This window comes from Astatotilapia calliptera, chromosome 8 (genome assembly GCF_964374335.1).
Source record: "Astatotilapia calliptera chromosome 8, fAstCal68.1, whole genome shotgun sequence".
In the NCBI taxonomy this organism is placed as follows: Eukaryota; Metazoa; Chordata; class Actinopteri; order Cichliformes; family Cichlidae; genus Astatotilapia; species Astatotilapia calliptera.
In genome coordinates this window covers 8,607,374-8,860,545 of record NC_137429.1, presented here as the reverse complement: position 1 = coordinate 8,860,545, position 253,172 = coordinate 8,607,374, and the positions used below count along the sequence as shown (strand labels likewise).

Here is a 253,172-nt window from a genome sequence, read left to right as displayed (position 1 = left end):
GTTTCTACAAGAGACATGTCACGGATGCCAAACAGGCCACCCCAGTCAGGTGCAACACAGCTGCTTGCAGGAATTGTCTGAGTATTTCTTCGACACCTACTATGATGATGTGATGATAAGGCTCCAGATTGACCGATTCATCCCAGCCATCCGGCTGTTTGTACGCTCATACACTGTAGATGGGACTGGAACACAAATCCGCAGAGTTGCAGAACACATCATGTGTGAACTGAGATCAGAGCGACATATAGTATGCGCCATTAATGACAACATTGCGCATGCTCCGCATGATTGGAAACTACTGGGCTGGGAGACACCTGGTTTAATGTGTCCTGTTCAAGTATCCATTGTCTGTGTTTGTGTATGTGTGAAAATTAAATAAAAAGACGTGTTAACATCAACATCTTAGTCATTTGTGGTTTGTAAATCATGGAAAGCACATTGCATAAAATATATAATGATCCAGCCCATCCTGCGGGGTTGGCCAGTTTAAATAAGCTACGTATAGCGGCAGGGGAGGCATCAGGTGTAACACCTCCACTTTCTCAGGTCAAACATTATTTAGAACAAGACGACACTTACACACTCCATAAACCTGCGAGGATCCACTTCCCCAGAAATAGAGTATTGGTGACAGGGGTCGACAAACAGTTTCAAGCCGATCTGGTTGACATGTGTGAATATGTGACAGATAATGATAATGTGAGATATCTGCTAACATGTATAGATGTATTCTCAAAATACGCATGGGTTAGATGCCTAACAAACAAGTCAGGGACTGCTGTATCAGCTGCTTTTGAGGATATACTTAGTGAGGGTAGGATCCCTGTGAAACTACAAACAGATGAAGGCAAAGAGTTTTATAATACAACCTTTAAACAGCTAATGAAGCGATATAATGTCAAGCATTTCTCAACAGCTAGCGAGGTTAAATGCAGTATTGTCGAGAGATTCAGTCGTAGCTTCAAGGGTAGAATGTGGAAGTACTTAACATCAGCCAACTCCCGGAGATATGTAGATGTCATACAAGATCTCCCACAAGCATATAACAATGCTTATCACAGATCTATCCAAATGGCTCCAGCAGAGGTGAATAAGGATAATGAGAAGTCGCTGTACAAAACGAGGCCTTTAAATTTAATATTGGTGACACTGTACGAATATCAAAACTGAGAGGAAAGTTTCGAAAAGGATACGAGCAGACCTACACCAATGAGATTTTCACAGTCAAGGAACGTATAGGGAGACAGCCCCCAGTGTACAGACTAGCGGATCTAGCAGGAGAGGTATTGAAAGGGTCATTTTATGAGACTGAGGTACAACGTGTGGTTGTTGATGAAAACAAAACATTTAAAATTGAAAACATATTGGCTAGAAAAAAAGTGGGTCGGAAAAAGCAGGTGCTAGTGAAATGGCTAGGATGGCCCAACAGCTTTAATTCGTGGATTCCAGAAAAAGACATTGTTGAGGCGTAATTAACTCAGATGACGCGGCTCTACACACATTCATTCAACACTGAGCATAGACTGAGAAAGCATGAATAAAAAGAACAACAATGCAGGCTTCTATGTAAGCCTCTTCTCGAATGCTTCAGCACATGTTCACCCGGGTAATAAGATATCTAATTTTAGAACAAAGCTAGCAAAACCTATTGTTTTGGATCAGCCGTATGAGGTCGCTGTTATAGAGATACAGTACCCACGCATATGGCTGTCTTTTCCACAATCAGATTCGCAAGTGGAAATTCATGACCCAGTCAAAGATGGAACCATAGCCGTAACCATGATCGAACTGTCTGTGGGTCATTATACATCTGTGGAACAGATAATAAAAGAATTTAATTTTAAATGTCAGCAGCACCAAGCCACTGGAGACATTAAAATGCAATACAACGCAGTTAGTAACCATGCCTGTGTTATGGGGCCTAGGGGGACTATTCTCACATTTAGAGGGAGACTGGCGAAAATCCTAGGATTCAAAACAGGAGACCCGTTTGTACTTCATTATAAAAACACATATGCCCCGCACCCCGCAGACATATGCGGGGGAAAATATAACATCTTTATTTATGCAGATATCGTTGATTACCAGCTTGTGGGTGACGCCCACGCGAGGCTATTAAGAGCTATAAATATTACAGACGATGACCGCCGCTTGCCTATTCTACAATTTGACAGTCCACACTACACACCTGTGTCAAAGACATTAAGCGACGACAAAGAAATTGATTTGAAAGACGATTGAAATCAACACATACACTTTTTATACGGCAAGGTGTTTGTCAAGTTACACTTCCGACCGATAACCAAGCATTTTTGAAAAAAAAGGATGGCCGTCTACAACACTGATGACTCAAAATATGTAAAATACTACTTATCACAGGCTGGTGGAGAGCTCGGAGGGTATGTTGGGACCAGTAGGGGAGACCGGGGATAGTTGTAACATTTTTCACATTTCTGTCTGTAAATTGGAGCTCTTTTAAGGTAGTGGATTCAAAATGTAATGCAAAGTATTTACATGTCTCTGCTATTAAATAGTGCAGCTATTTTCTCTGCAGCACAATTACCCATTGCATGGTATGGCCTCAAACACAAAGAGTGAAATGTTACAATTAACCCCATAGTCTGGGTTAGTTGTAACATATCCTGGGGTGAAATGTAACACAATGAAATAAGGGTACTGACAAAACATTAACATGTAATCTTTGTTTATTCAACACATGAATGCACTTACATCCATTTATGTAGCTATGTGTGTGTGTGTGTGACAGAATGCAGAAATCTAGCTTTTGAACATATTCCAGCCCCCCAAAAAAGACAAATTATGGAATTTTCTGCAACTGAATATTTCATTAATTTTGGTTGGTCTTCCTTGAGTTTGGCCTCATTGGCTCAGTGGGCATTATAACCTGCAACTCTTGCACCAATTTTGAACATAACAATGGAGCTGAAAAAATGTAGTTGTTCACCAGCATCGCAATTCCATTACTTTTTATCATGGCTTACCTTGGTGTGGTTTGCAAAGTGCTTCAGAAAGGTGAGGAAATCTGTTTCTTGCACCCATCCTGATTTATTTCCACTACCAGTACTTCCTGCTGGTCCATCTCTGACACAGTGGTCTGCATAATGTATGTGTGGGAACACAAACAGTGGAGGAATTGTGTTGCCAATGGCATTAACCGCATATACAAAAGCGACCAGTGAACCTCTCTCTGCTGATGTCGTTGCCCCAACTTGTTTAATATAAGTTAAAGTAATAGTGTGGTAAGTTGTAACATCTGCATTATTGTTACAACTAACCCAGACTGTTGCTGTTACAACTGACCCAGACTCCTATAGCCATGAACTAGCTAACATTACAGCCAACGGCTAAAACACTAGCACTAAAGACCCACACAGAATATATCCCCATAGACATACAAATAACATAATTTAAGTTTGATGAGTTTAGTTAAATTTAGTTAAATTGTCTGTGTTTGATGAAATGTGCTGATTTTTCACATGTGATAGCAGAACTGAATTGGGCATGCACAGGATGAGTCACATCATTTGAAACTTAGCCCTGATTGGAGAAATTGGAAGTGTTACAACTGACCCACGTTACAACTATCCCCGGTCTCCCCTACACAATATGGGTCAGGGCTGGGTGGGTTGTTCCGCAGCTTGTTTAGATTTGCTGTACCGCTGTTTAAAAAAGGAGTTAGCATAGTCAAACCACACCTAAAAACAGCCGCATCGGGCATAGTGTCTGATGTCATAACCAACATAACCAGACCCTCAACCACTAAGAGGGACGGTAACGGCTTGTATGTGTTTGGTATATGCCCAAACCATCTAAGACCCCACCCCCAGGGCAGCTGTTGTCTAAAAAGCGTAAAACCACAAAACCTAGCAGGAGAGCCACCAAACGGACACCGCCACGCAGAGTGAAAAGACCCAGAGCCAGTCGTTCAAAAACTGCAGTGTTTGACATATTCTAAATGGCACTGTTACACAGTCATTCTGGAGAATGTGTAAAAACAGAGCTGGACCTGTTTACTGTTCCCTACATACAGACTAGCATTGAGAAAAGTACATTTATCGAAATCCCACCTGTATCTGCAATCACTGATGGAGCGCCGATCGAGTTTTACATCTCATCGTCCGGTGAAGATTACCTGGATCTAAATGACTCATATATCTACATACGTGTGAGAATCACAAACGCTGATGGCTCAAACCTGGCTAGGGACGCTAATGTAGGATTTATTAATTATCCTGGATGCAGCATATTTAGTCAAGTCGATATTAATTTGGGAGACGGGCTCATTAGTCAATCATCCAACACATATCCATACAGAGGTGTGATAGAATGTCTTATCAATTATAATAAGGACACTTTAGACACACAGTTCAGCACTGGGTTATTCTGTAAGGATACATCATCACACATGAATGACACATCTATAGAAGGAGAGAAGTTATGCGCTCTAAAGACAAATTTGCTCTCATGACAGCGGATGCCAATGCATACAGATTTAAAATTGTCTCAGCCAGTCTCTTTGTCAAGAAAGTTAGTGTATCACCGAGTGTCAGACTTGCACACAGCAAGGCATTGCACTATGCAAACGCAAAATACACGGTAGACAGAGTGTCTTTAAAGACCTTCTCCATACCTGCAGGGGCTAGAATATCAACAAATGACAATTTATTTATGGGTAGGTTACCTAAATTTGTCATCATTGCATTCATAGACAATGAAGCATACACTGGCTCCTACCAGTGTAATCCATTTCATTTTGAAAACTGCGATATAGAATTTATGTCTTTATATGTTGATAGTCAGGCTTATCCTGCTAAACCATTCCAGCCAAATTTCCAGAGAAAACACTATACCAGAGAATTTTACCAGCTGATACAAACCACAGGAAGACATTTAAAGGACAGATCCTTGGCCATAACACTTTGGTAACGGCTACACTTTATTCTGTTTCAATCTGGAAGCTGACGAAGGACATTCAGGGAATGTGTCGTGAATTAAAACTGGGAACGTGAGATTGGAAACCCGTTTCAGAAATCCACTACCCCGTACAGTGAACCTCTTGTGTTATTCTGTATTTGATTCTAACATGAGACAAGTGCTCTTGGACTACTATTGAGACAAAAACGGTCATGAACACTATAGAACTATCAGCCGTGATCGGCAGCATTATCAATAAAAACACACATTTTCTAGGCGTGTTAGCCTATGATCAGCTAACCACTGAACGGCTTCAAAGACTCCCTGCTATGGGTATTGTAAACACCCACCCTTCTACGATGCCCGGGGAACATTGGCTTGCTGTTTATATTTCGAGAGACAGACGCGGTTATTTTTTTGATAGTTTTGGTCACTCGTTAGACAGTTTTCCCCCAGCAATAAAGATGTTTCTTCTAAAAAACGGTTCCACTGTTTTATATTCAGGAAAACAAGTGCAGAACGAGTTCTCCATCACATGCGGTCAACATTGTGTATTTTTTTTAATATCATATGCAAAATGGTTGTTGGAGGTTCCATTTTTTAGGGCAGAAATACCGGGGTTACTCGCATATCTCACGGAGGAATAAACCATACACACGTTGTTTAGAGTTTTACATCAGAGGGACACACCTTCCTCTGCGCCATCTTTTATTGCACACACACTTCCGTATTTATACCTTTCAGGTTAAGAGCACATACATATATGATAGGGCAACACCCCCACTTGCTCTTAACACTATACATTACACATGATATACATATTTACATGATATTCACATATCAACGTTTTATGTTCCAAACAAAATATGCGTAAATTTATCTATTTTCACTTTACTTACAGACTTAGTCATGATGTCTGCTACCATGTCTTCTGTTGCACAATACTTAACTTGTACTTCCTTCTCAGTTATAGCAGACCTAATAAAGTGATACTTGATATCGATGTGTTTACATCTTTGACGGTTTGTAGGATTTTTGGACAATGCAATTGCACCTTGATTGTCTGCAAGAATGGTAACTGGTGAATATTGCCTTTTAATGTCCATGCCATTAAGTAGCTGTGAGAGGTATAAGCTTTCTTGTACTGTGGCGGCCATCGCCATGTACTCTGCCTCGCACGTTGACAAAGCTACTGTAGCTTGCTTCCTGGTTTTCCAGCAGATCACTGGCCCATTTTTGGATAATACAAAACAATAACCCGTTGTACTTCTCCTGTCACTCAAGTCTGTGGCCCAATCTGCATCGCTGTATGCTATAAGATTTAGGTTTCCTTCTATCCTTTTATAGCACAGCTCTTTGTTTAGTGTCCCCTTTGTTTAGGTAACGTAATACATGTTTTGCTGCTGTCCAATGATGCTCTTTTGGCTCAGACAGGGATTGTGACAGTTTGCTCACTATCCAACTCAAATCTGGTCTTGTACATGTCATTAAGTAAATCAAACTGCCCACTAATTCTCTATATTTTCCTGAATCAACTGATTCATCATGTGCACCAAAATCATTTTTGAGTTCACAAGGAGTAGAACGTGGCTTACAGTCAGACATTTTGAACTTTTCCAGGATTTTTGTGATGTACCGTGTCTGATTTAGTCTTATCTCATGGTTCTCTTGTATACAGTCAATACCCAAGAAATGTTTGAGCTCACCAAGATCCTTCATTTTAAATTTCTCATCCAACATTTGTTTCACGTTGCTGATAGCGTCTTCACTGTTGGCAGCTATGATTACATCATCAACCCAGATGATAAGAATCACTGTCTCACTCGCTGTCTGTCTGGAATATACACAATGGTCTACAGGATTTTGTTTGTAACCTTTTTCACATAAATGGTCATGTAACATCTTATTCCAGTTCCTGCCAGATTGTTTCAAACCATATAGTGATTTGTTTAGTTTACAGACCAGTTTTTCACCTGTGTCTGACTTTACTTCAAAACCTTCTGGTTGCTGCATATACACCTCACAATCGATTGGGGCGTGCAAATAAGCAGTCTTCACGTCCATTTGATGGAGTTTAAAGTTGTGCTGTACTGCTAATTGCATCAGCGTACGCACTGACGTCATATCTGCAGTCGGCGAAAAGGTTTCTTTGTAATCAATGCCTTGAACTTGGCTATAGCCTTTAGCAACATATCTTGCTTTAAATGTTTTAGTCTGATTTGGGTTCTCTTTTATCACATACACCCATCTCCCCCCCACTGCATTTTTACCTTCTGGCAGCGTGGTTAAAGTAAACGTATTATTGTCTTTCAAGGATCTTATTTCATCTTCCATAGCATCTGACCAACACTTAGAGTTCGATGACTGCATAGCTTCTTCAAAAGTCTTTGGTATGTCGTACATCACCCTGTAACAGTAATCTACAGTCAGTGATGTTTGGTCGTCTTCTGCAGTTTGGACATAGTCTTTCAGGTAATCTGGCCTTCTCCTGTTTCGTTTGGGATATCGTTCAGACTCTGTTCTATTACTCTGTCTGTCTGAGTTTTGTGCATCATTTATGCCATTGTCCTGAATGTCACTTTCAGGTTCCAGGATCATACTTTCATCTGATCTCTGGTCATTCCCTGTTTTGTCCTTTCTAGCGGGGTACTTCAAGATGTCCCCTGGAGTCAAATCATCATCTCCATTGTCATCAACCTGAGTGGTCTGGGTTTGGTGCTCAACTACACTTTTAGTGAGGAACTTGACCAACCTATGTCTAAGAACTCGTCCTGTTTTAGGGTAGTAGATTAGATATGACGGACTGTTTTTATCGTAACCCACAAAAACTCCTTCGTCACATCTTGCGTCTAACTTTTTTTTGTTGTGCCCGTAACCATAGCAAACTGATCCAAAAATCCCCATCCTCGACATGTCTGGCTTCTTTCCTGTCAGCATGTAATAAGGGGTTTGCTTTGTGCGTCTGTTGTAACACCTATTACGAATTACTGCGGCAGTCATAACAGCATAAGTCCATAATCTTTTTGGCAGGTTACTTTCGATCAACATACACCGTGCCATTTCAAAAAGTGTTCGCCATTGTCTCTCGGCAGTCCCATTCTGATGAGGTGAATACGGCGCTGATGTCTCATGCCTTATCGTGTTTTTATTTAACAATGTCTGAAACTCTTTAGATGTAAATTCAGTTCCATTGTCTGATCTGATTCTCTTTACTTGCCCATAGGGGGCGACGTCTGCCAAAAACTTTTCAGTTGCTTTTACGGTGTCACTTTTAGCCTTTAGAAAGTACACAAACATTGTGCCTGAGTAATCGTCAGTAAATGCTAACGTGTACCTGAACCCGTCTTTAGCTTCTGGTTCTATCGGTCCAGCTAAGTCAGTGTGCACTAGCTCTAATGCTTCTTCTGCTCTTTCATCAGGCTCTCTATTCCTGGTTTGGATAAATTTGCCTTTTGTACACACTTCACAGTCTTGGTAATGTTTAGCTTTACCTTTTATTTTCATACCCTCGGTAATGTCCTCTAGTTTAACCAAGTCTTCATAGTTGCAATGGCCGAGGATTTTGTGCCAAGTTTCTACATCATGACAGCCATTGCATTCGTCGTTGTCAACATAATGATCAGATGTAACACTGTTCAAATAGTATAGGCGTTCATATTCACTTATCTTAAACCTTGTCCCGTTCTTATGGATAAGCTGGTTGCAGCCCTTCTTGAAGGTTACTGAGGCTCCTTTGGCCGTTGCCGCCTGAACCGAGAAGATATCTTGCGGGTAAGAGGGAATGTAAAGTGCTCCCTCCAGTGTCGCCTTCACCTTTCGTCCCTCGCTGTCTTGTAGATAGACCTCCACATCTCCCCTCTTCAGTGCGACCCCACTCGTCCTCGTTCCGTCAGCTAATTCCATGAAGTGTCTTCCAGGTGTGAATGTCTCATCAAAACTCTTAAATCTCTGAATGTCCGTAATAATGTGAGAAGTGGCCCCTGTATCAACCATTAGGCCTCTCTGTTTCAGCCCTTGATTTCCACAGTCTTTGGCTTTGAACGCGAAACTATGATCTTCTGCATCAGTTACGTGTTTAGCAGTAATCTTCTTTCGTCGGCGACAGTCGCTGTCCTTATGCGTTGAGCTTTTACAGTAACCGCACCACTGCTTCACTTTTTGTTCTTTCCTTTCGGTCTTTGTGTAACACTCACGTGCTATATGACCCTCTTTTCCACAGTTGTAACATGTTATTTCTGCATTGTCTCTCTCTTTCTTCCAGTTATTTGCCTTCATCACATTGTCTTCAGAACATGTGGCCTTTTCGGTGCTCTCGTAGCTTCTTAATTTAGCTTTGAATTCACTAAATGTCATTGCTTTGTCACTGTGGGTTACATGTATGGCAAACGGCTTGAAAGATTCAGGCAACCCTTTTAGCACCATTGCAATAAGCAGTCCATCACTTAATGTCTCTTCTGCATTCCTCAGAGCTGTAATGGCAGTCTCAGCCCTTATCATATAGTCTGTGACGCTCTCAATGGGAGTTTTCTGTAGCGACGTTAGCTCCGTGTACAGGCTAATCACACGTGGTGTACCCTTACCGGCGTAGTGCTCTCTCAGAATCTCCAACGCTTTTCGTCCGTCATCCTTGGCATCTCTCATCACGAGTGAAAGACTTCTATCATCCAATACTTGGATTAGCTCTGCATAAGCTACTTCATTCTTTTCATCCAAGTCCTTGTCTTCTTCCTCCGACTCGCCGGGCTCGTTCAGAATGGCAGCCTTTAGCCCAAGTAGCCGCAGGTATCCCAGGAACTTTGTTTCCCACAGTTCATAGTTTCTCTCGTCTCCGTCGAAGCATAGACGGTTCCACCGGCTTCCCACATCCCTTCTGGGCCCATAACCTGTTGGAGGTTCCATTTTTTAGGGCAGAAATACCGGGGTTACTCGCATATCTCACGGAGGAATAAACCATACACACGTTGTTTAGAGTTTTACATCAGAGGGACACACCTTCCTCTGCGCCATCTTTTATTGCACACACACTTCCGTATTTATACCTTTCAGGTTAAGAGCACATACATATATGATAGGGCAACAATGGTGTATCTTATGCCAGTCTTCTTAACATGTATGGGTCTGATTTAATTTGTAATGATGCTATGGTGTCGATTTGTCAACAACATACAACCTGTTGCTGTATGCAGTGATTATGTGTGTGTGCAATGCGGATACTGACATGTACTAATGAGAATAATAAAAACAACATGAGAGCATGATTTAATCGAGACAATGGTATTTATTATCAAATCTCGTGTGTATATATATACAGATTCACAACATACTTTGTTTAAACATAAATAAAAGAAATCAAACATTAACCAGTAATAAAAGACATAAAATATCAAATTCAAATTTCAAATTCAAATTTTATTTGTCACGTACACAGTCATACACAGTACGATATGCAGTGAAATGCTTAGACAACTGCTCGTGACCTAAAGAAAAAAAGAAAAGGCTATGAATAAGATAGGAAATAAATATGAAAATTAAAAAAGGGTAAATTTAACTAGGAAGGAATAAAATAAAAAATAAAAATGAAAGTTAAAAATGAAATAACTGTACAACACAAATTAGACACAAACTGTCGTCAGCAAACTTGATGATGGTGGTGGAGCTGGTAGTGGCCACACAGTCATATGTGTACAGAGAGTACAGCAGGGGGCTCAGAACACACCCCTGGGGGGCTCCAGTGCTGAGAGTGGTGGAGGCTAAGACATGTCCGCCCATCCTTACTGCCTGTGGTTTGCCAGTTAGGAAGTTGGAGATCCACTGACACATAGATGAGCTGAGTCCCAGATGCTCCAGCTTGGTAAATGGTAAATGGCCTGCATTTGTATAGCGCTTTTCTAGTCCATAGGACCCCAAAGCGCTTTACACTACATTCAGTCATTCACCCATTCACACACACATTCACACACTGGCGATAGCAAGCTACATTGTAGCCACAGCTGCCCTGGGGCGCACTGACAGAGGCGAGGCTGCCGGACACAGGCGCCACCGGGCCCTCTGACCACCACCAGTAGGCAAACACGGGGTTAGTATCTTGCCCAAGGATATTTGGCATGCAGCCAGGGTGCAGCCTGGGATCGAACCACCGACCTTCTGATTAGTGGCTGACCTTCTCTGCCACCTGAGCTACAGCCACCCCATTGGTGGTGAGTGTGGAGGGAATTATGATATTAAATGCAGAGCTGTAGTCTATGAAGAGCATTTTAACATAATTCCCCCTTCTAGTGTCCAAGTGAGTAAGTGATGTGTGGAGCAGATGAGAGATGGCATCGTCTGTGGAACGATTTGGACGGTAAGCGAACTGTAGTGGGTCCAGTGTGTCTGGTAGTGAAGAAATGATGAAGTCTCTGACCAGGCATTCAAAGCACTTCATCATTACTGAGGTGAGGGCTACAGGGCGATAGTCATTGAGAGAAGCAGGGTGGGGTTTCTTCGGGACAGGAACAATGATGGACTCTTTAAAGCATGTGGGGATGACCGACTGAGATAAAGAGATGTTGAATATCTCAGTGAACACAGGAGCTAGCTGGTATGCGCAGTCTCTGAGGATACGACCTGGGATGCCGTCTGGTCCTGCTGCTTTCCTGGTGTTCACTCTCTTGAAGGCTCTCCTTACTTCATGCTCGGAGATGACGAGCACGTTTCCGGTGCTGGCAGTATCTTCCTGTCTGCAGCCGTTAGCGCCGCTAGCACTAGCATCGTTGGAGTCCTTAGCTGCAGCCTCGAAGCTGCAGTTGCAGCTGCAGCCTCGAAGCTGCAGCTGCAGCTAAATATTTAACAGTAATAAAAAAGAAAAACATATATTTAACAGTAATAAAAGAAAAGAAAACAAAACAATTTAGCAGCAATAAGTGAAAAAAAACCCATTACAGTAGAAAAACACCAAACAGCAAATATTTTTTAGCAGAAAAACAATTTCTGCAATAAGAAAAAACCTGAATTCAAAAATCCAACCACTCTACAGGACCCCCTTTAATTTGTTTCTTTTATTCTTTATTTTTTTTAGTGTACTATGTCGCAGCGGTCTGCCAGGGGTGTTCTTTTTTGGTGTGTGTTTTAAAAAACCAGGGTCTTCAGACAGTGTGTGATCGGTTTTATACATGGCGACGGTCTTATGTATGCCTGTGTTAGATATGGCTGATAAAGGTTGTTACGGATTCAGATATTGAGGGTGAGCACAAAAACAATAATGGTCCAGAAGAGCTTCGGTCAAAGAATGATTTTAATGAACACACGCGTGGGGAGATGGACACTGCCCGCAGACAGCATCGATCTCCGCCCAATAATACACAAACGGTTGTTTTATACCATCAGAGTTTGGTTTATGACGCCCCCTCATGCGTCAAACAGATACAATTCACATACAATAATATTGACGACTTTCGACATATATGGAAGGAGCCTTCTCTCCGTCTCGAGGCCAGGTGCTGACTCTCACTTATCTCCTGGAGCATACTTTTGCAGCTACAGGCATTTGCAAACTGTTATTCGAACTCCTAGCCTAAACATGAGCCCAACTGTTGTCTGTGTGTGTGTGTCGACCTCCAACGCATTCAGCCTCACCCCGCCCGTTGGCGCTTCTAACCTTTTCCCAGACAGAAGCTCTCAGTGGTATGTGTAATAATCTTAACTAAAAGTATGTGTGACAGTAATCAGTAACTAATTACTGATTACTTCCTCCAAAAAGTAATCCCGTTACTTTACTGATTACTTGTTTTCAAAAGTAATTAATTACTTAGTTACTTTTTAAAAACACAATTTACAACCTGAATAGGTGATAAAGCGATAGATCTTTCAGCCCAATTCTACTTTTTCTACATAATCCATCATACAAAATGTAATCAAATGGAAAAGTCCCTTTTTAAAACTTGTTTTATTAGTTTTAATCTTTTAACTTTATGCATCAAGCAAAAATTTAATTATATGCACCATTCTCTGACTGGAAGAAATTTGTTTAATATTTAAACCTATTTTCTGCACATTCCAGCACATAAAATACTTTTTTTGTGTGTGTTTACACTCACTCTTTCAAATAGATGCAAGTAAAACACAGCAGAAAATAAATAAAGTCAAAGACTAGCGGTCCTTTTGCTCTATTTTCACCTGTAAAGCAGGGACACATATTGAAGCCATTCAATAGAGACGTTAGAAAATGTCTTATTCTGCTCAACGTATTTCCCATCATACGTGAGAGCGAGCGTGTCTCTAGGCAGAAACAGCGTTTTATACACACCCATACTTAATGCAGCCAAGGTGGTATACGTGAATGAATCAACTTGGGTACAACCCAGTAGCGTGTCACGACAAATGCTGCATGCTTTACGCAGGACATCAACATCGTTAACACAGTAAGGCCTGAGTTCAGCCTGAAAATCAAAGGGATTCTGTGAGGCAACCTGGTACCATTCCATGAATCGCACCTTATCGCTTTCAGACATGTGCTCATAGCCGTAGAAGGAGGGGTCTGGGTACGGGCTCACATAATGCTCATTATCGTATTAAACCTGTGTGGGAAATGGCCCTTCTGCAGGTCTTGAAAACCTAAAGCAGAGGGTATTTTGGCAAATCAATCCACCGCTGGTCATAGTCCCTGTCATGCATTAAAATCACACGGCTGCCGCTCATTATGACACTAGGTGTTATGTTCTGTCTGACAAAGTACTCGAGGAGTATGTAGTTATCAAACCCAGATGCATTATGTGCTATGAAAGTGTACCCACGAAATCTTGGGCGTCTGTAATATTAAATGTGAACTGTAAAAGCGGCAGTTGCTAAAGAAAAGGGTCCTGGGCCGTTCTCCCGAACTCCTAAAAATTAAGCTTTTGTTTTAGGAAAAAAATAGTTTAAATATCCTGTAATATGTTAACACAACACCTTTAAAAATACAATAATAGGTTTTGTTTTACATACCGTTTACGATGTCCATGTTATAAAGAACGATGTTAGTGTTGATGATCGCAAAGAAAATGGCGTGCTCTGCAGCAATCTTGACGGGTAAATGGCTAAGGGTTTCGGACTCTGAGCGTGTTTTATATAGGATGGGTGTTTCCAAAAAGAAAGGTATGTCTCCAACCAATTTAAATGAGACCCTTCAGGGCTTTTGTCTTCTCAAGGAATTACATATGAACCGATACTTCAGGCAATAGGCGGGGTCCCCATCCGACTGGTACACCTGCCGGCTTTTACCTTTTCCTAAGGAATCCCAACAATTAAATGATACCCGCAGTGGGCTTTTGCAATCCTGAACAAATTCAAACAATTAGCCAGCTGTTGAAAAGACGGAGCGGGTCTGGGCGACTGGTTTTAGAAGTATCACTGTAGCGTTTATTTTCTAAAGGGCTGAATGTTATTTGCGACCATCTGTTGTGTTAAAAACTACTCTGAAACCATGAAACCCCTTACAGAAGAAATGCTTTGTTAATGCACACTGCGAAGCAAAACGCCATCCACTCCGCCTGCAAAACAAAAAATTGCTTTTAAGAACACATATGTCTGCATAACTGAATGTTGAGATACACCTAAGTGATAAAAATAGTTTAATTAAAAACCCTATGGTTTGATTAAATTAAAACCCAGTTAAAAACACATAAACTCATATAAACCTATAAACTCATGTAACCCCTCTGACGCCCTGTGGTGTTTCCACACATGAACTTGCATACCCCCACCACACCTGAACGCGCATGCGCACACGCACGAAACCGTCAAACAGGTTGTCAAACCGGTTTGGTTGGCCGCCATCTTGAACTAGTGCCATCGTATTACTACTGACACACATACACCTACACACAGATACATACACTTAAACACACAGAGATCAGCAATAAAACACACACACACACAGCTTCAGAACAATGTTTATCTTACATAAAGGGGAAGGTATGGCAAAATGACGACTACAGGGTTCATACCTACACTCAGAAAAATTATGGTTCTTAAATGGTTCTTCAGATGTCTTCATGGTTCTTTAAAAAACCATCATACGTCAAAGAACCTTTTTATTTTGTGGATGGTTCTTCAGATATAACAAATGGTTCTTTAAAGAACAAAAGGTTCTTCATCTTTAGCAATCTAAGTTTGATGGTGTAAATGGCATAAATATTTATTCACTATAATGAGGCTGTGAATTATACTGTGTGTTTTCTTTGTGTGCATGTGTGTGCGAAGGGGGAGGGCGGGATACCTGGCAATTACCCTTTAAGAGAAGATGGTAGGAAACTGAATATTCAAATAAAAGTTAGAAATATTTGCAAACAGTAGACACAATACACACATTCAAATACTGTACTTTAGTTTTAAATTTTAATAAAGCATTACTATTTTCTACTCCAAGGCATTACTTTTGAGATTATTATATATTTTTGAAAATATAGCATAATGATAATACTAGTTATTGTAAACTTTACAAACCACCCAGCAGTATGTAAAGTCAAATTATAAAATACAAGTAAATAACAATTGCAGAACAGAATGTCAGTGTAATGAACACACACTTCGTTTTGATAAAGCACACTGCTTAGGTAAATGATCTGAGTAGTTGTTCATCACTGAGCAATTTGTTAATATGTGTTTCGAGCCAAATAAATGACAGGGAGAGAGAGAGTGACATCAGAACACGTCATACTATAACCTCCCGGGAGCGGACGGAGGGGGTCAGTCGTTGAGATGCGCATGCGCAGACAGAGTGTGCGAGCGGCGGACCTTGACCTTTCGGGAAAAAAAACTCACGGACGGTGACAGCGAAACGGATAACAGTCTTCAGTACCTGCTGGACTTTGAAGCTGTGGATTCTGGGACTGTTAGAAAAGGTAAAACATTTTCATTAAAACCTTATTACTGTTTTATTTTTGTTACTCGTCATTGTAGCTTGCTGTTAATGTTGTGCTAACAGTAGCAATTAGCTAGATACGTTAGCTGTTGAGGTCAGCGCAATTAGTATCCAACTGTTTTCCTAACAAAACCACTGTTATAATTAAGTGAAGCTGCTCCCAGCTAATTTGAACCTTTGGCTTCTAAAATATGTGGTTCAATTGCGTGCTGCGTACATAACCCAATGTCAGCTAGACCGAAATTAAAATTTAATATATTATTAAAGTCACTAAAATGGCGCCTGAAGCCTGTTGTGATGTGAGCTCTGTGTCTGCTCTAGAAACTCTGAAATTCTGTAGATCTGAGCCGTACATTAAATACTCACATGAACCTCTACTTTGAATTCTGTATGAGCTGTATAAAATACAGCTATGCATAAGAGTTTTGAATGAATAATTAGATTAGATGACTCTTCATTGTCTAATCTAATTATATACAAATGAATAGAAATGTGACATGAGAAGGTGTGTCTTTGACTGTTCCTGCATAACTTAGTTTCGGACTAGTTGACAAGTTATGCTCCGGTCATTTGATGTTTCCAAGATAGATGTTCTTTTGTAATATAGTTAATTTTTTTGTATATCTTGTGGTGGACCACTAGAGGGCTCCACTCACACCCAGTGTAGAGGAAGTGTGTTCCTGTGTTTGGTGGCGCGATATGCGCAGTTGATGTTGGAGACGAATAAAGAAGGAGTGAGAACTGAGAGCTGTGTCGTTGATGCTTACCTCCACATTGGTGACCCCTGACTCGAGCATGCAACGGGCCGTAGATAACGCACACTCCGCTATGGATGCATCAGCGGCCGCCGGACCTCCGCCTCCTGTTGCAGCTACGTTCGCTGTGGCGCTGAAACTGCCGGACTTTTGGCTCCATGACCCCCCGTCATGGTTCGTACACGTGGAGGCTCAGTTCGCCCTTCGCAGCATCTCGGCTGACGACACGAAGTATCACCATGTGGTGGCCTTGCTCGACCCGCTGGCCACCCGTCGCGCGATGGCGCTCCTCCGGGACCCACCCGCCCAAGGGAAATACGCCGCCCTCAAAGAGCTGCTTCTTCGGCGCTATGTCCTCTCCGACGCCGAACGAGCCGAAAAGCTCCTCAACCTGTCAGGCTTGGGTGGCGGTACCGCGCTCGAGCTCATGGAGAACATGCTATCGTTGCTCGGGCCGGATGACGGTGGTTTCCTCTTCGTGCACCTCTTCCTTCGCCAACTACCGGCCGCCGTGAGAGCTGTCCTCGCGAACTCTCCGCTTCTGCCTGCGAAGGATTATCGCTCCCTGGCTGAAGAAGCGGATCGCATTCTCCTGGCTAGCCGCACTTTCGACGTTCACGCCCTGGCTACGGACACGCCGGCGGCACCTTCCACGCCTCCACCTGCCTCCCCCGGAGCATCCGCCCCCTTGCTGACGGCAGGGATTGCTACACGCCGGCACCGCGGAAAGAGCATCTGTTTCTACCATCAGCGTTTTGGCGACAGAGCGCGTCGCTGCCTGCCGCCTTGCGCTTTCACGGCCCAGGGAAACGGACCCGCCAGCGCACCATAGCAGCCGCGACCGCTGGCAATACAGAAAGGCTGCTCTTCATAGAGGACTCGCGCTCCGGGAGACGTTTTCTCGTGGACTCCGGCTCCCAGAAGAGCCTCCTTCCCCCTACCGCTGCCGACGGACTAGCAGCGAACTGTGGGCCGCAGCTCATTGCAGCTAACGGCTCTCCCATCAAAACGTTTGGGGAAAGGTTGGTGACTGTTTGTTTTCATGGCCGGGATTTCCAGTGGAACTTTGTTGTTGCTGCTAGCTCTGTACCTATTTTGGGTGCTGATTTCCTGTGTGCTCATGGACTACTTGTCGATGTCGCTAACAGACGTTTAATCGATGCTCTCTCGTTTTCTTCGCTACCCTGTTTTACTCGGGCCGCCGAGCCCCTGATTCGGGCTAATGTAGTGACCTCCGGGGATGCTTTTCAGCGTTTGCTTTTAGAGTTTCCATCGCTGTCTGTCCCTAATTTCTCTAGCACGGTAACGAAGCATGGGGTTGAGCATTATATTCCCACGGTCGGGCCCCCGGTGTTCGCGCGCGCGCGCCGCCTCGACCCCGCGAAACTGTCCGTCGCTCGGGAAGAGTTTGCAGCCATGGAGCGCCTTGGCATTGTACAGCGTTCGAACAGTGCATGGGCCTCTCCGCTTCACATGGTGCCCAAATCGGACGGTCGGTGGCGGCCATGCGGAGATTTCCGCCGTTTAAATAATGCCACGGAGAATGACCGTTACCCCATCCCCCACATTCAGGATTTTTCTGCCAATCTCGCCGGAACGTCGATTTTTTCTAAAATTGACTTGGTGCGGGGGTATCACCAGGTTCCCGTGCGCCCCGAAGACGTTCCTAAAACCGCTGTCATTACCCCCTTCGGCTTGTTCGAGTTTTTGCGCATGCCGTTTGGCCTGAAAGGTGCCGCCCAGACCTTTCAGCGGCTGATGGACTCCGTTTTGCGTGGGCTGCCGTTCGTTTTTGTTTATCTGGACGATATATTGGTGGCCAGCTGCTCAGCGAGACAGCACGAGTCCCATCTGCGCCAGGTTTTCCAGCGTTTGGAAGCGCACGGCCTGATCATCAACCCTTCCAAGTGCCAGTTTGGGTTGCCTGTTCTGGATTTCCTCGGGCACCGCATTTCCGCTGAAGGTGTGGTTCCGTTGCCCGACAGAGTCCAGGCCGTTTCGGCTTTCCCGCGTCCCACGTCGGTTAAAGCGTTGCAGGAGTTCTTGGGGATGATAAATTTTTACAACCGCTTTCTCCCCAGAGCTGCCCACCTGCTACAGCCACTCTATGCTGCCTTAAAAGGTAAAACAGCCAAAGATCCGGTTGACTGGCTGCCTGAACGCGTCCGTGCGTTTTCCGCAGCCAAGTCTGCGCTGGCTGACGCCGCCCTGCTGGCCCACCCGCTTCCGTCGGCGGAGATCGCGTTGACCACCGACGCCTCGGACGTGGCAGTGGGCGGAGTGTTGGAACAGCGGGTTTCAGGTCTCTGGCAACCGCTCGCCTTTTTCAGTCGTACGCTCCGGGATGCTGAACGCAAGTACAGTGTTTTTGACAGGGAGTTGCTGGCCCTGCACCTCGCAACACGGCATTTTCGTTTTTTCCTCGAGGGTCGCAACTTTGCTGCGTACGTTGACCACAAACCTTTGACGTTTGCGATGTCCAAGGTCTCTGACCCATGGAGCGCACGCCAGCAGCGCCAGTTGGCGGCCATTTCTGAGTTTACCACAGACATTCAGCATGTGGCTGGTAAGTCCAATCACGTTGCTGACTGTCTCTCACGTGTGTTGGTTTCTCCGGTGTATGTCGGCATCGACTACGCTGCCATGGCCGCCGAGCAACGTGCTGACCCGGACGTCCTTGCCCTTCAGTCAACAAAAACGGGCCTCGTGCTGGAGGACACCCCGGTGTGGGATGGCGGTCTGCGCCTTCTTTGCGACGTTTCCACCGGCCGCCCCCGCCCGGTGGTTCCCCTTTCGTGGCGTCGTTGTGTTTTTGACTCGGTGCATGCCCTCTCTCATCCCGGCGTCCGGGCCTCGGTCAAGCTGGTCAGCGCCAGGTTTGTTTGGCCGGGCCTTCGCAAGACGGTGAAAGAATGGGCGGCGGTTTGTATCCCATGCCAACGCTCGAAAATCCACCGGCACACACAGGCACCCCTCGAGCCTTTCCGTGTCCCGGGTAGGCGTTTCGATCACGTTCATGTGGACCTGGTTGGTCCCTTGCCGCAGTCACAGTGTTTCACGCACCTTTTGACTGTGGTGGACCGCACAACCAGGTGGCCGGAGGCGGTACCCCTGGCGTCCACGACAGCGGCGACGGTGGCCAGGGCATTTTTGTCAACGTGGGTTTCACGTTTCGGCCCCCCTGCTGACATTACCTCGGACAGGGGCCCCCAGTTTGTTTCCGAGCTTTGGTCTGCTATGGCTGACGGCCTGGGAGTCAAGGTCCACCGCACCACAGCATACCACCCGCAAGCTAATGGGATGTGCGAACGGTTTCACCGGTCACTTAAGGCCGCGCTCCGTGCTTCCTTGACAAGTGGCGACTGGGTCGAACGTCTTCCGTGGGTTTTGCTGGGTTTGCGTAGCGCGGTTAAAGAAGACCTCGGGGTTTCCCCGGCTGAACTGGTCCTCGGCCAGCCTCTCCGGGTCCCCGGGGAATTCTTACCTGAGAGCCCTCCCCCATGTTTCGATACCTCTTTGTTGCCTTTTCGCCCCCCAAGAAACTCATTTCCTGTTCCTGGTCCTGTGCACCACTGCCTGCCTGACACCTTTGTTCCGAGTTCATTGGACTCTGCTCGTTTCGTTTTCGTCAGGCACGATGCCCATAGGACTCCGCTGCGTCCACCATATGACGGGCCATACAGGGTTCTTAAACCAGGCAACAAACATTTCGTTTTGGACTTTGGTGGTCGGCAGGAAGTTGTCTCTGTTGACAGACTTAAGCCTGCACATGTTATGCAAGAGGATCAGGTGGTCCCGGCCCAGGCCCCTCGCCGCGGCCGCCCACCTGCCACCGGGCTGATGGATTCTGTTTTTTCCCCCAGGAGCGACCCGAAATCAACGGAGTCCGAGTCGTCTTCAGCTTTTTCTGACCGCCAGTGCCAGCCTCGCTCCCGGGCTGGGTTGCCCTCTGTCAGTTCCCCACCCCCCCAGTTCAGCCGCTCCGGCCGTTTGCTTAAGCCCCGGGTCCTGGACTAGTTCTGCTGGGTGTTCGGGGGGGGGGGGGGGGGGGCATGTGTGGTGGACCACTAGAGGGCTCCACTCACACCCAGTGTAGAGGAAGTGTGTTCCTGTGTTTGGTGGCGCGATATGCGCAGTTGATGTTGGAGACGAATAAAGAAGGAGTGAGAACTGAGAGCTGTGTCGTTGATGCTTACCTCCACAATCTCATTTATCCACCATCATACATTAAGCTAAGAAGAGGTCGTTATACTAACAAGAGGTATCAACGCTGGGCCAAAGTTCAGCACATGGTTAAAGTTTGTAATCCAGCCAGGGTGTAAATATCACTCAGCAGCCAGAGCTGAAGCAGGTAGCATCAACACATAAATCTACTCTACCCGGCTTAAATCACAAGAGCACCTCTGACCAAAAAGCTGTAGATTTTTCTTGTTTGCACAAATTAATCCAGATTCACATTAATTGTGTTCACAGCTCCAACAAAATGAGGAAGAGGAAGGGGAGAAACACAATTAGGTTGAATTACAATTGGATGGAAGGCGAGGACAAGGAGAAGGAAGCTTAGGATGAGGAGGAAGAGAAGCAGCAGGAGCATCTTTAGGGATCCCTATGATGTCATTGAGGTTTGTTTCATTAGTATGGTCCTCTCACAAAGAAAGATGACTTGTTTTAGTTCACCTACTTCCTGTATTAAATAGTGATGTGCAAAACGTTGTGAAAAACCATGGAACAGGCACATATAGGGCATCTGCAGGTAAATGAACATCAAATCTCTAAGACAGACTGAAATCTGCATATTTATCACCCTTATGATAAAACCCATGTCAGCCATTGGTTTATGGACTTTGTATTTTGAAGCCTTAACATTTTCTTTATTGCTGTTGCTATGTTGGGACCATATTAGGATGAGGGATCAGAATCTGGAGTCATGCACACTATTGTTTCATTTAGTGTGTATCCATAAGATTCGTACAGCAGATCCAAGTTGTGCCTTGAAAACAGGAAAGTCGTCTGCATAGAGGAGAACTGTAATAGCAGGCTTGTACAAAGTGAAGCTTTGTGCTCTCGTTTTTGTCATTTATTTGGCTCGAAACACATATTAACAAATTGCTCAGTGATGAACAACTACTCAGATCATTTACCTAAGCAGTGCACTTTATCAAAACGAAGTGTGTGTTCATTACACTGACATTCTGTTCTGCAATTGTTATTTACTTGTATTTTATAATTTGACTTTACATACTGCTGGGTGGTTTGTAAAGTTTACAATAACTAGTATTATCATTATGCTATATTTTCAAAAATATATAATAATCTCAAAAGTAATGCCTTGGAGTAGAAAATAGTAATGCTTTATTAAAATTTAAAACTAAAGTACAGTATTTGAATGTGTGTATTGTGTCTACTGTTTGCAAATATTTCTAACTTTTATTTGAATATTCAGTTTCCTACCATCTTCTCTTAAAGGGTAATTGCCAGGTATCCCGCCCTCCCCCTTCGCACACACATGCACACAAAGAAAACACACAGTATAATTCACAGCCTCATTATAGTGAATAAATATTTATGCCATTTACACCATCAAACTTAGATTGCTAAAGATGAAGAACCTTTTGTTCTTTAAAGAACCATTTGTTATATCTGAAGAACCATCCACAAAATAAAAAGGTTCTTTGACGTATGATGGTTTTTTAAAGAACCATGAAGACATCTGAAGAACCATTTAAGAACCATAAACAGGAAAGTCGTCTGCATTTTATCGCCGATCTCCGACTCATCCCAGAGATCTCCAGAACACCGGAGACTGCCCACTCTCCCCGGCTGGGCGGAAGTGCACGCAGACGGCGCCGAGATCGTAAACAAAGGCGAGGTAGGCGCGGAGGGCTACGGGCTAAGCTAAAGCTAACACCACACCGGCTGCCTTTACCCAGTATTTTTCTCGCCAATGTCCGTTCTCTGGCAAACAAAATGGATGAGATACGGCTCTCCATCACTAACAACAGACGGATTATGGACTCAAATGTCATGTTTTTCACCGAAACATGGCTGAACAACAGCTGCCCGGACAATGCTATCGAGTTAGCAGGACGCCACACACACCGAGCCGACAGGCTAGCAGATGACTCCGGCAAGACCAGAGGTGGAGGTTTGTGCATTTATATTAACAATGCTTGGTGCATGAACTCCACTACTACTGAGAGTCACTGCTCACCTAATGCGGAGTTTTTAATGGTCAAATGCAGACCTTATTATCTCCCCAGAGAATTCACTTCGATCATACTCACTGCCGTGTATATACCCCCCGACGCTAATGCTAGGTTGGCCATGAAAGAACTTTCTGCAGCCATTAACAAACACCAGAATAAACACCCCGAGGCTGCTTTTATTGTTGCTGGCGACTTCAACCACACCAACTTAAAGACAGTCCTCCCCAGATTCCACCAACATGTCTCCTGCCACACCAGAGGAGACAAGACTTTAGACCATGTGTATTCCAACCTGGCTGGAGCCTACAAAGCCACACCCCTCCCCCACATTGGACAATCGGACCATCTCTCCCTGTTCCTCACACCTCGGTATTCACTACTCATCCAACGTGTGAAACCTGCTGTGAGGACAATTAAAGTGTGGCCAGAGGGGACAGACGCAGTGCTCCAGGACAGATTTAAAAACACAGACTGGAATATGTTCACCCACACAGACCTGGACCAGTACGCCTCATCTGTACTGGATTACATCTCCAAAACCACAGACAGTGTCACCACCCAGAAACGGATCACCATGTACCCCAACCAGAAGCCTTGGATGAACCGGGATGTTCGTCTCCTCCTGAAGGCCCGCAACACTGCCTTTAGGTCAGGAGATGCACACGCCTACAGTACAGCCAGGGCTAATCTAAAGAAGGGCATCAAAAAAGCCAAACACCATTACAAAAAGAAGGTAGAAGAACACTTCTCCAACTCCAACCCCCGACGCATGTGGCAAGGACTCCAGACCATCACAGACTACAGGACCACCAAACCCTCCCCCGCATCCTCTGATGTCTCCGTCCTCAACGAGCTCAACAACTTTTATGCTCGTTTTGAGCGAGGGAACCCCACAACCACAACCAAAGCAGACATGACGCCAGACCACCAACCTATGACTCTCTCCCCCACCGATGTAGGAGCGGTGCTGAGCAGGATCAATGTCCACAAGGCTGCAGGCCCTGATGGCATCCCCGGGCGTGTTCTCAGAGCGTGTTCTGGGGAGCTTGCAGGAGTGCTCACAGACATATTCAATCTGTCCTTGGCCCACGCTGTGGTACCGGCCTGCTTCAAATCCACCTCCATCGTCCCGATACCCAAAAACTCCAACCCATCTTGCCTCAATGATTACCGCCCAGTAGCACTCACCCCCATCATCACTAAGTGCTTAGAGCGACTGGTCCTAGCACACTTCAAATCCTGTCTCCCCCCCACCCTGGACCCCCACCAATTCGCATACCGCCGGAACAGGAGCACAGAGGATGCAGTCTCCATCGCAATGCACTCTGTCCTCTCACACCTGGACAACAACAACACCTACACCAGAATGCTGTTTATAGACTTCAGTTCAGCATTCAATACAATCCACCCCTCACAACTCATCAGGAAACTGACAGACCTGGGTATCAGTTCCCTCATCTGCAAATGGTTACTGGACTTCCTGACCAACCGCCCCCAACATGTCCGGCTGGATAACCGCTGCTCATCTACCATCACAATGAACACATTATTGTGTACATTATTGTACATTATTGTACTTTATTGAGCCCCGTGGGGAAATTGCTCTCTGCATTTAACCCATTCACTCAGTGAAGCAGTGGGCAGCCATTGGGCGCCCGGGGAGCAGTGTGTAGGGACGGTACCTTGCTCAGGGGTACCTCAGGGTAGCTGTTAAGGGGAATCGAACCCCCGACCTTCCGATCATGGGGCAACCACTCTACCTACTGAGCTATCCCTGCCCTACTGAGCTATCCCTGCCCGGTGTACCACAACACCGGTGTACCACAAGGCTGTGTGATGAGCCCTTTCCTCTACTCCCTCTTCACCCACGACTGCAGACCTGCTGATGGTTCCAACACCATCATTAAGTTTGCAGATGACACCACGGTGATTGGCCTCATCAGTGACAACGATGAGGCCGCCTACAGGGAGGAGGTGGTGGATCGTCTGGCTGAGTGGTGCGACAGAAACAACCTGCTGCTTAACACCGAGAAGACCAAGGAGCTCATCGTGGACTACAGGAGGAATGCTGACCCACATCCACCCATCCACATTAAGGGGACGGCTGTGGAGCGTGTGAGCAGCTTCAAGTTCCTGGGAGTCCACATCTCCGAGGATCTCACCTGGACGACCAACTGCTCCAAGCTGGTCAAGAAGGCTCACCAGCGCCTCTTCTTCTTGAGGACTCTGAGGAAGAACCACCTGTCCTCAGACATCCTGGTGAACTTCTATCGCTGCACCATCGAGAGCATCCTGACCAACTGTATAACAGTCTGGTACGGGAACTGCTCTGCCTCGGACCGGAAGGCGTTGCAGAGGGTCGTGAAAACTGCCCAGCGCATCGCCGGAGCACCACTTCCTGCCATAAAAGACATCTACAGGAAGCGGTGTCTGAAAAGGGCTGGGAAAATCATCAAAGACCCCAGTCACCCATCACATGGACTCTTCACCCTCCTGCCCTCTGGGAGGCGCCACAGGAGCCTCCGGACTAAGACCACCAGGTACCGGAACAGCTTCTTCCCCACAGCTGTCAGACTCCTGAACTCTGCCTCCTGACATCTGACCCACGTTAAACTCATGGACTGAACATACACACACCCACAATGGACAACTGTACCCTCAAACACAATAATAACATGGACTGAACCACCACTCACAACCACTAGCACTTTATATAGCCTCTGTAGAAACTATCTACATCCTCACTTATCTTAACTGCACTACTGTATAGCTCTGTGTAAATAATCATTCTGTACATTCGATAATCTTTAATCCTACAACTGTTTACAACTTGCATAGTTCCCATTTCTGTATAGCTGTATATCCCAGATTCTGTAAAGTTATTTATTTCATTTCATATTCTGTATAGTTTTTCATATTTATATCCTGTTCATATCCTGTACATAGCTTGTACTCACTACAGCCTGTACATACTTATAGTTATAGAATATTCACAACATACTTCATACCGTGTACATTATAACATACCATAATAGACCCATTTCTGTAATATACTCACATATCTATATTATTGCTAATATATATTGTAATATATCTATATCACTAAAGCACTTCTGGATGGATGCAAACTGCATTTCGTTGCCCTGTACCTGTGCATGTGCAATGACAATAAAGTTGAATTCTATTCTATTCTATTCTATTCTATTCTATTCTATTCTATAATTTTTCTGAGTGTGTGACCTAGTTTACGCTCAAAGCTGGCCCTCTCTTATACATAAAACAATATAATCAGAAAATAAGCACTAAGAATATATATTTAAATCCCAACACAATACTATACTGGTGTGGTAGCCAATGTTTGCAGGTTTGACAGGTTTGTGAGTGTATACTTTATCCAAAACCTAGTGATGGTATACTCATGTTTACCACTGGGTGGCTGTAGCTCAGGAGGTAGAGCAGGTCACCTATTGATCTGAAGGTCAGTGGTTTGATCCCTGGCTCCTCCAATCTGCCTGTCAAGAGTGTGAATGTGCTTGAATGTAGTTAGGAAGCACTCAGTTCACAGAAAGTGTGTGAATGTGACATGTTGTAGAGCAAGGCGATATGACCAAAAATATTTATCACGATATACATTTGAAAATTTGCGATAACGATATAACTGACGATATAATTGACACTAGACAAAATACTTTACAACTCCACAACTTTATTGGTGCAAAACAAACAAACAAACAATAAACCCCATCAATGTATTTTCACTTAAACAAACAGCTGTTTTTTATGTGCATTAAAGTTATATAAAAATTTAACAGTGCAAATGCAAATTCCTTGCTGACAGTTTAACAAAAAGGCATTTCCAGTGGAAATTGGCCGGCATATCCTCAGCATAACCATGTATAATATCCACAAAACTTAAAAGAGATTGAACACACACAATACGGTAATATTATGTTGAAGCACAGTACGTATCACTCTGCGAGGCTCCTGCCTACAATAGCCGTAATGCTCCAACAATCCATCAAGCAGTGCGGTATGTAGCTTAGCAAAGTCGTACTAAAACATTTGCCAGATTTTTGAGCGCCGTGTACCACATAAAATCGTTTCGAGGTCAGTAAACACAACCAGAATCCAAACATAAGGCACACGGGATTATAAGGGGCACTGTCGACTTTCAGAAAAATCAAAGGATTGATTTTAAGTGTGCCGTATTTTCCAAAAAACACGGTAATAATGACGGCCCGCTAGCATGCTCTACCAAAAATAGTGCTTTGTTGTGTATCTGACGGACAAAAGCTAAACCAGTTCCACACCACTGAAGTTGCAGCATTTTTACAAACCAATTCTGGTTCATCCGTTTCATTCAACAATCTGCTTTCACCCTTCTCATTCTCCGTCGCCAAAATGCTTTTTCCGCCATGTGTGTAGGAAAACAAAGGCACTGCACATGCGTGTTTTACCCATATTCTATCGCGATATTTCATTTTCTTATTGTTGCCCAACATTATACCGGTATTACCATGAACGGTATGATATGGCCCAGCCCTAACATGTTGTATAGAGCACTTTGAGTAATCCAAGAGAGTAGAAAAGTGCTATATAAGAATCAGTCCATTCACTGCCTGCAAAGAGTTTTGTCATGTTAATTTGGCACTATTATGTTCCGGCACATGTTATTACATGGCTTGATTAAGGTACACATCAGGCTGACATCTGGGGCCAGAGCTATAACTGTTCTGCACCAGCACAGGGCCAGCAGTGTGTCTGCAACTGGTCTTGTGCTGACCCATGTGTGCGACACCTCTGGCAAACCAGATCTGGGTCAAAAAAGGGCCATCATTCTTTGTGATATGTGGGCCATGTGTAAGCACCAGTGTTGGGACTAACGCGTTATTAAGTAACGCGTTACAGTAACTACGTTATTATTCTGGTAACGAGCACGGTAACTAGTTATTATGCCAAAACCAGGAACGCGTTACTTGTTACTGGGATTTAGATAGGCTCGTTATTCGTTACTTTGTGTGGTGGCTATCGCGGAGCTTCCACAGATTCAATAACATTAGCAAGTGGTGTAAGCCAGCAGGTGGATGAAGGAAAAGGGAGGCAAGAGGAGATTGCTTATCAGATTGCTCCATCTCTAGTTTTTTACCAAAAAGTTCTACTTTGGTTTCATCTAGAGGTGGACCTATCCGATATTATGTATCAGTATCGGTCCAATACTGACCTAAATTAATGGATTGGCTATCAGAGAGAAATAAAAAATGTAATCCGGTTTATTAATTGTCACAAAAGCACCTCACAAAACTAGTGATGTAACCCAGCTCATAACGTGGGAGCAGTGTGCATCTCGTGATAGAGCGGCTGTGGTGTGCCAGACCTGTCGGTGGCCTACTTGAGCATTTGGAGCCTGGCTACATGCTGCCAAACCAGCATTTCATCTCGGAGAAAGCTATCCCAGAGAAGTAAAGCAAGTGTGTAAGTTCATCTCTGAATGTCAGCAAAGCATTCCAGCATTAAGCTTATCAACCGATATATGGAGCGAGTGCCTCTCTCCCCCTCCCTCTCCTGTTGCTACTTCAATCATGAAACTGATCAATGATCAGCTGATCGGCTTTTCTGTCGCGGGTCGTCTCTCTTGTTTGTTTTTGGCCCACTTTGTGCCAGAAAGAGGAAACCAGCGGTTGAACAACAGCAGCACGCTTTAGCTTGATAAGCTGTTATTAGAATTTATTTAATATTACTTTCTCCACCAGGATCTTTTTCTATGTAGCTGACAGCTGGTAACTGTGCAGGGGCGGATCTAGCATGGTTTTGCCAGGGGGCCAGGTAGGGCATCAACAGGGAAAGGGGGGCACAAAAACATACTTTTCTTTCTAATTGTCATGTCTAGCTTTTAATAAATAATTATCTGAATCTTACAACCAAAGATTTTGTCTGATGTAAAATGTATAGAAATCCATTATTGTATATAGTAACTATTAAGTCAAATGTATAACCTAGAAAGCTACGGTACCTTTTCCTTTGCAATTCTGTTGAAGAAAGATGTTGAACCTATTTAATTATTGTAGAAAAATTATTGACTTCTGTGCATTTCTGTGCATTGCTGAACTATGAAATATTTTGGGTGCAGTGTATTTTTTGCATACAGGTTTAACAGAATAGCTTTAGTGGTTTTTTAAAAAACTTGATTATGAACTTATACAAAATGCAGCAAGATATTAAAAATCTCTCATCTCTCTCGCAAACTTCAGGCCTAGACATGTACTGGCTTAAGCAGGGGGACACGTCTGGCACTGCAAGATTTGAGTCCCTGGCGACGTAATGTGTTACTCATGGTAGCCTTTGTTACTTTGGTCCGAGCTCTCTGCAGGTCATTCACTAGGTCGCCTCATGTGGTTTTGGGATTTTTGCTCCCTGTTAAAGTTTGAACTTGTATTGAGAGACAGTTATTTATACAGCACCACATGAAGATACAGTTTGTGTTCAACGACTCTTTAATGCAAATGTTTAATTATCCAATCACATGGCAGCAACCCAATGCTTTTAGACTCGTAGACATGGTCAAGATTACCTGCTGAAGTTCAAACTGAGCAATGGAAGAAGATTTATTCGTATTTGAGTGTGGCATGGTTGTTGGTGCCAATTGGGCTGACCTGAACATTTCAGAAACTGTGGATCTACTGGGATTTAATTTTTTTCCACAAAACCTTCTCTAGGGCTTACTATGGAAGCTTTTTTACATCACTGAAAAAATTAATTATGAATGAAAACTTTTTGCCATCCATAAGTGAAATAGTGTGTGTGTGTGTTTGTGTGTGAGTGTGAGAGAGAGGTTATTTCAAGTTAATAAGTGACAGACCAACCCTAACCCTAATTTTGAGTTTTTATGTCAAATTTTAAGATAATAACCCAACACAATAATAAAATTATAAAATAATAAAAATAATTCAGAGAATGGTAGGGAGCACCAGCAGTTCTCTGGCTGAAACCACTAGGTCAATGTAATGGCAGATTACCTCTCCAGGTTGCCGCACAACGCAAACCTCCGGGTAGAAAGGGGTGATGCACGCACAACCGCAGTTAAAGTCCACACTCTTCGCTCCATGTTATAGTGGTGTTACGTCGTTAAGCCAACCGGTCAGATAAATGGGGAGGGGTGAAAGCTAATATTTTGAGAGATACAGAGGGTGGCCAGCATAAATTGTCACTTATGCTGGCCACCGGCAGTCTACCTGGTAAGACTGCCGGTGATGCAGTCTCCCTGTGATCGCCGATTACAAGGTCAAATCAAATCAAATCAAATTCAAATTTTATTTGTCACGTACACAGTCATACACAGTACGATATGTAGTGAAATGCTTGGACAACTGCTCGTGACCTAAAGAAAACAAAAAAGGAAAAGGCTATGAATAAGATAGGAAATAAATATGAAAAATTAAAAAGGGTAAAAAGGGTAAATTTAACTAGGAACGGTGTTCTGGGGTTTAAATGGTGGGTTTGCGTGCAATAGAGGGTCATGTGAACTGCATTATTTTTTGGTTTGGGTTGTCTCTTATTACGAAACACTGTAGGTTGCCTGAAAGTACTCATAAATGGAATTGTTAATATTATAGTAAATATATCTAGAAATGAGCCAAGAATAAATATTGTTTAATGAAGGAAATGATGGATGAATGCTATGCCTAGAGGAAGGGGCAATAGAGTATAAAGGGAGGCTATTGGGGCCTACCTGGTAGTTTGTAAGATGTTACAGTGAGGGTAACATGAAGGCTGGTTCAGCCACTTGAGCTCTGTGACTAGTTTGTTTTGTTTTGTTTTGGATGAAGTTACTTGTTTATTCCTTGTATAATCCTTTGTGCACTTGGGAGGCCGGCATAATAAAGTATACACTCCCAACTCTTCCTTACTACGCCTATATTTGTTTGGGAAAAGTTTATGAGAGGAGCCCGCGACAGGAACACATAACAAATTGAAACTTGAATCACCAGAAAACCACACCAGTTTTCACTCCCTTCAGGTAATACATGACACCACGGTTCTTTGTTTGCAGATTGATTTATTCTTCCGTCAATCTAATGATTAGTTCATTACCAGGCCTCTGGAGAATTTCAAGACATGTTGAGGAGGTAACTTAGCCATTTAAATCTACTGTGTTGGATCAAGGACACATCTAAAACCTGCAGGACAGCGGCCCTCGAGGCCTGGAGTTCGAGACGCCTGATTTACAGCATTTGCGTATTCTGCTTCAAACAGTAGAACTATTTTTTGCACTGGCCTATCAAGATGAACTGGCTTAGATGTGCGTTTTCCCTGTTTGTTACCTTTCCGACTCTTCCATCAGAGCTGGGATACACCTCTGTGAGTCTTGCCAGTCTTTAGTAATTTTGCAGAGCACTGTCCTCTTGGATAATGACGATATCATTAACCTTGGTGTTTATTTTATCCCCAAGCCATATCTGTTTTTGCTGGAGATTAAGAAGATACTCCCTCCTCCACCCTGTCCAAAACTCATTTGCTAAGAACTGCACCTGACACCATGTCTTACCCAGGTACAAATCTTTACACACAAACTGACCAGGAGGTGGCAATGTTATGTTGTTATGTTGGGTCTTGTTCATGAGTGATGTTAGAAGGGAATGCTTGATCGACAGACAGATTGGTGCTGCCATTGGTGCTCTACTGATACAGATGCTGTACCAGTCCATCGTGGTGAAGAGAGAGCTGAGTGTAAAAGCAAAGCTCTCAATTTATCGGTCGATCTATGTCAGCTATGGTCACAAGCTGTGGGTAGTGACCAAAAGAACGAGATTGCATATACAAGCAGTGGAAATGGGATAGATCTAAAGGTTGCTGGCCTCTTCCTTAGAGAGAGGGTGACGGGTTCGGCTATCCAGGAGGGGCTCAGAGTAGAGCTGCTGAGTGAGTTGTTCCGGGCATGACCTGTTAGGAGGAGGCCCCCGGGGCAGACCCAGGAAAGGCTGTAGGGATCTCTTGGCTGGCCTGGGAGTGCCTTGGTGTTCCCCTGGACAAGGTAGAAGAGGTGGCCAGGGAGAGGGAGGTCTGGGCTTTGCTCTACAGATTTAGTTTTACAATGACAACCACAGGTGACATGAGATGGTGCAAGCAATATGTGTAGTTCTTTGTAAAGTAATTTGATGTAATAACATTTATTGTTAAAACACATTAAATTTGGGATATTTTAAGAATAATATAGAAAATCCTATTCTCTTTTAATACATCTTTGTAATTTAACCAATTTTAGGCAATGATTTTAAAAATTACACAACCAGCACAAAATGCACCAATTATGAAACCACCGTAATTTCACCTTTTGGCAGTTTATAGATACTTGCTGTCAGGGTCCTGGGTTTTTTTTCAACCCAGTGTTTTGAGTTCCTGTGTTTTTGCCTTTTTGAAGTCCTCACTAAGTCTTTAGTTATTCTATAGGGTCTAGTTTCTTATGTTCTTGTTTAGTAATTTCCCTCTGTGAAGCTGACCCATGTGTCTCCCTCTGTGTGTCTAGTGGATGTAGTGATGTGAGTATTGTGCTTTGTCCCACTCCTTGTGTTCTGTATTTCCTCATCCCATCGTGTGCTTCTCTATGTTCTCTTTCTCCCTCCAGGCTGTCTCTGTGTACTTCCTATTTTATTCTGAGGTCTGTCTCATGTAAGTGTTTTCAGTTTTACTTCCCCCTGTCTCGTTATACTTTCGTTATACGAAGTATGTATAAGTATATTTTTTAAGAACTTCGATAATTACACAACATGTTGCTTGATTAACAAGCAAATATTTAAAAATACAGAAATGTTCTCCTTTTATTGTCATTGTTTTGTAATTTTCACTCAATGTATCAAAGTCAGTGAAAAAGAATGCTAAATGGCCTGTATTTATATAATGCTTTACTAGTCCCTAAGGACCCCAAAGTGCTTTACATATCCAGTCACCCATTCACACACACACTGGTGATGTCTAGCTACATTGTAGCCACAGCCACCCTGGAGCGCACTGACAGAGGCGAGGCTGCCGGACACTGGCGCCACCGGGCCCTCTGATCCAACACGTTCTCACTCCCAACTCGTCAAACGTGTGACGCATGGTCAGGCTCCCTCTGCTTCACTTATGGACGCACAGGGTACCCCTCTCGCGTCGGGAATTGACGTGAAGGGTCCTCCGATTGAAGAGATTGCCGCGGAAGTGCCTGTTGTCGGTATATTTAGACATTTTCCAAATCATATTGTAGTGACGTATACAGAACACAATAAATTATATAATGTAAACAACTACCTGAAAAACAGGTAGAACGATACTTTTGTATCGTTTATTGCATTTACGGAGGGAGTGGTGTATGCTGGGTAATGGTACAGCTAGCTACTGGGTGACTTTATTCACCCGCTTCGGCTGTTATCAGTCCATACAATGGGCGTTATTAGCACAAATCAGTCCCATAGATATGGGCCATCTCCTGCTAGATTGTTCAGAAGGTTGTTCTCATCCATCCAGATGGAGGATCACTAACAGGAGCGTGGGAAGACTCCAGAATCCACTCTGGCTGGAATCCGGTGGATATGCAGTGTGTACAGGTAAGACCATTTAAACGGACAGCATTTATAGAATGACTATTAAAAGTCAGCGAGTGTCAGTAATGTTAATGTGGTTATGTTAGTAATACACAGAGTGCTAATATAACAGCTTTAAGATGCATTTGTAGATATTGTAACGATGGTTAAGTGTTACTGTACAGTGACATGTTGGTGATCTCTGCACACTGTTGTTGTTCCTTTAAGATTCATGTTTGGTTGTGGTACAGGAAGGGGAGGGGGGACCTGGTTGTTTTTGTGTGTGTGTGTGCCAGGCTGGAGAGAGGAGTTGTACGAGGGCGCTCTCCCCGGAGTTAGCAACCCGCTTGCTTATGTGCTGAATAAACGGACAAACTGAGACCCAACCGTCTGGTTCTTGTGAATGTTACATTGGTGTCAGAAGTGAAGAAAGAAAAAAGAACCCCAGAACGCCCGACACCCTGTTGCTGGCGACGCTTGCCGTTACGAGACGAGGATGTTGCCGGGCAAGATTAAGAAGAAGACGGAGGAGAGGGAGGAGAGGGAGGTTCGTCCGCGCTCGCCCGCCCATGGAGTGAGGGAAACGGCGCTGCGGCTGTCTGCCGAGGCTGGATTTTCTCCAGGTTTGACTAGGCTCGGGAACTGTTCGCACAGCGGCCGCGATTCCGGCGGGAAGGAGTCGACCTCACTTGGCGCGCCGTCACGTGATGTAAACAAACATGGCGGCGCCCAGCAAGCTGCAGCGAATATAAAAACGCCTAAGTTCAGCGGCAAGACGCCATGGGAAGTGTTTATCGCACAGTTCGAGCTGTTAGCTGTCGCAGCTGGCTGGTCTGAGGAACATAAAGCTCTCCAATTGGCTTTGTGCCTGTGGGAGGATGCAGCTGCATGCCTGCTGCTGCTGACCGAGGAGCAGAGGGGAGATTATAATGCTCTGGTCGGAGCACTTCAGAGGCGCTTCGGGCAGTATAACCAACCAGTGCTGCTGAGGTCGGAGTTCCACAACAGACGCAGATTGCCAGGCGAGCCCCTCCGCATTTTGGCCCATGAAATCGAGTGCCTTTGCCGGAGGGCGTATGACAGCATGCCACCATCAGTGCAAGCGGGGTTTGCTCGGGACCAGTTCCTGCAGGCCCTGAGCCCTAAAGAGCTCCGTATGCAAACTCAGCTTGCTCGGCTGGCCACACTCAGTGCAGCCCTGGAGCTAGCGTTGGAGAGGGAGATGCTTGCAGGATCCTCTGGGGGCGCTGATGATGCACACGTGGTGAGGGCTGTGTCAGCACCTGTGGAACAGATGGAGACGCCAGCGGGCTTGTGCAGTTTGGTGCAGGCGGCTTCGCTGCAGTCGCCTTCCCCTCGGGCTGGCCCACACCGCCGACCACAGAGCTGCTGGGGATGTGGACAACCCGGACACCTCATCAGGCAGTGCCCCAAGCTTGCAGCGGTTCAGGGAAACGCCCACGGGCCCGTGTAGGCGGGAGTACACGGGCCTGGGAGAACGACATCCCCACACCACCGCCACCTCCACCCGGTGCGGCCATCGCTGTGGGCTGGACCCAGGTTGGCGGCTTTTGCCATGTTCCAGTGACGATCGCGGGGGTGTCCTGTACGGCCCTGCTGGACACGGGGTCCAATGCAACGCTGGTCCGACCCGATATTGTCTACCGATACCGACTAATGTGCAACTTAAGATTGTGACCGCTGATCTGGCCCCAATGAGAGGGAGGGGAGTGTTCCAGTTCAAGGTGGGGGACCTCGGTGTGTCTTATGCTGCCTGGGTGGCTGATGTGCAGGACGCCTGCATCCTTGGGCTGGATTTTTTACGAGCCATTGGCGGTGTACTGGACTTAGGCAAAGGCTTCCTCGTAATCCCTGATGGGAAGAAGGTGCCGCTTATTCCTCCCCCGGTCTGCACAGCATCTGCCGCAGCATCCACCTCCACCGCAGAGACCCCTGCAGACCCGCCAGCAGAACAGCGAGCGGAGAAGGAGGAGGAGGAGGAGAGGCTCTTAGCAGTGAGGAGTATCTGGTCAAAGAACTGTGAGGGGCTGACTCCACAGCAGCAAGAGAGTCTATGGCAGGTACTAAAAGAATTTAGTGACATTTTTGCCCTGAAAGAAAGTGATGTTGGCTTGACACACTTGGTAGAGCACGTCATTGAGACCGGGGATGCCCAGCCTATTAAAGTGCGCCCACGCCGCCTGCCCCTGGCTCATCAGGAGGCTGCGGACAGAGAGTTGTGTGAAATGATGAAGGCGGGCATCATAGAGCCATCTGATAGCCCGTGGGCCTCCGCAGTGGTGATGGTGCCTAAGAAAAAAAGTCCTAGGATGCGTTTCTGTGTGGACTACAGACCACTCAACAAAGTGACGAAGAAGGACTCTTACCCCCTTCCCAGGATTGATGAGTCTCTCGACTTAGTAGCCGGGTCCTCCTGGTTCTCCACCCTGGACCTGCGGAGTGGCTACTGGCAGGTGCCACTGTCCCCGGAATCCAGACCGAAGACAGCCTTCTGCACTAACAGGGGACTATGGCAGTTCAAAGTCCTGAGCTTTGGTCTTTGCAGCGCTCCTGCGACCTTCGAGAGGCTTATGGACAGTGTGCTGGCTGGCGTCCCACGGCAACGGTGTCTGGTTTACCTGGATGACCTTCTAGTGCACGGGAGCTCCTTTGATGCTGCCCTGGATGCCCTGAGACAAGTGTTGGAGAGGGTGGCGGCTGCAGGCCTGAAGCTGCACCCCGACAAGTGCCACTTCATGAGGAGGGAGGTAGAGTTTCTGGGCCACAAGCTGGGTCGTGAGGGCATCAGCACGTTGGAGGAAAAAATTCACACCATTACCGAGTGGCCCACACCAGCAGACCAGAAACAGCTCAAAAGCTTCCTAGGACTGGCGTCTTATTACAGGTTTGTGAAGGGCTTTTCCTCCATAGCCGCACCACTCTTCCACCTGCTGCAGAAGGACCGTGACTTCATCTGGACCCGGGACTGTCAGCAGGCGTTCGACACCCTCCGCAGATCGCTGACAGAGTCCCCAGTCCTTGCCCCCCCTGACCCCGCCCTGCCTTTTGTCCTGGACACTGACGCAAGTAATGTGGGGCTGGGAGCGGTGTTGTCGCAGGTTGGGCCGGAAGGGGAGAAGGTGGTGGCGTATTTCAGCCGGGTCCTGAACAGGAGTGAGCGGCGCTACTGTGTCACACGACGAGAGCTGTTGGCTGTGGTGGCGGGGGTGAGACACTTTAAGTACTACCTGTGCGGCACAGCATTTGTTATCAGAACTGATCATGCTGCCCTTCAGTGGCTGATGTCTTTCAGGGAGCCAGAGGGACAGGTGGCTCGCTGGCTGGAGGAGCTCCAAGCCTTCAATTTCACTGTGGAGCACAGAGCAGGGACGCACCATTCTAACGTAGACGCCCTCTCTCGCCGCCCATGTGCTGCAGCTGGCTGCCGTTACTGTGAGAAGCGAGAGGAAATAGAGCGGGAACTCACGACAATAGACGGAGCAGCACAGCTCGCCTGCAGGGCTCTTCTGGTGGTGGATGCAGCGGAGTGGAGGGCACGGCAGGAACAAGACACGGACCTGCTGCCGGTCCTGCAGTGGCTGGAGAAGGGGGAGCAACCCCTTTGGGATGAGGTCACTGGGTTTTCCATCTGTACCAGGGGGCTATGGGCCAAGTTTGCAGCTCTCAGGCTGAAGGAGGGGGTGTTGGAGCGTGCCTGGAAGGATCCTGCCACGGGGGAGGAGAGGTGGCAGGTTGTGGTGCCAAGGTTGCTGAGGTCAGCTGTGCTGGAAGCCTGCCATGGGAGCACTGGCTCCGGCCACTTTGGGGTCTCCAAGACTCTCCGCCGCCTCCGCCAGGGCTATTACTGGGGTCAACAGCGGAGGGACGTGGAGGACTTTTGCCGCAGCTGTGATGCATGTTCCTCACACAAAGGGCCACAGGACCAGTCCCAGGCTCAGCTTCAGCAGCAACCAGCAGGAGCCCCAATGGAGCGAGTAGCTGTGGACGTCATGGGCCCATTTCCTCGCACAGACAGAGGAAACCGCTATGTTCTTGTGGCAATGGACTATTTTACCAAGTGGCCGGAAGCATAAGCCATCCCAGATCAGGAGGCTGAGACTGTCGCTGATGTATTAGTGGAGGGGATGTTCAGCCGCTTTGGAACAGCAGAGACCCTCCACAGTGACCAGGGGCGTAACTTTGAGTCAAAGGTATTTGCTGCCATGTGCGAACGCCTTGGGATTATGAAGACCCGCACCACCCCACTTCACCCCCAAAGCGATGGGCTGGTGGAAAGGTTTAACAGGACGCTGGCCAGGCAGCTAGCCATCCTTACCTCAGAACACCAACGGGACTGGGATTACCATCTTCCCCTTACCCTCATGGCCTACAGGTCGGCAGTACAGGACTCCACCCAATGTACGCCTGCCCTGCTCATGTTAGGGAGAGAGCTGAGAACTCCTGCAGAGTTGGCTTTTGGGAAGCCCCCGGATGCGCCAGAGGCCCCACCGGGCCAGGACTACGCAAGGAAGCTGCAGGACCGGCTGGATTCTGCACATTCCTACGCCCGAGAGCAGCTGGCGAAGGCAGGCCTGCGCCAAAAGAGGAATTACGACATCACCACTAAGGGGAGGCACTTCCATGCTGGGGAGCTGGTGTGGGTCTACAGCCCAAAGAGGAAGAAGGGACGGTGTCCTAAACTGGATAGCAGCTGGGTGGGGCCTTGCAGCGTCCTAGAGCGAGTAGGGGAGGTTGTTTACAGGGTGCAGTTGCCTCCTAGGGGGAGGATAGTAGCGCTGCACAGAGACCGGATGGCCCCCTACAGAGGGCAGTCCCTCCCCTCCTTTCCAGAGGGACGTGTACAGAGCGTCCGTGACCCTGCTCAGAGGGACCCCCGACCGGGGCTGCGTTCCCCTCCCTCGGACTCTCCACCCCAAAGCCCCGAAGCTCCACGTCCACCTCAGGGGCTCAGGAGGTCAAGGAGGGAACGTAGGCTACCACCCCGCCTCAGAGACTGTGTCGTTCCCTCGGGGACGAGGAACTTATTGCTGGGGGGGCAGTGTAACGATGGTTAAGTGTTATTGTACAGTGACATGTTGGTGATCTCTGCACACTGTTGTTGTTCCTTTAAGATTCATGTTTGGTTGTGGTACAGGAAGGGGAGGGGGGACCTGGTTGTTTTTGTGTGTGTGTGTGCCAGGCTGGAGAGAGGAGTTGTACGAGGACGCTCTCCCCGGAGTTAGCAACCCGCTTGCTTATGTGCCGAATAAACGGACAAACTGAGACCCAACCGTCTGGTTCTTGTGAATGTTACAATATTATTACGTGTTTTACCGTCTTTATGGTGCTAGCTTAAAGTTACGGTGTAAACATTAGCTTATATTGGAGTAAAGCTGTTACTGTTTAAACGATGTTAGCACAGAAATATTAGCTTCTGTCATGACTGATGAAATTACTAGTTAATAAAGTTTTCAGTAAAGTGTTTAATCGCAGCCACAGATTGACAGCAAATATCTCGATTAGCTTCAGTGCATCTGTAATAAATATGTGCAAGTTTCAGTGCTTCGTTTAAACTGTATGATACTTATACTGACCCAGGGTCAGTGTAAAATACAATCCTAGCTCTGTGAACAAAGCCTGGCTCCTTTAATCCTGCATGACAAACCTCAGGATGCAGGTTATTATTACTCTTTCCTGCTGGCACACCTGTCACACCTGAGAGTCAGCTAGAAACTTACAGTGACGTGGACATCATGCAAAGACTGCCAGACTCTGTAATACTGCAAATGATCAGTGACTCAGGTTATCACTAAACTTTAAACGGTACTTCTGTGTGCTGAACATTTAGGATTGAGTCAGGCTGCATCAGCTGAAGCTGTTATTTGTATATATCAGTATTTTTTATTCAGGTGTGGGGAAAATACATAAGACTGCAGTGAAGCGATGTACCAGATTAATCCCTGGTTTAAGGTATCGTACTTAAATCAGACTACTGATCCAGCCACATCAGCCTTTTGTAAGGTCTGTTTAAAGTTGACTAAAAGTGAACTGCAGGTTCCTGAGAGGTGGACTGTGAGCACAGAAACACATGTTCATACATACAGCTGCAGCAAACTTACATTAATTTTAAATGGATTTGTTACTCTGATGTCTGTCTCTGTGTTAGTCCTCTGACAGACTGGTGACCTGTCCAGATGTGTTCTACCTATGACTACTGGGACAGGCTCTAGCCTTTTTTATAGAAATTTTCTGTTATACTCATTTAAAGTATTTAAGTGCTTATGCATATGCTTAGTTGTGACACTGTTACTGTTCGGTGAAAGTTTCTAAAACTAGATGAACTTACTTCAGCGTCAGCAGTTTGAGAAAACAACTCCCTTTACAGGTGCTGATAAGGCCAAGGGCACAAAACAGCATAACCATTGATCTGTTGAAGTGTGGTAGGATCAGTTTGTAACTTCCTCCTCTTCCTTGGAATGCATAAAGGCGTAGGAGCACAACTTCTATGGCAGAGCTGACATGACTGAACTGTGATGTTTGATGTGTGTCGGCGCAGTCATAAATAGCTTGATCACAGCTCTTTCTGTGTTGCAGACTTTATTTAAAAAATTCCACGACACCCCCCACCCTCCCACTGTGAACATGAATTGAATATTCAGAAGACATTTGTTTAAATAGTTCTACAAATCTGAGCTGTTGGTGTGTCCTTGGATTGTGTGATAATAATATTAGAGCCTGCAATCTTTCTTACTGAATCTCTACTATGAGTCATGTTACCTGAGATTAATTCTATGTTTACCTGTCAGCCTGGACAAATGTGCTGTGTGAAGGAAATTAAATTAAATCAGATCTGAACTGCGTACATTTAAGAAACCTGTTCATATTTAATTGAAATATGAACCAGTGATTTTTTTGATTGCTGATTCCAAGACAGTCTTTGTGGAAATCCTGTTTGGCTTTTTGTTATTTTAATTCTCTTCTCTGTTTTCCAGAACAGTTCTCCACAGTCGCTGTCCACATGGGTCAGTGGGACCAAGAAGCACTCTGCTAATGTGGGACTCTGACCAGCAACATCCAGCAGGACCCAGACAGCGTTTTCTATCTCCCAGCTGGAGGTTTTTGTTTGTCTGTGACTGGAGAGTCAGATTTTTGTTGAGCTTCACACTTGCAGAGGTAAGTCAGTTGCAGAGATCCCTCCCACCCTGGCTTTCTTATCTGAAAGAGTAATATTTCAGTGACTGCTGCTTATACCACAGGTTAATACACGCTACTGATCCCTGATAGGAGAATCATCAATTTTGGCAACAAAGAAGCCTGGTGGATGTTTGTTTACAGTCTGATGATGGGACATCATGCTCTGCATCTTCAAAGTTTGCCTCCTCATTATTATTCATACCCAGTAATGTGAAGTATGCTCATATCTACTATAACTGAACCAACCTGGTGCTCTTCATTTATGGAGGCTGTTGAGTCTGAATGTTGGATGTTGTGTATCTCGTGTTCTCTGGGCTTTGTTGTCCTCAGTCTTTTTGCAGGATCAGAAAACAAAACCAGGAGGCGTGTAAATGTTTCTTCTCCATGATGTTTCTTCAAATGTTTCTTCTGGATGATGATAAGACTGTGACACGGGATGCCACCTTTGGTCTTGTGATGAAGCAAAGCTCAGGAAGAAGTGGGATTAAATGGTACCCACATGTGTGCTGCTGAGAAGGATGTACAGGGGCACCTGCAGCCAAATCCAAGCCTCAGGTTAGTTGTAGTTGCAGAATGCTATAGACTGAGACATCTAAGGCATCAAATGTTTGATTAAACGGATGAAAAAGAGAAGTTTCTTCCCTATAATTATCACTTCTTAAAATCTGTAGCAACTTCAAGTCTGTCAGCATGCTGAACATGCTCAGAATGTGACAATATATTTTTGTTCAATATTTAATTTCTTTCAGTTGCAATTGTTAAATGAAAAAAAATATATATATTCTTATAATTTAGCAAACTAATTTATCAAAAAAATATACATATATCTGTATTAGTTTTAATAAATTAATTTGACACCTGCATTGAAAATACCATATTGTATTCATACAGAATCAGTTTGGTATCATTGTTTGTCTGCTCACTGATTGCTGAAACTAAGAGCTACTTTGATCTGTTTAGATCTAAAGTATCCAAAGTTGAGCTCTGATGTTTCTTCACCCCTGTGTGTGTGTGATATCTGATTTCTTACATGCTGGCAGAGCAGAGCGGCAGTTTGTGCTCACAGATGGTGACGGTGTGGAGAGACGGTGGTGTTTCCTCAGAAGAACCAGCAGAGTCACAAAGGACACCAGTCCATCTCACCACCGTGACTCGCTGACTGATGTTCGTCTGCACTGCACAGAGGAAATCAACTGACCAAGGTTTGTCCAGTGACGTGTTATGAAATGTATATTTGTTTTATGCTTACAGTTATGTTTTTCTTGACAGAGGCTCTGCAGAGGTTAGACAAAGCAGAGAAAATATGTGCTTTACATTTTACTGTGATTTATTGAGATATTTGTTGCCTGATGTTCAGCAGGAATGGAGAAATAAAATCACAGGGAGATGTTTTTGCTGTTTTTGTAATGATGTAAGTAAATCTTCAATATTATTTATTTGCTTGGTTATATTAGGAGTGTTTCTGAGTGAGGGGGAGAGGAGTCATCATCCAGGTAAAGTGACGTAGATCAGTGGATACACTTGTCTCCCCTTTAAAGGAGACGATCAGAGTCATCCTTAAATGTTAGTGCTTTCAAATACACAAACATTTTTAAAGGACAAAAATGAACATCCAACTTTGACTGTAATACAAAATAAATCTTTGCATGTGTGTTTTCAAACTCTCAGATGGGCAGTATATCAGTCTTGGACTGTCTAACCTGCTGGAGCAGCACTGAATGACCACCACACATGAGCATGTTCCCGCAACATTCAGCATCTGATCTGTCATCTGTGTGCTGCTGCTTTTGGTAAGTACAGTTACCCAACTCCAGTAACTCTAAACACATGCCATCCATTTCTAACGGCCTGGTTACTTCCTGTCAGTTACTTTAGAATCCATGTGGTCACCTGACCTAACACTGTTTCTTCTTCTTCCCCTTAATGTTCAAGTGTCACATGTCAAACAGCTGGAGAGGAAACTACACCAGTGTACTGGGATGTTTCAGCAACACGTGCCAGATGCTGTTCCTTCATGGTGACATCACCAGAGACAGCCCCACCCACCTCAGGACCTCGCCATTGATCATGATGATTATAATGATGACAGCGAGCGGAACTAAGACTGTAAAAATCCACGACCAGAATTTTTCTTTCTAATTATGAATGAATACTGAGAGCCTCGTTCTGTGTTTTGTCTGTTTTGGTTGTTTTTTTTTTTACCTCATTTGTTACTAACAAAGTTCACAAACTCACACAGTTTACATTCTGTATGTTTCCATCTTTACCAGCCACAATCTAACTGCATTTAAGAAAATAATCCTTAGAAATCGTCGTTTTTCTTTTGTAATTGATGATAATTCAGTGAATATACTGCGCTGCTTCCTTTTATTGCGTCACACATTGCTTTATGTTTTTCAGTGTCCAGTTATTTTTTACTGCTGTTTGAATTCTCTGTATGTTTGACCCTGTAGACTGTTTGATGGACTGCTTGTCTTCCTGTTTGTTACCGCCGCCTGTTTTTTAATAAAGATTTGGATTTCTGACTTCAACACAGCCTCTGCGTGTCCTCCCTTTGTGTCCTCTTCCTCTGTGAATGTGTTGCATGTGTCACAGATTCATTTTATTAACAGCTTTCCCACAGTGAGTTGCATCAGCATTCATTCACAGCACATTTCAGAAGGATTCAGATTAATAAAGTGATCTTACAGTCAGAATGATCCTGACAGAGTGCCACTGTAAATGATCTTTCATCAGGTAAATTTTAAAGTTCAGTATTTCAAAGCAGGAGTTATGAAGACTCATACTGGCATTAGGACTAATAATATGTACTTACAAAGTCAAAGTTTTTTAATTATGCTAGAATACTGGAAGACAATCAACTTTTAGTGTTTTCCGCATATTAATTATTCTGAAATAGAGACGGTGACCCTAACTGTACAGAAGCACTAAACAACTGACAGACATCATTGGCCCGAGCTGTCATGCACAGTGAGTCTGATCCTTTGCTGTGAGAGTCTGACAAGCATGTTTCTGGTCAGTTTGGAAGAAATAATATCACAATGTTGATCTTTCTTTCCAACATTCCTTCTCTTTTACAACATAAACTATGATCAAAGGTACTTATGTTCACAGCATGTAATAATACTGACAGTCCAGGGCATTGTGGTCTGTTGAGCTAGGGTTAGGGTTAGCAATTCAGACATATGTAATCAATATTAAACGTCTCTGACGTGGGCCACTGTCCGCAGTGTTGGGAAATCCATACCGGGCTGGAACGAGTCAAGGTAGGTGAGCATCCACGAGAAGACACGGCAGATGCATCCTACTAATACTGACAGGACCAGGAGACTCCAGAAACCGAGCATCTTCTTTTCAGTGCCATCCTCTCCTGTCACCCTCTCTGCCCGCAGCTCTTTGAGTATGGGGTAGATAAGGGCGCAGAGAAACCCTTATTACTAATTTGTATTATAATTCAATTTTCATGAAATATTCATATTCAGTATTGGTCCTTTTATATTATAACCACGTATCCACCCAGGCTCACGGTGGGGCAGGGCTCTGTCCTGGGATGCTTGAGTACAAGGTAATGTACACCCTGACGAGGTATCCAGTCTGTCAGAATTGTTTTCAATATTTGGTTAAAAAACATGAGTGACAACAAAAATCCAACTAGGATTCTTGCATATGATGAATGAAGTCTGTCTTTGACTGTATTGTCCAGCTGATCCATCAAACCCCCAGCAGGTGAACCTTATTCATGACATAACACCGCAACAATGTAAAAAATGAAACAGCAACAGTCTAAATGTAAAGTGCATTCTAAAGTCCTCTTCAATAAATCATATGCAAAGAGTCATTTGGGACTGTAAAACGTGAACTACAGAACCCAGAGTCTTCATCATTAAATCTCTGGTTGCTTCATTTTTCTATCCTATATCAGATACTTTAAGGTTAGGTTAGGTAAAGTTGCATTCTCATGGTGAGGCAAAGTGCTTTATGTGTGTGTGTGCGTGTCATGAACGGCTATAAAAGGCCTATAATTAAAGAAAGCGAGGTTTGAGTTCGAGTTGCGGCAGACTGTCACTACTTGTAAACGGAACGCAGCCTCCCTACGGCGGACAGCTAATAACAGGAATCGGACGCGGTCCACCCAAGTCCACAGCAACCACCATAGCAACCGCCTAGCATGACCTTAAAAACATATTCTGTCTTCATAACTATCAAAAACATGAAATGATTTGCAAAGTGTGAAAGTGTTACAGCTGCAGAGAGCTATGGCGGTATCTTTGGAAGCTGTTTACATAGCTAATAATATACGATGTAACCATGGAGACAGTCACGTGAGCTAGCGGTGCATGTTTACTACAGTGAATAAGGTGATTGCGTGCACAGCGTGCACACGCTGCAGAGGGTAAAGACATTACTTCAATATTGTTTTATATTGATATATATTTGCCTTCTGTTGACCATCACCTCAGGTTCACCATTACAGTTTCAGCATACAGATGCACACTGTCTAAATATGAACACATTCAAAAACTCATGTCTCAGAAATAAGCACAGCTGTTCATGTTTGTCATTAGATTTTTATTTGTAAGAAAATTATGAGCTTCATATTGTGCATTAAATAAAAGAACATTTCACAACTCTGAGTCAACAGAAACAGGTAACAGAAATGTCTCTAATGTAGACATGTACAGTGTAGTGTAAGCATTAAAAGATCATGAAGGAAACACTAACATTCATGTGAAACTAATTGTAATAAAAAAAATGAACAGGTGGTTTATAGATGTAAAAGAAAGAATCTGAAAACAACACTTTTTTGGTCTAAGTGATCAAAGTAGAAAACAAAACTGGTGTTCAAGAACAAACCGTAGCTGCACTAATATTACACATCTCCATTGTTGTGGTGAACAGACATGTTGCTTTTAAAACCACATGCAGTGTGTGACCGTGACTATTCACTGAGACCATGAACGCCACTTCGCTGAAGCCTTCGCCTTCTTCTTCTTCTTCTTAATTGGAAGCAGAAGGAGCACGAGCTGCTCTGATCTACTGAAAGGAAAAAGCAGAACATCTGAGTTGAAACCAGTCAGCTGAAATCATTAAGACAGGAACAAATTCAATGCAGTGTCTCAAGTGGCTTAGCCTGTTACAACTGTTGATACAAGCTAAATACGGTTAACACACAGTGTCAGGGAGCTCCAGTGTGGGAACTAGTGGCTTTAGGTTTGTAGTCATTTAACTTTCATCCATTCATTCATTTAATTCAGGAGGAAGAAATGCCAGGTTGGTGCAGGCTGGTTACATGCATTTGATCCCATGCTGTCTTTAACTAAATGACTTGGTTCACTTTATGGCTGGGCTGTATGTGGGGTTATATCATGTTATTTGGGCAGGAGTACCTGTCCTCTGTTAGACTTAGAAAGTTTCTCCATAAGTAGAGTTTGTAACTCTTATAGCACATCTGTGGCTGACAGCTTTTTGGTGGCTCTTTTTACCCCACACTGGTTGTGAGTGTGTAAATAGCCCCACTAGTTCTTTTGGGTTGCAGTTAACTTGGGAGGAAGAGGTAGTTCTGCCATGACTAGATGATTAACAATTATCTGGGATACATAAATTTCATAATGCATGCATATATCTCTATAAACCTGGCCTGAGGGCTGCCATTTTTTACATTCAGTTATTTCTTTGTTGAATCTAAATAATAAATGTGTCACAGTTAAACTGACACTGGTCAGTGTAAATGGCTCATTGGGAAACAGACAGAGGTGGGACCAAGTCATTGTTTTGCAAGTCTCAAGTAAGTCTCAAGTCTTTATCCTCAAGTCTCAAGTCAAGTCTCAAGTAATGTCAGGCAAGTCAGAGTCGAGTCTCAAGTCACTGGTGTAAAAGTCCAAGTAAAGTCACAAGTCTGAAATTTTGAATTTCAAGTCCTTTCGAGTCATTAAAAAAAACGAAAAAACGCATGTTGCAGTTATATGCTAAATGTAAATATTAGACCATGTAATTTTTAAATCTGTTTTTCTCAACACATGACAAAATAGTGAACTTAGAAAATATACACAAATTGTGAAATTGCACCTCTTTAGAATGCAGCTCAATTAAACCTAGCTCCAAGAATAATTTTCACCGACAGTTCTGAGATAAGCTGCATGTTATTCTTGGATGCGGTTGTAGGACCGGCTTTAAAATCGCATGACAAAAATATCATATACATTAAAAAAAAACTGCATCACCAACGTAGCCTGGAAAACATTTGCTAGTTAGATGAAGTCAGCTATCTCATCGTAGCATATTTATATGCATATTTATAATCATACGGTTCTTGGAGTGAGTGCATACACTCATGAAGTTTAGTAACTTCAGGTCACTGCAACAAGCCCAGGTACAGTTTACCGACGGATGGGTACAGGACCTTGAAATGCACCGTGTAGAACGAAAGACCATCGTACGTATCATAAGTTTACCAGTCTCACAAATCGTCGTCATAAATACACATTCGTTAACCGTTTATTAATAGGACCTTTGAGCTCAACGATAATTAATTAGCAGTGGAAATAATTTCTGGTACGCGTTACAGAAATGTAGCAGTGACAATAATACTGTATGCTGTAATCGTACTGGGCAATTAGTGATACAAAACAACTGTTTTATCCTGTGAATAAAAGTATGTTTTTGTCAATGTACCATAATAACAGAAGCGAAACGCAATATTGTGTCAGGACAATTCACTATTTATGCACAATAAATAAAGGAGCATAGCGCGACCATTTCTGTTCAGCGCCAGACTTGCTTGTAACCTATATCACCAATTATGTTAAGAAAAATGACGTATTAACTACTAAAAAACACTGACCTTCGTGTAAATGCTTGGAGCAGACTAACCTGTGAGCTGGAGTGTTCTGGGACGTTATATTTGGTCTTTGAATGGCTGCAATCCAGGCCACCCGTCGCCTGTTTGTCACTTCGGAAACATGGCTGAACAATTTCTCTTCAACGACGTAATCCGATAACAACCGATCTCTTTACCCGTCGGCTTCCTGTGGCTGTCATGCGACCGGCTATTGCAGTTAATAATACAACAGCTTCTTGCCATTTTTGTGTTTCTTTTTATCGCTGTATAACTGATTTCAATTGAAAGCCTGCGTGCGCTAGTACCTCTTGCCACGAGTTCCCAGAATCCTTTGCGGTTCTACCCGTGAATGACGTCACATTTTCAATCTCTATATAATATGCATGTTAAATTTTATATTTGGGGTAAAATATCAAGTCTTTTCAAGTAAACCGGTTCAAGTCCAATTCAAGTCCCAAGTCATTGGTGTAAAAGTCCAAGTCAAGTCACAAGTCTTAGAACATTTTTTCAAGTCAAGTCTAAAGTCATAAAATTAATGACTCGAGTCCAAGTCATGTGACTCAAGTCCACACCTCTGGAAACAGAAACCTTTAAATTAAACCCTATCACCTGATATCGAGTGTCAAACAATATCAAAGCTGTAAAAGCTGTTTACAGTCAGAATTTATAAAACTATGATTGTAAATAAATTCAAACAAGTGAGCTTTTCTCTTTGTGCTGAATATCAACACTGTGGTTTCTTAGACTGTAAGCTTTACTTCAGCACAACCAGTTGCAGAAGCTGCCACTCCAAATGTCTTTTGATAACACGAAAAAAATACCTTTTCAGTCCACGGCCTGAAGTTCTTCTCTGACATCTTCTGCCATCAGCTTTGTCTGCTGGTTTGAAGACAATAAACCACAAAAAAGATGATTTAGTCACTTTGTTTGCATCATGCAGCTCGAATGTGTCGTGTAACGATGTTGAATAGCCGTCGTTATCCCTCTGCTGTGTCAGTAGGATTGTATTGTACAGCATCTCATTGATATGTGAGGAATGCTAATGTAACATGATAACAGACTTACATCATTAAAACATAAAGGACAGGAGATATTTAGATATTTTTATATTTATATTACATTTTATAGCTGACGGATATTACTAAATAGATAGAATTTACTAAATAGCTGGATGAACATGAAAAATATGTCTATAATAACAAATGACCATGAGAGCCAGTAGAATTAATTCAACTGGACACTCGAAAGACGTCCTTAAATGCTCTTTAAGTGGCAGAACAGATAAACAAACAGTTAATTGCTTACTTGAGATGAAATCTGCTCAGCTACTTTGAAAACAGCTTCTAACTGGTTCCTCCTTTAACAGGATGACTGCTCAGGGGTAAGGCCATCATGTAGTCCAGCAATCTTTATGGTTCTGCTTTGATTCACCAGGAATTATTAGGGAAACCTTCCAGCGCCTCCTGTGAAAGACACAGGCATAAACACACAAACATTTATTAACATGTTCCACAGTCTTCCAGTTTGATTTTCTCATCCTGTGGACAACAACGTACAGGGATGCAGGTTTATTGTTAACTTTTGTAAGGTTTATTTAGTGAACATATCCAGCTGCAGCTCCACTGTGATCCTGAACTGGATAAGCACTTAAGAAAATGTGTCAATAAATGCACATACATCAACTTACTATATTTATCCAAACAGACGGGACCAATAATGCTTCACTGAGTTAGAGACTTTAATGTCTCTTCTATGTAAGAATGTCTCGTGCTGACATACTTGCAAACTTGACAACAAAGGTTTTTCAGACTGCATGTAGCTGTCCTCTATGTCAGCTCACACATTTACATTTATGTCACACTTATTTCTGCTTTCCCATTTTATAATTATTACTTACATTTGGATTAGATAGCTTGAGTTTGTAAATGATCAGATTACATAATTGGAATACAATGTATCCAATTCAGGGTTGCGGGAGGATGAAGCCTATCCCAGCTGATACAGGACAAAGACAGGCTGCCAGTTTATTGCAGGGCGAAAACAATATGTGTAACAGAAAATCCACTTAAATGTTTGATATTTCTTATAATAATCATAATTATGACTATTATTTAAAGGTTTCTTTATAAATACATTTTGATTTTTTATAACCTCTAAAATATAAACCTGAGCTGTTTCAGATTCTGACCTCTGACCTCACTGCAGCTCCCTCTTGGAAGTACGTCTGCTTCTTGTCTACCCCCAGTGTTGACCGCCTGCCCTTGATATCACGTACTGTACCTGAGGAACAAAAAAGGACAAACACTTGCCTTCATTTAAGAAGTACATTCATACAGAGGTAATCTATGGAAACACACTAGTTGACCCGTCCCATCCTGGCAACAAACTGTTCCAACTTCTGCAATCTGGTAGAAGGTTCCGCATCTTCCGGGCAAGGACAGAGAGACTCAAGAGGAGCTTCTATCCCCAAGCCATCCGTGCCCTAAACACACACACCCGCCCTCTCACATCATCTATAATTGACTGAGACAGGACTCTCTTCCAGACACTCTAAACCAAGGCACAATGTACATTTCAATTCCTTTAATTTTAAATATGTTTATATTGTCTATCCTGTAAAATAGTCAGATGTCTCTTCATATTAATGTACAGAATTCACCTGCTTGCTGCTACTACTGCACATTCACCCAGTGTATATACTATATGTATATATATATATGTATATATATATACATATATATATATATAATGTTCTTCCTCTACACGCCCCCCCCCCAATTTTTGCACATGTCGAGGAGCGTGTCAGGCTACATTTCACTGTGTGTTATACTTGTATAACTATGCATGTGACAAATAAAGAACCTTGAACCTTGAACCCCCTTGAACCCTTGAAACTTGCACATATTTATTATAGATGCACTGAAGCTAATCGAGATATTTGCTGTCAATCTGTGGCTGCGATTAAACACTTTACTGAAAACTTTATTAACTAGTAACTTCATCAGTCATGACAGAAGCTAATATTTCTGTGCTAACATCGTTTAAACAGTAACAGCTTTACTCCAATATAAGCTAACGTTTACACCGTAACTTTAAGCTAGCACCATAAAGACGGTAAAACACGTAATAATATCTACAAATGCATCTTAAAGCTGTTATATTAGCACTCTGTGTAGTACTAACATAACCACATTAACATTACTGACACTCGCTGACTTTTAATAGTCATTCTATAAATGCTGTCCGTTTAAATGGTCTTACCTGTACACACTGCATATCCACCGGATTCCAGCCAGAGTGGATTCTGGAGTCTTCCCACGCTCCTGTTAGTGATCCTCCATCTGGATGGATGAGAACAACCTTCTGAACAATCTAGCAGGAGATGGCCCATATCTATGGGACTGATTTGTGCTAATAACGCCCATTGTATGGACTGATAACAGCCGAAGCGGGTGAATAAAGTCACCCAGTAGCTAGCTGTGCCATTACCCAGCATACACCACTCCCTCCGTAAATGCAATAAACGATACAAAAGTATCGTTCTACCTGTTTTTCAGGTAGTTGTTTACATTATATAATTTATTGTGTTCTGTACACGTCACTACAATGTGATTTGGAAAATGTCTAAATATACCGACAACAGGCACTTCCGCGGCAATCTCTTCAATCGGAGGACCCTTCACGTCAATTCCCGAGGCGAGAGGGGTACCCTGCACGTCCATAAGTGAAGCAGAGGGAGCCTGACCATGCGTCACACGTTTGACGAGTTGGGAGTGAGAACGTGTTGTCTGATCACCACCAGTAGTCTTGCCCAAGGACACAACGACCGCGACTGTCCAAGCCGGGGCTCGAAACGGCAACCTTCTGATTACAAGGTGAACTCCCAACTCTTGAATCACGATCGCCCTTGCCAAAAGGTAAACAGACCGGTGTTACATAATACACAACCTGAGTAGTACTCAAAGCGCTTTAAACAATTTTCTTTATTCATCCATTCATGGAAGCATTTTTTATGCTTAAGTCTTTTCTATCTAACATTCACACATTCATGGAAAACAACTTTGTGTTAGTAGTTTGCCAGGGTGCTTGGAATGCAGGCTGGCGTGACCAGGGAATTTAAATGTTCTTGTGCATGTTTATCCCTTTGTTGTGTGATAAAAGCACAAACGTCTGATGACATTTTGTGTATGGGTGTGTCTGCTTCTGAATGCATTTGTTTGCTTTGGATTTTGTATTGCTCTTTCTATGGCAGTTGTGCTATAGTCCTGCCCTGCTGCATCAGTGCCAAGGTGTTGGGTGGCTCTTCCACCTGTGAGCAGCTCTCAGGAGGGAGAGCAGATAGTTTTTGAGCTTAACTGAACAGCAACAACTCCACAAACCAGAGATGGCAGAATTAATTTTAAAGTCTTTTTCTTTGCTTTTTTTGTCATCGTGTATCTTGATTATTTTGAATTTATTAGACAATAGGATAAAAAGCATCAGGTGGGTTGTGTTTTTATATGTTGACTCATGAAAAACCTATGATTGATTTAATCTGTTTACTGGTAAATTATTTTTTTATTTCTGTAAAGTTTTTCAAAGAAACACACTTGTCTCACTAATTATCTTATGTTGCTTCTGTTTCCCTTTTGATTCAGCTGGTCAACCTTCATAGAAATAGATGACAGTGAATCGGAAGACTTTGTGCTTGAGAGGTACAGGGCATACTGGGAAAGAAAATTAAAATCAGGACCACCACATCCTGACTTTAGCAGAAGACTTGAAGCAAAAATAGCAGATTCAGCAAAAAACAACACAACACAACGCATTGTAGCTGAGACCCCCATGGCTCTCCTCTACAAAAAAGACTTCAAGAAGCTTCCTCAGTGGGATTTTGAAGATGTTTACAGCAAAGATACTCAACATAGACGACCAGTAAGCATGTTAAGACAAGATATAGTAAAAACAGTCGAATGTATTAACTTTATGGATGTGAGCCAGCATAGCTGGAGTCATATCAGACATATTGCTTTTGCTGTTTCCTGATTTGTTTCAAGTCATTCATTTTTAACTTGTTTCATCATTTCATATTTTTTTATGATTTTCAGACATGTGCTCAGTCTCTACGAAACTCTCAGGATGAGAAATTCAAGAAGGCTTTTCTTCCTAACATACGTTTGTTTCTGCACAAAGACAACATTAACATGAGCGAGTGGAATCGCCTTTCACATTTCAACAGTCCTTTTGGGTTTATGAACTACAAATATGATGGTAGGTCTTTATGAAGCTGATATTGGGTCAGTATTGTGTGCCAGACTGAAGAATGACAGAGTAATATACATCTATTCTCTGACTGGATTTTTAAACACCTATGTAGTTTTATGAGATATGTTTAAACAGCCAATGAAATAACAGCACGTCAATGCATTTAGGAATGGATGAATGGAAAAGATGGCGTGCTGATTTAAACCTAACTCTGGACTACTTAATAAAAAAACATGAAGCAATTATTTTAAGTAAAATACAGTTAAAATATATAAATTCAAATATTTATTTATTCAAATAATTAATCATTAAGGAAAATGTGCTTGGTATAAACTGAACATATACCAATCAAACAAAAGCTTACATTTAAAATCTACTTAACTAATCTAATTAACTAATTAACAACAGACTATAACGACCAGCTTCTTCAATGATGAATGCAGATGCTTCACTGGCTGATGAGCTGAACACGTTTTATGCTCGCTTCGACGCCGCAGCAATTAAAACAACAAACGGCTGCGCGCGCTCGGAGTGCACCAGTGAAGAAAATGCATTCGTCATCACAGAGCATGCCGTGAGGAACACCTTCAGGAGGGTGAACACCAGGAAGGCAGCAGGACCAGATGCAATTCCTGGCCGGGTCCTTAGAGCCTGCGCTGATCAACTAGCACCGGTGTTCACGGAGATCTTTAACCTCTCCCTGGCCCAAGCTGTGGTTCCCACGTGCTTCAAACAGTCCATTATTGTCCCTGTTCCAAAGAAACAACAGCCCGCTTGCCACAATGACTACCGTCCAGTAGCACTGACTTCAATTGTGATGAAGTGTTTTGAAAGACTGATGAGAGATCACATCACTTCTTCACTTCCTGCCACCATCGACTCACTTCAGTTTGCTTACCGGACTAATCGTTCCACAGACGATGCCATATCTCACCTGCTCCACACATCCCTGAGTCACCTGGACACTGGCAGAGGGAATTATGTTAGGATGCTGTTCGTGGACTACAGTTCAGCATTCAACACAATAATTCCCTCTAAGCTTTTCACCAAGTTGACGGATCTAGGACTCAGCTCATCACTGTGTCAGTGGATCCTCAACTTCCTCACAGACAGACCCCAATCAGTGAGGGTGGGAAAACAAGTCTCCCCCTCCATCTCACTCAGCACTGGAGTGCCTCAGGGCTGTGTTTTAAGCCCCCTGCTGTACTCACTGTACACTTATGATTGTGTAGCCACATCCGACACCACCTCCATTGTCAAGTTTGCTGACGACACTGCTGTTGTGGGCCTGATCTCCGACAACATCGAGACGGCCTACCTGGAGGAGATTAGGAACCTGGAGACCTGGTGCCAGGAGAATAACCTCCTCCTAAACATCAGCAAGACTAAGGAGCTGATTGTGGACTTCACTACAAAGCAGGCGAGGAATTACAAACCCCTCATCATCAGTGGCACGCCAGTGGAGAGAGTGGACAGTTTCCGATACCTGGGTGTCCACATCACTCAGGACCTGTCATGGTCCTGTCACATCAACACCCTGGTTAAGAAAGCCCGTCAGCGTCTCTTCTTCCTCAGAAGACTTAGAGACTTCCATCTGCCACTGAAGGTGCTCAAGAACTTCTACTCCTGCACCATCGAGAGCGTCCTGACGGCAAACAGCTGCACCTGGTTTGGGAACAGCACCAAGCAGGACAGACGAGATCTGCAAAGGGTGGTGCGCTCGGCAGAACGCATCATTCAATCAGAGCTCCCTGACCTGCTGTCCATCTACACCAAGCGGTGCAAGTCCAAAGCTAGGAAGATTATGATGGACCTCTCCCATCCCAACAATGGACTCTTCTCACTGTTGAGGTCTGGGAAGCGCTTCCGCTCCCTTAAGGCCAAAACAGAGAGAATGAGGAGGAGCTTCTTCCCCCAGGCTATTCGGGGCCTGAACCAGGTGTAGGACTGGACTCTCCCAAACACGTCACTATAAGACTGGACTCTCACACACGTCACCACACGCACCACCACACATTTCCTATAATCCTATAATTCCTATAATTTATAATCCTTATCTTTATAATCTCTTCTGCTATTTGCACATTCTTTACTGTAAATTCCTAAGTTAGTTTGTAAATTTTTGTAGTAAACTGTAAATTGTAAATATTGTAAAACTTTTCTTCTGTCATTTAATGGTCGGGCATTGTACAGCTACAAGCATTTCATCCCCATGTCATACTGTGTATGGTTGTGTGTGTGTGACAAATAAAATTTGAATTTGAATTTGAATTTAATGTAAACAGATTAGTTAAAGTATGCATTTTAGGCATTTTTTGTTATTTTGAGTGAATGAAGACTTATGAGAGACAATCGAGCGACTGTTTTGGTAGTCGCTCTATTGTAATTTAACAGAGAACTATTTTGTCTGGAAATTTTCATGTGCCGAATTTAATGTGGTTCGATATGAAAGAGTTTACACATCATGAGAGTGTTGGGATGAATCATGCTATTTTTTCAGGTGATGTATTATATTTTCTGATGGTGGCTATAAAGATTTAGTTGTTAATATCCATCGATTCAAACTATATGCTACCTGCATCATATTGTCTTGTTTGAGACATCGTTATAAAGACATACCGTAATGATAAGTCAACATTGAAACACCTGCGGCTTTTAGTCAGGTGCGGCTAATGTATGTACAAAACGGGATTTTCCCCTGATTTTAGCTTGTGCGGCTAATATTCAGGTGCGCTTTGTAGTCCGGGAAATACGGTACATCTTTTAAATATGAAACGTTAGTTTAAAGCAAACTAACAGGGCTAGCAGGAGGGGCTATGCGCTTACCTGCTGCTCTCTGGCAGGTAGCTCCATGCCCTCCTGGGTTTTAAAGGCACCTTAGAACACACATGCATCAACACTACATATGAGCGGGCGGAGGGAGGTTTGGAGTCTTCACACACCCCCGTTCTCTGCGGCCTGCTGGAGCAGGGGGCTAGGAGGAGAAGTTGGCTGTCCGACTGGGGTCTGGAGTGTGGGGGCTCCCTGCTGCTGCGGAGTCGGGGCGGTCTGCTTCTCCCTACCCCAGGGAAAGGGGTAACACCACCTGGGTCTGGGTGCAGTTTCCTTCTCCAGGGGCAAGGGTACCTAGACCCGGGGCTTAGAGTACGCTTGGGGAGTGTGATTGTGTGTACAGTGTCTCTCTATGTCTGTCTCCACGTTGGGTGAGTGTTGAGTAATTGCATATGAGAGCATGAGGGTGGGAATGGATGTTTGTATCTGTGTGTGTGTGTCTGTATGTCTGTGTCTATATGTCAGGTCGGGTATCAGACGCCACCTCTCTGGGGACATCTCAGGCCCTCTAAGGTTTGGAGGCCTATCTCCCCCTACCACCACTTCCCCTGCCAGTGGCAGACACCCTCAGACATCGGTGCGTTGGTGGTTCTTTGTGTCCGGGGGTGGGCGTCCAGGTACACACCGGCTCACTCCTTGGTGGCTGCTTATTGGGCCCTGGAGCCTGGGGCTCGCTCGGGCCACTTCGGGGGTGGGGTTCCCTTGGCCTCTCGGCCTGGGGCTCGGTCACTCTGGCACAGCTGGCTGCCGGCGGAGCTCACGGGCACGCCACTGCAACCCCCTTGGCTTCTGCTCTGCAGCTGCTGAGTGACCCTTATCTGGGGCTCTCCTCAGCTCTTCCTGGGATAGTGGTGCGGCTGCCCCTCTGTTGGTCTTCCTTGGTCTCTTGTGTTCTGAGGGCCTCTGGATGTCTGGAGGTTTGATCTCCTCCATACCTGCTTCATGCCCTGGAGGACGGGGCTGTGGCCCCCCCACACCCTCTAGCAGATCATTACATGAAGGAACCTTTTAAATACAAGCGCGTCCATGCTCACAGGTGTACACACGGGTGCTCACACACACAAACTACACCCTTTTTGGCTCCTACCTCAAAGCACACTGTGTTCTGTTGATCTTATGTGCTGCACAATAATGTTTAATATTTAGTATTTACAGTTATATTCCCATAGATCATCGTGATGTTGTTTATTATGTTGCTCTCGTTTTCTTCTACTTGTTTTCTTTTTTTCATTCTTAACAGGTGAAATTAAAAAAGTATCTACTGTTATCTATTGTTAGCTAGTTTATTGTGATGGTGTTGTTTTTATTATGTTGCTCTTTGTTGTTTGTTTGTTTTCTCTTCTGGTTTTTTATCTCCATACAGTTGATCCAGGTGTTTTGTCTTTTTTTTTTCTTCCCCCCTTTCTCACCATCTCTTCTCCTCTCTATTTTTCTTTCTCTCCCTCTCTTTCCTTCATTCTTTCTCCCTGTCCTATCCTCCAGTCATGTCTGTCCCGTCTTTAAAAAACGAAAATAAAATAAATACATAATAATAATAATAAAGGTCAATCAAATGGACCAATATGGCAAGGCCATGATGATCCACTTGGTAAAGTAAATCCACTTGGGATCTTTCTTGGCCTTCAGACAACAATTCTGATGGCTAAAGATCCAAACGGGACAGTCAAAAAAAAAAAAGCAAACTAACAAACCTCTTCTACTCATACAGCAACTTTTGGTTTGCAGATGTGATGGATTCAGTAAAGCTGATTCCAAAGCCAAAAGAGCCACTGCTTCTCCCAAAACCAGGTGGTGATGGCTGCGTGCGCTGTGCTGTGGTAGGTACTGGAGGAATCCTGAACGGCTCAAAGAAGGGGGTGGAAATCGATGGCCATGATTACGTTTTTCGGTAAGACAAAAAAAAAAAAACCCAAGCAAACCTCTTGGCTTTGTTCGACAGGCACTAGGCCAAGTGTAGAAAAGATAAAGCAGTGTAAAGCATACTGCTTTATCTTTCTCTGTGACTTTCATATAGGGCTGGGTATCGTCACTGATTTCTAGAATCTATTTGATTCTGATTCACAAGGTCCCAAATCGATCCATGATTTGATTCAATTCGATTCACGATTCGATTCAAATTGGGGAAATTTTGCCTCAGACAGTCAGAAAAATTATAATTCAGATCATGCATCAGTACATTTCCATATTTTTATATCTATAAAAAGAGAACTGACACTTGCGAGCAAGGCTGGACTGGGACAAAAAATCGACTGGAGACCGGCCCACCAGGATAAAGATTGAAAATGTGACGTCATTCAGGGGTAAAACCGCAAAGGGTTCTGGGAACTTGTGGCAAGAGGTACTAGCGCACGCAGCCTTTCAATTGAACTCAGTTACACAGCGATAAAAAGAAACCCAAAAAATGGCAAGAAGCTGTTGTATTATTAACTGCAATAGCCGGTCGCATGACAGCCACGGGAAGCCGACGGGTAAAGAGATCGTTGTTTTTTTTATCGGATTATGTCGTTGAAGAGAAATTTTTTAAGCCATGTTTCCGAAGTAAGAGCCACGGATGGTCTGGATATACCAAATATAACATCTCAGAACACTCCAGCTCACATGTTAGTCTGCTCCAAGCATTCCCACAAAGGTCAGAGTTTTGTAGTAGTTAATACGTCATTTTTCTTAACATAATTGGTGATATAGGTTACAAGCAAGTCTGGCGCTGAACAGAAATTGTCGCGCTATGCTCCTTTGTTTATTGTGCATAAATAGTGAATTGTCCTGACACAATATTGCGCTTCGCTTCTGTTATTACCATGGTACATTGACAAAAACATATACTTTTATTCACAGGATAAAACAGTTGTTTTGTATCACTAATTGTCCAGTACGATTACAGCATACAATATTATTGTCACTGCTACATTTCTGTAATGAACCAGAAATTATTTCCACTACTAATTAATTACCGTTGAGCTCAAAGGTCCTATTAATAAACGGTTAACGAATGTGTATTTATGAAGACGATTTGTGAGACTGGTAAACTTACCTTTGTTCGTATGATGGTCTTTCGTTCTACACGGTGCATTTCAAGATCCTGTACCCATCCGTCGGTAAACTGTACCTGGGCTTGTTGCAGTGACCTGAAGTTACTAAACTTCATGAGTGTATGCACTCACTCCAAGAACCGTATAATTATAAATCTGAGCGTGGTGAAAGTTGGGCAACACGCTAACGTCTTTTGTCCACTCTGTGTGCTCCTAAGGGTCTGACCCTTTCACTCCTTTGATTTTTTCCTCGTATCTTTTCTTTGTCTTTTCGTCGAGTCTGTCTTTGTACGGACCGGCATTTTCTCCTTTTGTTTTGTACATTCCTTTTTTGTGCGTCAAAGAAAAAACAAGAAGGCATTGGAACCGGAGAATGAACGTTTTGCGGTGCTGCAAATGCTTGCATTTGATGCGGTACTTGGATTGTTTTGCCACGAGTTCCCGGCATGCAATGCGCAAAAATCACGTGATTGCTAAACAAGGGGGAGGGTCCATCCGGCCTCCTCGGCTGTAATTGGTCCAGCCCAGAGTCGATCATGACCAATTGGCCAATCCAACACCTTTCATTATATATACCCTTCCTAAAAAAAAAAAAAAATCCATCGGCCCATAACAACAAAAAATCGCCAGCGGCCCACCGGGCAAATGCCCGGTATGCCCGATGGCCAGTCCAGCTATGCTTGCGAGACTTTATCAAAGGTGTAAGCATCACAGCAGATGCTGTGATGTTACTTGTTAAGTAGCTGAGGATGAAACAAAGAAAAACGTGAAGGTGATTTTCCTGACCTGGGATTTTATAAAAATATTCTGCAGTAGATCAAAAACGAAAGAAAATCATTAATCAACATATAAACATTACCTGATGCTGCTGACCTGAAGCAGAGCAAAGTTACAGAGGTTTTATTAGAGACAGAGCTAAGTATTTTGCAATTTTGCATAATTTAAAGTTTAAATTTGTTCAGTATTGAACAGCAGAAATGAGGCTTTCTTTTTGGAAGTAAGTAAAAGGAAAAAAAACAGCGTCCCACAGAGCTGTAAACAACGGTAGACTTTTGCGTAACAAGCAAGCGAATAATCAGAAAACAGAAACTCTTCTTGAAGTATACTGAGAGCGAGAGAGAGCTGTGCATGAAGTGTGATTTTATCATGGTGGAAGCAAAACGGCAAAAGTCAGAGGGAATTCACGACGATGTTTAAGTGAAGCCTAGTTTGGATCTTCTTTTGCTGCTGGTTTGGTCAATATTGTTTGGTGAGTGATGAAACCTGCAGCTTTTTGTGAGGTTTAACCTGAGATTCTGGTGTTTAAATTTATATTAAAAAGTCGATTCAGGATTTTAATGAATTGATATCACGTTATCCAAGCTAGAATCGATTTTAATCGATAAATCGATCATCAAAACCCACCCCTACTTTCATACCATAATTTACAAAATTAACTTTATTTTGTATTCAGTAACACTTTAAACTCGTGAGAGGTAGAAATTAGACAGCAGGGGACCCAACGGTTGTTTTTTATCATAGACTTCTGTACAACTGCTGTCATTCACGAAGAATGGAGGCTTCCATATTCATTCACTTCCGTACTGGCTTTACTCTTTCGATGTCCAACCTTTATATATAGTCTATGGCTATATAAATCTCGTATCAAAGAAACTCTTGTATTGATTTTAAAAAATCTAAATAAAATGTTTATAAAATTCCACAAAAACAACATTTTTGTTTATTTTCTAACTACAAAAAGTTGGAACAGGTAAAAACAAGGAAAATGAAGTAGGGCTACCCCCCCCAAAAAACAAAACAAAACAAAACAAAACAAAACAAAACAAAACAAAACAAAAACACCTAGCTGAACATTCAGCTAACTAACAAGTCAGTGACATAATTGGGTATAAAAAGAGCATCTTGAAGAAGATGGACAGCAGTTCAACAACATACAAAACACCAAGTCTACAAATTATGGAAAAATGTTCCTCAACAAAAAAACATAAAAGGTTCCTAGACTTACATCATTGTTTCTATAGAAAAATAATTTACCGGTAGTCATTATTTGAATTCAATTCGATTAATTTTTTCATATACCAACTATCATCTGAAGGCACTTTTTATTGTAAGGTAAAGATGCTAAAATAATACAGAGAACAAGCCAAGGACCCCTCCTGAAGGGAAAATGTCCTATTTAACAGAATATCCATCTACTGTGACCAGTTAGGGGTGATGGTTTACAGTACAATGTTTACAATTTGCTGTATTTACTGTGAATAATATCATAAAAAGATCCACACAGTCTAGAGAAATCTCTACAAGAGAGAGGGCCACAAATCAATATTGTGCTTGATGTTTGGACCCTCAGGTGGCCAAAATCATTTAACCTCCTAAGACCCGAACCCTTTCATAGCATCCATTTTTAATTTCTCTTTGCTGTTTGGGCTGACTGGGACTAGATAAATGTAAAAACAAAGAATTAGCTGATTTGTATTTTTTTTCCTGATTTTTGTTTTTGACAAAAATGAGATCCACATATGAGGAAATGTGTTTTAAATATCGATTCAATAGTGACAGCATAATGTCCTCGTAAGTGGATATCAGGCCCTTGTAGAGTAAAATGTAGTATTTTGGTCTAGACCAGCCAAAATATGATCTCCACATATGTGGACGCCAGATCCTAGGAGGTTAAAGTAACTAAGGCAGAGTTAAAAACTAGTCAGAAAAATTGAAAGTTGAAACTTGTCAGAGATTTACAGTTAACAAACGGTCAGGTGAATAAAGAAAACTGAGACACTTGATACTGATAACGTGCGGCACGGGTGAATCTCAGACAGAGAGACACCACGAACTGCAGTATTCGTTTATTTTTATAGGTTACATCGTCAATATGCAAATATAATCACATTTCCTGTTACGCAGGTCCTGATGCTGTCTGTGTGTAAGCTGTGTTTGTGTGTGTGTGTCACAAAGTGTGTGTGTTGCAAGTCAATTTCTAAGAATAATATAATGCAAGTCAACTTCTGCGGATGTGTATTTCTGTACTGATCTCTTGTGGTAAATGAACACAGAGTCACAGGGTCAGCTTCCTGTTTCTACAGAAAACTGAGTCTGGTGAAATATGTGAACATAAGTATAACATAACATTTGAAGCATAATCAAATAAAACAATAAAAACTCCCTAACAAAACTCTTTTTAAAAATTATAGTCTTTCTCTCTCTTCTCTCTATGAGAACACAATGTCTATCTATTTATGGTTTATGGTTATCAGTGCTTAAGGAATTCATTACATGTTTCAGCAAGACATACTATTACATCTATTTCAACAACAGTTCTCCACCTGCTGAACTGGCCTGCCTTCAGTCCACACCCTACAATTACTAAAATAACTTTGTGAGATGTGAAATGATGAATAGGATAGAGATGACACAGAACACCACAGTTCCCAAATAGTTATGGAGGTTTATTAGAATACAGACAGTTGATGCACAGTTGTAAATATGGACAAATCTTTTTAAGAGGTGTTGGTGCCATCAAAGTGTAATATTCTTCTTAAAATGGTACATTTTTTTCTGTGTTCCATTGTGTATAATATGTGTGTTTATCCGATTTGCAAATAACTGCAGTCTGATTTGATTTACACTTTACACAATGTTCCAGCATGTTTCGAATTAGAGTTGCTTTATGATGATACTTCACATGAAATTGCTCACTGTCCCACAAGCAGTTTATATATGGCAGATATTTGTAGTCAACACCTAGACATTGGTATTGCACTTTTAGCTAGCAACAACTGATAAAATGTATTCTTGTCTTGTCTGGCAGGATGAATGGTGCCATCACTAAGGGTTATGAGGAAGATGTAGGAAACAAAACATCGGTTTACGTTCACACAGCCCACTCCATCACGACATCACTTTACTTGCTCAAGAAGTACGGGTACAAATCTGCCCCTCATGACGAGGTACTTAAACTTCAAAGACAACAGTGTTGTATCGTACTTATTTTCCCTGCACAGAATAAACATAAGGGCTCTCCTTTTCCTTTTGACAGGGTATAAAATATGTGTTGATTCCAGAGGGGATGAGGGATTTCCAGTGGCTAAAGGCTCTTCTGAGAGGAGAAAAGGTCTCTGCTGGCCCATACCGCAATAAACTGTGAGTATAAAATGCAAAAAAAAGAAAGAAAATTAATCAAGAAATGTTTTCACCACTTTCAAAAAGTTGCAATTATCCCATTAAGGAATTAAGACTCCAACTGTATTTGTTTACGTCTTGTTTTGTTTTTTGAATCATGATGTAAATGTTTTGTACTCCCAAACACATATGTTTGTTTATTTTTCAGTAAATAAATAAACACTATAACCTTCTATTTTTCTATTTCTATTTTATGGGACACATAATGATGCCACTGAGGAGAAAGTTATTAAGATTATTTGTACTATCATACATTATCCTTTACAGTATTTATACAACAATTGGACAAAATAAAATATTAATCAATACAAATATATATATTTAATCTATTAATTTATTCAAAGTCTGTTATCTTAGGTCAACACTGTAACATAATATAATATAGAAAAAAAAAGAAATAAAAACAACATGAATTTAACAAATTAAATTCAACCAGTTGCCATTTGTTTCACAAATGCAAATTTTGAGTGTACATGGAAGCTTTACCTGCATACATATAAAATGTTTGTGACATGTAATTTAAATGTATCTTTCTAATATAATGTCTTTTACAAATCAAAATATCTTCTGTGGCATATATGTGACTAACAAGTGTGCCATATTTCGTCTTCTAACCTCACCAGACCAAGGACCTACTATTCAGGGCAATACAATGAAAGTCGTTTCTACGTTCTGCACCAGGACTTCCTCCGATATGTGCGGAACAGGTCAGCCTGCAATTAACACCCTGTACATAGTATTTTTGTTAAAAGGGCTATGAATAGTTAGAAGAAAGCTTTCATGGCTACTGGATGGACTCACGCGCAGACAGTTCTTTCTTTGAGAACAAAAGGAGATTATTTATTTACAACAGGGATCACCTCAGTGCTATATATATGTGCAGTGAGTTGGGAGGGGGTCCAGGGAGAGAAGGGGGGGGGGGGTATCCACACACATGCTTCCTCTTCCACACAGTCACCGCCACAGCTCCTCCGCACACACGCACTCCTCTTCAGCCACACTCGCTCTGAAACTCCACACACGCTGCCACACCCGTTTGTTGTTTACAGCTCTACCCCAGGAATGCAACCTTGTTAGCTAATTCAACCATACAGTTGGGATTCCTATTAGAAATGAACAATAAGGATAAGAAACAAGCAAAACATCACTGGAATAACTGTTATAAGATTGTAACTCAGACATGAATGTCAGCATGAACAGAAGTCAGCATGATCTGAAGTCCAGTCTTCTTGAAGAACATCAAGTAATTTACACTGAGTAATTTTCTATGCATGTGTTCTTTTACAGTGTGTTTGGGATTTGGAGGTTGCCTATTCTGCTGTCATAGAAGTGTAGCTCATTTTCCCCATGTGTATGCTTAATTGATGCTTCTTCTTCACTCACAGGTTCTTACTGTCACCTAATCTGAATAAAACATCCTGGTCTTTAGTCAGACCAACCAACGGGGCATTCACTGTCTTCTTGGCTCTGCACACCTGTGACATAGTGAGTTAAAACTACTTGAACTTTGTGTGCTTATTGCTGGTATTCACAGCTTTAGAAGCATTGACCTGGCAATTAACTCTAGAATGAGCAAGTCAACTTTCAGGATTTTTCTCACACAGCCCAGATGAATCAGAAATAAGATGAAGAGTCAAACACACCTTTCATGAAAAAGCACATTTTTGCTCTGCAAGTTAAACAAAAGGTCCGAACCATAGGGATTAATACAGTGCCACCCACCACATACTTCCCTTCATGAAACATAAGCGTTTTCACTGTTCTTGGTGTTTTAAATCCAAGAATAACTGGGATGAATCTGATGGATCCCAACCATCATAGCCTTTGCCTCTCTAACTTTGTCCTCAACCTGCCTTCCTCTTATTTTAATAAGAAGACACACACACACACACACACACACACACACACACACACACACACACACACACACACACACACACACACACACACACACACACACACACATATAATTATAATATATTTGTCCTACTCTTTTCCCCCCCTTTCTGTCTTCCTCAGGTGGATGCATATGGATTTATGACTGACGACTAACTACTATGTTGAGAAAAACATGAGCAAAGTCATTTTCTACCTCAACCATGACTACATTTTGGAGAAGAATACATGGAAAGACCTTCATAACAGGAAAATAATCAGGCTGTATGAAAGAACTGAGTCAAAAGCAAAGAACTAAAAGCAACACTGACATGGTCAAGATTTCTGATTACCAGATTTAAAAACAACTATGTGTACTTTCCAAAGACTGAGACAATATGTGATGCTCAGTTTTACTCATTATGGTAGCTGGTTTTATTTTTCTGCAACTCCTTTTGTGGTTTTATCAAAAGCAAAAGACGATCGAGCAGTAATATCTCATTAATGATGCAAACTAAACCATCCAAAGCAAAGATGCTATGATTATTATCACTCATGTTATTTTAATGTGCATCTCTGTGGGTAAATTTCCATAGATTAAAATCAAGCATCGACAACAGCTGGGATTGAGTCAAGAGCATTAATGCAGATGAACTCTTTGCCTCTTTTTTTTTTTTTTAGTATTGGTTTAATTTGGTCACATTGAAGGGTTTTCAGCATAAATGGCCTGTTTTAATTTATGCCAACATTGTAGTTTAGAAATTAAGTAGGAAACTCTAAAATCTTGTAATCTCTAAAATTTTTTGGACATTCAGATGTGGAGTTGGGGTGTGTTTTGGATCTTTGTCCAAATTCTGCATAACCAAAGTGTGCTTGAGCTCCAGAGCATTCATAGCTATATCACTTATTGGCTCTGACAATCATGTTACCACAACTATGTTTGCCTGTTAATTTTATTGAAGTGCTGTGTTAGTAGCTTGTCAGATGTGATGGGACGCAAACCTTCCAAATATTTCTGATTTTCTCTCATCAGTCCAAAAAATATTTTCAAAACAACTCTTGGGGCTCATCAACATGTTTTTGGCAAATATGTGATGAGGCTTTTTTTTTTGGTCAGCAGTAGTTTTCTTGATTCAGTAGGCAGTAATCGGGCCTTGGTCTGGTTAGTAAATTTGTGGTTAATCAAAGTTAATTCATGATTTAAAAAGCTGGGGCAATTCCTTTTTTACTTGGGACCAGGTAGGTTTGGATATTTTTTCCCCTTTAATAAAATATTTGTATTTAACTTTTGTTAATTTATTCTATTAGCATCTTTGTATAATAATAAAATGTGTTCAATGATCTGAAGTAAGGCTGACAAATATGCAAAAAACAAAATCAGCAAGAGTGCAAATACCTTTTCATAGCACCGCATGCATAGCTGGACTGGCCATCGGGCATACCGGGCATTTGCCTGGTGGGCCGATGGTGATTTTTTTGTTTTTATGGGCCGATGTTTTTTTTGTTTTGTTTTTTCCGTAACGGTATAAACACTGAAAGGTGGTGGATTGGCCAGATGCTGGGAGATGTGTAAAAATAACTCAGTTGTTTGGTGGTGGCTATTGCGGAGCTTCCACAGATTCAGTAACATTAGCAAGTGGTGGAGGCCAGCAGATGCAACACGCTGGCAGGTGGATGACGGAAAGGCAGGAGGAGCAGAGACCCGCAGAGGCGGTGAACTGAACTTCAGGTAAGAAGTTATGACCTGCAGTCTATCTGGGTCAGATATAAACCAAGTTTAGGTGGAGTTTATTTTCGTTATGCTGACTTTTTACAGTCAGTTGCAATAACTCGTACTGTGTACTAGCTAGCATGACGGCGTTTATATACTGCTGGGCGGGTGCTTTGATATTATTGATGTTGAACTTGTTTTATCTTATTTTATTTGTAAGGTTAGTTATTAGAGTTTCCAACCCTCCTGTAAAAAAACGGAATCGTCTGGTATTCAGAGAAAATATCACGCGTTTCGTATTGAGCTGAAAAGGAGCAGTTTGTCTCGAACTTCAGCTACAATGAAAAAGACACAAAGCTGGAGTTTTTCTGTGTCTTTGCTGCACAGCTGCCTCTTCTTCTCTCATTCTCTCCCCTCTCTCTCCTGTTGCTACTTCAATCATGAAACTGATCAATGATCAGCTGATTGGGTTTTCTCTCTTGTTTGTTTATCGCTCACTCTGTGCCAGAAAGGGGAAAACAGCGGATGTCGCGCTAAACAACGGCAGCACGTTTAAGCTTGATCAGCTGTTGTTAGAATTTATGTAATATTACTTTCTAGTATCAGCTGATGTTTGCTGGAGCCACAGCTGCAAAAGCAGCTGGTCATGATGTCGGTTTGGTTATCTGGTGAGAGGGAAACATGAAGATGAAACCAGGAGATGTCCTTACTGAATCATCAGAGCTGAACAGGTGATGGAGAAACAGGTTTACCTTTTAGGTGACATAAATGAGTTGAAGGGAAGTTATGAACGGTTTCTGACAAATAACACCAGGATCCTTTTCTAAGCAGCTGACAGCTGGTAACTGTGCAGGGGCGGATCTAGCAAAGTTTTGCCAGGGGCCCAGGTAGGGCATTAACAGGGAGAGGGGGCACAAAGAAATATTTTCTTATTCTCATTTAAAATGTCTCGCTTTTAACAAATAATTATCTGAATCTTACAACAAACGTTTTCATCTGATGTAAAATATATAGAAATCCATTATTGTACATAGTAATTTATTTTATGGTCCCATCATAATTTCTTCAGAAGTAGTGTACTGTATTGTATAAGATGCCAGTATTTTCCCACATTTTCTAGATACTGTACCAATACTGTGTGTAAAATGCCATCAAAAAGTCAATTAAGTTTTATTCTTTCTCACCTGTCTTTCTGTCTCCTTTCACTTTTTAAAGGTTGCCATGTTAGAAAAAATATTTTGCCCTGCCATGCTGTTTGTTGATGTGGCAAATGAATGGTTTATGAAAATATATCTAAATCTGTCATCAGTATTCAGTAATGATCATGTCTCACCTCTAGTCTTCTCTGTCTTAATTTCAGGTTTTCACCATGTGTTGTAGATAGTTCAGGAGGTTAACTCGACCAAGCAGTCTACTTTCGGGTACTGTTTAGAATACCAGAATAGGGAGGATGGTGTAGGTTTAAGTTTATTAGACTGATACATATATATCAACAAGACAGTGTACATCACTGTGACAACAGCGTTTGTTTTCATTCAAAGGCTTTATGGTTTTTCCTATAATACCTGGTGGGCCGGTCTCTAGTCAAAATGCCCGGGCCGATTTTTTGTCCCAGTCCAGCCCTGACTGCATGTATTGCAAAATTGAAACATGGAACTGCACTGACAGTGAAATTAATCTGTTTTAAACTGAAGTGTCAGTATAAATGCTTTCCAGACAAAATGTAAACTTCTAACATTAGCAGAAAATGTAAATGGTGTGAGGTAATCAAATGTATTTTCTTGCATTTGAATACTTCATATTGTTTGGTTACTATTGGTTGCAGATTTTCAGTTTTCATTTATGCTTTTTCAGCTTATATATCAAATATTGACAAAAAAGTAATATGTAATCCAGGTATATCTGTATAATTATTTACGTCTGATGTGTTATTTAGCTTTAAGATAAACGCTGTTAATACCTGTTTGTGACAGCTGTAGTTACAGCTTTTACTTGTGGCACAATATCTTCATGTTGAAACCAAATAGCCAATTATATAGTCCACCCCTGGAAAAAGGCATAATAACAAGATTATATTATTATCCTTTTTTTTATTTGTTTGTTTGTTGGATTTTAGTGGTTGACTTTGCTTTTATAGTCAATTTAAATTTCTAGAGGTTTAATGGAGAAAAAAGCTGTGATTTTATTGTGGTGGTTTGTTTTGATGTTACAGTTTTTCTCTGTTATTTTATTTTCTTAATTAGTTCAAAAGTTGTATCTTCCAGAAAATTTATTTTTTGTGAAACACAAAATGTTCAGTCAAACACAACAAGTTTTGTATAGAGTTGTTTGATGTATCAATGACATCCAAAGACAGCTCAAATGATCTGTAACATCTGTGTACATTGTGCATGTAATTTTATGTAGGAAATAAAGCTGACTTTTGTGGGATGTGTTAATTTTGTATTTTATAATTTACTAGCATAATGTAAACATACTTCTATTTCTAGTTTGCTTAAAAGTTTTAACCTAAAATGACTGTGCCCTGTAGCATCCCTTATTTATACTTTATCTTTTGCTTTATGATTCTTTTCTTGCTGCTGCTCATTTCTGTTATCATCTCATCCTATTCACAGTTCTTCATCCTGCAATTCCCCTTATCCAGTGGTACATTTCCTCCTTTCCAAAATGTCCTAATAAGATAATGTCTCATCATTAGATATGTCTCTGTGCAGAGTCTGTGCCTTAAAATATAAAGCTCCTTGGGATCACTGGCATTGTGAACAGGTGCTAAATAAATTTAATGAACTGAATGTTAACATATTAGTCCATTAATTTAATGCATCTATGCTTTTCTTCTTTTCCCTTATGCAAGAACAGAACACAACAAGAACACGCAAGATGCTTACATAAATTCAAGAGATGGCCAATCCCTTTTTTTCAGTGTGTCCATCTGCCACTTGCATTTCCTTACCTGGATGATTGAGCATGCATCAAGACATGCCTACTTATTATTATTATTTTTTTAAAACTTAACTTAAACATCTTGAACAAACTTAACATAGCATTTTGTTTGATGTCTTTGGATTAGGGTCAGTTGCACTCTTACACAGATATTCTTCCAAACTTCTGTAGTTGATTGCTTTTCTGCTTATGATTTTTCAGCTCATTGCAATAGTATCAGTTTAATCAAAGAACATTAACAGTTAATATTTTGTTCAGATAAAAAAGTGCTTCATATGTTTTCGATACAGTAAATGTATTGTTTATGAATCTGATATCTGCCATTGAGAGTCATTTTGTTTTAGTGTAAAATAAAATGAAAAATAAAATCTATTATTAACAGACTTCTTGAGATGTAGCAGAATTATAAAATTAGCATATAAAGTTTTGGGTTTTGTTTTTACTGATGACTTATTTACGTAGATGAATACAAATTTATTCATTATTTAAGTAAAGGTATTACTTTAATTAAGCTATTTATTACTATAAATCAGGTTTTCATCATATAAATAACTCCTTTAGACAGCTACTAAACTGGATTTATGTGCAATATGATGGAATTTTCTAAATAAACAATGTTTCACAGCAACATCTGTTTGTTTTAAAGTTCCATCTAGTAAAACCTAGCTTGACATGGCATTTTTGACACTGGTGATATATTCTCTGAGCACTTGAAAAGTCTTAAAACTGTAAACCTGCTGTAAATATAAAATTAATACAAAATTTACTGTTTTTAATTTGAAAGTGCTCTGTCAACAGTCAGTGCTGAAGGGGAACATCTTTGGTACAGCTGTAGTAACAGTGAAGTGACTAAAAGCAGATGATAAATTTGGTAGTGGTATTCGCATTCCTGCAATTTTTTATTAGTATAGATAAAGCATGTATGAATGCAGCGTTTATAGCCCATTTAATGACAATGACAATTTAATTTGCATAGTACATTTCATTACATGGAAACACAATGTGATCACCAATGTAAAGAAATAGGCAAATTTACAATGGCAGGGAAAACAACAGAACAAAATAAAAAAAAACAGAATAACAAAACCTATTAACTGTAGACCTGTGTGAACGGAAAGATTTAGAATCTGGTGTTGAATGTACGGACAGTAATTGATCTCAAGTCAGGTAGCTTGTTCTAAAAAAAACACGACTAAAATAACTGACACTCACATTTAGATCTAATTCTAGAAAAAGTTTTTTAAAAATGAAAAGCAAACAGATATTGTTTTCTTAATGTTCAATGTGAGATATTAAATTTCTTGATATACACTAGAAGCTGTGAAGCTCAGAGAAATTCCCGCGAGTCACCAGTTCCAGGATTAAAGAGATTTGGAGATATATTGTAAGACTTTTAAAGTAAAATGTAGCCTACTTCTGACTAATACATATTGATTTCAGTGAAAATGTCTTGGCTTCGCAGTTGGACACTTAAGCATTTTTTTTTTATTCCATCATTTAAACTAGACCTGACCTGATTTGCAGTCTCCAAGGTGAAGCTTGAGCACACCCTTATTGTGCAGCTGTACCCAGTGGTAAAACTCATTTGGCATTGAATGGACTCTTGCATTATATGGTACATTATCATAGTAGTGGTTAGTTAGGGGAAAGAGTCTATCTGGGTGATTACTAAAGGGCCAGAATCCATACAGATGCACTGTTTCACATAATTCCAGGGCCAGACTAGTTATATATAATCCAGTGCTAGGTCGATATTCCTTTAACCCCTGGGATTTCCAGAATTTGACCAGTCTTTCAAGGTACAGAGGGTTTAAGAAGATTGGTTGAATAGGGATTTTCATGTCCTCAATGGCATACACAGCCCGCTGACACACACCCCTACTAAAACCAAAGGAGAAGCAAGGAAAGAGGAGCAGGGAGTTGCCATACTGGTGGAGGCTGTCTGCAAACGGCCGGCGACGTCCCGTCAGTGACCCATACCTGCAAATTAAACAACAACGCTTAAAGCAACAAGACAAAAAAAAAAACCCAATTCAGTTCCATGTTAGAATAAATGTTTGCTCACTTATTTATGAAGATGGTTGGGTTTGCTGTCACAAGGTTAGTCTTTATGCCAACATCATTCTTAAATTCATTTTCCAGAGGAGGTAGGTTGCACCTGAAAACACAACAAAATATTTCTTACAGAGAGATGAGTTGTCGTCATGATTTTGGTGCTATACACATGACATATTTCTCACCTAAAAACAAAATCAGCTGAATCAATTATTTTTCCACAGCCGCTGTTTGTCAGAATCCCACCACTCCCAACAACTGAACAAGTGTCCCATCTCTTTTTTGAGAAAGGATTTTCCTGGAATTGACATCAACAGATTACACATTACAAAAAGAGCAAGATTTATACTGTTTCTAATGTACTATGTGTGAGAGACAAGTACTCATTGTATTTAAGGAATTATGTCAAATCTGTAGGATGAGAACAACAAAGAAAAAAGTCCAAAGTAATGTGAAATTCAGAATAGCATTCATTACATGCCTATGTATTGTGTTAGGGTTGAAAACTTTTGATTTTTTTAATTTAAATTATTAGATAAAGCTGTTTTAATATTTTATTTATACACAATGCAAATATGCTCATAAACTGGCTCAGGAAATGCGAACGAGACCCCCAAGGCTCTTGAACTGGGCCTTAGAATAATAAGCAGATAGCCAAGGCTACGCAGGGGTTGTTTTTCTTCTCTGTTTCTCATTCCAGAACAAGCAAATACGAGGTGAGGTCGGACTGAACGGGGAGGATTCACAGCAAACTGCCACGTTTGTGTTGGGAGAAGATAATCTTTGTTATTGTCACAGTATAAACCTGTACAGCCCTGATCCAGGGTCATCTTTTCTGTGAAACAGTTCGCTGGTTCACAAAAAAGTCCAGCGCTGTAACTTGTAATTTCAACTGCTCAAACAAATTACATTTTTTAAACTACAAATATTTCTCCTGAATTCCTTCTGAAAAATCTGAACATAACAATTGTAAGTATAGACATTGGCAGTAAGAAACAGCTGGATAGAGCATAATTATCACTTTGACTTTGAATTTGATATGTCATTTTAAATCTTTATGTGTTACTTTCAATATGTTGACAATACAAACCACACTTATATGAACCATAGTCAAGTTAGAAGGTTTTTTGTCCTTTTTAAACCAATAAATAATTAAGAGACAGAACTCTGACAGAACTTATTAAGACAGATGAACTGCTGCAAAAGTACTCTGGGCAGCTAATGTAGGAATATGCTAAAGAATTTCATTTGATTCAATCCGTTAAGGGTGCAGGTCCCCAGATTTAGCACATGACTAAACATGTGATATAAGAACTTAGTAATACTATGTTAGAACATTTGAAGAATAATTAGGACATGAAACATGCAGCAGATTTTGTCTGAGTTCATTCTAGCGCATTCATAAAGAATACATTTCAAGGCATGTTCCCATCTTTAAGAAATACATACTTTGATAAAGGCCTTGAAAAGCACTGGGGTCACGGGAATGACAGTCCTGTCCTTATCACAGACAATCTTAGATCCCACTGGAGTGTTTTCCTGAGTGATAATGCCATTGTTGGATCCATTGCAATTGATGTTCAGCTGTAATCTTGAAAAATAATAAATGAATAAATAAATAAATGTTTAAAGTTAGCTTTAGTGTTAAGGTGAAAGATTTGTGGTTTAAAATACAGTACACCTGTATTGTAAGTGTCATTTCTGCTACGTATGTATAAAAAGCAAACAAATCCCACATGAATTCAGTGTGTTATTTAAAACACTGATTTTATTTTATTTAAAACACTGAAAGCAATACAGTTTTATATTAGTTAATTTAATTTTAATTTCCAATGATGAATTTCAGCTACAGCAAATCAGGCTTACCAGAGAGGGAAAACAATTCAAATAAATGTTTTCATTTATGTAGTATTTGAATAGGCTTCAGTGGTTTGAATGGAAATGATTATTTAACCATAATGAAAGCCATTTAACTTCAGGCAGCTACAGATACAGCATACATGTAGAACAGACAACCTGTCTTTTGTCTTTAGATTGTATTTCATATTAATTTGTCTATTGTTGTATATTATGTTTACAGTTAGTGTTTTTTATGTTTAGTTTTTTCTTTGGCAATATTTGGCTTAACTCTTCAGCAATTAAAGACATTTTTATACAAAGTTCCCTATTCTGAGTGGTTCAAATGTAATTTGACAGTTGAATGATAACCAGTTTCATGTCCTGCTGAACCCCTTCTTAATTCATAAAAAATTATGCAGATGTAATATCTGAAGTTAATTTAAAGTCTCGATTTTATATTTTGTAACTTTTCCTCTGATTCTAAATATAAGAAATGTCAATGCAAATGAAGGAAGCCATTATTAGGTTGGAAAAAAGAGAGCAAAAAATTAACAGACTGATTCTTTCTTTAAAAGAAAGACTGCAGTGAATCAGCTCAGCAGCAAAAAGACCTGAAAGACCACAGAAGTGCAGGATAACAGAATTATTTACATAGTCAATGAGAAGAATTTTACAGCATCTTACCAATTAAGGAACACTCTCAAGTGTACAATCAATAAAGAGATGCTTTCATGAATGTAAATACTAGGGTTGGGAATTGGTAAGAATGTAGCAATTCTGATTCTATCATCAATATCACTTATCAATTCGATTCCTTATTGATCTCCTTACTGATTCTCATTGGCTCCATTTTGGGAGTTACTGCCATCTCTAAGCAGCATATCAAACACATTACATTCATGGAAATTAATTAGATGCTGTGGGTCAAATATTTGTGCATGTTGGAGGTATTTAAGCTCCTTGTTGCAATCGGTGTTGGGTCTGTGTTTCCACAGGCCCCGCAAGTTTAGAGACTTATTCCTCATGAGAACGAAAACAAGACAGAACATCTTCAACCGGTCTTTAACTCGCTAACGAGGGAAGCTTTGGTCAGAACCAGGCGGTGGAGCATAATGCTCATCACCTGTCTCTAGCCCAAATCCTTCAAAGAGCAGCTCTCCTCGTAGCCTTTTTATTGACAAACTGTTACAATATACAATAGTTTACACAATACAACACAACACAAGCACCTTCCACTGTAAAACCCACCAATGGTTCTAAGACAAGACACTATGTGTGTGTGTGTGTGCACGTGTAAGCATGTGTGCAAGAATGTGTGTGTGTGTGTGTGTGTGTGTCGTGGGGGTGCGTTTGTGTGACTTCCTGCTCACCAAAAGGATCATAAAAACAGGAAGCTTACAACACAAGAACCAGATCTTTCAGATAGGATGTATCTACAATAAAACCTCCCCCAGCACCAGAGTAGCTGGAGAGGTGGTCAGAGACAAAAGAATGTCTTTGGTCCTACTGCTTGAAACAATGTAGAGATGGTAAGCATAAAAATGACAACATTTAACAATTCAATTTAACAATCGGTGTTTAAGTCATTATTCGAAAAAATAATGTATTACACAAAACACTTTTATTAAAAGTAATTCAGTACTTTACTTCAGCGGTCCCCAACCCCCGGGCCTCGGACCGGTACCAGTCCGTGAGTTGTTTGGTACCGGGCCGCGAGAGTTGAGTCTCAGGTGTGAAATGTATGGTTTTCAGGGTTTTTATCGGTTTTCAGCGTTATTTTGTTATCGTTTTTATCGTTTACTCGGTTTTGTGTTATGAATTTTTTTCGGTACCGGTACTAGTTTTATTTTGTTGTATTTATCCGCGACACCTTAAAGGACGGTCCGTGGAAATATTGTTGGGCATAAACCGGCCGTGGCTCAAAAAAGGTTGGGGACCGCTGCTTTACTTAATTAGTCCTAGGAGGAAGTAATCTGTTAAACTATTGTTTACATTACAATTGCTTTTCTCTGTAAAATGACCTGTAATTCACTGTCTAATATCAGGATGTTAGAAGGCTTGAAGTGTATGATCTTACCTGAATCTGTGGTAATTCTCCTCCTGCTTTTTCCATGTTTGATTGTAGAGCTTTTTTACTTTATCGATGGCTTCCCTGTAATGCACAAGCATTCATACACACAGTTAGAAGTATCATGCCTGCAGGTCTGACATGACTCAATCTTGGCAAAAATACTGTAATTTATTAAGAAAAAAGTTATGACAGTGCTCGCTCTTACTTGCAGCCTTTACAAAGTTCAGAGGGCTTTGAGGCACTTCTTTGAGGAAGTGGTCGGTGAAATTCCAAACTGTGAGAAATAAATGAGACAGATTAGTATGTGCACATAAAAAAGTTACCTTTTCTTGTACCCATTTTTTCCCTCAGCTTCATTGCTGTTGTTCTTTTCTGTACATGTGTTGGAAGGTCATGATCTTAACTCATTGTGTCTGAACCCTGTTCTTATGCTACCTGCAAAAATTCCAAAAGTTACCTACATATTCAATATAATATTAGATCAGATATCTGCGTTATAAACAACTTGTTACATGTTTTGTTTTGTTTTTTCATGGTGTTAAATGTCTTGGAAAACAAACTAATTCCACTTCACAGTTTGAAGTATCATCGCTGCAGGGCTGACATGGCCAACTCTGTGTTATTCAAAGGTTGCTAGGAAGTACTGGTGGTTTGTGGCAAGTTAGATTGATTAGTCTAGTCAGTATTGCGGTGAAGTTTAGAGTAGTGCCATTGATGATGAACTGGTGCAGAGCAGCTTTACTGCTTCCTGTCATAATTCAGTCACATCAACCATACCAGAGATCAATTTGAATTTAGGTGGATGATCGTGTTTGGATTTACTCACTCACTAATGTGTGCTTCAATCTCGTTGAATTTAGTTGTGCAAATCAATAAAGAGCAGTGAATTCTATTCCCAACTACAACCAATCTTAGGTTTCACACTAAGATTGGCTGTCAAATCTCACTTTAGACCTTACATACTCTTTTTTTAAGGCAAAGCCAATTTAAATCACTCTTATTTATTATTTCTTTTATTTTCTGCTTTTTTTTTTTTTTTTTTAATCAGCTTGTATTTATAAACAAGAAACACTCCTAGAGTGAAAACCTCTGCCAAGGAAGCTCACTCTCTGGGCACTATTAAAGAAACAGCATTGTATTAGGATAGGCTCCAGCCCCCCTGTGGCCCTGATAAGGATAAGCGGAAGAGAATGGATGGATGGATGGATGGATGGATAAACCAGTATAATGTCCTAAATGTTACCAACACAAACAAAGACAGGAGAATTTTAAGTATAGTGTTCAAGATAAAAGATATTTTTGGTAAATTGACTTTATCTGACCTTGAAGAAGATGTCAAAGGTCCAACGTAATTTGATATTTAGAATCCACATACATCTTTTCCTATGTGCCTATACGTAGTGTGATGCTCATTCTTCTTTGTTGGTGAGGGTTTTTTTTGCACCATATGTTTGCAGGGAAGCTGAAATATTTTAATACCTGTAAAGTAAATAGTGAAGAGGGAGTGAGTTTCCTTAGTTGGGGTTTGTAGTGACGTGTGAGAGAATAATTGACATGTAGGCAAACACATAATAAAGTTGGCACACATAATAAAGTTTGCCTGGCAGAGAGCTGGTACAAATGTCCTCCAAAGACCTAATTTTTATTTTTATACTTGAGTGCTGGGTCTGCGCTTCCACAGGCCCCGCTGGTTTTATTTATTCTTGTTAACGACAAGCAAGACGAACATCTTTTACTTGCTAGCAAGGGAGACTGGTCGGAACCAGGCTCTTGGAGCTGAATGCTCCTCACCTGTCTCCTAGCCATTCAATTCAATTCAATTCAATTTTATTTATATAGTGCCAAATCACAACAACAGTCGCCTCAAGGCGTTTATATATTGTACAGTATATCCTATAATAATAGATACAGAGAAAAACCCATAAACCCCTATGAGCAAGCACTTTGGCGACAGTGGAAAGGAAAAACTCCCTTTTAACAGTAAGAAACCTCCGGCAGAACCAGGCTCAGGGAGAGGCGGCCATCTGCAGCGGCAGCCTACACCTATTGCAGCATACCTAAGGAAGGATTCAGGGTCACCTGGTCCAGCCCTAACTATATGCTTTAACAAAAAGGAAAGTTTTAAGCCTAATCTTAAAAGTAGAGATAGTGTCTGTTAGAGCAGGGCGATATGACCAAAAATATTTATCACGATAAACATTTGAAAATTTGCGATAACGATATAACTGACGATATAATTGACACTAGACAAAATACTTCACAACTCCTCAACTTTATTAGTGCAAAAAATAAAATCAATGTATTTTCACTTAAACAAGCAGCTGTTTTTTATGTGCATTAAAGTTATATAAAAAATTAACAGTGCAAATGCAAATTCCTTGCTGACAGTTTAACCAAAAGGCATTTCCAGTGGAAATTGGCTGACATATCCTCAGCATAACCATGTATAATATCCACAAAACTTAAAAAGAGGTTATGCACACAATACAGTAATATTATGTTGAAGCACATTACGTATCACTCCGCGAGGCTCCTGCCTACAATAGCCACAACGCTCCGACAATCCATCAAGCAGTGCGGCTTCGTAGCTTAGCAAAGTCGTACTAAAACATTTGCCAGATTTTTGAGCGCCGTGTACCACATAAAATCGTTTCGAGGTCAGTAAACACAACCAGAATCCAAACATAAGGCACACGGGATTATAAGGGGGACTGTCGACTTTCAGAAAAATCAAAGGATTGATTTTAAGTGTGCCGTATTTTCCAAAAAACACGGTAATAACGACGGCCCGCTAGCATGTGCTACCAGAAATAGTGCTTTTGTGTATCTGACAGACGAAAGCTAAACCAGTTCCACACCACTGAAGTTGCAGCATTTTTACAAACCAATTCTGGTTCATCCGTTTCATTCAACATCCGCTTTCGTTCTTCTCATTCTCCGTCGCCGGCACGCTTTTTCCTCCATGTGCGTATGAAAACAAAGGTACTGCGCATGCGCGTTTTACCCATATTCTATCACGATATTTCAATTTCTTATCATTGCCCGACATTATACCGGTATTACCGTAAACGGTATGATATGGCCCAGCCCCGGTGTCTGTCTCCTGAATCCAAACTGGAAGCTGGCGCCTGAAAACTGAAGGCTCTCCCTCCCATTCTATTTTTAAATACTCTAGGAACAACAAGTAGGCCTGCAGTGTGAGAGCGAAGTGCTCTAATAGGGTGATATGGTACTACAAGGTCATTAAGATATGATGGGGCCTGATTATTTCGGACCTTGTATGTGAGGAGCAGGATTTTGAATTCAATTCTGGATTTAACAGGAGAAATATGCTCTCTCTTTCTAGTCCCTGTCAGGACTCTTGCTGCAGCATTTTGGATTAGCTGTAGACTTTTCAGAGAGTTTTTTGGACATCCTGATAATAATGAATTACAGTAGTCCAGCCTGGAAGTAATAAATGCATGAACTAGTTTTTCAGCGTCACTCTGAGAAAGGATATTTCTAATCTTATAGATGTTGCGCAAATGGAAGAACGCAGTCTTACATATTTGTTTAATATGTGCGTTGAAGGACATGTCTTGGTCAAAAATAACTCCAAGGTTCCTCACAGCGTTACTTGAGGCCAAGGTAATGCCATCCAGAGTAAGAATCTGGTTAGATACTATGTTTCTAAGATTTTCAGGGCCGAGTACAATAACCTCAGTTTTATCTGAATTAAGAAGCGGAAAGTTAGCAGCCATCCAGGTCTTTATGTCTTTAAGACATTCCTGCAGTTTAACCAAATGGTGTGTGTTACCTGGCTTCATGGATAGATAGAGCTGGGTGTCATCTGCATAGCAGTGAAAATGTATGCTATGTCTTCTAATGATGCTGCCTAAGGGAAGCATGTATAATGTAAACAGAATTGGTCCTAGCACTGAACCCTGTGGAACTCCATAACTGACCTTAGTGTGTGAAGAGGACTCTCCATTTACATGTACAAACTGGAGTCTGTTAGACAGATATGATACAAACCACTGCAGTGCAGTACCTGTAATACCTACAGCATGTTCTAATCGCTCTAATAGGATATTATGGTCAACAGTATCGAATGCTGCACTGAGGTCTAGCAGGACAAGCACAGAGACGAGTCCACTGTCAGAAGCCATAAGAAGATCACTTGTAACCTTCACTAAAGCTGTTTCTGTGCTGTGATGAGCTCTGAAACCTGACTGAAACTCTTCAAATAAGCCTTTCCTCTGCAGATGATCTGTTAGCTGTTTGACAACTACTCTTTCAAGGATTTTTGATATGAAAGGAAAGTTGGAGATTGGCCTATAATTAGCTAAGACAGTTGGGTCTAGAGATGCTTTTTAAGTGAAGGTTTAACTACTGCCAGCTTGAAGGCCTGTGGTACATAGCCGGTTATTAGAGATAGGTTGATCATATTTAAGATTTAAACATTAATTAATGGCAGGACTTCTTTGAGCAGTTTTGTAGGAATGGGGTCTAAAAGACACGTTGATTATTGAAGTTAACTCAGAAAGATCAATTAGAGAAAAAGAGTCTAACTTAATATCAATGGTACTAAAATTAGCTGTAGATAATATTACATCTGTGGGATGATTATTGGTAATTTTTTCTCTAATGTAAAAATTTTATTTGTGAAGAAGTTCATGAAGTCATTACTAGTTAACGTTAAAGGGATGGTTGGCTCAAAAGAGCTCTGACTTTTTGTCAGCCTGGCTACAGTGCTGAAGAGAAACCTGGGGTTGTTCTTATTTTCTTCAATCGGTGATGAATAGTAAGATGTTCTGGCTTTGCGGAGGGCTTTCTTATAAAGCAGCAAACTTTTTCTCCAGGCTAAATGATGATCCTCTAAATTTGTGACACAGCATTTCCTCTCCAGCTTGTGAGTCATCTGCTTTAGGCTACGTGTTTGAGAATTATACCACGGAGTCAGGTACTTCTGATTTGAGACCTTAGTTTTCACAGGAGCTACAGTATCCAGAGTCGTACGTAGTGAGGAGGTGGAATTATTAACAAGATAATCGACCTCTGTTGGGGTAGCGTTCAGATAGCTGCTCTGTGTTGGTACAGGGCATTGAAGATGATAACAGTGGGTGGATTATATTCTTATCCAGTGTGTGAATGTGTGTGTGAATGGGTGGATGACTGGATATGTAAAGCGCTTTGGGGTCCTTAGGGACTAGTAAAGCGCTATATAAATACAGGCCATTTACCATTTACCATTTAAACTTAGTTACAGCGCTTTCAGAAAGACATCTACTGTGATGAAGTCTACGCTCCACTGCTGTGTAATCAATTATTGTAAATGTAAATGTTATCAGGAAATGATCAGACAGGAGAGGGTTTTCAGTAAACACTGTTAAATGTTCAGTTTCTATGCCATATGTTAAAACAAGATCTAGAGTGTGATTAAAATGGTGGGTGGGTTCTTTGAAAGTTTGAGAGAAGCCAAATTGAGTCTAATAACAGATTAAATGCTGTGTTGAGGCTGTCATTTTAACATCTACATGGATGTTAAAATCACCCACAATAATTATTTTATCTGAGCTGAGCACTAAATCAGATAAAAAGTCTGAGAAATCAGAGAGAAACTCTGTGTAAGGCCCAGGTGGACGACAGATGATAACAAGTAAGACTGGTTTCTGAGTTTTACAGCTGGGGTGGACAAGGTTAAGCATTAGGCTTTCAAATGAATTAAAAGTCTGTCTTGGTCTTTCGTTGATTAATAGGCTGGTGGGAAAAATTGCTGCCACACCGAAAACCGGTTCTTGTTGAGAACCGGTTCCCACTGTTTCAATTCCTTGGAGTTGTTTGCCAATTTTGCAAACGATTCCCTTATTGATTCCAGTCGCCCCGAATGACGTCACCACGTTGCGGAGCGTCATTTACCTGGCAGGAAACACGGCGTGTAAGCGGCTCAAACACTAAAAAGTTTGATTATACTTTACGAGAACGGATGACAACAGGGCAACTTGCAATACTTGCAAAGTAGATATTTCATTTAAGGAAACACTACGAATATGCAAAAGCATTTGCTCACAAAACACGTGATAACCTTAAATGAATGTTGTGTTTTTAATTCCGCTCCGGACTCGTGAATCTCAACCCAGCAGCACCGGTAACGTTTGCACATCCTCTCCCATTAATGCGGCAGGTAAATAATCAACTAACAGTGCATATTATGTTAGTGAGATCTGCCTTATTACAAAACCTGCCATTACTGTGTATTTAGGTGACCATGATGAGAGAGACAGACAGAGTCTGGCTCAGATGCTGGCAGTTCTCACTGCAGTCTACCGGTAGCATCTCCTTTCAGGCCAGGATAGACGAATGTCACCGAGCAGTGACTAAATTTGTGGTAAAAGGCTTGCACCCATTTGCCACAGCAGATGCCCCGATTTTCGGTAAGTGAATGTGTTTAATTGTAGGCAGGGACATTACTGGATATTCTTGTGTAATTGCTACAGAATAATTTATGTTATACTTTGTTATTGCTACAGAAGAATATTTATTTTATTATTTTACATTTACAATTTTTTTCCCCGGGGACCCTGTGACACCCCATTGAAGAGCCGTAGGCTGGATCTTCTAAGATCACACTGCTGTAAGGCCATGTTACTCCTAATTTCTATCTTGTTCAAAGAGAAGATATAAAACAAAGTTCTAAGCTAATCGACCTTAGTGTTCTCCTTTAAAAAAAAGAAAAAAAAGAATCAATAACAGAATTGATAAAGAATCGAAAATGGAATCTGAATCGTGAAAATCTTATCAATACCCATCCCTACACACCGCCCCCTCGGCCTGTGCTTCGAGATTTCTGGTAGTTAGAATGACTCGGGGGTGTTGATTCATTTAAACTAACATAATCATCCTGCTGCAACCAGGTTTCTGTAAGGCAAAGTAAATCGATTTGTTGATCAATTATTAAGTCATGTACTAACAGAGACTTGGAGCAGAGAGACCTAATATTTAATAATCCACATTTCACTGTTTTACTCTTTGGTTCAGATGTGGATACTGTATTGTTCTTTCTTTGTGATTTTTTATGTTTAAGTTGTTTATTGCTGGTTTTTAGTTTGTTTTTTGTCTGTTTGGGAGCTGACACAGTCTCAATGGAGATGGGTTTTTAGGGGGGGTAGCAGGAAGAGAGAAGCTGCAGAGAGGCTTGTAAGACTGCAACTCTGCTCTAGCCAGCATCCAATAAACAGCCTTCCTTGCCTCCTTTTATTCTGTGAACACAAGCACCACCCATTGTAAAACCCCCCAATGGTCACAAAAGATAAGGTACTATGTGTGTGCACGTGTGTGCACGTGTAAGCACGTGTATGTATGTTAGAGTTGTGTCAGTTGCGAACGAAACGGCTCGTAGAGCCGACACTTTGACGTGAACGATGCGAGCCGGCTCGTGTTTCCCCCCCCCCCCCTTTCTCTCACCCTCTGTCTCCCACTTTTTTTCCCACTTCACTCCGCACGCGACTTGTGCTTTGCACTGGGAAGAGGGCGGAGGGATGGTAGTAATATTCTCAGTAGAACAGAGCTGGAGGGAAAGAGAGAGAAAGAGAGCCATGTGTCTTGGAATTTGTACAAGCTCTTTGGAGTTTGTACGTGCTTTGTCTCTTAGGGGCCACCGTATATATTTATTTATATATAAACATATATAAGTAAAACCACATTTTTTTTACATTAGTAATTCGTTTTGTGCATAATTTTATATTGTTGTTAATAATAAATTAATTAAAGCAACAAAACAACCTGAAGAGCCGGTTGGGAGCCGAAAGAGCCGGCTCTTTTTAGCGCTACTACTGTATGTGTCTGAACATGCATGTATGTGCAAGAATATGTGTGTGTGTGTGTGTGTGTGTGTGTGTGTGTGTGTGTGTCCTCCTGCCCAGAAAAGGGTAATAAAAGCAGGAAGTTTATGACACAAGAAAACAGAACCTTCAGATAGGATGTGCCTATAATAAAACACTTCAGCCTCCCCCACCAACAAACTGGCTGGAGAGATGGTCAGAAACACAGGAATGTCATTGATCATGCTGCTTGAACTAAGACTTACAAATTTAAGTAACACAGTGACAACATTTAACAATTTGACTCCAACATTGAGAACCTTTTAGAGCCTGCACTTCTTCACTTTTTTTTTTAATTTGAGGAAAGAAGTTGAATTAGTACGTTTACTAGAGTATTTTTTGTCACGGCTGGGGGCAGTCGTGTGGTGTATTGAAAAAAGGATCTGTTGGGAAGCATTTAAGTAACAAAGTGTTGCAGGTTACCTTTGTGGTGGCCATCTTGTTTTCCCAGTAAAGAGGAAGCCTGCCTCAATTGCAGCTCTTTTATAGGCCAGTCTGTATTAAGAAGGTGTGTCTTTAGAGTATTTAAAGGGAGCAGGAAATGGATTGGGGGCCATTTTGAAAAGTTGCTGTCTGCATGTGTATGATGTTGGCAAGAGATAATAAAACAATTACTTTAATTAAGATAGAGTGAAGTCTGATGTTTCCCTCACCACCCCTCACTGTGTAACAGTTGGATCCAACTAGTGATGGGCAGATGAAGCCCCATGAAGCACTGAAGCTTTTCATCCAATTGGTTCACCCCAACGCGAAGCTTCATGAAGCTTCATTTGCTCTAGCAGGACACCTACTGGACGTAAAAATAATAGCTGGCATGAATTTGAAGAGTGTGGCATTTTGCACACAGCCTGTAAATGTCAACAACAAAAGGAGTGTGTAAAACATGTATATTGTAGTGATGGCAGTATACTGTGTATATTTATAGTGGCAGTATGGGAAATGATTATTTGGAAATGCTTGAAATGGAAATGATCATTTACTGTGAGGTGAGGTGTGGTTGGGGTGTGGACAGTAGTTGTGCTTTTGTAACGTTGAGGTATGGACAGCTACACAGTCCTGCCTGTTCACATTTTATTCTGTAAAAACTAAATTTTCACTGCTTTTATGACCTTTTTAGTGGGGAGAACATAGCTAGGATTTAATGATTTAACAAATCTTTTGAATCCTTTGTCCTCCACAATGCTAAATAGCTGGGAGTCCTCAATCACCATGCTGACCAGGGGCCCGTTCTTCGTACGTCGCTTACTACATCCAAGATCAAATGACACATCCAAGACCAAATCATCGCGCTAACCATGAGCTCGCTAATCCGGTTCTCCGAACACACCTGCTGTTGACGATTAGTACAGCTGGATGAAGTAATGTGAGATCACTGGGTGTCGTAAAAGGGGCTACGCATCGATAGTAGAAACATTGATCGGCAACCCTCTGATTGGTCGGCGAAAATGTCGAAGGAGCGCGCTCGGTATTTTTCGGCAGCAGAGCAAGAACTCTTGATTGAGGGATTTCAGGAGTTTCAGAGTTTAATCAGAACGCAAGGGAACACTGCAAAGGCTGCAAAAGCAAGGAGAGAGGGCTGGCAGAAAGTTGCTGACAAATTAAACTCGTAAGTAATTTAATAATAACAATAATAATGGAGTGGATTGATATAGCGCTTTCCAAGGCACCCAAAGCGCTTTACAATGCCACTATTCAATCACTCTCACATTCACACACTGGTGGAGGCAGCTACAGTTGTAGCCATAGCTGCCCTGGGGCAGACTGACAGAAGCCAGGCTGCCATATCGCGCCATCGGCCCCTCTGGCCAACACCAGTAGGCGGTAGGGTAAATTTATTGTATTACACTATATTATCCAATATTATATTACATTATATTATGTTATATTATATCCCCTTACACATTAGAGCCACAACAGGACCCACTAGAACATGGGAACAAGTAAAAGTGGAATATAAGAATATGCTACAGAATGGTAATATTTATCACTTATATTGCTTTTCGTCTCTAGGAAAGAGACCCTGAAATAATCTGTTTGTTTGTTCATAACAGCAACCAAGAAAAGGGCAGAGCAAAAAAAAAGACAGGTGGTGGTCCTGCACCCCCTCGTCAACAAGTTGGTTAAGTAAATAATACCCTCACGGGAATATCGATATCTCTCAATGAGCACACTGTCGCGCTGAGCTAAAGGATCCTGTCTATCCCGCAATATACGCTGAATTCTGAAAACTCTCCTTATCAATCTTGCACCTTCCGCAATGGGCTGCTCGCGTATACGGACAGGACATGGCTGCGACAGGCTTCCCAAATCCACCTTCGCTTTTATAGCCGTGGTCTCTCATCTTGATTACACAAAGTAATTTGCAATTACTACTCTGAAATATGAATTACATCTGTAATAATCACATACATGTAATAGAATGTTAATAGTACATTTCCCTTTTTTAGGAAATGACCTGTATGTATCTGTGTGAAATCAATAAAAGGATCAAGTGCTGCATTATCTTTAGTTACATTGATAATATTTATTTATGGTGAAACAGTGGTGGAATATCGCTGTTGCTTTCGTATAAATGAAGCGGACATACCTGCGTGGCCGCGATCTAATCCTGTTTACATAAAGTAAACCTGCTCCCGAGCAGGTTTACGCTTACGGCTCTGTTGCTATGGCAGCAAGTCCCGGATGAGCTTCGGGGAACCGAACGATCCAAGATCACGCGAAATCGTCAACAATCTAATCCAGCTAACTTACTTAGCGAGGTACGAAGAACGGGCCCCAGGTCTTCATCTATTTGAGATTGTTCTCCTGAGGAAAGACAATAAAGACAAAGCACAAATATAAATATCACACACGTAACTTATAACAGTTGTATAATATTGTTATATCATTTAGTAACATTACTGCATGCTATATTATCATTGCATTTGATGGCTCACCTGGTCTTGCTCCACAATCGGTGTCCCCCTTATTCTCATGCAAAGCTCTGTAGTGCCTAAGCATGGATGAGGTGTTGTTGTTGTCATATCCCAGCTCCCTGGCACATAGCAAACACTTCACCTTGTACAAAAGTCAAGACAGCTCAACATAAATTGTATTGCACCATCAGTATCATGAAAATACATCTTCTGTAGAAATTTACATACCTTGTTGGGAGGAATAAGATCAAAATGTTCCCACACAGGGGAGGACATCCTCCTCTTCTTAGCTGGCTCCATTCTCTCCTGACTTTCCTCACTCTCATAAACCTCCAAACGGTCTCCAAACTCTCACTAACCGCAACTCTCCATCAAACACCCACATTTTTGAATGAAGTCTGAGGGGTTTATATCGCTGTCATATCTCGCGGCAAAGTTCGAACCACTTCATGAACCAGTCACGTGGTACAGCCGGGCAGCGAGGCTTCGGACGTCATCATTTTCAGCTCCTCCCATAAATGAAGCAAGCCTCGATACGCGCTTCGCGGAAACGCCCCCTCCATTACTCGACACACGCTCCGAAGCCTCGATACAGAACGTCCCATCACTAGATCCAACTGTTACACAGTGAGGGGTGGTTGGATCCAACTGTTACACAGTGAGGGGTGGTTGGATCCAACTGTTACACAGTGAGGGGTGGTTGGATCCAACTGTTACACAGTGAGGGGTGGTTGGATCCAACTGTTACACAGTGAGGGGTGGTGAGGGAAACATCAGACTTCACTCTATCTTAATTAAAGTAATTGTTTTATTATCTCTTGCCAACATCATACACATGCAGACAGCAACTTTTCAAAATGGCCCCCAATCCATTTCCTGCTCCCTTTAAATACTCTAAAGACACACCTTAATACAGACTGGCCTATAAAAGAGCTGCAATTGAGGCAGGCTTCCTCTTTACTGGGAAAACAAGATGGCCACCACAAAGGTAACCTGCAACACTTTGTTACTTAAATGCTTCCCAACATGATCCAAAATGCAGGTACTGGCTGGGGTGCGAGTGAGTGTTTAATTTACAGCGGTGAGAAGGTGACAAAACAGGAAGAGCAGAGCGGGGAGTAAACAAACCTAAACTGGGAAAACTAAAGAACAAAACTAAAACCAGACACTCACGGGAAGAGGAGCAAAATGCACAAAGAGAGATGGCAGAGAGACGCAGAATGAATACCAGGTAACAGCATAATGCAGACTGACATGGAACTAAACAGACCACGCAACAGAGAGCACAGGAAAACACAGGGCTTAAATACACGGGGAGTAATCAGGGAATGGGCCACAGGAGGGAGACACAGCTGGGAGCAATTAGGCTAACGAGACAGGGGAGCGGTAAAACTGAACACACTGACATGAGACATGAACTTTCAGAATAAAACAGGAAACTAACAGACACAGAGAACCAGACAGGACACTGAACTTGACAGGCAGACTCATGAGCAGACACAATAACACCATGGACAGACAGAGGGAACACAGAGAAGTGGGAGCAGGCAGGCAAAGAACAGAAACCTAACAAATGGCAAAATCACAACAGAATACACAAATGAACAAAAGCATAAGGAAACACAAAACCCTGAGTCCTCAGACTCAGGACCATGACATTTTTAAGACCAAAATGTGTAGTTCTACTTATGTGAAGCATGTGTGTATTTCTTCCACCTCTGGCTTGCATTTGCATTTTACACAGCTTCCCAAGTGTTTCAGAATTGGGCTTGTATAATAAGAGTAAAACACTAACAGAGCTTGACTGTTTTTTTTCTGTAATAAAAAACAGTTACTTTTTTGTGGTTTCACAGTGATCAAAATATTTGTTTTACTGGCTTCTCCCTTTTCATTTGTAAGTACAAAGGTAGTTACTCACCTTTCTTCAAATGTGTACCAGATAAAAGCGCTCAGCAGACACCCCAAACAGAGGAGATTGGCCATCATCGAGAGCTGTTTCCTCATGTCTCTCCAGTGGTTCACATTTCACAGCACTCAATGTCATTTCACCTTATATATTTTTCCGGGTACTTCCTGTCTGTCTGGTTTGGCTGCCTGTTGCTGCTGTTGCTCGTTTCCATGTTTGTGTGTATGAAGGGGTGTGTGTGTTAGTGATGTGTGGAGCCGGGTTTTTGTTTTCTTTCTCTCACCCTCTCTCTTGCACTTTTTTTCCGTGTCACTCCGCACGCGAGCCTTGTGCTTTGTTACACTGGCGGTAGCATAGAAACAAAGGAAAAGAGAGCCAGGGACAACAATGTCACATTAGAAAGGTATAGTAATCATCCACTAGTGATGGGATTTCCGGCTCTTTCGGCTCGGCTCACTAAAAAGAGCCGGCTCTTCCGGCTCCGAACCAGCTCTTCAGGTTGTTTTGTTGCTTTAATTAATTTATTATTAACAATAATATAAAATTATGCACAAAAGGAATTACTAATGTTAAAAAACGTGGTTTTATTTATATATGTTTATATATAAATATTTACAGTGGCCCCTCGAGACAAAGCACGTACAAACTCCAAAACACATTTCTAGCATTAACTGAACTTCCAAAACAGAGCTACCTCGCTTAAATTACACAATTGAAAGCATATGTGTATGGCTTGTGTAACGATGTAAAAGAATGGATATGGTTTTGTTGTTGTTAAATTCCTGTTAAACTTGGGATCGCAACCATGGGTTTATTTTGGAACTTTTATTTTGAAAATCCGCAGCGGAAGTCTGCTACTGGTAAACGGGCTACCCCCTAAGCCTATCGTTAGTAGCAATGAAGCTTTCGCTGTGGTAAGTTCCTCTCCGTCCGCTCTCACAGAGCATGAGTTTAAAACATATTTGAAAATCCTCATTGAAGCTAATATGACAGTGCACTAACTGCATGAACTGCCCATACGGTAGTATTTGAGTAGATTTCAGGTTTATGACCGTGTTTTGCAGTTAATAGATTAGACGGTAAGAAAAATGGACACGTGGAGCTAGCGGCTAACAGCTAGAGGAGGCTGTCGTGTCTAATAATTTTGAAACTTCTCTCAATAGTTTGGGCGGAATCCTGTTGCTGAAACCCATGGTTATTCATGTCCCATGTTATTGCAGGTATGTGTACTTTGAAACATGTATATGGTTGAGCTGCAGGCTAATTCTGTTTAAGACATATTGCTTATTAAGTTTGCCCAGTAGATGGCAGCATTGTTCCATTTACTATTGTACGTAAAAGGGAATTTTGGCTTTGGTATATTTATATTTACATGAATGTGCATTTAAGTGAATTAATTTTTCTTTTGTTATCTAAACCACAACGCAGTAATGTTTCTATTTTATTTTCCGTGATAAGTATTGTTGCCATTTTATTTTTCAATCAATATTTGTTTTTATTTATTTGGGAAAACTAAGAGTTCCACTATACGATCATAAGCCTATCGTGAGTAGCAATGAAGCTTTCGCTGTGTTTGGGCGGAATCCTGTTGCTGAAACCCATGGTTATTCATGTCCCATGTTATTGCAGGGGAATAAATCACGCCTGAGCTCTACCCACTTCGAGTCCAGAGAGTTTTATTCACACAGCGCTGGAAAGAGAAGCTGACCAGGGGTTACATTGGTGCCGTGAGCCGTCAATCGAGTGTTTGGACGGTGGACTCCTCTCAGCAACGTGGGCCAGTTTCAGCGCTGCACGTTTGTGATTCATTGTTGTTCTTTCTGACACAATTTTTTTTTAAAAAGGAGCATATATAGCATTTTTGTTTTATTCTAGTTGTTGTGATGGACATCACAGAGGAGGGATCGAGTACTCCTAATGTTGTTGGTAGGGGTAGGGGGTTGTTATGTTCCCCTTTGCGTTTGCGTTATGACACTCCTGTTAGTGGGCGTGGTTTTGTTAGGGGGGATAGTCAGGGGATCCCAGGGCCCCAGTCCAGTGAAGGGGTTGTTGTCCCTCCCCCTAGCCATGTGTCACACACGTCTCAGAACAACAGTTCACCTTCTCCTAACCCAGATACTATTGCCACGGAGATTGTGAGTCAGATGGGGGATGTGATCCAACTGGTTGGTCAGAGAGTAGCGCAGAGTATCTTAACCCAGCTCAGCCCGTCTGCTAGTACCCCCTTACCTGCACCTACGGCCACACCTTTCCATGCTGTGTCATCTACATCTGCTGTTGATGCTGCGCCGGTGCAATTTGTGTCCCACAGGAAGCTTAAGGACCCACCATGCTTTAGAGGGGATGGTTCTGATCTCATTTCTGTGAGAGAGTGGGAGGATCTGATGAGAGCCTTTATAAAGCTGGGGAGTCTGAGACCCGAAGAACAGGCTGAGGAGATTCTTGTTCATTTGAGAGGCAAGGCTAAGGATGTGGTCCAGGTTGGCATTAGAAACAGTGTCGTAGATGTCACACGTGATCCTGAGGCTATTTTTGGAATCCTGAGGAGACACTTTGACTCTGCTCAGTGCTCACCTCTTCCGCTGGCAGACTTCTACACCACTCTCCCAGAGAAAGGCGAAAGTGCATTCGATTACTGGCTTAGGCTGCACCGTGCTGTTGATCTTGCTGTTGAGCGCCTGAAGGAACGAGGACAGGCATTGGGCAGCCCCAGCACTGAGGTCACCCGAATGTTCATCAAAAACTGTCCCTCCCCTGAGCTTGCCATGATCTTTAGATCAAAGACAATTGATAAATGGACAGCCAATGAGGTCCAGGAAATCCTGTGTGAGTCCCACTCTGGAGGAACGTTGAACTCAAGCACCACGACGGCCGAGAGAGTTGCAGTGAATACGCAGCAGATATCAACAACGTTGCCTGTCCAGCCAACGGAGAAGCACATTCAGCCACAGTCGACAGATTCAGCTGCTTTGGAGCGGCTCATAGGCATGCTTGAGAAGGTTCTTCTGCAAAGATCCTTTCAGCCTGGTTTGACCACACGGCCTAACTCCAGACGTTCCAGGATTGAGGGCCTACATGATAAGCCCTGCTCCGTCTGTCATGATATGTCGCACACAGCTTTCATGCACTGCCGAGATCACAAACTCTGTTTTCTGTGCCACTCACCTGACCACACCAGGCGTGCCTGTCCTGGATCCTCGTCGTCTTCTGCCCCTCGACGGTCGGAAAACTAGTTGATCCACATTTGAGGGAGGAAAGTGTGGATCATCTGAGTGACTCTCCCACTTGCGACAGCGATGACCTGGGATCCATGTATGAATCTCTGTGCTCCACTTCGCCACCTGGTACGACAGTTGTCTTCCAAATGACGCAAAGAATTAAGAAATCTGACAGTTTGTTTTATACGACTGTGGGGACTGTGGGCGGAGTTTCACTGAGAGCCATGATCGACAGTGGCTCTATGTCGTGCTCTATTAGTGAGGCTACTGCTACGCGGCTTTTACAGTCCTGCCCTGATCTGAAGCTCGAACCAGCTAATGACATTGTTGTTGTTGGTGCTGGGGGCCACCAGTTCCAACCTAAAGCAGTTTGTGATTTGGAAGTGACTCTTTATGGTTTCAAGCTGCTCATCCCCACGCTGGTTATTCCAGGCCAAAGTGACGACATGATTATTGGCAGTAACGCTATTAAGTCGTTGATTCATGTAATGAAGAATACGGATGAGTATTGGAGGCTTGTATCTATTTCAGGTGATGTCACCAATGATGACTGTAGACAGTTTTTATCCATGCTTTCCAATGTTGAGCGTTGGCGAGGAGGGGCGGTGCCTGATAAGATTGGCACAGTGAAGTTGAGACAGCGTGTTACGCTGGAACCCCTTCAGGAACACCTTGTGTGGGGTAAATTACCTCCCTCTTCACCTCTATCAGCAGGCTGCACTGTTATTGTTGAGCCTACACAGTCACGGTGTAGACCCAGAGACATCCTGGTTGGCCGCTCCGTCTCATCATTGTGGGGTGACAAATGGGTTCCTCTCAAGGTGATTAACCCCAGCAACAAGCGTGTGATTCTGAGGAAGAACTGTAAAATCGCTGATGTCTACCCCTGTGTCGCAGTTGAAGAGCTGTCTCCCCCTGAAAAGATCATGTCTAACAGCCACTCTTTTGAACAGGGTTCTGTTCCCATAAGGTCTGTTGAACAAAGGAAGGAACTCTTGCACAGACTAGGACTACAAGACTTGGACTTAGACAGTTGTGAGGTGTCTGACAGATGGAAAGATCAGCTTCTGCAGCTTGTGGAAAAGTATGAGTCTATCTTTTCTAAGGATAAAATGGACTGTGGAGAAGCTACTGATTTTGTCCACAAAATACACCTTGTGGATGAGAAGCCTTTTCGTTTGCCTTATCGCAGAGTACCGCCGAGTCAGTATGAGAAGCTAAGAACTGCTCTGAATGAGATGGAAGAAAGGGACATAATCCGGAAGTCGAACAGTGAGTATGCATCGCCGCTGGTCTTGGTGTGGAAGAAGGATGGCAGCCTGCGCATTTGCACTGATTTCAGATGGCTCAATGCAAAGACTGTTAAAGACGCGCACCCGCTGCCACACCAAGCCGACGCCCTGGCTGCTCTCAGTGGAAATGTTCTCTTTTCAACAATGGATTTGACCTCTGGATTTTACAATGTGCCTCTCTACGAGCCTCACAAGAAATACACAGCATTCTCCTCGCCCTTTGGTCTCCATGAGTACAACCGGATGCCTCAGGGCCTGTCGAACAGTCCGGCGACATTCATGAGAATGATGATGTCGATCTTTGGTGACGAGAATTTCAGCAGCTTGCTTTGTTACTTGGACGACTTGATGGTGTTTGCGCCTGACGAGGCAACTGCCCTTCAGCGCCTTGAGATGGTCTTCTCTCGGTTGAGGAGTCACAACCTTAAGCTGGCCCCTAAGAAATGCCATCTTCTTAAGAGGTCAGTTAGATTTCTTGGACATGTCATTTGTGCGGATGGTGTGAGAACTGATCCAGACAAGGTTAACACCATTACCAACATCAGGGAAGAACAGCTTATGGAGAGCGATGGTGTGACTCCCTCCCAGAAGAAGATCCGGTCCTTCTTAGGAATGATCCTCTATTACCAACATTTCATCCCTGATTGTTCTGCGAAGGCCAAGCCCTTGTTTAGGTTACTTTCGGGACGACAGGCAATTCCCCATGGGAGGAAAGGAAAGAAGCTCAGGAAGCAACCCTCTGCCAAACCATCTCTGACACCAAGTGACTGGACATCAGCATGTCGCACATCATTTCAAACGCTCAAGATGGAACTAGTTAATGTTGTCACCCTGGCTCATCCCAACTTTAGTGAGCCTTTCATCCTGGCGGTTGATGCCTCCTTTGATGGCATCGGGGCAGTACTCTCACAGGTTTCTCCTGGCGAGACAGTGGCTCGACCTGTTGCCTTTGCCAGCAAGACATTGTCACGGTCTCAGATGAACTACCCAGCGCACAGACTAGAGTTCTTGGCGCTTAAATGGGCCGTGTGTGACAAGTTCAGCCACTGGCTGAAAGGAAGGCACTTCACTGCTTGGACAGACAATAACCCCTTGTCCTACATCTTGACAAAGCCACGTTTAGATGCTTGTGAGCAGAGATGGGTGGCGAAGCTCGCGGCATATGATTTTGATCTAAAGTATGTGCCAGGGGTTAGAAATACAGTTGCTGATGCTTTGAGCCGTGAACCATTTGTCGAGTCATGTATTGGTCATCGTTTGCTGAAAGAACCTTATGTTGCCCTGCTAGATGAGGTCAACGGGGTTGTGAGGGGTACTGTGCAGGATGCTTTTCGGCTGACTAACAACTGCCACATTGTTCAAGACACAGAGCCAGACTCACCAGACTCTGTTTCTGAGTGCGACCTTCAGAGCGAGAGGGGTTCGATCGATGCTGATGAGGTGTCAGCTGTGCTGAGTGCGCAGTGTGACCATGGTTTGACCAATGTCAACCCACCTTTATCACAGCTCCCTGAGGTGGACCCGGTCGTTCCTCTTCCCCAAAGCCAGCTCTCGAGCCTTCAGCAACAAGATCAGGCAATAAACAGAGTCCTTTTCTATGTGCGAAGAAAAAGGAAGGCTACGAGGCGAGAAGCAGCTTCAGAACCAGGTGGTGTTGGTGGACTTCTCAGGCAGTGGAAGAAGCTTAAAGTACAGAACGGCATCCTGTACAGGGTGATAAGGCATCACCGCTTGAGTAGAAAGATTTTTCAGTTTGTTGTTCCTGATAGCCTGAAGGTTCAAGTCCTCCTCAGCCTTCATGATAATGCAGGCCATCAGGGCCAGGCACGAACACTTTCCCTCGCCCGTGAGAGGTTTTTCTGGGTCGGGATGGAGAGAGACATAACCAACCATGTTCGACAGTGTGAGAGATGTGTGGTTGGAAAAACACCTGAACCTCATGCCTGTGCACCACTAGAGAACATCCAGACGTCAGAGCCGATGGAGCTAGTGTGCATAGACTTTTGGACTGCTGAGCTCAGCGATAATAAGAAAGTGGATGTCCTGGTCGTAACCGATCATTTCTCCAAGATGGCACATGCCTTCCCCTGCCGAAACCAGTCTGCAAAACATGTCGCACGCAGGTTGTGGGATGATTTCTTTTGTGTTTATGGCTTTCCCAAGAGGATTCATTCGGATCAGGGATCAAACTTTGGGAGCAGACTGTTGAAGGACCTCTTAGAGATGGCAGGTGTGCAGAAATCGCATACTACGCCATATCATCCTATGGGCAATGGGGTCACTGAACGGTTCAACAGGACACTTGGGAATATGCTGAGGACTCTCCCTTCTACAGCCAAGGCTAGGTGGCCTCAGATGTTACGCACTCTCACGTTCTGCTACAATTGCACAGTGCATGAGACGACTGGTTTGGCCCCCTTTTATGTCATGTTTGGGCGAGTCCCACGCCTCCCTGTTGACATGATGTTCCAACATGTGCTGCAAAATGATGATGTGATCAGCCACCATGAGTTTGTCTCACGGTTGCGGAAAGACCTGTTTGATGCCTCACAGATTGCCCAGAACCACGCTTTTCACGAGCAAGCGCGCCATGCCAGACTCTACAACCGCAAAGTCAAAGGCTCACCTCTGGCTGTAGGTGATAGAGTGTTGTTGGCCAATCGTGGTGAAAGGGGAAAAAGAAAGTTAGCCGACAAGTGGGATCCCACGCCTTATGATGTTGTGTCAGTTAGGTCTGGGATCAATGTGTACAGGATAAGAGAGAGCCACACAGGCAAGGAAAGAGTTGTACACAGGAACCTCCTTCTCCCTGTTAACTTCCTGGGCTTAGGTGTGGAAGGGAGTCTGGCCTCCCGTGCTGACTTGGACGGAGGGAACCCGAACAGTGGAGATGACCAAGGGTCTGTGAGGTCAACACAGATGGATCATCATGACAGGACACTGGACTGGCTGCTGAAAACGCCAGAGATACAGGGTCTCGCTAATGAGCCGGTGGAAGTTGAAGGTTCCCTCGACGTGGGACACCATTCTCTCTGCGTTGTGGACCCCAGCAGTGGCTCTATCGCAGCGGAGGACCCACCCCCTGAAGTTAATGCTGAAGTGTTTGAAAACTCCATTAGTGAATTCCCCTTGCCTGCTCCCGTGATCAGTGATGCTGCTCTCCGTCAAGGCTCTGAACCTGTTGCCGTGGCTCCTGTGGTTCCCATGGCTGATGTTGACTTAGATCTTGCTATTTGCACACAGCCTCAGACTATTCAGGCGGGCATGGATGGGCTAGCTATCACTAGGTATGGGAGAAGTGTTAGGCCTCCCAAGAGACTGATTTGTGAGATGGCAGCGCAGAAAGTTGAGGAAACTTCTTCTGTTTCAGGGTCAGTTTTTGCATTTCTGACTAGTATGTTTTAGCTCTGAGGGAATTGACTTGGTTTCATGTATCTTTCGACTTATTTTTTTTGTGTGGTCCAGGATGTGATTTGGAGTATTATTTCGGGTGCTCTTATATGTGATGTTAAGGAGGTGTAGATGGCATCTTCTCTAGTCTGTTGAAGGTATTGGGCTTGGTACCACCCAATGTCTCGACACTTTTATATAAAAGGATTCTGTATCGACAATGATTAATATTAGTGTATCGATTTTACCCCGAAGCACCTGCTGTTCATAGTTCTTTTGTTTCTGGCCCTTGATACTCCCTTGAACTGGTTTGGAGTTTAACAGAATTTAAGGGGGGTGTATGTAACGATGTAAAAGAATGGATATGGTTTTGTTGTTGTTAAATTCCTGTTAAACTTGGGATCGCAACCATGGGTTTATTTTGGAACTTTTATTTTGAAAATCCGCAGCGGAAGTCTGCTACTGGTAAACGGGCTACCCCCTAAGCCTATCGTTAGTAGCAATGAAGCTTTCGCTGTGGTAAGTTCCTCTCCGTCCGCTCTCACAGAGCATGAGTTTAAAACATATTTGAAAATCCTCATTGAAGCTAATATGACAGTGCACTAACTGCATGAACTGCCCATACGGTAGTATTTGAGTAGATTTCAGGTTTATGACCGTGTTTTGCAGTTAATAGATTAGACGGTAAGAAAAATGGACACGTGGAGCTAGCGGCTAACAGCTAGAGGAGGCTGTCGTGTCTAATAATTTTGAAACTTCTCTCAATAGTTTGGGCGGAATCCTGTTGCTGAAACCCATGGTTATTCATGTCCCATGTTATTGCAGGTATGTGTACTTTGAAACATGTATATGGTTGAGCTGCAGGCTAATTCTGTTTAAGACATATTGCTTATTAAGTTTGCCCAGTAGATGGCAGCATTGTTCCATTTACTATTGTACGTAAAAGGGAATTTTGGCTTTGGTTTATTTATATTTACATGAATGTGCATTTAAGTGAATTAATTTTTCTTTTGTTATCTAAACCACAACGCAGTAATGTTTCTATTTTATTTTCCGTGATAAGTATTGTTGCCATTTTATTTTTCAATCAATATTTGTTTTTATTTATTTGGGAAAACTAAGAGTTCCACTATACGATCATAAGCCTATCGTGAGTAGCAATGAAGCTTTCGCTGTGTTTGGGCGGAATCCTGTTGCTGAAACCCATGGTTATTCATGTCCCATGTTATTGCAGGGGAATAAATCACGCCTGAGCTCTACCCACTTCGAGTCCAGAGAGTTTTATTCACACAGCGCTGGAAAGAGAAGCTGACCAGGGGTTACACTTGCACTCATATATATTCAAATAATTTAAAAAAAAGTTCATTTACCTGTTACTACCACACACCAAATCCGGTAGCCACTAGCTCAACACTGCGCCTAGCATCCTGGAGCACTTCTGTTGTGTTTTGTACGTGTTTTAGAGTTTGTACGTGCTTTGTCTCTAGGGTCCACCTTAAATATACTTTTATTTATTCACTCCACATAAAATGTAATAAATAAATCATATAATACAAAAACCAACTATTCACAGTTCAACTTTAAACTATTTAAATTTTCAACTTTTTCCTTTTAAACAAATTTAAAGTGAAACTATGCCGGCTTGTACACATACACGAGAGACACGAGAGTTCTTCTTTACTGATGTTTACTGTGCTTCTCTTAACGTACAGGTACACCGTAGAACTGGTGAATACAAATGTACAAGAAAATTATATTTCAGCATTAAAACATATTACAATATAAAATTCACAAAATATAAACAAACATACCACTTTGGCCTGCAAGTAGACAAACCGGTGTAATTGGAACTTAGGACTTATTTCTTCTTTAACATTCACACGGCTAGACCGTCACCATGAGCAGCTTCTCTGACCTTACTTCCCAAAACAGGAAGTGACCTCTGCCCTTACCTTATACCTTATACTTACAAAATTAACCGGCTATTTTCCATGTATCAAATTAACTGTACACCAACCAATCCGGTAGGCAAAAAAAGGAAAATGTTAACATGCTCAACAAAAAAATAAAACATACAAAATAAAATGCGTTAGTTACATTATCATTATCACAGGACAGCATTGTGCCATCACGCACCAGGGTGAGTTATAACAATGACAAACCCTGGTTTACTCCTAAACTCAAAAAGCTGTGGCTGGAAAAGAGAAAGGCGTTCAGAAGCGGAGACAGGGACTGCTACAGAGAGGCCAAGTACAGGTTCACTAAAGAAGTGGACATTGCTAAACATCAGCACTCTGAGAAGATGCAGCAGCAGATCTCAGAGAATGACTCGGCCTCTGTGTGGAAAGGTTTTAGGAATATCACCAACTACAAGCCTAAAACCCCCCACTCTACTGATGACTTGCTCTTAGCCAACACCCTTAACGACTTTTACTGCCGTTTTGACGAGCCATCAGGCAGCCTTCACACCTCCAACGGCCCCAACAATAGAGGCACTTTGGACACTAATTCCCCCACCTCTCCCCCCTCCATAGAGCCATCACCACCTTCAAACCGTTCACCTACAACACCCCCCTCCTCACCCCACACAAAAGAGGATTTCACACCACCTCCTCCCACCACAACTCTTCATATTCATGAAGCAGATGTGAGGAAGCAGTTTAAGAGTCTGAATGCTCGAAAAGCTCCCGGCCCAGACGGTGTGTCTCCTGCCACCCTCAGACACTGTGCAAACGAGCTGGCCCCAGTGTTTTCTGGCATTTTTAACTCCTCACTGCAGGCATGTCATGTGCCTGCCTGCTTCAAGTCCTCAACCATAATCCCTGTCCCCAAGAAACCTAGGATCACTGGACTAAATGACTACAGACCCGTGGCTCTGACATCTGTGGTCATGAAGTCATTTGAGCGCCTGGTTCTCTCCCATCTCAAGACCCTCACGGCCCCCCTCCTGGACCCCCTTCAGTTTGCATACAGAGCCAACAGGTCTGTAGATGACGCCATCAACATGGCCCTACACTTCATCCTGCAGCATCTGGACTCCCCAGGAACCTATGCCAGGATCCTGTTTGTGGACTTCAGCTCTGCCTTCAACACCATCCTTCCAGACCATCTCCGAGGCAAGCTTTCCCAGATGAATGTGCCTGATCCCATCTGCCGGTGGATCACTGACTTCCTGACGGACAGGAAGCAGCATGTGAGGCTGGGAAAGAATGTCTCGGACTCTCGGACCATCAGCTCCGGCTCCCCTCAGGGCTGTGTTCTTTCTCCTCTGCTCTTCTCCCTGTACACCAACTGCTGCACCTCCACCCACCAGTCTGTCAAGCTAATCAAGTTTGCAGATGACACCACCGTTATTGGACTCATCTCGGACGGGGATGAGTCTGCCTACAGGAGGTAGGTTGAACGTCTGGTGTCCTGGTGCAGCCACAACAACCTGGTGCTGAATGCCCAGAAGACAGTGGAGATTATTGTGGACTTCAGGAAGCACACAGCCCCACTCCCCCCCCATCATCCTGACTGACACCCCCATCACCTCTGTGGACTCATTCCGCTTCCTGGGTACCACCATCACCCAGGACCTGAAGTGGGAGCCCACCATCACCTCCGTCATCAAGAAAGCCCAGCAGAGGATGTACTTCCTGAGGCAGCTGAAGAAATTCAACCTGCCAACACGGACGATGATGCAATTCTACACTGCAATCATCGAGTCCATCCTCACCTCCTCCATCACCGTGTGGTACGCTGGAGCCACTATCAGGGACAAACAGAGACTGCAGCGTGTTGTGCGCTCTGCTGAGAAGGTGATTGGCTGCAGACTCCCATCTTTGCAGGACCTGCACACCTCCAGGACACTGTGGCGTGCAGCTCGGATCTCAGCTGACCCTTCTCACCCCGGATACAGTCTGTTTGACCTGCTCCCCTCAGGCAGGAGGCTCCGGTCCATTCGCACCAGAACCTCTCACCATAAGAACAGTTTCTTCCCCTCTGCTGTTGGACACATGAACAATAAACGTACGACTGTTCCCACCACTAACACATGACCCTACGCTGTGTTCACTGCATCATTCCATGTTTGGCACTGATCACCACCTGCACTCATGTATATATCTTTCTACGTAGCACTTTTAATTCTTATTCTCATGTATATATCTCATGTATATCTCATGCATATATCTCTACATAGCACTTTTAATTCTTATTCTTACTTTTATTTTTTCATGTCTATTTAAGCGCAATTTATGACAGTATGTTTGCACTGAAGCACCGCAGCAATTTCCTAATGTTGTAAACCTGCTCAACATTTGGCAATAAAACCCTTTCTGATTCTGATTACAAGAGCTCCGCCTAGTGGTCAAATACTAACATTTCACCAACTGTTACAGAAACAACACAAAACACTGCAAATCACAACACAATTAAATACAAATTAAAATATGAAAACAAAAAGAAGATGCATATTCTCTGTCATATGGGCCCGCATGAATAAACTTTCTGAATCCTTTATCATCCACAACTGAAAATAGACCTGGAAAAGCTTATTCACGCCTTTGTGATCTCTAGGCTGGACTACTGCAACTCCCTTTATTTCGGTCCTCATTCTGCCCTTCTTCATACACTGCAAACTGTTCAAAATGCGGTGGCACGCCTTCTGACCGGAACTGGGAGGTTTGCCTCTATTACCCCTGTTCTAGCTGACCTGCACTGGCTAGCCATTAAATGCCGCATCCAATTTAAAATACTGCTGCTTACTTTTAAAATTATCAACAACACAGCCCGAGCTACCTTATCGAACCCCTTAGATCGTACAATCCCGCTAGAGCACTAAGATCATCTGCTCAGTTACTCCTGGTGCAGCCAAGATCTCGGCTGAAGTCTAGAGGTGACCGTGTGTTTGCCTTGGCTGCACCAGATTTATGGAAGAACCTTCTTATTGCTATCCGCGTGTCTGATTCTATCCAATCACTTAAATCACGGTTAAAAACCTATTTATTTAACCTTGTCTTTCCTGCTCGTTAATCTCTGTATCTGATCCCTAGACTTACTCTATTTTACCGTTTATATACACTTTTTTATGGTTTTGTGCTTTTTTACTTGATATTCATTTTATGCTATTCCTGTGTATTAGTGACACTGACCTGTTAGCAAACTTGGTACTTTGCTATGGTCCTATAATATTTATAATATTTATGTCTTATTTTCTGTCTTTTATGTGAAGCACTTTGGTATGCCGTTGGTTTTTAAATGCCGGTTAATTGTTTGAAATTGTTCAGGATTGCAAAAGCCTTGCTGTGCAAGTTTAAAACAATGAGGGTGGAGCACGCAGTTGCTGAGCTCCGGTGTAACTGGCCAAGATAGGCCTAAGGGTCCGCTGTTGCTGGCTACTTCAGAAAATAGGCGCGACCCTGCTCGACTGGTACATCTGCGGGGCTTTTACCTTCTCGGGGAATTACAAAAACGCTTTTGCAATCCTGAACAATTTCAAACAATTAACCGGCTGTTAATTGTCTGTGCGACTGGTTTTAGAAGTATGACTGCAGCGTTTATTTTCTAAAGGGCTGAATGTTATTTGCGACCATGTGTCGTGTTAAAAACTACTCTGAAACCACGAAACCCCTTACAGAAGAAATTCTCGTTTGATCCGTTTGTAAATAAATCAAATGCTTGCATCGCTGCATGCTGTGACATCAGAATTACAAAATGAGTGTGATTAAAACAATTAGTTTGAAAGAGCGATACTGGCTGCTTTGGGGGAAAAGGTGACATCGTGTGCAACGTGTTTTAGAAGTAGCCCAATAGCTACAATTTATTTTCTAAAGGGGCTGAATATTATTTGCGACCGTTTACTGTGTTAAAAAACTAGCTGGCTCTGTCTCCCTCTTAGTTCAACATTCTGAAATCCCGATTTTTAAATAAAATGATCGCATCAACCCGTGAAAGAAACCCCAGTAGATGCGTAAAAACTAGTTACATTAAAACTAGTGGTTTGATTAAATGAAACGCTTGTGAACAGGCTGAAATTACCCGTACAGAAGAAATTCCCACTTGTGCCATTTTTAAAATAAAATGCTTGCATCGCTGCATGAGGAGACACAGTGACGGTCCTAGCCTGTTTGGCGCCCTGGGCGAACACTCCCTCTGATGATTCTCATGTATCCTGAATGTTTCAGGATACATGAGCTGCCATTATCCAATGACACATCTGCTTACCTGTATCTTTTGCTCATTTCTCCTCCTCTTCTTTTCTCTTTTTTCTAAACTGAGCACCTGATGGCTTTGAACTTTTCTTGTCCATCTTCAATTGGCTTCAATTTTGCACTCCAGTATGAACACCCATCCCCCAACTCGAGGATCACCACAACATAACCTAATAAACCTACGCCTTATTTCACAGATTTGCTTTGTCTAGAGTTTATTTCTGGGATTTCACACAACCCGGGATTCAAATCATGAATCCATAATGGACTTGGATTTACAATATTATGAATGAAATGTGCTGTATTTGGAAGCAGGGCAAACCGTCCGTGTCGCCCGTATCAAAAACCGCTACTGGCTATAGCCCTGCCCTGCTGCATCAGTGACAACTTGTTAGGTGGCTCTTCCACCTGTGAGCAGCTCTCAGGAGGGAGAGCAGATAGTTTTTGAGCTTAACTGAGCAGCAACAACTCCACAAACCAGAGATGGCAGAGTTAATTTTAAAGTTTTTTTCTTTGCTTTTTTTGTCATCGTGTATCTTGATTATTTTGAATTTATTAGACAATAGGATAAAAAGCATCAGGTGGGTTGTGTTTTTATATGTTGACTCATGAAAAACCTATGATTGATTTAATCTGTTTACTGGTAAATTATTTTTTTATTTCTGTAAAGTTTTTCAAAGAAACACACACTTGTCTCACTAATTATCTTATGTTGCTTCTGTTTCCCTTTTGATTCAGCTGGTCAACCTTCATAGAAATAGATGACAGTGAATCGGAAGACTTTGTGCTTGAGAGGTACAGGGCATACTGGGAAAGAAAATTAAAATCAGGACCACCACATCCTGACTTTGAAGCAGAAATAGCAGATTCAGCAAAAAACAACACAATACAATGCATTGTAGCTGAGACCCCCATGGCTCTCCTCTACAAAAAAGACTTCAAGAAGCTTCCTCGGTGGGATTTTGAAGATGTTTACAGCAAAGATACTCAACATAGACGACCAGTAAGCATGTTAAGACAAGATATAGTAAAAACAGTCGAACGTATTAACTTTATGGATGTGAGCCAGCATAGCTGGAGTCATACCAGCCATCTGCATGATGCCTGACATTTCAGTTTCTGTCTTTTTGGCTTCTTGACGTATTGCTTTTGCTTTTTCATGATTTGTTTCAAGTCATTCATTTTTAACTTGTTTCATCATTTCATATTTTTTTATGATTTTCAGACATGTGCTCAGTCTCTACGAAACTCTCAGGATGAGAAATTCAAGAAGGCTTTTCTTCCTAACATACGTTTGTTTCTGCACAAAGACAACATTAACATGAGCGAGTGGAATCGCCTTTCACATTTCAACAGTCCTTTTGGGTTTATGAACTACAAATATGATGGTAGGTCTTTATGAAGCTGATATTGGGTCAGTATTGTGTGCCAGACTGAAGAATGACAGAGTAATATACATCTATTCTCTGACTGGATTTTTAAACACATATGTAGTTTTATGAGATATGTTTAAACAGCCAATGAAATAACAGCACGTCAATGCATTTAGGAATGGATGAATAGAAAAGATGGCGTGCTGATATAAACCTAACTCTGGACTACTTAATAAAAAAAACATGAAGCAATTATTTTAAGTGAGATACAGTTAAAATATATTAATTCAAATATTTATTTATTCAAATAATTAATCATTAAGGAAAATGTGATTGGTATAAACTGAACATATACCAATCAAACAAAAGCTTACATTTAAAATCTACTTAACTAATCTAATTAACTAATGTAAACAGATTAGTTAAAGTATGCATTTTAGGCATTTTTTGTTATTTTGAGTGAATGAAGACTTATGAGAGACAATCGAGCGACTGTTTTGGTAGTCGCTCTATTGTAATTTAACAGAGAACTATTTTGTCTGGAAATTTTCAAGTGCCGAATTTAATGTGGTTCGATATGAAAGAGTTTACACATCATGAGAGTGTTGGGATGAATCATGCTATTTTTCAGGTGATGTATTATATTTTCTGATGGTGGTAGTTGTTAATATCCATCGATTCAAACTATATGCTACCTGCATCATATTGTCTTGTTTGAGACATCGTTATAAAGACATACATCTTTTAAATATGAAACATTAGTTTAAAGCAAACTAACAAACCTCTTCTCTACTCATACAGCAACCATAAAACAATCACAGAATGTGTATTCATGTTTTTCTTTTGGTTTGCAGATGTGATGGATTCAGTGAAGCTGATTCCAAAGCCAAATAAGCCACTGCTTCTCCCAAAACCAGGTGGTGATGGCTGTGTGCGCTGTGCTGTGGTAGGTACTGGAGGAATCCTGAACGGCTCAAAGAAGGGAGTGGAGATCGATGGCCATGATTACGTTTTTCGGTAAGACAAAAAAAACCCAAGCAAACCTGTTTGTTTTGTTTGACAGGCACTAGGCCAGGGGTCAAATTCAAATTCAAATTCAAATTTTATTTGTCACGTACACAGTCATACACAGTACGATATGCAGTGAAATGCTTAGACAACTGCTCGTGACCTAAAGAAAACAAAAAAGGAAAAGGCTATGAATAAGATCGGAAATAAATATGAAAAATTAAAAAGGGTAAATTTAACTAGGAAGGAACAAAATATAAATTAAGGTTAAAAATGAAATAACTGTACAACACAAATTAGAATGAAGGGTAAATTTAACTGGGAAAGAATAAGATAAACTAGAAAGCGAAAATTTAGTGTGCCTATGCCGCTGCCAATGAGTACAGTTTGCCATTCATACGGCTCAAAAAAAAAAAAAAAATCCAAATAAGGGTAGACAGGCCGTACTACTGCTGGCATACCACTAGAGTGAGCCAACACACCACAAGTTAAGTTTCACTTCCCTTCCCATTCATTTCAATAGGCAAAAACTAGCATTAAAATATTCATATTTAAAAAACTATAGAAGTAATAAACACCAAAAGTCATAGCACACCATTCCAGCTCCAGCCGCACAAAATGATATAACATATGTGAACCTTGTCTCAAAACTGTGCGGCACATAAGCGTGGGAAAATTTTCACTAAAATATTAATATTTAAAAAACTATAGAAGTAATAACCACCAAAAGTCATAGCAACTCATTCCAGCTCCAGCCGCACACAATCATATGTGAACCTTGTCTCAAAACTGTGGGGCGAGTTACGGTCCAAAATTTCAGGCGGAATAATAATAATAATAATAATAATAATAATAATAATAATAATAATAATAATAATAATAATAAATCCGAGCAATAGTAATAAGTGTGCCTTTTGGCATAGGCACACTTAAATATATAAATTAAAGTTGAAAATAAAATAACTGTACAACAAAATACACAATACACAGTATAGAACTATATAAGAATGTATGAAGAAATATAAATAAATAAATATATACACAATAACAGCAGCTGTACAAGTATTAACTGGAAATGAAGAATATAGTGACCAGTGTTGTGCAATCCACATTGTCTTGTGCAGTGCAAATATGCTCAAAGTGATTTAAGTGATGAAGTGAAAACAATGTCCAGATTGTCCAGTGTGTGTAAGAACTATATGTGTGGGTCAGTACTGTGTAGTGGTGTGATTGAGAGACCGTATCGCCTGCGGGAAGAAGCTCCTCCTCAGTCTCTCTGTGTTGGTCTTCAGGGAGCGGAATCGCTTTCCTGACCTCAACAGAGAGAACAGTCTGTTGTTGGGATGACTGAGGTCCTTCACGATCTTCCTGGCCTTGGTCCAGCACCGCCTGCTGTAGATTGAGTGCAGGTCAGGGAGCTCGGAGCGGATGGTGCGCTCAGCTGATCGCACAACCCTCTGTCGAGGGTCAGCAACCTTTAACACCCAAAGAGCCATTTGGACCCGGTTTCCACGCAAAAAAAAACACTGGGAGCCGCAAATACTTTTTGAAATCTAAAATGAAGATAACACTGTATATATTGTTTTGTTTTGTTTTTTACCTTTATGCTTTGTGTGAACAACTAAAGTAAGTAAAGTTTATTTATTAAGCGCTTTTCACAGACAGGCAGTCACAAAGCGCTGGACACAAATATTAAAATAAACAATACAATCAATAGACATTATACACAATGTAAAAGATCAAATGCAAATAATGTAAAGAATATAAAATACGTAGATCAACAAAAAGCTTGTTTGAACAGAAAAGTTTTTAACTGCTTCTTAAAAGATTCCACAGAGCAACTAAGGTGTGTTTCTTATGAAATCCATGAAATGCTACAGAGAAAATTACATTTTATTTATGTAATTAACACATTTTGAACTCTTAAAGAAATATAACAAAAGGAAAGACACCCAGCTGAATTAAAATGATCCACACATTTAGACTTTTCATCACCACTTTACGGTAACATACTGGCGTCACTGTTGCCAGCGTCATACCGTGATGCCGTGTTACGGTAGCTTACTGTTCTGCAGGATGATACCGTTTTTTGCTGGAGTAGTATAATACTCTTGGACAAATTATGGTAACGCACCGTAGCCTTTTTTACGGTATCTCACTGGCGACAGTGACGCCAGTGAGATACCGTCTGCTTAGTACAACTGCTGTCATTCACGAAGAATGGAGGCTTCCATATTCATTCACTTCTGTACTGGCTTTACTCTTTCGATAGTCTATGACTATATAAATCTCGTATCAAAGAAACTGTTGTATTGATTTTAAAAAAATCTAAATAAAATGTTTATAAAATTCCACAAAAACAACATTTTTGTTTATTTTCTAACTACAAAAAGTTGGAACAGGTAAAAAAAAAAGGAAAATGAAGTTGGGCTAACCCCCCCCCCCCCCCCCCCCAAACAGCTAGCTAACAAGTCAGTGAGATAATTGGGTATAAAAAGAGCATCTTGAAGAAGATGGACAGCAGTTCAACAACATACAAAACACTAAGTCTACAAATTATTGGAAAAATGTTTCTCAACGAAAAAACATAAAAGGTTCCTAGACTTACATCGTTTCTATAGAAAAATAATTATTTAGTCATTATTTGAATTCAATTCGATTGAGATGTGAAATGATGAATAGGATAGAGATGACACAGAACACCACAGTACCAAATAGTTATGGAGGTTTATTAGAATACAGACGGATGATGCACAGTTGTAAATATGGACAACTCTTTTTCAGATGTGTTGATGTCATCAAAGTGTAATATTCTTCTTAAAATGGTACATTTTTTCTGTGTTCCATTGTGTATAATATGTGGGTTTATCCGATTTGCAAATAACTGCAGTCTGATTTGATTTACACTTTACACAATGTTCCAGCATGTTTCGAATTAGAGTTGCTTTATGATGATACTTCACATGAAATTGCTCACTGTCCCACAAGCAGTTTATATATGGCAGATATTTGTAGTCAACACCTAGACATTGGTATTGCACTTTTAGCTAGCAACAACTGATAAAATGTATTCTTGTCTTGTCTGGCAGGATGAATGGTGCCATCACTAAGGGTTATGAGGAAGATGTAGGAAACAAAACATCGGTTTACGTTCACACAGCCCACTCCATCACGACATCACTTTACTTGCTCAAGAAGTACGGGTACAAATCTGCCCCTCATGACGAGGTACTTAAACTTCAAAGACAACAGTGTTGTATCGTACTTATTTTCCCTGCACAGAATAAACATAAGGGCTCCCCTTTTCCTTTTGACAGGGTATAAAATATGTGTTGATTCCAGAGGGGATGAGGGATTTCCAGTGGCTAAAGGCTCTTCTGAGAGGAGAAAAGGTCTCTGCTGGCCCATACCGCAATAAACTGTGAGTATAAAATGCAAAAAAAAGAAAGAAAATTAATCAAGAAATGTTTTCACCACTTTCAAAAAGTTGCAATTATCCCATTAAGGAATTAAGACTCCAACTGTATTTGTTTACGTCTTGTTTTGTTTTTTGAATCATGATGTAAATGTTTTGTACTCCCAAACACATATGTTTGTTTATTTTTCAGTAAATAAATAAACACTATAACCTTCTATTTTTCTATTTCTATTTTATGGGACACATAATGATGCCACTGAGGAGAAAGTTATTAAGATTATTTGTACTATCATACATTATCCTTTACAGTATTTATACAACAATTGGACAAAATAAAATATTAATCAATACAAATATATATATATATTTAATCTATTAATTTATTCAAAGTCTGTTATCTTAGGTCAACACTGTAACATAATATAATATAGAAAAAAAAAGAAAGAAAAAAAACATGAATTTAACCAAATTAAATTCAACCAGTTGCCATTTGTTTCACAAATGCAAATTTTGAGTGTACATGGAAGCTTTACCTGCATACATATAAAATGTTTGTGACATGTAATTTAAATGTATCTTTCTAATATAATGTCTTTTACAAATCAAAATATCTTCTGTGGCATATATGTGACTAACAAGTGTGCCATATTTCGTCTTCTAACCTCACCAGACCAAGGACCTACTATTCAGGGCAATACAATGAAAGTCGTTTCTACGTTCTGCACCAGGACTTCCTCCGATATGTGCGGAACAGGTCAGCCTGCAATTAACACCCTGTACATAGTATTTTTGTTAAAAGGGCTATGAATAGTTAGAAGAAAGCTTTCATGGCTACTGGATGGACTCACGCGCAGACAGTTCTTTCTTTGAGAACAAAAGGAGATTATTTATTTACAACAGGGATCACCTCAGTGCTATATATATGTGCAGTGAGTTGGGAGGGGGTCCAGGGAGAGAAGGGGGGGGGTATCCACACACATGCTTCCTCTTCCACACAGTCACCGCCACAGCTCCTCCGCACACACGCACTCCTCTTCAGCCACACTCGCTCTGAAACTCCACACACGCTGCCACACCCGTTTGTTGTTTACAGCTCTACCCCAGGAATGCAACCTTGTTAGCTAATTCAACCATACAGTTGGGATTCCTATTAGAAATGAACAATAAGGATGAGAAACAAGCAAAACATCACTGGAATAACTGTTATAAGATTGTAACTCAGACATGAATGTCAGCATGAACAGTCCTTGAACAATGTAATTATACAGTACTTTCCCCATTTACTTTGAAAATGGGAAATATTTGCAGCAATTTATTGAAACATGTGCAAACATACATAGACATACAATATATTAGACAAAATATATTGGTACAATTCTAACCAATCAATGTTTGGTGTGACCACCTTTATTTTTCAACACAGTCTGAACTCTCTCAGACAAACTTTCCTGTAATTCCTTTAAGTGGTCTTCAGGAGTAGGACTCCAGTCTTCTTGAAGAACATCAAGTAATTTACACTGAGTAATTTTCTATGCATGTGTTCTTTTACAGTGTGTTTGGGATTTGGAGGTTGCCTATTCTGCTGTCATAGAAGTGTAGCTCATTTTCCCCATGTGTATGCTTAATTGATGCTTCTTCTTCACTCACAGGTTCTTACTGTCACCTAATCTGAATAAAACATCCTGGTCTTTGGTCAGACCAACCAACGGGGCATTCACTGTCTTCTTGGCTCTGCACACCTGTGACATAGTGAGTTAAAACTACTTGAACTTTGTGTGCTTATTGCTGGTATTCACAGCTTTAGAAGCATTGACCTGGCAATTAACTCTAGAATGAGCAAGTCAACTTTCAGGAGCTTTCTCACACAGCCCAGATGAATCAGAAATAAGATGAAGAGTCAAAGACACCTTTCATGAAAAAGCACATTTTTACTCTGCAAGTTAAACAAAAGGTCCGCCCCATTGGGATTAATACAGTGCCACCCACCACATACTTCCCTTCATGAAACATAAGCGTTTTCACTGTTCTTGGTGTTTTAAATCCAAGAATAACTGGGATGAATCTGATGGATCCCAACCATCATAGCCTTTGCCTCTCTAACTTTGTCCTCAACCTGCCTTCCTCTTATTTTAATAAAAAGACACATACACACGTATAATCATAATATATTTCTCCTACTATTTCTCCTGCCTTTCTGTCTTCCTCAGGTCGATGCATATGGATTCATGACTGACGACTACGTCAAATATCCTAACTACTATGTTGAGAAAAACATGAGCAAAGTCATTTTCTACGCCAACCATGACTACATTTTGGAGAAGAATACATGGAAAGACCTTCATAACAGGAAAATAATCAGGCTGTTTCGAAGAACTGAGTCAAAAGCAAAGAACTAAAAGCAACGCTGACATGATCAAGATTTCTGATTACCAGATTTAAAAACAACTATGTGTACTTTCCAAAGACTGAGACAATATGTGATGCTCAGTTTTACTCATTATGGTAGCTGGTTTTATTTTTCTGCAACTCCTTTTGTGGTTTTATCAAAAGCAAAAGACGATCGAGCAGTAATATCTCATTAATGATGCAAACTAAACCATCCAAAGCAAAGATGCTATGATTATTATCACTCATGTTATTTTAATGTGCATCTCTGTGGGTAAATTTCCATAGATTAAAATCAAGCATCGACAACAGCTGGGATTGAGTCAAGAGCATTAATGCAGATGAACTCTTTGCCTCTTTATTTTTACTATTGGTTTAATTTGGTCACATTGAAGGGGTTTTCAGCATAAATGGCAGTTTTATAAATTTTCTTGCATTTGAATACTTGATATTGTTTGGTTACTATTGGTTGCAGATTTTCAGTTTTCATTTATGCTTTTTCAGCTTATATATCAAATATTGACAAAAGAGTAATATGTAATCCAGGTATATCTGTATAATTATTTACGTCTGATGTGTTATTTAGCTTTAAGATAAACGCTGTTAATACCTGTTTGTGACAGCTGTAGTTACAGCTTTTACTTGTGGCACAATATCTTCATGTTGAAACCAAATAGCCAATTATATATTCCACCCCTGGAAAAAGGCATAATAACAAGATTATATTATTATCCTTTTTTTATTTGTTTGTTTGTTGGATTTTAGTGGTTGACTTTGCTTTTATAGTAAATTTAAATTTCTAGAGGTTTAATGGAGAAAAAAGCTGTGATTTTATTGTGGTGGTTTGTTTTGATGTTACAGTTTTTCTCTGTTATTTTATTTTCTTAATTAGTTCAAAAGTTGTATCTTTCAGAAAAATTATTTTTTGTGAAACACAAAATGTTCAGTCAAACACAACAAGTTTTGTATAGAGTTGTTTGATGTATCAATGACATCCAAAGACAGCTCAAATGATCTGTAACATCTGTGTACATTGTGCATGTAATTTTATGTAGGAAATAAAGCTGACTTTTGTGGGATGTGTTAATTTTGTATTTTATAATTTACTAGCATAATGTAAACATACTTCTATTTCTAGTTTGCTTAAAAGTTTTAACCTAAAATCACTGTGCCCTGAAGCATCCCTTATTTATACTTTATCTTTTGCTTTATGATTCTTTTCTTGCTGCTGCTCATTTCTGTTATCATCTCATCCTATTCACAGTTCTTCATCCTGCAATTCCCCTTATCCAGTGGTACATTTCCTCCTTTCCAAAATGTCCTAATAAGATGATGTCTCATCATTAGATATGTCTCTGTGCAGAGTCTGTGCCTTAAAATATAAAGCTCCTTGGGATCACTGGCATTGTGAACAGGTGCTAAATAAATTTAATGAATTGAATGTTAACATATTAGTCCATTAATTTAATGCATCTATGCTGTTCTTCTTTTCCCTTATGCAAGAACAGAACAGCATATCTCATTTTAAAATCAGCAGCACCTCAAAGGAAATCTAGGCAAAGGATATTATTATTTGAGCACGAGAAAGGGGAAATAAATTTGTCATATTTGTAAGCGATCTGTCACTCGAAGACTAAATGCATGTAATGTGAAAAGAAAATAATCCAGTCCATTTTTTTTTTTTAGATCAGAAGCATAGTGTTATTTTTGTGGCGGTGTTAAACTGCACTGTGCATTCACGGAGCTATAACTGATAGTTGATCTTTGGAATGTGGTTTTACTTCCCCATTAACAGGGTTGGCAAATAAATGGTAAAATGGCCTGTATTTGTATAGCGCTTTTACTAGTCCCTAAGGACCCCAAAGTGCTTTACACATCCAGTCATCCACCCATTCACGCACACATTCACACACTGCTACATTGTAGCCACAGCCACTCTGGGGCGCACTGACAGAGGCGAGGCTGCCGGACACTGGCGCCACCGGGCCCTCTGACCACCACCAGTAGGCAACGGGTGAAGTGTCTTGCCCAAGGACACCTGTGTCAAGGTTACTGTGTGCCAAGCCGGAAGTATTTAAATAAATTTGCTATTGTCGTAAGTGGAAAGTTCCACAGCTCTAATGGAAAATACCACATTTCCATTTGTAGTGATGTGGGATGTGGGAACAGAACATATGCTCACATTGGTTACTACTATAGTTTTAGGACCCTTACATAGCATAGTCTCTGTTATAGTGTGTACACTGTCATTATTATAGTCTGTTCAGAGCGCTATGCTTCCACTACTGTAGATATATTTATAGCACTGTGTAGATCTGTTTACCACACACTAGTACATCTGTATATATGTAGCACATCTGTATGTTATACAGATCATCTCTGTATATGTATATCTATACATATGTATACAAAAGTACATCTGTACATTTGTCTGTAGTTCAGTCCAAAGATGATTAATTCATTGACACCCTAGCCAGGACGAGGACCCCAATTCTCACCTCCAAAGTACACAGTCCTTTTAGAAAGGTCATTTCAAGAATGATTTTCTGTGTTGAGTTGGGCATGACCAGTTCAAAAGCTCTCGTAATATCTATAATACGAGTCACTGATGTCTTGATGCATTCTCAATCATCCAGGAAAGTAAATCTCCACAAAGTTGATTCTGTTCATCTGGATGTAGCGTTTTGTGGGAGAAACGTTTCATCACTCATCCACGTGACTTCTTCAGTCTCAGCTGACTGCAGGTTTCCCCAATCTTATAAACAGTACATTTGCATAATGACTGAAACCAGCCCACTGAAGGAACAAAGGGCTGGGAGGTCAGTTCCTTAATCTTAATTATGCAAATTCTCATGGCCATTGATCAACAACCAATGACCAAAACCCACTGATCAAAGCGATCAATGGCGGAAGATGTACCCTGTAGGTGTAAATAGACTGCAGAGTCCTGGCCTGACGAGGCTTACACCTACAGGCCAGTGGACACTCTTTCAAGGATGAGGATGTACACATCTTGGACAGGGAGGAACGCTGGTTTGAGCGGGGAGTCAAGGAGACCATTTACCTGAAAAGGGAAAGACCTGCTCTGAATCGAGGAGGGGGCCTAAGGGTACATCTTTCGCCATCTTACAATGCTGTGATTGCAGCCATTCCCCAACTCTCTGTGAATGGTGCTCACGGCCATTGAACAGTGGGCTTTGATCAGTGGGTTTTGGTCATGCTCCGGCTCGCTGAGCTCCTCTGGCTCAGGCTGAGCAGATCCGGGTGGATTCCTTGCATCCTTAACATAGAATGTTCCAATGCAGTCTATGCCACAACCAGTCTGGCAAATCCGCCTTCTTTGGATCTTGTGTGTTCCTTCTATACTTCCTGCATGTGATGCACTTACAGATGTGTGAGGCAACTGCACTGCTGCATCCAATGACTCATATCCCATTAGATCGCAATTCATTTACAGTCATACCTCTTCCCTGATGCTGTACTTTCTTATGATAATGCTGGATCAGTAAAGAAGACATGTGGCTTGCTTTTGGAAGAATGGCAGGATGTTTCATGTGTGGATGAAGATCAGATCTTGTCAAGTGGCCGCCTGCTCTCAGCACACCCTGCTTATCCAAAAATTGACTTAATTTGCATAGCGTGTTTGCTTTGTCTTTGGATATTATGTTGTTGCATTGCCGTAGATTCTTGATTTCACTGCTGAATGCTTCTCTTTGGACCAATCTGATTCTGAAAAGTTTAGTTTGTTGTCTTTCCTCAACACTTGTACTTCCGTTGGGATTAAGACCTTTGACTTGCTTAGCACAACATTTAAGACAAGCAACAGCTCATTTAACAGCTCTTTTCCAGCCAGAAAACTTAGTCAGGCGGTCCAACAATGTTCTATTTACCTTTGTGCTGGTGTTGAGCACCTGAGCCTTTTAAAGTTCTGGATCATTGTCACTAACCTCTCTCACCTTAGCCTCCCTTATGGGTAACTCCGTTTCCCGCAGAGTCTGGCCCTGATTTGAAGCAACGAGCTGATCTGCCGATAACCCTCTCAATGCATGGTCCACCGGATTGTCTTCGGCTATCAGCAGCTCTCCTCTAAATTCGTACACTTAGAAGAATACGCCCGACCCATTGTTCAAATTTGGGGAAATGAAGGATGCATTTGTCGGCCGCATTTGGTGCAGGCTTCAGATTGGGACAGCCTTTGCTGCCTGGCTGTGATGTAATCGGCCTTCAAATGCAGCCTCCAAAGGATGCAGCCCCTGAATTGGGACCTAGCATATATGACTGGTTGGTTACAGGAGGACAAACCTGTCATATCAGACAGTATCAGTCGGAATCTGGAATAACTCTAAACCAATAAAATATAGGAAACAGATCAACTTAAAATTGGAATTAATTAAATGGTTCATTAATAATTAAATGCCCATTCATTTCATTTAAAGCTTTTAATACATTATTTATTTATTTCCAATTTTATTTATATTATATATTATACATATAATTAATTATACAATTATATATTCAATTAATACAAATTTGACATTTAATTGAATTTACATTTAATCAATTATTTAATGATGCATTTATTTAATTCATTTTGGTACACCTGGCCTTGCGGCTGTGTTCATGAATTAATTTTATCTGTCAGTCTCACCCATCAAATTCAGGGGTGGGGTTAACACTGATCGAGTCAAAAGCATTGCTTTTGCCTGGTGGCCATTGTTTTAGTGGGCCTTTCTCAGCATCAACAACAGACATGTGGAAACTTACTAAACTATACTTAGAAATATCCTGTTTTTGTGTCACCAAATACACTTTTAATATTGTTATTGGCTGCAGACAGAGTCAGGTTGAGAGTGGATGCAAGGCGAGCTATAGGCTAGAGAGGAGGTAAGAATGCAAGATGAATCCCTGAGTAGTGGGTAGTAGTTTTTTAACATGATTACTCTCTTCCTTGTTGGCTGCTGCGCTTTATTTTATTTTTTTAAATAACACAATGTGTACATATATCCTCTGGTATGTCATGTCCTTTCGCATATTGTATAAATAATCATAGTGGGCCGCCATGACCAATAAATGCCAAGGTCTGGTTAAATCTGACATCAGCGTGGAAATAAAACATGGCTGGTAACAACTATAGAGTAGGGAGAAGTTTTCTTTCAAAGCACAAGATCCCTGTCAGTCCCTGCATCCTTAAATGTCTCCAGTTGTCCCGAGTTCCCTCTGACTGTCTCCTTGGTGCATTTAAACCCGTGTTCCTCCCTGTCCTCATCGTCTGTTGTCTTCATCTCCATTATCAGTCATCATAATTTTACCATCTCTGTGCAAGTCTGCAAATTTCTTTATTAAATAATAAGATTCTTAAATTCATCAAGTCTCTCTGTGCCTGGGTCCTCGCCACAAAACATGACATCACTGTTTTGTACATTTTAACAAAATTTAATCCCCAAATTTGTGAAAGAAAAGCAAAACACTTTTTTGAAAAGTCTGTAACAAAACCATCAAATCTGATAAAGGTTATTTAAATGCTGCTAAAGACTACTACTGCCAAAGAAGAATGGATTGGAATTTTAAAAAAAAATACATATCCTAACCTGCGGGAGAATAATGAATGATGCTCACAGTGAGTAAAAAGTAAACTCAGTGCATTTTTTGGACAGAGATTCACTTTTAATGTGTATGTATAATATAATATATATACATAAAAATACACTCCAAAAATAGAAGAGTCCTTGAAATGTACAAAATATTATTAAAAAATTGAGACACCTTGGCCTATGGTACAATGTATACAATGTATGAAAAGATCTTTACTGCAGATACTTCTATGGCCCTGCAGATTTTTTCTTTTATTTTAACCTCACCTTGAGGTTGGCAAATCTGTCTATCACATTTTGGTGGTCAAGTCTCTCAAGCATCTCTTTCTCAACTGACATCACAGCCAGGTGCTGAAGTCTGCTTTGACCCATGGTCCTTCTCAGCCAGGTATGGAGCTGAATCAAGACACTAAAAGACCTTTCACAGCTACAGCTGCTAACTGGGTTTGTTAGGTCAACCTGAATAACAGTTTTCACAGTGTGGGGAAGATCTGATTATCCAGCCTCCTACCTAACTATATAAAGAGTAACTGAAGGTTAAATGCAGCTAATATGTCCTGTTTTAAGCCAGGCCACCGTAAATGTACTTTTATTTATTCACTCCACATAAAATGTAATAAATAAGTCATATAATACAAAAACCAACTATTCACATTTCAACTTTTAACTATTTAAATTTTTAGCTTTTTCCTTTTAAACAAATTTAAAGTGAAACAACACAAAACACTACAAACCAGAACACAATTAAATATAAATTAAAATATGAAAACAAAAAGAAGATGCACATTCTCTGTCATATGGGTCTGCATGAATAAACTTTCTGAATCCTTTATCATCCGTAACTGAAAATAGTTGTGGATGATTACTATACCTTTCTAATGTGACATTGTTGTCCCTGGCTCTCTTTCTCTCTCCCTCCCGCTCTGTTCCTGTGCTACTGCGAGTGTAATTACCGCCCCGAGAGAGAGGGTGAGAGACCAAATGAAACAAAACAAAACAAAAACCCCACAGCTTGCAATAAGGAGCCAGCTCGCGTCGTTCAAGTCAAAGATGCGGCTCTAAGAGCCATTTCGTTAGTGACCGACACATCACTACTGGCTAGTCCAACTTCAGTAACCCTACAGACGTCACTGCTGTTTAGTTTTCTCTCTTCATTTATGTTGGAAGTGACAGCAGAGCTGTACGTTTTTATTTTTTCAGAAATCTCTTAGTCAGAATAAACAGTATATCGCGACAATGACAAACTGAAACACAGGGCTTAAATACATAGAGCGAGCAATCAGGGAATGGACAACATGAGGGAAACACAGCTGGGGCAAATCAGAACTGACCAGACAAGGAAGCGTAAACTGAACACACTGAGGTAAGACAGAGACCTTCAGAGTAAAACAGGAAACACATAACACAGACTGAACAAAGACACAGACTCGCACGCACTGCAACAGAGGGAACAGAGACGTGGGACCAGGGCAGACACAGACACTGACTGGACACGGGGATATAGCAACTAAGGATACACAGAGACGCGAACTAGACAAGGGGATACAGCTGACAGGGGAGACAGAGCAACTAGAGAAGACAGAGACATAAACCATAAGACAGAACTCAAACAAAAACTCAAAGACTAGAAATAATAAATAATATAATAAACTCAAAAACCCTGGGTCAACGACCCAGGCATCCTAACAGTTTGAGACATCGTTATAAAGACATCCATCTTTTAAATATGAAACATTAGTTTAAAGCAAACTAACAAACCTCTTCTCTACTCATACAGCAACCATAAAACAATCACAGAATGTGTATTCATGTGTTTCTTTTCGTTTGCAGATGTGCTGGATTCAGTGAAGCTGATTCCAAAGGCAAAACAGCCACTGCTTCTCCCAAAACCAGGTGGTGATGGCTGTGTGCGCTGTGCTGTGGTAGGTACTGGAAGAATCCTGAACGGCTCAAAGAAGGGGGTGGAGATCGATAGCCATGATTAAGTTGTTCGGTAAGAATAAACAACCCAAGCAAACCTTGGTTGGTTTTGTTTGACAGACACTACTTCTGACTCACAGTAAAGTGGTGAAGATTTACTGCCATTCATGTCAAAGTTATTCTTATAGCTTTTATCTTGATGGTAGTGTGAAAATGTAAAAATACTACTACAGACAACCTTACTAATTTTCTGTTGTTAAGAAGTAATAAGTATCTTTTTCTGTTCTGGTAGTCGATCTGGAAAAATGAGCATGGGTAAGAAGACTCCAGGTTAACGAAGGATGTCAACCTTTTAGTATTTATCACCCATACCTAATTTCTTGAAGCAAAGAACAAGTATTGTGAAAAATACTTGACTTTGATGGGGAAACCTAGGGACACTTCAGGGTCATATGGCAGGCCCATTGTAACGAAAGATAAAGTAGTGTTAAACATACCCTGCTTTATCTGTCTTTGTGACTCTCATAATTTACAAAATGAACTTCATTTTGTATTCAATAAGACTTTAAACTAGTGAGAGGTAGAAATTAGAGAGCAAGAGAACCTAAGGGTTGTTTTATCATAGACTTCTGAGCAACTTCTGTACAAAGAATACAGGCTTAAATTACTTCCATATTGGCTTTACTCTTTAGATGTCCAGCCTTCATATACAGTCTATGATATATCTCATTCTAGAGAAATTCATTTCATTCATTTTTTTGTATACTGCCAAATAACAACAACAGTCACCTCAAGGAAGGAAAAACTATTCTGCAGTCATAAAAAATGTTGTTGTTTTTTTATCAGTGCATGTGGAATGCCTTGTATGTTTCAGTAAGACATACTATTACGTCAGTGCATACTATTACATCTATTACAACAGCAGTTCTCCACCTGCTAAACTGGCCTGCCTTGAGTCCACACCCTACAAAACCTGAAATACCTTGGTGAGACATGAAATGATTAATACGATAAGGAGGTCAAGTCAAGTGGCTTTATTGTCATTTCAACCATGTGCAGTGGTACAGTACACAGTGAGGTGAGACAATGTTCCTCCAATAGAAAACCGCAACAATGGCAGTGGGATGTGGAAAAAGACTGAGCATTGTGCAAAAAGTAAAAGTATGAAGGTAGGTGTGTGTGTGTGTGTGTGTGTGTGTGTGTGTGTGTGTGTGTGTGTGTGTGTGTGTGTGTGTGTGTGTGTGCGTGCGTATGCGTGAGATTGTGCAGATAAGTGCTTGAGGTAGTGACGCATATGAAGGTATGTGTGTGTCAGTCTAGTCACTTAGTGTTCAGGAGTCTGACGTCTTGGGGGAAGAAACTGTTGCCCTAGTCTGGCAGTGAGACGCGCAGGGTACCCCTCTCGCGTCGATAAGTGAAGCAGAGGGAGCCTGACCATGCATCACACATTTGACAAGTTGTGAGTGAGAACGTGTTGGATTATATCTTTCACCTCTGAAAGAGGGGTATGTAAAACAAGATCACATATTTTCTTTTAATGTTTGTTGGATCTTAGTGGTTGGGTTTGTTTTTCAAATTCAAATTCAAATTTTATTTGTCACACACACACAACCATACACAGTATGACATGGGGGTGAAATGCTTGTAGCTGTACAATGCCCGACCATTAAATGACAGAAAAAAAGTTTTACAATATTTACAATTTACTACAAAAATTTACAAATTAACTTAGGAATTTACAGTAAAGAATGTGCAAATAGCAGAAGAGATTATAAAGATAAGGATTATAAATTATAGGAATTATAGGATTATAGGAAATGTGTGGTGACGTGTGTGAGAGTCCAGTCTTATAGTGACGTGTTTGGGAGAGTCCAGTCCTACACCTGGTTCAGGCCCCGAATAGCCTGGGGGAAGAAGCTCCTCCTCATTCTCTCTGTTTTGGCCTTAAGGGAGCGGAAGCGCTTCCCAGACCTCAACAGTGAGAAGAGTCCATTGTTGGGATGGGAGAGGTCCATCATAATCTTCCTGGCTTTGGACTTGCACCGCTTGGTGTAGATGGACAGCAGGTCAGGGAGCTCTGATTGAATGATGCGTTCTGCCAAGCGCACCACCCTTTGCAGATCTCGTCTGTCCTGCTTGGTGCTGTTCCCAAACCAGGTGCAGCTGTTTGCCGTCAGGACGCTCTCGATGGTGCAGGAGTAGAAGTTCTTGAGCACCTTCAGTGGCAGATGGAAGTCTCTAAGTCTTCTGAGGAAGAAGAGACGCTGACGGGCTTTCTTAACCAGGGTGTTGATGTGACAGGACCATGACAGGTCCTGAGTGATGTGGACACCCAGGTATCGGAAACTGTCCACTCTCTCCACTGGCGTGCCACTGATGATGAGGGGTTTGTAATTCCTCGCCTGCTTTGTAGTGAAGTCCACGATCAGCTCCTTAGTCTTGCTGATGTTTAGGAGGAGGTTATTCTCCTGGCACCAGGTCTCCAGGTTCCTAATCTCCTCCAGGTAGGCCGTCTCGATGTTGTCGGAGATCAGGCCCACAACAGCAGTGTCGTCAGCAAACTTGACAATGGAGGTGGTGTCGGATGTGGCTACACAGTCATAAGTGTACAGTGAGTACAGCAGGGGGCTTAAAACACAGCCCTGAGGCACTCCAGTGCTGAGTGAGATGGAGGGGGAGACTTGTTTTCCCACCCTCACTGATTGGGGTCTGTCTGTGAGGAAGTTGAGGATCCACTGACACAGTGATGAGCTGAGTCCTAGATCCGTCAACTTGGTGAAAAGCTTAGAGGGAATTATTGTGTTGAATGCTGAACTGTAGTCCACGAACAGCATCCTAACATAATTCCCTCTGCCAGTGTCCAGGTGACTCAGGGATGTGTGGAGCAGGTGAGATATGGCATCGTCTGTGGAACGATTAGTCCGGTAAGCAAACTGAAGTGAGTCGATGGTGGCAGGAAGTGAAGAAGTGATGTGATCTCTCATCAGTCTTTCAAAACACTTCATCACAATTGAAGTCAGTGCTACTGGACGGTAGTCATTGTGGCAAGCGGGCTGTTGTTTCTTTGGAACAGGGACAATAATGGACTGTTTGAAGCACGTGGGAACCACAGCTTGGGCCAGGGAGAGGTTAAAGATCTCCGTGAACACCGGTGCTAGTTGATCAGCGCAGGCTCTAAGGACCTGGCCAGGGATTGCATCTGGTCCTGCTGCCTTCCTGGTGTTCACCCTCCTGAAGGTGTTCCTCACGGCATGCTCTGTGATGACGAATGCATTTTCTTCACTGGTGCACTCCGAGCGCGCCAGTTAAATTAAAACAACAAACGGCTGCGCCGCAGCCGTTTGTTGTTTTAATTGCTGCGGCGTCGAAGCGAGCATAAAACGTGTTCAGCTCATCAGCCAGTGAAGCATCTGCATTCATCATTGAAGAAGCTGGTCGTTTATAGTCCGTTATAGTCCGCAGTCCTTTCCACAGGCTCCTAGAGTCGCACTGTCGTAGCTGTGACTCTAGTTTTTCCCCGTAGCTCCGCTTTGCCTTTTGGACCGCGCTGCGCACGTTGTAGGACGCAGCCTTGTATAGGTCCATATTACCGGAGACAAGCCCTTCATTGTAGGCAGCGGTGCGTGATCTCAGAGCGTCGCGGATGTTTTTATCCACCCACGGCTTCTGGTTGGGAAACGTTCGGATGATAGTTCTTTCTGCTGTGTCGTCCGCTAGTTTCCCGATAAATCCCACAACCACTTCCGTAAACATGTTGATGTCATCAGAGCTGTGCCGAAACATGTCCCAGTCTGCGTCATCCAGTGCGTTTTATAGTACACTTTAATTTCTAGGGGTGTAATGGATATAGCATTTGGCTGTTTGCCTTAATGTTATGGTCTTTTTTGTCTTTTAATTTTTGTTCTTTATTGTTTCCAAAGTTTTACTTTCCAGAATTTGTTGAACTTATGTTTTTTACAACTCTTCTGTAGATGTTTTCGACGTTGCCTCAAATTCCTCTATCACTTCTACCTCTTCTTAAAGTCAATAAAGAGTTCTTTTACTGATGGCATGAAGTTGGCTTTAATGTTAGTTGTAAGATCTTGGGGTTGTTACAGCTTCACCTTGATCACAAACTACGCCACCGTCGAACTAAAACATAACATAAAATCCAATGAGATAGTAAGACGAGTGAAGTAAAGACATAAAATGATCTATATAACATACAAACATACCTCGCTGGCTGACCCATGCTTTGAGGCAGAAATGAGCACTTTACAGATACTTTTAAGAAACAACTTTCTCTGAATTAAATTGGCTTCTCTTGCTTCAACTTGCCATGCTCACACATCAACATGGCGTGCATCTCCCTCAGGTGCACCAGTGGAACCAACATGCAGTACAATAGTTCCTACATGAGAATTTTCACAATAAATGACCTAATGGCATATAAAATATGCATAGTGCAAAACAAAATACATTAACTGAAAGTAAGGCAGTAAAATTCCTCAACTACATCAGCAATTACTGAAATGGTCTCTAACATTTGTAAACATTGTGCAACATCTGCATGTAACATCATCTATAAAGCTATATTATGAATGAAATAAAGCTGACCTTTGTGGGATGTTTAGTGTTTTTATCATTGCATTCAATGTCGCAAACTCACAATAACAGCGTCAACGCGTTAGCGCGGTTAGCTCATTAACGCGTTAGCGCCATCCAGCCCCACACTTGCTAACGGAGATTTGCCGTGTTAATGCGGTTATGCCGTTAACATCATTTTAATGAGATTAACGCTGACAGCACTAGTTTATTTTTATTTTTTTATTTTATGTTCTTTTGTTTGAATCTGCATGCTCAATTTGTCTGTCACTTTGCAGCGGGAGTTTCCCCAATAAGGGACAATAAAGGGTTATTCTATTCTATTTTATTCTATTCTATTTGCTTCTGCATAGAATAGGACATACAGCACATCCCAAACAAACTGGTACAAACCAGATACCCTTTATTCCATACTTTGCACCAGTACAAACAATTTGGCAGTCACATATTTTAGTCTCTAGTTTTCTTTGATGCAGCTTTTTTATTTTGCTTTGGTGAAATGCTTTTTTAAATATGATCTTCTCCAAAATGTAGTTGTGGGCATAAATTTTAATATATTTCTCAAAACAGTGGTTGGTGTATTTTATGTAATTGTGTTTTTATGAATCTATATACATCCCCCTGAGGATGCCAGTAAGAGGACATAGTTTTCGCATTACCTTAACAACAACAATAAAAACCACCACCACCAACAAAAAACGTTTACTTGCACAGCACTTACTTACTCCCAGAGCTGAAGTGAAAGAGTCATGAATCTTGTTTATTATAGTGACCACCTGGCACTCGCTCCACAAATGTGTTAGTTCGTATAAGCCTGAAGCCATGGATGTTCTTGTGTGAGTATTGATGTTACTATTTTTCTACTTTAAATGGTAAATGGTAAATGGCCTGCATTTGTATAGCGCTTTACTTTGTCCCTAAGGGCCCCAAAGCGCTTTACACTACATTCAGTCATCCACACATTCACACACTTTATGACAGGTAAACAAATTTATACAGTGTCATGTCACACTGAACATTGACATTATTCATTTCAACATTATTCAGTGTCATGGCCTCATGCAGGAGATCAAGAAATACTTCTCCTATTGCTGTTATTCTGTGGCAGGCCAAACTTTTCAAAAACTTAATGAAGCACCATCCATTCAGGCAATCTGGAACAACAAAACAATATCACACCCATTCCAGCCCGCACTCACCAGCTCAGTTGCTTATGAAGCGTAGCATGAACTAAGTAGAACATTTAAGCGTGTCACAACATCTCTGTTTACATTTCATGATTCATTCTAAGTATTTCCTTACTCATTGTAACCTTTAAACTTTCACCAGAGGCAACAAGTGAGTGAATAAAATGTAGGATAAAAGAAAAATAAGGATGCTAGATTTGTCTTCATCATTAAAACCCTTGGAGAAATACGGATATGTTGGATATATGTGTAATATATTGCAGATACTGTTAACATGTTTATATGAAATATTAGTCTTTACCACTAGATGGCAGTAAAGGATTCGCTAGGCCAATCCAAAAACCTACACCTGCCTTTAGGCAACAGTCAGTTAAAAATAAAGAGATTCGGTTTATCCACACTGTGCTTTTATGCAAAAATAAATCTAGTGTTTCAAGCTGCCTGAGTTACTCGTCAAGTGAATAACTGTTACATTTGCAGTATTTTTGGTATAGAATTCCTTTAATTAGAGTGGGATTGCAGCAGTTGTATATATACAAAAAAGCATATTCAAGAAATCAATATGATTTGATCAATTTTGACAACAAATATTATTATTTGTGCTTCTGACGCAATTAAAAACAATTAACCCTGCTTATAAGTAATTCTGTACTTATTTAGTACAGTTGAGCATTTTATTTTTAATTAATTAACTTAACACTATCATTGCATTGTACAGTAACAAAAATATACTAAATATTTACTAAAATAAAATGCAAATTGTTATAGTATCAGAATCTGAAAATGTACGTGTTAAGAATCCAGCATTGAAGCTATTACTTTGAAAAGGTTAGGTTGCATGCACTCAAAGAAGGGGGTGATCGAACGATTTTTCAATAAGAAAAAAACAAACAGAACAAACATGTTGGCCATGTTTGACAGACACCACCTTTTACTTGTAGTAAAATAGTGAAGGATGCGATACAAAGTTGTTCTGATGATTTGAATCCTGAAGGGAGCAGTTCTTTTTTTATTTGAATTGCAAAAAGGAATGTGATCGAGGGGATTTCAGGCTTCTAAAACGTTGGCTGAGGCTTTCAGTATTCGACAGTGCTATTGTTGTTTGCACATTTTATTTGAATTTACTTGAATATCTGAATAAGAAATGAAAAAGTGCTTTGAAGGGAAAACTATCAAAAAACTGAAAGCAAAAATTAAGGATTTACTGGGATATAATGGGAATGGAAATAGTAACAAACTGTAGGAGACTCAGAAAAAGAAGGGAACACACAATAATGTGGGGCAACTCAACACAAGACTGAAACAATAAATACAAAAGATGTCTTGCCCTTTTTCCCTTTTTTCCCTTTTTACGTAAATGGCCTCCTTGACTCCCCACTCAAACCAGCATTGCTCCCTGTGTGTATCCTCATCATTGACAGTGTCCACTAGCGTGTAGGTGTGAATAGACTGCGGAGTCCTGGCCTGACGAGTTAGCTTTTCCGTGTTGTCCCATCTGCTTAGCCAGGTCGGGTTCCCCGACGTATAAATCATGACAATCCTCCTGGCACCTAACAACGTAATCTATGTTACTCTGTTTGTGTCGAGGAACCCGATCCTTGGGGTGGGCCAATTTTTTGCGCAGTGCATTTTGAGGTTTGTAATCCAAAGAGTTTAAAGAGAATGTGTCTCAACTGCTGCAATACTCCTGACACGTAAGAGATCACTAAGGGTTTTCGCTCAGTCAGCGGTTGTCTTTCTCTCCTGGATTGGCTGAAGTTTTCATTAGGCGCCTTCCCAGCTTTAACAAATGTCCAGCTGGGATAATCACGATATGTTCTTCTGCTTTCCTGGCCACTGTAACTGTGGGGATGGTGTTCGCTCCATGTTGTAGTGTCCTGATGACACCCAATTTGTGCTCCAGTGGATGATGAGAGTCAAACCTTAAATACTGATCCATACGTGTTTGTTTACAGTATCATCAACTTTTCTTTGCATATGAGTATGCATGTACTCTAAAGAGTGCTAAAGTCTTCTCCATTAAACTTTTTGATTTTTTGCCCTGTTTTAATCTTATTTATTGATCTTTTTTGTATTTTCTTTATCACTGAGGGCACCACTGAAATTTTTGTTACGTTCTTGTAACATAATGACAATAAATAATCTAAACCTTGAGACAATTTAGTTACAGTTTAGAGTTATAAACCTTGGAGGAGTCCTTTTACCTTCAGCTAAAAGCAATCAGGTTGTCTCATAATATAAAAAATAACCTACAGACATACACTTCTTTTTCTTTTCTTTTTTTCAAAAAGTCCCATGGAATAAACCTTTAGGCTGACAAGATGTTTCAATGTCTTTAATTTAAAGATTTCTGCTTGTGATGTTGTTATATACTGGACTGAGGACCCCTTTAGGATTGGCAAAACATCCCAAACAAATTAGAACAAATCAGATCACCTTCATTCTATCCATCCATCCATCCATCTATCTTCCACTTATCCAGTTGAGGGTCACAGGGGGGCTGGATCTTAGTCCCTGGCGATATGGTGGATTTGAACACAGGACTTTCTTAGGCTAACCACTGCACCAACGTGCTGCCTGAAACAAGCTTTGAATATCAACAGAGCAGTGGTGTGGGTTCTGTCATTAAGAGGGAACTCAGTGTTGCTTCGGGTTTTCTGTCTTTGTTTCTGGCTCCGTTCTTTGAAACAGCTTTATTATTTTTCTTTTGTGAAAGTTTTTCCATGTATTCTTCTCCAAAATGTAGTCATGGTTGGCATAGAAAATTACATTACTTTTAATGTACTTCTCAAAATAGTAGTTGGAGTATTTCATGTATTCATCAGTCATGAACCCATATGCATCCACCTGAGGATACAGAAAGAGAGAAAGAAAAAAAATATTTTAGTACAGCACTTTTCAAAACATATTTTGCAGAATACCTTAATACAGGATCAATCTGGATCATGCACAGCACAAATCTACAGCAGAATGTCTATATATACATACATGCAGTCAACATTAAAAACATTAAAAAATATCAGAAATGTGTGTGTGTATATATATATATATATATATATATATATATATATATATATATATATATATATATATATATATAAATTCCCCACTCGCCCCTGTGGGCGGTTTATCCTTCAAGCTCGGGTCCTCTACCAAAGGCCTGGGAGCTTGAGGGTCCTGCGCAGTATCTTAGCTGTTCCCAGGACTGCGCTCTTCTGGACAGAGATCTCCGATGTTGTTCCCGGGATCTGCTGGAGCCACTCGCCTAGCTTGGGAGTCACCACACCTAGTGCTCCGATTACCACTGCGACCACCTTCACCTTCACCCTCCACATCTTCTCGAGCTCTTCTCTGAGCCCTTGGTAGTTCTCGAGCTTCTCGTGTTCCTTCTTCCTGATATTGCTGTCATTCGGAACCGCTACATCGATCACTACGGCCATCTTCTTCTTCTACCACCACTATGTCCGGTTGGTTAGCCACCACCATTTTGTCCGTCTGTATCTGGAAGTCCCACAGGATCTTAGCTCGGTCATTCTCCATCACCCTTGGGGGCATCTCCCATTTTGACCTCGGGACTTCCAGGTTATACTCGGCACAGATGTTCCTGTACACTATGCCGGCCACTTGGTTATGGCGTTCCATGTATGCCTTGCCTGCTAGCATCTTGCACCCTGCTGTTATGTGCTGGATTGTCTCTGGGGCATCTTTACACAGCCTGCACCTGGGGTCTTGCCTGGTGTGATAGACCCCAGCCTCTATGGATCTTGTGCTCAGAGCTTGTTCTTGTGCTGCCATGATTAGTGCTTCCGTGCTGTCTTTCAGTCCAGCTTTGTCCAGCCACTGGTAGGATCTCTGGATATCAGCCACCTTCTCTATCTGCCGGTGGTACATACCGTGCAGGGGCCTGTCCTTCCATGATGGTTCCTCGCCTTCCTCCACTTTCTTGGGTTTCTGCTGCCTGAGGTATTCACTGAGCATGCTGTCAGTTGGGGCCATCTTCGTGATGTATTCTTGGATGTTCCTTGTCTCATCCTGGACTGTGGTGCTATATATATATATAGCACCACATAGCACCACACACACACACACACACACACACACATACACACATATATATATATATATATATATATATATATATATATATATATATATATATGTGTGTGTGTGTGTGTGTGTGTGTGTGTGTGTGTATATATATATATATATATATATATATATATATATATATATGTGTGTGTGTGTGTGTGTGTGTGTGTGTATATATATATATATATATATATATATATATATATATATATATATATATATATATATCTGATATATATATATGATATATATCAGAAGATTGAGGGTTCATGTCCCTTCGTGGTTTCCATAGCAGCTGGATAGCGTATTGGTTAAACTACACGCCTTTGGAACAGAGGATCGCAAGTTCGATTCCTGCCTGGGGGCGTCTGTATCCAGTAAGGGTCCTAAGGCTAGACCCCCTATGCTAAGCAAGCCTACCGCAGACATGAGCGAGACAGATAAATATGAAGGCATGCCGGCTCGGACGTCGCCCGGATCAACAAGGTCCGCGTCAGGTGTTGAGGAACCAGGGCACCCTGACGAAAAGTGGGCTACTGGAACAAGAAGGCATCGGTGGGCAAGGGACGAAAACAGGGCGTTGTTGGAATGCTACTACGCAAGTAACCCCGGCGGAAGGGGCTACATGAATAGGATGAGGGACCTATGGATTCTTCGATACCCAACATCCACAATGACGGCGAAACAACTAGTAGCTCAGTGTTCCAACATTCGAAAGAAGGGACTGCTCTCACAGCTAGAGATTGACGAGGTACAACACAAATGCTACGGCAAGGAGGAGTCAGGACGCCAGGTCAGGGGGGAGATATCATCACCCCCACCCGAGATTGGGTACATAGCCCCAAGTGCGATAGGAGAAGGATCGTTGAGTGCGAGAGGAACTGACCTGAAAAATAGGATCATGGCCAAGCTTGAAACCTGGATCCCCCGTAGCCGGTTACCAAGATTACGTGAAGTACCCTCAGAAGGTCTGCTAGATGATGTTAATGCAGCACTACGGGCAATACCTACAACCACGATTACCGACACTAACAAGCTGATCTACAATACGGCAGCAGTGATCAGTGAGATGCTTGGCTACAAGTTGAACAGCCACAAGGGGCAGTACCCTCCATGGAGAAGGAGGCTAGAGGGCAAGATCAAAGTAGCACGGAGGGAGGTTAGCCAACTAACAGAGTTGCAGAAAGGTGCGACAAATAAGGTGCCTAAGAAATACAGCAAGCTGTCCATACCTGAGGCCTTGGAAACTGCCAAGCAAAGACTCACAGCCTTGGCCAGCTGCTTGAGGAGGTACACCAGAGAGATAGAAGGCAGGAGAATTAACCAGCTGTTCTCCACAGAACCAGCAAAGGTGTACTCTCAGTGGCAAGGGAACAATAAGAGAACAGCACCACCAAGGCTGGAGACGGAGCAATACTGGAAGAGCATATGGGAGAAGGATGCAACCCATAACGGCAATGCTCAGTGGCTAGTGGATCTGAGGGCAGACCACAGCGACCTCCCTGAACAGGGTCCAGTAACCATCACAGTGGCAGATATCCAAGAAAGGGTCTCCAGTATGAAGAGTTGGACAGCACCAGGGCCCGACATGGTTCACGTCTACTGGCTGAAGAAGCTGACTGCACTCCACGAGCGTCTGGCAGCACAAATGAACCAGCTGCTAGTTAACGAGAGACACCCGGAATGGCTAACTGAAGGCCGGACGGTCCTGATCCCCAAGGACCCCAAGAAGGGACCGGTCCCCTCCAACTACCGACCAATAACCTGCCTCAGTACTACATGGAAGCTCCTGTCAGGCATCATATCGGCTAAGATGAACAGGCACATGGGTCAATACATGAGCGGGACACAGAAAGGAATTGGCAAGAATACCAGAGGTGCAAAACACCAGCTACTGGTAGACAGAACAATCAGCCGAGACTGCAAGACCAGACTGACCAACCTGTGCACTGCCTGGATTGATTACAAGAAGGCCTATGACTCAATGCCCCACAGCTGGATACTGGAATGCCTAGAATTGTACAAGATCAATGGGACCCTAAGAGCCTTCATCAGGAACTCAATGGGGATGTGGCGTACAACACTAGAGGCCAACTCCAAGCCCATAGCACAAGTTACCATCAAGTGCGGGATCTACCAAGGAGATGCTCTGTCCCCACTGCTGTTCTGCATAGGCCTGAACCCCCTCAGTGAGATCATTAACAAGACTGGCTACGGATACCGACTACGGAACGGAGCAGTTGTCAGCCACCTCCTGTACATGGATGACATCAAGCTGTATGCCAAGAGTGAACGAGACATCGATTCACTGATCCACACTACCAGGCTATACAGCAATGACATTGGAATGTCGTTCGGACTGGAGAAGTGTAGTCGGATGGTAACAAAGAGAGGGAAGGTAGTCAGAACTGAGGGGATTGAACTACCAGAAGGCAACATTGCAGACATAGAGGACAGTTACAAGTACCTGGGGATCCCGCAGGCAAATGGGAACCATGAAGAGGCCGCTAGAAAGGCTGCAACCACCAAGTACCTGCAGAGGGTCAGGCAAGTCCTGAGGAGTCAGCTGAATGGTAAGAACAAGATCCGGGCCATCAACACATACGCCCTGCCCGTGATCAGGTACCCTGCTGGGGTAATAGGCTGGCCAAAGGAGGAGATAGAAGCCACTGACATAAAGACAAGAAAGCTCCTGACCATGCATGGAGGGTTTCACCCCAAGTCCAGCACCCTGAGGCTGTACGCTAAGCGGAAGGAAGGGGGCCGGGGACTGGTGAGTGTCAGCACCACAGTCCAGGATGAGACAAGGAACATCCAAAAATACATTGGGAAGATGGCCCCAACTGACCGAGTGCTCAGTGAATACCTCAGGCAGCAGAAACCCAAGAAAGAGGAGGGAGACGAGGAACCATCATGGAAGGACAGGCCCCTGCACGGTATGTACCACCGGCAGATAGAGGAGGTGGCTGATATCCAGAAATCCTACCAGTGGCTGGACAAAGCTGGACTGAAAGACAGCACAGAGGCACTAATCATGGCAGCACAAGAACAAGCTCTGAGTACAAGATCCATAGAGGCTGGGGTCTATCACACCAGGCAAGACCCCAGGTGCAGGCTGTGTAAAGATGCCCCAGAGACAATCCAGCACATAACAGCAGGGTGCAAGATGCTAGCAGGCAAGGCATACATGGAACGCCATAACCAAGTGGCCGGCATAGTGTACAGGAACATCTGTGCCGAGTATAACCTAGAAGTCCCGAGGTCAAAATGGGAGATGCCCCCAAGGGTGGTGGAGAATGACCGAGCTAAGATCCTGTGGGACTTCCAGATACAGACGGACAAAATGGTGGTGGCTAACCAACCGGACATAGTGGTGGTAGACAAACAGAAGAAGACGGCCGTAGTGATCGATGTAGCGGTTCCGAATGACAGCAATATCAGGAAGAAGGAACACGAGAAGCTGGAGAAATACCAAGGGCTCAGAGAAGAGCTCGAGAGGATGTGGAGGGTGAAGGTAACGGTGGTCCCCGTGGTAATCGGAGCACTAGGTGCGGTGACTCCCAAGCTAGGCGAGTGGCTCCAGCAGATCCCGGGAATAACATCGGAGATCTCTGTCCAGAAGAGCGCAGTCCTGGGAACAGCTAAGATACTGCGCAGGACCCTCAAGCTCCCAGGCCTCTGGTAGAGGACCCGAGCTTGAAGGATAAACCGCCCGCAGGGGCGTGCTGGGATAATAATATATATATATATGTATATATATATACATATGTATATATATATATATGTGTGTGTGTGTGTGTGTGTGTGTGTGTGTATATATACACACACACACACACACACACACACACACATATATATATATATATATATATATATATATATATATATATATATATAAAATATCTTCAGGGACTAAGATCATGCTCCCCTGTGACCCTCAAATGCTAAAGGGTTGTTAACTAATTCTAGTGCCAAGTAAAAACCACAATGATTAGTGGTCATTAAAACTGATGATTTTCTCATAAATCACAACACTTGGGTGGGTCCTGGGTCGTGTGACCCAGTGTTTCAAGTTTCATGGTATTTGGTTTTTCATTGTTTATGTTTTGGTTCATTTCAAGTTTTCAAGGTTTTCATGGTTTTTGTTCTGGGCTTGTTTCCGTTTTTGCTCCAGTTCAAAATCATGTTCATAGTTGCTATAGTCATTTCTGGTTTCCCATTTTAGGTCCTAGTTTAGCTTTTGCCACTGTCCTTGCTGCCTAGTTTTGCTTTTATGTAATCAACCATAATAAAGGCTTGCTTTTGTTTTTTGAAGGTCAAGGTCAAATTATATATAGCACATTTTCAGACAGACGATGTTGCACAAAGTGCTTAACAATATAAAAATGCCATTAAAAAAGAAACAATGTAAAACAATAATAACAATATAAAACAATTATAGGACAATAAAAGAATGAAAACAATAACTAAGACTGTCAAATAAGACCAAAGTCCTTGGGTTATAGTGTGTTAAAAGCCAGGGCATAAAAATATGTTCCGTTGTCCACAGTGTCTGCTTTTGGATCTCCTTCTCTAATCTCCAAGCAAACCGTGACAGACATACTTCTCTCTCCTGGATAAACTGCCTTTATAGGTTTAGATGCATTGTTAGGACGCATTGTCATCGGCAGTACTAACCCTAGCCCAAATTTTGATATCAGATAGATATCAAAATTTGCTGTATCACACAGAACTGCCTTTTGAGGTGGTTTGAGCATTTGATTCGGATGCCTGCTTCACACTTCCTAGATTACGTAGTTTGGGCATTGAAAGAGGACCCAGGGCAACTTCAAGATACGTTTAACAGATTACATGTCCCGCCTGGCTTTGGGGTCCCTTGATGTCTCCTCTAATCTCCAATGAGCTGCAGGAAGTGGCTGGGGTGGGGGGAAGTATGAGGATCTCTGCTCAGACTGCTGTCCGGAATAAGATGAGCAGCAAAAAAAAAAATGGACGGACAGATGAGCTTGGATGAAAACAATGCAATGCTTTCTGCTATGCAAACAGAGTAGCGTTTGTACTGATATGTTTAAAATATGTGATGTTCAGTTTTAACCAATTTGCAAAATTGTGTTAAATAATTTCTTTTAATGAAAGAGCTGCTCTGGGGTTCAGTGCCTGTCAGTATCTGTATTGTGTGCTTTGAAATCTGTGACTCTCACAATGAAATGTAAAGGTGATAGTAACTCACTGTATCACATGTGTGCAAAGCCAGGAAGAGAGTGAACGCTCCGTTGGTTGGTCTGACTAATGGCCAGAATGTTTCATTCAGATTAGGTGACTTTAGGAACCTGCGGATAAAAAAAGCTTCAATGGAAAATGAACAGAAAACAAACCAAACATATAAAAAGAAGAAGAAAAAAAATACTGACAAGTAAGGAAACACTGCATCCTTCACACTGACCTTTAAGTTAAAATAGCTTCAGGAAAGGCTGTAAATGATTGTTGGCTGTAAATGATCAAATATCTGATTGTTGGATTTATAAGAATTAAATGATTTTGAGTTCAATCACCAAAAATAATATTTTATGGTGATTGCGTGGCCCAGATATCTTACATTTTTTTAATTAGTTATTTCATAATTTACTGGCTTGGAAAAAATTTCTGCTTTCCATGAATGATAAAAATAATTATTTTTTGCTTCCTAATGTCGTTTTACCCATTTTGGCAATTCGACATTACCTTTAAATGTAAGCATCTTATTTGTCATTATTATATTTAAATAGGATAAAATCTGGTATTTTAATGCTGGGTTTTTTGGGGGTTTTTTTTTCAGTTTTTGGTGTGTGTGTGTGTGTGTGTGTGTGGGGGGGGGGGTTTTTAAATCTAATTATTTATTTTTACCTCCGATAACAACTGACCTGTTCTTCACGTATCGGAGGAAGTCCTGGTGTAGAACGTAGAAGCGGCTCTCATTGTACTGCCCTGAATAGTAGTCCCTTGGCCTGGTGAGGTTAAAACACAAAAGACAGGAGGGATAATTTATATTATTAGTTTTTTTTCTTTTGTTTGTTTCTTCTTCTTTTTTTATAAATTGCCTATTAAAACCTAAAACCAAAGTGGATTACAACCCAAGTTTCATGTTGTTTTGGGTGTTTCAAGAGGGTATTTGTCATTTGAATCTGTTAAGCAAGACACCTGTGCGTCTCTCACTTGGTTGTTGGTGCACTCAGCAGTGACATCTGGGAGCTGTGGCCATGGATTTTTACTAGCTAGACAAAACCACAGCTGCTCTTAAAAAGTTGTCTAATGTCAATTTAAAGCAATTAGAAAATCTAAATTTGTTAAAGAAAGAGAAAAATAACCAGTGTATGTAACAGTCATGTACATCAATGAGAAATCACAAATGAAAGCTAAAAATTTAACAATGAGCATACATCAAAACTTTCAGTCAATTTCCTGCAGATGATAATCACCATTCCTTGTCGAATTGGCCACCAGAGATCTGCTGTCCTTTGAGAAGACCCCCGAGCCATTGAAAATCTCTTATTCCCTCAGGAATCATCACATATTTTATTCCCTGCCAAGAGAAAAATTATGCAGAGTAATCATCTTTATTTTGTGGAGATTATAAAAAGTATCACAATCCTGTCTAAGCTTTAGTACCTCATCATGAGGGGCAGATTTGTATCCATATGTCCCAAAAACAGAAGGTGATGCAGTGATGGAGTACGCTGTGTGAACGTACACTGATGTTCTATTTCCTACATCTTCCTCAAAACCTTTGGTAACGGCACCGTTCATCCTGCCAAACAGACGCAATTCAGAAAATTGATCTTTGGTTTGGTTTATGTTGATTTCATTGCAATGTTCAAGTTCAGTCACTATAGTTCAAGCGACAGCATTCACACTGAAAGCGGTGTGATATGCCTTTCATCTTATTGTGCTTTTCCTTAGTTTCTGTCTTATAGCAGCATTTGTTCAAGGATTTCCTTGATGCCTTCCCATAAAGTACAAGAGAATTTTTTTAATGCAAGTTTATTTACATCAATAAAAAATGTTTTCAGCAATTAATTTCTATATTAATTTCTAGTTATTAATAACCCTTTTTGTCAGTTTTGAGTAATTTTCCCAGTATTTTGACTTAGTGGGGGAAACAAACTAGTTTTTCAGCTCTTGGCCCTGTATGATGTCACTAAGTGCTCATATCTCAGGAGTGTTAGTACAAAAGCCTCATCCACCTGCAGTCTAGTTGTATGCAAGACTGGAAATAAGGATCAGCATAATATTAATTAGCTGCAATAGCGCCATTGTTTAGTAGGTTGCGGTACCAAAAAAATCGAACAGACTTCCATTCAAAGAGGTGAAACTTATGGCGTAAATAAATTTTCCATGAGTCACTGGCTAAAATCTCTTTTTTTTAGTGTTCTCATCCATTTTGAAATCAGTTCCACAAATAGCATGAATATTAGGTCTGTTTGATGACTGATGTGATTCATATTTCTAGTCTGGAGTACCAGAGGGGGGTGTCATTTACCAGTACAGCTGAGTCACATGCCGGTAAGAGATCTTTTCAGACAATAGCTGGTGTTGTTTAGGCTTAGGAAATAACAGTCAGTCTGGGAACTCAAAGGTAATCTTGTCATTCCTCATATAAAGTCGGTTCTTTCTACTTGTATCACTTCCTTAAGAGTTGAGGTAAGAACAAGTTTTGTGAGTGTAATTGCTTGGCTTCTCATTTGAGTTTGAAAGTCTATTTCCTTCTTTGGATTTCATGTAAGGGTGTGGGACACACCACACTGGGCCAGTGTAAGCTTTCCTGTCTTCTTTTCACTGTCCTATCAACATGAAATAAAAAAAACAAATAATAATATTATTCAGGAAGAGACCTCCACATCAGCATGGGTATAAGAGCAGAGGAAGCAAAGAATTTGCATTTTTTCCAGAAAACTGTTGAAGCATCTCTCTCTGAGATGAATCTTTTAGTTCCTGTACTAATAGATCATTAAAATGTTGGTAAAGACCAAAATGATTGCACACTTGCGCCATATTACAAAAATCATTGGGTGGACAGCAAGCTGAAATCAGACTTGCGACAACGGTGAGCATTCGGTTTAAGTGATTCCATGGTTAAGATGGTTCAGCTTGTTCTTTATGGATAGAGGCTTTGGCATCTGGAGAGGACCATAGCTAAAAAGTGATTACACAGAGACTTCTAATTATTTCAAGCAACTCTTCCTTTCTCCAGGGATATAATTAGATCCCTTGGAAGGAGGAGAAAGACATAATGAGAAAGATATGATGAAAATATACAGCTATAAATGTTAAATGGTCACATATAGTTTGAATGACCTATTTGTGACTGTTAAATTAAAAACTTATAAATATCAATTCTTGTTTCAGCAAGGTGACAATAAACTGACTATTTGGAACTAGCACAAGAAAGCTGGTCTTCAATCACTAACCTGTGGGTAGGCATACATATAATTGTGGTAGGTGCACAGACATTTAGGCAATATCCTGTTCAGACATTTAAGTGTTTGACACTATGGTGTCAAAGTGTGAACCTCCTCCCTGTATGCATCCTCTTTGTTGTCAGTCATGAGTCGAATGATCCGTGATGTCCATGTTATGGATGGATTGACAGTTAAGTGTACAGAGCATATAGAGGAGGATCGCAATGACTCTAGTGCTCATATTGAGGCTTGGGGTATTTGCTTGTCCAGCCTGACAGCCTGGGGGCATTTGGTGAGCTAATATAGCATCTAGTAACATATTTAAGTCAGTGCATGAACTTTGTCCAACAGCTTATTTGAAACAATGTCATTAAATGGCAAGCTGAAGTCCATGAAGAGCATCCATATCAAGTGTGTTTGTCTACGACAGTAAGGGCTGTATCAAGAGCCAGAGAGTTAATCTGTTTCCTATATTTTATTGGTGTAAAGTTATTGCAACTGATAATGCTGTCTGATATGACGGGGTTTTCATCCTGTGACCAACCAGTCATATACTGTAGCTTACAACGAGGGTCAAAGGACAGAATGCACCTTATACATAAACAGTGGCTTGAAAGATAAATAAATAAATAAATAACAAGACAAGATATGGCACTGTTTCTGTCAAACATATTTGCCTCAATATTGAATTTTTTCCTGTCTTTCTTTCTTTTTTGCACACATTTGTCACATGCTGTAGGTTTTTGATTGTGAAAGTAATTTCAATATTAGACACTAAAGTAAATGCAGAACACAAACTTTTGTATATGATGATTTAATTTAGTAAGGAAACAACAAAAAAACTATCCAACCCTGACCCAACGAAAAAAAAAATTATAGTCCAGCCAATCCAGAGTTTAAGTAGAATGCAATAATTTGACAAAAAAAAGTAATTTGTTCGCCATTTGTTACCATCTTTAAACCGGAGGCTTAATATAAGCCATATATACAGATATATAGAGATGGCACATGAAAAACTAAGTTTCATGACAATTTCATTAATTTAAAAAAAGAGCTAGCTTATTCATCAGTCAGAAAAAAGTACATGTAAGTACTGTACCTATAAGTTTGGTAAGGTAGTGAAATTAAATTATTATGCTGTAGAAAAAATCAGCTGCAAGCGTCAGAGATTTCAAAATGCTTCCAGATTGTCCAGCACTGACTGCTTTAGCAAATATGGCCCAAATGTCCAGCGCACAGTTTCAATGTGTATGTGAAGTGCACCAGCAAAAAGTCTGTTGAAAAAGAACCTAAGGGCTGCCTGCAGTTTGCAAATGAATGAATCACTTAATCACTGTTTGAAAACACCGTATGACAACAGCGATGGATTATTTAGCAGGAAAGCTTTGACTGGCAGGAAAAGGAACTCTTAGGCAATGGGAAATATTTACGACATTTCTGCAACACTAGTTCCTAGGCTTCTTTGTCACAATATTATATCATAATTATTGCTACTTTTGTCATTTCTGTTTGTAAGGGTTTTCTTTTTATATGCTGCCATTGTCTTTAAGTTCTGCAACAAAAAAGGATAAAAAAAAATCTGCTCAACCAAAATAACCAAAAACACCCAAATACATGTCTGCACATGTTCCTGCTTCTTATTTCTTGGAGGTTTTTTCTTTTTCTTTTTTAAGTTGTTCAAAAGAAAGAAGTTCTTGAAGAACAACTGCCGATTTTCTGAGAGAAATGAATTTCATATCAGTGTCTGCATAAGTGTGCACAAATTATATCTCAAAGGCTCTCCACCATAGTTAAATATTGCCCTATGCATTCTAATACACAGAAATAATACATTGATTTTTTTTTTTAAGGTGTGGAATATCCTGGAATTTTAAGAGGTGTGTTCTCCTCTTGGATCCTTCTTTAGCTCTCTGACAGGTCTCATTGCAGGCTTTCTTTCTGTGCTATCTGCCTAACTCTACAATTACATATGCTTGAGTGTAAACAGAGATTAGGCAGTTTGGTTTGGCAGTTAGTTTGGCTGAGCTGCTATACTTCCTGACAGCAGCTCTCTCCACTCTCTGTTTACATATGCCCGGCATGAGAGTCTAATCCTAACCCAGTCACAACTGGCCATTGTGTTCGGTTTGCTGTGTTAAGATATGATATGTTTAGTTGTGATACATAAGAGCAGTTCTCTCTTTATACATTCAGAAAATTTTGTGAATAGAAATAACTTATAGGTTAATTTGAGTAACGTCTTGCAAAAAAAAAATTTTTTATTAGGTACACCTATTCAACCCAAACCTCTGGTAAGCCAGTCATAAGGCTTTTCAATTCAAATTTAATATAGACATGTAGAAATTGTGAAAGAAAGGTGACTTTGAAAGTGGCATGGTTGTTGGTGCCGACTGGCTGGTCTATTTCAGAAGGTTCTGAAGAGAAAAAGGACTCCAGCATAGTACTAATAAGGTTTACCTCATAAAGTACCTGGAGAATTTATGTGATGTTGTACCAAAGAAGAAATACTCTCTTTGTGATGCTTTCAGGCACTTAATTTATCTTGATCTTAAAGGTTTATAATATATTTCAGTGGTATTTTTAAATACCACTGAAATATGTTATTAGCTGGCTGTTTCTAGAGATTTCATCAGACCTAAGTGATTGTTGTGCTCTCCATTAAACTGCTCTCAAATAGGAACATTTTACCCCTAAACTACCCTTCAGTTCAGAGAGAATAGGCAGGTATTTTTTTAAGCTCTTTCTTACCGAAAAATGTAATCATGAGCATCGATCTCTGCACCCACTTTTGAGCCGTTCAGAATTCCCGCAGTACCCACCACAGCGCAGTGAACACAGCCATCGCCCCCTGGTTTTGGGAGGAGCAGTGGCTCTTTTGGCTTTGGAATCAGCTTCACTGAAGCCATCACTTCTGCAAACGAAAAGAGAACGCATAAGTACAGACACTTACAGGAGCAAACCTGTTCAGACTTGTGGATGCCAGATTTTCATCCTAACATGCAAATTTCACAGCAGAATTTCATCAGACCAAATAGTGTTTTTTCCAATCTTATGTTTTCCAGTTTTGCTGGATTAGGGTTAGACTAAAACTAACTAAACTAAACTGTAGCCTTAGTTTCCTGTTTTGATAGGAGTGGCAACTGGTGTGTGTGGCTTTCTGGTAATTCAAGTTTCAATTTGTTATCTGTTCTTCTGCATACTTTAGTTGTAACAAGTGTTTATTTGCTGTTGTCTTCATATTAGTACAAAGAAATCTGGCTGTTCTCCTCTGAACTCTGAGATCAACAAGACGTTTTCACCCAGAGAACTGCCAGTGCTTCCTACCATTTTATGAATTAATTTTATTATTTTATAATTTTATTATTGTATTGTGATGGGTTATTATCATTATTAATTGACTTATGGATGGCAAAAAGTAATTTTTTAATTCACAAAAAAAAACTTTTTTTCAGTGCAGAAAAAAGCTTCTATAGTAAGCTCTAGAGATGGTTGTGTGGGAAAATTCAAATCCCAGTAGATCAGCACTTTCTGAAATATTCAGGCCAGCCCATTTGGCACCAGCAACTACGCCACACTTAAATACAAATAAATCTTCTTTCGTTGCCCATTCAGATGCTCAGTTTGAACTTCAGCAGGTAATCTTGACCATATCTATGTGTCTAAATGCATTGAGATGCTGCTATGTGATTGGATGATTAGGTATTTCCATTAAAGAGCCGTTGAACAGATATATAATGAAATGACTGTATTTTCATTGGGTGCGGTAAGAATAATTTCATGTCTTTCAATACAAGTTCAATCTTAGCTTTTTTGACTGATTGTTTAATTACTTCTTTATAAGCTTGATGAGCTTTGTCCTTTGTCTCTCTTGTGCTGGAAATAGTGTAATTACAGAACTGAAAAGTGTGTGTGACACAAAAACAATAATAAAAGGTGACATAATATTTCTTAACACTTAACTGTCTTTCTTATTGACGTGTATCTTTTTCACAATTATTTTATCAGAATATTTGGAGTTAGAATTAGGAAGAGGAAATTAAATCATAAAAAAAAATCTATTATTCCATTACTTAGCAGTCTGTTACACAATACTTGACCTGATATCAGTTTCACAACTACCTACCATCATATTTGTACTCCATAAACCCAAAAGGATTGTTAAAATGTGAAAGGCGATTCCACTCGCTCATATTAATGTTGTCCTTGTGCAGAAACAAACGTATGTTGGGAAGAAAAGCCTTCTTGAAGTTCTCATCCTTAGAGTTTCGCAGTGATTGGGCACATGTCTGATAATAACAGAAATATTAAATTGTGAAATAGGTTAAAAAGATTTTGTGCCTGACTTATTTTAGAAACCTTTAGGAATAATTAAATGGAGTGAAACCATTAAGAAACCCAGTCAAACAGAAAATACAGGACAGTTACAGCAGAGGCAACAGACTGACTGCATTGCTGAGCTCACTTCAGCGTTGCCAGCCCACACCCATCAAGTTAATTACTACATTTGTCCTGTTTCTGTCATATTGTGTCTTAGCATGCTTACTGTTGGTCTAGGTGGGGCATCCTGGTTATAGACATCATCAAAATCCCACTGAGGAGCCTTTGTGAAATTTCCTTGGTAGAGGAGAGGTATTGGAGTCTCAGCCACGGCTCCATGTGTAGAGTATTTCGGTTCTGTCACTGGGTTTGTTTGTGTTGAATCAACATTTTTTGCTGGGCTGGTTGTGGTAGACACAGAAAGCAGTGCAGTTGTTTTTTCTTTCTGTCCCCAGAGTTTAATATCAAACGAAATGCTTTCCCATCTGAGTTCATGTTTTCCTGAGAAAGTTATCCAACTGAATCATAAATTTCACAGAAAAGCACAAATGGAAACAGGACAAAAGGGAACAAAAAGGAAAGTTCAGAATTAGCAAATCAATTTATGATTCCTTTTTTTAAAAACAAAATAAAATAAACTACTTACCGTTTTGATAACTTTTCCTGAGATAGAATCAAAGCCACAAAAAAAACTGTCATTATAAGGAGCAACGAAAACATCCTGGATGTGTGGACTGCCATCGCTGTTGAGTGAAGGCTTCGCCGTTAAATTGAACACACATAGACACACATATGCACTCCCTTCTGGATTTGACTCCTTCTCACTGAAGTGACTGGGCTGGGCTACACCACAGTTTGCGGACAGATATGCAGTCAAATATATTCAGACACACAAAGCCAACCACACAGAGCTTAACAGCAATGTGGTTTGTTACACAACAATGGAATTTCAGAAACAGACATACCTCAGGGATTAAACCTGTTATACATGTAGTATTTTAAAACTAAAATAAAAGCCACAGCATTCCTTTAATAACGTTGAAAACTGCAAAAAGGTTCATTTGGTTTGTCTTGGGAATTTGACCGTGTGTGGGTGTGTCCTGCCATCTCCCCGCCTTGGGTGCCACACTTTTTGTTCAGCTGACTCTACTCAGCAATTAAGATAAGGAGAAAAAAGTCTTGTTGGTTTTGTAGCCAGTGGGATGTGTGTGTGTGTGAGATGACTGCTTATTCCTGATCAGTAGAGAGGAGTGTGTTTTTTGGTCATTAACTTATTTTTCAGTTTAGTGACAAACTCCTGGGTTTTGTTGTTTTCTTTCTTTAAAGGGTGATAGTGGCTTGTCTTTCACTTTTAGTTTAATTAGTAATTCAATTATTAGAGAAAATCTTTAATTTAACGGGGGGCACCCTAGTTATATTTTTTGTGCTTATTATATCTTTAATTGGTGATTCACTGTTATCTCACTACACTTTACATGTTCTATGACATTACTTAAAGATGCCACTAGGTGGCGCTTAGTGCAGAGGAGGAGCATAAACCCCCTTGGAGGCAAATCTGCAGAATAAATCCTGAAGTTGAAACTTTAAACAAGCTCATGATCTTTATTTTACTTGAGTCATTTTGAGAGTTACTAGTGCTCAAAAGGACTCATAGGTAACAGCTGAAACAGTAAGGCTGTTGTCAACAGTAGCGAAAGCAGCCGAGAGCATTGTGGGGACCTCTCTTGCCTCCCTCCCCAGGCCCTCTCCATTACAGGTGACTCCACTCATCCCTTCAACAGCGTCTTCAGTTTGCTGCCATCAGGAAGGATACTGAAGAGCCTCCGGGCCAGAACACGCAGACTGAGAGTCAGCTTCGTCCATTGGGCTGTCAGGATGCTAACCATCTCTGAATCGAGAAGGGGGGCCCAAGGGTACATCTTTCGCCATCTTACAATGCTGTGATTGTAGCCATTCCCCACTTTCTGTGAATGGTACTCATGGTCATTGATCAGTAGGCTTTGATTAGTTGTCATTGATCAATGGTCATAAGAATTTGCATACTAACAATCATGGAACTAACCCCCCAGCACATTGTTTATTCAGGGGCGCTAGTTTCCTTCACTATGCAAATGTACTGTTTATAAGGTTGGGGAAACCTGCAGGCAGCTGAGACAGAAGAAGTCACTTGGATGAGTGATGAAACGTTTCTCCCATTGAAAATGTCCAGATGAACAGAATCAACCTTTTGGGATTTACTTACCTGGATGATTAAGCACGCATCAAGACGTTATTTTATTAATATTCTTAAAATGATAGCGGCACACACGAAAATTTTTGAAGCACAAACCAGCACAAATGTAGCACAAACGTTTAACATCAATTTTGTTTGATTTGGGTAATGTGGGGGGGCTGGTTGACCATTGATGACCTCTAGAAATTCTTATTAATATCTTTAAAATAATAGCAGCACAAACGAAAATTTTTGCAGCACAAACCAGCACAAACGTTTGATACCACTTTTGTTGGATTTGAAGAACGTGGGGGGGCCAACTTCACTCACATTGGTGCAATCGGCACCACTAATGGCCTTAATTCAGGTTGAGGATTTTTTAGATCTTCCACTTCACGTTTTTGTTCCATAACCCCCAGGATTATTTAAGACAGCGGTCCCAACCCCCGGGCCTCGGACCGATACCGGTCCGTGAGTCGTTTGGTACCGGGCCACGAGAGTTGAGGCTCAGGTGTGAAATGTATAGTTTTCAGGGGTTTTATCGGTTTTCCGCATTATTTTGTTATCGTTTTTATCGTTAACTCGGTTTTCCTGGGTCTTTTCACGCGTGTTATGAATAAATCTTCTTTTTTTCGGTACCGGTACTAGTTTTATTTTGTTGTATTCATCCGCTACACCTTAAAGGCCGGTCCGTGAAAATATTGTCGGGCATAAACCGGTCCGTGGCGCAAAAAAGGTTGGAGACCGCTGATTGAAGAAATGACCGTCTTAACTGCATCCCACCTCAGCAGCGATGGTGCGCTGTGAGCAGCCCTACTTATGCAGTTCAACAAGCCGACCATGTTCAAAAAGGAGAGTTTTTTTGCTTTTGCCATCAGAACATCCTGACAGTCTGACTACCTGACAGAAAATGACAATGAATCCACAGTTTTGCACAGATTTGGCCTTTTAAAGGCGTGTGGTCCTAAACATTTGATCAGCTGTAAAACAGCCTGTCCCAGTTTAAGTTTGTTAAATGCAAGTTAAATGTTTTGTCTCACTCCCAGTTCTGCTTGTTGCATGTTGTTGGAACCTTGTTAAGATCCAACAATGCAAAAGATGATTTGACTGTATTTAATAATCGATTAGTTTCTTCTGAATGGATTAAGAATGCTTTTTTTTCCGCATTGCAATGCATCACAATTGTAAATCATTATACGATTAATTGTGTCAGCTCTATTAGATGTAAGATTGTATATTTGCTTTTGAAATGGGCAGTTTGGTTTATTGTGCTTTGTATTTGCTTTCATACTGCAAGGAAAGAACGCTAATCTACACCGAGCATCTGAAGAACAACATGCAAGTCCTCCAGCACATTGAATCCAAAACCTGTTCCAGTTCCTCAGACACCATCAGAGACTGTTTTGAAAGCCCTCTACTATCAGGTCTGGATAAAAGGAAACTTTGCCAACCACTGCAAGTATCAAGTGTTTTAAATTTTGTTTGACTGTTTATTATGTACTTATTTGTTTTTGGTTGTATTAAGTTTGATATTAATTAGATCAGTGCCTTTTTAGTCATTAATTTGATTATTAAATATTAACTGTTTAGGGCAGCACGGTGGTTAGGACTGTTGCTGCACAGCAGGAAGGTCCCGAGTTCAATTCCACAATCAGGCTGGGGTCTTTCTGTGTGGAGTTTGCATGTTCTCCCCGTGTTTGTGTGGGTCCTCTCTGGGTACTCTGGCTTCCTCTCACCATCCAAAGACATGCAGTTTGTGGGGATAGGTTAATTGATTAATCCAAATTGCCCATAACTGTAAATGTGAGTGCGAATGGTTGTCTGTCCCTGTGTGTTAGCCCTGCGACAGACTGGCGACCTGTCCAGGGTGTACCCTGCCTTTCGCCCTATGACAGCTGGGATAGGCTCCAGCGCCCCCCGCGACCCTGAAAAGGATAAGCGGGGGGCGGGTTTTGAGAAGCTTAAGAGAACAACATACTGCCTGTAACATCATTCGCCATGAGTGGTTTGGTGATGGGCATATCCATGGAGGGAGGCATGGACCTTTGTAGCAACCTTCACAACAGCAACCCTGACTGCCATTAGGTATTGGGATGAACTCCTTGGACACATTATCAGACCCTACACTGATGCAGTGGGTCTGGGGTTCCTGCTAGAGCACAACAATGCTAGGCCTCATGTGGCAATAATATGCAGGTCGTGGAAATGAATTAGCCCCTTTTCCATTATTACCCACTCATTCTGACTTGCCACGGTTTTCAGGGATTTTCATTACATCATAGCACCTGGCACCAGCTACTAACATAGTACCTGCTCGGCCGGGGTTGCAAGTGATCTGACCATGTACCAAAATGTGAAGTCATCAGACTGCATGCCACCGATTGGCTGGTTAGTGGTGTCAGTTCATGAGCCATGAGAGCGAAAATCAAAACCAGCATTTTTGAAACCCGGGAACGAAGGAAATGGCCACTAAAAATGACATATGTGCAAAATACACAAATAGTCAGTGCAGGCTAGCAATAGTTGTAAAATGAATGTAAATCTTCCATTTTCAGTAGGCCAGAACATGGCACCTTATTCCTGTTTTCTTTTGTTGTTGCTCCCAACCTAGACACATATAGGCAGAATGAACATCCTTGTTTGTAGTCATGAATTTTGGCTCTGCAGAAATTTGCTTAGAGTGAAAAGAAACCACAACAAAAACCTACAAGGCTACAAACTCATCAACTGATCTGGACCAGCATATGTGAGCTATAGGCATCAACATTTTTAGTGCAAAACTTATACTACTACTACAACTAAGAGAAAGGAGGGAACAGCAGGACAAACTGTGAACTTCTAATATGTAAAAGTTATAAAAACAAAGACACTGAATGTCATATCTCATAGAAAATTGTTTCAATAAAAACTACATTACCAGCATCAATCTCACTTTGTATCATTTCAGACTGACTAATATTTAATGACTTATAATTGATTGCTGAATAGTTTTTGAGATGACTGGGGTTGCTTGTCTCCACAGGTCCTTGTGTTACATCACACTGACTCCACCATGTGGTAGAGGAGAGGAAATTCCTGGAAGGATCAAACACTGGAGATACAATCAACACCTGTTGTGACACCTGAGGATCACAACATTGCATGTTGTATACAGCGCTTTGAGTACCCCGGGAGAGTAGAAAAGCGCTATATAAGAACCAGTCCATTTACCATTTACAATTCCACATCCAATGTGGAATGAAGGGGTGACAGGAGGAGTAAGAGTGTGATCAGGTAAGCAACGCTCCACGTTTATATCAGTCGCTTAATGGCCACTGGAGCATAAAGAGCTGATTAGTCAGAAAACACTGCTGAGGTCAAGACTGTGTATGGAAATGAAACTTAAACACAACTTTGAAGTAGTTTTCATGCAGTGGCCAGAAAGTAACTCTTCTGGGGCCAGCAGGTGAGAATGACTCATACTTTACCCAGTTTGATCCTTTTTCAGGATTATAGACATTTAAAGTTTGTCGTGAAGTGTATCCTGCGTGTGTGTAAGTGTATGTGGTCAAAGTTCATGAAACACAGGGTCTAATGAAAAAAACCAACCTCCCTGTTGAAGTTCTGCTTGAGGTGGGAGCTGAAGATCTATAAGTTTAGGTCCGTCAGGTCTGAAAAATAATCAGATCATTTAAGTTTTTTTGTGTTTTGCTCTTAAGCACTGACTGATATGAAGAGAGGCATTCAAACTGAATCAGTCATGAAGCTCTCATTTGACAGCTGAGTGACAGATTTATATTATCATATTAAAGAAATATCTGGATTACATCCCACTAACTTGACACTATATAATCTCACAATGATTGTGTGTATAATCAAACCTCGTGTATTCAAGGAACTTCAGTAGGTGAGCAAACAGATTTAGCTGCTTTACATTAATATGTTTTTCTAAGGTTGTAAGTAAACAATGATCTGGGTCAAACATCAGACAATGTATTGTTGCATCTGTTTTTCCATATTGTTGATGTGTTTTTTTATTAAGAAGCATATTTAATTAAAAATAAACACATTACATTGAGTAAGTAAAGCTAAAAACATTTGAACAATTTCGTTATTTTAATTTCAAATGCAACTATTAGGTATTGTACTGAAGTCATTTATGTTATTTATGGGCCTACAGTTAATATTTTCTTAAACATGTTAAGACATGACTCACAAACCTTGTGGGGCTTCTGACTGAAAAACTCCCAATACTGTAAAATTCCAGGTATACTTTATAATTACTCATAAATGGAGTAATTTTAGTTCTTTAAGCACCTTTACACTTCCTCCAGCTAAAAGAAATCAGTTTGTCAAGGGGAGTGCGTGTCATGGAGAGCATCACCCAAAAGCAGGACTCGGAAAACAGGACTTAAAACTCAAAAACCGCTTTATTGTTGAAAACTTGTAAAAATAAGAAAATATGAGCCAAGTGCAAATTATCTAAATGAAAACTATCATACAGCAAACCCCCAAGGTGGAACACACAGCTTAAAGGTGAACACAGCAAAGAAGAAAGGACAATGTATACAGACCAGGTAACCATGACACTCACATTCACACCTATGGCCAAAATACTCTCACCAGTTAACCTAACCCAACTAAGTGCATGTCTTCATGCAGCATCAAAGGAAGCTGATGCTACAGAGAGAATCCACACAGACAAAGAGAGAACATGCACACAAAGAAACCCTCCAGTTATATGTTGGATGTGAACACTTCTTGCTGTGCTGACCACTGCACTACTGTGCTGCCTGACATGGCTCTTGAATATCTTCAGTAGTGTAGGTTTTATCCTTATGGGTGGACTCAGTGTTACTTTGGCTTTTCAGTCCCTGATTCTGGCTCCGTTCTTTGATACAGCTTTATTACTTTTCTGTTGTGAAGATCTTTCCATGTATTCTTCTCCAAAATGTAGTCATGGTTGGAATAGAAATGTACTTTTGTTTTAATGTACTTCTGAGCATAGTAGTTGGAGTATTTCATGTAGTCATCAGTCATGAATCCATATGCATCCACCTGAGGATACAGAAAGAGAGAGAGAAAAAATCCTTACTTTTCAAGACATAGTTTGCAGAATACCTTAATACAGTTCCCATCAGGAAAAACAACAGCAACAACAACAATAATAATAGGTCATAATAATAATAATAATTAATTAAATATTCCATTCGCTTATCCTTTTCAGGGTCGCAGGAGCCTATCCCAGCTGTCATAGGGTGAGAGGCGGGGTACACCCTGGACAGGTCGCCAGTCTGTCGCAGGGCTAACACACAAGGACAGACAACCATTCACACTCACATTCACATTCACACCTAGTGGCAATTTGGATTATCCAATTAACCTATCCCTACGATGTGACAATAAAAGTGATTTGATTTGAAGCTGCATGTCTTTGGACAGTGGGAGGAAGCCGGAGTACCCGGAGGGAACACACACAAACACGGGGAGAACATGCAAACTCCACACAGAAAGACCCCAGCCTGATGGTGGAATTGAACTCAGGACCTTCTTGCTGTGCGGCAACAGTGCTAACCATCGTGCCACCGTGCTAATTAAATAATTAATGAAATAATAATTAATGAAAGTGCCTGACAGCACAATTCCAGAAGATTGATGGTTGCTTCTTCTCTATAAAAAGAACATAGCAGCACATTTTAATTTACAAATTGCATGTGAATGACCCAGAAAGACTTCAGAAACTCTGTTCAATTTGGGCAGACAAGACAGAGTGGAGATTTTTGTCCATAATGTACAATGGCACATTTAGGAAAACAAACAAACACAGCACATTATTTTTCATATTATAAACACCTCATACCAACAAGCAGGACATCAGCTTTTAGGACAGATGAGTTAAGCTGTATCTTTCAGCCACAGTGCCTGGGCACAATCATTTAGTTGAGTACAAAAAAATAATATAAAAAAAAAAACTCCTGCACGTTTTTAGTTTATAACCGATATTCTCAGTGCAACGAATGTATAGGAGAATGACTGAAAAATCAAGGTGTTGCAATGGCCCAGTCAACGTAAAGAAATGCTTCAAACTTTAATGAACTGAAGCAACATTGCAAAGATGAGTGGGAAAAAAATTCCTGAACAACAATGTGAGAAACTTTGGTTATTGCTGGTAAAGACGATTCTAAAAGGTACCGAATCATGTTGAATAAATGATTACTTGGTCTGATATGTCATGTGGTGGCATTGTTCATCTGGGTTTATGTTTACGTAATTTCAAGATTGCTTTTTTTTCAAGATTCGTTCGTTTTGTGGTTTGACTGTGACATATAGATGTCATCTACTTTGCAGAAAACATGTGTGAAATAGCTTATTTTCATTAAAGAGCTGCTTTGAGGCTTTTAGTCTGTGTATTGTGTATATAGGTGTGGAAACCAATACCTCTTACACAGAAATGTAAAGGTAATATTAACTCACTGTGTCACAAATATGCAAAGCCAGGAAGAGAGTGAATGCTCCATTGGTTGGTCTGACTATTGCCCAGAATCTTTTATTCAGATTAGGTGACTTTAGGAACCTGTGATTAAAAAACAAACAAACAAACAAAAAATATAAAAATACTGGAAGGGTTAAGAGACGATCTGAAAATGAAAGAAGGAAAACTTGCACAATAAATACACATGATGGTGACGAGGGAAGTGGAAATACACGGGGAACACAGTTGGGAGGAGTTAATCGAGACAGGAGGAAGCAAAACAAAACACACTAAACACAAGACGCAGGCAAGAACACACGGCCTGACATGAGGCCGGGAGGAAGGAACCCAAAGGGGAACAAGAAAGACTGGGGAGACAAACAGAGGAGACACAAAGAGGGTAATACAGAATAATTAAGAAAGATGAGACATGGAGGGGGAGAGAGAGGCGAGATGGGCTGGGGAAAATGTATAGGAAAGCACATGACAGAGAGGGAAGAGATGGAATAAAAAACAAGGAGGGAAACATGTAAACAGAAAAAGGAGACGAGGCACATCGACAAGAAAACATGGAATCAGAAATAAAACTAAACATGGAAGCAAAACCGGGACTAAACTCAATACTAAATAATAGAAACCTACAAAATTAGCACAAAGAAGCCCCATTAACTCAAAATGCTCGGTCAAAAGACCCAGAACAATAAAAACACACATAAAAAAGAATTATGCCTAGTTAATTTCCTGCTATTAAAGTTGATATCACTGAAAATAGGTACATATGAAAACCAAATAAGATTTTGAAATCCACAATGTATTTCAATTGATTGACTGGAAGTCCCAACCATCACTTTAATGATTCTCAACAGAGCTGAGCAGAAGCTCAGAAGAGTCACTCTCCCAGAATGGAGTTAACTTTAAGAGCAAACTTGTTCAGGAAAGAAAAACAATTATTAGATGATGAAACAATGTGAACTGTTGCCTGTTTCTATGTTAGCCCTGGGATGCACCAGTAATTTGTCCAGGTATGGAACCAGCTTTTCTGCAACCTTATTATATTATATTATATTATATTATATTATATTATATTATATTATATTATATTATATTATATTATATTATTACCAACATCTGCTCATATGTAATCACAGTATGCTCATAGGAGTCTGACCTGTTCTTCACGTATCGGAGGAAGTCCTGGTGTAGAACGTAGAATCGGCTCTCATTGTACTGCCCTGAATAGTAGGTCCCTGGCCTGGTGAGGTGAAAACACAAGGGAGAGGAGGGATAATTTATATTATTAATTTTAGTTGTTTTTTTTAAATAAAAGGCATTACAATTGTCCATTAAAACCTAAAAGAAAAAGTAGATATCAACTCAAGTTGCTTTAGCATTTTCCAGAGTGCATTTGTAGAGTACATCTGCTAATAATGAGGCACCTGTGAACACCTCACATGTGGGTGCACTCAGCAGTGACATGTAGGAGCCACGAGGAAGGCCATGGATTTTTACCAGTTAGACAAAATCCCAGCTGGTAAATTGTCTCTAGTTCTTCTCCACTCACACCTCTGAGCTGTGAGGCTGCTCTTAAAAGATTGTCTAATGACACTATAAACTAATTGGAAAAATTGAGATTTGTCAAAGCAGGAGAAAAAAAAATTACTACATAACTACTTAATTTGATAATCACCATTTCTTGTGGTGTGGGCCACTATAGCCCTCATGTCCTTTGAAAAGACCCTCAAGCCATCGGAAATCTCTCATTGCCTCAGGAATCAGCACATATTTTATTCCCTGCCAAGAGAAAAATTATGGAGCAAAATAATCTTTAGTCTGTGGAGAGTATAAACAATATCACACTGTTGTCTTGTAAGTTTTACTACCTCATCATGAGGGGCAGACTTGTATCCATACTTCCCAAAAAAATAAGGTGATGCGGCGATGGAGTGCTCTGTGTGAACGTACACTGATGTTCTATTTCCTACATCTTCCTCATAACCTTTGATAACGGCACCGTTCATCCTGCCAAACAGACACAATTCAGAAAGTTGATCTTTGGTTCAGTTTACGTTGATTTAATTGTAATGTTCAAAATCAGTCAGTAGTTCAAGCAACAGCATTCAAATTGAAGGTAGTGTGATATACCTTTCATCGTCCTGATCCCCAAGGACCCCAAGAAGGGACCGGTCCCCTCCAACTACCGACCAATAACCTGCCTCAGTACTACATGGAAGCTCCTATCAGGCATCATATCGGCTAAGATGAACAGGCACATGGGTCAATACATGAGCGGGACACAGAAAGGAATTGGCAAGAATACCAGAGGCGCAAAACACCAGCTACTGGTAGACAGAACAATCAGCCGAGACTGCAAGACCAGACTGACCAACCTGTGCACTGCCTGGATTGATTACAAGAAGGCCTATGACTCAATGCCCCACAGCTGGATACTGGAATGCCTAGAATTGTACAAGATCAATGGGACCCTAAGAGCCTTCATCAGGAACTCAATGGGGATGTGGCGTACAACACTAGAGGCCAACTCCAAGCCCATAGCACAAGTCACCATCAAGTGCGGGATCTACCAAGGAGATGCTCTGTCCCCACTGCTGTTCTGCATAGGCCTGAACCCCCTCAGTGAGATCATTAACAAGACTGGCTACGGATACCGACTACGGAACGGAGCAGTTGTCAGCCACCTCCTGTACATGGATGACATCAAGCTGTATGCCAAGAGTGAACGAGACATCGATTCACTGATCCAGGCTATACAGCAATGACATTGGAATGTCGTTCGGACTGGAGAAGTGTAGTCGGATGGTAACAAAGAGAGGGAAGGTAGTCAGAACTGAGGGGATTGAACTACCAGAAGGCAACATTGCAGACATAGAGGACAGTTACAAGTACTTGGGGATCCCACAGGCGAATGGGAACCATGAAGAGGCCGCTAGAAAGGCTGCAACCACCAAGTACCTGCAGAGGGTCAGGCAAGTCCTGAGGAGTCAGCTGAATGGTAAGAACAAGGGCCATCAACACGTACGCCCTGCCCGTGATCAGGTACCCTGCTGGGGTAATAGGCTGGCCAAAGGAGGAGATAGAAGCCACTGACATAAAGACAAGAAAGCTCCTTACCATGCATGGAGGGTTTCACCCCAAGTCCAGCACCCTGAGGCTGTACGCTAAGCGGAAGGAAGGGGGCCGGGGACTGGTGAGTGTCAGCACCACAGTCCAGGATGAGACAACGAACATCCAAGAATACATTGGGAAGATGGCCCCAACTGACCGAGTGCTCAGTGAATACCTCAGGCAGCAGAAACCCAAGAAAGAGGAGGGAGACGAGGAACCATCATGGAAGGACAGGCCCCTGCACGGTATGTATCACCGGCAGATAGAGGAGGTGGCTGATATCCAGAAATCCTACCAGTGGCTGGACAAAGCTGGACTGAAAGACAGCACAGAGGCACTAATCATGGCAGCACAAGAACAAGCTCTGAGCACAAGATCCATAGAGGCTGGGGTCTATCACACCAGGCAAGACCCCAGGTGCAGGCTGTGTAAAGATGCCCCAGAGACAATCCAGCACATAACAGCAGGGTGCAAGATGCTAGCAGGCAAGGCATACATGGAACGCCATAACCAAGTGGCCGGCATAGTGTACAGGAACATCTGTGCCGAGTATAACCTGGAAGTCCCGAGGTCAAAATGGGAGATGCCCCCAAGGGTGGTGGAGAATGACCGAGCTAAGATCCTGTGGGACTTCCAGATACAGACGGACAAAATGGTGGTGGCTAACCAACCGGACATAGTGGTGGTAGACAAACAGAAGAAGACGGCCGTAGTGATCGATGTAGCGGTTCCGAATGACAGCAATATCAGGAAGAAGGAACACGAGAAGCTGGAGAAATACCAAGGGCTCAGAGAAGAGCTCGAGAGGATGTGGAGGGTGAAGGTAACGGTGGTCCCCGTGGTAATCGGAGCACTAGGTGCGGTGACTCCCAAGCTAGGCGAGTGGCTCCAGCAGATCCCGGGAACAACATCGGAGATCTCTGTCCAGAAGAGCGCAGTCCTGGGAACAGCTAAGATACTGCGCAGGACCCTCAAGCTCCCAGGCCTCTGGTAGAGGACCCGAGCTTGAAGGATAAACCGCCCACAGGGGCGTGCTGGGTGTTTTTTTTTTTATATGTGTGTGTGTACAGTAAAAAAGTACAGTTTTTAAATTTAAAACTTGTGCGTGTTTTTTATTTTGACAGCGAATGCGCACCTGCGGACCACTTATGTGCACCCCTGGTTATTTAGCTCATCATATCGCAGCCACAGAAATTATTTTGTCCATGAAACCATAAAGCTGCACTTTCTTTTTGCCTTATAGTCTGATTTGTCATAACTTTTCCGTTTTGTGGTAAGCTTTTCTTTGGCTGTCACTTCTTCACCCTGACCTGTCTTATTTGGCTCAGCAGAACTAAAATATATATCCTGCTGCTTTTACACACGCACTCACATTCTCTGCGCGATCAACCTCTCACATGTTTAAGCTTGCTGCCGGAGATTTCACTTGTCATGTTTGCGTAGTAAGCTAACGATTAATAAGACAATGTCAGAGGAATTGGTGCACAAATTATCATCACTCACCAATCAGTACTGTCGCTCTCTATACACAGTTCACACGATTGCAAAGTGAAAGCAAAAAAACAAGCGCAAATTCAAACGCGCTTTCAATATGTCACATATTGACAGTGGCTCACCGATGCCAATGACATAATTACCCAGCTACATTTCCGAAAGAATGCAAAAGCATTGACATATATTTTTCCTTCCTACAATAGCCGGTGTTCCAGATCTACTGGCGTTTAGATCAACTGGCGTTGGTCGAACAGATGTGTGGCATTCTTGCGTTTCAGGAGCTGCTACCGACAAACCAGCAAAAAAAACGCCAAATGTGTCACCTGTGACACTTGTGAGGTTGTCTCAAACACACTCCGTCAGTCTTGATGCTGTTGAACAACAAAATGTATAAAAATGTGGCGAGTTTACCTGGTGATATCCTCATGCGCAACGCGATCGCGAAAACAGCAAACAAGTAATACCACGCCGATGTTGTTCACAGGATAGCAAGAGTAAACGATCGGGAGACCCTAGTCGTCGTTATCGTTCCCCTTGCACGGTTTATTTCTCCAAATTCAGCGTTTTTGCTTCACAACTAAAGCGAGCAGTTTACTTTGTGTGCACTAACATGGACTCGAGTCAACCAGCGCCCCCCCTGGCCAAGTGCCACAGCCTACAGCCAGATCAACCTGTGACACACATCTGCACCACGTTTGAATTTGTTTCATGCACAACACATTTGTACCTTTCAATTGTGTCTGTTTGTGCGTCATGCAAATAAACCTTTGAAAAGAATGAAATGATATCATATATTCCTTATTGGCCTACATTTGTTCAAAATCCCAAATTATATACACAAAGTCATAGAAATCACCACTCCAATTGGTCATCATGATTTTGATATTCTCTTTTTCCATAACAATGAAATACGCCTTGGACAAATATGACACATCAATATTTCATTAGTGTTGTCACATCACATCCTGTAAGCATCGTTTGTCTGTGTCCTTTCTCTGGAAATGAATATTTCCAGCCAATATAGGCAATCCATCAACATGGCTGGAGAGTTGGTAGTTATATACAGTCTGTATAAGTGTGGTTAATCCAATGAAGATTTGTAAGGAGACGGCAGTTACTTTGAATTCACAACAGTTACACAGTGATTAGTAATAAACAGAGCCAGTGAGAGTGAGTGGATTTAAGAAAGTCAGTGACTCAGGTGTGTCGCTTGGTTTGTCATCTGTTTGTGAGACTGGAGGAGACGTAGAAATCTTTTGTTTTAAATCTTAGTTAGGAAGGTTCCTGTTTGAAAACAAGCACATTTTGTGAGAAATGCAAGAAGTACATCTGCAGAAAGCACACAGTTACATTCTGTCCATCATGTGGACAAAATAGAAAATGTTGAGCATTGAAAAACTGAGAACGTTGGGCAATTTCAACAGAAATGTGTTTGTAAGAACGAAAAACCAAATTGTTTCTAAATTAGTTATGGAAAGTCTAACTGTTGTATGTCTGTGTTCTACATGTTTATCTAATGGAAAATAAAGTTGCTATTGTTTTATTGCAGTTTTTGAACAATTCTGAGTGGATTTACACAGTACGGGTCAAAATGACCCGCAACAAAATCAATGTCACTTTTTTGTTTTTCAACATAATACAAGGGTTAATTTCCAAAACTTCCATATGATCTTCAATTTGTAGCAGATCCACTATCACACAGCAGCTGGAGCAGTTTCAAATGGAGGTCAGTCCACTACTTCCATAGCCTACTACTAGATTAACTTGTGACACATCTACACCTGCTGCTACGATCACAGTGAGTAGAGGCTGAGTGGCTGCACTTACCCCTGGTACATCCAAATCTACCCACAAACATGTTGACAGATGCAATGCCAGCAATGTGGATTGTCAACACTGAAAACAATCAGTAAGCAAAGACAACAGGGATCATTTGTTTCTGTTTATTTAGCATGCACAACATTTGTAGTCGCCTTCTGCACAGGGGAAGTCCACACACACTGTGTGGTACCACTTTCCACAGAAGGTGCATTCAGTCTGCAAGACTGAATGAGATTGTCAGAGTCATTGTCTGACTGTTTATTACTAATCACTGTGTAAATGCTGTACATTCACAGTAACTGCCATCTCCTTACAAATGTTCATTAGATTAACCACACTTATACAGACTGTATATAACAACCAACTCTGAAATGTTCGTTTGCAGAGGGAAGACACAGACAGACTACGCTAACGACATGTGATGTTACAACAATAGTGAAATATTAGTGTCATTTCATTCATTTCAAAGGTTTATTTGCATGACGCACAAACAGACACAATTGAAAGGTACAAATGTGCATGACACGAATTCAAACGTGGTGCAGATGTGTGTCACAGGTTGATCTGGCTGTAGGCTGTGGCACTTGGCCAGAGGTGGCGCTGGTTGACTCGAGTCCATGTTAGTGCACAAAGTAAACTGCTCGCTTTAGTTGTGAAGCAAAAACGCTGAATTCGGAGAAACAAACCGTGCAAGGGGAACGATGACGACGACAAGAGTCTCCCGATCGTTTACTCTTGCTGTCCTGTGAACAACATCGGCGTGGTATTACTTGTTTGCTGTTTTCGCGATCGCGTTGCGCATGAGGATATCACCAGGTAAACTCGCCACACTTTTAAACATTTTGTTGTTCAACAGCATCAAGACTGACGGAGTGTGTTTGAGACAACCTCACAAGTGTCACAGGTGACACATTTGGCGTTTTTTTTGCTGGTTTGTCGGTAGCAGCTCCTGAAACGCAAGACTGCCACACATCTGTTCGACCAACGCCAGTTGATCTAAACGCCAGTAGATCTGGAACACCGGACAGGCAGGGCAGAGATAGATTTTGGTAGCCCGACTGGAAATATCGCTAGCCCCAGGACGTCGGGCTAGCGATTTTGCGAGCCCTGTATCTGATTGAGGAATCACTCATCTTTGGAAAAGAGAGTTTATTACAGAGAAATGGCTCTTTCCAAAATAAAAGCTATACTATCCGCTTCTTCTGGGCTATATTCTCAGCAGCATATTAAACATATCAGGTCCCCATAAGGAGAATCATGTGCTAACGGCTGTCTAAATGAATTGGGTAAAGTTTGTAGCATGCATGCTTGTTGTTTTTGTCTTTGCACTAGGATGATGTCGGTGTAAATGTGCAGTCATATTCGTTGTGTTCCCACTAGTGCTTTCAGGTTAACCTTGTTAAAATGACCTTAACGCCACAACATGGCAAATCTCCGTTAACGAGCTACCCCTGATAGCCCCGTGCATGGGGCTAGATGGCCAACACATTAACGAGCTAACTGCGCTAACACACTAGCTCCCACCCATGTAATTGAGCATTGCGTGGCACATCCAACATACTGTTTTACTTTAGTCCATGACTCGCTTACCTTCAGGGTCATACGTCACATGAAAACCAAAATAATTCCAAACGCCAGATCTGAATGAGGGTGGGGGAGGTTCAATTTGCCATGTTGCAAGGAGAGCTTAACTTCTGTCTGGCTAGCTCGCCCTGCGCTCATCCTTCTGACGATGCTGTCTGTGTGGAGCGCTCAGTGGATCTGCGCTCGACAGTGCAGCCTAGGCGGAGTAGTCGAACGCAGATTCACTGAGCTCTCCACACAGACAGCATCGTCAGAAGGAAAGTTGATAAAATAAATTACAAATGTTGTATTGTTCGATACATATGCGTACCAAACCGAAAGCACTGTATCGAACGGTTCAATATCGATACGAATATCATTGCACCCCTAATATATATGTATATATATATAATTGTATATATATTTTTCATTTTGAGTTATTACAATCAGAATGGACAGGACCGGGGGACAGGAAAGAGAAAGAAGAGAGTTAACAGAAGGTGAAGGGAAGAAAAATAGAGGAGAAGAGGGATAGAGAGAAAAGACACAGTAAAACTGCCTGATCATATTACAAAATAAATATATATTCTTAGTGCTTATTTTCTGTTTATATTGTTTTATAGAGGCCAGAGTAGGAGAATGCCATTGTGACTAGAATCTGAGCCAAAAGTACTGACAGGAAACTGCACGCTTTGTGCAGAGAACAAGAAGCGTGCAGACAGAAAGTGAAACTAAGCAGAGTTGTTTTGATCGAAACTGTGTGTGACGTATAGCAGAACTATATATACGCCTTTGGCTTGCAATGCTTTTAGACCTGTGTGTGCGTCCTTGTGTCTACAGCTCTCCGTTTCCGGAAATGTACAATAAAGATTATTTTTTGAGCTTGATCACACTGAGTCCGGGGTCTTTCTCTGTCGTTAAAAGAATTCTAAAGAACCGAATTCGATAATCTCCTGCTGATACAAAAAAAACAAGCAAAAAGAAGACAACACTGTAAGCAAACCACAATGACCAACATAAGCATCAGTAACAGTAAATAATACATTTTCAATGTTACTGAGCAGCATACAGTACTAATAATGCATATGTTTAGAAGCAGCAGTCAACCAAGATATACATGTACACCCAGGTGTAAATGGCAGCTGGATAGTGTAGTGGTAAGACTACACACCTTTGTGTAGTTTGATTCCCACCTGGTATCTTGCTGAAACCAAGCCCTGGAATGGCGCAGCTACATCAAAAAATTTAAAATTAATTCACCCCAATGGTGATTTTATTCAAGTTCTAACCCTTTTTATTGGTCTTCAACAGACTTCCATCTAAAGAAAGGAAACTTGTGACAGAAACTCATTTTTTGATGTGTCATTATAATATCATTAGTTAAAATCTCTTCTTCAATGCGTTTAGTCATTTTGAAATCAGTTCCTTAAATAAAATGAATATTTTGGAAGGGACCTACACATCAGCATGAATATGAGAGTAGAAGAAGTTGAAACAGTAAACAAAGAAAACTGTTGCAACATCTCTTTCTGAGATGAATCTGTGAACTCCTGTACTAATAGTTCATTGAAATGATGGTAAAGACCAACACAGTCATACAATAGTGCCATGTTGAAAAAGATCAGTTGGTGGACAACAAGTGGAAGTAACACTGAAAGTAATACCACTGTTCATTAGAATGACAATGGTGAGCATAAAGTAGTGATTCCATTGTTAAGCTGGTTCAGGAACACCACACTGTGTCCAAGGGATGGACCATCAATCATCCTAAAGATATTTCCTCATTTGGTGTTTTCATTATGTGGTCTAAGTCTCCATTAATTCTCTTCTTTTAACGAAGTTAAATTTATATTTTTAATACATGATATTTAAATTTGCAAGTCAGAGCAACCAGGATGTTGCCTAAATATCATTTAGGCAACATCCTGGTTGATTCTGGTGTTGAGGACTATGTTATTATTTGCAAATGTTAAGTGTGAACCTCTTCCTTGTACGAATCATCTTTGTCTGTCACGCATCCAATGAACTGTATGATCTGCAAACTTAACAGTGGTGCTCATGTTATAGAAAAATTGATGGTTGTGTGTACAGAGGATATAGAAGAGGATGTTGACTCTACGCTGGAGCTCTTTGTTTGCCCAGCCTGACGGCTTGAGAGCGGTCAGTGAGTAACATATGTCAGTCAGTGCATGAAGTTTGTCCACCACTTTATTTGAAATGGTGTTACATGGAACTGAAGTTCAAATAGAACATCCGGACCTGTTGTGTTTGTCTAGGGGAGTAAGGGCTTCATCGAGAATCACAAAGGTAATGTATCTGCCATCAGACAAATGTGTATATATATATATATATATATATATATATATATATATATATATATATATATATATATATATATATGTGTATACGTGTATATATGTATATATATATATATATATATATATATATATATATATATATATATATATATCAGGGGTGCAACGATACACAAAATTCACGGTTCGGTTCGGTTCGATACTTTGGTGTAACGGTTCGATATTTTTTCGATACAAAATAAAATGTTCATGCCTTTTTAATTGGTCATTTATTAAAATTATAAATAGAGATTTTAACTCAAAAGTACAGTTTTTAAATTTAACCCTAACCCTAACCCTTGTGCGTGTTTTTTATTTTGACAGCGAATGCGCACCTGCGGACCACTTATGTGCAGCCCTGGTTATTTAGCTCATCATATCGCAGCCACAGAAATTATTTTGTCCATGAAACCATAAAGCTGCACTTTCTTTTTGCCTTATAGTCTGATTTGTCATAACTTTTCCGTTTTGCGGTAAGCTTTTCTTTGGCTGTCACTTCTTCACCCTGATCTGTCTTATTTGGCTCAGCAGAACTAAAATATATATCCTGCTGCTTTTACACACGCACTCACATAAGCTCAGCGATTCTCTGCGCGATCAACCTCTCACATGTTTAAGCTGCGGGAGATTTCACTTGTCATGTTTGCATAGTAAGCTAACGATTGATAAGACGATGTCAGAGGAATTGGTGCACAAATTATCATCACTCACCAATCAGTACTGTCGCTCTCTATACACAGTTCACGCGATTGCAAAGTGAAAGCAAAAAGACAAGCGCAAATTCAAACGCGATTTCAATATGTCACATATTGACAGTGGCTCACCGATGCCAATGACATAATTACCCAGCTACATTTCCGAAAGAAGGCAAAAGCATTGACATATATTTTTCCTTCCTACAATAGTCGGACGGGCAGGGCAGAGATAGATTTTTGTAGCCCGACTGGAAAAATCGCTAGCCCCAGGACGTCGGGCTAGCGATTTTGCGAGCCCTGTATCTGATTGAGGAATCACTCATCTTTGGAAAAGAGAGTTTATTACAGAGAAATGGCTCTTTCCAAAATAAAAGCTATACTATCCGCTTCTTCTGGGCTATATTCTCAGCAGCATATTAAACATATCAGGTCCCCATAAGGAGAATCATGTGCTAACGGCTGTCTAAATGACTCGGGTACAGTTTGTAGCATGCATGCTTGTTGTTTTTGTCTTTGCACTAGGATGATGTCGGCGTAAATGTGCAGTCATATTCGTTGTGTTCCCACTAGTGCTTTCAGGTTAACCTCGTTAAAATGACCTTAACGCCACAACATGGCAAATCTCCGTTAACGAGCTACCCCTGATAGCCCCGTGCATGGGGCTAGACGGCCAACACGTTAACGAGCTAACTGCGCTAACACACTAGCTCCCACCCATGTAATTGAGCATTGTGTGGCACATCCAACATACTGTTTTACTTTAGTCCATGACGCGCTTACCTTCAGGGTCATACGTCACATGAAAACCAAAATAATTCCAAACGCCAGATCTGAATGAGGGTGGGGGAGGTTCAATTTGCCATGTTGCAAGGAGAGCTAGCTTGCCCTGCGCTCTTCCTTCTGACGATGCTGTCTGTGTGGAGCGCTCAGTGAATCTGCGTTCGACTACTCCGCCTAGGCTGCACTGTCGAGCGCAGATCCACTGAGCGCTCCACACAGACAGCATAGTCAGAAGGAAAGTTGATAAAATAAATTACAAATGTTGTATTGTTCGATACACATGCGTACCGAACCGAAAGCACTGTATCGAACGGTTCAATATCGATACGAATATCGTTGCACCCCTAATATATATATATATATATATATATATATATATACGTATACACATATATATATACGTATACATTGGACACATGAACAATAACCATATGACTGTACCCGCCACTAACACATGACCCTACGCTGTGTCACTGCATCATTCCATGTTTGGCACTGATCACCACCTGCACTCATGTATATATCTTTCAACGTAGCACTCTTAATTCTTATTCTCATGTATATATCTCATGTATATCTCATGCACATATCTTTCCACGTAGCACTTTTAATTCTTATCCCTACTTTTATTTTTTTTCCATGTCTATTTAAGTGCTATTTATGACACTATGTTTGCACTGAAGCACCGCAGCAATTTCCTAATGTTGTAAACCTGCTCAACATTTGGCAATAAACCCCATTCTGATTCTGATTCTGATACATATATACATATATATATATATATATACATACATACATACATACACACATATATATATATATATATATATATATATATATATATATATATATATATATATATATATATATATATATATATATATATATATATATGTGTGTCTTGATTTTGACCCAGGTGTCGTCCACATATCTGTACCAGTGGCTGGGTACTCTTCCTTTGAAAGAGCCAAGAGCCTTCCTTTCCACTTCCTCCATGTAAAGGTTGGCTACAATAGGTGACACGGGGGAGCCCATGGCACAGCCATGTTTTTGTCTGTAGAAGCCTTCGTTGTACCTGAAATATGTAGTGGTGAGGCAGAGGTCTAACAGTGTGCAGATCTGATCGGGTGTGAAGTTGGTCCTGTCCTCCAAGGAGCTGTCTTCTTGTAGTCATTTTCTGACAGTCTGTGGATCTTAGGAAGTCCATAGATGCAGGGTATGGCATCCCCTGGGTAAAGGCGGTGATATGTAAGGCGGTCAATAATTTTGTCCTTTTCAAAGTCTTGAAGGCAAGCTATAACTTTCTTTTTGTAGCTGCTTGTGGGGTCTCGCTTCAGGGCTTCGTAGGTATTGTTGTCACTGAGGAGAGTAGTGTACAACATGGATGCTCTGAGCCTCCCTTTCCGTTAGTGTGTGTACCTGCTTCCTGTGCTCAAAGATCACTACTCTCCTCACCTCACCTAAGATCCACAAGGAAGCTGTTCCACTCAGACCCATAGTCAGTAGCATAAACTCAGCCACTTACAACATTGCTAAACACCTTGCTACCATCCTTGCGCCTCTCGTGGGGAACACCCCACACCACATCAAGAACTCCACCGACTTCACCGACAAGGTCCAGAAACTTACCCTGGATCCAGATGAAACCATGGTGTCCTTTGATGTAGTCTCTCTTTTCACTTGCATACCCACCACTGAGGCCGTGGAGACTGTCAGAAAACGACTACAAGAAGACAGCTCCTTGGAGGACAGGACCAACTTCACACCCGATCAGATCTGCACACTGTTAGACCTCTGCCTCACCCCTACATATTTCAAGTACAACGAAGGCTTCTACAGACAAAAACATGGCTGTGCCATGGGCTCCCCCGTGTCACCTATTGTAGCCAACCTTTACATGGAGGAAGTGGAAAGGAAGGCTCTTGGCTCTTTCAAAGGAAGAGTACCCAGCCACTGGTACAGATATGTGGACGACACCTGGGTCAAAATCAAGACACAAGAAGTGGAATCCTTCACTGCGCACATTAACGCTGTGGATAAAAACATCAAGTTCACCAGGGAAGACACAAAGGACAACTGTTTGCCGTTCCTGGACTGCGCCGTGCACATTGAAGAGAACGGCAAACTCAACATCGAAGTTTACCGGAAGCCCACACACACGGACCAGTACCTCCTCTTTGACTCCCATCACCCTTTGGAACACAAACTTGGAGTAATTAGGACCCTACACCACCGGGCAGAACATGTTCCCTCTAAGCCTGAAGGGAAAAAGAAGGAACACACACATGTAAAGGAAGCACTCAAAACGTGCGGCTATCCTAAATGGGCGTTCTTAAAGTCAGCAAAGAGGCACAGAAAAGAAGACCAGACACCAGCGAGGGAGGATAAGAAGGACAGACGCAACAACATTGTCATCCCCTATGTAGCCGGTGTATCAGAGAAACTCAGGAGAGTTTTCTCCAAGCATGACATCCCGGTGCATTTCAGACCCAGCAACACGCTCAGACAAAAACTGGTTCACCCGAAAGACAAAACGCCAAGACACAAACTTAACAATGTGGTGTATGCTGTACAGTGCAGCGAGGAATGCTCAGACCTCTACATTGGAGAGACCAAACAGCCACTTCACAAGCGCATGGCACAACACAGAAGAGCCACCTCCACAGGACAAGACTCAGCAGTCCATCTGCATCTTAAGGATAAAGGACACTCTTTCGAGGATGCCAATGTTCACATTTTGGACAGAGAGGACAGATGGTTTGAAAGAGGAGTGAAAGAAGCCATCTATGTCCACTGTGAGCGACCATCTTTGAACAGAGGCGGTGGTTTACGACACCAACTCTGCCATCTATAATCCAGTTTTGAGATCCCTTCCCAGACGCCTTAACGCCCACTCACATCCTGGGCCATCTGACCTCAGGAATTCGCATGATAAGGTGGGGCCAGGTTTCACAATGAACACACCCGAAACTCTGGCTGATTGGGACCCACACCCAGTTTCACACCTTGGCTCAGGCGATTAGAGGATCATCAGGGGGTCCTTTTGTCCCTCTGTGGGGGGTTACTCCCACTAGGTTTATATCTGGGACTCTCCACCATTTGACCTTAGAACTGAAGAAGCTTCTCGGATGAGAGGTGAAATGTCTTCAAGCAACTTAAAGAAGTCCAGACGCTTTTCTTTGCAAGCTCCTTTGACAACACATATTATAGAAATACACACTTGATATATACTAGGTATATATTTCTGGATTTTTGAATGTTGTGTGTCCCTAGAGATTACATCAAATCTAAGTGATTGCTGTGCGCTGCACCAGCTGCAATGTGATTTTGAGACATTTGACCCTTATAATTCCCTTCAGTTTAAAGAACATTAACAACAGGTTTGTTTTGTACCTCTTACGTACCGAAAAACGTAATCATGTGCATCGATCTCTGCACCCACTTTTGAGCCGTTCAAAATTCCTGCAGTACCCACCACAGCACAGTGAATACAGCCATCGGCACCTGGTTTTGGGAGGAGCAGTGGCTCTTTTGGCTTTGGAATCAGCTTCACTGAAGCCATCACTTCTGCAAACGAAAAGAAAGACATGAGTACAGACATACATTTAACATCATGCATAATTCATAGCACTCTCTTCTGTAATAAGTATAATGGTTTTATATTATTCGCATATGTATTCCCCCATTCTTCGACACAATAACTCAGGGTAAAAATAATGAAAAATCTAATATTTGCATTGCCTTGTAATCTAATATATATATCGCATTACCCAGTATATATATACTTTTGGCCATCTTTTTTTAAACATGTTCAATATGAGATTTTCATGTTAACTTGTCATCCACTATTACACCCAGAAAATGGAATTCTGTAACTCTTTCGATCAATACTCCATCTATAGATGATACTACCTCTTCCTCCTTTACATGATTTCCAAACATCATAAACTTTGTCTTTGCCAAATTCAACGATAACTTATTTACATCAAACCATTTTTTTAGTTTTTACTTTTCAATAACCATAATTTTAGCCAATTCTTTCAACTTTTCTCTAGAACAATAAAAAATTGTGTCATCTGCAAATGTCGTTTATATATAAAAAAGTTTTGTTCCCAAAACAGAACCTTGAAGGACCCCACATTCTATTTTCATTCTTTCAGATGAGTTACCTAAATACTGCACAAATTGAAAAGTATTATCTAAGGAACTTAACCAGTTCAATATAATTCCTCTCACAGCATAAGTACTTAACCTGGAAATCAAGATGGAGTGTTGCAGAAAATAGGTTTAAATGTTAAACAAATTTCTTCCAGTCAGAGAATGTTGCATATAATTAAATTTTTGCTTGATGCATAAAGTTAAAAGATTAAAACTAATAAAACAAGTTTTAAAAAGAGACTTTTCCATTTGATTACATTTTATATGATGGATTATGCAGAAAAAGTAGAATCGGGCTGAAAGATCTATCGCTTTATCACCTATTCAGGTTGTAAATCGTGCTTTTAAAAAGTAACTAAGTAACTAATTACTTTTGAAAATAAGTAATCAGTAAAGTAATGGGATTACTTTTTGGGGGAGTGTAATCTGTAATTAGTTACTGATTACTTTTTTCAAGTAACTTGACCAACACTGGCTTGGAGTGTATCTTAATTTAGTGTTGTATGAATAATTTCATGTGTCTTAATACAAGTTCAAACTTCACTTTCTTTAACTCATCATTTAATTAATCCTTGGTGACCTGATTCACCAGGAACTTTTTACTACAGAAAACTGTAGATGACACAAAAAACACTGCTTAAAGGTGCCATAATATATATTTTTTAACACCAACAGTGTCTGTCTTTATTATAATATCAGGAGTCAGAAACTGGAAGGAGAAATTAAATAACAAAAAATCTATTACTTAGTTGCTGATCAAGCTCACATATATACTGATATTTAATCTGGCATCAGTTTCACAAACACCTACCATCATATTTGTACTCCATAAACCCAAAAGGACTGTTAAAATGTGAAAGGCGATTCCACTCGCTCATGTTAATGTTGTCCTTGTGCAGAAACAAACGTATGTTGGGAAGAAAAGCCTTCTTGAAGTTCTCATCCTTAGAGTTTCGCAGTGATTGGGCACATGTCTGATAATAACAGAAATATTAAATCATGAAATTAGTTAAAATGATTTTGTGAAAGCTTTATACCCCGAGGAAACAACAAACACAACAGTTACAGAAATTTGATGAATAATTAAGAATTATGTATTTTAATTAAAGGAGTGAAACCATTAAGTGAAAGCAGACTGACTGCATGGCTGAGCACAAGCGTTGCCTGCCCACAGCCATCAAATTAATTACTACATTTGTCCTGTTTCTGTCATATTGTGTCTTAGCATGCTTACTGTTGGTCTAGGTGGGGCATCCTGGTTATAGACATCATCAAAATCCCACTGAGGAGCCTTTGTGAAATTTCCTCTGTAGAGGAGAGGCATTGGAGTCTCAGCCACAGCTGTTTTTTCTTTCTGTCCCCAGAGGTTAATATTAAACGAAAAGTTTTCCCATCCGAGTTCATGTTTTCCTGAGAAAATTGTCCAACTGCAACAACAGCAACAGGACAAAAGGGAGCAAAAAAGTTCAGAATTAGCAAATTAATACATAGATATACATAGATAGATATGAAAAAAAAAATTACCTTTTTGATAAAGATTCCTGGGATAGAATGAAAACCACAAAACTAACTGTCATTACAAGGAGCAATAAAAATATCCTGGAGATTTGGGATGCCATCGCTGTCAAGTGAAGGCTTTCTGTTCAATTAAACACACATGTATGCACTTCCTTCTAAATCTGACACGCTCTCACTGATGGGAATGGGCTGGGCTACACCACAGCTTGCAGACAGATAAGCAAACAAATGTATTCACACACAAAGCCACACACACAGATATTAGCAACAATGTGTTTTATTAGACAACCAACTTCAGAAACAAACATAACTCAGAGTTTATATCACTTATATCTGCAATATATTTTAAAAGTAAAATAAACAGCATTCCTTTAATTTCTTTTAGGATTCATTCATATATTAACCTGCTCAGTGTGAGAATTGATCCAGTCTAGTTTGGTTTTCCCTTCGTGTGGATGACAGGTGGTCAGAACAACAAAATCCAAGCAGTAAAACACAATAAATCAGAAAATTGGGAGAGCACTGTCCAGCCACGTTGAATACTGCAAAAAAGTTCATTTGGTGTACTGGAGAAGTTTTTTAGTAGTTTTTAAGAATAAACGGTTGTAGTGAGCATCTATGACACGACAGGGCTCTCAGATGGAGTAGAGTCGGAGCTGCTCCTCTATGTCTCCCTCTGACACCTCCCCAAAAGTCTCCTTGTTCTCTTTCAGTAGCTGAAAGATTGCAGTCAGTTGCTCATGCTGCACCCTGGGAAGAAAAGAACAAAAGAAATACTGAGAGGTGAAAAATGCAAACAATCCTGGACATGTTGGATTACTTTCAAAGACTTTATTTACACTATTTAGTTCAATAATATACTCAAATAACAAAAACACACAACACTCAAAACAGGAATGGTTTTACAGGTGGAGGCCACTGACGATTGACTCTATGAGAGCTGGACAGGGCCGTAGAAAGTTATTAACCCATCAGTAGGACCTGTATCTGCTCCGTTGTGGATGCAGGAACAGTATAAGCATTCCCAGAACCCAAAAAATCGGCAAGCCACTGGTGTGACTGTCTTTGACCAAACAATCAGAAACATGCTTCATGAGGGTGGCCTGAGCAATGTGGAGCCCAACTGGCATTTGCCACAGAATACTCGAATTGGCAGGTCCACCACCGCTGCCCTTTGCTTTTCACAAATGAAAGGAGGTTCACACTGTGGGTCTGGAGAAGCTTAAGAAAACAACATGTTGCCTGTAACATCATTCACCATGTGTGACTTGAGGATGGGTCAGTTATGGTCTGGGAAGGCATATCCATGCAGGGAGGCATGGACCTTTGTAGACTAGATAACGTTACCCTGACTACCGTTAGGTATTGGGATGAAGTTCTTGGACACATTGTAGGATCCTACACATATACAGTAGATGTGGGGTTCCAGCTGGTCCACAACAATGCTAGGCCTCATGTTGCAATAGTATTCAAAATTCAATAAGTTTATTGCCATGTGTACCGCAAAACACAAATGGTTATGCAGAGCAATAAAACTCATACATTCATACATTGCAGGTTCCCTTCACACAACTAAAAGAAAGTCATAAATAAGTAATACGGGGCTTTGTAGCACTTGTAACTTATGTAGCTTATGGGTGGGTGTAATCAGAATTTAAAGTACAAGTAGTTGGAACACAATCACAGTGATAATATATACAGAGTATGCAATATTAAGGTGTATATGTAAAGATATGTACAAAAACTCCAAATCTACAGGTTAATATAAATGTAAAAAAATGGCAAATTTACATTTATGGATAATTAAAGTTTGACAGTAGCCTGATGGCCTGTGGATAGAAACTGTTGTTTATTCTGGTTGTCCTTGTTTTCACAGTCCTGTAGCGTCTGCCAGATGGCAGGAGTGTTAACACTGTGTGCTGTGGGTGGGTGCGGTCCTTGACATGTGTGCCCTTTTCCTGAAATGAGTGTTGTAAATGTCCTGTAGTGGTGGGTGAGGTACTCCACAGATGAGTTGTGCTGTTTTAATAACACACTGGAGAGCCTTTCTGTCCTGAGTGGTGCTGTTCCCATACCACACTATGATGGAGTTTGTCAGGATACTCTCCACTGTGCACCTGTAAAAGTTGCTGAGAAGTTTGGAGTTTAATTCAAACTTTCTCAGCTTCCTTAGGAAGAAGAGTTGTTGTTGAGCCTTCTTGGTGATCTGCCGTGTGTTATGGGTCCAGGTGATATCCTCACTGATGAGGGTGCAGAGGAATTTGAAGGTCTTCACCCTCTCCACCCGAGTCTTGTTGATGTGTAGTGCAGCGTGCTGGTCTCTCCTCAGCCTTGGGTCAAAAATAATCTCCTAAGTCTTCTCAGCATTTAAGGAGAGATTATTTTCCAGGCACCAGGACGCCAGCTAGGCCACCTCTTCCCTGTAAGTAGTCTCCTCTTCACCAGTGATCAGCCTGACGATGGTTGTGTCATCAGCAAACTTAATGGAGGAGGTCTTGCTCTTGGAGTGGACGTAGTCATAGGTGAAGAGGGTGTACAGGAGTGGACTAACTGAGGTCTGCCTTTGAGGAAGTCCAGGACCCAGCAACAGAGGGGGGGTAGTGTTAGGCCAAGAGTAGACAGCTTCCCCACCAGTCTGTTTGGGATGACGGTGTTGAATGCTGAACTGTAGTCTATAAACTGCATTCGAACACAGGTATCCTTATTTTCGAGGTGTGACAGGGCTGTGTGGATGGCAACATTAACAGCAGGGGTCCCCAACTCCAGGCCTCGAGGGCCGGTGTCCTGCAGGTTTTAGATCTCACCCTGGGTCTCTTGCCTCTGGAGAACGGCAAGACATGTTGAGGAGGTAATTTAGCAATTTGAATCAGCTGTGTTGGATCACGGACACATCTAAAAACTGCAGCACACCGGCCCTTGAGGCCTGGAATTGAGGACCCCTGATTAACAGATTACAATTGAAGTGAGTGTGATGGGGCAATAGTCATTCAAACAGGTTATGGTTTTTTTTCTTGGGGAGGGGCACTATGGTGGTGGACTTGAAGCATGTGGGCAAATTGATAATGTCTGTAAACACCACAGCTCTGAAGAGCAGACCCTCAAAGCACAGCCGGGGACATTGTCAGAGCTGGCTGCTTTTCAGGGGTTAGTCCTCCTCAGAACCTTGTATAAAACTCAGTCGATGTCAGTGAGTGAAGAGCTCTGTGCTGCCTCCACTGGTAGAATCCCTCTGTGATAGTTGATGTTGAGGGTGTCGAAGCGAGCGTAGAACTCAGAGCGCGTTGCAAACAGATCTGCCACAAGGGGCGCCATGTAGTATGGAAGGAATTCATGGAAATGAAGTAATTAGCCCCTTTTCCATTACTACCTACTCGGTTCAACTAGCCATGATTTTCAGGAATTTTCATTACATCACAGCACATGGCACTAGGTAATAATAATAATAATAATAATAATAATAATAATAATAATAATAATGGATTGGATTTATATAGCACTTTTCAAGGCACCCAACGCGCTTTACAATGCCACTATTCATTCACTCTCGCATTCACACACTGGTAGAGGCAAGCTACGGTTGTAGCCACAGCCTCTGGCCAACACCAGTACTAAAATAGTACCTGCTCAGCAGGGGTTGCAAGCGATCTGATCAAGTAGTAAAATGTGAAGTCATCAGACTGCATGCCGCTGATTGACTGGTCAGTGGTGTCACTTGATGAGTCATGAGAGCGAAAATCAGAATTGGCATTTTTGAAACCCGGGAATGAGGCACCATATTTTTCGGACTATAAAGCACTTAAAATCCTTTTTATTTTCTCAAAAATTGACAGTACGCCTTATAATCCAGTGCAGCAGATATATCATTGCCTCAACGTCCACCTTTGTTATAGCGACCACCATGCACATTATGTGGTACTCAATTGTAATGGAAAACCAACTGATCCGAGTCGAGGCAAGTTGTGGTGAGCTGATCTGAAAACATGTTTTAAAAAGTGCTTTTTCTTTCTTTTCTTCTTTTCAGGTGTTGCATTTCTTTGAGTGTGAGTAGTGAGCAAGTGTTTGCAGACAAGTCGGCATCTTTCATGCAAACTATGAGTGCCCAAAGCAATCTGCTTGCTGAACCATAAACATTTTCTATGACCAATTTCATAAACCAAGAGCAAGCAACCTCTAGTCACCACTTCAGAATCAGTCAGGGCACTTTTCCTATAGTGACCATTTGTTACCAGACGGTTGTTGATTGGTCTGTGGGACTGGGTCCTTAAATATTTACCAGATGGAAGGACTAAAAAGTCATTAAAGCCAAATTATCAATAGTTTGCAGGGTTGTTTAATCTTATTTATGATTCTGCAGAAAGTTTGTAGCAATTCTAATATAGTGAAGAGCGCAAAAGCTTTGTAGGGTGTTCTCAACTGCAGTTTTTAAGTCAGTTTAATTTTTTGATTAGTTTTAGCAATCTGACTAGAGTGAAGAATAAAACAACTGTAACAAGAGCCTCTGGAAATAGGGGTCTCTGTTCAGCTCCAAACAATCTCCAGAGCAGTTTGTTTATGGTGAGAACATGATCTGACCTCAATCCAATCCAGCTACCATATAATTTGCAAATCTGAGATTTTTACCTTCCCCAAGTCATCCCATATGCTTTGCATTCTGGGATGCAGCAGTGGTACCATGTGCAGAATACACAAACAGTCAGTGCAGGCTAGCAATAGTTGTCAAATGAATGTAAATTCTCAGTTTTCACTAGGCCAGAACATGGCACCTTCTTCCTGTTTCCTTTTGTTGTTGCTCCCAACCTAGACATATGTAGGCAGACTGAACATCCTCCCATGGTTTGCAGTCATGAATTTTGGCTCTGCAGAAATTTGCTTAGAGTGAAAAGAAACCACAACAAAAACCTATAAGGCTACAAACTCATCAACTGACTTGGACCAGCATATGTGAGCTATAGGCATCAACATTTTTACTGCAAATGTTATACTACTACTGCAACTAAGAGAAAGGAGGGAACAGCAGAAATAATTGTGAACTTCTAACAGGTAAAAGTTATAAACACAAAGACATTGAATGTCATATCTTGTAGAAAATTGTTTCAATAAAAACGACATTACCAGCATCAATGTGACTTTGTATCAGTTCAGACTGTCTAATATTTAATCACTTATAATTGATTCCTGAATATTTTATGAGATGACTGGGGTTGCTTGTCTCCACAGGTCCTTGTGTTACATTACACTGACTCCACCGTGTGGCAGAGGAGAGGAAATTCCTGGAAGGATCAAACACTGGAGATACAATCAACACCTGTTGTGACACCTGAGGATCACACGTCTAATGTGGAATAAAGGGGCAGCAGGAGGAGTGAGAGTGTGATCGGGTAAGCAACGCTCCACAGTTACATCAGTCGCTTAATGGCCAATGAAGCTTAAAGTCAGAAAACACTGCTGAGGTCAAGTTTGAAGTAGTTTTCATGCAATGGCCAGAAAGTGACTCTTCTGGGACAAGCAGGTGACAATGAGTCATACTTTACCCAGTTTGCTCCTTTTTCAGGATTACAGACAGTTAAAGTTTGTGGTGAAGTATATCCTGCAATGATAAGAGCAGGGCATGCAGAAAAAAACTATTATTTTTCACCCAGCAGTGCTAAAAAAACAAAAACAAAAAAAAACTTTAAATGTTTTTTTTTTTTTTTTTTTTTTAAGTTGAGTGCCATTCATCCATCAGCTAATGCCTGGCAAAGACTCAATCTCGCCTTACTCAGTCTAGCCTAAAGCTGTGCAGTGATACAGGAGCTAAAGATGGAAGGCTCAGAGTGTCAGTCTAAAGAAACACAACCACACGTGAGGCAGCGTAGATAAGGTTAGAGGGAGGAGGGTGCTGAAAAAGCAAAATAGATGAAAAACACACATTTAGTTAAGATTGTTTTTAGAGTTACAAATGTTAAACTAAGGAGTGATGACATCCAGTTCTGAGATTTTAATTTGCAATGTTATAAATAGATGTTTTTTATAAGTTTATTTGCCATAAGAAAACATTTTATGATGCTTTAAGAATAAAGTGCAAGCCACTAAACGTGAACCTTTAAACGCTCTAACAGCCTGATTTCTGTTTAAAAGACATAGATTCCACATACAGGCAAAACACAAAAAATGGATGTGGCTTTGGATTGTGTTTCCGAACAACACCTTCAAGCATGCTGGGGTGGTCAGCTTCAAACCAGTGCTAGCTATGCCATGTTAAAGACTGCAGTTAAATCAATCAAAAGTTCTGCACGGAACCTTTAATAAAAAAGATTTCTGGTCACCAGGTTGTGTACAGGTAAGTATCATGATGGACAGTTTTGGAGAATAATAATTGCTTGTTGCTGATTAATAAATTGCCTTTTTCTATAGGCTGAGCCTTGAAACTGGTTTTCATATTTGTAGTTTTCACTGACCTCTGCTCCTCCTCCAGCTCCTCTTTGGTCATCATCTTTTCCAAGTGGTGGGATCGTGCCTTTCCTGGGACGTACTTCAAGGAATTATTTGCATTTGATTCCACCTTTTCTGCTGAAACAGATCAAATTTTGATTAAAAACAAACAAACAAACAAACAAACAAACAAACAAACAAACAAACAAAGGCAAAAACAAAAAAGGAAATCTAAAATATTTTGCTCTTTCCAAGTGAGTAAAAGTGCATACCATTCATCCCAGCTCTCTCTGATGCTCCTTCAGTTTGGGGGTAAGAAAAAGCACACTTTAGGAGCTCTGTATCAGAAAGCCCAATGAGCGACCTTCGGCCTGTCCCTGATGAAGCATTGGATGATGACTCTGCCTCTAAGATTGTATTCCTAGATCCAGGCCTGGACCAATCAGCCAGGGTTTCCAGTTCTTCAGATTGAGGGTGGGAGTGTGCTTCCTCCTGTTAGATAATTAAGGGATAAATGAGGAGAATCATACCATACTTTTCAATGTTTTCCTCACAGACAGTGATGTCACTGATGAATTTACACACTCAGTAAGCATATCCTGGATTTCCCACACAGACCCAAAATGAGGGGCCTAGTGGTAGTTGTTTTTTTTATTAAGTTAAAAAACAACTACCACTAGGTACAGTTTATACTTCTCATTTTCTTGACTGATCAAATCATCTCTTATTTTTGAATTATTGCCAAAAACTATCAGGAATGATACACCTACTATGATAAGAGAAACCTTTATTATTCACATTTGAGATTCAACTTTGGCTCCAAGTAAGCATTTTATCAAAATTTATACTGAATACTGTCCAATCAGCTGACATACGCAGCTGTCTACAAAGAAGGTGAAACATCTTTGTGAGGAAAAGCTACAACCTTAAAATTCTGATTTCACGTTAATGCATCAGTACTGATATTGTATTCACATGTAACGTTGTAAACACTAATACATCAGAATTAGTGCATTTTTTACACAACCTTTAAGTTTACGGTCATTTTAAATCGAGAATCATAGAAATAAGGATCTAAATGTTTTTCTGAGCTTCTATACTTGGGTTTGAGTCTCTCAGTGGGAGGGATAGTTGTGAAACAGATTGTGGGAGATCTACGCAGACCTCTGTGTTTACACTAAATGACAGGCGGATTACAGACAGGCTACTTACAGAAAGCACAGATTTCACTACATCCCAGTGATCGTGTGAGCTCCCGCTGATTTCGCACCAGTCGTCCGCCTCCTTCTTCTTTTTCTTATCGGGTAGATGGCCATTCTGTTTCGGCCCGGATTGATCTAAGCCTCCGGTCACACCATCTCTGTGTCCGAAATAACTCCGCGCATTTGCAAAGTCTGCTGCAGGCGAAGAGCCGTTAAAAAGCGACGTTGCGACCACAATGGCGAGAAGCGTAGAAATAATAGCAAATAATACAAAGGTTATATCCATTGTAGGCGTGCCTTGCCCCCGTGTTGTGACTCTTAAATGCTGCTGTTCCGCTTTCCGTTCACTTTAACCCACCGTATGCGCTCAATCGGCCATCCCGCTGCTTGCAGTAATCCCCACCAAACATCAACGTTAACGAGCAGCGTTTACGAGATGGTATGGTACAATCTCCTCTCCGAGCTGGACGTCACATCCTCTGGTTCCGCCCCTCACTCCATGTGAGCCGAATATCCCTGCTGTTATATCCCCAGGCTGTCGTGCTTGTCAGGTGGGCATGCACGGCCCTCTGCAACGTGCTGTGTCTCGGCTCGCCGCCCGTCTGTGCCGTTAATCGCATCAGCGGCGGTCCTAGCGCACAAAGCGAGAAACTAAAATGGTTTGTGACAGAGCCCGTGTGCCTAAGGTGCAGGCTGATGAAGTCAAGCCGGGTTTACCGACAGTTTATACATAAGGTGTTCTTACCTTAGTGTGCACCTTCCAAGTAGTCTGCATCACGGATTAAAGTGGAAGGTGAACCAAGAGCGAACTACATGAGATGAGATGGATGGATAGACTGTAGAGGTGGCCACAGTACGGATATTCTGTACTTAAGTAGAAGTACAAGTACTAGTGTTAAAAAAAAAATACTCCGGTAAAACTACTGAATCAGCTTCTTTTCTCAAGTAAAAGTAAAAAAAAAATTTGTACCAGTTATTTTGACGCAAAGCTAACTGAACTGTCCTAAATTCATGTAATAACACAATAAATAGGAGTACAAACTTTATTTTAGTCTAAATTTTAATACTAATAAATGTTCTCAATTTATTAGGGTCAGCGAGGGAAAGCAAATGTGTTTGGGACAACGAAGCATTCAGACCATGATTCTACATGCTAAAGCTACTGGACAGGAGTTTTTTTAAAGGGCAAAAAACCCCAAACAAAAACAAATTACACATAACCAACACTTTTGATGTCAATAACCCTGTGTTATCAGAACAAAGTCTTTTCTTTGTTAATGTTTCGTGAAGTGTGTTTGAATCTGCACTATAGACCCCAAAAAGGGTCTAAACCCACCAATAAAATGAGATCATAAACTCATTAAGAGAGTGTTTCTAAGGTTATAGACAAAGCGAGCCAAATACATTCTGTATAAATAATTCTATACAACCCTTTGATACTAGTCAAGATGCCCCCCCCCCCCTACTGGCCATTAGTAGGAATGCAAATTTAAGCCATTACAGCACTTTTACTTTTCCGACCTTGAAGGAAAACCCATCCATCATCAATCCCTCCGACAATAAACAACTACAGTGTGCACCTGCAACTTTTAAGTTTGAATTTTTTAATAAATAAATGAATAATATACAGACTAAAGATCAACTTACAAACATAGATGTTGCTAATGTAAATGATGGTAAATAGTTTTACAACTACCCTGAGCACCAGTGTAGTCTCCTGTTTGATAAACTTTTCTGCTAGAAATGACAAATTGTCCACCAAAACTGTAGTTGCAAAATAAAATGTTGACATTAACTTTAGCAGAGTTCACCCACTTTAACTTTTCCATGCCCATCTTGGCTTACATGAAGCATTATAATTGTTATGGTTTTACAATTATAAGCACCCCATCAACAACTGCTGGGATTAATTATGGAGCCTATGTTTTACACCCAAATCCATTTCAGAGTGCATAATTAAACATTAAATATCTGTTTAATTTTATTTTCTGTTTTGATATAAATTCAAAATTATGTACATCAAAGGAAGTTTAAATCATTTATTTGCTACAAGACCACCAACTCCTGCTCCTCTTGGGAGTGTTTATATTGGCTCAGTTATTTATCAGCTGCTTATAGGCAAGTCCACAGATCAAGTTTTTGGGCCCAATAGTTTCTGTAACATGGAGCCAGCTTTGAAGGTTATCGACTGCTGTATTTATCCTCTGAGGTAGTGTCAGTATGCCGCCCCAGCCTTCCCATTTGTGTGAACAATTCATTTTAGCATATTTCCACAGGCTTAGCAATGCTTTCAAGACAAAGTGTCGCATTTCTATTGTAGATAGATATTAGCTAACAATTAAAACATACTACACAGTGATGATGGTCATACACACACACACAAAAAACAAAACAAAACACCCATCAGATTGTTATCAAGTATCTTAAATCAAAACCGTCTGTTGATATAAACACTTTGAGTTGTCAGATATCGATGGATCAGTGTCTTTGACTTGTGACAGATTATATGATGGATACAACACCTCCACCTAGCTGAGGCTGGGGGTGTCGCACGTCCTGAGGAACTTTTGCATGCGAGGCAGACATGTTAACCACTGAAAATCTTTACTGATAATGACTGCTGTTCCCAATAAATGGCACAGTCAGTGGAAGCACAAAAAAAAAAGAAAAAAAAAGAAAATAAAACAGAAAGAAAAAAGTCAAACACTGTAGCTTTTAACTGGAGTTCTATATTGCTCAGCAGCAATATAGACTCTAAACAAGCACAAAGTGTGAGAAATGAATTTATTTTAAACAAAAATGTTTATTAGCATTCACCGTAAGCACTTACAAGACATTTGAGAGGTTCACAGAGGAATGCAATACACATCATGAAGCAGGCAGAACTGCCCTTGAAACCCTTCAACTAAGAGTCCCACTGGAACCACTTTCAAAGACCAAGACCAGTTATCAACAGTTGATAAACCATAGAGAGGAGCAAGGGGGGGGGGGGGGGGGGGGAGGAGGAGGGAGAATAAAAAGAAAAGAAAGAAGAGGATCTGTACAGCACATGGAGGGAAGGTGAAGTCACAAGACAGGAGAGGATGGATGATCTGCCACACCTGTGAGCTTACAAACCGGCAAACAGCAGCGGAGGGTCGAGCCCCGGAACACACCGGGCACTCAGCACCGCAACACGCCACACCATGTCACCACCGCACTGCACCGCATCTTAACAGCTAACCAGCATTATTCAACTGCTACACAACTGCGCCTAGTGCACAAAAGATACACAAGAAAGAGGGTTAGAGTCATAGGAAAGCAACTTTAACCAGACAGAAAAAAAAATTGACAGAAAAGAAAAATGCATGCTGCTGGATTAGCAAGTCACAAATTAAGTGGGTTGCTTGTCACTGAACAACAAGCCATTTTCCAAGTAAGAGTGGTAAAACATAGCTGTAAATACACTGAATAACACCCCCCCCCTCTTTTTTTTTTTTTTAAGCAACTTCAAACTTTCCATAGCTAACTGGGAAGGGTGTGTAAACAAGGGTTTTCACTGGAGGAAAATCTTTAGTTCAGAGTAATTAAGTGTAAAAATCAAAGTGAAAAAAGAAAATTTAAATGAAGGAAGAAAAAAAACCCCTCACAAATACCTTTGAATAAGCTCAGCTTTACAAACAATGATAAATCATGCCAAATTTACAGAATTTGTTTAGGTAGATCAAGTCAAATTAGACATTTAAAACATGTTAGACCAAGTTCCAATAACCTTTGAGTCTGCATTCAGTGGCAATATTTGAGTCCACTTCAATCTGAGACTCTTCCTGATGTCCTCAGCATAGCATCAATCATTTGAGATCTGGAAGGAAAGACAGAACAGAGTTAGCAAGAGCCAAACCCAGAAGTTACATCAACTCCTGCAGCTGACCTGGATTATAACATGTAATTCTGTACTGATCTTTCTCCTGACACATCAAACTGGCTCTATGGACATTAATTTCTCTTAATAAGCCTAACATTTCTATTTATTGTCACAATAGTTAAAAAACAAAAACACGCTTCCTCTCCCCAAAACTAGCTCTAACAAGTCTCTTACACTCGGGCATATTTGAAAAACAAACCTCGGGGTCCGTTCCCTTTGTGAGAGGCGGAGGACACCACAGTGCATCTGCCTGTGGTCCCTGTGAACGTACCTCACCACACCACCTCATACACCAACTGACAGCCCGAACCACCGCCATGACGACCTGCTCCATAGCAACCACCGTTGCCTTGTTGACCTGCTCCTTAGTACCTGCCATCGCTCTCAGCAACAGGCAGGTCACATGGGCGGGTCACACACTAACTGCTCTCACACTGCAACACCCCCATCTCCTCCTCCCTTTGCAAACAGGACTCCGCAGCTTGGAGGAAAGAATTCCACATTTAGGTGAACGTTTTGAGTGAAGCACCCCCCCACACGTCCCAACCACCCACTCCCTCCCATACATACTCAACAAATATCCCAATCTCCCATTGCCTGTGCATGCTTTAGATTGGCTGGACATGCAAGCAAAGTAAAGCACACACAGAACTAGGACTGTTGGCTACAACAGTCCAACTCTTATTTAAATAACACAAATATCAGGGATTCTGCAGACCTTTGTATGTAAATGGCCATAATGTCAAAGACTGCAGAACACAAACCCAACTGGTGCTGATTACCACCCTAGTTAGTATAATTGAAACTAATAATATAAGCCACCCTTTCCCCTTTATACCGTCATGTTGCATCTGCATTTGGGTTAAGACTCTGCTCCGGTGTCCTCTGGGGATTTAGGTCTACTCTTGGATTTGGACCTGGACCTGGACTTCGACTTTGACCTGGACCCTCTGTTGGAAGCTGGGGTTCGACTCCTTGACTTGGACCTGGAGCGGGACCGAGATCTGGAGGGCGACTTTGACTTGCTTCGCCGAGGGGTTCTGGATTTGGACTTAGACTTGGACCTTGACCTGGAGTAGGAACGGGACCTGGAGCGGCTGTAGTGGTGGCGGCTCCTAGATCTAGAGCGGCTTCTGCTCCTGGACCGGCTGTGGCTACGTCTTCGACGGCGAGGACTGGCTGAACGGCTACAGACAAAGAGAGAGAGAAACAATATAACAACTTAGCCAGTAAAGGTCCTACAGCTTTTTTTAAATAGGAAAAAGTGAAAGTAATTTTTTTTCTGTTTTCATTCACGACTAAACAATATATTTAAGTTACCAACAACTATTTATACCAAATAATGCATTTGTAAACTACCTTGCGCTCTAGCCACCTTGTCAGTGAGGATTACCAGGCAATCTTTGGCTGGTAAACATAAATAGTGGAAGAATGCTAACTACTTTCGTTTAGGTCACCATGTGCTTTGCAAACAGCTGAGTGTAAACAGTCCCTTGCGCTAAACTAACGACCTAAATTACCTTCTGCTTCTGCGTCCGTATCCGTATCTCCGTGGCGGAGGGCCTCTCCGGCTGTACATGGAGTCTGGCGGCCTTCCGTATCGAGCCATCTGAACCCGAAGCTCCCGCCCGTCGAGCAGCGCGCCGTCCATGGCGTCCATTGCGTCTTCGGCGTCGCGCTTGTCGAGGAACCGCACGAAAGCGAAGCCTCGGCTCTCCTTGGTGTACCTGTCCCGCGGGATATACACATCTCCCACACGGCCGTATTTCTCAAAAACTCGGCGCAGAGTCTCCGGCGAAGTTCGGTAAGTCAGGTTGTCCACCTTTAAGGAGGTCATCCCCTCAACGTCTGGCGGCGGCCTTCCGTAGCTCATTTTCTTCTCCAGACAACTAAGCAGGCCAATTAGGACAAAAACCTTTAGACCCTAGCGTGCTATTAATCCGCTACAATGCTAGTTAAAGCTGTAGCTGATGAACTGAATTTGAAATCTCGCTGTTTTTCTGATAGTATCGCTCTGCTCGTTTCTTTCACCGCGCTGTTTTTCACGTGAAATGGCGGCAAGGACCCTTCCTTTTCCCCTTTCTTTGCGCCCGTGTTGGCTTCCTCTGATTGGCTGTCCCAAGAGTCACTTTAACGCTACACTGCCCCCTGTGGACAGGAGGTTACTTGTAACGGCGACTGCAGACCGTTATTTCTGCCTTTGTTCCATGAGTTGGGTTAAAACGCCCCTGTTCGCCGTTTGTGAAAAGTTAACGACCTTTTTTCCTTTTAGCATGTAGACTCCACAAACTTGCTATTACCACCGGATCCATGTCAGCTTGATTTACGTGAGCTCTCTGAGCTTTTTTGTCGTACATTATTCAGCTTTCACTCGTTTTCCCGCACAAGTCTTGCAAGTAACACTGTTTTCGGCTCGGCGTGTATCCCACAGCGCCGTCCTCTCTCTGCACTGCAGTCAGCGCTGCTTGCACATTTGGCGTAGGAAGGTCACGTTATAAAGCGGCTCGTCACTAGCGCCTGCTGGAGAGGAGAGAGGGGGACTGCGCAAAAAACCACGGTCTGGATTTGTGCCTGGCTGACGTCATGGGGAGCCACAGAGCTCTCTGACAGGATCCAGCACCGACGAGCACCCGGTAGGGGGGAATACACGATCAACATCCAGTAGGGCCGGGAGACGAGCACATCGCCGTTTTCTTCCACAAACGAGCCCGTAAAGTGAAGCCAGGAGCGGGGATCGCGCTTCGGTAACGACTGCGGCGTACCACGAAAGCGCTTCCCCGCAGTTAAAGGGACTACCACAGCTGTTTTCTGCCTCAAAACACAAGCTTGCACTGTTGGCCAGGGAGGGATAAGCAGCAAGAGAACAACTACTAATCCCCGGAACGGTCACATTCACGGCGGGGCTCGGACCCGACAGTAATGGACAGGGGAGCACGAACTGGATTAAATGATAGGGAGTAAAGAGACGCAGCGTACAAAGCGGACCTGAAGTGTTATGCCCGTTAAGCCGTGCTGTCTTTATTTGACTGGAAATGGGAGCTCTAACAAGCAGACAAAACATAGGCGTGGAAGAAGTGGACATCCCGTCCAATTCGGTGTACCGCTATCCACCGAAATCTGGTAAGTCACCAAACAACAGGTCGGACTGGGTTGGGTGAGTGTTATCTAAAACTCGCTGCAGATGATTTATTCTGGAGGGAAAACATCACCTTCGTATCCCGTGAGTTTACAGGCCTGCAGGGTCATTTCAGCCTTTAACCCGGAGCGGCTACCTGTGGAGACCGGTGTTTTTCACGAGCCACCTTTCCACCCACTTAAAAGTGCGCTTTCCATTTACTCCATATTTATGTGCTAGATGATTTATTCTAATTTATTCTTCATCTTGCAGCATTGTAGTGACATCCATAGAAGGACAGCAACACGCAGCAGCACCCCTATGTTTCTATAACTAACTGTCCTTTGCACGTATTTATGAAAATTCAACTTCAAATTTTTCATGAATAGGAGAAACTGGCAGGCAGAACTGGGTTTGGCTTTTCCTTTGGTGCATCTGGTTGGCATTAGGACTAAATCAGGCTGTGGAAAGGAATAAATCCTGATGGATGGCATTTAAAAGACTAGTCAGATATATTCATTTTGAGAAATAAAACTCACAAATTAGAATATATTTTAAAGTTTAAAGCTTGAATTTTAGCTGCGATGATCTATGCATTTTTAAAACTGTTAATTTACTAACTATAAATCTCAGTTTATTTGTGAATGTCCACCCAGTACTGCCTGTCAATTATGTTTGCATTATTTTATGTTCTTGTGATTTCAACTGTAAAATACAAGTTCAAAATGTCTAAAATCTAAATATGGCTAGTTTACAGTTTTCAATCAAATGAATGACTCATACAAAAAATAATTTGTAATCCTAATAAAAGCTGAAGCTGGAAACTTTTACTTAAAAGAATAATCAAAATAGTTGCAACATAATTATCAATCAATAATAATTTAATTCCTTCAGCTCTGTGGAGTCTTTTAGTTTTGATCATTTATTTCCTTTTTTTCCCAAGATATTTTTTTCCTGACTAAATATAAATTTAGTCAGACTAAATATAAATGCCATATTATGGGATATATCTGGAAGACCTTTTCTTTACATTTAAAAAAATAAATGAATAAACATTAGTCCGCACAGGTCACTTACGCTCATTCGACCCAGCTAATAAAGTGGCCCTTTCCTTCAGACTGACCTGTGTGTTTTCAGTCTGTCGTGTTTGATATTTTCTGATTGCTGCATTGTGTCCAGCCCCCTCCCCGGATTAACAATAATACCAAACAGGCATTGTGTTAGAAAATGTAATCGTATTGCTGTTCAAATCTGTCAAATGCGACTACATAAATTAAAATAAAATCTCCCACGAAATTAGATCTGCAACACAATCCGGGAATATGAGTTTTCTCACGCTCAGAAACATCAGAGTAATATTTCAGATTCATCCTGACATCGTGTGCTCATTGTGATGAGGATGGAAGGGAAGAAAAGTGGCTGCCATTAGCCCCGCTGTTGCCACAGCAGCTGAGTTAGTCGTAGGCGATATAAATTTGTGATATAACAGCCCCGGTTGTAGCCTGGAGCAGTAGTGGTGGTGATGCTGGCAGGGAGGATAGAGGTGGCTATTGCTGCCAGCGAAACCGATCTGTCAGCCCTAGTTCCTGTCTGTGGGATCTGGTGACAGAGCCTGAGCCCAGGTCGCCTCTCCCACCTGCTGTAAATAAAGTGATGAAGAGAGAGGGAGACAGGCTCATCGCTTAGGCTGTTTTTCCCCTTTATTATGTTAATGGCTTTAAGGTCAAACTATCAAACCCTCATCCTCCTGTATGGTCTTAATAAGTGTGAAAAACCAAGCAGCCAGATTCAGACCAGCAATGCCAGACCAGATGTCCTCCCTGCAGAAACATGACTCGACTGCCCAGCATGTTATTTAGAGACCGCAAACCTCCATTACAGTCTTATGATATTAGCCTAACCTGTTATTAAAAAGCAGAATGTCCATTTAGTCTAGCTGCCATCCCCCTTGAGTCTAGGTAAACAGGTATAGAAGCTACAGCACAATAACAGCCCAGCATTAGTCTTTTAGTCATCAGCTTTTTATTTCACTATTTTCGGTCATTTTGTCTAACCTGCCAGTTTAGGGACAGGATGAGGTAATTTTATCATGCAGTTTGGGATTACTTGGCTCTTACAGCGAGTTATCTGTGAATACTGAGAATGTAGGCTCAGAGATTTATAGGAAGTATAAATGTTTTATGTCGGTGAAGTGCCAGATGGGTAGGACTCGCAAAGTGTCAGTTTGTAGCAGCGTAATTTCGCATGGCTCCTTCAGTTTTCGATGAAAATGATTTCATCAATTTGCATTTTGTATATGTAGTTTTCATGTACATTGAAACGTAATAAACGATCATAAATATGTTCTTATTTCTTCTTTTTCGTTGTGCAGGGAGTTACTTTGCCAGCCATTTCATCATGGGGGGAGAGAAGTTTGACTCCACTCACCCGGAGGGTTACCTGTTTGGGGAGAATACAGACCTTAACTTCCTGGGGACCAGACCAGTAGCGGTAGGTATTTTTACACACTAACAGTAAAATATAATGTCAAAAGCAAAAATTTGGGGTGTTTCTCAGGAAATTTCTTATCACATTTTCATGCTTTTTCCTTTGTACTTCTTTGTTAGTTACACTTTGCTAGTACTGATTTACACCCCCCTTTTGCCTTCAGAATTTCCTTAATTCTTTGTAACACAGATGATTTACTGTTATTTATGCTAAATTCTGACCCTGAAATACTCAGACCAGCTAGTCTGAACTTAACCAACTAACATGCTACTCTCAAAGTCAGGTAAATCACCTTTCTTTCCTATTCTGATGCTCAGTTTGAACTTTAACGGGCTTCCTTGAATAATGTACAATAATTATATGCCTCAGATCACTGCATACTAGCATGTGATTGGCTGTTAGATGTTTGTGTACCCAAAAAAGTGGCTTTTGATACTGTAACAATGGTTGATGTTCATGTTAAACGTGGACAAAACATCAAACATTAACAAAGGCTCCTTTTGTTTTCTATCCGGTTGTTCAGTGATGACACGACGAATCCTACTTCCGGGTCTAAAGTAGTCTGCGTTTAATATGGCTTTTGTGTTGTTAACATGTTTAATGTTATGTATTTTCTTCTGTTTGATCTCAAAAAGCTCCTAAAACAGTCAGTGATCACTGACCTCCCTCGGCTTTTATTACCGCTAATCATTTATTTAAGCTCAGTTTTTAAAACCTTAGGATGTAACTACTATGGAACGCCAGGACTGCCATAATGAATTAATTAAATACACCATTAAATAATTAATTAAATGTGTCAATAATTAATTAAAATTGGAATTAATTAATTAAATAAATAGTTATGACACATGTAATTAATTAATTATTGACACATTTAATTAATTATTTATGTATTTCACATTTTAATTAATTATTGACACATTTAATTAATTAATTATTGACACATTTAATTAATTATTTATGTATTTCACATTTTAATTAATTATTGACACATTTAATTAATTATTGACACATTTAATTAATTATTTAATGATATATTTATTTATTTCATTTTGGCAGTCCCGGCGCCTGGCTCTCGTCATGAAATAATTTTATCTGTCAGCCTCACCCATCAAACTCAGGGGGCGGGGTTAACGCTGCCCATGCAGCTTCTCTAACATTTGATTGGTTGCCGTGCAAAGTAAGTCAAAACAGGTCGATCCTAGATAATCGATTGCTTGTGTAGACTTGGGGCAGCCAGTTATCCCAGAATGCAGATCAAATCACAGGCAGCAATGGTGGTGGTGTAGTTTTAAAATACCCCGTTTTTCTGTCACCAGCTACACTTTTAACAGTGTTTTAGCCGCGAATGTCGCGCCGTATGTCTGGTCAGGTTGTCAACATAGAACATGCTTGCAAAAGTGCTCAGATGTTTTCAGAGATTTCACTAGCTCTGCTAACAGTTAGCATGCAGAGCGCACCGAGGGGGTACATTAACCGGTTTGTTTACATATTCCACTCTCCGTGTTCCACATGTTGCATTCGCAGATTCTCATTTTCACCGAACGATCGTCTCTTTCCGCCTGGTCTTGTGTCTCTGTGCTTCTGTAACATAAAGAACGAGCTGACATTTTTCTCACGAAACCAGCGATCAGCTCAACAGACCCTCAGTTTACCTGCATGCATCCTCCTCCTCATCTGTCAGCTGTTTAACACCTGCTGCTAATTCAAGAAACAGGCCTACGTTACCTGGTGATAGTCACAGTTTAACTGGGCAGCCGGTGCTCGATATAAAGCAATGTCAGCGCATTTTTCTGCACAAGATAAGTAAATATAGTGTTTTCCCCGAGCGCAGAGCTGCTGGAGCTCGTTTCCTTACAGAGCACTTTATAGGCGAACAGCTTCATCAGCGGCTGATGTCCAATCACCGGCACACAGCTTTCAAACCTCAGCTGAGTTTTAGCTCTCAGTGGTTAAACGCTGGACTTCATTCACTCAGGTTCTGTCTGTCGGGTCACGTTTACTTCGCTGTTTTATTTACAACTGAGCAAATCGGTTTGGCTGAGGTTAAAGTTACGTTTCATAACTGCATAGTTTCACAGACGTTTAATGGTTCACTGGCACATGTGTTAGACTGAACTATCATCTAAATATCATCTGTTTTTTAATAGTTATTCAACTGTATTCTAAGCACCAGCTGTCTGTTAGAATGTGATTTTTTTTCTCTCTCTGTTGGCAGAGGTATAAAAATGCGCAGGAAAATCTGACGTGCATGGCGAACTTCACCGACGATATTTAGGGAGGAATAAACACACATCAAACATAAATGAACCATTTGTCTGTCTCCATAATTGAGAGAATTTTCTCTTCTTATATCAACACTCTCTCTCTCTCTCTCTTTTTTTTTTTTTGCTTTTTCGGTCATGTTATGTTTACCTGTCAAAGGCTTGTTACAAACTATGAAACACATTGTGCAGACTTCTGGATGTTAGAAGAAAACGAATACTGCTCATGAATGAGACTAAAGGCAGGAAGGTGTCCTTTAAAACTAAACATGTTAATAGGACCTCCCTGTTTATATCATAGTTTATGATATAGCACGTGTATTTCAGTAATAGCCTGCTGAGGCCACTATACGTGCTGGCCTCATATCAAATGTGAAGGCAGACTGAGTCTATGTTTGACGTTTGTTTATATCTAATCTTCCTTTTCAAACATTTAAACAGCAGCGAGTCTGCAGCTGAGGGAATACAAATTCAAATTGTCGGAACAGGTTTGCTCGTTTCTTGGATTCATTTGGTGATTTATTAAATGTATAACTGTAATTCTAATCTGCTGCTGAGTCTCTTACACTTTTCTTTATGCTGTATATTTTCACGTCTCTGGAATAGTTGGCAGTTAGATAGTCAGCTGGGAAACTCATGGAGCTGAGGATATCGTGGATATGCTGACCTCGCTGCGTGGTGTACAGAGCGAGGTCAGCATGATTAATATTCACAATAAAAATATTAGCCGAACATCATGAAGTCTGTATGTGTTTCATAGTGTCGAACAACCTTTGTACAGTTAAAGCCAGCAGTTACTACATGACGGAAACACCAACGTTCTCTTTTATGTGTTTATACACAGGTCACGCTGATTACTGAACAAAAACCCAAAGATCAGATGTTAAACAGATTTGCTCTCTCTCCTCCTTAAACATTGTGGCATGAATAATGCACGGCGGGACCACAGAGCGACGTTCAGAGCCAACTTTATTTGATTCACATCACACCACACCACCACCAACCCCTGAGTCCCCGTGTTTTAACACGGCGGGCGTGATTGCGGATGCCGTGCAGGTGCGTCCGCACGGCCCCGCAGACCACGCCCCACCACATACCCCCATCGCCCGATTGAGGCCGGGGAGTGATCCGGCCAAACCTACTCCCCCCCGCGACCTGGGGCGAGACTCGGCCCCTACACATCGGCGCCCCAGCCCCCGACCAAGCGACGGGGAAGCGTCCGTTCTGGTGGCCGCCCGCGCATCCAGCGGCAACGGCGAAGCTGGTCCGGAGGTCGGCCGCGTAGCAAGCGGACACGGCCCCACCGGCATGGCCGTGTGCTCCTGCACACAGGCGGCTGGGCAGACGCCAGGCGCGCAGAATCGACTGGTGGCAGCGAGGCTGGACTAGCCAGCCCGCCGATCCCCGGCCTAGCGGGGCTGTCCCGCTCCTCTGCCTCCAACTCCGGCTGCACAGGCTGCCCTGGAGCAGGGACCTCCGTCTCCCCGCACAGCTGCTCCGCCACCGCCTCCGCCACTCCCGTTTGGAGCGGCTCCCCGCACTGCGCCTCCGCCCCCAGCAGGCACCGCCCCTCGCCCCCCTCCGGGTGGAGCGACTCCTCTGCCTCCGGCAGGTGTAGACCCTCGCCCGCCTCGTCCTCGGCCTCCGATTGGAGCGGCTCCTCCACCGCTCCCGGCAGGAGCAGCCCTTCACCCGGCTGCTGCTCCTCCTCCTCCGGCAGGCTCGGACCCCCGCGTGGCTCGTCCACCACCTCCGGCTGCCGAGGTGACCCACACGGCTCCTCCACTGTCCTCGAGACACACTTGTGGGGGTGGCGCCCAGGCCCAGAGCAGCGCTGCCAGCTCTGCCATCTTCCCCAGGTGGCGTTCGCTCTCCTGCCGCAGCTCCTCCTGTTGGCGACGCACCTCCGCCGCCTGCTTCCGCTGGGTGGCCGCTATTTCGGCCACCATCTCGGCCAGCTCTTTCCTTTCCTGGCTCTGGTAGGTACCCGCCATGCCGCCTCCTGGGTTTCGGCACCAATGTGGCATGAATAAGGCACGGCGGGACCACAGAGCGACGTTCAGAGCCAACTTTATTTGATTCACATCACACCACACCACCACCAACCCCTCAGTCCCCGTGTTTTAACACGGCGGGCGTGATTGCGGATGCCGTGCAGGTGCGTCCGCACGGCCCCGCAGACCACGCCCCACCACAACATGTTTTTAATGTTAGTTATAATTCAGAATTGGCGACTGAAACACGTAGGACACATAAGAACATCAGGAAATAAAACACCGATAAATATAACCTCAGTAAAAGAAGTCAGCGGGGGTTACTACAGCTGTGTACCGGGGCCTGCGCTTTGTCGGTGTGATTGCTTGCGAGGCGAGCGGGTCTATCCCACGCTTTGCCGTGAGACTGGGACGACATCTCCGAAATCATCGAAACACTTTTGCAAAGAGGCTGTATCTTGACAAACCGACCAGACACATGAAGATTAAACCACTACATTCTCGGCTAAAAAAATATTAAAACGGTATTTGGTAACACACAAACAGGGTTTTTCAAAGCTCAGTTCTGTTAGCTTCCACATGCCGGTTGTTGTGTGCTAGAAACAATGGCCACCAGGCCAAAGCAATGGTTTTGACTCGATCAGCGTTAACCCCGCCCCCTGAGTTTGATGGGTGAGGCTGACAGATAAAATTATTTCATGATGAGAGCCAGGCGTCAGGACTGCCAAAATGAAATAAATAAATATATCATTAAATAATTAATTAAATGTGTCAATAATTAATTAAATGTGTCAATAATTAATTAAATGTGTCAATAATTAATTAAAATGTGAAATACATAAATAATTAATTAAATATGTCAATAATTAATTAATTAAATGTGTCAATAATTAATTAAAATGTGAAATACATAAATAATTAATTAAATGTGTCAATAATTAATTAATTACATATATCATAACTATTTATTTAATTAATTAATTCCAATTTTAATTAATTATTGCCACATTTAATTAATTATTTAATGGTGTATTTAATTAATTCATTATGGCAGTCCTGGCGTTCCATAAACTACAGCCCAGCCCATGCAGCAGTATATGAATGACTAACCTCGTATTGTGGATGGATTATCTCAGTTGTTCTCCTGGCTGAAGTTTGGTCCTTTTACAGCATCCTGCCATGCGATTACATTTGTTTCTGACCACCGAGAACACTCACGTTAACTTTTATCGAGTGGAAAAAAAGTTAGCTTGTTTGTATTATGCTAACACAGCTGTGTTGCTAGCGGTCACGTAGCACATCATTATATACCAGCTAGCCCAACTTCAGTAACCCTACAAACGTCACTGCTGTTTAGTTTTCTGTCTTCATTTATGCTGGAAGTGATAACAGAGCTGTACGTTTGAATTTGTTTCCAAAACCCCGCAGTCAGGACATGCTATATTGTATTTAGATAGAAGCTAGCGAGCTAACTCCCTGCTAACTTCTAACTCCGTTAAATGTCATAAATTCCGTTTTCATTGATGCCTGGATGTTAAACTCAATTGTTACACCTGGTAGAGCAGAACGCTGATCATTTTATTAAAGATGAAAGACTTTAGACAGTTTTTCAACTCTCAATAATGCCATAGTGATCGTTTGATATATGGACCTGCAGCGGAGTTTAGGCCCAGACACGGCTAGTGACGTCAGACTGAACAACCGGATTGATTGATGATACGTTTGGTTTTTCAGCAAGTTTTTACACAATAAAATGTAAAAAAGAAAAAAGAAAAAAAAAACAAAGAAATGAAAATGAAGGATATTCATTGTTTCCAAGAAGACAATGTTTAAATGTGTCCAGTCTTAAAAATTTGCACATCTGAGAAGCAAAAACATTTTTCTGCATTTGATCGATGGAAAAATTGATTCTTTAACACTTCAGCATCAATGGTATTGCTGTCTTCTTCCTATTAAACAGGAGTTGATAAGTTTCAGCAGGCTTGACTCCTGCAGTGGCAATTACCGGTCTTTCACACTGTCATTGATTGAAATTTATTTTAACGTCTCATCCTGTCAAACTAATTAAAAATGAAATGAGAGTCTGCTGAGTCCGTCTACAGAGACGTTGATAAGTGATGGTCCCTCCGGTGGGTGCGTGCAAACCTAATCATGAACCTGAAGTTCAAACTAATGAGAGCTTCAGATTGCAAAGAGCTCAAACCCGCAGAGGAAAAAGAGAATTTAACACAGTCCAAAAGGCTCGAAGGGGCTAAAATGTTGGAATAAATTGAAGCTGATATGGAACAGAAAGACTGGGCTTCATCTAGCTCTGTGTGCTAATCGCAGTTGCAGTGCTGTTTCTGTCTAGACTGGGGCTAAAATTAGGAGTGCAGTTTTTCTCCCGATTATATGGGTGTTTATAATCCTCCCGTGGGCTCAGAATTCAGCTGGTGATGTTTTGTTTTTTCTGTTCTTGTATGTGTGTCTGAAGCTTTACCAGCATTATATAATGGTTGGTGGTTTCGAAGCAGATGGTGCTGTGGAATCATAAATCCAACCGCAGTTGTTGTGTTCTCAGTCTCCCGCACCACTCGACAAACAGGATAATGGACGTGGCTATATTTAGGGATTTTGTTTTAAGAGTGCCCTGGCTGGACAGCACAAATGCAAAATGGATTTTAGCCACAACACGGGTTGGCAACAATGGTTAGGTGGCCTACTTTGAATCCAGTACCTTTGGGTTGTTGTCAGATTCTTCAGAGGCATTCCTAATTCACAGAGGATGAATCACAAGTTCTTTGGTGATCACTGACTTCCACTCATCAGCTTGATATTTTTAGGATTTTGATAAGTTTTTTCATTTCCATTATTATTCCAGAACATTTAGGCTAAGGCTAGGCTAAGGATTTATAATCCCTAAACCTAATCAAGGAAGTAAAAATAAATAAAAAATTTGTAGAATAATTTGTGATAAAAGGCCGAAAGACCGTGTGAAGTTGAGACACACAACCGATGATGGGTCCCGCTGGTAAAGCTTCTGGCCTGCCTTTCCTCATAGTAGCCATCCCTCAAGACTTTCTCTATTTGAAGCAATGTATTATAAGGGATTGTAACACCTAGTCCTTTTATTGAATCAGGACTTTAGGTATCTGCAGATTTTGTGTCAGGATTGGAATAGTATCATATACAAATATCAGATTGGAACATGAAAGGAGCCTGACGTTCCTGTATTTTCTTTTTTAAAGTTGCCTGGGTCTGTTTCTATGTGTTTGCCCTGAAACAAACTAAGAACCTGTCCAGGGTGCAGCCTGACTCTTGCCCTGTAACAGATAGGATAGGCTGCAGCCGCTCCTTCTTGGCACACTCTCAGTGTAGTAAAAGCATACCTGGAAGGAAAACAACATAGTTAAACATTATCAACATGAACTGGCCTCCCCAGAGGCTGCACCTAAAGGTTACTGAAGCAGTGTGAGATCATCGGCCAACATCTAAAGACGACCTTTGCATGTCCTCCAAGAAGCCTAGAGAGCTATTCCTGAAGACTACTTAAAGAAATTACAACAAAGCTTTCATGATTTTTGCACAGTACTGTATTTGTCTGTATTGTTATAGCCTTTTCCTTTCTCCTCCTCCAAACCTGCGGTTTAAATCCTGTTGTTCTTGATTGCCAATGATCACAGCACAATTTTTTACTTTGGGACTATTTTTCAGCCAAAGCTAGAATGTGTAGAATGGACAGCCAGCAGCACATTCTCTCTAAAAAGTCTTTTACAAATAGATACATTTTGAGTCACATTTACAGCATTTATTTATTTTTTTAGATATGCAATAATATGATCAATATGTTCTGCCTTGTAAGACACACCAGTCTACTGTTGGATTGGGAAACAGCATCAGTCTGGCAGTCTGCCTCGTAACCACAATACTGTTTCAACTATGCTTGCTGGGTTTAATTTATGACCACAAGTATTTAATTGGCATGTTCCAAATCCACATGTTCACGGTAACTATGAGCAAATTTTCAGGGCAAGTGTGCATGGGTTTTGTCATGCACAACAGCATGAATTCTACACAAATTTTAATTAAAAGATAAAATAAAATAAAACCTCTCTAGGCCTGTCTAGATGACATTAAAGCAATCTTAAATTTAAACATTTTAAATTTTAATGAAACAAAATCCGAGGTGTTCCTGTTTGGACCCAGTCGTCCCTGTGAGTCTTCCTCTGTTGATTTGGGACCCCTGGAAGTTTATTTTAAACCTGTCATTACCGACCTTGGTTTTAAGTTGGACAGTGATTTTAAATTAGAGCAGTGGTGAAGTCCACTTTTTATCACTTAAGGCGATTGGCAAGAGTGAAATGTTTTCTGTTTTACTGCACTGGCTGCCTGTTCATTTTAAAATTCTTATGACTGTTCTTAAACGCTTTCACAGTCTTGCCCTGCCTCAGCGCTCTGATCTTCTTCATCCATACACACCCTGTACGTCTCTCAGGTCAGCTGACCAGCTGCTCCTGAAAGTACTGAGGTCTAGGAGGACACTCAGAGGGGACAGGGCCTTTTCTGCCATTGAATTAAATTGAAATTGAAAGCCTTTATTGTCATTATACACAGTATAATATAATAGAAGTACACAGCACCGGGTGACACAGACAGACAGAGAATGATGACACGGACAATTTGAGCACCGACAATTTTAAGCACAGACATAAGTCCAAGGAGCATCAGAATGAGCACGAATGGTCGGGGTAATTTATGTCAAGTGGTGCAGGGGTCAGTGGAGATATTTCAGTGCAATTACTTTTGTGCAAGTTTGAGTTGCTCCTAAATTATGGAATAACCTGCCCTTGCACGTTAAAACCCATTTTTATTCTTTGACCTTCGGCCCCAGCGAAACTGAGTTTTTTCTTGTTTTAGGTTTCTTTTTATTTGCCTTTTTTATATTTATGGTTTTATTTATATCTTATGTATTTTTATGATTTAGTTTAGTTCCAATTTACAGCACCTTGTGTCAGCTATGGTGCTTTATAAATAAAGATGGATGGAAAAAATCTGTTAGAGGTTGAGCATCTCTGGAAAGAATTTGGAAAATGTTAAATTAAATTGATCAAAGAGAAGAGTTTAAGGTTCAGCTGTCCGAGGCTTCGTGTAGGTATTATTTCCTGAGTGGTTAATATGTGGTGCCTGCTATAGAGTTAGTATTAGGAGTCTAGCTTTAGGACAAGCTTTTGCAAAGTGTAACTACCAAATATTAGCATGCTACATGCTAAACTAACATGGTGAACATTGTAAACACTGTAACAGCCTAGTATCAGCTTGTTAGTGGTGTCACTCTGAGCTTTTTTCTACAGTTTCTCAATACCAAAACTGACCTGTGGGTTCTTTGAACAACACTGGCCTTTATTTGAACAGGAGAAACAATCTGTGAGTTTTGATTTTACTCTGGGAGTGTGCGAGGAAGTGCAGAGTGTTGCTCTGATATTTATGATTTTTAATAAGACCTACAGTATTGCCCGTGAGTTCCCGATGAATGGCTCTTTTCAGCATCTGTTACTCGATGTGTGTTTGTTTGTGTGGTTTACAGGCGTGACTCCTGCTGAGCCCAGATGTGTAATAGTGCTGAATACGGTGCCATTCACAGCCACGCAAACACACTTAAACACAGAGGCGTACAGATTTGGGGGTTGTAGTGTCGAGGTATCTGACCACATCCTCCAGAGATCCTTAAACCACCTCGGCTCTCCGCTTACGCTAATTCAGCAACTTTTGGCTTCAGACACGCAACAAAGGAGTGCTGAGCAGTGATCCACAAATAGGGTCAAGTTTCACGCTCATGTGTTAATTTACACCAAGGTTTAACCCATCACAGAAAGTCTTTATATTCTTGTCAATTAGCCATTTGTCTTGTAAGTAGATTCAGTTTTACGCTGGGCTGTTTTACACACAAGTTCAGGAACCTACCGAACACTGTCTGAAGTGTCAGGCCCATCCCTGGAAAGACACAGCAAGGGCAGATTTTTTACTCTTGCTCAGCACTTGTCAGCATCGACGAGATCTGTGCTGACAAACCAAAAACATCTTTGTGTTAAGGTTAAACTGGGAGCAGCCAGGGTCATCATGCAGCCCTAAATTTGCTGTGGTGAAGAGAGGAATGTTGTGCGGTCGAGACGAAAATGAATGGTAGTACTCTTCAGTATCATAACATGTATTTAGCATCTATAATTTGTTTTTTGTTTTCTGTTCCTTTCTGTTTTCAGTTCCCGTATGCAGCCCCTCCACCTCAGGAACCTGTAAAGACGCTACGAAGCCTTATAAACATTCGAAAGGACACACTGCGACTCGTACGGTACGCACATCTGTCCACTGATTACACAGCCTTGGTCTAATTTTATGTCAGCAGATCTGCTTTTAGGGAGCAAGTCATAGCAAAAAATATAAGAGAGAGTGTCAAATTATGCGTGTTGATTTCATTTGTTTTAATTTTTTTGCGAGATGAAATCTTTGTTATTTGTAGACATACAAGAGGCCTGGATACACATGAAAGCTTGTGCTGAGTTTAGAGCCAAAGGCAAATAAATACATATATACAAGTTATTTAACCATGATTTACGTTATTGAGATATTTATCGCACTCTATAAAACAGATTTTTTTGCTTTTCGCAAACACACACAAAAAAACTTCATAATCATAGACTAACAAACAAAACTAAAACAATAATTGACATTGTTATTCTCCCTTTTTCATCCAGGTGCAGTGAGGACCTGAAGCTGCCCGGTGACGAAGCAGCGGGGAAGACCAGAGCCTGCTACAATGTCGAGTTCACCTTTGATGCTGACACACAGGTGGCCATCACCATCTACTACCAGGCCATAGAGGAGTTTCACAACGGAGTGCCAGTGTGAGTGAGAGTCATTTTCCTGATGAAGTAACTATATAAGAACCGGTCCATTTATCATTTATTGAACTATAACTGCATATCTGGTGTTAGTCTGCAGAATTTGTTCCAGTTATGTAGAACCAGATGTCTCGTAATCACAGCTGTGTTTCTATTTGTGCTTATTTCTGGCGAAACCGTCTAGAATCGAGAGTCCGTAAACTCTTGAGTTGAGCACAAATTACTCTGGCTTGTGTTTTCATAAAACACTGATCCACATTAAACACAGATTCTTCCTCCGAGTGGCAACAGGTTACTTTCGCCCCACAAAACTACTGCTGCAAAGACAGGATCGACTTCTATGTGTGTGTGTGTGTTTTTTTCTTTCTGTTTTCTAAACATCCACTTGTGGCCCAAACAGAGCCTGTGGTAGTGTGATTCAGGCCCCACTGGTGGGTGCATAGAGCAACTGCGGTTGTGGTGTAGATGACCAGGGGAAAAATATGAAGAGCTACTGAATTGAATCCGTTTGCTTTGTGTAGGAAAAAAAGAGTGCTGATGCCGTCTTGCTGATTTTATTTTCGCTAAATCTTCAGCTTGGATCATAAAAATGTGGGAGGCGTGTAGCTCTCACCATAGAGCGAGTGCCCTTGTTTTAATTTCGGATTTGATCACTTTCGCTTTGTGCTTCTTCTCTTTTTTGCCACTGCCAGCAATATCTACTAGCCTACAAGGGAAAACAGAATCACTATGTTCATTTTTGGTTAATATTAACATATGAAGACCAGCTATGGACTCGTGTTTTTACATGAAAGTGAGCCCAGTGACTTCTCTGCAATGCCATGCGGACTTGAAATTAGCGTACACGGAAGTTTGGAGTTTGAGATAAGTTGTGGCTGACAACCAAAGCTAAATATATGTGAATATAGTGTGTATATGCCTATTTATGTGTTGCATATTTAAAAGGCTTTGTTTTTTGTATGCAGAGAGGAAAGTGAACCAGAGTCCAATTCGTTTAAGATGCTTCTGATTCTGAATAAATATTTGAAGAGAAAAAGTGACATTGCTGCATCCTTAAAGAAAAAAGATAAATGTGTAAATTAAAACAGGCTAGTGTGGCAGAGAAAATTGTTATGCCAGCACGGTCTCGCATATCTTAAATGCAGCTCAGTGTTTGCATATCTTGCATAAGAAGCTGTGATTCTATTTCTGTCCAAACAGGACGGAGGACCTATGCACATTTTGCTTTTTCACCACTTTACTCAGAATAAATTAGACTTAAATGAGACTCCCCCTCTCCAGCTGCTACATTTAAAAAACAATTACCTATTTTGCTTATAGTCAGCTACAGCAGATAGAAACAGCCATTTCCTGTTACCTTCCTCTTATATCCTGACCTGTATCTATCTGCTTCCTGCAGTTACCTGCCCCAGGACAGCTCACTGCAGTCTGAGACGGTACACTTCAAAAGGGGAGTTTGCCAGCAGTTCTGTCTGCCATCACACACCGTCAACCTCAGCGAGTGGGCCGACGATGAGGTAGGCGGCTTGTACCTGCAGCGCGATCACTGAAACGTGTGTTTACATGAGGTTGTGCTGGAGCATGAAGCCAGTTTGTACAGATGGATATCTGCGGTGTTTCTCTCCTCAGCTGCAGTTTGATATGGACAAGGAAATCTTCCCCATGGTTGTGCAGGCTGTTGTAGACGAGGGAGAAGGTGAGCTAATGTGCTTTGTCACACTGGTGATGTCATATGAATATGCATAAAGATGTACCAACTTGTTTTTTGTTTTATTTTCATCCTTGCAGATCATTTGGGACACTCTCACATACTGCTAGCTACATTTGAAAAGGTAAGAGCCAAAATTATATTTCCAGAAATTTGGATCATTTATTCTTGATTTATCACGATTCATTGTTATGATGTCTTGTCAATATTAAACTCCAAAAACAGGCTAATATTTTACAGATGTATTAATAATACATACAACTGTTGCCTTCTTTGCCAGCATATGGATGGAAGCTACTGTGTGAAGCCTCTGAAGCAGAAACAAGTGGTGAATACATCTGCCTTTCTTCTTTCCCTCCATCTTACGTCCTTTTGTGTAGCAACTTCATTCTTTTGAAAGACAAAGACACACCAAAGCTTTATTTCCTCCTTGAAACTCACGTCTGGCCCGTGAGAGCGGCCGCCTTTATTCATCGCTGTGTTCCTTTTCCCAGGTTGATGGAGTGAGTTACCTACTGCAGGAGATCTATGGGATCGAGAACAAATACAACAGCCAGGAATCAAAGGTAAAAATGGGAAAACATATGAAGCGTTTCAGAGCACTTTAGAAGTGACGTGAAAGTCTACCAAAACAAATCAGTGTCACTGCCTGCTTTCGCAAATCGACTTCTTCCGAGTGTTTTGATGATTTTTGTCTCCAGGTTGCTGACGACGAAATCAGCGACAACAGCGCGGAGTGCGTTGTGTGTTTGTCTGATGTACGAGACACGCTCATCCTGCCATGCAGACACCTGTGTCTCTGCAATGCCTGTGCAGACACCCTGCGCTACCAGGCCAACTGCTGCCCTATCTGCAGACTGCGTAAGTTCAGATATCGAAACGCTGATCTTTTGGCACATTTGTTTTACAATCAAATGAAAACAGTGCAGAACGAGTTCATATTTTAGCTGAACAAGATGTATTCTGCACACTGAGGGGGATAAATATCCTATGGTTCCTCACTCAGTTAGTTTTTCATTTATTTAAAGACTACAGGAAATAAAAAAGAAATAAAATCCTTGTTTGATTTCATGTAGAATTAAATATGGGAGGAAGGAAACACGTTTTAAACAGTAGCTGCTTCTATTCTAGAGACTATAGGAAACTGCATCAGAAATGTAAAAGAAAAAAGTGTAAAATCTGCATCATAGATTTAACAGATCCACTGCAGGAGAGATTTGGAACCTCTCGTGCTAAAACATTTCTTTTGTAGCTAAAACCAGAATACTTAAAAATATAGTAAATTTTGATACACTTTGACAGGGTTAGTGTTTCCCAAACTGATAAAAGCCAAACAAAAATGAAGACACTTGTTCACAAACAATCTGTAATGTAAAGGTGTCAAATTGGCAATTAAATAATAATTAACTCAGTTCCTCCAAACCCTCTTCATCTTGTTTGTAGCCTTTAAAATCATATTTTTCCTCAATTTTGTTTGTAGATGTATGGATTGTTTGAATTTCTGTCTTCTTTGTCTTTAAGCATTCAGAGCTTTGCTGCAGATTCGAGCAATTAGGAAGAAACTCAGTCCTCTGTCACCTAGCAGCTTTAACCCCGTCATCACTTCCCAGACCTCCGACTCAGAGGAACACTCGGTGAGACAGAACTCACGCAACAGAGAGACAGTGTTGTGATCATTTCCAGTCATCCTGAACTCAGATTCTCACCGCCCTCTTCTCCTCACAGGCATCAGAGCACATCCCCCCTGGTTACGAGGCCGTGTCTCTCTTGGAGGCCTTGAACGGCCCCCTCAACACCACCTCAGTAGCTCCTCCTCCTCTACACTCTGGTCCCAGCCACGTCTCTGGAGCCCTTCCTCCGTATAGCAGCGAGCCTCACCCTGCCCCGGCTCGCTCCCTCTCTCCTCTGGACCACTCCAACTCCGGCCAGGCTCTTAAACTCAAGAAGAGTGGTTCAAAGTGAGCCTGCCTGTGAGGCCAGAGAGAAAACTGGTCAAAGTTGATGTTTGTTTTTTCTGCTTGGATCAGCGAGAAGGGTGGAGCTGGCTGCTTAGGACAGCATGCTTTGATCATAGGAGCATATAAAAAAAAACTTATGGTTGCCCCGCTCTTTCTTATGAGAAATTATTTTTTTCAGTTCAAGTCTGCTAACTGTAGCTTAATTTGTTGGACCTTGAAGTAGATTTCACAGAGAAAAAGTAAAAGATTTTTCCACACACATTTTTACAAAATTATAATAATAATAATACTTATTATTATTATTATTAGCCTACTCTATTGAATTTCAGTTTCTGCTCCATAATATTTTCAGCCTCCTGGTGTTATTTTCTCTGATGTACATTCACTTTGTCGCTTGTCTTAGGTCACTTTCCCAGAATTCCTCTGTGCTTCCCGAGGAGGACGAGAAGTCTTGCAGTGAATCTGAGGCCTGTCGCCACAAACTCGCTGCGGACCAGCAGGAGGTATGTGTGTGTTAAACATACACAGAGAGAACATGCATTTTCACAGTGTCACATGTCTCCTACGGCTGTGGGAGTTTACACGTTAGTTTACACATCATGTTGTGAACGTCTCTCTTACGGCTTGCTCTTGTTGGTTTACAGTGCGGAGTAACTCCAGACAGCGAGAACCTGACTTTCTCCTCCTCTGGAGCCATCGACCAGTCATCCTGCACCGGCACCCCCCTCTCCTCCACCATTACCTCCCCAGAAGGTATACACTGACACACATGCACACACACACTAAACCTCAAAATACTCCTTTTCCTACCTTTTTATAACACCTCAAGCCTATTTTTGTGTGACTCACACTTGCATAAGCATGATAACATGCATAATGCATGTTATGTAAATTTTGAGTTGCTCTAAAAATTGCAGCAACTGATGTGAATCACTTCTATTTTCTAAAGGCAAAGTGTGGTTTTAAAGGTTTTGTTTTATGCCTCACATTTTATATAGTTGATGCCACTGTAAGTCTTTTCATCATGCATGAAATGTGACTCTGGACTTAATTTTTATTGTGGGCCATAATTTTCCAGTGATAGCAAGTAGGCTTGCTATGATCTATGCCACTGTGAAACGCTGGTATGTGCTCCTATAGAAACCACAAGTCTGATTATATCAACCATGTTTAACAAGAAAAGGTTTTTTTGCATCGCCATGGACAAAAACACACAACCATACTTTGAAACAGCAACGGCTTTTTTTGGTGGAGATCATTTTTACTATACTTAAACCTGCCAACATCAGGTCACTTAAGAGCATAAAATCACCGATTCGATTCAGGAACGAAGCACTGGACCGTACCAGTAAATAGGCTGTACTGTACTACACACATACAACACAAACTACAAAGTATATTGTAAAGTGTTATTATGCAACACTACAATACTGAAAAGGATTACATTTGAGAAGATTGAAAATCATTTGCTATTAAATCTGGGATTTGCAGTGGAGTAGTTCCTTCACTGTTAAATGTAATTACGTACACAGTGTGGTACCTTTGCATCCTTTTTGTTTTCATTTCCCTTCTTTTTTCAATCCAAATCAAGTCTTTTTATGGCCGCGATACACCTTGTAGTTCATTGTTTCGGTGCAGGCTGTCAAATGGATATCAAAATTCAATTCTAAAACCAGAGCTATCAAAAAGTTGGGAGTCAATCTTGTGGGAAAGTGATGATGATGGTGGCCATCACTGTGGCTACACCCATTATGATCATTCTATAGTTTCCCCTTTAAAACTCTGTAATAAGTTTAGTACACCTTCGTACTTCAGATGATTAAAAAAATGCATCAACTCTAATGCCAATTAATTTGTGCAACACCCAGCATGTGAGGTAATAGGAAACAAACTAGAGTCCAGCTTAATTTCTTGCACTATTCCTGAATTACATAATACAACATAAGTTGTCCACTTAATAAGAGATTTACTTAAGTGGAAGCACACACATGATGGTCATAATCAAGACGTCAATTACAAAGTAAGTTTGCCATCACAGAAAAAGGCTGTGACGAACTCTTAAACTCACTCTTGTTCTTTCACACCCGAATAAAGGTATAAAAGTCACAAGAATTGTAGTGTTCTCATTTTTAGGGTAACTTGTCCATAGTGTGGTGTTATTGCTATACTCTTTTTTTCTGTTGTAACATTCATGCAGGGTTAATTAAGTCCATCTTGTTCTAAAAGTTGGTTTCAGCTGCTCTACCCAGCCAGGAAACCAATTTTCCTCAAAATGGTGTTCAGTGTCTCAGAAATGTTGCATGAAAGTTAAATACAAGGAGCTCAAGGCAGCTTCAATGAAGGCTTTTAGCATAAATAAATCAGAGGTTTACCACCTCAGCGTTTTGTGTTGGTGCCACTAGATGAAATTTCCTGGGAAATCTACAGAGCGGCCTTTGAGCAAAACCCAGAAAGCAAGGTCTATTATTCCAGCTGGAATGATTTTTGCAAGTCACTATTTACATTTTCTGCCGCTGATAATATTTGCGGACACACGGCCTAGTTTTTTCCAACCTGGCAGCCGAAAAACGAAAACACACAAACATCCGAAACCCCCCAAAGCTGGACCGTGATGTGTGTCTCCGTCTGTCTGCCAGACCCAGTGAGCAGCAGCCTGGCCCAGTCAGTGATGTCCATGGCCTCGTCCCACTCGCAGCACTCCCACATCAGCACTGACACCATGTCCTCCATGTCAGGGTCCTACCTGGCCGGGGCTGAAGGTGAACCCGGGGGGGACGAGGGGGGAGATGTGGACTGCGAGGAGAACCAGGAAGCCTCCATGGAGAACCGAAGACCGTCACAGCAAGACAGGGTGAGCATGGAGGATGAACTAGCTGCACATTCATGTAGTTTTAAATAAATTGTTGTCTCATCAGTACTCAAAGCTTCCCTTTGGTTGTTTTCTTTTTTGTAGGAATTTTCCAAAGAGCCAAAGGAACAAAACTATTCAGTGGCTGTAGAGGATCAGGACTCAGAGGTGACTAACACAGTGATGAGCAGACTGTGATTATTGCTTATTTTATGAATTAAGTTGCCTATTACAACGTTTCATAACGCTCCCCCCCCCCCCCCTTCCTATTTTCATCAGGGAAATGATGTCACTGAAGAGGACTGCTCATCTCCATCTAATGGGAAAGGTAACTATAGTAACCACCATTCACCTTTCACCCATGGCAACTCATCTCTGTTTGCATTTGTTGTTCTCAAGCTATGAGAAACAAAAAAGTAAATACACCCTTTCATACAAACTACATATTATAGCAAATCTGTTCGTGTCATGGCTGAGTGATACCAACCCTTTCAAAGTAATGGAGTTGTGTGTTAATAGCTGTCCTCTAGATGGGGCAGTCTCTTTCAAAATGCTTGCAATTTTGGCTGCATCTGTATGAGAGTGAATGGCTTCTCATGCAGCGTGTCTGCAAAAGGAATCTGATCTTCTGCACAGTGATGGCTGAGCTCACAAGACCACAAGAGCCAAAATAAATTACAGATGCTTTGATCAAGCCTTCAAGATGTTACTGTTACTAATTAAATCACTTTTATAGTCAGTATGTGATATTTAAGTCTTATGCTGACATTAACAGCTGTGATGATCTAAAATGTGTTAATCCAAGTGTTAGTTAAGAAAAGGACTCTGAAGGTGTCTCAGTAAGCTTGTAGGATGCAGGCATACTTCTTAGGTATGGATGGAGGTTCCACAATGAAATTAGTCAAGTAAAGCCAACATTATGAAAATCATAACCATTAATTACACAGTCTAAGGAGCTTAGAAAGAAAGCAACTAGGAATGCATTCTTTTGAATGTGTACCATAACCCTATGAATGAACCCTATAAATAAAATGACATTTTATCAGTAATCACCGTACCTCGGTGATGATACTTCCACTTTCCGCAGTGATAAATCCATCAACGGGCTTCAGGGTATTGGTAGCAGCATCTGGGTAAATTACACCTGTATAGTCAAAGACAGTTCAGTTTCTAGATATGAGTTTTAAAAGTTAATGCTGGAAAGGTGTGAGGGTAGGAGTAGGAGTATTAGCCAACTGCACCTCAGTCCTAAGCACCAAACCAGCCCTTTTCTTGTCAGCAGCCACCCAGAGTTGTTACAGAGCTGAATGAAGCAGCACAAACTCAGTTGATTTGCTCTTACTTATTTATTCTGTTCTCCAAAGTGTCCTCATTCTGAATTAAAGGCTGGTCATTTGAAATAAGTATTCTGATCGATCAGAGCATCCTTTCACTAACAGTAAAGGAGCCTCTAGAGTCATCCTTTGTTGATCAGATTCAGGTTTTGCTCCACACAGGGCTGCTGACTTGCATCTGCATGGTTTGAATTTCTCTGAATGTTTGTGTAGTCGCTGTTGGCGTTAGTGTACAATCTATGTGTTTTTACACTCTAAGCCTTGCTGCCTGCACCTGCTTTTATAGCTTCTGTATCATGAAACATGCTCCACCTGCACTGCTCCTGGATGCCGTTTATGTGTCTGCAAGTGTGTGAAGTGCGTGTGTGTGTGTATGTATGTATGTATGAGAGAGAGAAGGCAAGTGCGGTGGAGTGCTAAAGAAAGTGTTGTGGTGTGCACCGTGTGGGCGTCCATTACCAGTAAGGCTTGAAGCGAAAATAACAAGGTCACCTTTAATTAGACAACGGTTTGAAACGTGTATATGTAAATTACTTGTGTGTGCGCGTGGGTGTGTGTGTTGTGATACCTCGGGCCAGACTGAAACAACCTCTGCGAGTTACTGAATGACCTTTCAGTTTTTTAGGAGACGAGCGGACCTGTGCTGCCTGACAGACTGTGAATGAGCACACGCGCTGTAGGATGTATGTTTGCACGCACACTTGTGTGCATCTGCACCAGCGCTGCCAGACGGCTTCTGAATGTGCCCTGTCTGTGTCTCTGTGCTGAGCTGCCAATCATTCACTCATCACTTCCTTATTAGCACACACACTCTGCACACGAGCAGGCTTGCTGCAGGCATGAGGCACTCACACATATGATACATCTCAGTATTTATTATCTGGCCATGCTGGAAAAGGAAGAAAATCATATTCCATACAGGTCACGTTTATTTCTTTTTAATTTATTTTTCATCTCATTTATCTGTGCTTCATGAATAAGGTAAAACACCAAAACCTCAAGTTCATTTGCTTCATATTAACTTACGATATATATATATATATATATATATATATATATATATATATATATATATATATATATATATATATATATATATATATATATATATATATATATATATATATATACATACAAAGACATTTGTATGAGAAAGACCTAAATTCCACAGAAGAACAAAATGTTGGACAGGCAAAGCTAAAGAAAAAAAAAAGCAGCAAAATGTGATTTTTACTATACGTGCTGTCATCATCACCACAGCAGATCAAATCACTTTTATTGTCACATCACATGTGCAGGTACATTGGTACAGTACATGTGAGTGAAATTCTTGTGTGCGAGCTTCACAAGCAACAGAGTTGTGCAAAATACAATAACATAAACAAGCAAAATACAAGAATGGCTAAATCTGAAACTAATAAATATATGTACAATATATAATAGTATATGCGTATAGTATTATGCATATGTATAGTATATGCACAGCAGCATAGTCTACTGTGAGTGCATGTGGAAGTCAAATACAATGCAGTCTATGAATGAGCGCAAGAGATAGAACTGAATATATCATCAAATTAAATGCACTACCATTTAATGTAAACCATGACTGATCAAAAGAGCATAAAAAATCAAACCGTTCTTCCTGTAAAAATATGGAAAGATTTTTACATATAAATATGGAAAAATTGTGTATGTTTCTGTTCTGCCTTGTGTGCTGTTTGTTTGTATATGTGTCTTTCTTGCTGCTGTTACACCCAAATTTCCCCTTGTGGGACAAATAAAGGATTATTCTATTCTGTTGATTCCTGTTGGAATAGTGAATTTGACAGCCACAATGATCCGTGACAGGTCAGAATGGCAGCGTTTTGAGAGTCCTGACACTGCAGTCCTGCACACTAAGCTTTGCAAGTGTCCAAACTTCTTTGTTTTATCATAGTTCCTTCACTTGTCACATTTTTTTCAGCAGAACATACTCACCTTTGCTCCATTTTTTTCCATCCAGTCACTGGATTATGATTTGACATATGCATTAAGCTGAAGGCCAAATAAAGAAAAAAAGTGAACATCTTCACAAGCTTTCTTGAAACTTGATCCTAGAGACTCATATTGATCAAATGTGCAAATATTTGATCAATTATTATTCTGTTATTGCCATTCTAGCATGGCCACCTCTGACACCCTCCCCCCTCTTCCTCTTTCTCTCACCCTCCTGCCTGTCCCACCTTCTCCTCCTCCTCCTCCACCCCACATGCTGTGCCTGGCTGCTCTTGTTTGACCTTTGCCCTCGCTTGCAGGTGGGCGGAGCAGGTGTCCAGAGTTGGCCAATAACAATCAGGGCGTCGCCCTCTGTGACACGCCCTCTTTGGGGTTGGATAATGAGCAGGCTCCCAACAGCCGTTTCGCGGGTGAGTGGCAACCTCCCGAACATGGACCAATGAGAGCTGAAGACTGAGAGTGTAGGGACGGGGGATGAAGAGAGATACAGGAGGAAAGAAAACGTGAGGAGAGTTATCTGCAGAGGACTAAAGGATTTCTGATGCATTAGCTTGCTATGCTAACGTGCTAATGTGAGTGGAAGCTAGGGAGAGCAGCAGTTAGGTTTTTAAACGCTGTTTTTAGATGAGGATTTGTAGCATTTTTGCCCAGCATGAAGACTAGGAGCCTTCCTTCTCTTCATCCTTACCCTTTGATGTTGTGGTGCTTCATTGCTTTTTTTTTATTTTTATTTCTCCAGTAGCGGTTAGCTGTCCACTCTCTCCCTCCTCCTCCCCTTTAGCTGAAGCCCCGTGTGCCTGAGCGCGCGCGTGTGTTTGTGTAGCCGTGTTTGAGTGAATCTTATGTGTGACTGACGGGTGATTTCTGCATTTGCTTTCATGAGAGAGTGTGAGAGAGAAACAATCTGGCCCTTCCCAAAAGTTGAAGTTCATGTTCAGTGTCTGCCAGCTCCGAGCCGCTTTGCCAAACATCTGCGACTCATTTTCACACCCTCCATCTTCCCTCCTGTCCTTCCCCGGCCCTCCCGTCTGCTTCGCCACACGGGGTGAGTTACTGTGATGAGAGCTAAAGGTGTCGATTTTGTTCTTGACGGCCAGCGTTTGTAAATCGCAGTCAGTTATTTTCTGGACTCCTGGTTGAATTTGATTCCATTTCTACTTTGTTTCACACCTTATCTTTACACTGTTTCAGCAAAAAAAATTGCCTATAAAACTTCCCTTTCTTTGTCATTTCAACAATTTTAAAGCTGCCAATTTAACACAGATCTCTTTAAAAAGCCATCACAACCTTTGGTGTGGTATGAAAAATATTATTAAATGGCTGAAAGATAAAGTCAAAAGTCAAAGTCAGCTTTATTGTCAATTCTGCCACATGTACAGGACATACAGAGAATAGAAACTGTAAGGATAAGGATATTGTTTAATTATTTATACAAATACAAATGTGACATGTAAAAGAAACTCCATATAAAACATTTAAGGAATTCTCTCAGTTTATTTTTACTAGATATTCAAATACAAGAGTTCACCATTCAGTAAATAGACAAACTCTGGAGTATTAGTTTACCTCGTCAGCATATATCATTTTGTGTTCAAACTTTCTTCACAGCCTCTAGCTCTCCATCATTCTCGTAGCTTTTGACCTCGTCCCCTCTCCAAACCCCGAGACTCCCTTCGTTCCCATGAACCCACTCGACCCTGTTTGCGTTTTACGGTGAATGTCGTGACATGTTTTCTATTCCTGTGTTGTAAAGGTGTTTTGTTATCTCTCTGTTTCTCTCCTTTTTACTTCCCATCATTCTTCACATCCTCTGCTGTCTTTTCCTGGACATTTTTCCTTCCCGCCCCTTTCTTCTTCTCTTCTGTCTTTTTTCCTTCTTTCGCTTTCTTTCGGATGGACAGATGAGGAGTCGTGCCCAGTGCACATTGAGGACTAGGTATGGAGATGTGGTTAGATGGTCGATCAGACTTTAAAATCTCAATTTGGGGGTTTGTAATTTATAAACTGTAGCAGTTGTTTTTCTTTTGTTCTTATTTTACCTTTTGATTTCTCATTCAGCCTCATCATTAAATTGTATTTCGCAATCTAATTAGGTCATCGAGTACTAAATCGATGAAAGTAAGAAGCGTTTTTTTTTTATTTTAAAAAGAAAATGCAAGTCTACAATTTATAATTTCTTCAGGCTTGCAAAAGGTACAACTGTTTAGGAAATGTGGATCCACCGAATTGTGTTTCTGTTTATTATTCAGGTTTTCGCTGGTGACATGAAAAGTATGAATTATTTTCTATCTTTGTGTCTGTGGCTTTATTTTTAAATAGGGAATAGCACAACATGCGTCACTGAGATCTACTGAGCATTGATTTATTATTGTTTATCTAAAAATAGAATACAGTTTTTAATATTTGAATGTTTTGGATAAATTTGATTTGAAAAGAAGAGAGTATGATGTCTTTGTACACACCTCAGCTATCTCTGTTCTTTTTTTTATAATGGGTAATCAACTTAATCGTTATCGCTTGTTATTGCAATAAACTGTAATGTAATGAAAAAGTATTCTTAGGACGTTTATCACTTTGATCTTGGTCTAAAATATATGATAGCCACCCCCCATTTCTATGTCTTTAAAAACACTTTGGCAATAGTTCTCCAGTCTTTCTCTAAATCTTTCAATTTTTCTTATTTGGACGTCAGCTGTTTTTACTCACTTTCTGTCTAGTCCTTGTACCTGTCATTGTATAGGGCTGCATTTCAGCCAATGGGGCGATCGTGGCTCAAAAGTTGGGAGGTCGCCTTGTAATCGGAAGGTTGCCGGTTCGAGCCCCGGCTCGGACAGTCTCGGTCATTGTGTCCTTGGGCAAGACACTTGACCCGTTGCCTACTGGTGGTGGTCAGAGGGCCCGGTGGCGCCAGTGTCCGGCAGCCTCGCCTCTGTCAGTGCGCCCCAGGGTGGCTGTGGCTACAATGTAGCTTGCCATCACCAGTGTGTGTGAATGGGTGGATGACTGGATGTGTAAAGCGCTTTGGGGTCCTTAGGGACTAATAAAGCGCTATACAAATACAGGCCATTTTACCATTAGTAGTGTTGGGGAACTTGTTAAAATTGATGGAATTATGAATGCAGAAAAGTACCACCTGAAAGGCATCAAAGGCACTATCTTAATTTTTAAGCACGGCAAAGATAACACAAACAACCTGCCAATGCAGGAAAAGCATACCTGGATAGAAAAACACAATAATACACTATCAGTCATGATTTGGCTTCCAGAAGTTGGATCAACATTGTTACGCTAAAACAAAAGACAGCCAACATCCAAAGAAGGGCTTTGACTGTCTTTTAGGAAGCCTGGAGAACTATTGTTGAAGACATACAAGAAAGCTGACTAAGAGAATTTAGTTCTGTGTTGAATAATACAGGTGATCATATGAAATATTAATTTCCAAGCTCATTAGAACTGCACAGACTCTGTTTTTGCTTTCTACATATATTTGCACGTTTCAATGAATTGCTGCACCCATTTCCCATTTTTCTAGCAAAACATAAAGAAATGTGGGACAGTCCAAGACTTTTGCACGGTACCTTGGGTTTATTGAGTTCTGCAAATAAAGTTTAACTGAAAAATTACAGTTTGTCTGTGAGTTACCTGGAAAAACTGATTCAAATCATCTTCTCGTTCTCTTCTCTCATTCAGACCTGTTGTACCTTGGGGGCTACAGGCCTGTTTTGGAGCCTCTCCCCCACCACAACTCCACCAGCAACATGAACCTGGAGGAGCAGGGGGCAGAGAGCAGGGTCCAGAGTCCCAAACATCCCTGCCGTGGACCACTCATTGTGTAACACACACGAACACACACCAATCTAAACTTACTCATCCAGTCAGCTCTTCTTAATCCTGCCACAGTGCTGCAGCGCTGGATACTGTCCTCACTGAACATCTTTCTCAAAATTTCCTGGATGATTCTGGATTGGAGTCAGGAGGAAAGAGGAATCACACCTCTCCATTGTCTGTGCGTTTTTTTTTTTTTTTTTCCCTCACAGGAGTTTCCTTGTTTTCTTGTCTGTGATTTAACTTGTTGTGGGAATGATTAGCCTACTGCTACGTTATTATTTATTACCTGTAGGTTTAATGAGAGCTGTGTATTGTGACACTATCATTAGAAAAAATATATGCTGCTCCTCTTCTTTTTTCCCTTTCTTCCTATTACCAGCTAAACAGTCAGGGGCTACTGTGATCGGCAATCGGATTTATTACTAGCGTATTTCTCCTTCTCTGTTGTAAACTGTATGCCTGACGAGTGGTCGGATGCTTTGACGCTAAAAGTCAGCTGACACCGGACTACCTTACCTTACTGAGCTAGAAAGTGCTGACCCCTCTCCTCTCATCAGGGAGCTCCTGTCTCGACTTCGCATGCAACTTTCCAAGTTTTCCTCTCATTTCCACCATGATTTTGAAACACAACGACCTGTGCTGAATGTCAATTCAAAAGTGCAGAAGTGATCGGACTCGTATGGCGGTCGATGAGCCAAGTTACAGTGGCCAAAATGAACAGAGATCAACTGGAGGAAGGAAAAAAAAAAAGATGCCACACAGAATGTAGGACGATAATCTCTTAGAAGGGGAATGTACGGGACATCTGAAATGTCCCCTGACTGGAATCAAACACAAACTTTGACTCACACTCAAACACACCACTGGCACCGTCTCCATCTACAGCTCCATCTTAGCATGTCAGTATTATTGTAGTGCAACTTGAAATCAACAAATACCACCGAGCAATAAAGACACTGCATCTCATCCTTTTTTTCCTGCACTAGGATGCTTGTTCGCAGTTCAAACAGTGGAAAAAAAACTGTTTGCGCTGCTGGGTCATATTCAGACGTTTCATTGTGTTACTGCTTTTTAAAAAAAAAAAAAAATTTCAGCGTTGCCATTGTAAATGGATTTCTTGTGAGACAAGCATCAATACAGTGAAAGACTTGGCCCACGCTGCTGTCTTGCATCTTGCTCATCTTCATGCTTCCCGGTTTGTACCATTCCCTCGAGCCTGTTTCTTCCTGTTTGTGACGCTTTTAGTTCGTGAGATATACTTTAATGTATGTCACCTGTTGTTGACCTTTTTGTGTTTTATTTTGTTGCAGAACACTGTGTTGTTTATTAGAATGTGGATGAAAATATGTGAAAAATTTGTAAAGGTTTACACACGAATAACTGAAAAGGGACAATATCAACATTTAATGCACTATTAGCTGATTCCTAGACGACACACTTTGCGGTGCATGAGGCGACAGTAGAGTAAGCATGTTAGTCTAGGTCAGCCTGCACCCTACTGTAGACTTGATGATGGATCACTGCACATGCATAAAGACGTAACGTATCCTTCTGCAGTGTTAAATATCAGTTTCTGGAACCCTATTCTGTTGGCCGTTAAGGTCAAGACTACTGCACTACTATAACCAAGCTGCGAACAGTCACATGATCACAGTCCGAATGTGTTAATGAAGCTGTATTACGGCACCAGTCACAGTATGATATCAAAGGGATGGGTCCCAAATCTGCAAGACCCACTTTTCTAGAGTGAAAATGTCAATGAAGACTTTGAACAGACAATAAAGTTTTTGCAACTAAACAGACATTTGAGGGATTTTCTGTTGAGTTCAAATGGAAGGATTCATTAATCAGTGCTAGGTTGTGTTTTGGTTTATGTCTCTGAGCATGAACTGCTTCTCTGAGGAGTTTCCTAACATGGTCACTGTGAGTGAAAATCGCTCGACGCACTTATTTTACAGTCATTTTTCAGACTTTGGTATGCTTTATTTTCCCAGAAGAAAGTTCAAACTCACTAGTAGAAAATTCTTACAGCTAAATTGGAACCATTCCCACACAACAAAATTGACCTTTCCATCCATCTATTCTCTTCCTTTTATCCTTATCTGTGTTGCCCCAAATGATCTTTTCTGCTTACAAATATATACATGTGAGCGGATTTGTGTACTTCCCAAAAGATGTCACCAATCAGCATAACAGTAGCCAAATGTGGCATCCCTATCAGTCCCTGTCCTAAAAAAAGAAAATGAAGTAATAATCCAAAAACAGAAAAAAGAAGAAGAATATGGTTTCATCTTTTTACTTATAACTACACAACTCAGCAGATTTTTCTGTATCTGTCAGCTAACTTGTTTCCATCACTCCAAACTAAAACCAATCTTGTATTGCCAATGATCCGCCTGGTGAATAGTCCTCATTCTGTGATATGGTTTTGGTCGTCCTCCGTATGACTCACACAAGGCTATATAGGGAATTCCAGGAGCTGCTAAAAATTCTTGACAAACCCTCCTTTTCACTAGGGTATGGCATGTAGTTTGAGCTGGAGAAGATTTAGACAGTCCTAGCACAGTGTCCTGTTGTAATCCAGACACATTACAGTACAGTGTTTCTCTGTGACTGTGACTCTGTGTGTCTATAGCAACACAACTGAAAAATGCCAAAATAGCTTTAAACATGACTCTGGTCCTCTCATGGAAATAGTCTCAGTATCTATAACTACAGTTATTTGAATAGTTTCCAGATTTGTGAACAATACTCACACACAACAATAAATTGATACACTTTAGAAGTGAAAAGTAGTCAGTCACCTGTCAGATATATCTTTATCTTTCAGAAGTTCAAGAGCCATTCTCGACTATATACTGCACTATATAAGATAGATATGTGACGTAACCTGCTTATTTGTGGGCTACTGTTCTGAAGCCTCTAGGGTCTGACATTTTGCCCTTTGCTCTCTTGGTGTTTTGAAAACAGATGTGACCATATTTAAAAGAGAGGATCGAGCTAAACAGTTAATACTAGTAGTTAGTACTAGTATGCTGGAGGTTAAAGGTAGTTTCTATAAAAACGATTGCTAAAAGTCAGTTAAATATGTTGGCTGGGCTGTGGCACAGTTTTTAGTAAGGCAAACCTTTTCCATTGGCAGTTTTCGTTGGACTTCTTTATTGTACTACCACTTGGCTCATGGTTAGTGATTATTTGCAGGCAAATTTGAAAAGGCTCCAAGCAGCTGTCACAATGCTAGCAGCCAAAGCAATCAGAGCTTTTTTGGTACAGCGCCTTCTTTGCATCTGATTTCACCCAGTGAAAACCGGCAACCTCCAGGAACTGCTGCCAACCACTCGGGAAATACACATTTCCCCAGCAACCAGTGGTTGTATCACATCTAACTCAACAACTCTTAAGCAATGTGCACATGATGTCGTGAGAAACCTCAATACTACTAGAAGACTTTTTGACAGGCAGAGGAGGGGCCCCTGGTTGCCCATCATTGAGAACTCGGGTTTAATTTGCATTGGCATACTTTTGTAACAACCCCACAGACACTGGTTAAGAGGTTAAAAGTTACGAGCTGTTATACGTTATACTTATTAATCAAGCAAAAATGAAGCTCAAACACTCAACTGTTCATTTAGATAGGTAATCTAACAAATAATCAGTAGCAAAGGTAAACTCCAGTTTGATAACAGCCAGCCTGTTAAATCTGGACTGTATGAGTGAAGTCACTTAACTGTACAGAAAGTCTTTTTGCCTAAATAATACATGATATTTGATGTTCAGCTGGGCACTGAGACTGGAAGACAATGGGAGTAAGTGGTTTTAATGGGGACAGTGTTCATAATGTCATTACCACTTTGTTTTAGTGATCAAGTTGCGCTCTAATTGAATTCTACCTTCTCATTTGAGGTTTGCAGGTTTGTGTCTGTTACAGGAAATATCTCTTATGTAACTCAAAGACTGTGTCACCAGCAAGCTGCAAATTTGCGTTATCTCTGTCCCAAAACATATAAAGCCCCTCCACCCGCCTTTACCTTAGTTTTATTTGTTATTCTTCTCGTAAACCTATAATCTTTATCTGCCTCAAGAAGTAAGTGTCATATATACTGTATGTCCCTTTCCTCTGTAAGCCAATTACAGAATCAGAGTGCAGGGGAGGGTTTTTCTCATTTAAGGCAGCAAGCCAGGTCATTTGTTGTGCCCAGCCCTCCCCTTCTCAGATTAAATGTCAGGGCAGCAGCTCTAACAGCAGGGACACATGCTTCTCTGGAAGTAGCTCAACCACACAGAGACACTCTCACAGCTGCATATACGATGTATTCAGCTTTTCTCATCCTGATCATCTTAACTGGTAAGACTTTGTGTTGTTTGGAGTGTTATTTCATTAATAGACAGCAGAGTACTTCCCATCCTGCATGTATCTGATTCTTTAAGTTTTTACATTGTTTGTAACAGTAACTTTTCTTGGACATATCTCATAAAGGCATAATAGAGATTAAGACAAATCGGGGACCGAAAAATGTTCAAATGAGAGTTATTGTTATTATTTCCAATAAAAAAGATGAAACTTGAGATTTAAGCAAGGGAAGAAAAAAGGAAAACACAAGTAATTTAATGGGCTAGAAGTGTAGGATCTTTAATGACAATAGACAGTTTTAATTGTTTTAAATCCACATTAATCTAATTCTAGATTTAAAAATATTATGAAACTTGAGTTTCCTGAAAACAGTATCCTGACACTACAAGGAAAATTAAATGATAAAAGCACTGCAGACAAAAAAACAACAGATTAAGAAACAAGAAACAAACTAAGCAGCTGTGTACAAGCTCTCAATTTCTCTTTTTTCCAAACAAAAGTTAAAAATGAATGGCAAAATATATTGTTTAAAATCTAAATTCCAATAGAAATCATTTATCTGACAACTATTTTGCTGTAGATGTGACTTCCTGTCAGAAAGTGTGCAGTTACCACGATGTTCTGGACTATCTGAACCTGACCACAGATAACAGTGTGTTTAAACTGACGCGGCCTGTGCTGGACTACACGCACCCCACCAAAGTAGAGCTGGACATCATCCTGTATGCCATCCTGGCTGTGGTAGGTGCAACATTACTGCATTTATGTGTTATTAATGAGCTAAATGCTACAATGAAGGTGGTCATTACTGACATCACTTTATTTTCAGATTGAGAAAACACAAACTTTTATTCCCTTTGTCTGGGCAACCCTGGTGAGTTTATTTTCTTCAGATCTACATTAGGTTAACACAAAGCCCAGCTAATCTTTCTGGGGTCTATATTAAAAATATATGTCAACACATTTCAAAACAACATAAAACTAAAATAAATAAATATAGAAAGCACACTACAAAAATGATAATTTGACATTCATGATAAAGCTAAGCTCCACAGATGTTGTTTTAGGACTTGTTAAATTAAGTATTGTACATTGATCTGTTTGATGCAGTCTTTCATTGGTCTATCTGCTCTATTCTGCACAAGGTGAAATAAAAAACGGCCCAATGAGGATGCAAATCATGGTCTGCCTGAGACACACCTTGTGCATCTCCGTCTTTGACTTTTCTGATAATCTAACCTTAATGCAGATATGGAATAATGAACGCATCTCATGGGACCCTGATCAGTTTTGTGGAATTACTCATATCACAATTCCTCGAGAAATCCTCTGGAAACCAGATGTCTTCATTTATGAGATGTGAGTCAGCAACACACACGGACATGAAGTGTAGTTTATTACAAAATCAAACACAAACAGGTTCAAAAGGAGACACTTTTATTCATTTTGTTCAAATCAAAGTGTGTCAAAAAGTGTTTCCTGGCCTGAGAGATCAATATTTTGAATAAAATTGGATTCACATTGCAAAATAAATACTTTTGGCATGTTAAATCTTTGAAAATCACAGTGAAATGAAGGTCATAACTCTTTTTCTCATAGCTGAATTTGAAATACTTTTTATTTAGAGTGAAATGTGAACAGGACTGCTGAGGGCAGCTGCTAAAACAAATCATATATAACAAACTATAAACTATGACCGCTCACCTGTCATAAGTGTCAAACAGAATTATAATTTGTTAGGTCATCACCAATTTATTTTTCATGGACAATGCTGCTTTGTGATACTATCTATTTATTAAGCCAGTTTATTGATATAACAGACACTTTCCTGTTTGCAGTTTACGTTGTTTTTGGCTAGACATATTTGTTAGGTACACCTGTTCAACTGCTTGTTAACAGGAATATCTAATCAGCCAATTATATGGCATCAACTCAATGCATTTAGCTATATAGACACTATGAGAACAACCTGCTGAAATCCAAACTGACCATCATAATGGATATCAGTAGGGAGGAATGTTTGCAGGAGCTTGCTTTTTTGCAAAAAATCATTTTATAGTTGTTCAACATCAAATGTAACAGCTTGATATCTGCTGCCATCCTGTGTTTGTTTAGAAGGTCAGGCGCTTCATTGTGTGCACACTTTATTAAAGTACACGCAGCAGCTTTTATACTACTTTAAAACAAACACATTATCCTGCTGCTGTGACAGCAGGAGCTTCAGAATAATTTAGTCAGTTTATAATTAGTATCATCAAATTATGCTGTGTAGGTGCTCTGCAAACATACTGAAAGAGAGAATAATGTGTGTGTGTGTGTGTGTGTGTGTGTGTGTGTGTGTGTTGTGGTCTTAGGATACAGACGGACGACTCCCCTCAGAGTTATTACATCTCCGTAGCCTACGATGGGACGATCACTTCTGAGGACGACATTAAGATTGTCAGTACCTGTAAGATGGATGTCCACAAGTTCCCCTTCGACACGCAGAAATGTAACATCACCATTGGTTCTGCAAGTCACTGTGGTGAGGGAGGATGAGTGTTCTGGTGTGTTTTCTCCTGCTTTCATAGTTGTTTGAACTCTGAAACGTTTCTCTCATTCTTTCTGTCATTTCCCAAAACAGTAGATGAGATGCAACTTTCTCCTTTCTCCAACTCCTCCCGGGCCACGCAGTTTTCCCGTGAAGTGATGAAAACACAGGGAGAGTGGGAATTCCTCCAACTGTCCATCTCCAAAGTCAATATGACCTTTGAAAATAAACTGTGGGAAAGCCTCATATACACTGTACGTAATACACAGAAAGAAAAACACAAGTGGCAAATTACATTAAAAAAACAAAAACAAAAACAAGATAAGAGACGTCATTAACATTTACATCTCTACAAGCCCAGTTCCAAAAAAGTCAGGACGTTGTGTAAAACAAACAGAGAAAACAATGAAATGTTTAAACTGAGACATTTTTCAATTTCATTAAAAATATTTCTTTAAATAAAAGCTTCTCGTATTCACAAAACAGGAATGCTGCAGAACTGACTACAATGGTCTTGTGATAATAACTTTATATGACCAAATCAAGCAATTTATGATAAATAACCAATTTTAAAAGTTACTTCTGCAATACTACACCCACACAATATGATAACTTTCACACAAGGTAAATCTAACCTAACCACTGAACCCGTTTCCCCAGTTCAGCATGAAGAGGAGACCACTCCTCCACGTTATTAACTTCCTGTTGCCCATCTTATTCTTCCTAACTCTGGATCTCGCCTCCTTCTTCATCGCTGACCATCGAGGAGAGAAGCTGGGCTTCAAAGTCACCGTCCTGCTGGCAATCTCCGTTCTGCTGCTCATCCTGAACGACATCTTGCCCTCCATGTCCAACAAGACCCCACTCATAGGTAAAGACTCCTTCCTTAAGGGATGATGTTTAAGTGTGGTGACGTATTTCATGTATGTAGAAGAACCAGATACCAAAAGAAAAAAAAATAACTGTTGCTTGTTTCATCCTTTCAGCAACATACTGCATTGTGATTTTTGCCCTTATGCTGCTCAGTCTGCTGGAGACAATTTTGGTTACACATCTGATAGAAAAAGACTCCCAAGTCAAGCTTAAGGTGAAGAATGAACATAAAAAAGCCAAAACTAATAAAAGCGATGCAGGTGAGATACGTAAAAAGCTTCTCAGATACTGATCACAGATTTAGTCTATAGTATCAGTCTGCTAAAACAAGAATTCAGATCTCAGGTAATCCCTGAGAGAACCTGCAAAGGAAAAATGCTTTAAAACATTAAATGCAGTAAACATGAAAAGTGTCTGGAAACACAAGCAAACATATTGAAAAAGAGAACAAAAAGAAGGCGATGATTTGCATGCTGTACATTTAATTTCAAAAGCTTCATCTTATCTTTAGTTAGCAGATGTTTCATGTTTTAAATGTGTGTAAATTCTTGTGACAAACCTACTGTTTGCTTTCAGAAGACAAAAGACAGACCTGCTGTTCCTGCATCTGCATAGTGTCCAGTGATGAGGAACAGCATGAGCTACTGCCTGTTGCTGAAGTGGTACAGTTTGAGCACATGCATGCAGATATTGCATTAATATGACATGACAGGAGAGCAAAATCGTATTAACATCTTTACAAGATCTTAATTAATCAGTGACAACAAAACAAATGTGTAAATTCATCTTGAGTGGGATGAATAAGATCTTCAGAGCACACATTTTGACTGGCCAACATCAAATCAGGGCTCAGATTCCTGTTTACAGACTAAAAAGAAAAGATACTTTGTTGTGAAGAATACAACACAGCCTTACAGAAATGGAAGAAATTAGCATTGATTATGTTGCAGTATTATTTGGGGATCCTCTCGGGTCCTGATATATTCCCCTGGACATTACTGTCACATGAAAGTAATGATTTGGATAAAGCTGTTGTTGGTCAGTGATAAACTATGTGCTCTGTAGCGCTGGAGGAAATGTTTTAAATAAAATATCATTGCTCTGATGATGAAATAAACTTGCTCTAAATAACTGATACTAAGATTATTTATAAATGGGATTAAGTTCCCTTAAACACACAAGAAAAGCCCCCAAAAACACAGTTTTGGAGGAAAATGACTTAGGCTAAAAATGATCGTTGATACAATAACAGACAGTTATTAAATTATTAAAAGTACATGCAGTTTTAATAAAAACAAAGACCAAACTGTTGTTGCAGCATTAAAACACCAGGGGTCAGTGCAGATGGATGAGGTTACAGAGTGTTACATGATGGTTCAGTGCAAGATTCAGTAGTTTTACACATGAACCCTCACATTTATTAAGAATAAGTAAGCGGTGGCACTAAATAAAAAGTAAAATGCTAGTATTCACAGATGTAAGATTGTTGTAAAATATTTATTTTCATTATCTTTAAAATTGTGAGTTTCTCGTGTGTCAAAACCTATTTCCTGTTTAATCAAACTATTTGAACCAATATTGGGAAAAAACCTTGTGTTAATAAGCGTTACAGTATAATACAGAAAAAAAAATTGCTGGCATCTCTGCGATAATGCAGAGGCCTGATATATTTTTTCCCATCAGGCCTCATTTCAGCGTGAAATAGTCATACAAGATTTGATTTAGCTGGAAACAGCAGAGGTAACGTCGCAAAGCAAATATAGGCCAGTTATTATGCTGATTGTGCTCATAATATCAATTTATGTCCATTCAATGTTTTTAGACTCCAGATTAGTGTTTTTGCCACTATTGCTCATGATGCAATATCACTCTCATCACCATAAACTCTCTCTGACATCCTTCTTTGACTGCTTGACTTTGTGCAGGTTAACAACAGTAATCATACAGGAGAGTATAATGTGCTGGTGCTGATCCTGGAGGAGCTGAAGGAGCTGAAGAAATCACTAAATCTGCACCTCAGTGGCAGCGAAAAGGGAGGGAAGTACGTCCAGTGGGCAGCCAGAATCAACAGGGTTTTCTTCATTTTCTATGCTGTCACTGTGTCGCTCTTTCTCTCTCTCATGTACACTGAGTGGAACACTTAGAAATGTAGAGTATTTCCTATTAATACTACAGTTTCTGTACAGTAGAGTGTTTGTGTCAAAATATGGCTTGTATTGTCTTTTTGTATTTTAGGACATCATGTTAATGTTGTAAAACCTTATTATTTTTTGTTTTATATACACTTTATATAGTTTCGCGTTCAACTTTTCCATAGTTAAAGTTAGATGATCCCTCAGACATGTATTGGAATGAGAATGATCAAAGTGTTAACCCTAAATGTTTGGCTTGATTAATCAGCCATCACTTTATAGGCCAAGCTGTTGTATTATGCTTAATGAATGCTGAGTGAAGTGTCCAATAAACCAAGAAACAGAAAAACCCAAACTACTTAAACAATGACTCAGTTTGTGGGCCATAATAAACAAATATTATCATCTCAGAATATTTTTTAATAAATAAAGCCTTAAGCCATCACATGTCTCTTTATATTTTGTTTCCAATGAGTCAGACATTCATGTAATTTTTAAAAGTGGTCTTCAGCAACAGTTCCCCAGGCTTTCTGAAGGTCTTGAAAAGTTTCAGAAGGATGTTTTTTATTCATTTATTTGTTTGTTAAGTCACTTAACTCTGACATATGAATCATTTAAGCATAAAAAGCCACCTAAATCAAAGAATGAACCGGTGTTGTGTCTGTACATGTCAGACAACAACAACGAAAACACTGTTTTGACTATGCAACTTTAGACACTGTGTTGTTAAAAGTCTATTACATTAACATTAAGGGAAGTTGTTCCCATTTCTTTAGCTGAATTTACAAAAAATCAAAGCGCTATATATCAGGTGTGCAGTGTGCACTTTGACTGGATATGTGAAAGGCAAAAGAAGATGTGGCAGGCCTAAAAAACTAGCAGATGGACAGTATCTGAAAGGCTATCCACTATCCACAGCCTGGTCACAACCAAAAACATCAATATTATTCATATAGTTTATAGCATCCCAAAAATCTCTAAATGTTTTGTTGTAGACTCAAAGAGAAAAAATACTTCAAAAAATGATTTAACGGTAACAAGATGAAAGAAACCTCAGACGAGCAAAAGGAGAGGGTTCCCTTTACCGGTGCAGGCAGGCATGTCATAGATGTTTGCTACAGGAGAACAGCCTGGCAGATTAGTGTAAAGGACATTTGAGATTAAATCCTGCCTGCATCTAGTCTAATGTAAACTGGACAGGGCAGTAAATCAGTCATTATCAAAGGGGAACATCTATCTTCAAACTTCATCTATCAAACACGCACTCACTGACCTCACTGATTTCATATTTCTGACGTTCAATCTCTCCCGCCTGTCATACTTCAGTCCTCCTTCACCTCACAGCTCATTTGTTAAAACCAATCATGTTCATTCTCAGCCACCTGATATCGTGTTGTAAACATATTATGAGAAAAGAGGCCAGCTAGTAATTTCATTCAGCACAGGGTGGATCTGGGGTTAGTGGACTGTTCCTCTTTTATTGTCTACGCCATTGAATCAGCCATGTTGGCGTGCACCACTTTACCATTTGGACTTTAAACTGCACATTAAAAACAAAAGCAAACACACATTAAGGTGTTCTTTGATAGTAATGATAAATTCTGCAAACCTTTAGTGTTGTCGTTATGACTATTACCAAACTTAACTCAGTTGTCTACTTTGTCTATGCTAGTTTGCAGTTTATTTACTTAAACAATTTTTCTACAAATCAAAGTTGCATCTCCAGTGGTGTTTTTGTGTGTTATAGGATTAAAGTAGAAACAGCAACCTTTTTCACTCACTATGTTTTTATACACCACTCTGCATTTACTTACTAGTTGTTATTAATCTCTAATTGTCTTCCGCAGCATGTCCTTGTTCTGTCTTCATCCCCAACCAGTTGTGGTAGATGGCCACCCCTCCTTGAGCCTGGTTCTGCTGGAGGTTTTGTCACGATCCTGGGTCTTTTGAGATTTTGTTTATTTTGATGTTTATGTTTAAGTTCATTAGGTTATCTAAGTTCATTTGTTTATTAGATTCCCCTTTGTGCTGTCAAGCCCTGTGTTAAGTCTCTCTTGTCCTTTATGTGTTTCATGTCTGCATGTCTTTTGTTGTCAAGTTCGTGTAGTCATGTCTGCGTTTCATTTTGTTTCCTGTTTTATTTTGACGAGGTCCTGTGTTCCTAGGTTAAATGTGTTTAGTTTTACTTTTCCCCTGTGAGTTCATTATGTTCATGTGGGTTGTGCTGTTTTGATCTTTATAGTTATTATTACGCTAGGTTTGTTTATGGTTATTGTGGTTATAATTCTTAGGTTTTGTTATATGGCTTCCTGTGTTCCATGTTGTGCTTACGTGATGTCTTTCTGTCCCATGTTTCAGGTCCCTATGTTCTGTCTCCCCAGTCTGTTAAGTTTACATATCTGGAGTTCAGTCAGTGTGTTTCCTGTTTTACTTTGAAGGTCTGTGTCTCATGTCAGTGTTTCTAGTTTTGCTTCCCTTGTCTCGTCCAGCCTAATTACTCCCAGCTGTGCTCTCCTTCTGTGTCTCATTTCCCTCGTTATCCCTCTGTGTATTTAAGCCCTGTGTTTCTCTTTGTCAGGGTTGTAGTGTCCCTCATAGCTGTGTGATCACCCCTGTGGTTTCATGTATGATTTATTATTAGCGTTCCCAGTTTAGTTTTGTTCTTTGTTTCCCTTCCACCCCTGCAATAAAGCAGTGTTTTTGAGTTCACGTTTGTCTTGATGAGTTTTGCGTTTGGGTTCTTCTCTTGCCTGTAGTGATGGTGAGATGAAGCCTCATGATGAACTGAAGCTTTCCACCCAATTGGTCGACTCATGGTTCGAAGCATTGTGATGATTAATTTGCTCTACTGCGCCATCAAGTGGACAATTCAAGTGAAGCGGGCTCTGTGATTATAATGATGTGTAAACCTCTAAACTGAATAAATAAATTGTTTTCTTGGTTATTTATCCCGAATATTGTCTCAGTATGTGTGATACAAAAGAGAAAGTGGAAAGTATCAGGACAGCGTTTTGGTATGATTGTGTAACTGTTAGCCTCAGACAGTCAGTCAATAGTATAATTCAGATCATAGATCAGTACATTTGCATATTTGTATAACTATAAAAAGAAAGCTGACACTTTCGAGACTTTATCTAATGTGTAAGCATCACAGCAGATGCCTTTGTGTCAACATAGCTGAGGCTAAAACAGAAAAACGATTTTATAAAAATATTCAGCAGTAGATCAAAACCAAAAGAAAACCATCAATCAACAAATGAACATTACCTGATGCTGCTGAATTGAAGCGGAGCAAATAGAGGTTTTATTAGAGACACACCTTAGCGTTTTGCAATTTTGCATAATGTTAAAAAGTTTCAATTATTTTAGTAGCCTATTGAACGGCAGAAATTAGGTTTTCTTTTCGGAAGTATTTAAATGGGAAGGAACAGCGGCTGACAAACAACGGAGGTCTTATGCGTAACAAACAAGCGAATAATGCAGAAAACAGATTTTTAGACGGGAAACTGTTCTTGAAGTATACTGTGTGTGTGTGTGTGTGTGTGTGTGTGTGTGTGTGTGTGTGTGTGTGTGTGTGTGTGTGTGTGAGAGAGAGAGTGAGAGAGAGAAAGCTGTGCATGAAGTGTGATTTTATCCTGGTGAAAGCAAAACAGCAAAAGTCAGAGGAAATTCATGACGATGTTTATGTGAAGCGTAGTTTGGATCTTCTTTTTCTGCTGGTTCGGTCAATATTGTTTGAAGAGAAATAAAACCTGCAGCTTCAGAATCAGCGCAAAAAAGGCATAAACACGAAGCACGGACCCGCCGACGGATCAGAATCAGTGAACTGTCGGCTTTCAGCCCCGACCGTGTCCGTGCTGTCTGGTGAGAAAGGCGACATCTCACTGATTCTGATCCGTCAGCGGTCCGCGCCTTGTGTTTACGTCTTTGTGCAGAATCGGTGTACCTGCTCTCATTTACTGTTTTAGCTGTTTGGTGGTGGTTGAAATGTAGTAATATTTATATTAAAAATCGATTCAGGATTTTAATGAATCGATATCACGTTATCCAAGCTAGAATCGATTTTAATCGATAATCAAAACCCGCTCCTAGTACCTGTGTAATCATGCTTATGTACATCTGGATAATGACACAAACTAGTGTTTGGTGCTTCACTTTTTAATAAACTAAAAGACAGAAATCAGATTATAGGATGTGTAGTGTTGTTTATTTATATTATGGTGTTTATCATTTGTGATATTTATTACAGTGTGCATACTTTATTAGGAGAGACAAAATTAAAAAAAAAACCCTCTCTTCCTTGCTGGTTCCATCGAAGAAGAAATGCTCAAGTAACTATGTAGCACGTACGTAATCCAATTCCACAACATAGTGTGATGGGGAATCAGCTGTTTTTCTGCCCATTTTATTTCGAATCTGGCGCGAACCGGTGAACCAGTCCCTGAATCAGTCACGTGGTACGGACTGCCTGCGAGGCCTCGAACGTCACTGCATACGTAATCAAGGCAAGCCTCGATACGCGCTTCACAAAAACGCCCCCGAGATTACCCGACACACGATTCGACGCTTCGACACACAGGACACATCACTACTTGCCTGCACACAGTTGTTTTGTGACAGGTTTCTTCCTGTTAAAAGGGAGTTTTTCCTTCCCACTGCTGCCAAAGTACTTCCTCATACGATGTCATAAGATTGTTGAGGTTTTCTCTGCTTTCTTTGCATTATTGTAGGATCTTTACCTTATAGTACAGAGCATTTTGAGGAAACAGTTTTTCTGATTTTGTGTTATGCAAGTAAACCTGCATTTAATTTAATTGAAAGTTTAGAGAGTAAATTTGGTTTCTTTCTCCAGTTTTTCAACACAACACTGTGTCACTAAAACCATTGTTGCATCAGGCTGTAAACTAGTTGTTTCTACTGGAAACTTGGGTATTTCATAGTTTATGTAGAAAGAGTCACTTTTGTAGCAGGCTCAAAAGGCCATCTGCTCTGGCTTCATTTTTCACTCCATGGGGCTGCTGTTTGGCTCAAACATGAAACAGTAAGTAATGCTTATCTCTGTTTCTGTCATAAGTTACATTCCAACAGTCTCCTGTTCGACAAGTGTTACCCCATCAGGATTCGATGAAGTTACAATTAGAAAAACCCTGAAGAAGTATGATTTGTTCGGAAAGACGGCCAGGGGAAAGCCTCTTCTTTCTAAAAAGTACATTACACCATGTATTATGGTTGCAAAAACCAATTTAATTCAATTGTATTTATACAATAGTAGTACAGTAATACAGAGAAAACAGGGAAAACCCCAATAGTTAGATGACACCCTATGAGCAAACGCTTCGATGCTAATGCACCTCTCCACAGAGGTGGCTGTGAACGTTCAGTCTCTGCTTGCACAATTGTGAGGTTGTTGCAGCGACACCAGCCACTATCAGTGTTTCAAAGGAGCTTGTAGGCCCCGGCATCCTCTGCATAAATAAGAGAGATTGATGAGATGATGTGCAGCATCTGTCCCACTCAGCATCTCCTTGGCACTGAACCCCGAAGCTCTTCTTCCATCTTTCCTCCGTACAGCTGAGCCAAAACCACACCCTACCCATACATTGAAGGTTTAGTTCCTTTGATAAAGGACTTTTATTTTAGAAGCCTGGTATTTTTTTCTCTTGTAACATTTATTTTTGATAATTATAAATTTTGAATATTTGATCATTAACAAGAAAAAAAGTCTTATCTAATTATTCGATGGAATCAATTGAATACTTGGCTGCTAAAATAATCAGCCCCTGCAGCCCTATTCTCCTGTGTACCAAAGCATTCTAGAGTCAAATGAGAGGCTACATGTCCAAGAGCTAAAGCTCGGACCAAGTGGGGTCACGCAACAGGACAATCCAAAGCACAGAGGCAAACAAAATGGTGGAGGAAGAATGAAAGAATCAAGTTGTTGTAATAGTTGAAAGTCCAGACATCAAACTGAAAGAAGTGCTGTAATTAGGAGCTGTGTATGACAAATATGTACAAAACTCAATAAATGTAAGATTTTTTCAGCATTCTCAGATGATTAAATATAGAGCCTGAGCAGGAAATGCATCTCAAATCCAAATGAACACATTGCGATATCACAAAAGTTAAAACCTTTGGTCCAAGACTTAGTAACATGACAATGTAATAATTGTTTTAACCTTCTATTCCATCATTTCCAAACTTCCATAACAGGAGAAATCTGTCATTCCCTGTAGCGATCTTCCTTCCTTTTAAAAAGCTTTTCCAGGCAGTATCATTAGCTGTTCCCTGGAATATTTTTCCCAGTGATGTCATTCAGATTGGGAAAGACAGGAAGCTAAAGCAATATCACAATAGTTACTCTGTTTTTATCTTTGATTTTCTTAAACTGGAAAACTGAGTAGAAATTACATTTCTATATAATTAAAACAGTGAGAGTACCTTTAGTACAACTACTGGCCATAGGAAAGGTACGAATAAAGCTGACATAAGGTAGAGTTTAATGTGAATGAATGTCACCCCTCTACACTCTGTATGGGTGACCGATTCTATGTGGACTCGGCTCCTACACACAGGTCCATGTTTACATACATTAATTTCCTCAAGACTTACCATAACTTGCCTTACTCTTTAATCTGAGAGCTGGAAAGAGAAGCTCAATATCGTTCTCATCTCCACACCACTGGAGCTTTGTGTAAATGTGGTCATGCTTACTTTGGAAAGTTAAATATTTCAGTTTTTTTTTTAATTTTGAGAAGTTACTTGAGTTCTTATAACAGACAAATGCCTAACATATAATATTTAGGTCATGTTAAACAGCTAAAAACTCAAACTGCTGTTGCAATTTGTCGTATTCTTTAGTCTGTATTAGAGCAATTAGAACAGCTATCCAGAATAGGGTCAAATCAGACTCCCCGCCCTGGTGTTGAGGCGCTTTGTTTCTGGAAATTTGGGGCACGACCTTAGAGTGTATGGAGGGCCAGGAGTGACAAAATGAATCAATTAAATATTTCATTAATTAATTAAAAGTGGAATTAATTAATTGAATCAATATTTCAATAATTACTTAAAAGCACATTTATTTTGTTTAAAATGTTTAGTAAATTATTTTTTATTTATTCTATTAAAATTTTATTTTAATTAATTACACATTTAATTAATTATTGACATAGTTAATTAATCATTTATATGTTTGAAATTGTAATCAACCAATGAAACATTTAATTAATTATTTTATGGCATATAAATTAATTAATTCTGTCACTACTGGCCCACCATAAATGGAGAGGAGCTACAGACAATATGAAACAAAGATTAATTTGAACTATGAAGCAAATGTGATGGAGAGAGAGAATGAGGAAAACAGAGGACAGATATATGAATTTCAGAGCTGTTTATCACAATATCAGTTACACCAGATCACACATTTGTAGTACTATCACTTAACAGCCATAATGAAATGATAGTGGCAAGACTGGAGGGTTTTAGACAATACCTTTGGGTCTGATATCAATGAGAGGAGATAAGCGGTAAAATATCAAGGCAGAATTGTACACATTTGCAAACGTACGTGTGAGGTACAACAAATATCAGCACTAAAAGGTAGCAGGAGATTGTAGATGGTATTTAGATAACAGGGGTGAAGATTAATTGTCTGGGAAAACTGAAAATATCACAAGTGGAGAACACAAAGGCATCTTGGAAAACACTTACCTTTAACCAGGTAACAAAGGTTGTCAGGACAGCATGAGTGGAACCTGGCAAATCCAAACAAATCCAGACAAAGTCCAGAACAAAAACCTAGGAACAACATGGAAAATGACTTAAGAAGTCAGGAGAACATACACGGGACTTACAAAAGATCTGAACAGATAGACAGACAGTAGACAACAACAAAAAGAAATCACTGTCAATAAACTTTCTCACCTTTTCCAAACACGGCCTCACTCCCTCTACTGATGGAGCACTTGCTGTGGTCTCTCCCACACCACTTATTACATCTCAATATGCTGAAAATAAAGATGCAAACATGTAAAAGCATTTACCCACATCCTGATTTTACCCGAGATTGTGAGGAAATGACTTCCCAGATACATTATGAACATTTATATATTGCAATTACTGCTGTTTTCAAGTCGCTTTACATAAATATCTCAAACACACAGCATGAACATCAGCCTTGAGTGGTTGTTGTGAATTCAAATACTTTTACATTTTAATGTATCATAAATGCTCTTCAATGGTTGTTTGGATGGTTACAGGAAGTTCTGTTATCCTCTTAAAAAAATGCAAGATGTCTGTTTGTTTGAGCTAACTTTTGAAATTCTACTGCTACTGCTACTACTAATACTAATATTAATAATAATTCAGAATTAAGTAGCACAGTTTCTCCAAACACCCTAGTTTGTTTTGTTTTTTTTATATATATATATTTTAGATGGTTACATTATTTTACTTTGTACACAGAGCTACACAGTTTTTCACAAAAAAAAACAAAAACCATGGTTAAAATTATGAACCCCCCACCTGACCTCCTGAAGTAATTTGTTGTAGTTTTCTACAAGTCTCACACACGTCTGCTCAACATTCCCAGCCCATTTTTCTCTGGCAAACCTCCCAAGCTCCCCAGACTTGATGGTCTTCTGGCTCTGATCTTGGTCTTAGTTTACCCCACAGATTGTCAGTGGGATTTAACTCAGGGTTTTGTGCAGGCCAGTCAGTAACAATCACTTTGGACTTCTAGATTTAAACGTACCTCCATATAAAATGTGAAAGTGTGATTAGGTGGAGGGGAAATGTCCTTCCCAGTTACTGTATTTAAATATATCGGAGGAGCATAGCAATCTACACAAATTGTAGAATCGCTCCTATATATATTTAACACATTAGTTTTACATTTAGCAGAATGCATCGGTTGGTAGGAATTTGTAACTTCACAGTATTTTATGTATATTTATGAATACAGAATCATTTTCTATTAAAGTAAAATAAAATAAAAATTACTGGCTGCACATTTAAATTATAATTTATTGCAAGTGTAGCACTTCTAAGAACATATTAAGTTACCAGCTTATTTGTTGGAATATAAAGAAAATATAGTTCCTGTTGTAAATCCTGCATTTACAGACACTTCATGTTTTAGCATGATGAAATCAAACTCCTGTCATCTGGTTCTAAAAACATATACAGTAACATAACACTGTTGAAATAAAAGCTTCTTTTCTTCTCATTTCTTGGTATGTCTTTGTGTATTTATTGCACAACCAACAGATCTGTGTGCCTCATTAGACACACAGAAGATAGTCCCATATTAAAAAGGTCCAACTTAAGGTATAAAATTAACTTGTTTAAAGACAAGTAAAGTTTTGATCAATAAAACACCTTTAGGGCAACTAAAAAGATCCAAAGTTTAAATTTGGTGCTGTGCTGCTTTGCTTGACAACTGTGCAAAATCAACTAGCTCTCGTTGGTGCCTTCACGTGCACTGAGCTGTATCTGTATCTATTTTCCACAGTCTTTTGATCCCTTTTTGAAGTTTCATTGAATGATGTCAAAACAAATAAATGTGCAATAAACTTGCATCTGAAAAATGTTAATAAGGGAGATAACACTAGCTTGTGGAGCATACTGATTTTTTACTCAGTACAAGTCACTCTTTGGGAACACATCAGCTAGATTAGTTCCATATAGTACTGTGCAAAACGCTTAAGTGATCTCTCGTTACTTTATATTTTCTTATATTCCCTCCAGGGGTATAGGCTGTCTTGTGATTTTCCAAACATTCTTGAGCAATAGTTCTCCGGGCTTTCTGAAGGATTAAAAAATATCTCCATCCACATGTAAACGCAAAGACACAGGTGTTTTTTTAAAATGTTTTTTTTTTAAATTTCTGTTTTCAGTGATCCAAAACAGTGTTTACGTGTGGACGAAGGCCCTAAACGCATAGAAAAAGCTGGGTTTTCAAAAATACCCGTGTGTGTGTGGACGTAGCCTTAGTGATAATGTCCACAAAAAAAAGGAGGAAAGTATATTGTTTTTTTTTGTTTTCTTTTTGCTCTTATGAGAGAATTGAACCCTAAGCTGCGTAAAGCTGACACTAAAGTGCATGCATTTATGTTCTGGTGTCAATACACGCTGAACATGAAAATTACCAGTAGAAGACAAATTGAGTTATTATGTTAATAATATGAACGTTTTCAGTTTTATAGCTGAAGAAGCCTCTTAGATAAAGTGTGAAACATCTTCAGGAAATTTCTTTCCAAGCTTTTCGGACTACCATGACTGGGATGACTGAAAACCTACACTGTCAGTAACTTTCTCAGCTTTTCCAGTCACTCCCTATGCTGATGGAACACTTGTTGTGGTCTCTCTCAAACCACTTCTAAAGTCTCGATATGCTAAAATTAAGATGCAAACATGTAAAAGCATTTACCCACATCCTGATTTTACCCGAGCCAGTGCAGTAAATGATTTCCTAGATATTGTGTTGTTTTACATCAACATCTAACACAAACAATGAACATGAGTCTTGTATTTGTCGATGGTCAAATGCTTTAGCATCTTAATGTGTCATATGTTTGGATTCTTCCAAAAAACCTGTTTTTTTATATCAAGTTACTTCTTATAAAGTGCAAGAAGTCAGTGTCCATTTGTTGCCTAAGCTTGTTATCTGTCATATCATTTTGAAACAATAATATTAATAATAAAAATCAATTCACATTTTATACGTTCTATTGCATCACTAAACTTCCACCGTCCCCTGTAGTAGTTTAGTAAGTATTTTCAAAGAGCTCTAGTTTCATCCTATCTGCCCAAAGCACATGCTTCCAGTATGCTTAATATAAAGGCTGTCCTTAGCTGGGTTTAGTGATGATCTTCTCTGAAACTACAGTTCCCAAGATGGTTAAGTCACTCACTAGTGCCTTGGCAGTTGTTCTGGGTTTTTTTTTTAGATACTTCTAACTAGTTTTCTTTCCAGTCTTTAAAATATTTTGACTTCCTACCTTTGCCAGGCTTCTTTTGTACTGTGTGCCTCTCTTTGAATTTCTTGATGATTCTTCTCATTCCTGTTCTTGACACTTGGAAATGCTGTGTAACTTTTTACAGTATATCCATCTACTGCTTTGTGAGCATCAATAGTTATTTCTAAACTGATTTCTTTTGTTGTCAGCTTGATGCATCCTCAAAACAGTTTTTTGCTGTTTTATACTAATTGTAAACTGGAAGATAATCCTCAAGTTTAACTTGATTTTACAAGCTTTGAGCATTACGAAGTTAAAGCACATAATTGCACAGCAGTGGTTTGCCACTTTTTCAGGGGGCTAGTAATACTGACCCTGTTTTTTTGTTTTCTTTTTCTTTTTTTAAATAGGGACTAACAATTTTGGTCTCATTTGCATATAAATTGAGACAAACCAAATTTTATGATTTAACTTTTGTTTTTATACAAAATTGTCTTCATATTATATTTTCAAACCTGTGATTTGTCAGACTTTTGGCCCCACTGTGACACTTATGTATGTGTGATACATGATGCAATGCTGGTCACAAGCTTTTTAACTGTAGCATTTAAGATTTTCACTTAGTTTAATTGCTCTGTCTATTGCCTAAGACACTGGTCTTAGGATTGATATTGGGATAAAACCATGATTGGTCTTTATATTTGCCCTGCCCCCTTCTAGGCCATTACATTAATAGAGCAGGAATCATCTCCTGCCCACAGAGAGAGCGATGATCATCACTGATCTTTCAAAGCCACAATGATTACAGGTTTCTTCTTCCTGCTCTTCTTCATGGGTAAGTGCATTTAATTTTTGAATTTTTAAAAATTCATACAGGTTATAATTTCTGCTGCTTTACCATTTAAGGCTTTTATTCTGGTTAAGAAGAAAAGATGATTGCAACATGTATATTATGTGCTGCCATCACTCAGGGTACTATCTCTCGTGGGCACAAGGGATTATAAATTGAATTATAAAATCTTGCTCTGCTTCCAACACAATACAAATATGCGTATTTCAGAAATGTGATGCAATGTTCATTTTTACAATTAAATTGTAAAAATGAAAGATAAGGAGAAACCAGAAAGCAGAGCATTACAAGTTTTGGATATAATAAAAGAAACGTTCTTGCTCTAGAAAAGTTTATTAAGATTGGTCATCTATGTACCTGCAAATCTTTGTAGTGTATGTGTGTGTGTTTTGTGTCCAAGATTTAGCCATTTACCTGATTTTGATATTTGTAAAGATTTAGTATTATACACTTTGTATATAAAAAGCAATATCTGTTTCCTGCCTACAAAATTGTGGTTTCTACAGCCCTCTAAATCTGCTGTGGATGATTGGACATCCAAATACTAATTCCTAATGACAACTACAGACAGAGATTAAGTTATGCTTAATTCCTATTAAGAGGTATTCAAGAGAAAAAAAAAGAAGTGTTCAGGAAATTCTGCAGTGGTCAGAGGGGAATGATCGTTCTTTCTTGCATTTTGTAAAGTTAAGAATGAATTACCCTCCTGCCTCCATTTCTTTATATTGATCATAAATGATGTGCAGAGAATTCAAGTGCACTTACATGGAATTATTTTTATTTCATAACTATTGCGGCCCTAGCAGGCCCTCCTCCTGAAATTGACCTTATGTGGGTGTCTTCTGCCATATCTCCTGCCTTAGGAGCCAGCTTTTTTGTACAGCTGACTCCCATCAGCAATTAAGAATACTTAAGGCCAGAGAAAAGTGAGCTCTAGTGCCAGAAAGCCTTGTTGGGTTGCAGCTAGTGAGCGATGTGTGTGGTGGTTAATTGCTCCTTCTGTGCAGAGAGGAGTGTATTTGGGTATCGACCCTTTTTGGCTTATTTTCAGTTTATCAACAGTTTTGTTGTTTTCTTTCTTTTATTAATAGAAACATTAATAAAACGTGTTAATTTAACCATTTTACCTCCCTGTCTCCTTTTTTCAACCTGGAAACCTTTTGTTACTTTCCCTCATCCCCTGGAGCTTTTTAGGGGAACAATAACTTGCGAGCAAAAACACAACAGTATGTGCTGTAACATGTCCTTGCTGGAGATTGAGCAACTTTTTGTTGGCAGGTTTAAATTTTGCTGTTTAAATGTTTTATTTTTTAAATCCCAAAAGCTACAGTATATAATACAGGGACAGCAGTGCAGAGGCTTCAGAACTTGCCTTAGAATCCTTTGATTTAAACAGTTTCTTCAGCAGTAATGTAATCCAGTGATTGTTGTCAGGATTTCCACTGTTACACAGCAAACAATAATTGTTAATTATTAATTCGGCAATCTTTTTTTCCAAATTAAGACAACACTGCTGCAGTGTAACTCAGTTTAATGATGTAGCCTGAAGTGTCTTTCAAAGTGACCAATAACATCAGTAACCCGTCCTCCTTTGGGCTCCGCCCCCCCAAACTTTCAAAAGTTGATTCTCTCTGGATTATGTTTTTCCTCATGCTTAGGTTATGATATAAAAATTATTCAATAGGTTTGCGCTAAACTACATTCTTCAAAAGCACTATCAAAACTGCATTTTAAATTGTGCCCAACATGATTTTACTATGTTGTTTCGTGCATCTAAAATAACAAGTCATGAAAAATATCTTCAGCACCAAAGCAGCAATTATAAATAGGAAAAAACTGAAATTAAATGTTTGGCACATTGAAATTAGTTTTCATCCTGTCCCATCATATTTTAATTTCTCACTGAAGTGATCATTCGCTGAAAAAAGGAATGTTTCCTTTCCTTCATAAAGAATCTTTTATCCCAACCAAGCATCAGGCCCTTTATTACTGTTAATAATACTGATTACTAAGCATTGATACACCTATAAATCTTTATCTCATGAAGATAAAATAAGACAGAATAGCTACACATGTTAAATGTCATATTACACTTGAAATTAAAAAACACTTACACTGAGTGTTTTTGCTTGTAATAAGAATGAAATCTGTGAGAGGAACAGCTAAAAATTGCTCGAGAATGTTTTAATTGTATGCATTTGTCAAAACACAACTAGTCCCTTATCAAATCATTATATCATACTACAGCAAATCTTTATGAGATAATCAGACTAAACATTAAATGTATATGACAGTTTTTTTGTTTGTTTGTTTGTCTTTTTCTACACATAATGCTGAGGTAGACTGTCCCTAGGTTGATTCAGTGTCACCAAGTGTTTGCTCACAGGCGGTCACCTGATTGTTGCGGTTTTCTCTATATTATTGTAGGGTCATTATTTAAAGTCCATTGAGGTGAATGTTGTTCTGTGATTTGGTGCTATATAAATAAAACTGAATTGAATGTACTTTTTTCTGTCAGGGGGAAATGCCTCCAGCGTAGAGCTGCAAGATGACCAACAGACACTCAATGAGACTATTACCAGAGGTAATGAAAAAACACTTCAAAACTTATTTAATAAAAAAAACAAAAATATGCAGCACCTGGAACACAAAAATGTGAAAATGGACAGGTACATAAATCAACAATCTTTATGTGGTGTGCGTGCGTTCATGTTAATGTGTGTGAGAGAGAGAGAGGTGGAGAGAGTGACAAGTGGGGAGTGTGTATGTGTGTGTGTCACAAAATGTACTTGAAAATAAAGGTGGGAATCCAAAATAATGGCTCCCAGGAGCCAGAGGCAGACAGAGATTGATCAAGGGGAACTGGATCATCTGCAGTCCACAAGAGTACTGAAAACCTCACCTTTAATGGCAGATAAGTTAGATAGTTACAGTTAGGTGGTCCATTTCCTACTCTGGCTCTGCTTGCTGGACATCCCGGATGAGTGACTTAATCTCCTGGGTGAGGGATCGGATTACACATGAGGGAAGCAAAATGGTCTCTTCCTTCACAGACTCATCGAAAGAAAATTTTCAAGACAAAGTATTAGGCTTCACATTGAGAGAACCTGGTTTATAGGTTATTAAAACCTATAAAACCTGCTATCTAAAACCTGCCGGTGTCCTGCAGGTTTTAGATATCACCCTGGGTCAACACACCTGAATCAAATGATTAGTTCATTACCTCTCTGGAGAACTTCAAGACATGTTGAGGAGGTAATTTAGCCATTTGAATCAGCTGTGTTGGATCAAGGACACATCTAAAGCCTGCAGGACACCGTCCTTTGAGGCCTGGAGTTGCCCACCCCTGGGTTATGGTAAAGCTAAACTGAGTAAAAAATGAGAGCCCAGGATGGTTCCTCAGGATGAACCAGGATCATAGTAGAAGCGAAGCATTGTTTCAGGGCGTCGAAGCTTTGTCAAAACGAGTTATCCCAGTGGAAGGCAACCTTGAGGAGCTAAGTGGGTGAACAGCAAGGCAATCTCGCAAAAATCCAAATACTCACCAATAATAAATCGTTGGTAAAAAGGAGCAAAGCCCAAAAAGTGTTGAAGTTGTTTGCTTTTGAGAGGAACTCACTCAACCAATGGTTGGACCTTGGCTGGCTCTGCCCTTAATTGACCCTTCTTATTCATGAAACCCACAAAGGAAAACAGATTGGACATGAAACTTGCACTTCTTACTAGAGATGGACCGATACCGATAAGTAATATCGGATCGGTCCAACTCTACTTCTTACATTTTACATATGTCATCATTTATTGTGCCCGCCAGTATCTCTAAAGTTACTGCTGGGCTTAACCTGCTGGCACACGAGGCAGTTCGACAAAACTTCATCTCATTCCACAGTAGAAACACTCATCAGAAGTTAGGTATCTGTCTCTTCCCAATGGACAGACGAGCCTAACCGAGCTGCATGATGGTTTGCTCGCCGCTCTCTTCTGACTCACTCTCTCAGGGATGGAAAACTTCATGGAGGACTCCCAAAAAGTTGATTATGTTTATTTGGACGTAGCGTTTTCAAGTTTCATCACTTATCCAAATGACTTCTTTAGTCTCAGCTAAATGCAGTTTTCCTCAACCTTTTAAACAGTACATCTGCATAATGACTGAAACTAACACCATGGGCCAACAATGAATTGTGAGGTCAATTTCTTGGTCATTAATATGAAAATGTTCATGACATTGATCAACAACCACTGATCAAAGACAATTGATCAGCACCATTCACAGACTTGAGAAATGGCTGCAATAACAGCATTGTAAGATGGTGAAAGATGTACCCTTATGCCTCCTCTTCGATTCAGAGATGGTCTTTCCCTTTTTACAGAAAGCCTCCTTGAATCCTGGGCTGAACTCACTTTATTAGCTGATAAGACGCTGTGTTAGGGTTGGATCCTTTGTCAAAAACATGTCTTGGTCTTAAACTTGCTAAACTCCTCAAAAGACTGTTCAAGGTTAGCTTTTAACACTACAAAACCTAACACCTGTGCCCACTTCAAAGCTCATCCTTATAACACAATCATAAAAGTTTTCTAAGGTGCTTGGAAAGAAAAGCTACTGAAATTCTGTAAGATTCTTGAAGGTGGTTCACCTTTCATCCGAGAAGCTTCTTTAATTCTAAAACCAAATGGTGGAGAGTCCCAGGTCTGTTGTGGGAGTTCTCCCTTAAGATCATTTACCCATTATTGATCATGCGTCTCATTACATGAGCCAAGGTGTGAAAAAGGAAAATGAGTAAAGTCAAGGGTTGAAGTGAGATCTGGCATGCGGGGAAAACCTTAAGGCCATGTCCATCTTTTTCTCTCTTTTTTGGCTTTCCTTCCTCGCTGAGACGGCGTTTTCGTTAAGGAAAACGCTCTCCAAAGCGTATACATTTGAAAATGCCATAGGGTGGGCATGATTAAATTATGGTTGCCGGCTGTGACAACCAGCCTCTCCTGACACTACACCCTGCCACAGTGACCGACTGAGAATCACTTTAATAAAAATTAAAGCTCAGTATTATACAGACACAAAAACATTCCCCATAATATATTCATATCCATATATACCATAATATCCGAATCATATCTCACATATGCAAAATCAATTAAAAAAAAAAATCATGATTAATGAAAAAATGTTTTAGGAAGCTATTTGCTCTTGGCTGCCGTAAGTTGGTGCTTAGTTAACTTAAGCTTTGTGACGGCTCTGATCCCAACCGTAAAAAAAATGACTTGCTTCCTTTCTTATTTTCCAGTTTGTACATTCCTGATTCCTCTTCAACTCCTCTCCTCACATCTCAAGTCCTTGTATACAAAATAAAAGTCACAAGAAGGGAGAAATTGAAGCAATTAAAAATGAGGCTCTGAAGCAAGCATTTCTAATTTTGTTAAAGTGATGTTGGTTAATTAATTGACAATTGGCACAACTTGCACTGAGCACATGTCATAGATGTAAAGAGTCAGGAGGCCTTCATTTGACCATTGGAATCACTCAAGGAGTTCATGTAATGTGCATGAAGTCTCTTCCTGACAGTTCAGAAACACATGCACATGATGCTGTAGCCTGCTGGAGGTAATTTTGTAGGTTTTTTTTTAGGGCTGTTCCTGGTTGTATTTGAAATAGATTCACAATGGTTATGCCTCCTAACCATATAGACTGAGATCCCTGAATTTCAAAAAAATGTTGTTTTATACTGTGGCATGTGAAACCCCCAGCAGCATAGACTTATAGCAGCATAACGTTGGAAGGACTTAGGGTCACCTAATCCAGACAGGATGTTTATGAGCGTTTCTTTCTTTATTATATGTTTATACACCGCTGTGCATTTATTGATGGCAGTGTGTCTTTTGTCTTGTCTTCCTTCCGTCACCCCTAACCTGTTGTGACAGGGAAAAGGGAATGTCCACACACATGTTCCACTTCTCCAAAACCACTCTCCTCTTCAGTCACTCATGTCTCTGCACGCTTTGCCACTCAGTTGCTCCTGGGAACAATCACACAGGGTTACAGGAGCAGGTCCAGGGAAAATCTATTTACAAAGAAACACAATCAGAAACTGACTTGTAAACACACAGTTTTAGATACTGCTTGACCGGGTAGACTAACGTAGGCTACTCAACAATCCGGCGACGAGTAGGACAGAACGGCCATTCTAAATAGTGCTCAGGATTGCAGGAGATCAGTGGCAGGTGTGATGATTAGCACAGGTGCGTGGGCCAGAGGCAAGAGCAGAGACAGAGGAGAGAGAGCGAGGGAGGGAGAGAGAGCACAAAACAAAACAAAAATAAACATGTTGCCTAACACCGAACCAGCCAGTGAGACACGGGGGCCATGACAGAAAAGGAGTTTTTCCTTACCACTGCTGCCTTACCAAGTGCTTGCTCAAAGGCAGTCATCTGATTGTTGGGGTTTTCTCTATATTATTGTGGTGTCAATACCTTACAACATAAAATGCATTGAGGTGACTGTTGTGATTTGGTGCTGTATAAATAAAATTGAACTGAATGTACTTTTTTCTGCTAGGGGGAAATGCCTCCAGCATAGAGCCTGAAGATAACCAACAGATGTTCAATGAGACCTTTACCAGAGGTAATGAACAAACACTTCAACAGTTCACAGAAATTCAGTTTATACATTTTAAAATGTTTTTTTCTGCCACTGTATTGTTTAATCAAGTCATAGAATCTAAGAAACTGAAGTGCTTCAAATAAAATTCTGCAAAAAAAATTTGGGGGCTGCAATTTATCAATATTTGTAATGAAGGGGAATTGTGAGATGAGTTAATGGGATATTATGAGAAGATAGTTGCATAAAATTATAGCTATATTGATAAGCAGGGTTTTGTCAAGGTGCAGCTTGGAAAAAGCAGGACTCAGGCACAGAATCTCTAAATGTAACAGTGAAATTTACTGTTTAATTTACTGTGAAATATTGCAACAACAGTTCAACACTAAGGCCTTTATAGAAATGACCACGGTTCAGTTTTTTTTCTTTTTAAGATCCCCTCTGGCAGCTTATGCAATCAGAATTATGATCTGAATGCACTGTTGTTCCAAACACATTTTGCTTTTCCAAGATCATCATATCATTGCTTTCGATCCCAACTTCATTATATACTGTATCAATAAAAAAATTAAAATATTTAAAGCATCGTCCTGGTTGTGGAACACTGGATCAGCATTTCATCCTCTCAAGGATACTTGAGGGTGCATGCGAGTTTGCCCAACCAGTCTACATGTGTTTTGTGGACTTGGAGAAGGCATTTGACCGTGTCCCTCGGGGGGTCCTGTGGGGGGTGCTCCGGGAGTATGGGGTGTCTGGCCCATTGCTACGGGTCATTCAGTCCTTATACAACTGTTGCAAGAGCTTGATCCGCAGTCGGACTTGTTCCTGGTGGTTGATGGGCTCCGCCAGGGCTGCTCTTTGTCACAGATTCTGTTCATAATTTTTATGGATTATGATGCGCTTAAGATGAGCATGAAAGTTAGCGTTTTTATACCATTTTTATATTCATTGACAATGTGTCTTTATATCATTTCAGAAAATGAAGAGAATAGTACTAAAAGCTGCAGATATGTTGACATTATTAACCACCTGAACTTGACCCAAGACAAGGATATGTACATTATGACAAGGCCTGTGGAAAATTACAGTGATGCTACACCCGTATACCATATTATGGGAGTTAAAGCCATCTTAGATGTGGTAAGTTGTTCTGGCTAATGTTGCTGCCTTTCAAATAATGAATAGGTCATTGTTCTGGGTCTTTGACCCAATGTTTTGTGTTTTTTGGACTTCTGAATTCTGTTTTCCATGATTTGTTTTCAGTGTGACTATTAGTTTCCTTACTGTTTAGTTTTTTGACATTTATGTATTTTCTTTTTAATTAAACCTGACAGAATATTTGTTTCTTTTTCTTTTATCTGTAAACGTCCCCTTCTAAAACAAACAAACAAACAAACAAACAAACAAACAAACAAATCATGAGCTTTTTCCACTGGAAAATGTTGTCGTCCACATTCAGTCAACATTGTAGTGTACTGCCTCCACTTTTGTTTATATGCTGTATCATAAAAGTAGATTCTGAAAATAACACACACAACGTGTTAAACTGTGCAACACATCAAGGGTGTTAAGCTTTTAAAACACTTTTTCAGTGTTTACACATTCTTACACATTTTTTTATTCCTATCTTTCATAACTTTTATTTGACTATTTTTGGGGACTTGCTCACCCTTCCTTCCCCACATGTGGAAAATCAACTTTGAAGCCTGGCTGAACTAACAATATGTTTGTTTTCTTTGCTCACAGAGGAAAACTGACCAGAGCCTTGTTTCTTACATTTGGGTTCAATATGTGAGTATTCTCTTGGAAATACACAATTTTCCGTTGTTGAAATTCAAATGTGTTATAATCATTTCTTTTAATCCTTTCTTTCTGTTTTTCTCTGCTTGTATCTTTTTCTTCTCTTTCACACCATCCTGTGTAGCATTGGTGGAATCAGTTCATATCTTGGAACCCAGATAATTTCTGTGGACTTGAAAATATAAAATTTCCTGCTGCAAATTTGTGGATGCCAGATATAACTATTGAAGAAAGGTAAATTTTATATGGAAACGCACCCACACTTACAGATGCACATATAGTCACTAATGATGAAGACTAAGTATATATTTTTTAATTTATCAAATGAATTGCAAACTGAAAAGGAATATAGCCAAGACAAGGTTAGAATTAACAACTGCTAACTTAAATATTGACATTGTGCTTTTAAACATCACTCTTATAAATCTCAGCCTCACAGAACCTTGATGTTCTAGCTGTCTGTCTGTTGAATATTATTTTGAAGTATTTTGCAGTGTGCTTTAGTAAAGTGCCTCCCAGTTGTCAGTTTCATAGGCATTAATGCACCTCCATACCACACGCAGGTGTTTTGAGTTGAGTGCTGACAACAACCCATCCTTGTTCTCTTTAGTCCAGAATATGCTGTGTCAATGATTTTAGAAAAAGAATATACAATTTCAATTTGTCTGACCACAGAACAATTTTCCAATTTGCCTCAGTCCTTTTCAAATAAGCATCGCCTAGACCTAACAGCATAAAGGAGGACAAGTAGGTGAGTTTTCTTACTTCCAGAAAAGCAGAGCCAGTGGCAGCTTAAAAATCAAAACGTGAAATGTGACCATGAGAACTTCGCAAGAAGTTCTCAACTTATGTAAACATTTACCACTAAGCCTCAGCACCCTTTTTTTTTAAAGCACATAAGGCGCTTGTCCATATGCAACAACAGCCTATTAAGTAACAAAATATCTGCATCTGAGTGGCCATCCTATCTGGAATACACTGTCAGATATCACATGAGAGTAAAGGAAGTCTGGTGGAATCAGTGTGACCCATGGTGAAAAAGGGGGATAAAGTGGAAGAGCTATTACAGTGAAGAGAGGGTGGAGCACTGCTAAGAGGAACAGTCATGACAGGAGCACATAGAGGCTGTTCCTCAGGTCTTCAAGGGACATGTGGGAGAATAGGAGGACAGAAAGACAAGGCTCCTGCCAAAGCAGTGAGGTATGGGTGTGATGTGAATGATGGGTACTCCTGAAGGCATGTGAAAAAGTGTGACCAGGTGGTTTGCATAAGCTGCTGGTGTACCTGATGTGGAGCAGGTCGCCACCGGACTGGTTCTGCATGCAAAATATTGCCAAAAGTATTCACTCTTCTGCCTTGACACACATGAACTTGAGTGACATCCCATTCTTAATCTATCCATAGTTTTCACCTGATGTCAAAGCTACTGGGACATGCCAACCTGGCAGGCAAAAACAGCACTGTAGTCCTTTGCCGTCTACTTGTTGAACTTGTTTGAGTTTAACGCCAGATAGTTGATGTAGTTTATGTGCTATCAGATGCACTAATTTGTGTTTATTTACAGCTGCCAGAAGGATGTAAAGTATGGCATCAACATATGAACACACCTCTCCTAACCCTGCCTTAGGCCAAATTGCACCATCCCTGCTCCTCCACAGTAACCCAGGCAGTTAGGGGTTTCTCATTTAAACTGTAGGAATGATTTACCTGGCGTTGAAAAAAATACTTGAATAACTTTACTTGCAATACACAACATCAATGTGACAAATTAATTCTGTGTGGACTTTCTGGCACTTTTCCACACTGCAAATGTCCAGGTCAACAAACTGTAAGATTTAATGTGTTTGAGCTAGTTATGTAGTGCTTACCTTTGCTTCAATGATGAACAAGTTCTTGTACTTCACCTGTTCCATGGTGGCATTGTTTACCCATCCAGATCGAAAATGTATATAACTGGAACTGAACTGGAGCTCTGCGAGAGAAGTCACCACTTTTAGGGATTTAAATAAAGCTGCTGGAACAGAATATGGATCACAAGTCTCCAAAATTCAGTTTCTCTTCAAATCTTTGTTTTTCCTCCATGGATAGACGAGCCAAGACAGATGAACAAACAACCACCTTTGTCCTACATTACTACCAACTGTCTATTTGTGGTCACAATGGAGTAATATTTTGCATGTCAGAGTAGTGAGCCTGATTGAAAACTATGGATAGAGTACAATATGACTGTAATAATGACACGTCACACATGTCCACACATACATGCTTTTCAGCATCTTTATTAACACTTATCAAGTTTGCTGCTACAAACACGTTCTGTCAGCTGCAGCTCTGCAGCTCACAGCCCAACTCACATCAACAACTACACTGAAATCCAGGACCTAGAAACCTTTAACCCGGTGAGGTGTAATTGCGGATGCCCTGCAGGTGCGTTCACCTCCCCAGCAGCAGGACCGCTGACCACGCCCCACCACATACCTATCGCCCAACTGAGGCCGGGGAGCCATCCGGCCGAACCTGCTCCCCCCCGCGATCAGGAGAGGGGACTGGCCCAGACCGTCGGCACCCCCGGCCCCTGCCCATCAACACGAATGTGTTCATTCAGTGGTGGCAGTTACGAGGTTGGTCCGGGGGCCAATCATGTGGCCTCCGCCTCCAGCAGGAGAAGCCCCTTGCGCAGCTCCTCCACCTCTGGCAGACGTGGACCCTCCTCCGTCTCTGGCTGTGCAGGTTGCCGACACGGTGGCTGCTCCGTGGTCCTCTTTCGAGGAGCTGGGATGGGTTCAGGCACTTACCGAGCCCCAGCCACTCCCCCATAAGGAGTGGGAATGGGTGAGGGGACAGGCTGCATCCTGGCTGGTCGCATCCTGGGGGCCGGAAATGACCAGACCTTCTCCACTCCCATGCACATCAGTGGGGGTCGCCGTGGTGCTGACCAGGACTGGATCAGAGCCGCCAAATCCTTTGCATGCTGCACTCGACCTGGTCCTGCAGTTCTTCTCGCCAACACTGCAACACCACCACCTGCTCCTGCTGTGTGGCTGCCAGCTCGGCCACCATTTGGGCCAGCTCCTTCCCTTCCTAGCGATTTAGCTGTACAGGTGCTGTGGCGATTGTGAAGTGGAGACTGTAGCTGCTGAGGGTGAACTACTGCTGAACCTTTGGATGGCCGACAAAACAGATCTTCCGATGTTTTCAGCTAAATCGCTGGACATGCTGGTAGGCAAGAAGTGAAGCAGCAATATTTAACACTTAGATTTAACATTTAAAATTTTGTTTTAAATATAAAAAGTTACAAATATTTTACTAAATGTTGTAAAAAAAAGACTGGAAAAAACATGTTTTTGTAAGGTTTTGAGCTAAATGTGGAGAAATGTTGCAGTTAATTTCAGCATGTTTCACTTTACAAATGGTGCCCCATAATCCTTGAACCTTCCCCCAGAGAGAGAAACTTTCACAACAGGATTGTCTACAGAAACATGATTTAAACATCCATAGCTTGGTTTCAGGGCACACATTAAGTGTACATGACTGCAAAGCAAATGTGTTAAATTTAGTTATGTGGTGGAGAGGAAAACTCATCGGAGCCTGAGCTCCCAGATGCTGCATTCACATTTCTCCCTGAAGTACAGACTGACTCTGGGTTAACACTTTAAGTCCTCACAACTCTCTGGTTGCTTTGGAACTAATCCTAGACTCGGAGGCAGCGAGTTCAGTCATGCAAAAAACAGAGTTAACAGCCTCAGAGGGGATTACTGTCTCTTTGGACTCTGCTAGTTGAAAAGCACAGTGGGTTTTGGAATGATATTCAGAACTCCCCATCTTCCCCCACTAGAAACAGTCTTTGACATTGAATCAACAGGGTTTTCAGTAGAGTCAGATGCCAAATTAACACAAACAGAAGCAAAAACATAATCGTTAACGGCAGAACTAGATCACAGCATCAGAGTTGACTGTCTCCTGATTGGTGATTTCAGTACTGGAGCTAAACAGTTCAGAAATATGACCCCTATTATTTTCAAGGGAACGAATTCAGTCTTTGAGTTCATAACATAATCACAATCGTCATTGCTGCTATCCTGACCAGGAACGCTGAAACCAGGCGAATCGTCCATGTTGAAAGCAGCCAACCCCTACTCACTCTCTTGATTCTACATCTAAGGGTCTGGAGTAAATATCAGAAATACTCACTACTAGACGGTTCGTGGACAACAACACCACCGGTGGCGTTAGGTGTGTTGCAGCAGGGACACATGGAAAAGTTTCAGGACACCAGCCCTCGATGATTGGAGTTTGAGACCCCTGCGCTACACTATATGTGCGTACCATATTTTGTGCCGTAATCTGTTTTCATTTGCTCTCATACAGGACAGACAAGGACAAAGAGACTAAAAGTCCTTATCTCTTAATTCACTGGTATGGTGGGGTCGAATACACAAATGAGCAGGTGGTGACAACTGCCTGCAGGATGCGTGTCTACAAATTTCCCTTTGACATTCAAAGGTGCAACATCTCCTTCAAGTCTATCATGCATTCTGGTGAGTCAATATCAAGTTCTACTTACATGTGTTTTTCGTACTCTCATATATATAAACCATGAAATATCACAACACATAGTCCTTTGTTCATCTGCTCACATTTATTTTTCTATTCCATTTTAGATAATGAAATAGAATTAATTTACAACAAAAACAATAAATCGATGACAACTTTGACACGCAGCATGATGTGGACCCAGTACGAGTGGACATTCGAGGACTTGACAGCCACAAACAAATCCAGCATTATGTATCCACATCAAACTGTAATTATTTACACGGTAAGTACTTCTTAACCTCTTAGGTCCTGGCGTCCACATATTGGGACATCACATTTTAGGTTTAGACCACAATACTAAATTTTGCAAAGATTTCCAAATAGCAAAGAGAAATTAAAAATGCATGCCATGAAAGGGTTTGGGTCTTAGGAGGTTAAAGCAGAAACACAGATGTGGAAATTGAGTCATTAGCCACATTTTAATAACATTTGTAATGAAAACAAAATTGCAGTTTGTTTTGAAAGGGTTTTAAAAACTCAGCAAAAAAGTTGTTTTCCTTGTGGTTTCGTTCCCCCTGAATCATACACAGCATTTATTGGACAAGTACTAGATTTCTTTATCCTCCTAACCCTCTTTTAAGTACAATCTAAAAAGGCCTGCAGCCACTTACCACATCCTCAGCACATCATGGCTTATACTGTAAACTTGCTGTTCCATACAGAAGATTATCAAAGTTTACTCCTGCTATGCTGGAAAAAAAAAACACATCTGTATCCAATAAAACTTTAAAGCAAAGCATTTGTCCTTGTATTACAAACATTATTTTATGTTATTATAAGTTATTGGTCATATTTGATAAGTTCTTAGAGGAGTCACAATTGCAGGCAGCACAAGAAACCAACAACAGCTAAAAGGCAATAAGGAATTCTTTATTATTATTATTATTATTATTATTATTATTATATTTTATTGCACAGATCACGATGAGAAGGAGGTCAGTCCTCTACATTGCCAATTTCATTTCTCCAGTGCTCTTCTTCTTGGTTCTGGACTTGGCCTCTTTCCTGATCCCAGATGCTGGAGGCGAGAAACTCAGCTTCAAGGTCACTGTCCTGCTCGCTGTCACAGTGTTGCAGCTTATTCTGAATGACATTCTGCCCAGCACTTCAAAAAAGGTTCCACTTATAGGTAACAAAGTGGGGTTTATTTGACTGAATGCATTAATAAATTACATTACTGACATAGTCTGCTCTCCTCAGCTATCTACTGCATTGGGACTTTTACCCTGATGCTGCTCAGCCTCCTGGAGACTATTGTGATGATGTATCTGATTGAGAAAGACTCTGCAGCCCATCACAATGAGACAGATGAAGAGCAAAACCTGAGTGTAAATTGTGGAGACAAATGGTGCAAAGCCAACTTCTGTGTTAGAGGTGAGATTATCTAAACTCATGAAAACAGGTTTATCTTTAGTTATGGTTAAAATACCCACACATTAACATCAGCATTTACATGCCATTTAAATCTATCATTTTAATTGTGTACCCTTAATCATTTTGTCTTATATCCTCCCAGGAATAAAATCCAGTGACTGTGCATCTGTTTGTGATGAAAGTGCCGATGAAACACAATCTGTGACTGAAAAGGTGAGACTTTAGCTACACTTTAAAGGGCTATTTATTTAAAGTGAAGTATAAAAATCATTGGGCTTGCATTTGAGAAATTACTTAGAGAAAGAGATCAAGATGTTTGTTTGTATATTAGTAGAAAACCCTTTTATTTCAGTCACATTAGAAACAAACCATTGTGTCAAATGTAGTAGCAGTCAGTGGCCTAAATTTGTTGATAACTTTCTTTAAAATGTAAAAACAAAACTTTTGCAGAGAAGCAGCGACAAGCTGACAGAGGTGTCCCTTGGTCTTGAACAAGTCTCAGATGAACTGAGAAAGATTGGGAAAACAATAAGTCTGCTCAGCAGTAACGAGAAGGAAGAGAAGTTCGGATACTGGGCCAGAATGGTAAAAAAAATCAACAGGGCTTACTTCATTTTTTATGTCACAGCAGTCACTGTATTTTTGTCAGTTCTTGTTTCAAGGTGGACCAGCTGAAGTAAAATAAAATATGAATTCATTAAAAGAGACAGAACTTATGTATTTTTTTTTTTTTCATAAATGTCATTCATTTCAATCAGTCCGAAGAAAACAAATGTCCCATTGAGTACAGGTTGGTAAGGTGTTCACTTCTTATATTTAGTGATCTATTTAGCATCATCAGAAATACAGACCCACAGCTGAAGAAAAAAATCTGATATTTAACAGTGATTTCTGCTCCACTTTACTGTGGTGGTTTCAGAGCCCCAGCGTAACAAAAGCTGCAAGGAAATGACATTGTTATTTGTCGCATATTGTGTAGCATCAAAATTGTGAAATTCAGCATCAAAGGTTTGGTTTCAACCAGTTATGAGGTAAACTTGTGTAGTAGTCTTCATGACTATTTTCAGTGCTCCTTATCGCAATAGAAAAATTCCAACATTTAAAACATTATTAAAATGTACATTTATATTTAAGGTGGTGCAGTATGACAAATTATATCAGATGATGATATTAAACTGTCTATTGTTTTATATTATACTTAATTCTTCATTTTGTGCTGTGTAAAAACAGTAATGTGATCCTTTGCCCTCCAGCCGAACATCTTCGAGTTTAACTTAGTCAAAATGCCAGATAGTTGCTGTGCTATCAGATGCACTAACTAGCATTTATTTAAAGCTGTCACAAGAACATCAAGTTCAGCAACAGCATATGAGACACCCAGCTAACCCTGCCTTACAGCCCCTATCACACAAATCCCTGCTTTTACCTGACACTGAAAAAATACTTGATCAACTTTATGTTATGGCACAACATTAATGTGAAAATGAATACTACCGGAACATTTCTGGCTATACAATGTAAATGTCCAGGTCAGCAAAATGTAAGATTTATGTGTGGTAACTGTTTAAGCTAGCTATGTAGCATTTATCTTTGCTTTAAAGATAAGCTGTTTCTTTTTCTTTACTTCCCACATGGCGATATTATTTACCCATTATTTACAGATGGAAAATATATGTAGCCAGGGCTGGACTGATGATCTGTGATATCAGGCATTTTCCCGCAGGACCGGCACACTTTTTATACGTATATATCTGAATTTACAGAAAATGCACTATATTTAATGTATGCTTTTATTGCAATATGAGACCATATCACACAGCTTTATATTTCTACTCCTTAGCCTTTAAATGATTTTCTTGTAATTATGGTGGACCTCATGTCCAATTTAAATTACATTTATTCTTTGCTTTTTGCAGTCAAAAATAATGTTTCAATATATATTTAGGACATATATACATGTTTAATGTTCAGTAAGCTTCACCACAAGCCTCTCAGAACCTACAGCCCCTTTATGCACCTGCATGCTTTTGTTTAAATAATTATTGCACACTTTCTGTAAATCCAATCAACTTCATTTCACTTCTGAAATATCACTGTGTGTGTCTCCTATATGATATATTTAACTGACATTTTTTATTGTAACAACCAACGATTTATACAGGAAAATAATGATTATTAACAAGGTTGCCCAAACTTTGGCATCCCACTGTATTAGTAAACTTATATCTTAACATATAAGGAAATTAATGTATGCTTAATTATTTCTATTTCTTGCTTCTTGGCAACAAATCTTATACTGCTCAAAGCTTGTTTATGTCCCCTGAAATGGTCCCACATTTGTAAGTGGGTTGAGCAGCAGAGTTGGTTGTGTGGATTATGTTCAAACTGGGAGCACAGACACTCCTAGAGTGGTTATCTTATGTCTGTTCCAAGCATTCCACATTTGACTGATTTGTCCTATGGCCTGTGCCATTCAAGTTGATGTTCTGCAAAGCCAAGTTGCAGTATTATTTGGAGTAAGCCCTACAGATTTGCAGTCAAAGTTTACAGGACGACATGGCTGACAGCTCTCTATCCAGACAATTTGAAAGACACTGCACACAGTCAATCTCCGATCTCGTAGGGATGGCAGGAGGCCTGCCATGACTGCCGTTCACCATCAGGTTTATCCAGTGTCTGCAACATGTGCACTGGAATTAGAGATGGACCGATCCGATATTACGTATCGGTATCGGTCCGACACTGACCTAAATTACTGGATCGGATATCGGAGAAAGATAAAAAATGTAATCCGATCCATTAAATATCACGAAAGCACCTCACAAAACTTGCAACACGCCGTAACTCACCTCAGAACGTTAGCACGTCGGAGCAGTATGCATCACGTGATAGAGCGGCTGTGGCATGCGGGACCTGTCGGTGGTCTGGATAGCATTTGGAGCTTCGCTAGCAACCCGGCATTTCATCTCCGACAAAGTTATCCCGAGAGAAGTAAAGCAAGTTTGTAAGTCCATCTCTGAATGTTTGTAAAGCATTCCTGCGTTAAGCTTAACAAGCGACTGCCTCTTCTTGCTGCTACTTCAATCATGAAACTGCTTAATGATCAGCTGATCGGCTTTTCTGTCGCGAGTCCGTGTCTCTAGTTTGCTTTTGGCCCACTTTGCACCAGAAAGAGGAAACCAGCGGCTGAACAACAGCAGCACGTTTAAGCTTGATCAGCTGTTGTTAGAATGTATTTAATATTAGTTTCTACTCGAGGATCTTTTTCTACGTAGCTGACGGCTGGTAACTGTGCAGGGGCGGATCTAGCAAAGTTTAGCCAGGGGGGCTGATAGGGCATTAACAGGGAAAAGGGGGCACAAAGACATATGTTAGAAGATTTTCTACATTATACATTATAACCAAATCTCTATAATACAATATAATCAAGTGAGCCTTATATTCTAACCAAGTATGCCTTATATTTTGTGTGTTCATATATTTTCACATAACCAAGCCTATTGTTGAAGAATTACCTAATCAAGTTTATTGTTAAAGGAAAACTGATACATTCCTTACCTAAGTGTCTGAAATGTTTGACAGCATGATATAATGATGCATTCTTTCCTATAGTGTCTGTGATGTCAGATAAAGCATGATATACTTCTGTATTTTTATCCCAGTGTGTGAAAGATCAGATAAGCTGATTTAATGTTTAACCTCTCGTCAACATCTGTTAAAAGAGGAAGTACTATGTAACCCATTTTTGCCTTATAAATAAAGCAAGCGAGCCTGTGCTCGGTGTGTGTGTCTTCTCAGAGAGACATTCACCCGTGCGCACGTTTTCTAATTACTCTCTGAGTCGGTCTGCAGTTGTCTCATTTCTCTTACTTGTGTTTTGAACAAATGTCTACCCCTGACAACATACTTTTCTTTCTTATTCTCATTTAAAATGTCTAGCTTTTAATAAATAATTATCTGACACCCAAAGTTTTAATTTGATGCAAAATGAATAGAAGTCCATTACTGTATATAGTGACTATTAAGTCTAATATATATACCCTAGTAAGCTATAGTACTTTTTCCTTTGGGAAGGTACCATCTGTGCAGTCTGCAATTTTGTTGAAGAAAGATGTTGAATCTATTTAATATTTCTTGAAAAATAATTGATTTCTGTGCATTTTTTTTCACACTGCATCAAATTAAGGTTGATTACGTCGATTAAGCATCATGAGGTGGAGCGTGAGGGGTGGGTCCCTATTTTTTATTTATTTATTTTTATTGTTGCTGGGAGTTGGAACCCTATTAGTTAGGTTGCTTAATATTTATGCTAAGTACTCTTTAAAATACCAGAATAGGGAGGATGGTGCAGGTTTAAGTTTATTAGATTGATCAGAATTGCTGAACTATGAAATATTTTTTTTGCATACAGGTATAACAGAATAGCTTTAGTGTAGTTGTTGTTTTAAACTTGAGTATGAACTTATACAAAATGCAGCAAGATATTTAAAAAACAGTTTTGTTGATTAAAAAACACTATATCGGATTCATATCGGTATCGGCAGATATCCAAATTTATGATATCGGTATCGGACATAAAAAAGTGGTATCGTGCCATCTCTAACTGGAATCTGAACATTTGGAAGAAAATTATGCTCAGCAATGATTCCAGGATGGAGAAGTGTGGAGAAGATGTGGAAAATGGAGTAACAGCTTTTGGCGGAGACAGTGTGATGGTGTGGGGCAGCATCTTCCTCACTGAATAAACAAGGCTTGTCATCACCGGAGGCAATCTGAATGCAGAGAGATATCGAGATGAGGTTCTGCAACCAGTGGCGATGGCATATTTCCCCAATCTGGGACCAAACTGATGACAGTGCTCGCCTCTGAAGAGCACGGCTATCAGAGGCTACCTCCAGAATTTGGGAGTGGTGATGATAGAAAGGACTGCCTGAAGTCCTGACCTAATACCTATTGAACACGTATGGGATCAGCTTGGGCATGCTGTTCTTTCCAAAATCACCAACTGTGGCTGTACATGGCTCTCATGTTACTGAGCCCCCCATTTGATAAATTAATGAATTATTAAATTGCCAGTATGTCTTGTTTCTCCAGACTTCAATCAGACAATCCAATAAACAACACCAAACATAGAGTCAATAGCAGAATAAACTGTTTTGGCATTGGTAGAGAGAATTTTGGTGAGTTTGTAATGGGCACAACCCAAATACTAGACTTTACAGCTCAATCCAAATCCAAATGCATTTTCCTTACAAACATGGCACCATTTAAGGGGAAACAAACAGGCTTTCCTAGAGTATAAGATTTATCACCAACAGGAACTGTTACAACAGGCCTCTGGAACACCAGAGGTCGCAATACATTGTGTCCTCGCTCAGACCCTCTCTGGTGGTTCAGCAGGCCTCGAGATCTCCAGGATCCTCGCCCCTCCTGTGGTCGCCGAGATCTTCTGCAAAGGAAACAAAACACCTTTTCCTGCATCTCCCTAACTTATCCTTTTTGGGACTCTGTAATCAAAAGCCTGATCCTAATTATGTTCTTAACTTATTGACTTATATTTATATATATTCTTCAACATTACTCATCCCTTTAAAACTCTTTAAGCCCTGCTTTCACGTCCGGTTGCTCGCTCTATTTTTCCCTTATCTGATCATCAACATCCTGTGCACAAATTGTCGCTGCTGCAAGTTCCTCTACTCTAAAAGATCCAAAAGAAAACAACCACTTTAATCAATTAAGTTTAAGCATATAAGCAATTACTCCTGCATAAATTTCATCATAGCTAAATGCTGCCTAAAAACAACTCCTATGTGTTAACTTCATTTTAACCTCACATTTCCTATGTTATAATCCGTTTTTTGGTATAGCCTTTTAATTTCATTTGCTCCCTTTAATGTAACAATACCTCCTAATTCTAATTTATCAGACTTAACCAAAATATATGCTTTCCTTCCTCTTTGGTCCTTCTTTTAAGTTCAGTTAAAAGCTAAATGAATTTGAGGCCTTTTGCCTGGAATCAATACTGTCATGTGTGTTTCTATTCATTAATGTAATTGTCAGTTATTTTCTCTCTTCATTTTACTTTTTATCTGTTTGTTTGTGACGTTCTACTTTAGTTCTACTAAATCTTGACGTAAAAACAATACTCCCTTATTTCACGCACACACTCTGCATTTTGCCTACGCACACACTTCTCTCTCAGACTTCCTCTGTTCACACACCACCTTGCACTCACTCTACTATCAACTTTCATAGTGTTATTATTATTTAGTATTTTGTACACCTCACACAGAATCATTCAAATCGAGTACTCACAGCATTCACATCACAACCTTCAACTTTCACTTTCAATCCTGCAAGACGCAGAGATGGACATCTCCTTCACCTAACATAAAACTAAATTACCATATCAACATACAATTACTGAAATTCAAACTCAAATACACCGTCTGTTTTAATAAAGTCAAAGAGTAAACAGGTGTACCAAGTGTATGTACTTATGCGTCCTTGAACTGAAAGAAAAAGAAACTCAAACTCTTATAACATCACTCATGCCTCTCTCAAATTAAAAACACTTTCAAACTTTAAAACCTCCTACTTTACATCACCAAAGAAATACCTCTCACACCTTTATTCATCATTTAAAACCTTCTAGTCACCGCATTCACACTTAAACTGTGACCAGAGTTGAGGAATATAACTCAAAACACACTTTCCTAAGAGTATTTTAGACATGCTTGTCATAATCAAAAAGAGCAAGTCAAAAACAAACAAACGAAAAATTGAAACCTCCATTAATTCTCACCGCACACACAAGAAATTGAAAAAATAAAACACACCAGCAACTAATGCTGGAGAAAAGTTACTACTGAAAGTGATGTGTTAGTCTTAAATATATACAGTGCACTCAATATATTTATATATCTGCATCCAAACTCAGTCGATTACTATACATCCAGCAACTCAAAACTTTATTTATAGTCCTCTAATAAACATAAATGGCATCTTAAACACACACTCTACAATGTTTGCAGCAGTATTTGTAAAACCAACTGTGGTTTAAGCAGTTCACTGCTTACTCATTTGCATTTTCACTCACACAAGCACCGTCTTAAAAATAGCTCCAGCATTGCCTCAGACTCCTTTCACACAGAGATCTCTTATTTTATATTACAAAGACATCTTATATTTACAACCACTGTCAGATCTGTCAGCTTTAGCGCCTACCCAATTTCGACAAATTTAAAATAACCGCCCAGCGGATAAACTCCCTGAGTTTTTTGCGACCAATTAACCAGTATCAAGACTTTAACTGTTTCTGGCCTCATCTCTAAAATCCCTAACTCAATTTAAAAGCGTCAACCAACCCAAACTTTGCCTGAAGCTCTATTTTTTGGCGTTTCCCAGCCAAGGCTTACCCTGAAGTTTTAAGTTAAAGTTACACGCCCGAAGTCCAACTTCTTCCGACCAAAAAAGCGCAGGTACCGTTCCAAACGGTAAGGAGACTCCAACTCCTAGCTATTTTGGAGGTTCCCAAGTTCTCCCCGGTTGCCAACCGTACTAACCCTATTCGCCGATAGGTCAGGGCCAAGCGTCCTTGGCCGGGAGGGAGCGTTACCTCCGAGAACTGCGCTTCCTAGAACCCCCACGGTTCCGTTCTAAAATAATTTATAATACTTTGAAACAACAATCAACACCCAAAACAAGTGTATAACTGAGGCAGGTGCAACCTAGTGGTCAATGGAGACTCCAACTCACAAAATGACCGCTCAGGTCCACTCTTATGACCAAATTTGGACTCTAACCAACAAAATAACCAATTCCCTACCAAACTACTTGAGACTCTAGCTCAATTTCTTTGGGACTTCAACCCAGTATTTAAACTTTTCTTATCAGACTCTTAACTGCTTTCATTTCTTCTTAGCAGAACTCTAACTGCTTCAACTCATGAGATTTTTCATCAAAATCAAAACAGACATCCACCAGTAACTTCAGTGAGTAGACTTAAATTTTATCATGTCCAATTTGGCACACTTTGGAAATAATTCAACAGGTAGTGCCTTACCTTTTGGATAAGCCGGCTTATGCCCACTCACTTCGACCACTGGAATTCATGTCTGCCCGTCAGACCACCTAAGACCAAATTTCTCCATCTACACCTCCAATCCTCCCTCCTCAACCACCGGACGAAGCCCCCAAATGTTAAGGTTCACAATTGAGGAGGGAGAGTACAAACCACCCATGGTGCCAGAGGATCTTGGTCCAACAATGATTTTAATGAACACACGTGTGGGAAGACACTCTGTACGCAGACAGCCAGTAGTCCTCGACTTAATCAAAGCATGAACAGATATTTTATAGCATCAGGGTTTGATTTACTGACGCCCCTTCATGCGTCACAGATACATTTTATACATAGATTTATACAAGATGATCTTCTGGCTTTTACCCCAGAAGATCATCTTCTATTTTCATGGCTGGCCCTTCCTGTCTACCTTTCAGTTCTTGTCTTGTTCCTCTTTCTTGCCGAGACAACAAGGAACGGTTCCTCTTTTACCGAGACACTTTTGCAGTTACAGCCAGACATGAGTAACCTCTTCTCTAAATAAATCTAACTAATGTGTGTGTGTGTGTGTTGACCTCACATGCTCTCTGTGTCACCTGTTGCACTTCTGACCTTTCACCAGAACGGAGGCTCACTGAGACTATGTGTATGTCTTCTACTAAATAAATGTTTTAATCAAGAACCTCTACTAAACATAATAACTGTGTGCATAAGCATCTTAAGGCCTTCTTAAAGCT

The 253,172-nt window shown here is 40.9% G+C and overlaps 8 protein-coding genes, 4 long non-coding RNA genes and 1 pseudogene across 35 annotated transcripts; 8 read left to right on the top strand and 5 right to left on the bottom strand.

Annotated features, from left to right (window-relative positions):
• Positions 1–15,502: 15,502 nt before the first annotated feature.
• LOC113028215 (uncharacterized) lies at positions 15,503–43,056 on the top strand. Of its 10 annotated transcripts, none has more exons than XR_013910931.1 (9): positions 15,503–15,797; positions 21,046–21,194; positions 33,276–33,355; positions 40,329–40,504; positions 40,588–41,080; positions 41,566–41,727; positions 41,980–42,018; positions 42,194–42,315; positions 42,458–43,056. It is a non-coding gene; the product is annotated as an uncharacterized LOC113028215 (long non-coding RNA). The 10 variants fall into 10 exon arrangements; XR_013910929.1 differs by having other exon boundaries at positions 40,324–40,504; XR_013910932.1 differs by lacking the exon at positions 21,046–21,194.
• A 2,017-nt stretch (positions 43,057–45,073) lies between these two features.
• Positions 45,074–51,248, bottom strand: LOC113027893 (uncharacterized). Of its 3 annotated transcripts, XR_003273160.2 has the most exons (6): positions 50,998–51,248; positions 50,625–50,704; positions 49,552–49,643; positions 48,669–48,826; positions 48,185–48,242; positions 45,074–45,562 (listed from the first exon to the last, which is right to left on the bottom strand). It is a non-coding gene; the product is annotated as an uncharacterized LOC113027893 (long non-coding RNA). The 3 variants fall into 3 exon arrangements; XR_013910927.1 differs by lacking the exon at positions 50,998–51,248 and having other exon boundaries at positions 45,074–45,559; positions 50,625–50,966; XR_013910926.1 differs by lacking the exon at positions 50,998–51,248 and having other exon boundaries at positions 50,625–50,963.
• A 402-nt stretch (positions 51,249–51,650) lies between these two features.
• LOC113027868 (alpha-N-acetylgalactosaminide alpha-2,6-sialyltransferase 1-like) lies at positions 51,651–68,663 on the top strand (annotated as a pseudogene). Its single transcript, XR_013910924.1, has 9 exons — positions 51,651–51,845; positions 52,001–52,277; positions 52,451–52,613; positions 57,165–57,327; positions 62,277–62,415; positions 62,505–62,608; positions 63,271–63,354; positions 64,033–64,132; positions 64,667–68,663. The product of XR_013910924.1 is annotated as an alpha-N-acetylgalactosaminide alpha-2,6-sialyltransferase 1-like (transcript).
• Positions 68,664–70,043: 1,380 nt separating this feature from the next.
• On the bottom strand, positions 70,044–88,179 carry LOC113028214 (alpha-2,8-sialyltransferase 8F-like). Of its 2 annotated transcripts, XR_013910925.1 has the most exons (9): positions 87,834–88,179; positions 86,144–86,656; positions 85,937–86,057; positions 85,752–85,805; positions 75,347–75,415; positions 75,148–75,222; positions 71,417–71,529; positions 71,242–71,334; positions 70,044–71,156 (listed from the first exon to the last, which is right to left on the bottom strand). XR_013910925.1 is itself a non-coding variant. In XM_026178298.2 (7 exons), exons 1-7 carry the CDS (start codon positions 87,917–87,919, stop codon positions 70,679–70,681), a joined length of 1,056 nt encoding a protein of 351 aa, XP_026034083.1. In that variant the 5' UTR covers positions 87,920–87,990; the 3' UTR covers positions 70,106–70,678. The 2 variants fall into 2 exon arrangements, 1 of the variants encoding a protein (XP_026034083.1); XM_026178298.2 differs by lacking the exons at positions 85,752–85,805; positions 85,937–86,057; positions 86,144–86,656 and adding an exon at positions 72,681–72,822 and having other exon boundaries at positions 70,106–71,156; positions 87,834–87,990.
• Positions 88,180–102,137: 13,958 nt separating this feature from the next.
• Positions 102,138–111,186, top strand: LOC113028213 (alpha-N-acetylgalactosaminide alpha-2,6-sialyltransferase 1-like). Its single transcript, XM_080305403.1, has 9 exons — positions 102,138–102,496; positions 102,654–102,918; positions 103,141–103,303; positions 104,143–104,305; positions 107,386–107,524; positions 107,614–107,717; positions 108,385–108,468; positions 109,364–109,463; positions 109,922–111,186. Exons 1-9 carry the CDS (start codon positions 102,399–102,401, stop codon positions 110,108–110,110), a joined length of 1,305 nt encoding a protein of 434 aa, XP_080161529.1. The 5' UTR covers positions 102,138–102,398; the 3' UTR covers positions 110,111–111,186.
• Positions 111,187–118,945: 7,759 nt separating this feature from the next.
• Positions 118,946–148,814, top strand: LOC145430375 (uncharacterized). Of its 3 annotated transcripts, XR_013910923.1 has the most exons (4): positions 118,946–119,115; positions 143,732–143,858; positions 145,046–145,279; positions 145,457–148,814. It is a non-coding gene; the product is annotated as an uncharacterized LOC145430375 (long non-coding RNA). The 3 variants fall into 3 exon arrangements; XR_013910922.1 differs by lacking the exon at positions 145,046–145,279; XR_013910921.1 differs by having other exon boundaries at positions 143,732–145,279.
• On the bottom strand, positions 123,898–141,238 carry LOC113027849 (alpha-N-acetylgalactosaminide alpha-2,6-sialyltransferase 1-like). The gene is made up of 9 exons (XM_026177673.2): positions 140,869–141,238; positions 140,449–140,740; positions 140,029–140,191; positions 138,654–138,816; positions 134,116–134,254; positions 133,926–134,029; positions 133,371–133,454; positions 132,701–132,800; positions 123,898–126,228 (listed from the first exon to the last, which is right to left on the bottom strand). The coding sequence occupies exons 1-9, from the start codon at positions 140,961–140,963 to the stop codon at positions 126,019–126,021; spliced, it is 1,350 nt and encodes a 449-aa protein (XP_026033458.1). The 5' UTR covers positions 140,964–141,238; the 3' UTR covers positions 123,898–126,018.
• On the bottom strand, positions 146,825–173,106 carry LOC113028212 (alpha-N-acetylgalactosaminide alpha-2,6-sialyltransferase 1-like). The gene is made up of 11 exons (XM_080305400.1): positions 173,075–173,106; positions 172,829–172,937; positions 171,923–171,978; positions 166,108–167,141; positions 165,685–165,847; positions 164,120–164,282; positions 150,766–150,904; positions 150,573–150,676; positions 150,054–150,137; positions 148,888–148,987; positions 146,825–147,471 (listed from the first exon to the last, which is right to left on the bottom strand). The coding sequence occupies exons 4-11, from the start codon at positions 166,195–166,197 to the stop codon at positions 147,268–147,270; spliced, it is 1,047 nt and encodes a 348-aa protein (XP_080161526.1). The 5' UTR covers positions 166,198–167,141; positions 171,923–171,978; positions 172,829–172,937; positions 173,075–173,106; the 3' UTR covers positions 146,825–147,267.
• Positions 173,107–176,787: 3,681 nt separating this feature from the next.
• On the bottom strand, positions 176,788–180,370 carry srsf2a (serine and arginine rich splicing factor 2a). Of its 3 annotated transcripts, none has more exons than XM_080305401.1 (3): positions 179,429–180,370; positions 178,747–179,095; positions 176,788–178,389 (listed from the first exon to the last, which is right to left on the bottom strand). In XM_080305401.1, the coding sequence occupies exons 1-2, from the start codon at positions 179,779–179,781 to the stop codon at positions 178,771–178,773; spliced, it is 678 nt and encodes a 225-aa protein (XP_080161527.1). In that variant the 5' UTR covers positions 179,782–180,370; the 3' UTR covers positions 176,788–178,389; positions 178,747–178,770. The 3 variants fall into 3 exon arrangements, with proteins under 3 accessions (XP_080161527.1, XP_080161528.1, XP_026034077.1); XM_080305402.1 differs by having other exon boundaries at positions 176,788–177,845; XM_026178292.2 differs by having other exon boundaries at positions 176,788–179,095.
• Positions 180,371–180,508: 138 nt separating this feature from the next.
• Positions 180,509–210,112, top strand: rnf157 (ring finger protein 157). 7 transcript variants are annotated; one of them, XM_080305398.1, is made up of 21 exons: positions 180,509–181,028; positions 183,395–183,513; positions 194,005–194,093; positions 194,497–194,646; positions 196,043–196,160; positions 196,273–196,339; positions 196,432–196,475; positions 196,632–196,679; positions 196,846–196,917; positions 197,053–197,212; positions 197,873–197,985; positions 198,077–198,309; positions 198,713–198,812; positions 198,954–199,062; positions 200,946–201,160; positions 201,263–201,325; positions 201,437–201,485; positions 204,786–204,896; positions 206,388–206,422; positions 208,019–208,060; positions 208,177–208,323. In XM_080305398.1, exons 1-19 carry the CDS (start codon positions 180,941–180,943, stop codon positions 206,420–206,422), a joined length of 1,983 nt encoding a protein of 660 aa, XP_080161524.1. In that variant the 5' UTR covers positions 180,509–180,940; the 3' UTR covers positions 208,019–208,060; positions 208,177–208,323. The 7 variants fall into 7 exon arrangements, with proteins under 7 accessions (XP_080161524.1, XP_080161525.1, XP_026034074.1 ...); XM_080305399.1 differs by lacking the exon at positions 204,786–204,896; XM_026178289.2 differs by lacking the exon at positions 208,019–208,060.
• Positions 210,113–211,729: 1,617 nt separating this feature from the next.
• LOC113027824 (5-hydroxytryptamine receptor 3A-like) lies at positions 211,730–218,555 on the top strand. Its single transcript, XM_080305739.1, has 10 exons — positions 211,730–211,734; positions 213,214–213,406; positions 213,495–213,539; positions 213,915–214,024; positions 215,020–215,189; positions 215,289–215,449; positions 215,856–216,066; positions 216,182–216,328; positions 216,645–216,730; positions 217,994–218,555. The coding sequence occupies exons 1-10, from the start codon at positions 211,730–211,732 to the stop codon at positions 218,210–218,212; spliced, it is 1,347 nt and encodes a 448-aa protein (XP_080161865.1). The 3' UTR covers positions 218,213–218,555.
• A 2,722-nt stretch (positions 218,556–221,277) lies between these two features.
• Positions 221,278–222,385, top strand: LOC145430374 (uncharacterized). The gene is made up of 2 exons (XR_013910919.1): positions 221,278–221,420; positions 222,293–222,385. It is a non-coding gene; the product is annotated as an uncharacterized LOC145430374 (long non-coding RNA).
• Positions 222,386–229,019: 6,634 nt separating this feature from the next.
• Positions 229,020–246,328, top strand: LOC113027632 (5-hydroxytryptamine receptor 3A-like). Its single transcript, XM_026177269.2, has 12 exons — positions 229,020–229,993; positions 232,527–232,592; positions 236,559–236,624; positions 237,577–237,740; positions 238,347–238,391; positions 238,525–238,634; positions 242,769–242,938; positions 243,062–243,219; positions 243,915–244,125; positions 244,197–244,370; positions 244,513–244,583; positions 244,821–246,328. The coding sequence occupies exons 1-12, from the start codon at positions 229,957–229,959 to the stop codon at positions 245,043–245,045; spliced, it is 1,497 nt and encodes a 498-aa protein (XP_026033054.2). The 5' UTR covers positions 229,020–229,956; the 3' UTR covers positions 245,046–246,328.
• Positions 246,329–253,172: the final 6,844 nt, after the last annotated feature.

Bases quoted from the DNA above. Each gene is read 5' to 3' on its own strand.
- LOC113027824 (XM_080305739.1), top strand. The intron at 213,540-213,914 runs GTGAGTTTATTT...ACCTTAATGCAG, and splicing joins CCTTTGTCTGGGCAACCCTG to ATATGGAATAATGAACGCAT. The intron at 216,329-216,644 runs GTGAGATACGTA...GTTTGCTTTCAG, and splicing joins AACTAATAAAAGCGATGCAG to AAGACAAAAGACAGACCTGC.
- rnf157 (XM_026178286.2), top strand. From the start codon at position 180,941: ATGGGAGCTCTAACAAGCAGACAAAACATAGGCGTGGAAGAAGTGGAC. The intron at 196,161-196,272 runs GTAGGCGGCTTG...TTCTCTCCTCAG, and splicing joins GCGAGTGGGCCGACGATGAG to CTGCAGTTTGATATGGACAA. The intron at 201,326-201,436 runs GTGACTAACACA...TATTTTCATCAG, and splicing joins TAGAGGATCAGGACTCAGAG to GGAAATGATGTCACTGAAGA.
- LOC113027849 (XM_026177673.2), bottom strand. From the start codon at position 140,963: ATGGCAGTCCACACATCCAGGATGTTTTCGTTGCTCCTTATAATGACA. The intron at 138,817-140,028 runs GTAGGTAGTTGT...TTTCGTTTGCAG, and splicing joins TATGGAGTACAAATATGATG to AAGTGATGGCTTCAGTGAAG. The intron at 126,229-132,700 runs GTGAGTTACTAT...CTGTATCCTCAG, and splicing joins CTTTGCACACATGTGATACA to GTGGATGCATATGGGTTCAT.
- LOC113028213 (XM_080305403.1), top strand. From the start codon at position 102,399: ATGGCAGAGTTAATTTTAAAGTTTTTTTCTTTGCTTTTTTTGTCATCG. The intron at 102,919-103,140 runs GTAAGCATGTTA...TATGATTTTCAG, and splicing joins ATACTCAACATAGACGACCA to ACATGTGCTCAGTCTCTACG. The intron at 108,469-109,363 runs GTCAGCCTGCAA...CTTCACTCACAG, and splicing joins CTCCGATATGTGCGGAACAG to GTTCTTACTGTCACCTAATC.
- srsf2a (XM_026178292.2), bottom strand. From the start codon at position 179,781: ATGAGCTACGGAAGGCCGCCGCCAGACGTTGAGGGGATGACCTCCTTA. The intron at 179,096-179,428 runs GTAATTTAGGTC...CTTTGTCTGTAG, and splicing joins TACGGACGCAGAAGCAGAAG to CCGTTCAGCCAGTCCTCGCC.
- LOC113028212 (XM_080305400.1), bottom strand. From the start codon at position 166,197: ATGCCTCTCCTCTACAGAGGAAATTTCACAAAGGCTCCTCAGTGGGAT. The intron at 150,138-150,572 runs GTGATTATCAAA...TCACCTCACCAG, and splicing joins GGCCCACACCACAAGAAATG to GCCAGGGACCTACTATTCAG. The intron at 147,472-148,887 runs GTGAGTTAATAT...CTGTATCCTCAG, and splicing joins CTTTGCATATTTGTGACACA to GTGGATGCATATGGATTCAT.
- LOC113028214 (XM_026178298.2), bottom strand. From the start codon at position 87,919: ATGAGGAAACAGCTCTCGATGATGGCCAATCTCCTCTGTTTGGGGTGT. The intron at 75,416-87,833 runs GTGAGTAACTAC...TATTTCTCACAG, and splicing joins TGGTACACATTTGAAGAAAG to TTTGGAATTTCACCGACCAC. The intron at 72,823-75,147 runs GTAAGATCATAC...TTATTTTTCAAG, and splicing joins GAGAATTACCACAGATTCAG to ATTACAGCTGAACATCAATT.
- LOC113027632 (XM_026177269.2), top strand. From the start codon at position 229,957: ATGATTACAGGTTTCTTCTTCCTGCTCTTCTTCATGG. The intron at 232,593-236,558 runs GTAATGAAAAAA...TTTTTCTGCTAG, and splicing joins CAATGAGACTATTACCAGAG to GGGGAAATGCCTCCAGCATA. The intron at 244,584-244,820 runs GTGAGACTTTAG...AAACTTTTGCAG, and splicing joins CACAATCTGTGACTGAAAAG to AGAAGCAGCGACAAGCTGAC.